Below are 242,979 nucleotides of genomic sequence, written 5' to 3' on the forward strand. Positions count from 1 at the left end.
GGTGGATAAGGATTATACAGAAAAAATTGCTTGAATTGCTTGCTGTACATGTTCAGTTCATGCAGTGAACATTACAGCAACTTTTCATACTTGGAGTTGAGCAGTTTATTGCAAGATCCACTTGAGGCGTCAGTACTTCTGAGAGTGTCATGTCTTCACTGACTTCATATTTTCGCATTTTGACAAAACGTCTCCCTTCCTGGATATTAAAGACAAAAACCTGACATGCCACAATTTGGGGAAAATGTAAGCATCTGATTTAAGGATAACATGGAAATGAATGCGGGTGTCATGATAGTTTGATATAATATTTTCGCTGCTGCATGTTGAGAATTAAGGTTCTAGCTGTGTCTATACGATAAAGGTACTGTACATCCAGGAGACAGTTAGCTTAGCCTAGCATAAAGGTTAGAAGCAGGGGCTACTGGAGCTCCGGGCGAAATAAATAAATAAATAAAAAATTCACCTACCAGCATTTATTAAGCTTAACAGAAATGTATTTGTATAAAGACAAACATTTGCTTAAACGGGAAAGATGTCTCAGACACAGATTTTTTTTTTTTTATATTTACATTTTTTACTCTTTGGGTTTTTTAAAGTCACCCTTTTATATATTAACAAACTATCTGATGACGGTTTGGAAACTAAATGAAATGGGTTGCCCGGAGATGTACATACAGAGAATCATTACCTGAACCTGCTGCTCCCCTTGGCATTACAGCACTTTACAGTGAGCTTCAGCCAGACACTTTACACGCTGACTGTCACTCATTCACAGTGTGGTCCAACTGAATAGTAATGTTCCTGGATTGGAATATGTACATCTGTTTGCCATAAGTTCACCATATATACGGTATTTCAAAGGCCTGTCAGTGTTGTGTTCAAACCCATTTGGCCTGCCTGCAAGCGGACAAAGTTCAGCTATCTAATTACAATATCTATCTTATTTTTTAGCCCAGGACAGTGACTCACAATCATTCACAGTTAAGATTGCTTCAATTATTTTGTACCATAACAAACATTGATTGAGATTGAGTCTGTTAAATGTCATTTCTCTAACAGAAAGAAAAGTCGCATTTCAGTTTCCATGTACTGGAGAGCCATTCATCAACATGCTGGATGGCTGACAGAATATGATACATCAAACATCATGTTAGAAGCCATAGTGACAAAAACTAATATACTGACAGAATCTGTCACCATCAATGGTTTGATGGCGTATATCTGAGGAATTTTTAGATGTGTATTTACTGTATATATTTATTGTAATCATTCCCCAAGTTATTTATTCTAAATTGCTCACTATATTCTGCTTTATTTGTGTAAATAACAGCATGCTTATGTTCAACAATTTTCTTTTTTACAGTAAATACTTTCACAGACCAGTGCCAAACTAATTTACTGTATAAAAGTGTCTGTAAGTATTTTCCACGAAGAGCTTTCTTCTGAGTTCAAGTATCTGACAAGGAAAAGCTTCTACAGAGAAAAATGCACAGTATTGGTCACAAGAGGGCATGTCACCCTATAAAACAACCAAGTTGCTAATGACTTTTTCAGGAACTAATTTCCTGCTTTGTAGCCCAGCCCATAAAACAAGGTTATTCTCCTCCATCAAGGGATGAATAGAGATTTAACTGTCTTTTCTGTTTATCGTCTAACAGCATCATTTACACGTTGCTTGAAGAGGGTCTCTGTTGACTTTGTCAGATGTTTACTATGTTTTACTTCTTTTTTTTTTTTTTTACCCTTTAAATGCAAGGAAAGGAACGGATGCATTCTGCATGTCGACCACAATCCCAAGTATTTTAACCCCAGGGGTCAGATACGTGATGACGCAGGTCTACCAGATGACAACATGATTTTAATATATAACTGGACAAATGAGTTTTGTTAAACACACAAACCAGGATTTCACAATTTGTGGTTGTGTGTGTGTGTGTATGTGTGTGTGTGTGTGTGTGCTGACCACTCAAATATTACAATGAGGCCTCATAAAAAAGATGCACCGGTGATTTTGAAGTTCTGCATTGCACTGTTTAGAAAAGCTGGCCAAAAGGGCGTTTGCAATTTTCAGTCAAACTATAACCTAACTGATGAATGACTGCAGCACTATGACTTAATTATGACTGCACAGGAAATACTGTCCATCCCTAGTAATGACCCCAATGGCCGTCGATAAAAAGGCCTGATAAACGCAGACCTCCTGAGCATGGAAGGATAAATGCGGCATGAGTAATGAGACACAGGCTGGCGAGGATGACAGCTCTGCTCTATATCATATGCTGCTCTGTGGTTCTGGGGTGGCAGTTTGAGGAGGACGGGGGGGGGGGCTTTGAAACCTCGGTGTGAGCTTACTCATTCGCGGCTGCCTTTTCAGACACAGTAGTTGTGAAGAAATAGAAAAGAGAAAATAACCTGAGATATCATAGAGACAGTAATGACAAATTCCATTTTCAGTCATCTTGTTCCGTCTTTGCAACTCTCACATCCATCTTTCACATACAGTCTTCGGGGATGAATCTTTGGAGAGTAGTTCACAATGCCCCTCATCAAAATATGTCATCAGTGTTCCAAATTCAGTTTATCTTCCACTCGCTTAGCTAATTACAGCTGTAATTGATCAATTCATTAGTTGATTTTTGTTCTTAGGCCTTACATTGTGAAAGAAAAATTCAATTATCGTTGAGAAATAATCTGTTTCAGGGTTCTGACGCTTTACTGTCCTTTAGAGAAAAGGCAGATCTTGTGGAGGTTAGCTAAGCTGTCATTAGCAAACTAAGGATCTAAGTGGACACAATAGAGCCACGCTGACGCCCTTTGTCTGGCAATGGAGTGTCATGAAACGTGTTCTTAATGGCTCTTCTACTTCATGGGAATGGCACGCACAGGAAAGAGAGTGGAGATGATATTGAGTACATAGGGAGAGTCAGATTCGAGACTGTGATCATTCTGTGGGAGGTGAATTTTGAGCCTGCTGACCAACCAGAGCATCAGTAAGTATCAGTTGTTGTTAAATCCAGCATGTGGTAAGATTTCCCCAGTTAATAGGACGTATTCTCGATCATCCCTCTTTTTCCACTCATTTGTACGTCAAATAGGAATATCTACCATACTCTCTCTCTCTCTAATTACAACTAGTCCCACATATAAATTGATTTTTTTTTTCTTTTAATGGAGTAGATCTTCTGAAATCCCTCTCACTATAATTAAGGCTTAAATCCAGATAATGGGAAAATGGTGGATCAAAGGTTGAATTAATTGCAGATTTTAGAATGTAATTCAGGTCCTGAGAGTGAGGACTTGCTTCAAGGATAGAAACCCTGAGATACACACAAGCTATCTGACAAGGAGAAACATATTTTTAGATATATTTTCCAAATCTAAGATTTTGTTAATGTGACAACTCACATGGTGTCCCTCCCCACACGGCAGTACGCACACATACACATATGTAGAGCATATGGTTTAGCCACGCCAATACTCTTTGACTCTATAGATAATAATACGGACATAAATACCACTTTGGTCAAAACTAAAATAACTCAAACTACTGGATATATTGCCATGAAATTTGTTGATGAAAAGGTATGTATCCTACTTACTTGTTGATGTACTTCCTCTAGTACCACGCTGGGGTTAACATTTGTGCTTTTGAATGAAAAACATCAGCAACTAGCGAATTTAATTTCAAATCCAATTTGGAAGTTTTATATGAGTAAGGTGTTGATTCACCTGTATGCTAAGCTAATCAGTTTCTTGCTGTACTGTAGCTTCAAATTTACTGCACAGATGTGTGTAGTAAGCAAGTAAATGGTGGAAATACCTATTCCTTTCCAAAAAAATAACAGTTTTTTTGGGAAGCTTCACCACAATATTATTGACTGCAGAAATGTTGGTGGTATTCCAACGGAGGCCAGAGTTAGAGAGACAGTTTGTCACTTTTCCTTTTGGGTACCTGTGGATGAGGCTGCAGTGGCCAGTCGCCTCATGAATGTTTTTTTTCAAACCATCTGATGTAAAAACATTATCACCGTCCTCTTTGAAAGGCTGAACATTTATAATGATGTGCTGGTGCTATGTCGCTCCTTAAAACCCCGGGAGTCGTAAATATGTTTATTTCAGGCAAATGAGGGGGGTGAAATCATTATGAATACAGTTTCCTTGGGGAATAAATTATGGCACTGAGACCAGCATGGAACAACCAAATGTTTTTGTTTTTTCTTATTTTGTGCATGTGATCTGTGCTCATATTTTGGGACCAGTTTTGGACTCTAACCAGTTGAAAGTTGTACATAGAATCTAATTGGACATATAAAAGGTGTTGACATCTATTTTTACTGCAATTGCATTAAGCTTTAGCTAAAACTTTTGTAAAGTCTTTATAGAATGAATTTGCAAATGTATGAAGCGTTCCCTCTGATGTGAACAAACAGTGTATGTGTGTGCAGATAAGAAATTAAGATATCATGTGGGGACAACCGTGACCAAGAGGCTGGACTAGCAGGCTTGGTAAAGGAAAGTTGCCAATCGAATCCCTGGACCCTTTCCCAATGTCCCCAGCTGAAGTGCCCCGTGTGTGTGTGTGTGTGTGTGTGTGTGTGTGTAGGTGCGTGTGTGTGTGTGTTTGTGTGTGTGTGTGTGTGTGTGTGTGTTTGTGTGTGTAGGTGCGTGTGTGTGTTTGTGTGTGTGTGTGTGTGTGTGTGTGTGATGGATGGGATGGGTTAGATGCAGAAGTCAATGTGTAATGTGTAAACATACTTGGAATATAAAGAGAACTTCTTAAAAATAGTTTTATGCCACATCTGAAGTTCAAAACATGCTTGTCTCCTGTGGAAGCTCTGATTCAACATGAAAAACACATTCCAAATATTTCAATGGTGTAGCCAAAATGCTAAATGATTTTTCAGACCTTCAGTGTGAACTGTTGAGGCAAGAAGGATGCACTGTATGAATGACCTGTCAAAGCTGCTGAGCATTATCCCTCAAAGCTTTTGAGACACTTTAGGCCGAACTACACTGAGACACCCCTTTGCCGACGTTTAGTTATCGTGCTGTTACACTGCACTTTTAGCTCTGACGGCCTGTGTGATTATGTTAATATCTGTGGCTCAGCTTTCACACACACACACACACACAGAGTCAATGTATCGAGGACTGAAATCAGTGAATACTGGCAGATTCACAGGTGTTAGTAGAAATTCCGACCGAACGATTTGGGGAAAATATCGTATTGCGATTTCTCTAACAGATATTGCGATTGGGATTTGATTTGCGATTAGCCCACGCGCGTGCACACACACACACACTGACAGAGAGCGAGATGTGTTGAAGAGGAGAAGGGGAGAGAGCTCTCTCTCTGTTAGCAATCTGTCTCTTTAACAAGGGAATAGTCGTGGTGTTCGTCACCTCATGGTGCCGCGCAAGACATTTTCATACGGAGTAACAGTCTCAAACAACTCTTGTGTGGTTCTGTGTTTGTCACTACTTTCACTGATTGTTGGCCGTACACTCGTCATGTAGCTGCTGTGGTGCTGTGTCAAGCGCTGATACAGGTTGGTGGTATTGCCCCGGCCATTGCGCAGCAGGTTATAGTGCAGCATGACTGACGCTTGTTCTTGGAACCGAGTGCTCCACTCGCTCGCGTATCACATCACCCTTGTAATCGCGTCCCTTGCAGTTAGAAAATCGCGTTTTATCATATCGCGATATTATCACAAATGCAATTAATCGTTCAGCCCGAGCAGTAGAAATCCGTTTATTGATTTAGGTGGAGATGTGGGGAGGTTATGGACCTGTTTGACCTTCTGCCCCCGCATGCCCTGTCGATATCAGTGGAAAATATAGATTCTTCCAGGCCAATCTGGCTTAATTGAAGGGAGCCTCCTTTTTTCCAAGTGAAAAGTTGGAGAAAAATGAATAATTGATGATTGTGAGGACGACTTTATCCACATGAGGAGAGAAACAGGCTGACAACACCCAGTATTCACAGCACGGTACATGAAGACCATGCAGCCAGTAGTTTTCTCCCAAACACCAACAGCTAATCAACTATCTGGAATAAAAAAAAAAAGCCTTATTATCTGTGCAAGCAGCCCATTACAACCCAGTTGCATTTCATTGTTACCTGACCTGTGACCTTACTGCCTGTATCATTGTTATACCATGATGACGAGGGTTCCGACCTTAAGGAAGTACTTATTTTAACCAAGACCGTGATCATTTCCTTAACATAACCAAGTCGCTTGTGTTTCTAAACCTGACCAGGAGTTCTGGACCCGAAGGGAGGTCACTGTACTCAGAATGAGATCTACAAGTGTTTGATATAATTCCAAGGGAAAAGGATAATTGAGGGGTAGAGACGCTGAACAGATGGGTAGAGGAGCAGGGGCGAGGCAGGTGATGATCGGCGAGGAAAGGTGTAAAGGAGGACTGATAGGACATGGGAAAAGCTGACAGCACTGCTCAGAGAATCCGACTCGACTTTCACTATGCTACGTCATTATGGGAAGGCAAATGCTATTGAAGTGCGTCTGCCATGGTGAAACTACAATTTTCCAAAGATGGAATACAAAGAATGCAGCGGCTTCATCCAGCATTTTTCAGTGTGTTTTACCACAGTGTGACATCAGATGTAAATGATTCATATGCAACAGTAACTTACATGACGTGCGTCTCTTCTAACCCACATGTCACAATGTTTACTTTTCTACTTATTCTTCTTCTACTTTGATTGGATTTGATCGTTTACATTCATGCATGGTACATCAAATTAAATATCGCTGCCACAATGAATTGTGGGGTGTCTATATCTCCTTTTCTTTTGCATAGGAAGCTCCAGTGTACCCTATGCTAAAGCATTGAAGCTCCTTTCCTATGCATTTAGAAATCAGAACAGCTCCATCCTGGGTGCCGTTCAAATACTTCAAGATTCTTCTCTCTTCAAGATTTAGGAGACGTCCTAAGCCACTTTGACAATTCGACTGTACCCCAGGTGTGAATGAAGCCCGTCAGGTGCCCAGAGAGAAGCCACGCCCACTGCCACACACACACACTCACACACACCAACAGGAGGAAGGAACTCAAAGAAAAAAGGTAAGTCCGGAGTCTCTGCTGTTTTCACTGAAGGGACTTCTTGTAAAAGTGAGGTCATTGTCATTTGACTGTACTTCATTATGTCACTTTTACCCAAATTATTATTAGATTCTGTTCTGTTTCATGAAATCAATAGTCTACAGAGTCCCCATATTTTCTGGCTATTCTTCAAGTATATGTGCACCCTTATATTTCTGATTTATTAAAGGAATGCTGAAGTGTCTTCAATGAAACTTAAACTTGGCCTATGCAAAATGTTCTCTTGGTTGTGTGGGTGATCTCCAAGTTAAAAAAACCCAAGTATGAGCAATTTACTTGAATGACTGCAGGTGGAAAAAGTTCACTCCCGAGTCTGAATTGATGTGAGCGCAGGAGAAATTGTTCTCTAGTCACTAAAGTCTGCAAATGAAAAAACACAGTTCCATTTTTCTTCCTTCTAGGACGTTCTAACAGATACACATCGGGCTACAGATCCGCCTCATTTTGTCCCACATACTTCATATCTGTGAAGGTGTTGTTAGATATGACCTAGAAAAAGAGCTACAGTGGAGAGAGTAAAACTTTGGGTGGAGAGAGATAAAACTGGATCCTAGTACACCTGTTTGGAGCAAACTTTTAAAGCATATGTAAATTTCTAGACAGAAAAAACATAATTGTCTGTGTTCATCCAGGTCAGAGTTATCCACAAGGGTGTTGAATCAGGAGTACCATGATCTTTCTGACTCCCTAACCAAAAGTGCTTTCCTGGCCTAAACCTTACCACAGACAAGGCTGTGGATGTGAACCATGAACTTAGTCTGTGTATAAATATGAACTTATACTCCGGGTCCTGAGAGTGGAGCCAATGTGGAGGTGCCTCAAACCTGTATTTGAATGACCAGCAGAGGACGACTCCACTGGTTGCAAAAAGAAGTCAGTTTCTACAGAAGTCTATAAGAAAATGACTCCACTTTTCTCTTGATTTATAACTTCAGTAAACATTTTCCTGCGGTGTTTATGGTCTAAATCTCTCTAAAGTCTTCTTAAATACAACAGGATGTTAATTTAGTAAATGATGGTCCCATTTAGATGAAAATAGACAATACGGCACGATATGCATTGGGAGTGTGGATACCGTGTGATTGACAGCAAGTTCCGTTCAATCTGTGAAGGTCGCAGGTGTAGGTGGGCATGCAGTTTTCTAGAGCTCTCAGTTAGACCCACCTCCCGTTATTCCATATATGGTTACTTCTGGTAAAAAACAAACAAACAACAAGAGGGCGCTGGCTAAAATGATGAAATCAAAGCTTCAAAATGGCCCTTCACAAACCAATGGGTGACATCACATTGGGTTGTCACTTGAATCCCGCTCTCCGGTGTAACAACCTTGCACACCCACCATCCACCACAACCACCGCCTATCAACTTAATCGAGTTTGTTATAAATTGCTACCCCAATAAAAAGAAGTTCCGTTGTAAATAAAGAAACTTTCTTTGAGACATAAATGGGTGCAACCCACCTTTCAGCTTGACAATCAGCAGTATTGTTTGACATTCTGCCATGGTCTGTTGTGCTAATTAGTGGCTTTAAAAAAAAAGAAGAAGATTGATGAGTGACATTACTTGAGGCAAATCATCAGAAAATTTGTAAATTTGTTGGAGTACGTTTTTAAAGCTTTTGAAGAGGTCTCCAGTTGCCCAAATAATACATCAGTGTTAACAAGAAAACCAAATGGTTTCATCAAGATCATTTGGAAGATCTCATTATGAATAATAATAATAATAATTAATGTGTGCTTTCTCTTTGGTAACACCAGTTGTTTTCTTCAAGTCAGCTCGAAAAGTCTTTGTTCCATCATCACCCCAGACCCTTGGACATCCCGGCAGCAGCCGAAGCTGTAGGGACGGATAGGATGTGAGGAAGGAGTAGTTGAAGGAGCAGGAGGGCGTCTGTTCCGCTTGGATGGCCGGAGCAGTGAAGATGAGGGGGACGAGGGGGGTGGGGGTGATTCTCTCTCTCTCTCTCTGTCGGTCTTCCTCCACGTTTGCTTGCGTCCCGCTACGGTTCGAGGAGGGAGTGAAGGAGAGAGAGAGAGAGAGAGAGAGAGAGAGAGAGAGAGAGGGGGGAAGGAGGGGGGGCTTGGCGCATCCGAGCGAGAGAGAGCACACGGAGGCTTCGCTTTCCAGTATGCAACCTGCGAGACGTCACGCCGCCATCTACTTGCGCTAGTAACACACTCACACACACACACACACACACACACACAGAGAGAGAGAGAGAGGGAGAGAGAGAGAGAGAGAGAGAGAGGGAGGGTCAGTGATGGAGAGGCAGTAGTGGCGGTGCCGTTCCGCGCAGCACAGCCCAGCCCGCGCACGCACGCATGTGGTGCCACACAAAAGAAGGAGCAGCGTCTTTGCGCACAAGTGGGACGGATATCGTCGTCTCGCCCGGGAGCGTCGCCGTGTCTCCACAGTGATGTCCGTGTGCAGAATCGCTTTTTAAGTGACAAACACGGATTATCCTGAGGCTGTGAATTCCGCGGAGATATCACCGCCCTCAGCACAGGTAAGACTGTGATTATTGTTATTGTAATAATAACACTATTGGTAATAATACTAATAATAAATCTACATTTAATTCTTTTGGATTAAGTAACTCCACCGCCTGTCGCGCCAAACCCTCCAGTCCTGCAGTAGTGGAAGCTCCTCAGACACAGATCCAAAAAAAACAACGCACCTTACATCCGAACTTTTCACGGGTGACATTAAAACCTTGACGACGGGCTTTGGAGGGAAGTTTGCATCGTGGGGTTGGCTTCTCAGAATCCCCCCCTCTGCCGATCTCATTTGCTTTGAGTCTACTTTGTTGTGGGACTATCGCGGTGGAGGCAAAGTAATGCGCGCGCGCGCGTTTCTCGGATCGGCGCAGATGTTCGGTGACCCTCCCTGGAATAATCCCTGCGGGCTCTTTGTGGATTATGTCGCCGAGGCTGCTGCCTCCACCCGTCTCGCCCTGGATGCATGCAGGGGGGGGGGGGCAAACTTGAGCTGCAACGCAAATACAGAATGTGCACATGTCTTAGATTGACTCCTGGTTAGTGGAGAGTGAACCCACCTTGATTTAGGATTCAAAACCCCCAGCAGGGTGTAACAAGTCATGTTGATAGCCGGTTGCCATATGATGCCACTCAGTGGAGTTTAGGATGAATCAGCCTGCTTGTCACTGTATCACCGGCTTTCACTGTGGTAATCGGTGCATCCGTCAGTCACTGGGTAAACTGTCAGTGGTAGCCTCCATGTTTGGCCTGGAGTATGACGGCCAGGAAATGCCACACAAGCCATACATTATATTTTGTACATGTGTATGATAGACAGAAGCACACTTAAAGTGGCAGTTTGTGCTAAAACTGCTCCCTCAAACCAAAGTGAAAAGTAGGATCTTTCTGCTCAGTAGACGTGAAAATGAAATAAAAAAAAGCTTGGCCAGGAAAAAGAAAAAGTGTCAGCTGGACGATGAGTCCAGTCAGAACAGACCATGCGTGGACCGAGTCTCTGTCTGATGATAAATTGTTCATTCAGCATTAAGTCTGTGGCTGACAGAGGAGCAGCCCCTGTGACTCTGTGTGTGTGTGATCCGTTTCAGAGACTTCTCATCTGACACTGACAAGAGCTGGACTTATTCTGCGGGTTAGCTGGGGGGGGGGAACAAGACGGGGGGCTTCACCTTAGATGGGTTCGGGTAGGTTATTCTACAGCAAAGATGCAAAGAAGTATAATGAAGATGCTGCAGACACACTTGAAGCTTAATTATGTGCAAGATGGCTTCAGCGCATGTCACATAAATGTCAGTGATAATTGCAAAAGGCATCTGGGTTGTGTTGTTGTTGTTGCTTTTTGTCGTTAATGTTATCTGGTGGCTGTGCTATTGGAGCCTCACGGGAAAAACGCCCTTTTTTTAATGGCTGGCGACATCCTGGTAGCCAGAAAAAACTCTTATCAGAAGTGACTGAGCACAGAAGTGACGTTAGAAATACCCTGGGACAGGTGCATTTAGAGGCGCGCCATGAAAATGTCATTGCAAGTATCGAAGAAATGTCATCAAGGTCCTTTTTATTTCATGCCTCTCCAGGAAAACTAGCTCAAGGAGCGGAAGAAATGTAGAACGTGCGGTCTCTGTGCAAAGTGTTGGTGAACGTGTAAAAGAGATGTGACCGAGAGCATTCAGTGCGTGGCTATCTCCTTCGTTCGCCTCCATCTCCTCATAGCATTCGGAGCTGCACTTTCACTCCTCACATCGACTTGTTTTGTCACAGGATATCCTGCCATTACAGCCACATGGGCTCGATACATTAATCCTGATCGTTTCATCGTCCAACTGTCAGCTGCTTAAGCAGCACCGAGGCAGGCTGGGAATTGGAGGGAGGGTGTAGTAAGACTTGTTGCTTTGTCCCTTTTGCCTCGCCATCACCTGTTGTACACCCCCTTGTCTCCATATTGGACTGTTACTAATGAAAATAACTTTAAATTGAAGCAAAATATGGGTTTCAAATTTCTATAGCGCAGTTGTTAAGAAACTTTTTGCAGCTTGTGACCTTTTATATCAAAGCAGTATCTTGTTCCCCCCTTGGCACGAAGTGAATGTATTTGGGCCCTGTCTTCTTGGCACAGGTGGCGTCAAGTGCAATGCAAGTGTCTAGTTTCCGATGGACAAAGTTGACATTTTTCCATCCAGTTCCCACTGTGTTTGAATAGTAAATGCCCCTTTGCTCATCTGGACACCTATGGGTCTTACAATGATGTGTGGTCAGGAGTGTTGTTGGCACATTGCTCTCATGAGGCAGCTGAAAGGGATTCGTAACAACCTGGTCGGGAAGTGAGTGGTTCAGTGTTTCATTGTTATTTTATGGGCACATTAGCAAGATAGTCATATTCACACACAGATGGACAAAATGCTGGAAAATATATGAATAGAATTAATTATATGATTATCTCATCTATAACACGTCACAGAACTGGGGGAAAAAACAACAACTTTTCATCACAGTTTTTATTGACGTAACTTATTATAAACATTAAATGTATTAAAGTAGGCAAACAAAGTGACGTACTGTCACATTTGAGATGCTGGAACCATCCAATGTTTCAGAGATTATATAAATAATTAATATAATTAATACAATATAAAAAACAGCTCCTGCTTAATTTCCTTCAATGAAACAGTTTGTTTAATCAACAAATCCTTTCAGCCCTAATTTGAATCTTTCTATCTGGGATAATTGTGGTGGGCTGTATTTTTTTCTAAAGTGTATTAACAACAATTAATCAATCAAATACTCAATGGATCAGTGGATGATGACAATAATCATAGAAAAGACAAAAGTAGAAAAAGAAGAAAACATGATATTGTGTGGCAGAACATGAGTTTTCTTCTTGACAACCCTCAGATTCATCTCACGAGGTGCGAGGCCCCTGATATCTGTTGTCTATCCTTTGTCTCTGACCTCATGTCTCTGTCGTCCTTACACTCTACAAGTCAACGTGATATCTGACAGGTGTATGTTAATATTATGACCCCTTGCTGATTGGGTTTCTTTCCCACTGCTCAGTAAAAAAAACACCAAATAAATTACACTCACCATAGAATAGAAACATACATACACAACATTGTATGAGCTCATACAAAAAACACTATGATAATATAACAATAGTAATAATACAAGAGTAAAAATAAGAATACATGCATAAACAGGGGGGTCAGAGAGACCTACTGCTGCTTTGATGCAAATTCATGTTCGAAGTACAGGAGAAATGGCTGCCAGATTTAAAAATATTTGTTAATGGAGCTTCTTGTAGCGTACTTAATTTTCTCCAGCTCTCGCTACCCATTTGGGATGCGTTGGGGGTTTGTTCGATTTCCACTGTAACAAGATTAGTTTCCGCGCTAATAATGAAAAAAAGACAAGTGCATCAACCTGAGCATTTGACAGTGAAGCTTCCCTAGGTGCTACCCCAAATATTGCAGTTGCTAGATTTGGTTGTATGTCTTTTTTACACTTATATATGAATAGCTCTTAAAAACGGCTGTCCAGAATGGAGCCAGCATCGAGCAAGTCCAAAACATGTGATAAAGTGATGACAACGGGAGCAAGTCGGGTCTGTTACTGTGAACATTTTAGCAAGTCTGCTTTTAGTGAGTTGAAGTCTCTGTATTATTTTGAATTTGTATTAAACTGTGCCTCACACAGATTGATGTTAAACGGATCTGTTCAATTGCAGACTGCCAAACATCGTCTGAAATTTCAGCTCCAAAATCTTATCCCATTGCTCCCTGAGATGGCTCAAGGTATAGAGGATGCCACCCTTTGAATTGTGCTGCACAGTTTAGATATCAAACCCAGTTCAAGAGGGTCCCAATCTAAGAGTTCTCAAATCCAACCCTCTAATGGTAGAGATGGGAAGAACCAAAAGTGATTTTTGACTAAACAGCGTACTTGTAAGTACCTGAAAAAATGTGATTTGGGAACAGGTGTGATAGTTGTGATTGGGTCGTGTTCAGGGCCACTGAGCAGATATAGAAAGGATGGATTTTGTTTTTCACTGTTTGTGAGTCAGAATCGAATGAAAGTGACAGTAATGTAAAATACTCGCTGTATCTACCTCTTATTTAGTTCTGTGTGCTTTTTAAAAAAAAATCAACTTTTCTTAAAGAATACAATTCAAAACACTTTAGAAATCGAAACAAGTTGCTTTTACTTTTACTGCACAGCACACACTGGATTTCATCGCGTGGTTCTGCATAGAAAGTCTCCCACCGACTGCAACGTAAAAGCAAGGCCGCCAATGAGAGTCGTTCACACACAAAAGTCCCATCGTCACAATCGAAAAGTGATTGTGTGCTCACCGCTGTGAATTGAGGCCCACAACTATCAGGAACAAGTACACTTCAGTGTCGTATACTGTAGCAGAGCTCCTCACTGCCGTCCATCTCGTCCCATCTCTGTTCACTTTTTGGTATTTGGAATGGAGAGGAAAAGATCAGAAACACGGTTCCATTTTCTGCTCTATTTATCTGCTCTCCCTGGTTCCGTAAATCTCCAATTTGTAATCCAATTATATTGGAATAATGGAGTAATATCCGCACTTTAGAGATGCTTTATGATGCTAAGTGATGCTCTGTCACTTCGTGCCCTTTGGTTTTTCGAGGCATCCCAATCCGTTGGGGTAAGACCTCACAGACTGTCTCCGCCCGCAACATTTCCCTGATTCAAACCGTGTTGCACACTGCCTCTCCTTGGGAATGGCTTTAATTGAATGCTTAGTAAGGGCAACACCAGGCAGCAGCCAACTTCAGAGGTGTGTGTGTGTGTGTGTGTGTTTGAGTGGGGGCTCTGAGTACTCGGACTGTTGCATTATTAAATGTACTTATATAAGGCCTGCAAACATGTTTTTATACAAGTGGTCTCAGGATGAAGCCAGTGTCTTGATGAAACACTTCACTTGAGTGGATTTATATTTGCTGAAGATACACCAGAGCACATTTCCAGAGGTGTATTGTGCTCCTCTGGGTGTGGCTGTTGTGTCAGAGCCATCTTTCCTCCCTCATCCAGCATAATATGAGCACTCGACAGAGCTGCGTTCCCCACAGGGCATTGTTGTTTTCTTTGTCTGAGTCAAGATTAAAGGACTGAACGGAGCAACTGGGTTGACTCAAAAGAATGTGTTAAATACAAACTGAATGCTGCGTTTCCTGTTAACTGTCGATAAAACACAGGGAGCCTCCCTCTTTGTACCCGATCCTGTCACACGCTCTTGAGGGTGGAATCATGCATTGCTGACAAAAAAATGAAATAAATGGGCTATGTTAAACCGCAGGTGTGGCATCTAGCAATTCTTGAACTCAGTGGTATATTCTCCTGAAACAGATTTTTCTTCCTTTGAAATCCACGCTTGGAAAACAGGTAGAAGTGTTCTCAGCTCATACAATGCCCCGTGAAGACTTGTGGGCTATTGTGAAATCATACCTTGATTTGCTCTCCGTAAGAGCATCAAAATGCCTAATGACAAATACACACACACACACACACACACACACACACACACACACACACACACACACACACACATAAAAGGGACTGTTCATCCTTGAATTTCTTCTGAAGCTACAAAGTCTTTGTGCATCTTCCTTGTCAGGAGCTGCATTAAAAAAAAAGGGTTTACGATTTGAAACCTGGAGCATCGGACTAAACAGTGTGTCTTGATTGTATCCAGAGAAGAGGATTCATTTGAGTGAAACGAGTTAATCAAGACAAGACATGGAATTTTAAGGCAAGGAAGCAAGGACATATTATCCACGGCATTAAAGCAAGCCTTTCGTTTTTCATGTTTGATTATTACTTATTATTCAAAACAGATTTTTTTTTTAAGAAGATAATCAACCTAACTATGACAAGTTCCTTGAGATAATGTTTGTTGTGATTGGCGCTATACAAATAAAATTGAACTGAATAGAATTGAATACACCTGATATCCACCCCTGCAACTTCTGTCCATGAACATAATCCAGACAGGATTTCCATTGCAACATAATTGGGAAAATGTAACTAGTTGGTTAGTTTGGTTTGTTATCATTTGTCAGAAATACTCACGTGAACATGAACTGCTGAGTACAACTACAGTCTGAAGGGTCTTGAGCAGGCACATTTTTTTTTGTATGTTTTGACATTTATGGAATGACTTTTACATAAATGTTGGGGTTACATGATGAGGCTTTTTCATATACATTGAAAAACAATTTTGTGTTTTTTTAAATTCCTTCCTGCAAAAAAGGTTGTTAATTTGCATTTTGTGATATTCCCATTAGTAAATGGACACATGTTGCAGCTGCAGGGTGAAATTGTTTAAAGCAAGAGCAAAATATGATGTGACGTCCTCTGGTATTATCATTGCTTGGATTTTATTGCGGAGTGAAGTCCCTCAGAGGCTTTCTTTTAGTTTAGTTTTGTATCCGGAGGATAAAAAATTCACTAATGAACATTTTCACATCGAGGAAGGACATCATGTTCATGTGAAATATTTCAGGACAAACTGCAGACTATGCAAAGCGCAGGTATTCAAAATCTCATCTATTTCTCAAATGAAATAATTAGGCATTCCAAAAACGGCTCTGTTTGTTTAGCAGAGCATTTCGTGGGTCTGTGATTCAGATAAATGAGATTTTGTAGTCATTGTATCCGAGCGCAATTAGCTGGTTCATCCATTTAAACCAAGGACAAGCAGAGAAAAAGCAAAATGATGCCTATTTGGCTCTGCTGGAATGGAACTATCTGTTTTGAGTCGGGGGGGGGGTTGCAGGTCCTTTCAGCCTCACATGGTTGTTAATTTGTGTCAAACAAGGTGGGTCTACGTGTTGAGAGAAGGTCTATCAAGTTCACTCTTCATGGCCCATATTTGAAAATCACGTAATTTCTTTTCTATAGTTTGCGCTGGAAACAATAACAGCTATTGGATACACCTCACTTCTTATTTTGCCTCAAATTTACCTTTTTATAATATTGATTACTCTACTTTAGGCAAGACCTGATCAGATTATATGACAATGACGTACCTACCCACTAACTCCCACCAGAGGAGCGAGGACTAATTCTGTCTAAGGTCTTTGTAACTGATTTATCATGGGCCAAGATCATCAAACTCCTGTTTGTTGAGATATCCATCCATCCATCTATCATTTATACCCCTTCTCCCTTAAGGGTCAAGGTGGCCGGCTGGAGCTAATCCAGGTTGACAGGGCAGGGTACACGCTGGACGGGTTGCCAGTCCATCCCAGGGCCAGCATACAGAGGCAAGCAAACATTCACGTTCATACCGATGGTCAATTTAGAGTCTCCAGTTAACCTAAGCTGAATGTCTTTGGACTGTGGGAGGAAGCTGGAGTTCCCAGAGAAAACCCACGCATTCAAACTCTGTACAGGAAGGCCCTGGTCAACTTCTTTATTTACTGTTTTAAATGTATTTGGCAGAAATAATGTAGTGATTTAAAAAATCTCTCTTAAAATCAGCTCAGGCTTCACTTCAGTTTTTCTGGGCCGTCACTTGAGATGTGTCAGGGCGATAGATTTTGGGTAATTTTCCAGTTCGGAACCACCCACATCAGTAGTGATGTGAATGCACAGCAGTGAGCTGTTTCACAGGGCTGTCACAGCCTGGCTTTACCAGCAACACAACTGTACACAGAGTGTAAAATTAAGCCTCAGGCCGGTGGCATATGTAAATTATTTCACAACAAAGGTGCTGATGCCCATGTATGCTAACCCGACTGCAGCGAGACCTGTTACAGAGTGAATCTACAGCTGGTGACATGGACAGCGACCGTATCGAAATGACAGCAGAAGGCAATCAAATTCAGTTATTTTCGCTTGATGAGATGGCTGCAAAGAGTCAGCCACCGATGCTCTGAAAAAGTTTACATCTGACTGGAAATACAGCTATTCATAACAAACACAATAAACAGAAACTAGACACATTCTTATGTTGAGACCACATTAGCAGCGACATGTCAACATGTTTGCAGTGTGACCCATAGGTACTCAGTAGTCATTACTAAGTTATTACTTGAGTACTCTGTAGTCATTACTACATTATTATACGAGTAACATTACTACATTATCATATCAGTACTCAGTTGTGATTACTACATTATTATATGAGTACTCAGTGGGCATTGCTACATTATTATATGATACACAGTAGTCATCACTACATTGTTACATGAGTACACAGTGGGTTGCTACATTATTATATAATACTCAGTAGTCATTACTACATTATTAAATGCGTACTCTGTAGTCATTACTAAATTGTTACTTGAGTACTTAGTAGTCATTATTAAATGATAACATGATCATAGATTGCACCTTAGTTCTTGAATAATTAAAAAAAGAAAATCTTAAATGGCGCACTTGAAGCTGTTTTTGCCTGTTTGATAAATGTTTATGTACTCTCTTGATTCTTGCTCTTTTGGGTAATATACGTTATGGTTGAATGCACTTACTGCAAGAAGCTTTGGACAAAAGCATGAGCTAAATTAATGTAATGTAATGTAACCTACCGTGACATCACCGATGGTTTGTTAACTGCCGATCAGAAGCCTCGAGTTTAGCATTTTGGCCATCGCCATCTTGATTTTTTGTAACTGTACCCAGACTTAAACATATTTGCACGAGCACGGGGTCGATCTGACTAGGAGCTCGTCCACTGCACGTCCATCTACAACTGCGACCTGCAACCATTGGACGGTACTATCTATCAATCAAAAGCTTTCCATGCTACAATACTTTACCGTCAATTTTACTCTGAATGGGACATTGATATACTAAATGAACATCATGCTGTATCAAATAAGACTTGGAACTACAGACCCAGTGAGTCACCCTCTGCTGGTCATCGAGAGAACACAGGTTTGAGGCACTTCCTCATTGATTTCACTTTCCAGACAGTGAATCGACTACATCCATTTTTACATACAGTCTATGGAGAAAATCCATTCAGTGACAAACAATCAAACCAAATAAAAACCTAACCCACCATCAGAAAAAACCCACAAACAAACAGACAAATGGACAGGAGTATAAACATTATCTCTTTGGTGGAGGTAAGGTAAATGTCCTCAGTTTTGGTGAATTGAAGCAAAAAAAATAGGAGCTGACGTGTTAAAAAAAATAATTAAATTCCGTAGCTGAAATGATCAATGGAAAAATATATTAACAGATTTATTCATCAACATGAAAATAATCAATGACTTTGTTGATTATCGATCATGTCTGTGAAGTTGAGCTGTCCATATTCCAGGAACAGTTTCATGAACATGAATCTCCTTTCTTTCATTTTTGTACCGTTATTAAATCAATTTATCAATTAAATTATCAATTTTAATTTTGGGTTTATGATCTTGACCAGCAGGGACAGAAAGGCTGTAGGAGTTTACATGCGCCTGGTCAGTTTTCTCAGGTCAGGGTATTTGCACAGCATGTGTGCATACACAGATTTCATAAGAAATCCCACACATTTTTATTGAATGTTGGCCAGTTTGACTTGAAATAACTGAGACTCCTTAAATAACATGAGTCACAATGACTGCATCCTCCACAGATGTTAAAAACTGAGTGTAGGATACACCTTTCTTAAATTTGAACTGTCCCTTCCATCACTGCAGCCTCTGTCTGACTCTCTGCCCCGATAACACAGAACACCGGACGATGGATCTCTTAGCCCCAGCGCAGTACATTAACCAAACCTGTTATCGCTTCCCAAGCTGATTTAATTCAAGTTGTGATTCTGCACAAAGACATCAGTCTCTTCTTGGAACAAGGTTTAGTATTGGATCGATTCTGGGCTGTGCCCTGCATCACCATATTTTCGGGGGAGGCAAACAGTGCACTGACTGATGGGAATTAAACAGGTTGTGCCACCGCAGTGTCGTGGTTGGAACTTTTTTTAGACACACGAAAAAGTCCTTTCAAAACACATTCATACTTCTGTTGCTCAAAACGTAATAGCATATCATAGAAGACTTGTTCACGCATGCAATTGTTCAGGGCCATAGGAACATTTCTCAGACTGCAACAGGCAGCCTTACCTTTCAACTACTGTACTTTGTATTTCCCAAAAGGTCCAATGTGTATTCTTGTGGGTATTGTCCTTTATATACATGGACATTTTAAGTAAGCCCGTCATACAGTTGTATGACACGGAAATCTATCAACCTGTCACAGTCTGTTCACCTCCATACTGGCTCCAGTAAATTTCCATTCACCCCACCTCTGCTCTTATCTGCCAGCCAGCCACACCCACCTCGTTAGTTCATTCCCCTCACCTGGTCTCTCAGCTGCATCTCATCCACAATCAGACCCAGTATATAAGCCTCTCCAGTTCACAGACTCATCGCCAGATTGTTCTTTGAATCGATGACAGACTTTCCACTGCTTGGACTGATTTCCCCGCTTCGACCCCGCTTCACCCCGACCTCCCTGCCTCCTCTCTGCCACGGTGAACACCTCTGCCTTCTGCCCCCGACTACGAGCTTTGTCAGTGTGTTTCTGGAGCACTGTCTGCCTGTGTCCTCGGCGGCCTGGCCTCGTCGTGAGTTTCCAGCCATCAATGCGGTGGGTTGCCTCATCTTACAGACTCTAAGCTGTGTTACGCCCCGGTCGTCTGGACTGCTCCTGGGTGCCTGCTCTTCCGCCTGGTATATGCTACAAGCTGCCTTTAGCCTGTTTTCTCTGCCAACCTGCTGGTCTGCTGCAATAAAGGACATTGCTTACTCTCCCCGTGGTGTACTGCTCTTGGGTTCAATCCCCCCCCCCTCCCTCTTTTGCACAACCTTTCAATTTTCTGGTAATTTATTATTGACTGAATACATTGAAGATCTCCCCTTGTGCCCCGTAGCCTCATCAGTCATTTCCTTTTAACAAATGCATCTGCAGTATATTGCATCTATATGCTTGAGTGGTACTGAGCTGGGCTCCAAATGAGAGAATTATGGCAGGAAATCAGGGAATCATATCAGTATTAGGACTGTTCTAATTTCAATACTGCAGTGGCAATGGTATAGGTTGGAAATGCATTTAAGATCACCACTCATACTTTCATGTGCACTTCAATTATGCATTCAGTTATTCGTGGGTCAAAGTATCAGAGGGTGAACCGTGTTTACATATTCCTTTTTGGGACCTTTGCATTTGCTTGCGGTGTTTCTACAATGTGTCATATTGTGTGACATAGTCATAACATTACATGCACTTGTAAACCCTAAAACCCTGGCCAGAGCCTTTGTAAAGAAGGCACAACTGGATATGCTCTGCACAGCCAGATCATTTGTCAACTTCCATTTTCCTGGCATCATGTAAACTAAATGGATCACAGCAGCAAGAGCAAGTCTGTGAGTTGCTCAGTAGTGTGTTATCTTTAGCTGCCGGGGTACTTTATCAAGTCGTGATGAAAGGAGTGGAGGGAACAAAGCCTCTGATTCTGTACAAAACAGACGTTTGCAAAGTGGATGAAAAATATTAACCAACAGTAACTACAGTTTTATGAGTAAGAGCTGATGAGGCACCATCATAACACATAAATACAGATTATTACTGACAAAATCAACTGCCAAATCAGACTGGGAACTAGTTATAGCTCCCCTTGAACTTGCCAGCTGGTGTTGAGGGGCGGATGCAACGGGGACACTGGGGTCCAAAGAGCCTTCACACCTTAAGGACAAAAAGCATGACTCATATACTCGTTATAAAAGGATGAATGAGACGTGTAAGGTTTTGTCAAGTAGCAACTAAAATGACTTGGTCAACATTAAAGAAGGGTTATTAGAAAACATGTTTACTGACTGTTATTAAAATTTAGGATTTAGTTTTTACCACCTTGAGGCAATCTGATTAATTTAAGTGCAATATTTATTTTCAATATAAATCTGTGTTGGTCTATGAACAGTTCCATTTACCAGTTCCTTAAAGAAAGGAAATGGCTGTTTAGCAAGATGTTCACCAGTTAGTCACTAACTTTTTCTGATAGGTTGAAAAGACACTATAATGGTCTACCGAGCTGAGAGCAACTCTGTAGTCAAGTGATGGTTCTCTGTTGGTTTATCACTATTAGCAACACTTTTCATATTACATTGTTATTTTTTCTATTATTGGTCTAAAGACATTGATTAATGCAGCTTTAACTTGTCATGTAATTAAAATGGGAAATGGTAGCTGTTGTTCTTTGGAACCAAAGTGATGTCAATGCAATCAAAGCAAGTTGCATTGTTCATGTTCTAATTCATGCATTAAGATCACTATGTTGATTATTGCCCCAGTGTTAAAAGAGGCATCATTAGAGAGAATATCTTGTAAAATAGGTGAAAAGGTTTGTCTCCCAAACAAATTCTACTATCAGATCTCGTTCCTGTGCATCATAAATGTTTTGTACAATTTCCTCTATCATATTAAGAAAAGTCTACAATCAAAAAGGAAACAAAAGTGGCACAGAGCTTGTTGCTCTCTCAAGACATATTTTAATATACATAAAAGAGCTCTCTAAGGCTCTCTAGGCCCAGCTGTGCACCATTGATGAATCTTATACAGACTCTGACAACCTTCCATATGACGTGTGAAGATGAAAGGCCTCTTTTCTTTAGGAAGGAGACAGGAGACGGAGCTGGATGGTTGAGAATTGGAGATTAATGAGAACGTGGCCTGTTCAAACAGTTTCATGTGCCTTTTTATGTTTTTCAGTAGTTTTGTCTCACTCCTGCTTTCTGTGTTTTTAAACTTTGTGCTGTTTGTACTGAATCACAGCAGGGTGGAATCACAGAGTTTTTCTCTGTTGCTTTGTAATGGCAATGTTACACAAATAGTTGTAATTTTGCATAGGTTTGGATTAACCGTGCCTCAGCTCTAAATATTTTTTATTTTACCCAGGAGACGTTTGATTGACAGTTCTTGTTTCCTTAAGGAGTTCTGTAAAAGGAAAATTTCACTTCTTCACCGATTGTATTGTGGAGTGCAGATATGGCCTTTCTTTGCCTGAGCAAAGGTGTGCAGTAAAGTTGTACAGCATTAGTTATACTCTAGATCACTTGCCATTGCCTGCAATGGCTCGATATGAGCCTAAGAAAAGGTGAGGTTAGTAATCCTACTATCATGAACGCTAGCCCCAGCGGGGTTACTCTCTGGATCAGGAATGAGGAAGCTAACCCACTTAGCATGGCCGCTTGCTCTAACATTCTGCTCGCTGGTTGTTCCAACACCTGAATCATTACTGCTTTTGCTGGTGTCATTAACAAGTGGTCTGCTTCATGCGTATCTTGTAAAATTTATATTTAAAAAGCTCAATATTACAGTCTTATCTTTTGCTGTAATCTAGCACAGTGGGAACAATGTAATTTATAATATTTTTTAAGTCTTGGACCTCAAACCTTTTCAGATGCCTCCCAAAAAGATCTATTTAAATAATTAAGTTAATATCGCTTAATTAATGGCCCTACATGATACAAACATGACTTCTTTTAATGGTGTTTTGAAAACCTTTGATCTAGCCTCACAATCTGATCTGAAACATTCCAATTAAGTTAATTGAGAAGAAAAATTATTACTTTACATGGCAGAAAATCACCAAAAAAGTTCAGTTTCAACTGGGTAGACCTCACCTCACACACAGATTCCATGGCTACATTACAGCGTATTGGACACAAGTAAAAGTGAAGTGCATTGAATGATGCAGTGTTGAAACTCATATTCTTATTCATTACAAAAGAGTTAAAAAAAGGCATAAAATTCTATAAAATGTGTCCATTAAACATACAGTATATTTATCAGCGGTAATATCACATCAATATTCTTCTGTTAGAGATTAAACAATATTATATATTTCTGAGCAACCTAACTCATCCTTAACAAAAAAAAGCATGTCTATAAGGTATGTAGTCACTGCACCAAACATTCATAAATAAAGCAAGGGGAAACTGAACAAAACCAGCACACAGTTCAAATTATAAATACTAACTGTTGTAGTACTCCGCAAAACCCAATTTGTTAGTTTTGTTTAACTCAATCCGTTTTTAAAGCTGACGAGGGAGAAGACTCGCTGTAAATCCTCTTTTGTACTCAGTATAGCATGCATTGCATCAAGATAATGAATGTGTCAAAAACTGTCATGTATCAGTGAATAGTACGTCCCCAACAATTTCAGAATGTTTGGCTCTGCTTTCTTGCCAAAAAAACAACATTATAAAGTATCTAGCCTACTGATACTTTTACTCAGCCTCGTTCATACCTTCAGCATCTTGCTTTCCTGTCGCAGAGGTTTAAGACGCTGAGAAGTCCTGCCTCCCTGACACTCAAACACACTTCCAAGTTTTAATTCTCACTCCGGGGAGGTAATGCCTGCAGTGAGGGAGAAGCACATTGTCAAATTCTTCTAGATGTTAAAGGTTTTTTCATCTTTTTGCACCAGCTATGCGGCTTCACGTAGGAACAATGCTATATGAAACCTCATAGGAATGACTTTTTCTTTCATATTCAGTGTCCCTTGAGTTGCTGGAGATATGGAAAGGAATGTTTTTGATATATTTTGAGTTCATGGATTCTTGGAATTGTTGTGAATGTATTTTGTGAATTCTGTAATTGGTGGTGAAGTCACGGCTTTGTGTTAAGGTATAGCTACTATTATCAATATAATTATTAGACTGAGCTAGTAGAAGAAACATGTTACTAATTGAAAACTAACCACCGCATTGTGTCCCTTTTCCACAGATTGGGAAACCAGACAGTTCGGATTCCATAGACAGTTCCAATTCGGATTCCATACATTCATGAATGAATGTGAGACTACTTTGACCCTCCAAAATTGAAGATGATGTTGCTATGGAAACTGCTGGTGCTGCAGTCACTTATGGGGTGCCTTGCAGGTAAAGTATCTTATTAAGAACTTTTGATGCATGCCAAAGCTGCCTTTGTGATGTCTGAGTCCTTATTCATATGTATTTGGGGCAGAATGAAAACCCAAGTTTGAAAAGGAGCAATCTCAAGTAGATTATTCGCGAGCAAACATGGTTTTGTCACCCATTGATATGAAATAATAAGAATGTAAAATCCATTCATCAAAGAAATTATTGTTAATATAAAGCATTGTATGCTATAAACTTACTATCGCAGGCAATATTGCATTTCGGCTTTGCCGTAATGCCCTGTGGGGCGCTCAGAAAAGGATATCAATATCAACTTGAATGTGAATGAGGGGAATTCACCAAGTCAAGAAAATATTCAGTTCAGCATTAAGATCTTATCATGAGTTTAAAACTACAAATAATTGTATGTATCTAAAACTAATAAATATAAACACATTAAAGGTACACTGTGGAGTCTGTGACCTTTAGGGGCGCTGTAGAGCAACATTTCATGTCACATCATGTTGTTGTTTGTAACTTTGCATTAGCCGTTTGTCATTTTGATAACTTTGAATGAATGGACCCACCTCAATTGGCACTCAGCAGTGATGTGGTTGGTGGAAGTGTCTTTGGCTCACAGGTGTTAGACGAGTGGCTGGTGGTTGTAAACAGGAGTGAGAGCTGCAGTAAACATCTGCTGCTGCTGGAAGCTGCTCAGAGATGTAACAAAATATTTGGTTCACTGGCTCTGATAGATGCCGGCCTGTTTAACTAAAGAAAATCTGATCTCTGTAAAAATTGAATTATTGTATGGAGTGAAGTTTTATTTTCAGTGCTGCACATGAAAAAATATTTGTTCATATTCTACGGTAGAAAGGTTACCTGGATTCATTAAGTCTGTTAGAATTTGTTGAGCATTCTAGTTCATATTAGTAAGTGAATGAATTAATAAATAATTGAATATGAAATTACAATGATAACAAATGAATGGGTGTATGGATGAATGAATGAGTGACTTAAATGGACTGTATTTATATAGCGCTCTTCTAGTCATATAAACCACTCAAAGCGCTTAACAGGAAAGTCACAATCACCCATTCACACACATTAATACAGCGCTGCTATCTACCGCGCATTTTTCTGTCAAATTCATATACTGTCGGAAGAGCCGTCAGAGGCAAGTTAGGGTTAAGTGTCTTGCCCAAGGACACAATGGTATGTGGACTGGCGGAAGCTGGGATCAAACAACCAACCCATTCGGGTTGGTGGACGAATGCCTCTACGTCCTGAGTCACAGCCACCCGTTAATAAATCAATGATTGAGCGAATCAACAAATTAATTATATATTCATTCATTCGTTGGTTCCCTGAATCACTGATTGATACAGAGTTGAGGAGATTGTGGAAAATGAGGTAAACGAGGTGAAAATTTGGTAAAATTCTCAAATTGATGTATAACACAGGCAACAAGTAAACAGGAAATCCACTCTGGGTTCTTTCAAATGTCCATCATTCATTTACCGTGCAGTAAACTTGAATTATAGCTTCATTATGCTGTGGTGCCCATTTCAGCCAGAGGCGCTGTGGCATTGATCACATTTTGATGGAGGGCTTTAATTTGTCTCCTTTACAAATAGGAGGGGTCACCAGAGAGCATCGGGCCGAATCACTCAGTGTTTAATCAACAGGTATTATACGCATCAAGATGAAGAAAAGGCTTTATCGAGGTCTGCGTCCTGGTGAGGCACTGTGTCTCATTACTCAACGCATTAGGCCTGTTGTGAACCCCATGCCCTCCTCCGCACATTGAATGATCAGATTCGTTTGAGGCGTCTCTGAACTACTGGATATTGCACTGATACTGGCCTGCCTTCACTTTTTTTCTTTTCATCATCTTATGGATGGTCTGACAGTCCTACATAATCTCACAGCCGACAGCTGGTGATGATTGACCAGCACAGTTTGTGGTGTAGCTGAACCCTCATGGAGTTGATACATTATTGAGGCCATTCCCATTATATGGAGAAGTGCATTAAGGGTGAAAATTAAGGAAGAAAACCTTTTTCTGTATTACATTCACAGAGAGCAAGTGTACTTCCATTGGCAACTGACAATTCCCCATAAATGCTTTGTCCTAACAGTGATGACATCATTTCATATATGTATATAAAAATATGTTGTGTAATATATAATAGCACTAAACAATAAGCTATGTTTGAGGCTAACAGAATTAGTTTGATGGCTGAATTTCCTTTTGAATATGATTCTTCTGATTGAGACATATACTGCACCAGCATCTCCCACTGGTTCCACCATATTCAGTATGAAAAGACCCTGATCATGTTTTGTGTCTATAAACATAATTAATGTTGCACAAAATTGTGTCCTGCTGCTGATTTGAGCTTTCACCTGAAAGCATGTCAATGCCTGAAGATTACAAAACCCTGGATTCTTTTTTTTTTCTAATGAGCATCCTATTGTTATTCAAATTATTACTATTTTTTTTTTAATATTTGCTCATGCCAAGTTTAAAAGCCTGCTGTAACTCCATGCAGAGACTGCACTGAGCATCACTTATATTGATCTTGTGTTCCTTGGTTTAAATTCCATGACAAATAGGCATCAACTACAGCACCTTCTTGGACAAGGGATTCAATGGGCACGTCAGCTCCCGTACCCTTTCTACTGCCTCTGTCTCTATGTTTCATCCTGTGTGTGCCACAGGCATCAGCTGACGCAACACGAGGCCTCAGATTCAGTTTCTATCCTGAGCACGAACCAAAGCCCATCTGGAGACATTTAAGATATAGATCCCTATAATTGTTTGATGATGAATATTTGTCTCCTTTTATGTCCAGACAACTTTGATGTAAGAGTGAGAGCAGTGTATGCAGATTTACATCATGGAAATAAAAAAACAGGGTTAATGAGGACAGCGTTCCTACATTTTTGAAGTGCAGAGTGAGAGCAGTGTGCGCAGACAGTCCCGCTGAGAACACCCATGAACTGAAGCTGTGAAAAGGCTCGGCCTTAGTCTGAAATTGGTTATATCCTCCTTGTGAAATTTACTAAAAATGAACGTCTGCTTTTAGCAATCTATTTGAGGAAAGCATATTCCGTTCTCAGACCTTTACACATCTAATGCATTTCAGCTGAGCTGGAAATTAACATTTTAGAGTTGTTGTTTTTTTTTTACATCGTTAAGCTTGAGCACAGGTTTTATAACAGTAACCCTCCAACATGTTAGTTTAGAACAAAAGTCACTTTACAATAGATGGTATGACCTTGATATTGATTGGAGAGGTGGCTTAAAAAAGTGACTAGTGGAAACAAGAATGATGAACAATACGCAGCCTGGCATGGCTTCCATTTGCTGCAGAGTTCAAGAATGGATTTGCAAGTAGAGCAGACCTCATGTAGGGGGTTGGAAGGAAAGGTGGTGGAAAGAAATCCTACAGATGTTTATTGCAGTTTTAGTCACACTCCTTGGCCTGGGGTGTTGTACGTTGATTTGTTTTTCATGCAGAAGTGAATAAAAAAAGGCCTGTTAATAACACACGTGCCAGTTGAAACTATAAATCAAATTATATTTTTAAATTAGACACCGGCCTGTTCACTTGCTGGACTATACTGCAACAACAGGCAGCAAAATGATGGCAAGGGGAGTTGCCTCTTTTCTGTAGAATGGCTCATGGATTATCTTAAAGAAATTAAAGGAAGACTCCAGTATTCATCAAGCTTCTAATGTTATTTTCACATTTACACACTGTCAATTTTGGTCACGATACCTTTCTGCTCATCACCTCTGTTGCAGAGATATGCGAAATGCAGATTTGGGGTAGAAAGATGAAGACCAGGAAAGAAACATAAACCTCTTACAGCTTTCCAAAAAAGAAAGAAGAAAAGCTGCAGTTTTGTGGAAGATGTGCGTAGCCAATATTTAAAAAGTGACTGACTTCAAGCTTACATCTTTAGTCAAAAACACCAAAAGACTAGAGCTGAAATATGCGGTTGTGCAGTGCCTGTAGTCTGGAGATGGGTTGTAGGAACTATGCTAAGCAGTTCACTCCAGTGACTGCAGGCAATGTATCGTTTTATGTACTTACTGGGACTGGGTACTAGGTCTTAGATATGATTTTTGTGGAATTTTATATTTCTTTCTTCATGTTTTTTCTTTTTCTTTCCTTTTTTTCCAAAGCCGCAACAAGTTTCAAAAGGTTCCGCCACAGAGTTGGTGAGCATCAGGATCAAAACTAACCATGTTGACAACACTTGTTCCATTTACGATTAAGCATGTGATGATTAAGTCCTAGTAACAGGTATTCTGTCTGTCCCTAACAAATACAGTAAAAGTACAATGTCCAACTTTTTAAGAAACGATTTACCTTTCCCATCTGCACCTTGAGTGACTTTATGCCTGAAGCATACTCATGGGCATCGGACCCATTGTACGTGGGTGGTACAAGAGCCACCCACTTTTTAAGACCAATAATATTTGACCCACCCACTTTTACTGTCTCTTATTCAGCGGATTTGTCCATTCACTCAGAGCGGTGTCAGTCAAATCCATTCCGCTTATGAAATGCCCTAATATATTTGACTCTGTTAAATGTTTTCGCAACTCCCTTGCCTTCCAAGCTCCTGCATTCTGACACCCCCCAAATCCATTCCACTTGAGTTGCCCATTGAGTCCATATAAATAAAACTCCATTTCCCCCATACAGGCGGAGGACCCACATACATTTTTTTTGCTTTCAACGCCATGACATTATTGTTATTTCTTGTTTTATTTTGAAATCCCTATTTCCCTTACCTCACTTTTAAAATGTGTGTTCCTCCTCGCTCATAGTCGGTTCACCTGTTTTGTTCCTGGGTACGTTTCCTGGTATTCCTTGGGTGTTCCTGATTTAAAAAAAAAAAAAAAAAGCATCTTCACTGCACCCACCTTCACTGCACCCACCTGTTCCTGAGTTGTCTAGACCCAAGCCTGCCTTAGAGTGTGTCTGCGTTTGGGTATTCCTAGCCTTTGCTGAAACAGAAACTAAATATCCGGACGATGTTTCCATAAATTGATATTTTCTTTTGAAATCAAACAGGGACTTACTAATAATGACCGACAGACTATCGTGTTGAGTTCTGTCTTTTCATTGGATTCGTTAACAATTACCAAGAACATACGATCTCATCAGCCTTATGCGTTAATGGTTGACTGCCCTGGTTCCAGGTGACATATCAGAATATTTAAAACCTGAAATATTGCATGTTAAAACTCAAAAAAGCCATTACTGACCGCACGTTGCCTTTCTTTTGTTACCCCACCATTACTTATTAAGGATATTTATGTGTTGTTTGTGTGCCAAAAGTCTCCCAAAGAAGTAAATGAGGTGGGTGGGGGGTTGTGCTGATAGCGAGTTGACTTAGTGCCTGTACATGTTTAAGGTTATTCTTCTTACTTTTTGCCGCCATGAGCTCGGTGAATCTCTTCTCCTTGCTCCCTACCACACTCCTTGTTCCCCATGCATCAGGAATCTTAATTCCCTGCTCTTTGCAGCATGATAATAGCGACAAGTGCCCTTTCCGTTCACGCCCTCTTGCACATTTTTCACCAAGCAGTTTTTTTTTTTTCTGTATGGGATTTTGGGACCAGTTACAAAACCGGTTGATTTCTTCACCCTGAGAGTTCCAGTGGAGCAGATTAAAGGGGCTGTCTTTCCAGACAGGCTCAGCATTTTATATGCGAACACACACACACACACACACACACACACACACACACACACACACACACACACACACACACACACTTGACACAGGCATATGTTTGCTTCGTGAGCAAAAGAGCATGGTTTCCAGACACTTTGTCTCAAATGGGCAGTGTGTTGTAAAATGCAAATGGAGTTGGGCCTAGTGCATGAAAAGTGAGAAACATGTTTCCCCACAACAAAAGGATTCTGACAAGGAAACAACAACCAGGAAACAGGAAGTCATTTTAGCACAGAAATAGCAGCAGCAAGTAAGACTTGTGTTCAGGTTGAATGCACCGTCTTCATTAAAAAAAGATACCGGGATGATGAGTAAAAAAATATATTACTGAAATTTTCTCTACTTCAACTGCCAGAGCCATAGTTTTAAAGGAGTAGTTAGACATTTTGGGAAACACAGCTCATTTAGATATTAGCTGTCAGCTGCCATTTTGCCAGTGCAGTGGATTGTGGCCATTTCTGCAGGTCTTGACTCCATGTGCGAGATATTGTGGTAATTGCCCATGACTCATAATTAATGTTGAACTGCCTAAGGAATGTCAATGTCATTTTTTAAAGGTTTTTGTCTGTGTGCAAATTAAACAAAAGGCAAATACAAAATATAAAAAGATGTTTTAGCACAGCGGTTTGACAGATTTTCTAAACTTTGGACAGAGGGGCTTCATTAATCTACCTTCCAAACCATAGAGACGAGAGTAAATGTAGAAAATAAAAAAAAGAGGCTGTGTTTCATAGTGAGATGAGTTCAGTTAGAGGCTGAGCTTCACACACACACACACACACACACACACACACACACACACACACACACACACACACACACACACACACACACACACACACACACACGGTTAGTGAATGTGTGTTGCTATCCAACTCACAGCCGTCATCTCTGCAGTCAGTATACTGGCTGTTTCACTGACTTGTATTCTCCAAATATAATCTGCATTTAACACTTGGTGCTGATTATTCTGAATTACAATAACGAAAATGGTGGTGAAAAGAATAGTGCTCTAGAACATGTGCTCTGAGTGAGGTGACCTCAGCTGCTTATGAGACATTGCTGTAGCCGTTCACAGCTTTCCTAACATTTGAGGTTTGTGCAGAGAACGACCTGTTGTGAATTCTTTTGGATTCTTGTGGCACTAATGTACCACCAAGGCTGCCTTTTCAATATGTCCAATCAGAAATACCGGACTCCTGTGTTAACCTTGATTCAGCTTCCCCGCTGTGTCCTCGCACTTTATCTGAAACCTTTTTAGCAGCTACACATAAGAAATGAAAAGTAGTGCATGAGCCGCAATTTCTTTTACGCAGAAGTGTACTCTTAAACAATTACTTAAAAAAAGAAGAAGACCCAAACACACTGTTTACAACCTGTGCAATAAGAGCTACCCTCAAATTACATTATTATTTTTGCATTGTTTACTATAGTCATTGTTCACCACCACACTGCTTGTGCATTAATGAACACTGGAAAGAATGCAATGCTCAACTTTTCCTGATCCCAGGTTTAAAATTAAAAAAAACCCACACAGATGACAGTTTTTAATCCCATAGCGATCTGAAAACATAAAAAAAATAATTGTCACCCTAAGCCTTTCTGTTCCTCTTTGTTACTTGTAAAAGTCAATCCCATGGCTGCAGTTTGCTTTAAAGACAAGATCTTAACCACCCAACCCCCAATTTTTAATTTTTGACATCAGGGTGTCAAGATTTTGCCATTTGATGAGATTGGGGTGGGTGATTCTTTATCATCTTTTAAACAAATACAATTTTAAACCACGTTCATATAATGTGCTCTGTTTGCTCTGTTAAATGTTTTGGTCATTTGTTAGTTTCTCACTTCTCTGTCTTAAGTTTCTTTTGGTGTGTGTGTGTGTGTGTGTGTGTGTGTGTGTGTGTGTGTGTGTGTGTGTGTGTGTGTGTGTGTGTGTGTGTGTGTGTGTGTGTGTGTGTGTGTGTGTGTGTGTGTGTGTGTGTGTGTGTGTGTGTGTGTGTGTGTGTGTGTGTGTGTGTGTGTGTGTTTAAATAACTCAACATTTTTGAATTTTTTAAAACTTCTTTTGCTGCACGCATTAAAGAAGACGCAGAAATTCATTCAGTGGAAAGCAATCCACAATCTTTGGTGGAAAAAGCAGCTGCTTCTGAATATCGCAACATCAAGGAAACAGCTCACAATAAGGAAGATGATGCAAAATCTCAGGATCAACTTTGGATCCTGTCGAAAGGCATACAAGGTCAAACGTCATTCAAACCACTCCACCTCCTCAAAGCAATAATGAAACATCAGGAGATCTTTACAGTTTGATGCAAAGACAGAATGAGCTATCAACACTCCTTGTTCAAATGCAAACTTCTCAGTTCACTACTTGAGCAGTTTACTAGGGGGCAGCCAAGGGATCTTGTTTGCAGCTGCCTTCATATGACTCCAGAGAGAGGTTACGTTTTGGCCAAGCAACAGTTAAAGGAGAATTTTGGAAGTGGATTAAAGGTAACAGCAGCTTTCATGGAAAGGATCATTGGATGGCCAAGTGTAAAGTCTGAGGACATTAAAGGACTCCAAGCATATGCATTTTACCTAAGTGAATGTTCCAATGCTATGGAGGAACTACTAATTACTTAGAAGAGCTAAACATGCCAGCTACATGAAAAGTGTTCCATATAAACTAAAGGAAAAAGAAGGCAAAAGGCTAAAAAAAAAAAAACAGAACAAGAAGAAGTTACAAGGAAGAAAAGAAGCGTCATGCCTGGAGATATTGTTGTATTTGCCTGATTCTACAGCACCACTTGGATCATGGTTGTTTGAAAGAATATTGGAAACCTTTCCTGAGGTATTGTACAGTCTGTAATGCATTATTCTTAAATTTGTGTGTTGACAATAGATTATGCAATGGAACAAGTAGGAAAATTGCACAAGTTATTAATACTTATGTTTAAGAAGCATATCTGTTGTTTTGATCAGTTTTTTTTATTTTATAGTTGTTATTTTGGATTTTATGGCTCCCTTTTGTGTTATTGTTTTTGAATTGCTGTCTTCTGCCAGAAGCAATTAGGGGATGCTGTGTAGGAGCCATATTCTTAATTTGTATTTTCTTATGTACACTCCTCCTGAGCAGCAGGGGGTGTATGATAAAGGCTGAGGTTGGCCATATGCTATTTAAGTTCATGGAAGCAATCGCAGATGCTGTTGATGACAAGAGGCAAACAGTCTTTGACAGTATATATGTCTAAACAATGTATGCACAGCTAATTAAATAATTTCCCTGAAACATAATGCAAAAGATATATGAATGAACAAAACAGTTACAAGCACTGCACATGTTTCCATAGGAGGAGCTTTTGTTTTATGTATTAACGTACGCATTTAATGAATTAATCATGTAACACATCATTTACCCAAATGTGTGTTACAAGACTAACAAATATGGCAATTAAACCGATTATATCTACATTAGTTCTAATTAAGGATTCAACGTGTCAGACTCTTCACCGCTGGTATGAATAAGTATGCTAATATAATAAACCCTCTACTGTGCTATACATTATTAAATATTCATTACAATTTTCATTCATCTATTTGCTGAGATTCTTTTTTTTTTTAACTGTTATATGATTTATGGTCATACTCACAATCTCCCCTGGGAACGGCCCAGTATGATCAAATCTGTGTGTGTGTGTGTGTGTGTGTGTGTGTGTGTGTGTGTGTGTGTGTGTGTGTGTGTGTGTGTGTGTGTGTGTGTGTGTGTGTGTGTGTGTGTGTGTGTGTGTGTGTGTGTGTGTGTGTGTGTGTGTGTGTGTGTGTGTAATCAGTTCATAACCATCTTCCGCTGAAGTAAGAGTATCCGCTGATACACATCTCCCATCTGTGATATTCACTAGATCACAGACATTGTTTTTATGGAGTCCAAGAAAGAAATTATGGCTGAGGTAACAACAAAATAAACACCCAACAGTCCAGTCACCCACATAAGTAGAAAAGACAAATACATAAGATAAAAATAAGATTTTATTGATTCCCATTGGGAAACTCACATTATACACAAGCATATGAGAACTACTATATTTGAACAAAACAAATGAAAAGGGAAATTAGAGATTTCATTCAGAGACTGTGCTCAAGAAATCCACTAGCATCATGTATATTAATCATGATAAGTATGGCTATATATAGGTCTAAATATGAATAATTAAAACATTATCCATATCATATGTATACATGCATAATGATATGACACTATATACATTATATTAAAGGGTCAGTTCACCCAAGTACAAAAATATTGCTTTTAAATAAAATAATTTGCTCTCAAATATGCAGTGTTATTATCCTGCAGATGGTTTTCATTTTTAATGTGGCGTGGTTCTGGGAAATTTACCGATGTAAACATTTCATCTATCTGGACCCCAGATCTGTGAGCCCACATGAAGAGAGTTGGGTCCCGAGGCCGGAGGTGCATCTCTTCTTTTTCTACCACAAAAGTATAAAAAGCAAATGAGCTTTGTGTTGCAGTTGATTTAACTACTTCTCATAAGAGAGAACCAGTACTGTTGATTTATGGGTAGAAATATGTTACAAGCACTCTATCTTCAGTCTTTTGTAAAAAAATATTTGTTGCAGTCCCAATAAAACAGTATCCAAATTCAGACTTTTACATGTTAACAAAACTGAAAATATTAGGTTGTTGTCGTGTATATGGTGACCCACATATAAGAATAGTGTTATAAATGTTTTAGAAGTCATTATTAGGTCAGGTGCAGATCAGTCACTATACCATTGTCGTCCACAGCACAAGGTTTATGTTTTCTGTCGTTTGTTTTACAATCTTCATATGGTTTCATAGGGCTAACATAAATGCTTGTCCAGGGGGATAATATTACCTTCACTTTCTTTATGAATTAAAACAAAATTCAGTGTACTATATATTTTACAACTAACACACTAAGAATTTTGCTATTTTTTGTATCTGACACAAACATTATGTTAATGCTTTTTGAAAGTATTTTGCAGAGAAAAGTCTTAGCCGCCCTCCTAAACATTAAGGAGGAGAAGGGAATTCATTTATATTGCACAAAACACTGCAAAATTACATTTGGAATAAACAACATTTGCTAAAGCTCAATAAGTCTTTCCAAACAGCGTCCTGTTTAATCCAAAGACCTCACTATAAAGTGCTGTTTTGTTTCTGTGGTATAAAGCTGTGCCAATTAAAACAACTGACAGTGAGGTCTGAGGATTATTCCATGTAACCAGGACATTGTTTCTGGAAAGACAATGTTGATGTCTTTTCAAGTGTGATTTTTCAGTTTGTTCATCACCCGATGCAAAATTGGGTTGGAAGAAATCTTATTGATGGATATTTCAAAACCTCTGAAGTCAGTGGGAGCAGCAGAAGGCTGCTAGAAGTTCTATTCTTTGCTGTATTGTATATGTTAGAGAGCACCACATTGACTGAATTCATCAGAGGGCCTCCGCAATATCTTTTTTCTACCAAGACCTTCAGTCAACCCACACACGGATGTGCTATTGTTATTGTTCATTGTCATAAATGCGTTGTCCTTGCAGTTAGACAGAGCTCCACGTAACTGAGGATGTTTGAGCTGCGTTTGCTATCACACACAGTCAGCCACTGTCTGTGACCGCAAACAAGAGAACTGATGACTCCAACCATTAGGAATTGTAATGACTACATTATTGTGCATCTTGGTAGCATGCAATATTAATGTCACGTAGGCTATAGGTTTGCAGAATAACACACTTCCTACTTTAGGAAAAAGCAAAATATAACTACTCTAGAAGAGTGCAAACCTCCGCATACAGCCTGATTGCCCACCCTATCACCAATTTTCGTTGAATGTCTAAATGCTTAAACAACATGCATTTAGACAATGAACAAAAATTCATTGATCCGCAAATTTATCCAGATAACACAATTTTTTATGGAGAAATCCGACAGACAGACATCACCACAGGTTAAATAAATAAAATAAAATGTATTGAATTAATCAAAAAGATGACCATTTCAATGTTGCTGCTGAACTCTGATCAAAAGTGAAAAACTTAAGAGCAGTGTCAAACAAGAGTAAAAAAGTGTAATAACACAAATATGAATCCTAGTTGTTAATTGTTGTTCTAAGGCAAAGTAGGTCATGGAGATGGGGAGCTTGAGTTAGTAATCTGTGCATATTTATAAAAAATACAAATAAGCATAATGGAATCAACTTTTAATTAAGAATACATATATGCATATTACATGTTTGTTGCTCATTAATTAAAATACTCGGAGACAATGTCCACATGTTGTCTGGAGCTACAATCCATGTGTTCTGAAACCAACTGATTTAGGTCAAATCATGTTCTTTTTAAACCAAAACCACAGAAAAATAAGTGCAGTATCTTTTGTTTAAACTGCATCATTATCCCATTAGGTTTGGTTTTCATTCTCTCTGCTTTAACAAGACCAGTGGGTGTGAGCTGGACCGTTGCTGTTAAAACACATCCCATATATCAGTGTCCTGACTAAACAAAATGAATATTTCCAGCCCAGTGAACTACTTATGTGCTGTGACAGGACTATCTATTCTGATAGTTACAAGGAAGCATGAAAGATTATTGCAGATACTCTCCGTTCTCGTCACCCTGAGAATGAATCCATGCAGGTTTGTTCAGATAACCCCCCCCCCCCCCCCCCCCCCCCCCCCCCCCCACACACACACACACACACACACACACACACACACACACACACACACACACACACACACACACACACACACACACACACACACACACACACACACACACAGACACACACAGACAGACAGACAGACAGACAGACACACAAACACACACACACACACACACAATCTTCAAGGTTCTGTGTTGCCGCTGTGTCTGTTCAGGAGCTGAGCAGAGCCTCATGTGTTATCTTCAATAATCACAGAGGACACAATCTCTAATTAATTCCACAAAGAGGCTCAGAAAAAGCATCAGCACAACATTTTTGATCTGCCTCCACAAAAGATATGCTGTCTTTTGAGCACAGGTTGAAATGTGTGAGGCAACTGATGAAGATAAAGCAGTCTCACTTAGGTAATTCTCAAACCAGTTTTATTTATTTTTTTATGCCAAGCCATGATATAGAAATTCATATGCTGAATTTGGACCAGAGATGTATTTTGTTGTTGTCCTTTTTAAATTTCACTTGTCAGCACAAAAACTGCTCTTTGACAGACCAAAGCAGCTCTGCTGTGAACACCAGCTGGAGAGTGGGAGCAGGGAGATGAATAGAGGAAGCTGATATCCTCTTATTTCTAACCCTGGCCTGCCAGTTTAGGCACATTTTGGATTACTGCATATGATATTTTTAGATGATTTTCTGACAAAGACCACAGTAAAATAGATCAGAGTCGCACATGCAGATTAACTGATTTGACCTGATTTAACGCTGTAGGTAAGTGGTAAATGGGTTTGGGTTAGCTGGAGCTCTACGCTGGGGGCTCCTTATTGGGATTTCAGGGGTCTGTAGCAAAATGACAAATAAACAAATTTAGTTTAGGACGATGTTAATTACTAATGGGTCATGGGATGGAGTGTACTGGTGTGGCTGCAACTCTCCTGCTGTCAGTAAACCTGCCTTGGACGTAGTCAGAATCGGTTAAATAACAATCATTTATATCATCATCACAATATGATTGTGGCTGAAAAGTTGTCGTGCACACAAACAATAAGCTTCTTTGAACTTTAGTGAGTATTTTGATATGGAGGTGGGTGTGGTCACCCATAAGTACGCTTTTTTGTTGACAGTTTCTTTTGTTGTTTTTTATGTGACCAAGATACATACAGATTGGGACATTTCCTAAATTACCCCACTCCTAGTTTTGGCATTTCTGCAATTTTTTTGTGACATGTACATAGACTGGGAAATATTTGCCATAATTTACCAGCCGGGCTGATCTATCCATCTATCACTACTTTTACGCCAAAGCCAATTTGAATCAAGGTTATTGAACAAAGTGAAATTTAACAATGATCCAGATTTAAGATATGTCAAAATTTCATGCCCTGTTATAATCAGATTCCTGGCATCATTTGTGTCCGCAACCTGTAAACCTTGTTCTAGTATTTGGCAACTATTTCTAGGGCTGTGTCAGAAGTGCAGCCAACGCAAGTATTCATTTGAAAAAATGCTCAGTGAGCAGCTTAGCAGCAGCTCCAGTCAGTGACAGACACATAGCTGGGGGGACTGCAGTCATTTAGCCATATGTCACCCCGAGACTGGATTCACTAAGTGAATCATAGCTTGCCCTGAGCACAACACAGTATGCTTTTGACCACTGCGAGCCGACTGCCATCGCAAATAGGAAAATTGGACAAACTGTTGAACCTATGACAAAGGGCTGCAGATGCTGACATTTAAAATACAATGTTACAACATTTTTTTTACTATCACTGGTATGCTATAGGAACAAGATTCCCACTCGTGATCAAATTTCTAAACTGCAGTATTACTGTACTCAACCCTTTTGTTGTGAAAATGTCTGCAAACTGTGGTACATCCATGTCCTGTGGTCACATTCATTCATGCGTCCATATTCCTCAAATACAGTACGTAGCACCCCTCAACCTTGCCTAGAGTGATCCATGTTGAGATCGCAGGCATCCTAGCAAAGGACAAACTGTAACATGATAAAAGAGAAAACAGTTTTCCCATGCATTGGTCCGCTCAGATCTTAAAGCAACTTTATTTTCTGAATGAAATGACTACTTGGAAGACATTTTTTTTTTTACTGTAATGATATTGTAAAAAGGTTATAGACTCTCAGGTCAGGTTAACTCTTATGCTAATGGCTAGAATTTACATAGTGGGTTATTGGCACAGACAGATAGATGACTAAGCTCTAATTATAACATTTCATTAAAGCGATCTCTGTGGAGGCGTTATGGCAGATTTGCTGAGGCGTGCAGTGAGAATGCTTCTCCATTTGGCCTGAAAGTAAATTATGAGGCTGCGTCACATTTGACAAGATCAGCTCCAGGATTGCATCGATGCATAGCACCATGATTCACACTTCTGCCGCGCTCCCACAAAGATGGTAACTATCTGATGTGATATCATCAAACATGTGAATGTACAGGTTCAGTAACAGACAGTCGTTTTTATCCTGTTTGTGTTGGTGAAGGAGGAGGAATCGGTACCTGTTCTTCAAAATGTACTTTGAAGGTAATGAAGTCAGATGATACCATCTACGCAATACATTAAGTTATTGATGGCAACAGATGGAACTCTTTAGCATATCAAAGAGTCCCTCCTCTGTCAGTGTGCTCAGTTATTATTTGTTTGTGTTGGAGATGAACAGTTTATTCTGCAGTAATGTAATGTGTGTAGAATTTATATTTCCTCTGTGATTTCCTCTGTGATTTCATTATTTCATGTCCCAAAGTGTCCCAAAGTAAAGAAAGAGAAGAGAAGGATCTTCGATGGCAGACTTTTACAGTTTGAAGTTGATCAGAGGAGCGACTGTCTCAAAGGACAGACAGACATAAGGACATAGAGATTCAGGATTATATTTGAAGGATTAATAATGGCATTTGTGCATGTTGCATGCTTGATCATTTACATGTCTTAATGTGTCATTTAAATGGAACATGAGGCATTGCACATGTGAAATGGTCTAACAAGACGAGGGAGTACATAAGTGACAGAAAGTGGAGTTTGCTTGTTAAACAATTGAAAAAGACCAAAAATGTGTAGAATGATGAATGTGGAAAGCATTATTTATCACTAAATGCAATTTCTTGGCATTGAATATTGGCCTTTGTCATGGTCACAGTGTCAGAAATTGTCTTTTCTCTTGTTTCAACTGGGGTCCTGATTACTTTTCTATATACACATAATTACCACTATTGCTAGGATTCAATTCTTGTTTAGCTTCATTGTTTACCGCTGTTTTGGAGAAGACAAAGGACAGGCCAATGAGATTTTATTCTTGTATGCTGACTTACGCCGAAGGTGATGATTCAGTAGGCGTCGTCATCATGTAGTCTACATACATCATACCAAGTCTATCAGATGCATGTCGCATAGTTTGTGAGATTTCAACAATCTTGTAGATTTACTGTAAGCCATGTCTGTTGGTGCCATAAGTTGTCCAATAGTTAATCAGCTCCACTTTCACTTCACAATTAGCCATGTGGCGCTGTGCCTTGTTTCCTGAGCCAGTGATCTATCATTATAATCCCCTCTTGATGAAAGAGTTAGTAATTGTGCTCTCGCTGCTAGCCCAGGCCCACACAGAGGGATAAACACAGCAGTATGTTGTGCGGCTACATAAAGTGTTGGCTGAAGTAAGTGTGCTGAAACTTGGCAGCAATAACCAGTGGTAATAGAATTGAATGTACATCTGCACAATGTAATGCAATCCAATATAATATCTCTGCATTAAAAAGTGCCTCACACAAAGCCTGTAATGGTCAGGTTTGTTTCGGAAGTGCTTCTAATGTACATGAGGGAGGCATTACAAAGCAGTGAAATCTCTTCATATGATGCAGACCAGTACAAAACCACCACAAACTTCAATAATAAACTTATTGTGGAATTTACATTACTCTCATGGTGTCAACAAAAAGTCATAAAAGTGGAATTAATGGCAGAGCAGATGCATTGTGTTGCATTAAATTGTGTAGGTGTGGTAAAGTGGCCTCTCTTTTTTTTCTTGATTATTACCTCACAAATAAAACATGTTTCTCAATCATCATCTTGAAAAAATTAAACCATTTTTTGCAAGGAAATATCTAAACTGTGCAAAAGCCACTAACCAGTGTCGATAGTAGCTATAAGCTATGAGCCGCCAACCAGTCTTGATAGTATCTATAAGCTACAAGCCGCCTGGTAGTTGGCTTTTGGGCAATAGGTCATTTTATATTTACATTTAAAATCTGACTCTGATATGATGCACATTGGCATCAAACAAATACAAGTTAATATTTTGAACTCTTTCTGCCATTAGGGAACATGGCTCCAAAGGAAACGTGGCACAGCTCCACATGTTTAACCGTTAAGTGACTAAGTGACCCTGACTCGCTTTTTTAGTTTGCTGTTGGCAGGCTCAGAGAAGGTGTCTGCCTCGCAGAAGCCCCATGAAGGACAATGTGATATAAAGGACATTCACTCCAAATTCCATATAATTTGGTGTCCTGCCAAACATTTAACATATCTGAGTGTCTTTTTAAACAGGTCTTTTGCGCTGCCACTAGTTTCCTCTTGTTTGTCATGCCATGATATAAAAATGTGGAAACTCGCTTGAGATGCTGTAGGTGATCCATTGCATATGAATGTGATGTCAGCTTTTTATTTACAGTATATGAAATTATTGTTATGTGTTGATGCGGTGAAGACTTTACAAATCACTCTGCATTTATAACTGTATCACTGTGGAATCATAAATCAACCGAGGCACCAGCAAAAACTGGCTGGATGTTTGCTATGATGGATGACATGTCTCATGCAAGTTTAAGATTCCCTCAAATTAAGTTTGAAAAGATATTGATATGAAAGAAAACCAATTACTGTATGGTAAGGTGGCAAGAAAACTCTCAAAAATGTTAAATACTACAGCATCCTTCGAACAAACTGAATTTATACTTATGGTTAATTCAATACATGCATCAGTCATAATCTGAGTTTTAAATCAATATGAGAAGTAACTGCATTTCAAATAAAATCAACTGGTCCTAACCTCTCTTCTAGTGTTAACCTTTCAGCCTGACTGAAGATGTGCCCTCAGTTATGTGGTTTAAGTTTGTTGACTAACTGAAGCCTGTGTGTAGCATCTGTCATCGCAGCAGTGCCCCTGCAATAGCTGCCATCCAGCGTGATGCACTCCTAATGTGTCGCCATAATCGTGCCCAATGGCCATGAAGGGCATTCCTTAGGTTGACGTGCATGTCAGATGGCCTTATAGTTTTTGTCAAGGTCTTTCCTGGTAGCGCTGGCCCGATCACTCCAGGCCATTTCACAGTGATGGGATGAACATTGACCTTTGTCATTCCACTGAGCGAGCAACCTGAGGTCAGCCCGCCGGTGCCAGCCGAGCCATGCTGCTGGGCAGACTCCGTGGCCCTTTGCCCCCCCGAGTCTGCAGCCGTGCACACCTCCAGACCGGCCCAGCTGTCCCCACTTCATTATGTGCTGATTAGCAGTAGATTGCTCTGTGAGGAGGGTTTGACCATCTAATCTGCAGTGGTGCCTAAGGAGGCAACGTTGCCTCACAACAAAAAACTGCAAATTTGTACCTTGTAGCATGACCTCAGAACTCCACAATTTAACTCACTAAGGACTTTCGTCATTTTTAACTCTGCTCTCTGGTCTATTAAGCTTTCATTTGGGATGAGATCTGCTTGATGACAGTATTAGTGAGAGCTCAGCCGCAGCTCACAAAATTGAAGAGCGCGTCTAGCTAACCTGGAGCAGGCGTCTCTAGGTGCACTCACCTGCTCTTCCCCAGGAGGAGCAATTATGTCAAGATGAAGGAGGGGGAGTTGGGGCATCCCCAGATGGCCTCCCAGCCAAGCCCCTGCTAATTGGCCATGTTAGGGATTCAGAGCAGGTTCAAGGGAAAGCTCTCTCCTATCTCTTTGCTGCCCCTACATCTTTGTTTGGCTTTGTTTTGCTTTGTCAACTTGCGCCTTTTGATATGCATATCAATACATGTTTTATTAATGGCTTTTTGCAGAAAAATCAGTCGAGATCACCGTGCGGTTACAGGCACAAGAAGTGTTTGCCACAAGGATGGGTTTGCCATTTCAAAGCCAATTTTGAGACGCCGCCTTTCCCTCATTCAACCCAAAGAAATGAATGATTTATGTGACTGTCACTTTGAGGGTGCCGAACGACTGAGACTGTATATCCCACTCCATTCTTTTAATTTTTGGAACAGCTTGTAGGTTGTTTTTTTTAACAAGACAAAGATGCTAATTGAGTGGCTGGAAAACTATTGGGCCAGGAGAAGAGAGGGTAAGCTGGAGGGGTTTGCTACCCACATCCCGACTGACACATGCATACATTACTTGTCTCACCACAGCTGAGACCTCATGTTAATCCTAATACCAAATATGTGAAGTTTAATTAAAATCTTTCTTTCATTACAATCATGTCAGCATTTATTAAATCTCAGGATCCCACCGCGGTAGAGGCCATATCTGTGAAATCAGTGCATGTGTGTGACTGCTCCAGCGCATTATGCAAACCAATTCAAATTCTGCCTGATTATCTGATTATCAGATTGTCCAAAAGCTGCTATCTGATTGAGCACATACTGGTTCATGTAGGCTTTTGCCACTAATGGGACTCTATAGGCAGGGTAACACATGCAACAATAAAACTGGGGTTATGATTATTTTGTATCAATAATTATCCCACTATAGAAAAGAAGACAGTGTATATCGTAGGAACATCATCAATGACTGTAGTAAGAGTTGGCTTTTGAGATGGCAACCAGGGGTACAGTCCAGTACTCCATAGCACTAAAAGATCAACATGCTCCTTATGATCACATTTCCAACAAGAAAACACACACACACACACACACACACACACAATCACAGAAAGCTAACGTTAGGTAAACATAAACAACAGTTAAGCTCCCTTATAGAGTCTTTCTGAATTGTTCCAGTGTAGAGTATTTCTTCAAAGAATATCTGTGCTGGATGGAACTGTTAGTATAGATACCTGTTGCTGGCTAACATCAGCTTCTGCTGCAGCTGATATCGAGAGCAAATAAAAAAAGTAAAGACAACAGACAAAATAAGTTGTGATGTTTCGTGATGCTTAGTTTCATTCCAACAGGACAGACAGACAACAAACTACCTAAACAAACACATATTTTGTGTTTGATTCATTGTTTCACCACCAAACCACACACTTTATTGATGTCATTTGCACTTGGCAAGGACCAGCGATTAATGATTCAAACAAGATACCTTTTTGTTGTTGGCTGACACATTACCAACACATTTGTGAGTGGTTTTCTTACCGCGTTTCAGGCAAAAAGAAGAGGAAGATTTCAAAGGGACTGCTTACGATGAATTGTAAGCAGTAGTTTTATTGTTATGTAGTTTTCTTCAAAACAAAATTCAATGTCCAGAGTTATTGGGGGCAGTGTGGAGGGGAGGGAGAGAGGGCAGTGTGTTGAGCTTCTTGACAGCCTGGTGCATAGAGCTGTTTGCCAGTCAGGTAGTGCAGGCTCCGGAACCTTCTCCCAGATGGTAGGAGGCTGAACAGGCTGTGTGAGGGGTGGCTGGGGTTACCCACAATGCTTGTTGCTTTGTAGATGTCCAGGAGTGAGGGGAGTGGGACACCAATGATCCGTCCAGCAGTCTTCACTATCCACTGCAGGGTCTTACGGTTGGAGGCGGTGCAGCTTCCATACCACACAGTGATGCAGCTGGTCAGGATGCTCTTGATGGCGCCCCGGTAAAAGGAGCACATGATGGGTGGGGGGGCTCTTGCCCTCTTCAGCTTGTGGAGGAAGAGGCACCGCTGGGACTTCTTGGACAGTGTTGCACTGTTTGTAGTCCAGGAGAGGTCCTCACTGATGTGCACCCCCAGAAATTTGGTGCTGCTCACTCTCTCCACAGCAGCACCGTTGATGGTCAGTGGGGGTTTATGAGTGTGGCCTCTCCGGAAATCAATGTGAAATCAATTCATGTGAGCCATGACTAGCCTTTCAAAGCACTTCATGAAGATGGGGATCAGTGCAACGGGGCGATAGTCAATGAAATTGGATGGAGAGGGCTTCTTTGGAACAGATATGATGGTGGTGGCTTTGAAGCATTACGGAACAACAGCCTGACTCAGAGAAGCATTGAAGATGGCCGTGAAGACATCTTTGAGCTCCTCTGCACAGTCCTTCAGCGCACGACCTGGAATGTTTTCTGGACCTGCAGCCTTGCGGGTTGTTGATCTTTGAGAGGGTTCTCTTCACACTGGCTGAAGTCAGGCACAGAGCCTGGTCGTGGGGAGGGCGTTGGTCTTCTGTGGGGGCATGCTTTTGTGTGCTTCAAACCTGGCAAAGAAGCTGTTGAGGTCATTCAGCAGAGAGGTGTTGCTGTCACCGGTCTGTGGCAAGGGTTTGTAGTCCGTGATGGTCTGGATACCATGCCACAGGCTCTGTGCATCTCTGCTGTCTTCTGATTTTTTTGGTGTAGTTGAGTTTGGCTTTCCTGATGCCACGGGACAGGTTGGCCCTCGCAGTTCTCAGACCAGCTGCGTCCCCATCTCTGAAGACAGCGTTCCTGGCCCTCAGTAGTCTGTGGACCTCTCCTGTCAGCCATGGCTTTTGGTTAGCCCGAGTTGTGATGGTTCTGGTGGTGATTACATTAGCAATGCATTTGCTAATGTAGACAGTGTCTGATTACTCCTCAATGTCTATGTGGTTGTTGTAGGTGGCTGCCTGCTTAAACATCTCCCAGTCTGGCCACACACGTACCTGCAGAGAGGTTAACACCGGAGTGACAACAAGCTCAAGGGTTTGTGACATGGTTTGTCCATAGCAAAGGAGAAAGTAGTGTCACTGCAGTGAGGCAAGGTCTGGGTGGAAAGATGGATCATCAAAACTGTTTCGATTCCCGTTTCCTACTGGCAGTCAGTGTTGCCATTTTCTAACTTTATCAAAGTGTTTTTTTTTATTTTAACTAGGATGACACAGGTCCCCTAACCTGAAGCGGATAGTCTGACATTTTGGAAAGTTCCTTCATGAGATGTTTTTGCAAAGAGTTGGATCAGACGATTGATGTGACTATTACACCTGTTTTATTTTTTTTAGCTCAGGGTCAGGGTTAAGACTCTAGGGTTAGTTTTAGACGCCAGCAGTCATTGCTCAATAGGACTTGTTGTGGAGGTAAGGTTGTTTCCTCCCTGGCCTTGCTGCTGTGCAAGTGTTACATCATACATGCTAAGGCTTGTATACTCATTTGTCACTTGCCTGGGGAATTCAGTCACCTTAGAGAGGACTGTGACGGCGTTTCTGTCTAAGCGGAAAAAACTAAACATCAGAGCAATTATCCTGTTCCGATGTATTGTAATTAGAGGAAAATGAATTTCTCAAGACTGTCAAGTGTTTACCTTTATCTTTGACGGGGTCAGTGTTTGCACTGCAGACTGTGCAGTAAAGCTTTAAAATGGCTGCATCAGAGTGCCAATGCTGTTCACTAACCGCGCACAATAAATTTATAGCATGCTTAATAGTGTTGGCATGGTGGCGGACAAAACAAACAAAAAGTCTGTCATTTTGCATTATGTTCCAAAGCACAAACAGTACTTAGGGATTAGACCAAAAAACCACGAGTCAGGAGTTTCTTTTCCATTCCATTTCATTCTGCTGCAGGAATAATTCATAATTCATTCATCGTGTCTCTGTAAATGCCAAATACATATTTCTGATGATTAAAAAAAAATCAAACGGTACAAATAAAATGTATTTCCTTTCGCTCGGTCACAACGCGCAGCACATGGCTACAAAATATGACAATGCTTCAATTGACAATAGACCACTGACCATTTTCTAGGGACAAGTATTCACTCCCATTCTTGCCAGCCTAACCATTTTGAATGATAAAAGCACATCCAACTAGCTTTTTCACATTTCACACATGATGAACTTTTTTCTTTTTTACTTCCTGAAATTTCCTGTCCTTTACCAGAATACTTTGCGCCTCATCTCTCTCCGGATGTTCTGTTACCTGAAACGTCCCCCCTCGCTATCAAGGCTCCTCTGTTTGATTTGATTTCAGTACAAAGATGTGTTGTTGCATATATTTTTTTTTCTGATAATGTAATTTACATATTCTTTTTCTTTAAGTGCTTGTGCTTTTGGTTCATTATTTATTCACAGCTGATAAGCACGCTCATCAAACTCTAATTATACAATTTAATTTTGCAGGGAGCATACCATTTCTTTCTGTTCACATTAGAAGAGGCAATCAGTTTCTGGTGCACATGAAGTTAGGCTGCTGTCAAGACCAAGTCTAAGTTTAAGTCTATGCAGATCAGAGTCTGAGTCAAGGTTGAAAACAGTTGATTAGAACAATAAAAAAAAAAATACAGCTTCCTAAGCAGGTTGATAAGACTTGGTTCCAATCCCAATAAACAATATAGCTACATTTTAATAAGACAATACTCAAAACTGATTCTGCATTTGATTCAGCTTCATCTGGGTAGAGTTTGGGGCCATTTTCTTTACCATCACCGCCCACATTTTCCTGGTAAATGAGCAGAGGTCTTTGGGAAGGTCACCTGTATATTTGTTATAATATTAGTGATTGTTTTGAGGAGTAAATGTGCAGCATGCTTCAGACCATGGTGTACAAAGCAACAGTTTTTACAGTGGAGCGGCCGGGCGGGAGGGGCACACTGACGCAGAGGTTCAGGCACATTCAGGGAGCGGGACTCAAAACCGAAGACTTGGTAGTCAAGTCCGAATTAAAGCAGACCCAAGATAGAGACAGGTAACTTAATTAGTCAAAACACCAGAGACCGCTTAGTTTGTCCCGGCCATTCATTTTCCTAGAAGCAGGAGTAATAATGGTAACCAGCACAAAAAGGTTTTAGATTTAGTCTTATTTTGTGTGTGTGTGATCACATTTTAATTAACCTTGGTCCGGGTAGAGATATTATGAGACCTGAAATGTTTAGGGAATGTAGAGAACTTAGAATATGCTCATAGGAAGAAATGCACCGTTTACATTTTTAGTCAAACATGTACATGTTACATGTTTAGAATTCTCATACTAAAACAGGAAAAAGTGAGGAGTGAAAAGATCAAAGACTTCTCTTACATCTGTTCATAGTTTTCATCCCATTTGAATTTTAAAAAAATCTCTGAATGTCACCATAATGTAGGCAACAGCAAATTTCCAGAGCACTGGGGCAATTCCCCATGGCAGTAACCTGGTGCTGTGGGATGACATGTTTCTCCCATAGAGTCGCATGCAGATGGATCAGGCTGCAACAGTGAGAAGAGGAGGGGCCTGTCGCAGGTGTGGGAGGACTACTGGGAGGCCTTGTGACGCTACCTGAACGTTTCAGAAACATAGGTTTATTTGACCTATTTCTGTTCGGCGCTGCAGTTCATCTGAACTGGATAAGAGGAAAGTTTCCAGTAACTTCTGTTCACAAAGAATTTTAAACGAGGCTGGAGTTAGCCTCATACACATTGTTCATGCTTGTATGTGCTCTTTGTATTATGGATGTAAAATGACATCATGACTGTGGTGTGAACAGGCAAGGAACTCTGAAAAGAGTCATGCCATTGCAACTATCCCCTCAACTTGCTCTCTCTACAGTGGCGGCACAGTCTTCAACGGCCATTTAAAATAAATGACCATAAACTAATTTATAAATAGCATAACAAATGTGTCTCCTAAAACTTGACTTCCCTTCTGGCTAATACTTAGTAGACTTGTACGTTTCTATAGAATTGGGTGTATCAATTTTAAGAATTATGCTATTCTTTGTATTAGTTATCATTTGAGAACGCTACGGTAAAGGTTTGGTTAGGCTAAGGCACGAGTAACACTTGGTTAGTCTTTGGTAAAAAAAAACATAACAATATTAATCAGGTCTATGAATATGTTTACTGCCAATCCAGAATATTTGCCTCTTTTTAATTACATGTTTAAATTTGTTTGCGACACATCTTGTTCCCTCAACAGTTTACAAGGTTGAGGTAGAGATATAATCAAAAACATTTCTGGTCTTAAGGATAACATAATGTTAAACATTATGAAGGACTTGGACATCAACTGCTTTTACGTCGTAGGGGCGTTAACATGCATGGCCTCAGGTAAACACCCATTTCTAATTTAATTCCACACAGATTTTTGTGAAACAAACAGGTGGTAGGTTTACATTATACCTCCACATGCAGCCAACATATCATCTGCTGTGACTCTGTGGAGAATGGCATGGCAACAACAGGAGGAAAAATGAGCATAATGCCTTTAGGAAGGCTGGATTAAGATAGATGTGTCTCCCAGTCGAAAACTGCATGTGTAAAATGATATATACTGCGTTTATTTATTTAGAAGTTTTCAATTTGGCACATAACCACAACAAACAGTGCTGCCATATCTGTGCAGATTATTTCACAGATAGTTTCACAGCGGCCCCACTGAAAGTGGCGGTGATGATTTATGAGTAATAAATATATTAATCTTCATGGAATATAAAATTGAGTGATGTGGAATTTCTGTCACTTTATCAACTGACACAAAGCATTGTTTTTTACTGTGACAGGTGTGGATTAATGGAGACATCGTAGCCTTCCGGGGAAAATTATCTTCTTTTTCACAGCTGCTTTTTTTATTTTTATTTATTTAGTTATTCATTTTGGACCCCAGTTATGCCTCATTTATGTTTTAGTGAGTGGTGTTGTGTGATACAGGCAAACATTATAAACATGCAACATCCTCTGCCATTTCCTTCCTATAAATTATCCTTTAAATTATTCTTGTAATTCCAGCTGACGGCAGATACACATTAAGGTTGGTTAAGTCCACCGCAGTTGGAAAGCCCTTGACTCACGCTACAATTGCAGTCAAAAAAATGGCTATTCAATTCGACCATGCCGGCTGTTGTGGGACAGTCTGTATTATCTTTTTTGCTACAAATGGTGCAGTGTTGCCTGTTGGCAATGAACACACAGTCAATCTATTTTGCCCAAGAATGTACGAGGTTACAGCAGATATACTCGGCTGTTTGTAGCTTAAATATTGAAAAGTTGTTTGCCAGATAGGGCTTGTTGTGTCCTTGAACGACCTAAGTAATTACTACTGGATGATCAGGAAACGACTAACTCATGCCAGAAATAATTAATAGGGAAAAAGACGAGGGAGCGTGTTGCTGTATTGTTTCAAATCCTCTTTTGAGAGGGATGTTGGTGAATGCCTGACAGGCTTTTCTGAGTAGAACTAAGCAGCATTCTGCTCCCTCTACACAGAGCACTTGTAGACATAATCACGATTTAGGAAATACATCTGAGAAATCTCCTTGGAATTAAACTTTTATTGTCATAATATCATACGTCATACTCTTAAAGATTGTGTGCATGTCAGAGGTGAGACATTGAAATTTTGTGTTCAGCTTTGCATAAAAAGAGAATAGCTTACCCCCCCAAACTAAAATTAGCATGAGGTTTGAATGCTACTTGGGCATTGGACGGATACCCTATTGCTTTCAAAATGTGAGGTGTGCAGGGAGACATTTCCTTGAATTAGATTGCCTATTGAGCAGCTCTTTGAATTATGCATTACCCAGTACATGCCGTTCTGTACAGCTACGCATAGCTCTTCCTCTACTAGTTTGAAAACAAAATAAATGGTTGCAATCGCATTGCAGAGGCAGAATCAGTAAAGCTTGTGTGAGAGGATTTTGCAGGGGTCGTCCAATCGGGTGTTTAGTTTAACGAGTGTGTGCAGGTCGAAGCGTTAGCCTGATGGAGGTGATAAAGAAAAAGGTCAGAGGATCTAAATGTGAGGTTTCCTCCCCAGGGGGATTTAAATAGCAACTGCAAATTTCATAGGAAACCTATCATTAGCTGTAGAGAGATCTTGTCAAGCACCAAAGCCTTTGTCAAAATGAAATTCCGATCTGACAGCGGCGTTACGTGTATATGAAGGGTCACGGGGTGAACCGAATCATTAGAAGCTATGATCCTGAAGCTACAAATATCGAGGTTCCAATGTGTGTAACGCTGTTCTGTAGTCCTAGGTTATTACCATGGTGTGTGAATTGTACTAATAAACATTGGTTGCCACCCCTCGTAAATATGTCCTGCTAAAAGAAGTGTTCCGATACTTTCTACAGTGAATCATTTTTTATATACTTGACTGCAAAAGTGCAGTAAAGTAATTTTGCTTATATTTCTGCATAGAATTAAGAATGTGTATGTAGTGGTATTACCAAAAGGAAAATGAAAATAGTAGTAATAATAAGTTCATTATTGAAAAGTTATTTTTCCTGGTTGTACCCTGCCTTTCGCCCCATGCCAGCTTGGATTGGATCAGGATAAGTGGTATAGATAATGAATGGGTGGATGGGTTGGAATTTATTATTGAATAAAAAATTCAGAATGTAAAGAAACACTAGAAACACACGAGAGAAGCTTCATGAAGAGAGTTCTGCACCACTTGGATTAGCATGCATACTTAGGGGAAGGGCAAAAAAAAAAGTGCTTCCTGGTAATAATATATTAATGTCAGCATCCGGCTTCAAATCATCAGCCACAACATTAAAACCAGTAACAGGTTTTAATGTTGTGGCTAATCGATGTATATGGAGTTTCATGTTACATAATTTATGTAAAAAAAATCCTTGTGCACATTTCTGAAGCAAATGTAGTGGGGTCAACATAGGATCCTGACTCATGAATAATATCAAGCTTCATATATAATATACAAGCATTTACATGCATATCTTAATCTCTGGTAATCTCACTGTAGATTTAACAAAAAATGGGAAATAACATTTGAAGTTACTTATGTCTTCTATGTTCTCAATATGTTAGATATTTTTTCTGTTGTTAATTTTCCAAAGGCAGGCAAATTGTTTTGCACACGAGCAGGAGCTGTTTGAGAGTGATCACAGGGGTTTGATGGAAAGCTTTGCAAAACCTGAACGTGAAATGAAGAAATAATCCTTTCATAATGGAAGACCACGTTCTTGAATAAAGATAGCAGAGGAACTCCAGACACACACTGTACTTTGAGACCATGATTCAGCTGTACACCACAGAGCTCATTATCTACAGTACAGTCAGTAGGTTGAGACTCATGTCACAAAACAATGTCTGATCCCCCATTTCACTGTAACTGCTGAAACACCATGACACACCACCATTTTATGTCAAAGAATGGATGTTCTGAATATTGGTTAGTTGAATAATCCAGGCTGCTAAATGAATGTGCAGGACCAAATCATATTTCACATTTATTGTCACATTGAACTAAGATTTTACTCTGGAACACGGAAATTAATTTTGCACTTTCTTTAAGACATTGAAGAATGGCTCTTTTTTTTCCCTTCAAATTTTGATGGTCTAAGATTAAAGGACACATTATTGGCAATATCTTAATTTCAAACAAATATCTAATAGGATAAATGGAGTCATCATACCATTTAGCAAAAAAACACTTTTCCAGCTATAATTAAGATGAAAAATAAGGTGTGATTGTGGCCTACAACTTTACTCATTGGAAGAAGCAAATAGTAAAACTGCAAGCGCGGTCATACAGGTTTTGTGTAAGATTAGCAGCTGCTATAGCTTAGTGGGTTACACCAATGACTTTGGTACAGAGATGGGGATTCAATTCCTGGTCAGAACTAAAAATCCAGTGTGGTTCCTTAATGCTACCTGCTGTGTAATAGATTATTGTAAGTCGCTTTGCACAAAAGCTTTAGCAAATTAATCTATTGCAATTTAATTTCCGATTTAAAAAGGAAAATCTAGGAGCCATGTTAAATATCAATGAGTTATAACTTTTAATACAAAAACAAGGCTCAGACACACAAAACAAGCATCTGAATGAGGTGAAAGGTACTTCTGGTTTCTTTGACAAAGAAATGAGAGTGATTAACTGTTGCTTTTCCTTGCCTCCTAAGCTCCCTTCATACCGCGCACAAGAAGCACCCGAGGAATGGGCTGCTTTAATGGAGTAACTGAAACTATGTTGAGGCATTTAAAACAAAGAGCTCTCACCACATGAAACCAACTGATTACACCTCTGCTTGGACACATGATCCCACCCTAGCTGGAGAAATAAATAAATAAATATGGGAACAAATAAAAGCAGCTTGACAGAAGTAAATTAAGGCATTTGTTCGCACAGTTGCTGAACATAACTCAGGCTCTATATCCTATTACCGCCTAAATAGCCGGCGAAGACACGTCTCATTTGAAATCAGTCTCCTCGGTGCTGCGGTGTCATGACAGGCCGTTCGAATTGATATGTTTTGTCTGCTTGTGGTTTTGCTCCTTGGAAACACTTAACGCAGCATCACCCAATCTCTGCTGCTGACTAATTTCGCCGTTTTACAAACACGCCTTTCGTCAGGGTTTGTGCTCAGCTGCGTTTCGTCTTTGCTCTGTCATCCTACAGGGAGCAGTGTCCCACAGAATCCTGTCTTCACCAAGCAGCCCGGCAGCATCGTGTACCCTGTGGAAACGCTGGAGAGGAACAGGGAGGTGGTGTTCAGCTGCGAAGCCCAGGGAAGCCCAGTGCCCATGTACCGGTGAGTGTCACCCCCACCAATCTCTGCGCATTGCTCCTCTCCTCTCACTTTGCTTGCTTTTTATACAGCCGCCAATGTCCACATCCTTCAACTTCAAACAACCCGTCACTGGCAAATGCCTCCGTCTTGTCTTCGACAGTGTCACTTTGTGGCAGCACTGCATGGCCATAAGAGAGAACTCTTCACTACCCATAAATCCTGATATGTACTTTCTACCATCTCAGACAATAAGTAATGTTTTATACCAGGCCAGTGCGGCCACACACTCATCTGCACCCATCACCCAATGGCATGTGAGTGACATTGTGAATTTTCATCACTCTGTCGAAGTGGAACACAGAGATGCCGTACATATACTGCTGAAATCAGCACAACTAAGAGGGTATATATTCCAAATGTGCTATATCGTTAAAGGAAATATTCTATACTTTCCTTATTGTTTCCTTGTTGAGCTCCAGTGTTGTCCCAAATCTACTGAACACACATCAGTGAACCACACTGTTGCACCGGGGTAATTCTCTTGATTATGATGAGCATTCCTTAATTATGATAAACATGGGCACTGTAGTTAATTCAGAGGAAATCCCAAACACACTTTCCTGCTGCTGAAAATGTGCAGGAGTAAACTGAATGTATATTAATCCACCACTGAAAATTGTCCCCAACAAATTCAACAAATTTGCCTCTATTTGATTAACGAGATGTTCTAACTACCACAGTGCCCAGCTGTTTCAGGATCTTCTCAGACTTGCCTTAAAATTGCATACATTGTTTATTTTTTTTTATTTATTTTTTTTATAAAGTATAGAATATTGTATAATTATATAAATATGAATGTATCATGATCTGCTTCTGAAGCTTTACATCTCTGGAAGGAATATATGGGCTTGGGATTTAGAGCCAGACAACAGACAGACTAACACAATCTTTTCGGGGGATTTGTTTAGAATATTAAAACTCATCCTTTAACTAATAAACATTTATATGATGGCTGACCTATTACATAAAGATACAGTATACTTATATACTGGGTCACTATCATTCAACTGAATAGAAATGAAAACAGAAACTGCCATCAGCTAACACAGATTGACCAAACTGTCAATAAATGTAAGCCTACAAAAGCAGGGATCATATATAGCCCTCACATCAATCAATGACTTAATGCAATATTACACTCCGTGTTCACATCACCCAAAACATGAGGCACAAAGCTCAGGAAATAATGATCACCAACAGAAATAACACAGGGGTGACAAGATCCACTTAAAATTACCTTTTTGTTTGTTTGTTTGTTTGACAATAGTAATATTTCTGACAATATTGGGTGTCACCATTGATTTTAAATTTCTGAAATTCTGACACTTTCTGTTATCTGTATATTTTAAGATAGCTGTGGTTTGTGTTGGATACACATGAACATACTGTAGATAGATTTAAAAAAAATTAATTGTGAAAAAAAAGAGCAAAATAAAACTATTCAGTTAAATTGTTGCCTCTTAGAGATCAAGTTCACGTCACAAGTATGTGATTTTTTTGCCTTTTTTGAGAGATCTATAATAAGAATGAGTAAAAACGTTTGTCTTAAAAGCTTCACAATCTTTAGGAATATTTAATCAGTGTGATTCATGATAACATGCTAAAAACTACAAAGTAATTACAGGGTTGTGGATTTGCAGCTTTCTCGTTGTTCGAACTCAGTCACGAGCCAAATCGATGAACAGTACAACAGCGATCACATGTAACTCTTTTGATCCCAGACATTTTAATCCAAACACTCTACATGACACTTCTGTTCTAAAACCAGCAAGTTTCTAATCTGACAAAGCCCGAAGCTGCCTCGCTGACAGCGAGTTCGACTGTTTTTGTCTCAGATGTATTTAGGGCTCTTACTTCCAAAATATGATTCACTTCATTGTAGTGCTAACGGTTACAAAGCAGAGACAGTGTCCATATTTTATAATATAACCCTGGGTATTATAATTGTGTCCTCAGATTCAGACTTCCATTCAACCAGGATGTAGCTGCTCCAGGATTTGTCTCCTTATGCATTAACAAGAACGCCTTGGCTCCGTTGTTTCTTCCTTTAGAAGAAGACTTGTTCATCCTTACAAATCAAGCCTGAGCTGATCAGGATCACAAGAATGTATTACATGATTTCCATTTTGTGGCGGATTTTCTCTTCAACTCCCTGCTGGAAACCCGTCTTGTCTATGTGCAGCCTGGGAACGCATGCTAAGCTCTTATTTTATTTCTGCAGAGTTCAAAGAGCAGTTGTTGTTTTTTATCCCCCTTTTTTTTTAACTCCTCCTTGCATGGACCATTAGTCTATTGAAAGGGTGTGGTTTGTGTAGCGGCATTTCTGGCAAGTAAAAGTTCAAATCAATCATGTTTGCTTGCTGAAATTGCTGGGGTAAGATTTGGAAGGATTGGTACATTTAATACTTGGGATTGAGCCAGCTTAGAGGATGACCTAATTTGCTATTTCCTGTCAAGGTCGCTGTGCGGCCCTGTCAGAGCAGCTGCCGCCTTCTAGAGATCCGTGGCAACAGCTAAGTCATGTCCAAAGATTAGTAATGGCATATCACACAGCAGTAAACTGTGAGCGCTCGAGCTGCAGTGTTTACATTAAATGCCACGAGCCAAAGTATTGTTAAGTATTGTCTGCACCAAATGTAGGAAAACAATAGGTATTTTGTGTATTCTAAAAGAGGAGAACATGGGGAGGTTGTAACATTCAGAAATCAGTTCTGGGCACTGAAGTCGCTAGAAAATACCATATAATAAATATGGACTGATACAGTTTATACTGTATATGAATACACCAATGTGCATCAGCAGACTCGCTCCCCACAATGTCCCCAAAAACCAATAGACATGTCTTATTCTGCACAACTGTGTCAGAGGAATAGTTTAACTTTTTCGCAACAGTCAGATGAGAGGATAAGACTCTTAAATATGCCTGTTAAAAATGTGGTGACAAAATTGAAAAGTAAAACTCAGCAACACTTGCCTCATCAGTGTGATTTACAGAATGTGTGGAAAAATACAGCCCATATCCCGTTAAGGCTGGATCACTTATCCAATTAGAGCCAGACAGATTGTCAAAGGATGCTCTGCCTCGAAACGCAGACTTCAAAAGTACACAACAAAACGAACCATAAACAGATACACCTCGGTGAAAATTTAAAACTGCTCGCACAGTTCAAAACTCTGCGACTGTTGTGTTTTTATGTGAACTCTTATTTTGACGCTTGTGTTGAAAGGTGCAGGATCTTTTAAAGCAGGGGAGCCGCATACAGCCCACAGGACAATTTGATCGATCCCATGAGAAAAATAATATATTCAACAAAGGAAACTAAAAAAGAAGAAAAAATAATGAATCATAAATATGGGTGTCCAAAATTAAGGTTAACCAAGTCTTCATTCTAAAAGAGACAGTACAGTAAAGTGTTCAAGTTTTATGGTGGGTCAACTAACAGCTAAGAAGCTGAAACCTCATATAGAAATGAGAATTTGAGAAGTCAGTGTCTTGTTGCTGCCGTGAAGCTACTAAATCCGGTGAAAAAGTGCATTGTGTACAAACGCTTTGCACTGTCCTCCTCTGCGATAGGATAAAAGCCTGACTGCTGCTGGTGAGTCTGCAAAAATCCTTCAGGCATTTTACGAGAGGTTTCAGGACATTAAATGTTAACAAAAGGAAGTGAAAATTTTTGTTTAGCCATTTAATGTGGAACCAGCTGATGTGCCTGACAACTGACAACACAAAGTCATCGCAAACCAACGACAAGTCAAAAGTTAAGTACAGTAATCTCGCTCAGCTCAAGCTCTAAAACCTGTGTGTACAGTAGGTCCTGAGGATTTTCCCATTCTGAGGAGACATGCACTGTAGTTTACATCTCTGTTTGGGACAAATACTAAGTGCGAGAAGTTCTTATCAAAACTCATTCTTGCAAAAGGTTCAGTTCCTCTCAAGACTGTCTAACCCAAACTATGAGTTGCATCATCATCACCACCAATCCAATCTGATATCAAAGATGCCAAAGAGAAGCAGCTCCAGCCAAAATCCTTTTCAAGAGTTTAGTGTGAGATATGTGTTCAATAATTGAGTAAGGCCCTCAAGCGATGTTATTAAAACTGGCATAACCCTTGATAGGAAAGAGCTTCCCCATCCCTGCTTTAAAGGCTAACATCTATAAGTCTAGCTGGCTAGATAACTGATAAAGATTCAGCATATAGGCTGTGGTTTTTACAGATTCCATGAATCCACACTGCATTGAAACATGTTAGTGTATTAGCGTCTAGTCGGTAGGTGGCAAAAAGTGACATCACTTTCCGAAGAGGATAACAAATCCTCCTATCAGCACCTCACCACAATTCTTTCATAAATTAGTGACCATATTCTGGAAGTGCATTAAGCACACCTGGTTTAGACCCACACTTCCTATATCCACTGGGAATGGTTGATCAGTCATAAAAGTGTGGGCCAGCTGGCCAATCAGAGCAGACTGGGCTTGATCAGAAGGGGGGGGGGGGGGTCTTAAAGAGACAGGAGCTAAAACCAAGTGTTTCAGACAGAAGCTGCAGGAATGGACAGTCTGAGGAAACTGATGCATTTTCTGAACATAATAGGATGTAAACCTTTTCAAGTATAACCGCAATAAAACTATGAACCTGAATACGAGCATAATATATCTCCTTTCATATGGTGTAAATGCATCACTTTTTCTATAGTCACATCTGGTGTCCACTGTACTTCAGAGTTTTTGAGCCCCTAAAATGGAGACCTTGAAAATGCTGCTGTCCATGTTTTAGTTTTAAAACTCAGGGGTAACATTTAAGTCAGGACGGGCAGAAGCTGGGAGTAGTAGAAACAAGGACACAGACACTCACCTGCTGTGGCCTTCAAGTAATATAGAAAATGTCCTCTGTGGAGCCAGTGTTTGGTTTGTCCATTCAGGGATACTGTAGAAGCATGGTGGTGCAACATGGCAGACTCTGTGAAAGACGATCTGCTCCTGCTATAGATACGAAGTGCTAATTAGTTTCTATTTCAGTTAGTTTTTGGTGGGTAATAAAAACATGATAATGAATTTTATATTCCGTTTCTGCCTATATATCCCTTCTAAATCCTACACCCTACATTAAATACCTTAGCATTACCACAGCTCACAATGTGTCTCAACCTTAAAGGCACTTTAAAAATGGACAAAGGGTTTTTAAAAACACGCATGTAACAATACTGAATGACACCTATTATGAGGGGGAGAGGTCAACTACTTTATTCAGATCTGGATTACTTGAAGCTTTGATACTTTAGATGCAGTATGCCTCTTTGTTGTTGAGGCGTTTGACCATCTGATATTAAACCTTAAAGGGGCAATATTATGCTCCAGGCACCTTTTCAGCCTGCCTCCACGTATATTTTGTTATCTGGGGTGTCTGCCAGCCCACGGAGAATGAAAAGAAAACTATGAGTGGTTGATTCGTGGTTTGGGTTGATCGTGCAGACGGTCTGTAAATGAGCCATTCACAGCCCGGGCATCAAGTGACGTAAGTTGACTCCTGCTACTGGGGCAACCACGCCCCCAACCTGAGCAGCACCTCCCCCCTTGAAGTGCGGAAAAACAGATTGCGTCTACGCCATAATTTTCTCCCCGCAAGCGAACGACGACCGCGGGCATGGCCAAGCCAGACTTGCAACCCGGTAGCCGGCGGAGCACAGAGCACAAGGGGCTGGGCGATAGAACGTTAAGGACATCCCGGCCGCGAGTCCAGCTACGCCGGCCGGTAGCCGCGAGCTCCACCGGCCGGTAGCCTTGAGCTACGCCGGCCGGTAGCAGCTGCTCGCGGCTACCGGCCGACGGAGCCCGCGGCCACCGGCGGAGCTCGCGGCTACCGGCGGAGCTCGCGGCTACTGGCCGGCGGAGCTCGCGGCTAACGGCCGGCGTAGCTACCGGCTACCAGCGTAGCTACCGGCCGGCGTAGCTAGACTCGCGGCCGGGATGTCCTTAACGTTCTATCGCCCAGCCCCTTGTGCTCTGTGTTTAATTATGGAGAACGTGTTGGCTGTGCCTCCCGGGTCTCTACGTCGTGTATGTGTCTTGTTACGTGCGACTGTTGTCATGGCAGCGCAACACCGTAGTTGCGCAGCGAACCCGGGGAGGAGCGAGGCGGAGTGAGGCGGAGCTTTGCGGAACACGAAGGGAGGGGGGCGAGGAGTGAGCAGGAAAGCGCTGGAATCGACCATAGTCTCACAGGGCTGTTTATACAGAAAGAGGAGGGTGCTGTGTGGCTTGATCCTTGAGGTGTTTTGACATGGAATGGCAAAGACATGTAATTCACACACCTGAAAACCAATGTAACTTGCGTAAAAGGGGGCATAATATGGGCCCTTTAAGAACCTGTTTGCCGACATACTAATGAGGTCATCCCTCAGCTGCTGCTAAATGCCTGGCCATTGGATGAACACTTTGACCAAAGTAAGAACACGCACAGGGTAATCCAGATTGTAGACAACATGGGTGCTGTTACACTTTAAAACAAAAGAATTGTAACCGTAACTATCTGAGTTGGGGGCAAGCATCCCCCCACAAACCTAGTATTTATTTTAACACATTAAAGTGCCAGGCTTAAGAAAAGGAACAGACCGCCTAACATCCGCAGCCTCATGAGCCAGATGGTGTGGTATTATGCCACTGTGTATGCGGCCTGTTGTTACATGATTGCATAAAGCATGTGCCTAACAAATGCAACTGCTGTTGTGGCATGCTTGCCAGCATAAATCACTGCAAATAGAATTATTAAATAATCTTGTTTACATGTGTTTTATATAATCTGTTGCTCCATGCGTGGATACGCACAATGTAGGAGACCAAAGTTCCCCTCGTGCTGCTCTCTTGTCATTGCTCCCGCACTGTTGTTTCGTTTGAATTTGAATATCTGTCACTTAGCTGCTTTAAAGTTGTTATCTAATTGGCTTAAAGCACCAAGAGTTGTCACTGGGAATTCAATTTGTCACAAAAGAGCAATGGCAGCAGTGGGTGGGTAGTTAGCTTTAAGTACCACTATGTTTTAACAACCCCCACACACATGCACAACGCGGTACATTTAGGGCTCCTTAATATCTTCCTCTAACTGGGGTAATTCTTTCTCCTTTTCAGCATGGGACGTGATTACTGACTCCAATGCACCAAAACATTTTCCAGGCTCAATTAGCTGTTCGGTGTAATGTTTCAGAAAGGTGCAGATAAAGCAACAGATCAACAACTGTCAGTGAAAACCTTTTTGCAACAATGTATTCAAGCTGTCACCTGATTAAACCGCTTCAATTTGGATTTCCACAGTTTCTCGGGGCAATTACGACGGTGAAAAGCCTGCATTCATTATTGATGGGGTTCCTTTTCAGAAAGGAAAAAGACAGTCTCTGAGCCTGATACTGAGGTTTGGAGCACCATTCCCCCTCTCCGGTCCACTCTGCCTTTGTCATTCAAGTCAAAGATGCTCTTTGGCTGTAAAATATTTATGTTGATTTTTGTTTTTTTATGATTCAGCTGCAAATGAATCGCTGCTGTAGCCCTGTGAGACTGCAAGACCCCCCCCCCCCCCCCCCCCCCCCCCCAAGGCTCTTCTCTATTGTGTGCAGTAATAAGGCTCAAGAGTGTGCACTTACTTATGACTGAACTGGAGAAAGGCCATGAAAGACCATTGTGCTACACATTTTGTCTATTAAAAGGAAAAGAGAAACTCTGAAGGTTGTGAGTGCTGCACTGTCCAACCCACAAATATCCTGCTGTTTGTGAGACACTTTAGTCTCTGGGTAGGCGGGTAAGGAACACAGGCTGACATTCTTTTTCATGTAATCAGCTCCTACTTGTGTATTATGTGACAGTTTTCTGCAACAAAATTGGGCAAATGAGTCTGTCAAATGCAGCATTATACTAAAAAGATATAATATAGCAAGGAAATGCCAATATGATAACACAAAAAGTCAGTTTGTTTCTCAAAAAGGGTCTTGCACAGTAAGAAGAGTTAAGATAGGACTACACGAAACAGCTTTGCACAACTTGTGTCTACTGTACAAAAGAGTTTAAGCAAAGCCCCTTTCTTCACATCAAAGCTTCTTTCTTTTCCAAATGAAACAATGCACTGTTTTACTCCCGCTGAGGTTGAAATCAGTGAAAATTAGAAAATCAAAGCAGAAGGAAATTTAGAACGTCTACTCAAAGAAATAACCATCCGCAGAGTCAGCTTGGGCTCTAATCAAATCGGCATTGTCCATTTTCCAATGAGGTATAAAACTCTCCTTCTGTGCTTGTTTATCTGTGCAGAGCCTTTTATTGCTTTTGTTGTTATACATCATTGATAGCAAGTAACAGTCTGGACTTGAAAGTAAGTTATGGCTTGAAAGCATTTTTCTGATTTCCCTCCCACCTGTGCCTCCTTCTAATAAGTTGCATCTGTGTGGAGAAATTTGGAGAGTCTGTTACCATTTTAAGTGAATTATACCCTTCGTCGATCACCCCTAACACCAACGATAATCATGTGACTGGAATGTTCAAGTGTGAAGGCATGGTTGCAGGCCTTTGTTTTAATTGTTTCACCATCATGATTAAGCAGCATGTTTATGTGGTTTGACTGGGGCCTGGCAAGATGGATGGCCTGCAATGCTATCTATTCTCAGAGAGTCAAGTCCTTGGCACCACAGAGGTTCAATGTTGCTTAGATTAACACTAAGCCGTAGGGCACGATTTCTGGGCCCTCTCGACATTTTATTTCTTTCCTGTTGAAAAACAAACCTAGTTCACAGTCTGCAAGAAGAAGAAGAGTTCTTGCAGTCTAGAATGCTTCCATCACCCCAGTCTACACTGAACAATGTATAATTTGTTAAGATTTTATGTATTTATTTCATTATTATTTTTCTTCAGGTGGAAACTGAATGGCACAGAAATCAGTCCCAAATCTGGATCTCACTACAGCCTCTCTGGAGGCAACCTTAGAATCAACCGTCTAAACAAAGACCAAGATGCTGGAACGTATCAGTGCCTCGCCTACAACTCTTTTGGGACCATCGTCAGCAGAGAGGCCAGTCTTACCTTTGCATGTGAGTCTCATTGTTTTTTTTGTTTTTTCTCTTTGGCGAACATTCAATGCTCCTGAGCTTCCACTGAAGAACAGATGCAGTTGGTAAAAAACACACCAGTTGTTTTCCAGGGTGACATTGTGGCTTCTGCTTTTCTGGGGTTGTTATTTACTCCCTGTGTGTGGCGACTAGAGTTTGATCTGAGTCCTCACTGCAGACCAAACATGAACCTATTAAAAAAGTGCAACTGAAGTGAAACTCAAATCAAGGCTTATTTACGCTAAATAACTGTCTGCTATTAAGCCTGTGGTAGAAGATGTATCTTTTACTAACCAAACTGTATTTTTCTTGACAACATATCAGAGGACCATGTGAAAGCAATGTATAAGGGGTCACTTGCTGTGATGAAGCTACAGAGAATATTCACCTGAATCTGCCGCTTCCCCCAGCTTTACTGAGCTGCATATTGTATTTCAGAATCTTGTCCAACAGTCTGGCAACAACTCATTGTTTCACGCTGTCCTTTTTTTTTCATCCACAGTGAGCATAAAAGACACTGAATTAGCAACTGGATAGTAAACACAGTGGAGCATTTCATTAGGAACTGGTGGAGACCAAAAGCAGAGCTGAAAGTGAGTGATTGTTAGACTTGCTGGTGGCCCCAAAAAATGACATACTTGAAGTGTAAGTAAAGAGAAAATTGCCACATTGTAAAATTCCTAATTTCACAAAAAACCCAACTGAATTCAAATTTTTGCTCATAGCTGCACTAGTCATTATTTCGCGACATCAACAACTGTTCAAATAACTAAGTGTTTTGTAAAAAGGTGTTGCTCATAGTCACAAACCAACAGAGAATTATTGCCTCAATCTGCACTAACGTTAAGCTCCATGGAGCATTTTAGCACCTTTCAGTTCATTGTGTAGGATTTATGGCCCAGACAGCAGACATCACACAGACAGGGTCAGCGGCTAGCTGATAAAACAGAGGAGCTTTTAGCCAGTGGAGTAAGTGGAGGACACACTTTGTCCTAAATACAAAGTGAATATTAGGTTTGCATTTGGCAGTTCAGCACACAAATATGACTATAAGCTATATGGGTATACGTAACGTTTGCTAACATGTTAGCCAAAGATGATAATAGTTAAGCTTGCCATGCTGCCCCCAAGAGACCAAAACACTGCTAGTGCAGCTTTAAGCAGAGGTAGAGAGGTCTTAACAGCAAAGTGTACTTTAGTATTTCAAAGTGAAAAATATTCATTATAGCCCTTTAAGCCTTTTTTTTCAAATGGAGCTCATTTTAACTTCTTTTTACACTGCTGGGTAGTTCAGTCCGTGTAACTTCTGACAATAGCTGCCAACTTAGTGTAATGCACCAGAGGTATAAAATATAAAACTGAACTACTTAAAGTAAAAGTGCCTGAAAATTGTGCCTTCCACCTCTGCACTAAAAGTATGAATCAGCAAATGCTTTTCGTGAGTTTCTTTGTTATATTTAGCATTAATTTTGGATATTCAGTTTGAGTCTGCAAGCTAGACAACAGTTTCATAAACATTCAGTTTTACAGATTAATGACTTTTTAAAGTGATTTCTGACCATCATAATCATTGATTATTTGAAATATGAGTCTGACAGTCTACGACAGATTTCGTATTCCTAAAGCAGGAAGAAGTCAATAAGAGCCCACTGGATGAGCCAGTTATCGGACAGGCATAAATGATGACATTAACAGCAAGTGAGTGATCGGTTGCACAGATTAGATTCTGCGATTTAGCGTTCGAAGACAAGGCCACCAATATGTCTCAGGCCATTTGTTCGGATCCTCTGGACCAGTCGGAAGTCAATCCACAAATCAGATTCTCCTGGTGGATTTCCACAATGATAAGATGACAGTTCAATCAATTGTTAGGCTCTGACCTTACCAAACTTCAGTTGTCACAGAGTCAGGACGTGCATGTATGACCGGGTGTCATCTATCTTCTTTATTACTCTTGGTGTAGCTTAATTAACTCCACAGCATGATTGAATGGTGGAGGTTCAGGCGAATAATTTAAAGGTCAGCTGGTATTACTGGAAAGTGTCATGTAATTCTTCATAGAAATTTAAGGGAAATAAAGTACAGCAGTATTTTTCCTCTTGCTGGGAGGCAGACTGAGATATTCTGCTCCTGTAACGCAGACTGGTCAAATACACACAATACACACTTTAGGTGTAAGTGTACATCTTTCTCTTTCTCTTTGGTAAAGGTTGTGACCTTTTGGTGGCAATTAGTTTTACACATAATTTGGCTGTGATTTTAACACAAGGCAGAATTTGAGCCTATTCATACCTCTAATAAGCCCAGTGGTAATCACAGCTGTCAGAGCCAGAATAGAAGTAATCACCTGAAGCTGTAAAAACGCACATCTGCTACACCTGACAGTTCAAAAGTTAAGACTTCTAAAGATTCTTAAATCTTAGATCTAATTTTATACTGTCGTAAGAGTAACTGATGCACTTCCTGTCAGATCTGGAGGGACATTATGCAGGGAAAGAGCATCTTAGAGTGTATTTCTTTGAAGCATGAAAGGATGGGATTGTTAAAATATCTGATGGTTCCGCTTTACTGGGGGACTTTTTTGTGATTTACATCTTATCCTGAGAATCATATGTTTTTGATGTAAAAACAGAACAAGAAAAACAAAATTTGGGCTTATTATAGTAGGATCTGTGATTTTTCTTCAAATCCCACGAAAAGACAGAAAGCAACAGTGAATTTGATCTGCTAGCAAATATTGTCTGTGTAGCCAAAGCCTGCTAAAGATTAGCTCTATAGAGCTCTATTAGCACACAGTGTGTATTAATGCACAGATGAAAACAAAAGAAATACACCATCTACTCTTGTTTGACAAAGGCTTGATAAAACTGCAGGGTCTAGCTGCTTTAGGAAATGCTGCTGTTTGTTGTTTTGTTTTTTAAATTAAGGTATAAATATTTAGTTAAGATAAGATAACACTTTATTGATACAACGTTGTGTAAACTTACTTGTGACACCTGCAAAAAGTCCAAAAGAGGTAGACAATATAATAGGCTATGAATAGAAAAAAATACAGCCCATTTACATAGTTTAGGGAAGTTGTAAAGTCATTTTTTGCCCTTTTCATGGGGTTTGGTGACAATGAAATGAAGACTGCTAGCTAGTACAAGTTTAGATACAACAGCAGTCATTCTGAATGATTATATTTTTTTAAAAATACAGATTTACAAGGTCAACTTGAACATATTTGTTGTCTAAATTTGTTGGTGTAAACTATGCAATATCCCTACTTTGCTTCTGTACAAATGAGCTCTCTTTGTCTTTTGGTCAATCCTGCACAGCCCACACCTACAAGAACTCTGCATTGGGACAAAGATAATAAAACACATATACTGGACATATAAAGAGGGCATAGGTGTTATAAATGGTAAATTGTAATTGTAGGAGAAACACCATAAGGTAGATACTGTGCAGATTCGATATAGTGAGCTACAGTTTATAGATCACAGAAAACAATACAGCTGACATGAGTGCTACTGTCAAAGCAAACTTTGAGGTACCCAGAACAAGCAACCTTCATTTAAGGCTGCTACACATACATTTTTAAACTATTTCATGTGTTCTGAAGAGAGGGTCAAAAATTGTGATGTTGCACGCACAAGTTGAAACTCGAAAACGTTTTTTAAAAGGTTTTTTGTGTCACAGCACAGTGACAGAGGATAAAATGCTTCTCATATCAGCGGTGGCGCTTACAGTTATTATTTTCCTCCATGCTCCAGCATGAGTCAGTCTCAGCTATCTTGAAAGATGGACTCCATGAACCTGCTGTTCCTAACTACACGACTGGCTGGCAGTATCAGAAATCAAATAAAAATGAGCGGAGTTCCTATTTTGGGGCTGGCATCAGCCCAAGTCTGTTTAAAGGGGTCAGGACCACACATGGGTGACACAGCATGTGGGGTGCGTGCACAGGATTGTGGAAGATTTGTCCAAACTATTTGTGTATTATAATAATTGCAATTTTTTTTCATTTGAAATATCTCCCCTATTTTGTTGAATTAAATACCAAAGTATACTTCATGTGAAATTTCTACTACACAACCATTATGTTAGCCCTGTGAGCTGTAATATGTGAACACACAAACTATTTGTGTATTATAATAATTGCTGTTTTTTTTCATTTGAAATATCTCCCTTATTTTGTTGAATTAAATACCAAAGTATACTTCATGTGAAATTTCTACTACACAGCCCTGTGAGCTGTAATATGTGAACACATGTTTGACATATATAATCAAAATTTAGTGGAATGATCATCTTGTGTGGAATTCTGCTCCCAAGTGGCCCAAAACCAAACATCCACCACAAAAAAGAAGGAAATGTAACTACACACAGTTTAAACACTACATTTTATTAAAAAATGAAAAAAATATACAGTACTCAGAAAATATTGTACAAGTAGCATGTATTCTCAGCAATATACTCGATGACAGTATTGAAAAGTGTATTTGGGGATGTATAGTAGCAATTAAACACCCAAATCCAAAACCAGTGGCATTCAACAACACAGCCTCCCTTGTTGTGTCAGAATCATAAATCACTTGTGCATTAAATGGAATCGTTGAAGAGTTGTTGTGTTACTTCAATAATATATTACATGTACATGCAAAGGATGAGTGTTGAACTTAGCATTTTTTCTTTTTAATGTTGTGGCATATTTATAATGCAAAATCCAAAGTCCAAGTTTTTCGAACTTTCATCCTCTTTGGGTGCTAGTGTCTCAGAAACCGTACAAATCAGTGATGTAGTTAATTCTTTTGTGACTCATCTTGAAGAAACTGCTAGTGAGTCACTGGGAGCAGGAGCTTCCAGGTTGTTGCTCAGTAAACATGCTCTGCCTTCTAATTTAGTCATTTAGTGATTGTTGTGAGGGATTTCTCCCTATTCTTTAATTAAATGGGCTTCAGTGGTGTCTTAATGGTGTTCCTGGCGAGTAATCTTTCTAAAACACATTATTGTTGTTGCTGAAGTCACAATACATTTTTACAACACAATAAGGGCGTATCTCCACATGTGCTCTGCTTCCTGAACTTTTACATATTAAACTATGTATTCTGTGGTCAACACACTGTAAAATGAAATGCAGTTCATTCTGAAAAATTCTATCTTTCGCTTAACATTCATTAGACTACTTGCTCCACAATGCCCTCAAGGTTATTCTTTTAAATTGGCCGGACTCCGAATACTTCAGCATTCCTCTCCCTGTGTCACAAACTTTTGATGGATGATGCTACTCTTCACAGGGGTTGTGGCTGTCTAGCTCCTGAGGCAAGGATAACTGATGGGCAGTGGGCGCCCCAACTCAATACTCGCTGCCCTTGATTAGAACGTCTATTGATTCTGTATCAGTGATTATGTAAAAGATGTACACCCATAATTCATACTGATGAAAAGGCTGTACATTCAATATCGGAATTATTGCGTGGGCCCCTTATATGGGTGGAACTAAGGGGGGCTGTGCTTTGAATGCAATGTGCAGCTTATTCAGTGTTGAAGTTTCGACAATGCCACTGCATGACCAGAGATGTCAAGAAGGTCCAAGACAAGGAGAGAAAAAAGATTTTGAAAACAGCGCTTGCCTCAAAACATATCCTGTATCGTGTGGGAGTTTATATTCAGCTGCTGATGCAGTCTCAAATCATTGTTAGATAAAGCAATATTTTGCTAATCGATAAGGGGAAAAAAATTCCTGATGTCACCAGACTAGGCCCTGAAGCCTTGAGGGGAAACATGAATACCTCATTTAAATGCAAATAAATCCTCTAGACTCCTATCATCTGTTGTGATAATGTGGAGTGAGTCTATTGACTTAGTTAATGAGGTGTAAATAGCTAATGGGTGTACTCTGGCTTTTACTTTTTATCTGCGGTACACTATCAAGCTATCAGTCTTCAGAACCTCCTATAAGGTGCCATAACATTCTCAGGATTTACTGTTTACCGCTTTCTGAGAACCATCCAGGCCTATAGATGAATGGGACGTATCTCTTGGAAAAAAGGTGGAAGGGTGAAAATACAGATGATGGTTAAAAAAGGAAAAAGAAGTATCAGCATTATCTGTAATGTAAGCTAAACACCTTAGGAGAAGATGGTACAGTATTATCATTTTGTTTCACCCCTTTTATTAAAAGTATTTTAACTTTTTCCTTTTTTCACTGGTTTACTATACATCCCTAAAAACTATGAAGTTCAGTTCACTTATCATGATTCAGCCCTGTTTCCTAGACATTACATAGTTCCATTGGTAAATTAGACTGTAATCTATGTCAAGTCACAAAATTGTTCGCTGACTGTATTCTGTCCCCACTCAATATCCACTAATAACAACTAAGGCATGATGTACATTTTTTATGGTTACATCTAGATATATTATTATATTATATAATATTGCCATCTTTCCTCGATACTGGAAAGAGTCAACAATGACTTGAGGCACAACCCACAATGAGTTCACATTATTAACACTGAACCAAAGCCACGATCTTTCACTTACTTTAACCAAAGTGCATTTGTTGGGATTTTGGGTATGCCGCATGTTGTCTTGTGTGGCTCCGGTGGTGCATTGATATGTATGATGAAACAACCCTCATGACATCACAAGGGTGATCTGGCCATGTGTGCATTTGCCAGGCAGGGAGGAGCCAGTATGGTGGCATTGAGTCAATTGATTGAATGGCTTTTATAGCTTGAGTCATGCTTTTTTTGCCCTCCCTTTGCTTCCTTTTTTTTTTAATACAGCCTCCCAACTTTATCGAGGTGCATTACTTAATACTTTGTAGAGCACCGCTTTAATAACAGTTAATTTCAGATCGCTTGTACTTACATTAAATAGGTGTTTGGTTTTATTCCAGGGGCTAGGAGCTGTAACAATGCCAAGGTAAAAGAAATGATCAGGTTATTCTGTGTGTAGATTGTGAAATGGATTTTGTTTTTGACCCTGAATTGAACTATCATGTCCTTTTAAACTTTTATTTTTCAAATTGTTGCTTATATTCCATTTCTTCATCCTTACGTGAACATATTTAATATTTTTTCATTATTTTTACGTTCTTAACTGAACCCCTAGTTGTCTACACCAGCATATCTCAAACGGGCCCTTGAGGAACACATAAAGTATTTTATTAGTATATTCAACTAAATACTGAAAACTGCTATATACACCTCATTAACTGCTGTTGTTTGGTGCATATAGAGAGGGAGAAGTAAGAATTACACGCTTACCATTTGATAATCCGACTCAAACTAATGCAGTCCAATACAATAGTCCTGCAATAAATCCTCCCTTCATCAAGGTTCTCGTGTTGAGTTTTCGTTGAAATTTATTGGAGTCTGTGATTTGTGATGCTTCATACTTAGAGGTTTTATAACATTTTGTGTATGTCGCTGAGTGTAGATAAAATATACTCAACAGCTACATTTTCAATAAAAAGCAAACATTACCTTTAAATACTTACATAAGATGATATACTCTAACAAACCGTACAAAAGGAGCTGTGACACACACATTACCCACCATCCACTTGAAGACAAAGAGCATCCTTAAGGAGTCGCAGGTTGTGATGGTGATGTTGGGACAGGCGCTTCGAAGTATGATAAAGTTATGCTGGCATTATGGAAGCTCATATGCCTGGGATGTGACCACCAGCCTAATCTAGATAATTTTTTCGTAATGCCAGCCCAGGTTTGTAATAAGTGATGCTAATGCTTCTAGATGGGACGTCACGTTTACTTGTTCTGAGGCTATTAATCATTGTTAGCCGCTTCCCTTTGAAAACGACACTGAGGCTCATGTGCTTTTCAGTGTCGAAAACATTAGCACCATTTATTTTTTCAAATTTTATAATGGAAATTTGAAAGCAGTTACATTCACAGTTACTGTCCCTTTGTGTGACTGGTTTAATAGATGTTTTATTTGAAATATCCCTCACAGGCACACTGTGTGCTTTCTTGCTTTCATATGAACTCAAAGTGAATATCTGCACAGCTGTGTGCGCTCAGAAAAGCATGCCTTTGGTAAAGCACCCCCTCCCCAGCCCTAGATGTCCCCACCGCAGCTGAAGGCATCGGCTGTATCATATTGTAAATTATGCTTTTCGTTGCTGTCCTTGTGCCCCTTTCACAACAATCCTTCCTTTGCTCTTTTTGGGGGGCTGTTCAGTGTAGATAAATGTGGAGGGATATGGTGAGGGCGGGAGGGTCTGATTTTACCACTATTGCAGTATGCTTTCAGCATGGGCAGGCCCATGTCTGTGGACGTGGACAGGGACAATCAGTGGTTTTAGTGTTGTAGATATATCCACTTCACAAATCACAACAGCTTTGATCTCAGTCAAAAGTAGTGTCAAAAAGATTTTTGGGGGAATAAATTCAGTACCTCAGATGTCTCTTGCTCCTGTCCACTTTGTTCTGGGCTCGTATTTTGGGGAGGCTTGGGAGCTTTTATCTAACCTTCTATCGTGCATTCAGATGAAAGTAAGTGGTGGGGCTACTTTGAAAAAAAAAAAAAGCTTCTATCGCCATTTTGGAATAGCCATATTATTTTAGTCAAAAAATCCTGTATATTTTTCCATCAATTCAAGATGTGTGATTCAGAAAAGGCATTCTTCCTCTTTGTTGTTGCTTGGTGTATATCCAAATGGAAAAGGGACTAACATGCAGACAAAATAATTCCTTTAACTAAAAGAAAATTTGAAGAAAAAGAAGAGCTGATATTTGAGCTACAAGCAGTCATCAGGGATCTCTGCTGCCTCACCAGTCAGAGATAAAGCTCATCGACAACAGGGAAGTCAATTAGCCGCGCTGTGACATTAATCACCTTTGACGGACAGTTAAGAGATAACCAGACGGCCAGCCACACTGGAAAAGCCTCCAAAAAGTAGCAATTTATAAAATATGACAAGCTATAAAAAATAATTCACCTACAGTAATTTGAGCACAGAGAACAGATTGAATTCCGCACACATCATCAAGCTCAAAGAAAGCATCTTAAATTCAGACTTCTTTGCTCTGTCTGTCCGTTTTAAGCACTTCGATAGCGCGGTCACCAGCCCGCCAGTGTGGAGCGACTTTTTCACAGCCCAGAGAACATCATTTGGAGGGACAGTGATTTGCAGAGTAAAAATGACTTTAGACAGCAAATTTTTCATCACATCTATGGACTGCACTCAGATGCTCAATTATCCTGGCGTGGAGACGACATATTTGGTGTTTTTTTTTTACAAATGAGGAGCAGAGAAAAACAAGAACATAAATGAATGAGTGGGTTTTAAATTTTATGAGTGGTTGTGGAAATAGTTTACACTTGAGATGCTGGACATAAGAACCAGATGCACCGGTGCACCGGCATAAAGTTAAGAGACCCGATACAAAAAGTGTGCACCCGATACAAATTGGGATGAGCCCGGGCTGCATTGTTTCTAACATGTTTGCACTAGTAAAAGCCGATTTATTCATGTAAAACTATTTGTGGAGGCCTTGTGCTGAATCAAGAATGTGACTAATTTTATATTTATATTGATTCCTCATTTCTAAACTTTCTCAATCGTGCGCTCTCACCTTTCATCATCATCGTAATTTTAAACACATAAAAAGTACTGACTATAACCGTGCTCTCGACATTAATGTTGTCTTTAATGTCCCAAAACCTACATCACGATCATGTTTTTTGTTTGTTTTTTAGAAAAATAAAGTTTAAAGGAGACATTATGCTTTGTCAATTTTTCCCTTTCATCTAGTATAATGTATTTTTGTGTGTGTGTGTGTGTGTGTGTGTGTGTTAAAGGTCTGCAAAGATAAAAAAGCCCAAAGTCCGCAGTAAAGGGAGCTCCTTCCTGCGACAGAAAACACTGCTCCCGAAGCTCCCGCACCTCGTCAGTAGTCTGGCTGATGCTTCCATGATATCAAAATGTTACGGAAGTGCATGAGGAATGCCTAGCGGTTAAGGCTGCAGTATACTAGTCCGGCTACGTAATCCGTAAGCCGACTCCGTAACCACGGAGACCCCTCAAGCATTCGCAGTTCTCTGTCGGCCTGTTGAATACACAGTGCAATTCGCTGGCCTAATCCCATGACGCCCAAGGTCGGTTACGTCGTTGATTGTTGTGCTTCCGGCTCACAGTGAACAATGGCGTCCGAGAGAGAAAGACTGCTTTGCGAGTTGGAGCTGATAAGCATTGAAACGCAGATACTTTTGATCCATCTCTCTTCTCAAAAACACAACCGGTTTAAAGAACCAACTCTTTTGAAAATGGCGGTGTTGTTGTCGTGAGAGGAGTCAAACCGGAAAAGTGATTCCGGAAATGATGTTGTTAAGAGGACCAATGACAGCCCTTGCCATCTCCGGCAACGGAGAAGGCTCTCCATGTCTCCGTACAGCACTTTACGTAGTAGTACAAACCGGACTTTAGTCTCAACTTACTGAACATTATAGAATGTAAACATTTTCAAGTTAAAACCCAAATTCAAAATAGGAACCTGAAAATGAGCAACCAAGGCTCAAACAATTGTTAAAGGTTGACTGAAGCTATAAGCTAGTTTTTAGAGGTCAAGAGTTGCATGATAGATAAACTTTCAAAACTTCAGAAATCACAGAAAGTGTTTCTCTCTCATGCCATCTCTCAGTTTATCTCATAGAGGTTGGAGCCCTTCACCGTCACACACCTGTGCTCGTTCCACACAAACACAACAACAATCCCGGATGAAACCCGCTGCAGCACAGCGACTCTGTTTCTGCTGCAGCAGGTGGGCAGCAACTGGAGCACAAACACTGCCATGTACGATCAGCTCCTGGGGCTCACACTCCACTGACACAGCCAGTTGTGCTACCGTCCAGTCAGAGCAGAGGCAACGTGAGGCGGGGGGGATGATGGTCTTTCTTGAAATGCCCTAATAAAATGATTTAATATAAATGAAACAGTGTACACATCCATATAGCTTAAACAAGAGTTTTAGCCAACTCATCCAAATCTGGCAGTAATCTTTAAAAAAAAAATCAGGAATGGCCTCCTTAATAGCTCTTAAGGGTCTTAAATATCTATTAGTCTAACTGTGCTGGTGGGTTAAAAGATTTATTTTTAACGAAATAATTAAAGGCTGCTTCTTAATTGACTCATGCAGCAGCCAATATGACATATATTAACTGACCTTATAGTCCTCTTCATAAATCAGTGAGCCCAGTAATTTTACATTTAGATCACTTGGAGCTGAACTAATCAGTAATCACATTTGAAAGTGGATTGGTTGCAGTTTTGTAGTGTGCAGGTTTGCAGAGAGAGCACTCGTGTCCTCACCGCCAACTCGAGTACGCTGCATGTTATAGTTCGCGGTTAAATGGTTAAAATGTTGGATGATTAAAATGGTTAAAAGGTTAATTAATCCAATTTGGGACCAAATCTCCCCTCTACATATATTAATCCACTATATAACATTTTATTTAGTTTGAAAGATATTGATATTTTCAAAAATTACAAAAGAACAATAATACACTCAAAAAAATAACGGTGAGAATTTAAAACATTTGATATTTGTTTGTTTTTTTGCTGTGTCTATCTGTTCTGCATTTTTTTTAAACTGTCTATCAAGCCGTTTTCAGGTATAAGTAGTTCCAATTGTAACACATTTATCCCTTCCCACCCAGTGACTCAGTTATTAGTGCAGACTCAAAGCCCCCCATGTGATGTATGAATTACATTTACAGAGCTCCACCAGGATATACACCATTAGTGTAGCCAATCATTGGAAGTGGTTATGACCTGCTATTGTTTCCATCAACTGTCAAACGAAAATTAGCTCACTTTAATAGTACTGTGTTGTCAAAACAATACCAGCAATGATTTTCTAATGTTCAGTGGTAGTGGGCATGATGAATGAAAGGTAACCTAAATACCACTGGAGACACTAAAATCCCTCATGTGTGACTGCCACGGCAACCTTCTGTGCTTAGCAGCGGGGCTGCACATTGCTCTTCTACACATATTAGTGGATGTTTGACCCCATTGATTTGAAATCTTTTTCTCCCCCTCTTGTTTCCCCCTCTTAGAGGTCAGTATTGTAATATTGACCTCACTTTGTAAAGTGCCTTGAGACAATGTGTGTTGTGAAATGGCCCTATACAAATAAAATTGAGTTGAATTGAATTAATGCATTCAGCTCATGCAGGACTTCCGCTAATAATTCACTACATACATGTACGACTGTACAGGGTACAGTAATAGTCTTAACTCAGGCACGCAATCATTTCGCATATTTATATTACATTTACTAGCATGCTACATGTTACATGCCTTTCAATATTAACACACACAGGACGCACCTGGATCTGACAGCTATGTGGCACAAAGCAGGAGCTCATGATGCACTCCGAGTCAGTGCCATGAATGTCAAATTTGAGCCATGTTTTCCAAATTAGTTTTCACTGACAGACACGTGTAATGATGTTAATCTCATTGTGATTTCTTTTCTTCTTCAGTGGTTTAATAGTCATTGATTTTGAGAGTTAGCTACACCAACTATCTCAATGAACCTCCTCTAATAGTCACAGATCAATAGTAAATGGAAATGGAAATCAATTTGCATTTCCTCCCACAGATTTTCTGGAAATTTGGTTAAAATTTGCATGACATTTGTACAGAAACTTGACTTGATATGTCCAAAATTAAAGATTTGGATTTCATTCAGTCTCTCGTACACATTAAAAACACAAAATGCTGTCAATAAGTTGCCTCTGTTCTCTTATGGAGTCCCATTTTAAAATGCAGAGGCTTGCTTGCTGCCTCAGCTCATTGAAACGCTCACAAGGCACATCATCTATATAGTCTTTCTCCAATAAAATGTTTCAAAAGCAGATCTGTTTGAATTGGTTTTCTCCCAGATTTGATGTCCCTGTGCATCTGAAATGCATTTAATTTCCTAAAGAAGACACAATCCCCTGCAGTTTACAGCAAATAAGGCTATGCTGATACTCCAAGAAATTATTTTAACAATAGGAAGGGAAAGGTGGCAAGCAATGCAAATGCTCATCCCCCAAAGGGATTTCTTAAAGTGATTAAACAACAATAACTTGTCATGCTTTTAACTCCAAGAATTTAAAAAAGCCGACATCATCTTAACCTTATCTGAATATGTGAAAAAGTTCTGTGATCAAAAAGCATGTACAGATAAATTCGTTTTTATTTGCATTCATGTTCATAATGAAGCCTCTAGCCTATAGTACCACATTAGCATCATGAATTCAAAGTTTTACAGGATGATTTTCTTTGGACATTAGCTGATAGTAATACATTAAATGTATTTGTTTTGCTTTAATAGCACATTTCTTTAGCTTCTTTGAGCTCAACACTTGAGGGGGTTTTGCATCTTTTTTCATATTTACTCAATGTCCCAGTTCTCCTCCACATGAAATCCTGAGAAACCTGTGAACCAGTTAATACAGTCCAGCAATCACACGACGAGCCTTGGATCTCCACAATATATACAGACACAGGTGATTTAGCCTGAGGCAAAGCTAAAGGCTGTTTACCACCCACGAATGTTCCGTTTTTTGCTGCAGAAGGGTCAGACACGCACTAAGATTTTTTCACTCTTGGAAATGTTCCTCACGCTAGACACGAAGAGGATAATTATGTATTTGTATGTAATTGATGAGGGAGGTGCAGTGGATTGGTGGCGATTGCTACCTCACACAAAATGTGGGTTTGAAGTGGTTTGGAGTTTAAAGTACAAAGAACTATACAGGCCAGCAACTTCCTAGGAAAGTGTGAGTGTGAGCTCTATAATAAACTGGCAACCTGATGTGAGTATTTGCCTGCCTGCTGCGCGCTGCTTTAGGCACCATAGGCTGGGACCTTGAATAGAATATGAAGCAAGAAAAAACAATGAAGAGAATAGTCATTTGTTCGGGGCAGCATTTATGTATCAGGCTCAGACATGTGGGGATGTTTTGCTTACAGCTCCTTCTTTTTTTTCAGACTTGGAAAACTTCAAGACTCACAGAAGAAGCTCGGTATCAGTTCGTGAAGGTCAAGGAGTGGTCCTGCTGTGCGGCCCTCCGCCACATTCTGGGGGTAAACCACTGCATTCTCATTTTGTCTATTTTTCTCTTAATCTCTGTTGGCAAGCGAGCAAACAGATGTCTGTTTTAAACTGGTGATTAGGAGCTGGCTGACTGAGACACAAAATGTGAATGAGATCGTAATGTCTGACATGTTTTCAGATGGGTATTTGTAGTTTGAAGCTCTTAGTGTTTGGTTGGGCCTGTGCTGTTTAGGAACCAGCTGTCCCAGTCGCACCCTTGACTTGGTAATCAACAACTTACATCTGTTGCTGTGGGGCACTGAAAGATTTCCAAGTGATTGGTTCAAGCCTTCATTTGCTGCTTAATTTTGATGTCAGCTGAGTTCAACTGTTGTGCAGCAAAATGTATTAATCATTTCAGAAGTTGGAGGCAAAAACATAGACCTTGATGAATTGTATACGTTGTAAGACAGGATAGTCCTTTTCCTCTGTGATGTGACATATTTCAGAGTGAAATGTGGGCATATAGTTACGAGGAGCATTTGAATCAAATCTGGAGAAGCAGAGCCGAATGATAACCTTCACCTCCCACACCAGCACTGTAAGATCAGGAGGCAGAGGATGATGGAGAAATGATCAGACTCAAGCACCTTTTTAAGTAGCGTTTTTGCCGACTGATATCCATACCTAAAACACCCTGCACTTATGATATCGCTCAGCTAGCTACTTGGACCCAGAAGCTAGAGGTCAAGTGTTGTTTTATTTCTGCGATTAGTTATTTGCACAAAATCCCACGTCATACGGCTGACTTCAAGAGGAGTCCTCAAAAGTATTTACATTTTTTTTATAAAAAACACAGGAAAAACACAAAAAGTAAAGTTTAGAAATGAACTTAAACAATGAAACCCCTAGCCATGTAAGCCAGGCTAGGGGTTTCCTCTTGCTTCCAGTCTTTGTGCCAAGGCTAGCCGAACGTCTCCTAGCTTTGCTTTATGTTTAGCATAAAGGGGCGATTATGGTGTCAGTGTTCTCATCCAACTATCAGCAAGAAACTGAATGAACATATTTCCCAAAGTGCCAAACTATTCTTACAGAGCGCGAAGTTGGTGCTGTGCAGAGAGGGACAATTTTTTTCCTCAGCTGATACACACTCCACTGATATCTGAGGAACATGTGGCATGAATTGGATGTGCCAAATGGCATGTACGAATTCCTGCATTAAAACTCCAAGCAAGGTTCTTCATATTTTCTGTCTAATTGCAGCAGATGTGTCCTTTCATAGCTTTTTCTCTTCTCTTACCGGGAATGCGACAGCTGCTCCGATTACATTCCCCCAGCTGACATCCACCTAATAGATATCACTGATTCATGCACTGGTCTGCCGCTGTTGAAAACGATGCTTGTCTGGAATGGATTGTAATTGTTTGGAGCTTGTATCCTTTTGGGGGGGGGGGATCTGGCAAAAGCTTGGCAAGCTCTGTGGCAATCTGGAGTTTTAGATTTATCGCAAATAGTTCAGCTGGCATGTCTGCATTTGATTGCCCTCGATACAGTCGCTCCTCGGACTCTTTTTATATCTGCCAATTTGTGCTGAAGTAATCCAATTAAGGTTTGGTTTTTAAGACCAACGGGGAAATAATTCCAACATGTCAGGCTTCTTCAGGCACATGAAAGCCCCCTCAAGACACTTGTCTCCTCACTAATATACAGAGCCAATACAAGCTGTCAATTAGAAGTCCATTTTACAGAGTTATATTTCTCAGGTGAAACAGAGGCTACCATCACTTGTCACTTGGTGGTTGTCGTGTGCTCCTTTTTGCATTAAGCAGATTCAGTAAACTGAGTGTTATTGTGACTTCAATTTATATGCCTTACAACCCAAATGTATAATGGTGAAAATGTAGCTTTGAAATATGTTAAACATACATGTTTGCGTCCATGTTTTAGCCCGTTAATGGGTATTGTGCATGAAGAACAACTAACCAAATAAAGATAAATCATTTACATCTCTCTTGCAGTATTCCCTGTAATACATATAATATTTAAAAATGGAAATTAAAAGAACAGAATAAAAAAAGGTAATCAGTGAATAAACAAAAAAGTTACAAAAAACAACATATATAAAATATATTGATAAATAGCTTTCTGATTTAAAAAAAAATGTTTTAACAAGATATTTGGAAAACACAAAGGATGTTGCCTGACTGATCCCAATAGGTAAACTGTTCTACAGTTTGGGGGCTGCACAGCAAAGCCCCAGTGACCCTTAGTCACAAGCTGTGATCTAGAAATAACCAGCAGAGCTCTATTCACACATCTAAGAGAACACCTTGGCACATAGGGGGATAACATGTTTTTTATGCAGTTTGGAGCAAGGCCATTTATTGCTTTAAAAGTGATAGTAAAATAGTAGAAATAATTTTGAAATCAATGCAGAATGTAATAGACAACCAGTGTAAGTTGGCAGGTAAATAGTAAAAGCACACAGCAATGTATTCAGCTACAGTTACGTACCATCAACATATTATCATTGCAACATTCACTCATTCAGAATGAAATATTAAACAACAAACACCATGTTCAACACGCTTCCCAACAAATCCTGTTGGCACTAAATACACACACACACACACACTCACACACACACACACGCACGCGTTCAGCCAAGCTGCCGGGGCATCAGAGTATTCAAACTGGCAACAATGAAAAGCAATCAGTTAGTAGGCACAGAGCTAAGTGTTTTTTTGCCAGTACCAGTTTCCTTTGTTGACCTGATATGTTGCTTTTGTTACATCTTAAATGGCCCGTGCCTTTGCTAGACGCAGGAAATACTGCCAGTAATCTGGCAACATAGATTTGTTTCTTCCATGTCAGGCTGAAACCGGGCATTTTGAAGGAGAATGTCAGTTTAAAAGAAAAATCTTGGTCATTTATCAGCCGAATACGGTTTCATTTTGTATTCTCATGTTTGTTTCATGTGTAAATTCAATTGGCCTGGAAAGGAAACTAGTGGCATCAAACACATTTAATTAAAATGTGTAATTATTGAACTAAATTACACTTGGTGATCATTCACTCTGAGAAAATAGTCAATGCTGTTTTTACTGATTGTGGTTATTAGGCTATGACTTGTCATTAGATATTAGTGTGTTATCAGGGTACATTTGGTACCGTATATTATTTTGAGTGGGTCATTTCAAGAGGATGTTCCAGGACTTTTGATGAGTCTTTTGAAAATGCTTGATTTTTGTATTTGACAGTTTTAGCTCAGTCAAGTCGAATCAAAATGTAAAAAAAATTACAATAAATGCATACTACTCAAAATTCGTAATCAGAACCTGGTATATCTTATTGTGTGACAGAGCTCAATGTTTGTCCTGATATATTAAAGATGCATCAATGACCCATTCTGTTGAAATGGATGGCATGCTCTTTAATTCCTATGAGCACACGCTGTAGTTTTTGTTCTGAACCAGTCCCACATTCACTGTCCTACTGCCGTAAATACTCTATTAGGCACCAAATGTGGATAAATCTGCTGCTGAAAATAGTCTCTTATAAATTCACCATTTACTCATGTTTGAGTGAAGTTCACTTAAAGTTACGGTGCCCCACTGCTTTAGATAATTACTTAGCCTTTTTTGAAAAATGAAACCAAAAATGTGTGACCTGTTTTTAAAAGATTTATGTCTTCTGTTGGTATGAATTAGCCTTGTTGCTCTTTTCTTGGGATGTGTTAAAATACCTGCTCTATCCCTTAACTACAAACTAATTATGTATAATAGTATTGTAGCTGAAAAGTTTATTCATATATGCTATATGCTAAGCTATTTTTAGTATTTTGGATGTTTTTTCGTTCTCTTTTTTTCCACAGGTTTGTCTTAATTGCTGTATAGGAAAACCAATAATCAGTGTGCTAGATTTACTAATTGCCGCTGTACAGAAGTACATGGAAGTCTAGAGATGTTTGAAGTTAAAAGAAGTTTGTTGCATTTCACAGCAAGGTGGTTTACAGAGATGGTCAGCAACAATGTATGAATGATTTGAACTCATAAACATGCACTGAGCGCTGCCACAACATATGATAGATATAGTCTATTGGGAAAAGTGCTCTCTCTACCAGCAAGACACTAACACACTCTCATGCTTCCATATTCCCTTGAAATGTCTCTCCCTCCATCACCATCCCCACCCATTTGCTCATGCACTTTCTTCTGTCCAGTGCGTCTTTCGGCATGGATGAGCTCATGCTGCATACAGCGGGCAGCGACAGCTGTCTGCCATGCATAATGTGTCCTCTGAGAGCCCCCTCTGGCAGGTGGAAAACCACCAGCACCTTGTGCATGCACCAAGGGGTCCCACCACTACAGGAAGGTCTACAAACATATGGCACTGAATAGGGATGTGCCGAGCTTTCCCTTGAATGTGCCACCCACATGCAGGATTTGATTAAAATGCAATGAGGTCCTTGTGAGAGAGGGAAGGTGGGTAAGGTGGCCCGACAGTCATTATTGTCTTGTTATTGACTGTCAGGCTGCTGATGTCACACTGAGATACATCCCCCTCTACGCCAAAGGAATGTCATGAAATATGACTGCGCAGGACCGAACCTATGAAAGATTTTCTCCAAGTCTGAGCAGGCAATTGAGCACTGTATGTATCATCATCTTTTTTCATGTTTTATTTTCTCATATGTAGTTAGAGGCAGGGTCTTTGTAATGTATCATACTTGGTCAAAGCAACCTGATGCAACATGTAACTGTCAAATATTCTCTCTATTCAGAAGCAGGGAGATTCGGTGTGGAACATGACCTTGTAATGACCCATTTTAGGACAGAGGCACCGACGCAAATAAACTTAAAAACAAAAACTTTCAGATTTGTTTTGATCAATTATAAATTGTCAGGGCAGAGGAGTATTCTCTCCAGGTCAAATAGCCCTCAGAATCACAAATATATATATATATATATATATACATGTGTGTGTATTCATGCATTTCATGAATATAAATTTTGTTCAGTTTTCATTATCACTGCTCACCCCCCATTTGGAACTCCTGGAGATTTTTATATTTCCTCACATCCTGGGCGCATCCTCATGTATCATGGTGCGGAAGCTGGCTGTTCCTCATTAGTTATCCTGTTTCCATCAATTTATGTGACACACATACACAATGGGCATACCAGATTTGCAATAAAATAATAACATAGCTGAGGTTGATAACTGAGAGCTTAAAAAGGTGCGTAAAAATATTTTCACTGAGGTACCACATCCTTTTTTACTACGGTCCCCAGTGAAATTCATCAAACTAATGTATAACTAATGTTTAATGTATAGCTAATACATAAAGAGTATGAGTGTTCACTGGTAAAGCACTGTTTCGGTTTCAAACAATTACAAACCATGCGTACATATAGCTGACCATTTAGCCATGCTGACCATGCCGCTGGGTTTGCAGAAATGCAATTTATTCTTGTACAAACATCTCTTAACTTCTATTAAATTCTGTGCATTATGAAAATCAGCTGAAAGATCAAGCACCCTCTACTCGTATTGCTTCGAAATGCAGTTTAATTACATATTGTTTTAAAACGTCTGCATTGCTTTATCTGATAAAAAGTTATGTTACCTAATGATTAATGCAGACCCTTATATTCACTTTAATGGATTACACAGTTCAAGAAAGTTTTAAGAGCCCGATTATTGATTTTCATATACGATAATGAAGTAAAACCAGTTGCCTTATAGAAATAAAAAGGGACCAAAAAAAAAATGTAAGGTATGCAACATACAGATGGGTAACACATTGGAGGAAAAAAGACAACACAGTGCTCCTTTAATTTCAGAGTAGTGAACAGGTGGTAGTGCCATGTCATGCATATAGCTCCTAGTCTCCATTGCCTGGGGATCATTGATATTATTAATATTATAGAAAAAAAAATGTATTCACAGTTTGATTTGATCTTTATTTATCTAGAACCAATCACAATAGATCAATAACAAAATAGAAAAACAAAATATTTTCCATGACATAAATCTCCAGTCAACATATATCTTGTACATACATTATTTGTGTTCGAAAAGGGACTGAAAGAAGCAGAAGCATAACTGGTCCAGCCCCTACTTTGCAGCTTCGAATTACATATTATTAAAAAAAAAAATTCTCTCTCAATACTTGTTTAATGTTTAATGTTGTTAGTTGTCTAGCTTCAACAATGCAAAGTTACTTAGTTGTTCAAATTAAAACAGACAAATTTGGAAATACAATATACAGGTATATCACAGCAAGATATTGTTTTTAGGATTTTTATCAATCTAAGCATGTTAGGTTACTTTAAAAGAGTTAACCCTATCTGATATGTTTTAAATCACAATAGAGATATTATAGGAACATTATACAGTGTCTAAAAATATAAAGCAAGTCAACTAGCACGCCTCTGTCTTTCTTGTTCAGTACTTGTCATTAGTGTTTCCTCAACGGCATCCCATCTTTATTTTTTATTCAGTCCTTCTGAATAATAGCATAGCACGCCATCTCACATTCAGGAAATATATTAGGTATTAGATAATCAATAACACATGCCAAGTTTGGGCTTGTTATTTGGAATTTGAGTAATTAAGCCATCAGCATGGTTGACACATTTCTGGATTTCAAGATAAATATAGAAATATTTGTTTGATAGATCTGTTTGAATTGCAGATGTAGTTTGTGTGTAAGTGTGATGAGATACATGAATTACACAATGTTTTTGTCAGAACATAGCACTGTGAAACTCCAGGAGTAATGTGCTTTTTTTCAGCTTGAGTCAACGGACAATTCAACATTCTTTAGAGTGATTATGGATGGGTGGTCTACAGTGACTCGATGCTCCAAAATTTTAAATATGTAATAAACTGGGTTGAGACTGTGGGACGGACTACCTCCATACTCATCAAACCATTTCGTGTTTACATCCTCATGCATCTAAAATGATTCCCCATTCATTTAATGGAGTTATGCAAATGTCCATATGGACATTGTTGTTGTAGTGAAGGTGGCTGAAATTCATACCGACATTTTTTACAGCAAATGGATGTGGTATTTACTACTCTAAAGTAAATTTTGTTACTCACCATCGTTTAGAATATCTAGACAATGTAGAAATCAAAGAAAGCTCAATTGTTTGTTCTTACAAAAGATAGGGAACAGTCCTTTTTGTTGTCTATCACCTGTTTGCAATCAAGTGGCAACCCACTGTGATGTCACACATTGGTTTGTGAACTTCTGTTTCGAAGCCTCAAGTCTAGCATTTTGTACAGCGGTTTTATTAAAAAAGAAGTCCTCATATTTGGATTGCATAGCAGGGGGCGGACCTGACCCAGGGCTTGTCCACTGCTCGTCACCCTACACCTGCCACTTACACCCATTTGACAGTTCTAGCTGTCAGTCACACGGTATCCACACCCCAATGCATACTAAATAAGAGTTGTGGAGTTTCCCTCTGCTGGTCATGCCAGAGAATAAACGTTTCTGGCACTTCCACATTAGCTTCCCAATGTGGAGTCCACGTCCAATTGAATATACCGTCTATGTTTACAATATGACCACTTGCTTATTCTGTAAAATGTCTTTCAATGACTTTCAATGTCAAATAAAAGCTTAGAGTTCCTTTTGAATAAGCATCACATTTAGTTTTCAAGGTCTAATCTCTCCATGGTATGATTAAGAACATGATTTTTCCAGCAGTATTTGCTGATGATACTGTACATGACTCATATTTAGTAGTTCTTTCATCAGATTATTCTGCTCTTAATCTGATTAGCAGATGACACATTTTACAATCTCCATGAGTAATCTCCTTTCATAATCCCGTATTCAGCCCCCCCTTCATCGGTCTGAGGACTTCAGCTCTCTGAAATAATATCACATGTCACTGTCACAAAAATCCACAGCAAGCTCACAGAGCCTTTTCTCCAGACCCTGCCTTCCAGATTTGACAATGTAGCAGTTACCTTACAGTGAAGACAAACTTCAGTGAGAAGCAGCCACCAACATGACAGCAGCATGAAATGAGATATGCTGCATTTGCCGAGAGTGACACTCTGAGTTGATTGGACTTTCTAATCACGTATGAAAAGGTCACTGAGTAGTCTGAGTGTAGCGCGCACATTTCCCAGAAGACATTTTTGAATGACATGCTTCCTAAATCTCCTTTTAAGCTCCTTAAACCTTGCAGTACACACAGCTGTTGCTATAGTGGCAATTGAAGTGTGTATGACTGTTTGTGGGGTATGAAGGACAAAAAAAGGAGGCAGTTATCAAAGGAGGTGAAGTATACTAAGTTCACATGAACAGTGTACAGTCGATGCTTTCCTGCAGCCTTGTATTTGTGGTTGGTGGTGTGTTAGCTCCTGCATCCTCTCTGCTGGGCTACAGTCACACGTCATGTCCTTAGGCTTCCCGGTGCTGCGACATAAACACAAAAAGGTGCATAAAACCTTTTGTGGCTCCAGAGGGAGCTGTGTGTAGTTGAGATTTCCGATGCTGACTCAAGTGTTATCACTTGAGTCAGCATCGGTTTGGTGCTGCAGACTAGAAGTTGGAAAATAAAATAAAAATCTGGGTGGGGGGTAAGGGAGTCAGGAAGAAGGAGGCTCACCAGACCTCTGTAGCCCACTCCTCATTGCTGCTTGAGGCTTTTGCGGCTCGAGGCTACATTAGCAGCTGGAGGCATAACATCCCCAAATCTTTGACTAAACTATCAGTGTTGCATTGCAGATACTGTAGGCACCGGGTATCTTGGAAGTTGTGAGTTGTGAATTAAAAGGAATTTTCCCTGGTTCTTCTTAACAATTGACGCTGTTAATTGTGGCTCATCATATTTATTTTGTTTAGATAATTTTTACTCCCGTTAAGATGATTTCATTGACTTGACCTTCCGTGTTTGTGTGGCTGTATCACAGCAACCAGCTGTCTCATGTTTGCAGGACCTATGAGGATTTGTGTTGTCCCACACATCCCAGGGCGCTGAGTTTTAGCTGTTGAAAGAATGATGCAAGCCAGAGGCTGTGCCAAAGCTGCATCAGATCGTATGTTGCAATCTTGTTGCTCTCCTCCAGGGAACAGAAGTAACAGTCATAACATTTTGGAATTGTCATTGCCGTGTGTGTCTATTGTGTTTTTTGTTATCGAGACATACTCTGAACTTTAGTAGTCGTGCTAACACTGCCGTAGTTCTTCTTGGCTTGGATTCCATGAGACATTGGAGACTTTCCTCTGAGATGTTGACATGATTGTACATAATTTTTGCAATTTTGTCAGCTGCACATTTATGCTGCCAATCTCCTGTTCTACCACATCCCAAAGGTGTTCTACTGTATTCCCATCTGGTGACTCGAGAGTTCACGAAACTGTCATGAAGCCAGTTTGATGCTTTTGCTTTGTGACATGGAGCATTTTCCTGCTGGAAGTAGCCATTAGAAGATGGAAAACTTTGGCAATGATTAGATGTACATGCTCATCAACTTTACCCAGATATACTGTGGGATTTAAACCATGATTGATTGGACATTCCCCATACCATCACACCATCACCAACAGCAGCCTGAGCTGTTTACATGAGGCACATTGGTTCCATGGATTCATGCTGTTCAGCCAGGCTGGCCATTCGCCTCTGACCTCTACCATTGTGAAGGCATTTCATTCCTGCTCCCCTTCCAAACTCCTGCTCACTGGATGCATTTTGTTTTTCACACTATTCCGAGTAAATTGTAGCGACTATAGTGTGTGAAGATCCCAGGAGATCAGTTCTTTCAGAAATACTCAAACTAGCCCATCCACCATGCCATTAAAGTCACTAAGATCCCTTCCCCCCCCCCTATTATGATGTTTAATGTGAGCATGTTGCTGGTTGGATAATAACATGAATAAGCAGGTAAACAGTTGTCCCTTTTTTAGATGCTTATTTTTCAGTCAAGTTACAGTTGGTGCCAGACAAGAGGTTAGAAGGTTAGAAGCCAGAAGGTTAATGTCCCAGTGATAGGCAGATTATAATTCACTTACAGTAATTGTGTTTCTTTTGAGCTCATTCGCTGATCACTTATCCATTTTTACGCAAGTGCAAAGATGGTTAATTTAATGCATTAAAAAAGACTCCCCGCATGATTTAGATTAAATAATATATGCTATAATTTTTTTCTCTCCTTTTTGCCAAAATACTGTTGCAGAATCTTTTAATTCTCTCATATCAACCCTAATTTTTTTATGTTTGCTCAGGATTAAAAACTGGAATCTTTATTCACACAAAAACGAAATATACACATGAACACACATACTGTATCACCTAGCACTGACTATGACACATATCACAGATTAGAGTGAAATATCAGTGCCGGGATGACAAAGCCCAAGAAAAATAAGGCAGAGATATGTCAAAACAAGCAGTTCAGACCAGACACACCTCTGTACTGTGTGGATCACAAAAAATAGGGAATGGATGTATCATACCTTTTCTGTCAGTCAATGACACACTGTTTACGACATGTAAAGCACTAACCTGTTTTGATCGTATGGCTACATATGCACAGTCCCCTCTACAGCTGCGAGTATCATCCATTATTGATACAGTACACCAGTGAGCAAGAGAAGCAAAAAAGTGGCTCGTGCAAAAAGAAATATTGAGACGACCTAAACACAAGTTTGTAAAGAGTGCAAATACGACCTACCTTAACGTATTAAAGAGCACCACAACATACCATTCCTCGTATAAACTATTTTAATACAGTCTACATCCCCTTTGTGTTGAATTCAATGTGATTTTAGCATTCATGCAAAACGTTCATTAAATTTAAATTTTGTGATTCCATTTATAATCATTTATTTATTTATTGGTTCCCAAAGACAAAAAGCTAATTTCTTACTTGGATTATGGTTTATATTGTAGCCTCTCAAAGGAGGTGCATCTTGATTCAATTCCAACAATGCACTACATTAGAAAAACATGTGAAACAACTGCTAATGAGCTACTATACAATATACCCCTATTGTGATGCTACTGCACCTTGACACAAATTGATTTAACATGAAACTATTCAATGCAAAATAGTATGGTGCAATGAAATTCACGGTGGTATAGATTGATTTTCCTTTTTTTGTACTTCAAATCAAAAATTCAGTTAACATCAGATATTTGTTTCTCTAATACAGCATCTCATTTATATTGTGTCTTTTTGACCACTGGAAAAAAAAAACTTTGTTGTGCCAAAAAAATGGTCTTCAAGATGTTTCCTTGAACCACTCCTTTCCTGTTCTCTGTCTCCAGTTACACATTATAACTGCACAAATTAACCAGTTTAACAGACTTAGGGTGCTCAGGATTAACAACAGTATAGTGCAATGTGCAGTAAAAGTTGCCTGCCCCTTTGAGCATTCAGGTTAACTCAGCAGTGCTGCTGTCTCTATACTTTATGGCAGCATCTTGACTCTTTCTATTGTCTTCAGTCAGGGCATTGACCCTCCAAATTGTTCTTGGTGAATTGACCTCAGCATTTAAAACATGGTAATGTGAAAATACAATATTGTTTCTTGACATGTGGTCAGACTCTTTTAAAAAGAGTTAACATAATATAGTTACATAACACTGGTCAAATGATTTGTTTTGACTTAGAAAGTTCAGGTTCAATTAAATGAAAGAAAGTTTATTGATTAACCTTAGAAAATTTACTTGGAATTATTTCCTCAGCTTTTTTATTTCTTTGCACAAATTGTCAGACCATAGCAATCAACTGTAAAGACAATGAATATTTGCTCAAAGTGACACATCTGCCAGTGAACCTGCTGGCCTACACTGCTAATGTCTCCAAATGTGCCTCTGTGTCGTCAGAGAGTTGTATACCTGCTCTTACAGTCGGGCACATAAGGGACAGGGGGAAGAGGCTGAGTGCAGATCCGGAATGACGCACCCTGCCAGGACAGATCCCACCACAAAGGTTGAGGGGGGTGCTGCCTCCCTGCTGCATCCACACACTCACTATCCAGCTGACAGGCCAATGTCAGGGCATGCCAGAAATATATGGTTATTACTATCTGCTGAGTCCGAGGAAGAGGAATGGATTAATGCAACCTGGTTACAACATGAGAAGTATTTTTTGAATCCAAGCTGCCTCAGAAATGTTTGTGCAGTTCCCCTCCCGTATCTTTGCGGATCGGAGGCAGTGAGAGGAGCCGAGTGGCTGTCAGTTTCTGTCTTTTTCAAAACCAACGGCATTAATGGGCTGCCAATGTGACCCAGCCACACTCTTTGCACTACACGATTACTGTGTTGAGTTGTGGACCTAATGCTGCTGACCTCTATTTTGTAATGGGGAGAGACCTTTAAGGGGCACTCAAGACTGAAATCGCTTGTGTGCGTCTCCACTGTGTTGACCTTGTTTGTGCCCCCACCCGAGGCTCCGAGAGAACGGAGCATGTGCATCCTGTCCTCCTCTGTGAAGGAAACAGTAGAGCAGAGGCTCCCTGCAGCCGCGAGCACATATGGGAGTGAAGTATAGTTGGTAACACAATGTGTAACAATGTTAAACTGAGGAGGGCTTTTCAGAGATTCTTTCTCTGTTTGTTTGCTTTTGTGCAAAGAGGCACCCTTTTGAAGATGCTCCCCTAAATCAGTGAATGTGTAGATTCTAATAGGACCAAATTTTGAGTCTGCGCCCATGTTGCTTGTCTGTGAAACGTTCCCGTAGCTCGCATTGCGCCACATCAATGCGCTTTGCCCTGTTTGACACGACCAACAGCTGTGATCAGAGAATTATTGAGGCCACAAAAGGGCGATTTTGTTGTAAATGTGTGCAATTTGCAGCATTCCAACATCCTACTGTTTTATAATTGGGTGATTAAAAATGCATATTGTTGTCACAGTGCGCTCTTAAATGTATTATTAATACCAAGTGTGATGAGGCAGCTGATGCTGATAGTATATTATGATGCCAGACCATCCCAGCGAAAACTGCAGACGTTCTCTTGTATTGACAGGTGGCTTCTTTGTTTATCGGCAAAAAAATATATATTTTTGCTGTTGTTGTTAATCCTTGTCATAAATGTTGTCTGTGTCTAAATGAATATGTATTGCTTCAAGCAGTAGGGGCCTGCGCCCCCGAGGGACAGTGTCAGTGTCTGGCTCTGCTGTGAGGCTTCAGCAGGAGGATGAAAAGCAGGCCAGGGCCTGTGTTGTTACAGAAATGAATCACATTATACAGGAAAAAAAAAATCATGTCCGGTTTTCCAACTGCTGGCTGGTGTCAGTGACTATAACAGATACATGAGGGCTGCCCGTCTACACATTTGCAGTCATTTTTGCTCCTCTCTACAATTTGCTGCGCTTTTGTTTATACACAGCACTTCAAATCAGCTCTTCAGCTGAATATGCAGTGCTCATCTTTCCATTGTTGACTTGGATGATGCAGTGTTTGCAGAGCCCGAGTGGCAGCGTTCACCTTGCATACATCCTCTAATGGATGTCCTGTGTGGATGAAGCCGTCAGGTTTGTTTATATCACTGTGCATACGGCAACAGGATGTCTGTCTTACAAAGTGTAGTTACGAAGTTTTTGAAAAATGCGGAGTATTTACCAGACAGGGAGGGTGTAACAAATTATGCCAGCAAGTAGCATTTTGGAGAAAGCTTGATCCAGCACTTGGCTGGCCCATATTTTAGAAAACGAAAGTTATTTTGGCCTCTCCTACACCTATTTTGACCATTCTGGGTTTTTTTTTTCTCCCCACACAAGTCTCCCAAGAGTACCAAGCTGCTGTTGTATTCCTTTGAGAAAAAGTACAAGCACCCTCCACCTCTGCTCTTTAGGTGTGTATTGATTTGATTTACACACCAGCAAACACAGGTGTTAGTTTAGTAGAGGTTTTGTGCTATTGAGTCTGAATGTTGGTTTTTTGCTAAAAGAGCATGCTGGATACTCACTACTTTGTGATGTAAACTAAATTATACTTACAGTAGGTATTTTGGAAAAACTATATTAATTCTGGAGAAGGCCTTTTTTTCTTTTTTTAAAAATTCTGATGAAACATTGTCATTGTAATAGAGTACACATACACATGAAAAGATTCAACCCCAGAACACAAAACCTTTTTGGTAATCATAAAAAATCGTACTATATAAGAGTTAAAAGTTGAATTAAAACATTCTTTCACTATGGACACAAATGCAAATAGAAAAAATGGAAGAAATGAAACAAATACCTTCTGATTAAGTGTGTGTGTGTGTGTGTGTGTGTGTGTGTGTGTGTGTGTGTGTGTGTGTGTGTGTGTGTGTGTGTGTGTGTGTGTGTGTGTGTGTGTGCGTGTGTGTGTGTGTGTGTGTGTAAGTGTAAGTGTGTAAGTGTGTGTCTTAATGTGAGCATGTATAGTCAATTGCGCACAATTTTGTTCTTAAACCGTGCATACGAGTGATTTTGGTATATATATAGATTTGATATATATAGATTTGAGATAAATATATATATATTTTTTTTACCTCATTATGTTAACATTATTCTGTCATCTATAGAACGTTTTAACATTGTTGCGCAATTGCCAGGGAAGCGCACATCTTTGGCAGTTGGCATGTCGTAGTCATAGTTGCTTATTGTCACCGTGCAAACCATTTTTACATCGCCTACCTAAAATTAATTCAAATTAGCCTGTAACATCTCTAGTCAACCTGCAGACGAGACAGGAGCATCATAAGCGTCTTATGCGCACTCGTGCCGGTGCACGAAAGACAGACTGCTTGAATATAATGAAATTGAAAATTACAGCAAAAGTTGGTGTTGAGCCTAAATCAAATAGTCCATAGTAAAAAGCTTTATTTTAATAATTAATGTAATGTACTATAGTTTTTTGTTTGTCTTCATGAAACTACTGCTCCCTCTGTGGAGCAATATTTCTATTTGGAGTATTCATACATATTTGTATGAGTGTCCTTCCACAGGTTTCCCAAGTTGCTAAAGACCTTCCTCTTTAGGTTGTCATAAAGAATGAGACCCTTTTTTTGGGATTACAGCTCACTTTCTTCATCTCCGTTCTCTATCTTTACTTTAATACAATTGAGTCTGGCCGTGGTCTTAGCTGTGTGAGGGGACGGTCATGTTTGACTTGCACGTCTTGTTCAGCCTTTGAATATTCAGTGAGGCCCGTCCTTTGATGCTGCCCCTCTGTCTCCTTCTGTGAGTGAAGCAGCTTCATTCATTGTGACTTCTGCAAAGTGATCTTTAACGTAGATGGAAGCCACAAAAAGCTCTTCTGGGACTTCTCAAAAGCTCTCTTCAATAGATCACCTTTTGGAAATAATGGTTTTTTTTAACAGGCCGTAACGAGCCAAAGAATTTTTAAATGTAGAGATTACTGTAAGTTTTCACCTTTGCCACTGCAGCTTCTTTGATTTTTTTCAGATTTCTGTCTCATACAATTGCAGTTGCATCTAGAGGTTGTGTGGAAAGGCTGTTGTCCTGATACAAATAAGGGTGATGCCATGGCAGTGACTGTAATGCTGCCTCGCAGGGCAGCTGGATTTCTTCTTCAATTTGTCATAGAGATGTCCTGGTTTTATACATGAGAGGATTGTGTAACCCATAAAATCAATGCCCTGGATGATTTTGCAAAGACCGTTTGGCCAGCTGTGTGAGACATCTCATTATGTTTTTGCTCTCTGTGGTATTCTGCAGCTCTAGTCGTGCCGTGTAGGCATATGGATTTTAAACATAGAACGAGAGCAGGTGCAGCCATAGTCCAAAAGCACTGGAGAGGAAACAAACACAAACAACATGCCTTATCCTGCCTTGAAGTGTCCCTATTCCCCACGGACCTCTGCTGTGCCATTACTCTGTGTTTAGCTCCACACATACAGCAGCCAAACTCTGAGCCCCAAATGGTGCTGATCGGTACAGTACCTGCTCCTCTAAGCCAGCGGGAGGATGGAATCATGCTGTGATAAATGGCCAAGCAGCTAGGAGAGGGGAATGGCGGACGGACTGTTTTGTGTAATTGCTAGTCTGCTAACAAGTGCTAGGGTTTGATTACGCTCCGCAGGAACATAACACATGCCTGTCAGTTAGAGAGGCTGCAAAACTCCAGAGAAGCATAATGCATCACAACATTCAGATTTGATGAGTTGACTGCAATAATGTGAGGAACTCACCCAGGGGTTTGTACTACGAAGCAAGTTCAACATAGATTTGTTTTCATTATTTGGCTCAACTAAACCTAAAATTGGACAACCAGATAACTTACTGAATACTATGAAGCTGGATATCAACTCTCTTAACACTGGGTTTTCCTGTTCCTCGTTCATGTGGAAGATACAGAATCGTTAATTATAAGCAACATTGCCAGACCCATGAAGACATTTTTTAATATGATACGAAAATAAACACTGAGAACTGCAGGTGAATTCATTTGAAGCAACATGTAAAGGGGATATTCTACGAAGTGAAATGTAAATAATATGATCAAACAACTCAAACAGAAAAGAACCACTAGAAATAGTTTTTCAAATTTAATGTCAGCTCTAAAATATGTTTACTCTTGAGTGATTATTTTTGCCTTTTTGTCTGATGAGAACAAGCTATGATGACCAGAAGCTGAAGTGACCAGACTGATTATGTTGCTGAAGCAGAGGAGGACAGCAACACGATTCCACTTATCTATAAATATCTGTTGCACTCCATTATGTGTCACGTTACTCTAAACTCTTTTGTCCCAGTCTGGATCCTGTAGAATGATGTCTCTGGTATTCCAGTGATCTGATTGGTCAGTAGTTGGGCTGTTGACAGGTTTAAATCTCTTATCTCAAACTTAACCTACTCCGGAGCAGTTTATCCATTCAATGTAAGTTACAATGGTGATTTACCCCGGTGAGTAGAGAAGCAGCAGAAGTTACCCCGATAACCCCAAATTCTGCCTTCTAATACAGGCCTCTGGAGTAGACCTCATTTGAACGGGCCTGACATACTGTACTGTACAGTAGAGGACTATTACTGAGACACTTTATACAATTAATTCAACACAGCAACTGCAAGATATATGGAGGCATGAAAAATATTATAAATGTTAAACATTTTTTTATATGCTGTAGTAATGCTGCATTTATTACTGCATGTCATATCCGATTTCTCTGTGAAACGTATGGTAGAGCTGACATCTGTGGTTGAATTATGACACTGGTACTGCTGTCTGTGATGATGTAGTGATTTAAAGGGGGATTTGTATTAATCACATGGTGTTGTTAAAGACCCTCATTGTTCACAATTTTAAGCATTGGTTCACTTGCAAATTGGATTATTGGCCAGGTTAATGAAGTCTCATGATCACTTAATTCCATCTCTCATTAATTATTATTATTATACATGATTGTAACCACTTTATCAAATCATCAATAATTCATAATTTATATGTCATTTATTTTTATGATTACTTATCTGTGTTAAAAGCATCTCATGGTGTCAAACTGGAAGTCTAATGATCCTGATAACTGAACGAACAAAGTATTTTGAGTTTCTTACCAAAACTGTAAGAAGTGGTTGATAAATAAAATGAGCTTAGGTTCATAAGATTGTTCATAAGAATCTTTTGATACCTGGATCTGAAGTCTTCGAAACGTGTGTTCTTCTCATTTTGAAATACTCCAACACAATGAAGTGACACTGGGGAAAGTGACATTTAGACTCCCACAATGTTCATTCATTGTAGCAGTCTGACAGGTACTTGGCAACACGATGCCCCACTTCCTGTTCTGGATAAGTCGCACCTTTGGTTGGTTTCATAACAGCACGTCTGCCTAACTCCTGTCAAATGTTGAATGTTTGAAACAGAAAATCAAACCTGTTTCGATTATGAGAAGTACTTCTTCTACTTAGAATTCACTAGAATGTGTATCAGCCACAGTGATAGAGAATCATGGATGAATGATACATGTGTACCTTTCTTTTTATACATCATACACCATGTGCTCACCGTGCACATTACTATTGCCATGCACATTAATATCTATTACATGTATTATAATACATGTAATAGATAATAAATGTTTTGCAATTAACATAATGCTAAGATTCAAGCAACGAATTGCTTCCTTAATCATTCTGAAAAGGGGATTAGATAACAGGTAAGGTGAAGTTAGTTGGAAAAAAGCTTATTTCAATGTGCAGTAGGCTTATCTGATTATAGGTATCTGTGATATATCTGAAATTATTCCTGATTAAGTCCTAATCAGCTGTGTGCTACATCAGCAATAGGCTAACTGATGATTACTTTGTAAGTTTGTGTGTGTGTATATATGTTGCAAATGTTACTAGGGGCAAACCTACCATTACCTCTTTATTACCTTTAAATTATAAACAAAGACAAAACAGACAGTGATTGTCTAATCAAACATTTCTGAGAAAACAGATTACTGGAAGATTATTCTGTACAGCTGCAACAAAAAAAATCCCAAAAATAGTCCATATATAACAGCCATATTTTTTTTCCCACAGCGTAAGCTTTGAATGTGAGTAGCATTAGCTTAGTGCTAAGTTAAGGTAGTTTTACATTACTAGGATCACACCAGAGGGGAACCCTTAGGGACTACTAGGACTACAGAGAAGAACCAACATATCAGCATTTTAAATGTCATATTTAACATATTTCAATTAATAATAATCATCTCTTTTAATTCAAATTTTTGGCTGATTTTAAATCAAGTTTGCTTCAGAAATGACAGTATAAGCAACCTGAAACCTTGAAAATATAGTCATCCAATCAGATTTGGTTGTTGTTTAAATTGTCTCTAGGCAGAAAAGAGGTTACAGCTTGCTCACTCATTGGTTATCATGGACTTCATGATCGGGACAGAAGTCTCGAGCTTGTGTGTTCCTTTAGTGAGTGACGCGTAAATCAGCCAATCAGATTTTGCTATCGCAGTGGGCGGGGAAAAAACCCAATTGCCCTACACCTTCCAGAAGGCCACTGACATCTAGACAGGTCAGTGAGCGCGAAGTGTGAGGGCCACCGTAGTAATGACTTTCAGAAGCTAAAGCATCTGGTGAATCATTTAGAAGTTCTATCAAATGCATGTGTACTCACACCATAATGCCGTGTCATGTTTTACAATTTTTTTATATCAGTGGAGTTTGAGGCAATGGCTTGCTGGCGATGATTGTGTGTGCGTATATGTGCCTGTGTGTGTGTGTTGGTGCGCTGTGTCGGTGCTGTTGTGTGCTGTGTCGCAACTTTTTACCTTGTGGTGTGATGATGAAAGTGCGTGCGCGTGTGTGTTGGAGCTGTGTGTCAGAGCTTGTTGTGCAGCGTGTTAGAGCTGTTTACATCGTTAAAAAATACCCCAAAAAACATTCCGACTTTGCCACCAGTGCCAGACCCCACGGTTCGCTACTGGACCACACACTTACTCAATGTTAAAAAAGGTGAAAGCCTTTGACAAATGTTAGTTATTCATGATGTTTGGAGCATCATGTCATCTCTGTGTGATGGAGCTTAACTTGCTTTAGCTTAGCATTTGCCACAGTAAAATTCTGAGTGAACCATTTAGTTGGCTAGCATGTAGTATGGCATTTAGGTAAATATATGATACCAATAATTAGTCGCGTAAATGTGCTATTAATTTATTTGATTGTTGTGTGTTTCAGTCTTTGAGAACGCTCACTATTTTTGTATGTATGTTGCCATAATGTTGTCTGAGGGAACACAAAAACAAAGTCCTTTAATATCTTTGAGCCAGAACCAAATGCACCATACGACCAAAGTATCTGGCTTCCCTCCACCATGTTGTGATCCATCCAAAAAGCAAAACAAACGGGGGGAAATAACTGTTTTGGGTTCATTTAAATTAAGGATTATCTTTCTCCTCTTCATCCACAGATCTGATCTTTTCCTGGATCTTTAACGAATACCCGACATATGTGAAGCAGGATACCCGTCGCTTCATCTCACAGGAGACGGGTAATCTGTACATTGCCAAAGTGGAGCCATCCGATGTTGGCAACTACACCTGTGTGGTGACCAATTCCGTCACAAAGACCCAAGTCCAGGGTCCACCCACTCCGCTGGTGCTCCGCAGTGACGGTGAGACCTGCTTTTGAAAATACTAATGCACTACCAGCATGTAAACAAATTATCAACCACAGTGTAGAAGACGGCCGGCTAGTCCGTGTCTGTTCAGGGAACTTGGCTGCATATCATACTCGTAATCATCATAAATTAATCTGCAAGATGCTGTCATTGCACTGCTTCTTTGAATGCAAACGTTGCTTCTTAATTGTACTGAATAGGCCTGATTAAATTAATGCTTTTCCAGATGGTTTGCTTTTTCCAAATGGGAATGTTACAGTACACAAATCTGTATTTGCAAACTGCCAGTTCCTCTGTGATAAGATCTGTTGGAATGATTATTGCAGCTGTGCTGAAAATATAAGTACCACTCCTGGTCATGACAAACAAAAAGCCCAACTTGTTTCAATGGTACCTGAAAGTAGGACAAGTGGTTTTAAGGGGATTCAAATGAAATGTAAAGGTTAATTATCCCATTCTCTGCTAATTTCAGCATGTCCTTTAACATGGGGATCTGATGCTTTAGGCTGGCCTTATCAAGGCGCTATAGAGGAAAGGTCATTGTCAGCGAGTAATCCAATTGTAAGTTTTTCTCCCAGAAGCGTGTTCCTTACAGTTTCTAATTTGATGCAGTAGAAGAAATATGAATCTAAATGAAATGTCCTTTATGACATTTATGTGGGTTATTACCATTCATTTTAGCTGCACTTGTGGAACCAGATACTATACCTCTTATCAACGTTTTTTATTTAAAACTATGAAATATTAGTGTTAGTGGCAATACCTTATTTGAACCCCTATTTAATAATTAAAAGCAGTTATACACACTTACTAAATGCTTATGAGTAACCAACAATGATAGCCCCTGTTATTAAACATAATTTCCAAATGAATACCAGTCCTCACATTGTGTTATAATGATTAATTAATTCTTTACACATTTGTTCAAATCTCTCAGAGTTGGTTTATTTAATTTTTAAGGAACTCACGACAATATAATTTACTATCATATCTATAATCTGGGTGATTTTGGATTTCTGAACAAGGAAAGCTGAACGGTTTGTTAGTCTCATGATTACTTAATTTCATCTACTTTAACAGTAAATCATTAAGGATTATTATATAGTAATGACATTATTGTTATCACCTTATCAAATCATCAATAATCCTCAAGGTCATTTATTTTTATGATTACTTCTCTCTGTATCAAAGCATCTAAAGATGTTAAACAAACTGGAAGCCTAACGATCCTGGTAACTGAATGAACAAAGTCTTTTGTGTTTTCTTACCAAAACTGAAGTGGTTAACAATTAAAATGAGCTAGGGTTAGGTTACCTTATGAGGTTGCGTGGAACCAAAACTACAGTTTTAAAACATTTCAAATTTAGAAATGAAGAAGAAAAGACTGAATTAAAGAAAGAATCCCTTGGTACCTGGATCTGAAGTCCTCAAAATGTGTGTTTTTCTCGTTTTGAAATACTCCAACAGAATGAAGTGACACTGGGGAAAGTGACAATTAGACTCCCACAATGTTCATTCATTGTAGCAGTCTGACAGGTACTTGGCAACACGATGCCCCACTCCCTGTTCAGGATAAGTCGCACCTTTGGTTGGTTTCATAACAGCATGTCTGCCTAACTCCTGTCAAATGTTGAATGTTTGAAACAGAAAAACAAACCTGTTTAGATTATGACAAATACTTAGAATTCAGTAGAATGTATAAGTTACTGTATCTAATCTTAAAAAATCTGATAACAGTGAATTAGGAAATATATATTTTTTACATTAACACATAAATGGAGAAACTTTTTTTCCCCATCATTCTTTATTCTGCCAGAATATACAACAGTACCACTATATCTGTGACGAGCTAATTGGCCAAAAATCCTTTTCATTCTTAGCTCATTTATTGTTTGGACTATAATTACAAATATACTATAATATGTTACTCAGCCTTCATTTAGTCTTTGTAATTGAATAATCTACTAGGAAGGAGTTATATTTTTTGACAAATTGATAAATGCCAAACAAAATCTGCAACCTCATTATATTGTTGTAATAATTCCTATACTGGTTATAGATTACTTTAATGTTAAAGGTTAACAAATTAGTACTAGTGTTTGCATTCATACTAGTGGTGGTAGTGGTATAAAGAATGTTTCATGTATACATGAGGAGTCAAAATGTTAGAACCTTTACAAAATATTGCTAAACACTTTGCTAGAATCACAGCTTTTCCTCATTTAAGTTTGACATGTAATTGTGTAGCTCAGCTGTAGTGATATGAGGGGCTCAGCTTCAGGTGTGGGGACCATTGTTATACAAAGACAGCAAAAGGCCGTTTTCAGAGGAACTAGCTGGCATACAGTACTTTAAATTAAAGCATATGTATTCATCATTAGGACAGCAGCCACTTGACTGAATGTTCAAGGGATAACTATAAATAAATAAAATAGATAAACTATTAATAAATAAAGTAATAATAAAATATCCTTTAGATTTGTGAGTTCTCTGAAAATAAATTCTCAAGGAGACAGGATTGTGAAAACCTGTTGTGTTTTGATTTTAGAACGCTTGTCCTCCCTGCTTCCTTTCTCTGTATTTTCAGTATACCTTTATTTCACCGACGCAACGGTGAAGCCCACAAAATATCAGCCCTACCTCACGGTCATAGACAGGGGGATGTGGGTTGGGAGGGGGGCAGATGGGCACATTACAAAAGGTTGTGGTATGAGACAATTACCTGTCCACTTCCACCTGTCTGCTAACATGGGTGATAGTGCCGTGGTTACATTCCAATATGAGACAGTTGTGATAAGGATCTGAATTAGCTTTCACAGTCACTCAGGGAGCCATCCTGATAACACATGCCTCACCAAATCAACGAGATGAAATTGGCCTGTTTCCTCCATCTCCAGAGCTATTTGTGCAACACAGCCCTGAATTATAGCAATGGGGGGGGGGGGGGGGGGGGGCTATTGTTACACCCGTGAATGAGAGTAGCTTAAAATACCATATTGTGCACCCAGACTCAGAACTGGCACAGCTAGGACAAAATGAAAGTACACCAAATTACAAAATTCACTGATTTGACTGACCTTACTGTAATTGGAGGAGAAGAACACAGTACAAATCTTGATTTATGAATTAGGTTCTCCCAAGGCTAGAATACCAGGGAGCCCACATTCTCATCTTCTCGTTTATCCAGAGGATTTCAACATGCACAGCAGCAATATTATAATCCACCAGAGCTGCTTCACCGACAGTGAATGGGACGCTTTGTAGACACAGTGGCAGCACCTGGGGGGATTTTATAGGCCCATTTTCTGGTTCACAGCTGTTAGCACTACAACAAGATGAAACTCATTTCGATCGAAAAGTTAAAACCTTCTATGAATTCTTGAAGTTGTTTTTGTCATTTATTTTTTCCATTCGACATGTGCGTTGCATTTCCACTGGAGACCATACTCTGTGGGTTTTTTGGGCTTCTTTTGCACATTGTTTTCAATGGCAGAGCGTTCTGTGACGGCATTGAGAGTGGAGCCAGTTTCTGCTGCTCAGATTGCACAGCGTTGGAAGTTTAAAACCATGTCAGCTTATGGTAAAAAGACGGCTGTACTTGAAAAAGGTTTTTGTAGTTGTGTCGCAACAGCAATATCCACAACTATTTCTTTATTTTGTAATGTGAGTTTGAGTTGTTTAACTTGAATCAGAATTAGAATTTCTTTTGCACTAATACCGAGGCTCATTTGCATTTCATTTTCAGGTGTGATGGGTGAATATGAGCCAAAGATTGAAGTTCAGTTTCCAGAGGTTGTTCCCGTCGCCAAAGGATCCACTGTGAAGCTGGAATGCTTTGCTCTGGGAAAGTAAGCCCACTATTAATCAGGCTCAACATGCTGAATAGCATTTAAAAGAATAAATATTCCTCGAAAAGCGCTGGGGTATTTTTTTACTTTCATGTATTTCCCCGCTCTGCGGCAATCCTCATGTGTTTCAAGCTATGCTGCACATCCGAGAAATCATAGGGCACATTTTGTGGTGCAAGAATCTTCAGTTTAGATATCTGGTTTTGTGACACAGTGTTCCGAAGCCCACAATGCAGATCAGATAACATGCGGAAAGTTAGACTACTGAGCAGTTGTACTGAGGGGCAGTTTTAAAATTCACCAGAGAATTAAACCATTTAATTTCCCATGTTATCAGCTTCTTAACACTCCTACTTCAATCAGAGCAAATGGTGACATACTGTACTGTATGATCCGACTTCCTGAAAACAGGGATACAAATAGTATAAGGGAGTCTGTGAAAGCAGAGTGCTGAAATATATATTGTAATGTAATGTAATGATTTACTTTAGATATGCCAAATGTGCATTACATAGAGGGGCCGCATGTGTAAATGTCTATGTACAGTTTATGCAGCTGTTTTTTTTTCATATTTGCTATTCTTTTTATTTTATATACTTTATATACTCCATCACTATACTTATATACTATTTTATATACCTACGAATCTCAGTCACATAATTAAAGTTATATGAGCACCTACGTATACGCCACTATACGTGTGTGTGTGTATGTGTTCATATGTATATTCATAGTGGGGTAAGTAAGGGATTTTATGTCATTTGAAGGACAATATACTGGATTTGGCATGTTTCATCATCCAAAAACTTTTGCTGGGCATATTCAGCATTAATTTGAATACATGTCTGGTATATGTATGGAAAGTTAAATTTTGGCATTTTGTCTTGTGTATTTGAGTTTGTATTAACTTAACAGTCTCTGGACCTAATTTTGAAAAGATGACTGCAATTTTTTTAGCTTGGCACAGTTTATTTGCATTCACAAAAGGGGGTTAATTTTTTGTGCTTTCACAGCCCAGTGCCCTCCATAAACTGGAGGAGAGTGGACGGCATACCCTTCCCCAGGAAAGTGGACATGAGGAAAGCCAGCGGCGTCCTGGAAATCCCATATTTCCAGCAGGAGGACGCCGGCACATACGAGTGTGTGGCCGAGAACTCCCGGGGAATGAACACGGTGAAAGGAAAGCTCTCCTTCTACGGTAGGTGTTTCTGTCGTGCATGAATATTTGACCAGCGTGCACCACATCTGTCAGAGCTGCTCAGACTGAGAGGCGGAAAAAGCAGACACAACTGGTCCCATAAAGCCGTCAGCGGAGATCAGCGCCGGCTCACGTGGCGTACATGAGGAGGGAGGCTCGTTTTAACGGCACATCAAAATGATTAAAGGCTGTCAGCCATGATTCCTCTAATATTTTGATCCAGATTAAAGGAGTGATGCGGATGAGGCTGAGCCCTTGGATTCGACCTTGTTAGTGAGCCTTGTGTTGGGTTCCACCAGATGGCATCATGATTGACATCCAACTTGAGTGGAGATCAAAGCTGTTAAATGCACTATACATAGACCCATAGGCACATATGTCAGGGACATAATCTGCACGGCAGCATCTGGATGGGCAGGATGGCGGCAAGTAGACTGATTCATTGTTGATGTTCGTGCAGTGGTTTGAGTCCCACCTACTACGTTCAGGTACTACAAGTCCCAATAACCACTGACTGGAATGAGCAGTCCACTTCATACAGGAGTAAGTTTGCATCCTACAAAATGACAGGTAATACATATTAAAATACATTACACACAAGGGGATTTTATAAACTATCTGTCTATTCCAGCATGAAAAAGATTTTTTACAGCCAACTATTTGAAATTTTGGACGGAAACAACCAACACTGGTGAACACGTGTGTATTTGACATTTAAATTACACTTGCTGTAAGAAAGCAGATAATCAGAATTTCAATGAGCAGCTTTCTTCTGTAGAGGTCTGATATTTTTGCAATTCAATATTTTTTTCAAATTTAGAAATAATTTGTTGCAAATTTATGCGAGGGACTTGTTCATAGAGACTCCCCTTCAAGAAGACCTTGTAGGGCCCTCAGATCTCAGAGATTTGTGTCTGTCCCATGACTGATTTTCTTTATTTTTATCTTCTAAATTCCCATCTTTTGTCACTCGCTGAGCAGAAGTCTATTGTAGATAAAGAGACCAGCCTAAGTTTTATGAGTAGACGAATCAACCTAATTCCAGATCTTCAATACTTAATTTATGCTGGTATAATTTATGCTCCATATATGCTTTATATATGTATATAATATATATCAACAGGATTTGGCCACAGCAGCATTAAGCTTGAATAGGTTCTGGTTCTTTTGCAAAAGCAAAGCTAGACATAAGACATTAAAAGACAAGATATGAAAGAAACACAGGGCAATATATAAACATACATATAAATAGAATTTATAGTACATGTGTCGTTTGGTTAGACCATGTCTCTCAGTTCATGCCACATATCAATTCTAAGCAGCTTTTGCAAATGTGGTGTATGCGTGTTCAGGCCTGACACGATAAGTACGGTATCGACTTATCGTACGATACATGAAAATGAACTCAATAATTTTATTGACCTCAAAAACAGCCATTGTGTCTACATGCGTGATCGTTGACATATGAATGAATGGCAGCAACAGTTTGATAAGTCTTGCTGCTTCTATCCTCTCATCTGTTCTCGTTGTATGATCAATCAATTACTGGTTTGGTCTATTAAATGTCATAAAACTGGGATTTCTTAGTATTTTTCCAAAGGTAGCATATCCCGGTTATCCAAGTCTAAACTTTGGATAACATTTCTCTCAGTAACACATTTCTTGTTGGACTTGCAAACTCAACAACCAATAGGCCTATACTTCAAGCTCAGATGATTCAGTATCAATAAATGGTCTAAAAATGACGATAATATCGTTTATCGCAAACATTTCTGGGACAATATATTGTGCAACAAAAAGTGCTGTGTGTGTGACAGGCCTATGCGTGCGTCCATGTGTGTGTGTGTGTGTGTGTGTGTGTGTAGAAAAGAGACAAAACATTGTATACTCAAAACAGTCATCAAGGCCAAAGGTGTGCTGTCACTGTGTACTCTTCTCTCACAGTGTGATGCTCAAAAGTGGAACAGCTCCAGGAACTTCTTGGAAAACTAAACTAACTTTCATGTTTTGGAGGAGTCGCTTTGCTGTAGCTAGTCTGTGTGAAGTCGTTGATTGATTGATATCAGACAGCACAGGCATTATACCATTTGTAAACTAACTGGATGTATTGCAAATGAGTGAATTTGTAGTACGGAACTGTCACAGACCAGTTGAAATTAACTGTTCAACACTACATTGAGGCTTATATTATGAATCTACCCAATAAATAATCAAAGTTTTAAACGCTTACAGTATACATTATACTAAAAAGTGCATTCATTATATGGGAATGCATTATTGGATACATATTCCATTTTAATGATAATTGTGACAAGGATTTTTTTTTTTCTGTTCAGATTTGTCAAGCTGTTAACTTGTGTTTGAACAATCTGGATGGATTTTCCTCCCACCTCTGCCGCTCTCCCTGATTTCCCTCCTGAGCCGCGCTGTGTCAGCTCTCACAAATAACTCATTTGTGGCATTAAACAATTTGCCATTATATACAACAGCCCTCTTAGCTTAATTCACTGTAACAGCAGAGGAGCACGCGGTGATCTGCCGAGGCTTGATTTGTCCTTTTGAGGCCCTGGTCCTCTCTCATTTTTGATGTGTTTTGTCACTCGCTCTCCTTCTCTGTCTCTCTCCTGCTGTCTGCAGCCAAGTGATAATAATCAGTAATCTTATTTTGAGCTCCCTTTTGAATTAAGCCTTTGAGACATTCGAAGGCAGTGTAAGCCAATGGAGGGATCGATAAGGGTATCTCTTGTACATCCAAGCAAGCGACAGTGGAGAGAGGCTTTGTGTCAGACAGGAAGAGATGAAGCTGTGATTCCAATATGCCAGTCTGATGTCCCTGTTATATAGATTTATTTTGATTGCTCTGGATACGAAGGAGCCGTATTATCATTTAAATAGTGTTTTCAAAATTCAGATTTTTTCATCCTGTCTACATGTACCTAAAATAATATTCATAAAACGACAAGCAACAACCCGAAATGGTAATTAATTAACTGCACTGAGGCCTTAGAATCATATTTTTGGTTTTGAGTTCAGGTTGAAATTAGTTATCATTATATCGTAATGCAAAACAACTTCTTGGGTTATTTAGCCACCATCTTTCTCCCTACCTGTCATTAATCTCTGTGTTGGAGGCTTTCTCTACTACCAACAAAACCACTTTTAACTCGAATAAATTCAAGCCAAAGACAAGTTGTTAAATTTCCATCCCTGAGAGAGACGCTTTGAAAAGAAACGGCCGTGTGCCTGCTCGTTGATGTTGATATCACTCAGAGGGAGAGTAAATGCACAGCTGTGACAGGTTAGTTTCCCTGTTTTATTTCACATTTGTGCTCCTGCAGACTTACTGCGGCATTATCTCGCCCGTGATTTCACTGATAAGGCAAATTCCCATCTTTCCTCTCCTTGAGCCACTTGACGCTTGGCCTGATTGTACACATGCTCGGCCCAGTGCAAGCAGAGATGGGCTGCCTGCTTTAATTTGGTACGCGTTGACTGAGAGTCGATACGTCCGCAGTGGGTGAGGGATGGAGTGAGGGACCCTGATAGTGAGAAGGGAAAGAAAAAAAAACACAGCGACAACAAATGCGTTTTTTGGAAGGTGCTGTGGGTGGGCCAGCTCTGATGGAGGACTGCAGTAGCATGAGTAGATGTGATGGGTCTTCTTGAGTTACTCTCTGCCATCTTTCTCCAAACACACACATAAAGGCACATACCACAGAAGTGTAGCCACTGATTGCAAAGCTTACATTGATTAACAGTGGCCTTGTTGTAGAGAATACAGCAAAAAAAGGTCTGCTGTAGATTGAGTCTCGCACGTCCAGACCTTTCTCCACAGCGCTGGAGAATCTCACTGCACCTATTGTCACTTTGCCGTATGGAAATAAAACACTCTGGCTTGTTTGCATTTCCATGAACGAAGCCGAGGATGCAGCCACGACAACCCCAGCAAAATAATTCAACTTGTTTTCAGTGCAACATTTACACAAAGCACATCGATGTGTGTGATTACACAATCTGAATATTCGCCCAAAGATGCCATTTTCACCATGTATACTGGCAGGATCAGATGGTGTCGCCTGGAAATGAGAACCCAGCGGCAGGCTTATACCTACAGACTATACTGTGAGTCAGACTAGTGTAAATGTTTCACAACACAGATAAGAGAATAAATGTTTCTTCTCCTCAGCAGGATAAATGGCAGACCTTTCTGGAACATTCAAAAGGAAATGGACATTTTAACCCTCTTTATACAGACGACAACAGCACAGGCCACGGTCCAGGGCTCTGACATAAATGCACAAAACCACACAAATACCCACCTTCCCGGCCTTGTCCTTCCTCTCGATTTATCACTCTTTCCTCTGTGTTTCTGAACACCCACACTCGCACTTGATCACACATCGGCTACACGCCGAAGTCATAATGCACAGAGATAGCGTGGGGATACATTTGCAGGTATTGAATTTCTCGTTGCGTTATCCTTCTTTACTCAAAGGCAAAATAGTGTAGAGCAGAGGCCAATTAAAAGCCGGATTTGTACTGGTACTGAAAGGCCCCTCACAAAGGTCATTCCTTGAGAGTGGCATTAGGTGAGCTCTGTGGAATGGAAAAGTGTGGTCAGCCATTACTCTTGTCCTGCCACTGGCCTTGTGTGATATAGGATGATAGTAGCTTGACCTACACACCATCCAGAGTCATTACATAGACAGAGAGAGCTTTACACAGTTTTATGTTCCAGTTTTTTTTCTTTTTTTGGCTTCATCAATAACTAGCGTTGAGTTACTTGCATGACACAGCGAGAATCAACCCCCCCCCCCCCCCCCCCGTATAATTATACCATCATTTACTCAGATCGTATTGAAGGGAGGGGTTTTTATGGCACCAGTAGCCACCCTAAAGCATATGAATCTGGTTTTCATTGTTTTTTGTACTACTAAGTGTGCACTGGGAAACTTAAAGAAACCATGAAAGCATTTTTTACATTCATCCCAAAAAATATATAGAGTATATACCAAATAACACACATTGATTACTTAGTCAATTGTGTTTTCCACAAAAACAGTGTGAGAAGTAATCTCTCTTGCTGATTTATTAAATGAATCCTATTTTATACTGTTTGCTTCTCTTTGTAGACAACTCATACTTAAATAATTAGAAGTATATAAGTAATTAATAAATCATACCTCACTTCATCACGATCACTGTCCTTTACTGCTTCATCTTTGATCGATATTCAATTCTAGCATCTTTTGGGGAGGGCGGGCCACAAGAAACAACAAGATAGTGCTGCCTGTAAGTAACCTGTAAAAACTGAACGTAACCTAAATAAGCATTTAGATATTTTCACCAATTTGTCTCTATAATCTGGGAACTGACGGCGATCAAGGTTTAGTGACTTAATCAGATTTTTGTATTCCAGTCAAAATGATGCCCTTTGCTAATTTGTCATTTCCTTACAGCCCTTTCACTCTTGCTTTTTCAATGTTTCCAGCGCCTCCTCATCTGATAGAGAAACCCCAGGATGTGCAGAAGCTCATCGACGACTCCTTGGCGTGGGAGTGCAAAGCCACCGGGAAGCCAAAGCCTTCCTTCAGGTGGATGAAAAATGGGGAGAACCTGGATTTTGCTGAGGTGAGACCTGCCAAGCACTTGCATGTCTTTTGAACTGAAGATAAAGTTCTGCCTCCAAGGTTAGACTGGTGACAGCAGCTTTGGCAGAGATGAATGCGAGCAAACCATGTACTGTATTTCGAAAAGCTTTATTGTGCTGCCTGTTCAAGCTTTACTGACTAATTACAGCGCATTATCGTTTTTTTCATTACAGCACAGTGCCTCCCGCGGAGCAATACATTATGCTGTTCAATTCTGCACGACAGCATTTATTTCAAAGGAATCGGACTGTGTCTGCTGTGCTTTGCTGTGCTAACAGACCTAACTGTAAACGTGCCAAGTATTTCATGCTAGTCTGGAAAGCACAGTGATGTAAGAGCTGCTCTAATCTTCTGTTGAATCTCTCCTCGCCAAGTGCTAGTATTCATCCTGTGCCAGCAAGAGCGAAAAAGTAAGATTCTCTATATACACACTGTGTATCCGACTTTTGTTTAGTTTCCTGTCCCCTCTGAATCAACGATTTGAGCACTGTCCTGAGTATATCACAGCTCCAAACATCCTACGTGCACGTGTAACATTTACTGGACCCCGGTTCTGTCTCATTCCCTCATTTTAATGGATTATTATTTTAGATGCTTTAGCCAGGTTGTTTGGAAAAGATTGATGGGACACTCGGGCACAGCTTGCACCTGATAAATAAACAGGCTTTATGTTAATTTGCTTCATTATGCAAAAAAGGTGACAAACACACCGGGGGTTATCAATCAGTACTTTAAAATACATGTCGTTGGAATGAGCCCAGTCTGTCGTTATATTAGTGGAGGCCAGACTCTGCACAGCAAAGCCTCTGTCTCGTAAAATAAAAAACACAAAAATATAGATTTGGCTTGGTATCAGGGAAGAACAATCTGTTTGGCCAATGATGAACTTTTTTAAGGTAACACTCAAGTTTGTTGGCTACCAAACAAGTCAACACAGCTGTTTTCATGTGTATTTAATGAAGCATATTAGATATCAGAGGCATTATATTTATTTGTCTTGATAATCGTACCTTACACCTACTCCTTCCTCATTCCAATGTCAACTGAATAAATTCAAATCAAAGTGTTGCTTCTTCTGAAACTGACTAACACACCTCATCACCACTCAGCCATCTGGATTCATAAAGATTTATGATTTATTGGAACAATGAGTCCTGTTGATTTCTGTGCAGCAGATTTCCCCTTAAGATAGACATAATAAATGGATATATTCAGCATGCCTGGGTGAATGGATTAATCAGCAAAGGTGCTGCATTGTCTGAAATGTCACCATTAACCACAGTGGCTTAATGAGTGGAGGAGGGAAAGGTCAGTGATGTAAAGGAGCGGTGGGGTAGAGGATGGGCCATTTGTTGTTATTTATTACACTGAATCAATTGAAACCTTTCTCAAACCGCAGTTCAGTTGAACTTATTCCTGCTGACGGTTTTCCAACTTTGAGTAACAGAAATAAGGCGATCAATCTGTGAAAACAACAAAACATAAGTTATAGGACGTATCTGTTGTAGGTAAAAATAATATAACGATATACTTAGCTGAGTGTGGTTGCATTAATTAGCGCCCAACTTTAAAACTGATTTTACAGTCACTGGCATCTTTGTTGGACAGTGTGACTGTTTAGCGAGGCAGACCTCACAGATTATGAGGCTTATGTTTTTGCTTCTTTACTACCACTCTAAAAGCGATGGTTCATTGGAATGCTTTGTTTCTGGCTGTTTTCATCTTCTCTCTGCTACTTTATTGACATTGGCTTCGGGATTAAGTGGCTGTGCAATTAGAGGGAAACTCTAGCGTGAAACAGGATTTAGTCCATTTAAAGGCATATGGGACCACCATACTGAGGGCTTTCTCTAGTGTACTTGAATTGAGGTTACCCCCCAGTGGGACTCTAATGTCACAGCCATTCATGAACTTCGAGAATGAATGATGTCATTTCTGTGATGAGAGGAGGGGAGGTGGCATGAATTTATTTGCCTTCCCTACCTATTCAAGCTCAAGTAGAGCAAAGAGGCTGCGGCTTTCATTCTCGCTGTTGCAAAGCGGAGTCCATATTTACTTGTCGTTTTTCTTGCCCAGGAATGTACATTAATCAATCAAATTTCTATCAATAGAATTCACATATTTCTTTCACAGTTCTACCCCGGTGAGCAGCAATAATTACTCGTTGTTTTACCCTGTAGTGAGATTAAGCTTCCATTGTTTATGATATCAAACTTTTGAGATTCAAAAAAAATCCAGCCAATGTTAATTTCAGTTTGAAAGAGTTGAAACAACACGATTATTTTCCACCACTGTTTTTTGTATTGGAATTGTTATGTGGCCAAGTTAAAATATGAAGCGAGTTTTACATTTTCCAGCGGTTTCACATCATCCTCACAAAGGCTTCCAGTAATTAGTATTTCTGAGGATCAAATTTCACAGCAATCAAATTCAAGAGGCTCACTTTTCTAGACCATTAAAGTCATCTCCTTTATGCCACCCTGTGCTTTACATGCTTTTCACAGTTTTATATCAAACGAATCGGACCAGTGTGGCTGGGAAATGACATTGCCAATCATTCTCTTTCAGCATAAGGCGTGCAGATGGTCCCCCCAGGTCCCTGCGTGAAAAACTGCTGATTTGAGAGGAACGTCACGTTTAATTAATGGCAGCCGTAAACAGGAGAGCTCTCCATGCACAGCAGACTGATATATGCCACCACTTGCCTCCCTTGCCAGCAGGGATATTTGTCCCTGCACATCCACAAGCTTCCAAGCATTATGGAAATTCTGGCACAACCTGCTCAAACACAGGATTAGTGTGTGATCTTTCACTGAGGACAGTCTCTCTTTTTTCACGTGACTCTACCTTAATCCCCCTGTGAGTGGAGTTCAGGCCGCTGAGACACCCCTATGGAAATGGGCTCTAATGACATTATGGGTGAGCCTGAGGAGAACACAGGAGATGAAGGGCGCGAGGTGGCAGAGCCCGACACAGCTGCATGGAGATGTATAAAACCGCTCAAGGATTTTAATGCTGTAGTGACGGTAGTTGAGCGAAAACCCGAGTTCAGAGAGATAAACGTATATTGAGGATTAAAAGTCCAACACATGCACTGATCCAACTGAGTTTTTTTGTTCTGTACATTCTGCCCAGCTGTCCTTAAATAGATCTTAATTTGATGGCACAGGGACAAGCAACACGTCCCGCGCAGGCAGAAAAAAAACAAAAAAACGATAGTCCGAACAGATGAAGAGGCGGCACAGCATGACCGTGTACACACCACTTAGTATGTGTAGGGCATACCTATCAGAAAAGTAATTTTCACAATGCAGTATACCTCAGATGTTATGATATTCCTTCCCCCCTCCTTATCCCCTCCTCCTGCTGAAGGGGAAACAGGCCCCGTGGTGCAGTTAGAGATATAAATAGGCCATGGTTTTATTTCACTCTCATAAACATGCAGATTGATTAGGGTCATTTTCTGCTAGCCTGCCTCCATCCACCCAAGCCTTTCCCTCCATTAGTGATGAAAACCGAGATTTATTGCCACATCTGTCACTTCCAGACCATAATTCACTTGCCCACTGGCTGTGCTGTTTTTCATGCAGATGAGCGCCGGGAATAAGGCATATTAAGGGCATGCGTCTCTATGTCCACAGGAGCGCATACAGGTCGCCAACGGGGTGCTGTCAATCAGTCGCCTGACCCTGTCCGACACGGGAATGTACCAGTGTGTGGCGGGGAACAAGCATGGAGAGGTTTACTCCAACACTGAGCTCCGAGTCATAGGTAAGACACTGGCACGTTGGCATGGAGATCTGTCCATATTTGTCTTCCATCTTCTTCCTCCGCTCGATTGCAACTGATGACCTCCGGCCTCTCTGTTATTGGCCACTAATTGAAAGGCATTAATTATGAGAGGAATGTGTCCGGATGACATTGATGTATGCCAGAGCTGCTTTGCTCACCAGCCTCGCCCATCTGCCCTGTCGAGCCTGTCACTCTCCCCTCTGGGCCGGCAGCAGCTCTCGCCGCTCAGCTTCCATGTCTCGTCCTGATCACGTTGCTGATTGGAGTCAGGCTCAGTGCAGCTGAGGGTACCGACAACTCAAACTCAAGGGGGGGGGGGATTCAAAAAGAACGTCTGGTTACAGAATCAGACAGTCACCTACCTTTTTGAAAAGAGCGAGTGGCCTCAAGTCAGGGAAAGTTATTATGCTGGAATAATCACTTGGTGAAGCACCAAAGAGCAAAATATCACAGTCGTGAAAATGTGACAAAGAATCACATGCAGCCTTACCGGGAACAACTAGAAGTTACATTGATCTGTTCAGCTACTCATCAACTGCGGTCATTACTATTTAGCTTACTCATCACTAATTATTCAGAGTGAGGAATGTAATCTCGCCTCTTTTAATGATCCATGGCAATATTGGAGTGTGCAGTATTTATGATCCCATTTTGCATTTTTTTATGTTTGCAAAAGGAGATACATTTTATATCAGATAAAGGATCAGAGGTAATTTGGATAGTTTGGAGAAAAGGGAAGGAGATGTGAGTCTTTTACAGACACAGCCTTTAATATGCTGCTCTTGTCTCAGCTGTTGCCCCAGATTTCTCTCACAATCAACTGAGGAGCCAGACGCTGGTGAAGGTAGGAGGAGATGTGCTCGTCGAGTGCAAGCCAAAGATGTCTCCTTGGGGTGTGATCTCGTGGCAGAAGGGCAGCGAACCACTTCGAGAGAGTAACAGGTAACGCTACTTCAATACATTTTGTTCAGATTTTTGCCACACTGTGAGCCCAGCCAGACTTTTCCCTGCATGTTCTCTGATTGCTTTTGGCCAGATACAGATCCCCAGAGGTCGTGTTCATGTTTAAATATGCAATACAGACACGTCTTTATGCTGAGTAACGCCTCCTCCTTCCGAATGTAGCATCTTGTCCACATTTGAATATGTAGCATTTTGTACAAGTCATCGCTGATGTGATGTTGCCCTCAGCTGGTTGCAATATTGGACAATAGGCACATGTGATTAATGCATTTGAAAAATGGCAGCAATGATCACTTAGCTTAGCTTAAGCTTGAGGCTCAAACTGTATTGATTCAATAATAACAAAGTGTGTTTTGAAAAACGAGGGCAGGGAGAATTTAATGTAAGTCACAATCAGACTGCATTATGGGGAATGTAGTATGTAGAGTTTTGGGGGCTTGACCCATATAAGAAACTGAAAGTCCAGATAACTCGGCCTCTATTCCGATTCAACCATTTCCTTTTTTAATCTCTCCTGAGGGTCCAAAACTTGATGGAAGTGTAAATTGACACTATAGAGTGCCACTATAAAACACACATTTGACACTTGTTTTTAAGTTAGTATTTCATATAAGTTTACTTAAAATCAGTAAGTCAAATGTTATGCTAACTGCAGCAAGATATAACAGTTAGAGCTTGGACTGACAACAGTCCTGAAGCAGCCGCATAGTGAGATTTGTGTGTGTGTGTGTGTGTGTGTGTGTGTGTGTGTGTGGGAGTGGGTGTGGGTGTGTGCGCGCTCCGCTGCAAAATTAATTGTGCACAGGGGGCAATTGTTTTGATCTACCATCAGAGTTGTCACAAATAAAAAGTAAGTTACTTCTCTACTTCCAGAATTTGTCTCGGTATATTGTGTTTGTAATGAGATGCAAGGTGTTCTATAGTCAAAGTAATGTGAGTTCAAAAACACTGTATCAAGGTACACCAGAGGGCCCCTGCCGCTGTGGCACAGTTTATTTCTGTATGTCTTAAGAGAGATTTTCGTGACGCAATCCTCAGATGTGGTGAGAACACTGACTGAACAGCTAAGAGGAAAAGCAGCATGACGTCTAACTGAGTAATGGTTAATGGGCTCTGCCACATTTCATCTCCTGCAGTTTAGTGGTGGCCAAAGAGACTCGGCAAATCCAAAGTGCTAATGAAGTAGTTTTCACCTCAGCATGGATGATGAAGACCTCAGAAATGGAATTATTCAACTTCGGAAACAAGTTTCTAAAGAAACAGAGGGCGATCGCAAGACCCTGCATCGTTTGACCCCTGAGATGGGAGCGCGTGCCACATGTGGGCCACTTATGCCAGCGTTTGCGTGTGTCTGTTTGCTTGCGTGTGACGTCTGGCCAAGTGGCCTCATTGCAGACAGGGGTCACCCAGTGGGTGTCACCACTCTAGCATCACTCCGCTCTGACAGCAGGCCTGTGTGCACGGTGTCTTGCCAGCCTTTGCATATATACAAAGCAGTGTTGTTGCTTGTCAAACAGAGTGGCGGGGAAATTTGCATAGTGGTTTCGCTGCTGGTGCCCTTCACTCGCCCTGTGCCACTCCCATCACACTCTTCAACCTCGCAGCGGCCGGATCATTTTGACCCGGTTGTTTTGAATTTGTAACTCAGATTGATGTTTTACATTTGTCTTGGGTGTGACAATGATTTGATTGTGTCTTTACCAATGTTAAGTAGCTGCTTTGTGACGCTTTGTTTCCCCTGAAATCCTATCATCGCATGTACTTTTACTGCAGTGTTCTCACTTATTCCTAATTATGAATCACAAAATGACCAGCTGCTGTGATAAATAATGAATAATTCACTTTTTCAACTGCCTTTATTTTGGTAGTAGTTGTGAAAGTCAGAAATATGTTTAAATGTTTTTACTTGAACTGAATAAGTAATATTTGGCTCTGGCCATCTGTGCTACTTCTCCAGAATTAAGAGGATTGCCAGCTACTTAGTGGTTTGACTGTTTACAGAGCTTGAAAACACATGCCAAAGCCTTCAGATGTGCTGATTACAGCTCCCCCCCTTTTACTCTATTTTCTATTATCTCCATTTTTCTCATCTGTGACACTGGCACATAGTGTGTAGGCCACACAATAAAAATAGTCAGCATCTGTTGTGGTAATCATTAGAGCAGTTGTCTTTAAACGCCCACCCTCTAATAGCTGCCCTGCCCGTAGTTCGACGGCAGCCTTTAGTCTTGTCCTGCTGGACACTTCGGTGACAGCACTGATGCAAACGAGTGAGTGCAGACGTTGGGAAAAAAATAACATCTAAAAAGCACACAAGGTACAATTTTTGCTTGGCTTATTAATATATGTGCGTGTGCACACTGCGTATGCATGCATGTCGGAGCACGTCTGTTTTGTTAAGCACCTGTACGGGACGGTGCAAACTCATAAGAGGTAGCTGTGAACCCCTTTTGTCGAAGATTAATTGCCTTAATTGCGTTAGTACTCCACAGTGGCTTCAGCAGAAAGGGAACCAGTGTCACCAGCTGTATAATCCATCTTCATAGCAGCAGCCCCCCTTTTTTTTCCTGCAGGAGACCAGTGGAGGGGAGGGGATGTCTTATCTACCCCAGACAACCCTGCAGGGACGAGGTTTAGATGACATCAGCTGGAACAAAGCAGCTGAGAGCGCAGAGCAGAGCAGGTCTTGCTGATGGGAGTGTAAGTGTGCTGTGCCAGCCACGGAGAGCAGCCTAAAAAAATAAATAATAATAAAACATGCCATTTCAATATGTCACTGGCAGGAAGAAATCAAGTTTGTTAGGCCGCTCACGCCAGACGCACTCAATCAGCTGTCCCCTCACGAGCCGCGGCAGGATGTGCTGACGTCCTGATGTTGTTCCCTCCTCAGTCAAATGCTCAGGACCCTCAGTATTTATCTCTATCGGCTCTGGCAGTCATGCAAATATTTGTGCTGGATCTTGCCAATCCCTTGAAGAAGGTGTTTGGGTGTGGCTGCGACAAATCCCCCCACTTCGGTATTCAGACGCTCTGATCTGTTTTTCCTTGACTGCACAGTGGATACATGTTGCATTGTCATTTGTTTTGGTACATACTGTACTAAAAACAAAAAGAGTGTGTTGTGCGTTGTTTTTTTGTTTTTTGTGGATGACAGTTACAAGTTCAGCATGCCCCAGGTATCCATGGCAATTCCTTTTAGTAAGCGCAATCTACAAGGTCACACAGCTGGAATAAAGGAATGCTAAAAATGCAAATGTTTATTTTATTTTATTGTAATGAGTGACAGGGTTTTTTTCCTCCCTGGGTTATGCATCATATTTTTCCAATAAGGTATTAAGAAAAGGGGAAAATATGTGCCCTGCTGTTGGCTGGATTCATGGGAAAGCACAATTGAGTCCTTCATGTGCTTTATAATTGCTGAGAAGAGACTGTAGTCCAAGAACAAAATGAAACTGGCAAACCGCTGCCCAGTCAAAATGTAATTTGGGCTCCAGCTGTGCCAAAAAGTGCAGAACAGGAACATACAATCTATTTAATGTTTTTTTAAGTATTGATTTATTTCTTCAGAATCGAAAAAATACCTCCCCTAATCAAAAATAGTTGCTAATTTTAATAGTTTAACAACATTTATTAAAGGATATTTATCATGAATGGTCACCCATAGCCTCTCTCATTTACCATCTTATATATTAGGCAAGTCTGGTTCTGCAACCTGTGAGTCCACATCACACAGAAAAAGTACTGAACGGTATACTCTGCGTCCTCAGAGCTTTTTCCTGTCTGTCCCAAATGACTGCACTGAAAATGAAAAGGGGCTTTCATGAGTTGCTGCTTAATGCTTGATTTTTCCTTGTTTTTAATTTGGTCTAAAGTTGCCCTTTAGGTTAAAGGTTAAATAAAATGAACATAATCTGAACTCTGAACAGAACCAACTCATGATAATAGCGTTTGTGGCGAGTGGAGAATTCTACTAACTATAATGTCGTTTTAGGTTTAAAATGGAAAAGTTATTTGTCTAAAAAACGGCATATTAGTAAATCACTGCTGACAGCCTGCTCCTGGTGATCATTGTCACTTGTTACGGCTGTAAAGGTTCTGAAACGGAGCTGAGGATTATTTAACATATACTGTAATGGTTTATGTGGCAACACAAACAGGATCTATTGATCTTCAGTGTTTATTTTTATGTATCTTAGCAGGTGATTTAAAATAGATGTGAATGCTTTAATGTTTCAAACATTCTGTATTTCCCCCACGGATTTAAAGCCAGAAACTCCTACTCGATATTGCTGTTGCACACCCCCTGAAACTGACCTGTGTGAAAAGTTTCACACCCGGTGTTAGCCGTAGCAGTCATTGTGCACTTGGGAGGGAAACCGTTTGAGTGACATCTTTGAACAAGTACAAGAGGCTCGTTGCCAAGGTAACATCATGTTCAAAGTTTTTTCACCTCCCTTTTACCCCAGATTAGTGGTTTCAAACAGCCACAGCAGTGCAGTCCTATGGCACACTGAGGAAAGACATAGAGGAAGGATAGTAATTGAAAAGTAGTGTAAAATGGTTGAAATTCACACATTTTAATTTATGACGGTTTGTTCCCTTTTGTTTTTAAGTCAGAACTTTATGTGGCGCTGTTGTGTGGTTTTTAATGAATTACAGTTAAATATATTATCACCTTTTTTATTAAGCAGGCAAGGTTATGTCTTGGTGGATTTACATCTACTAAAAAAATCTTGCAGAAAAAAAAAAAGCCCATTGCTGCCAAAACATCTCACTGCAAATAGCGGCTCAGTGTCCTGCTCGGCCCCTGATCAGAAATAGCCTTTATCGGTTGTGAAATGATAAGACAGAAATGCTAATCTTGTTGGAAAACGCTTCCCTCTTCAGTGGTTTAAAGAATCTAATTCAACTATCATGGCTAACGTTTTTTGGGGGTTTTTTTTACAGTTAAATGCAGATAAGACTGAGGTTCTTACCATAGCTCCAGATAGTAACACTATCTGCACGCTTCTTACTATACTGGGTCTCTTTCTCCGGCTAAGGGATCTATTCTTAGAAGTCTCTGTGTCATTTTCGAGCAAAACACTAAATGCTTAACCCGTCCTTGTTTGTTCCATTTAAAAAAAAAAAAATGAAAAAAACGTTAGTCCGTTTTATCACAAGCTGAGCTGGAGATGATCGTTCACACATTTGTAATTTCCTTTTCACCTGCCTCAGCAAGTCGTCTCCGGACGGTCCAGAAGGCTGCTGCAAGGCTGCTGACCGCATGCAGTGAGATGACCCACATCACACCCATCCTATAATCTTTACATTGGCATCCCATTAAATTCAGGATAAATCATTCTAACATATAGAGCACTCGAGGGTCAGGCATCTCTGATCGCGCTTACCTTCTATCACCAGCAGGTCACTTACAGTAGGTCTGCTGACCAGGGCTTCCTGGTCGTCCACGTACTCGACTAAAAACGAAAGGCGATCATGCATTTGAAGGAACGCCCTTCCCACATATATAAGATCTGCAGTCTTTTTGGAAGTCTTTAAAACCAGCTGAAAACGATTTTTTTCAGCTTTTTTTTTGCATTCCAGGCCAGAATGGTGGCTGCAGGTTGGACAGCATACCTCCATGAAAAAAAAATCCTGGCGAGTGTGTATATGGTTAAATTATAAAGGTTAATATAAATGAAGATAAGTATATCTATGATGCCATCTACATTGAATGTGGCCACAGTCGACATAAGTGTAACATTTCTTTCGACACTTAACAGTGAAGTTATTTGACCACATCTTATGAGGTTATCCCAACTATAGCTATTCTATCCATACTTTTCATTTGTCAGACAATGTGGAATGTGTCCTTTCTACACATATACACTCATAAATAAGGCCCTGATAAAATATGACCCTGACTCTAAAGACGACCTCATATTTCCCACTTTTTTTTTGTAGAAAGACTTCTTGAACAATTACATACCTCTGTTGAAATACCATTAGTCCGAAGAGCAGACCGCCCTTATCCTTGAAGCCTTTTCTCCCATAAAAAAGTGTAACATGAAAAATTTTAGCAGAGTATAAATCATGTAGCTTTTTTTTTATCAGTCTGATACTTACAAGCTCTTGGACGTGGTCCGAGTCCATTTTTCTGGAAGTTGTCTTTTTTTTCTTTTCTTTTTTTTCTGGGGCTCTCATCATTTGTGACTCTAGAGATTCTTGGCTGACAGATGAGTTTGTCCCTGGCCTGTTCCTGTAGTAAAGATGTCAGCCGATGATTTCCAATCATCAGTAATTCATTTCCTCCAAAATACGTCAAAGGGACTATCAGAAACTGCTGCAGGTCACACCTAACTGAACACTTTTAGGGTTGACCCATTCCATAAGCTACCATATACACAAATTATATTTTCTGTATATATATATATATATATGTATATATTAATAACAATGCTCCAAAAAAGCCAAAATGCAATCCGCTGTAAAAGCCTGGCATAAACCCAGTGTTACAATAGGGTACTCTCCAGGGGGGAAAAACCCTGAGAATAGGATTTATTGAGAATACGTCCTAAGGAAATGATTCAGGAATGATGTTGGATGTGCACTTTGTCATAGAAAAACATTATGTCTTAATCTTCTTAGTCTTTGTAAATCTGGCTGAAACAAAAAAAGGTGTCCATTCCTCCTGAAGCAGATGAAATGATAACAGCCTTTGTTATTTGAGCTTTATTCCATATTGCGCAATTATTCCATGTTTTAATATGTCAAAACTGCACTTACCCCTGTCATGAAGTAAATAGTATCACATCTCAAAATGGCCACATCCGTGCAACTTGACACACTAATGGGCCTGTGGTTTCAAAGTCAGCAGCATTTACTTTGAGAAATCAGAAGCTGGGGGGGGGAAGTGGCCCAAATGTCAGCCCCTGCCTCCTCCAATATTTCTCATTTCATCACTCATCACAAATTGAGCTTAGACGCACACTTTGAGGCCACTTTAATTCTGCTAATTTTACTTTTGCCAACGCATTGACACGGACATTGAAGTAGCGAGTGTGTCGCGTGAATCAGTCAGCGTAAGAAATCTATATCGCGGGATGTGACTGACTCATTTGCCTGGGGCACTTTTGAAATCATCTGCTAGGTATGTTTACATCCGTAAGTGGTGTCTGTTAAAATTGGAGCTGTAGGTGCGAGCTTAACACGACAGGCTTTTGAGTGGCTCACAAGAAGACGCAGGAGGCTTGCTGTATGTAGCCTGGATGTTGATTAGTCTATTAGTCTGTAGAGAGAGAGCAACAAGTTATGTAGCATGGATTGGCCAGATTCTGTCCGTCGTCATGACCCACTGGTACAACTGTCCCTCTTGCCCGTTACACATCCCGCCCACGCTGGCAGAGCAAATAAGCATGGCTGTCACGTAAATGAAGAGATGTTTCGCAGAGTGATCTCCATTTATAGCCCCATCTGCTCTGCCAGACGCACCCCAGAAAGAATCAGTGTCAGGAGAACACCAAAACTGCAGAGGAGGCATAGCAGCGAACTTTGCATTAATTTACTTATCGCGTATCTTCCTATCTGTCTATGATGCCTTTGTTCTGTTTCAAGGGGATTTTAATAAGAGTCTCATCAAATGTCTCTGGGCTTAATTTTATGAGGACTTGGAATTAATAAGCTCTCTATGGAAACAGGTGTATTAATAAAGGTGGTGATTAAATGATCTGCGCGAACGGATGGCCCAGCATTGCTATTTCCCTCACCCCGTTCTTGGGCTGCATGCTATGTTAAACTTATTAAAAACGTTGTTTATCATGTGTAAATGTCACATCACATTTTTTTCTCATCAGATCTCTACTTACCTCATTTGCCTCTAGTTGAACACCTGCTTTTGAAGTGGAGTTCTGACTCTTTGTGGAGGTTAGCGGTGTGAACGTGCAGTGCCAAGCCTGAATACTGAAAGCTTATGTGCCCAGAAGGGCTTATTTCATTACTCTGCTCCGAGGAAAGGTTTACGACCTGACAAGGCTACCGTGAACAGCTGACTGGTAGTTTTCCTTTTGTCTTTGCCTGCAACTCTACACCCAGGCCGTTGCTTAAAAAAATTAAGGAGTCCCCCGTCCCCAGGAGTGAAAGCAAACTGAGGATTAGTGCTCTGCTGATCCTGGCAGATGCAGACAGGATCACCCGGCAAACACTGTTCAGAGGTGCCTACAAGCTCACACATCTGCATATATCAGATTAAATGTTGTATTTACATTTATTCATTTATTAGAAATCAAAGTAATTGAGCATTTGAATGGAGGAAAAGCGTATTCATTCTTGACTGTGCATGACATTAATGATATTACCAAGGTCAGCAGGACTGAGTGTAGGCTTTATTGCCAAGTACGACTCATTTCAATATAACAGGGCAGCTCCTTCAACTAAATGGCTCACTTAAGATGACTAAAGATGGTTTGACTATATTCCAAGGATTCATAATACTAGCCTTCCTCCTTCCCTGTTTTTTCAGTGACTGTCCAAGCCTTGGCCATTTGTGCCCGGAATGTCACTTCACTTCAGATGAATTTGAATCACTCATTTGATATTTGCAGCTCTAAGCACAGAAGGGGGCTGCGCCATGTGTTTGACATGATGTGATCATCAGATAAATTTAGATCAGAAAAATAAGTAGCCCATGACTCGATTTGCTCACTGTGAACTTTAGAGACATTTCATGTCATGTACAAATGGAGACATGACAATTTCTCCCAGATGTTAGAATGAATCCCAGTCACCAAAATGGAATTTTATGTATACTATACGGAAGATTTGATCGAGAGGATTGAGAGACTTAAGGGTTTGTTGAGTCACAATTTCATTCATGTCCATGTTCAGACTAGGCATTATCATCCATCTCAGGTTATCTGATCACGAGTGGACAGGTGTGAACACAAAGGCAGTAAAATGTTAGGACAAAATCCAATGTGACAGTTTACCTCATCATTCTTATGATACTGGGATTAAAGAGGCAGTGAGCGATTCTAAAGCAAAACTAAAATCAGCGAATATTTCCTCACGGTTATGAGGAAAAGCTGTCGGTTATGTGTGCGCGCCGAAAAAATATCCGGGTTTTCGGGTCAGCCCAGGTTCTGAAAAGGCCAAATAAAACAAATGGCACACTGCACCACACTGTGCAGTTTGTAGACATCACTCGTCGACAGCGAGACTTGCTAGCGGTTGTCACGGCAACGCTGTAGTTGCTCTCTCTTTAATCGCTCACAGCCTTTTTAACTAGCTCTATACTGTGCAAGAACCATGCAAATGTATTTCTGTCTTCTACAATTCTTAGCCGGTGTTGATGCGAGACCAGCTAAAGCCTCCGTTTTTTGAACAGAATATCACGGTCATAGGGTGCTTTTTTGTATTAGTTCCTATGAATTGTTAAAAGTCAACCAGGGGCATGGTGCTAACATAGCTTAATTGGCTAGCTGGCTACTGGTGATACATTGTGCTGGCAACAGAATTTCAAACGGTAAACCGTGCAAGAACTGAAAGATGGATTGACAGATACGAGGGGCAGAGGAGTTGATTATTAATGGTAAGCATGTGGCAGACAGAATGTAGTTACTTATTTTCAAATGGTATAGCCTAAAGGGGTGTATGTACATGTGTCCTCTTCCTTTTTCAAGAGGTCAAAAGTGTTAACAGTGTAACGTGTCAGATTTCTCTCCGCTTTCTGGTCAGAGTGCTCCATGTTGAAGGACACATTGCTGATGGACAGACTTTACAGTACATTGACCTTTGCTTGTTAGGTCACAATCACAGGCATGCATTGATTTTGTTGTTGCATTTAGAGACCATCAAACTGATCAGCAGATCAATTCACTCCTGCTCTTTTCGCCGTATCCTCTCACATCCCAGTGCATCACTCAGACACAGTATATCCTTCAATCCATTAAGACTTCAGATCACGTGCCGCAATAAATGTTCAATCAGTCAGACTCTACATTTGCTTAATTATATGTTTTTTTTTTCCTTTTCTGGAGCAGGAGGAAGGGGGATTGTAAAACTTCAAGAATCTAGTGCTGACTGACTCAACTCAAATAAATCTCAGACCAGAGATAAAGTGAAGTCTGTGATGTTTGCTGAGATTAGGTCAGAACCCTCTTTACCCATCCACATACTGCTGGCCAGGATTATTTTTATCTGAAAGACTGTGGCTGATATCGTTTTTCAAAGTGAGAATCCGCCAGCGCAGCATGAGTAATCCATCTTGGTTCCTCTGACAATTTCCTGTGGAACATGTGTGTGCTCTTTATTCCTGAAGGGATACCTCAGCACATGGGAAGAGATAAATATCTCTAGAAGGGGAATAGACCAGGAGAGCAATTTGTGATTAAAGGAATCCTCTGGAAGTACATACCCAAGCCGCTGTGCAGTCCTGGCCAATAGATTCCCTCCACTCGCAATGCAATTACCGACACAATCACATCATGTTCCACAGATGAGGGAGTTAAGATGTGCTCAATCAGCCAGCTTCATTAAGACACCTTCCAATAAAAAAAATTCCACATTTACATAACATTAATTTCTGTGGGTTCATTTGCACCAACGTCCTTGGACAGCAGTGTGTGTGTGTGTGTGTGTGTGTGTGTGTGTGTGTGTGTGTGTGTGTGTGTGTGTGTGTGTGTGTGTGTGTGTGTGTGTGTGTGTGTGTGTGTGTGTGTGTGTGTGTGTGTGTGTGTGTGTGTGTGTGTGTGTGTGTGTGTGTGTGTGTGTGTGTGTGCGCGTGTGAGTGCTTGAGTGCGTTTGTGAGAGAGAGCGAGGGAGAAAAACAGATTTTTATGCTTATTTTCCCATTATAGGCATAACAATATTTTCATGCCTGAGGACATTATGTCATCCAGAGCACTTTTTCACTTTATTGTTGAAGTGAGACCAGATACCAAACTGTGTTGCACATTTAATTTCATTTATCTAAGCATTATGAATATTGAGGCTCAACCTTTTTTGTTATTTAGAAAATAAATGCACCGCCCAATTCCTGGACTGGAAAATCCAATATTCATATGGTCTAACAAACTGCTCTCAGGACTGTTAGTATTATAATGCAGTACACAAGTGTATAATTCCTGCTGTATCCATCCAAAAAGTAATACAAAAAAAGCAATACATTCTAGCTGTTAGGGCTACGATGAAGAAAACTTGCCATTTCACTGCCTACATTATGGTAATACACACTGGAGCAGTAGTGGTAGTGTGCATTTCATAGAGAAAGAGATTAATACTTGCATCGCAGCCCAGCACCCCTGTCCCCTGGCCGTGATTTCATAAAACAACCATATTGCCAAAGAGGCTTTAATGCTTGCTGGTGCCCTGGAGACAAGTGTCAATACACAATGAACCAAAAGGAAAGTCATTTCATCTATTGCCTGCGACTGACTCCACTGGTACTGTGGCCAAACAGACAGAAACCTGCTTCGAGCTGCATAAGGTTGCCTTTGTTGAGACCTGGAGAAGAGAGCATATTTTGTGTCAATCATTTCTAATCGTTTATGTGGTCTTAAAGCAAGAGCTCTCTGCAACAGCCTTCGCGAGGGCACTTGTTATGTTGTTGTTGAGCTTTGATTGAGGCCTCCCGAAGATCCCTGTCAGACTGGCATTTTCTACACGATTGATGGTAATTATCTACTAGGTACACTGCTTTCTCACGACTCAAAGACAGGTCGGGTAAACTGTTATTGAGCTGCTCAATAACTTCTAACACTGAGGCATTGATATGTGCTCCTTATTGTGGTTGCCAGGATTTTTCAATTTGATCACACATAGCACTCACTCACTGGCATATTTAAAGCAAAACTCATGATGCTTTTTTTTATATATCCTGTTTCTGCAAAAACCTTAAACCTCAGTTGCATCATCGCATTTGTTGCTCACACTGCAATAAGACATCAGGAGTCAGATGTAAACCATCTTGTCATAAAGTGTCTTATACATTTTTTCGGTGTTGTATTTGAGCTTAATACTACAGTAAGGTCAGTTTACTAATATTCTGACATGAGCACAATGACAGAACAATATCAACATGGTGTTTAGGCATGTGTACCATGTTCATTGTGAACATACTAGTTAAAATTTGTTAAATAGCATTAACCAAAAAGCACAGCTAAGGCTAGGGTCATTAGGTTTTCTACGGACATTTTGACCATTAGCAGTAGATGTAGATGTTAGGGAATCGTCAATGTTTTTAAGTGGTGGATTAACTTAAGTTAACATTAAAGGGAAAATAAGGAATAGGCTGAATATACCCATGAGCTAAGTTGTCATTCAAGCAACATCTGCATTTAGCAAACTTACTATAGCTGGATAGTGTGATATACTGAGAGTTTTATGAGGGGTTTGAGTCGATTAACTCTGTAAAAGCATGCAAATTTAGTTTAACCCGACTTTAGATTTTTGAATCATTTAATCATCTCCTATCATAAGACCATGCGGTATAACTCTGATCATTTGCTGCAGCTAATGAACCGTGTGACATGGTGAGAGTGAATGGTACAGGTCTGAGCAGAGCAAAAATCAATATCAATTACACCTCTATTGGAGAATTGTCAAAAAGTAAATGCCCAGGTGTCCATATTTCACCGGTGTCAGCCAATCACATTATTGTCTGAAGAAACAACAACAAAAGACTGTGCCTGCTTTGTAGTCTCTAATCGCCTGTTACCCTTGGCGTTCACAACTTCACAAGGAAATAGAAGGCACATTCGTTCGGTCTTGATGCTGCATAAAGGCAGAGAAGTTGTACTGCGGCTGCATCGCGCCTGGCAGGTCTTAGCGTCATGGGTCTACGCTGCCCAGCTGCACTTGATTTATGCCGCTGACAAGGCCGTTTCTCTCCAGCACAGCACAGGGTGGGGAACCTCAGGAGGGACAGCCTTTCAATTTATCTCAGCCAGCCCCTCCCCCTCAGCACTTCAGGGTTTTTTAAAGCAGTCAAGAGCATAGATCAACACCTGAAGTTGGGTCCCACCCCTTGTCCCGACTCAGAGGATGTGGTGACCTCGCCTCTTTTCTCCACACACTCGCCACGTTACGGCCTCTTGCCTCCGGCACTGTGAGCAACACTGACATTTTTGATACAATTATGATTAGAAACATCCCCTGCAGGTAGGTCGATGATGGTCAGTGTGGATCGGAAATAGTAACACACACACACACACTACCTTATCTGTGAGCTTACCGCGGCGGGCAAACACAATATCAAACACATCCCCTGCAGGACTTTTTTCATACTTGCCTTCCCCATTTAGTTAACTGGTATCTGAAGCGAGTGTCTGCTGCAGTGGTGGGTTGAAAGCAAGCTGTCTGCGCACTGAGGCGATAATCTTTGTGTATAGAAGGCCTTAGCTGAGTCTAATTATTTGGTGAAATCACCATAAGCTTGTCACGATCTCTATTCCTGTGGTCTCATGGCTGAGTACTTCCACTGATAGAATCTTAACCCCTGTTTTCACAAGCTGTTTTATTTACCCTATTAATTAAGTAGAGACGCGTACAGGCCTCCACCTTACAGTCACGCTGCCAATCGGCCAACTCACAGTCACTGAGTATTCATGAACCCCTTTGGAACTCAAATCAGAATCCGATCTGTGATTACACACATTGATTGCATGTTACATTTTTATGAGGACCCTCCCATTCTTCGACGGCAACAGCCAGTTAGTGTGTTTGTGTAAAAAAGAGAGCTAACAGGATTCCACTATTTGAGCGTGAGGCTCCCGCTGCTGCCATTAGAAAGTCGCTCCACATCCTGGGCCCACACATTCAGCTCAAAGCCACTGCTCTCCACACACAATTCTCTTGCCTTTCTCCCCGTGTCTCATTATTTGGATTGTGACAGTTTCCTTTCACAATGTAGAATTTATCAAACAGATCAAAGACAAAATATGTCTGAATGAAACATCAAAACAAGGCTTTCATGTGCCTTTTTGATTGTGAGGAAGTTTACAAAAAGCAACGTCTGCATCTGTTAACAGTGTCTCAAAGAGAATGTAAGGAAGTAACAAAAAACAGGCTTTTACTTTGGACTAGGCTCTTTCCCTGCGATTTCCACTTCACAGTGCCCGTGATAGCTGCTCTGTGACTGATGTTATTTGTCCCTTTCATCTTGTCACAGAGCGGGGAGGATCAACACTGCACAGCACCCCGTCCTCAGAGGCTTGAGCTCAACCAAAATACACACCTGTGTCTTTTAGGATTACACGAGTGCATTTGGCCATATCGCTGTGTTCCAAATAATTGCTCCCTTTTACAAGAATTATTGCCATGTCCATTAAAGCCGGGTGAGGCACGGATGAAAGGAGTGGCACTTGTGTTCATCTCACCTGTGAATTATTGATACCTGCCCCTCCGCTGGCTTCTCTCGAGATGGAGGTGGAAGATGTCTCCTCACATAATGGGCACCGCGTGCAGACACGTTGTCTGGGCTGTGGCAGGGAAGAGGGAAGACGGGAGCAAAACTGAAATGTGTTAATAGTAAGCCTCCATCACTTATTCACTACTGCCAGGCCTGAGTTTACTTCTGCTGTGTCCGACCTCGTCTGCTCTTCCATTAGGGTTCGGATGAAAATGATGAACACTTACGCAGACACCCAGTCTGCTCCTCTTACTGTACGGTCGGTGAAAGGGAAGTACCTCCGCAGCCTTCGTATGGACGTACAAAGGAGGTAGACGGTGCAGTGAATGGACAAGAGCAGTGTTGGCTCCGCAGCAGGGCTACGGACGATTTAACTCTCTCTTACAGCTCTTGTGCTCACGTGCAGCACCCCTTGTTTGCTCTCCGCAGAGCCTCCTCGTACAAGATGCATGTTGTACAAGTCGCATGATATCTATTTTCTCCCTGAGGATAAGGGGATTGGGGATGCACAGAACGCAGCGCACAAACGCAGGTCTTTAGTTATGTTGAGGTATTGCTGTGAGGCTTGTGCTGTCTGACTTGAACTGGGTCAGAGCTTGTTCTAGTTGAAATAACAGGTTTTCCCATTTGTTTTTTCTCTTTCTCACTGATTATACTACTTGATTACATCCGCCAAGTAGGTTCTTTTGCCGCCTTTGTCTCTTTGCCTGTTTGTTTTATTTGTCAGCTGGGTCACGCAAAAAGGGCATGGGCCCTGTCATTGTGCAATTTGCTGCAGACCCAAATAATATACCAGAGTTTCCAGGATTGCTTGACCTTGGCAGAGGTGTGCCCTCTACTGAGTGCCATTCTTGTAGATAAAAAATGCATATGATAAAACATGATCAAACAAAAATATTAATATTAAACAAAATACACAGACCACTAGCATTGTAATGTAATTATTGTATAACAGTTATTTTAATTGTGCTTACTCTGCTCAGGGTTATGGTCTGTCGTATGACTGTTGTGCCATTAAATGGGCCATTTTCCTAAAAGTCCTTGTGTAACTGATGGTCGTTGTTGGCTACTTCGCATTCAGCACTTTTTTTTCTTTACTTCTTTTAAAAATCTCAGGCTCATATAAACCAAGAATTCTCCACTCCGCGGCACCATGCGGTTTTGGAAGTAGATTCCCATTTACTAACTGTCTCTGCGCTTCCTTATCACAGCCGCCACTTGAAAAAGACTCAATGAAGACAGTGAAGCAATGGGCAACTACAACACTGTGTCAGTCTGTATCAGCCGCATTTTGCAAGAAGACCCGGTTAAATGCAATACTGGTGCAAACAGGAAAACGCCCTGCTCACCTAACAATGTTTTTTTTTCTGTTTTATGTGCCACAAGTCATTTAGACCAATCCAAAGCTGGAGAGGACGCCCCAGGTGATGTGAGGGAGTTACATCTGTCTGGAACAAACAAATGCACACTGTTTACCCTTTACAGTGAGAACAGAAAGAAGAAGCTGATTGTCTTCCAGCTGTATAGCTGTAAATCTTACACTCACTTTTACTTTTGAGTGTTAATTATTAAGTGCGATAGGAAGAACAAGTTAGCAAGCAGTTACCTCCAATATTAATGCATGCTGCCGACGTGGACAATGGCGCTTATTTGCAGTGGCATGTCTGTTCACATTTAGTGTAGTATCCATTTTAGCTCTGTTTTGGTCTCTACCAACTTCTAAGGAAAAGATTTGCTCTTTAGCTTTTAAATGCCCCAAATGTTCATGAGCTTGTCACTGCCTCTGCCTGACGAGAGCAGTGAAAATGTTTCAACACAGTTCAGGGCCTTAAAACCAAGATAATCATCTGAATGATCCTAAAACTCCCCGTGGAGCTGAGGGGGGGACTGTAGAGTTGGGTTATTATTATCTGTTGGTTCTATCCTTCCACATTCCACGTAGCCATTAAGTGTTTGTGCATGCTCTCACTTATGTCTGCAATAACGCTTGTGTTAATGTGTGCAAATAAAGAACTGAAATTAAAGAAAAATAATCTCTCACAAGACAAACTGTGCCATCTAACAGTGGATGAAACTGCTCACTGCGACTCCTTTGACTCAGTGGTGAAGTCATCCATATAGAAGAACAGAGCAATTTACCCCCCCTTCCTCACAATCAGGCTGACGCTGTTTCATATTTACAGTCTGCGGATTCAGCAGAGCATTCCAGATAATTAAAATTCAGCATACTTCGATGCGTGGTCCACTCTTGATTTCCCCCAGTACCTTGGTTTCAAGGGCAAAATTTCCATTTTTGCTTGTTATTAGAAAATGTCAAGGTTTGTTTAGGCCTTTTGACCTTTTTTTGAAGCACTTGTGGCCATTGTATAAAGGGCACGAATCCACTGTTGTTCTAGATATCTTGTAAGTCATGTGCTGAATTAATCATTCCTGAAAATACAATCCTCTTTCTCATTGTTTCTATCTGCAAAGACGCATAACTTAATTGGACACACTGAGAAATGTTCTCTGCTCTGTATTATCTTTGCTGCTAGATCAGTCCCATGACAACTAGTCAAACTTTTAGTAAAGTTTGCACACAAGCATTTGTTACAAACAATAAGTGATTTGCTTTTTTAACCACAGGGTCTCCATTCTGGACAACGGGAACCTTCGGATATGGAACGCAACCAAATCCGATGCAGGCCTCTATACCTGCTTGGCAACAAACCAGTTTGGTGTGGCAAACAGCAAAGGAAGCGTCACAGTTAAAGGTATTTCATGTTCCCTCTTTACATTTCATCACAGCCTCCTTCGCAACTCGGTTTTGCTCTGGACAGAAGTTCTGGACACTTTTTTCAAATGCAGGTTTTCTGAGGTGTTGAAAACACTCCGCTCACTGCCTCAGTGCTTCCAATACTGTCAGAGAATATGCTCAGTGAAAAAGGCCTCGTGTTGTTAGATCATCTGGGCTGGGGATTGCATTTCAGCTCTGGTGCTGTGACTTATTATACTTCATTAAAAATGAATGTGAGCTGGGTATAAATTGCTGTGCATTGAGTGGCTTTATTCTGTGCACACTGCTGTTTTTTCTGTCCTGTTTCCATAGGGGGATAGTGTTCTCACCACCTTCCTGCTGTATTTGCTGACATATTCAGCGAACTATACCCTCACTGTGACCCCCCATCCCCCCTCCCTTTTTTTTTCACAGAGGTTGCATGGCTCATTTGTGCCATTGTTATTTATTCTGCCTTGATCATTCCTGTTGGCTGGCTTGCAAAGATTTATGGAATTATTGATCTCCAGTATTAGCCTTAAGGAGAAAAAGTTCATGCCTCATATCTCACACGGTTTGGTATAGATTTACATGTGCAGTATATTTCAACAGATTGTTGGAGCCATCACATCGAATTTTTAGACTAATAAAATCACCTGCCATTGAATTTCTCCAGATTCACTTCAGGCGGCATATACTGAGATTTTTAAGGCAAACCCTGTGTGCAGAGTCGTGCTGTTCAAATTCACCCAGATCTTGTATTCACCTGCCTCAGAGTAGATCCTGTTCAGTGTAGCCACATGTGACCATGCAGAGCACGGCAATCATTTGCCTGCGCTGGTGTGAATCGTTCACCTGGTAGGGAAGGAACTAGGTCAAAAGGGGAAAAAAAATAATGAAGTAGCGCCAAAATCTTTCCAATTCCCCTTGTGATGGGAAATGCTGTATGTTCCCCCCGACTCTCTGAAGTTAAATCATTTTTTCATAAAGTCTGGAAGACAGAGCTTCTCCTTCTTCTTCTCCAGTTTATGTATTTTTCTCAAAAGTTCAATCCATTCAATTGTCTTTCTTCTACAAAGTAGCGATCTATAAAATCCCTTGAAATGTCTCAGAACAGTGGTTGCTATAGAAACATGGATTAATTGACTTTTGTTTAGCCACTGCAGGCGGGCTTCTGATTGAATACTTTGAAAAACATTGATTAATGTCAATGTGAATAGTAGCAAGAAAAAGAGAAGAAATGTCCTATGCTGTACCTACACAGTAATTCCCTCTCTGCAAGTAAACATATCACATAATGGTATTTAAAAAAAAAAAAAGAAGCTCTGGACGAGCTCTGTCTGCTGTAAATCACTATCAAGGCATGTTTCCTTTTCCTGTTGAATTTTAAAAGACAGATTTCATCTATTATGAATCCTTGAATGTCAGCAGCAGTCAAGAATGTGCGGAGGGCTCAAAGTGCACCTCGGTGCTGATTTAGGCTGAATCCTCACTCTGCCTCCCATTGACATCTCTGGCTTTCTACCAAGATAATCAGTAGCCTTTGCATTTTCTATTTTTGCACTTGTGTTGAATTTAAGCTTGACTCTAAGACATAACGAATAGCACAGAATCTCCACTCTCTGCCAGTCTAGCCCCTCCTTTCACCCATTTATCACACACTGTGAAAGGAAAATGGTACCCCGACTTCCCCCAGCCAATCAGCATTTGAGAGAGGGGGGTGGGGGGCTGGTGGAACCTGCAGCTCTCACTGTAGTTTCGTGTCGATGGCCTGTATGTGATTTTCCAATCAAGCTGCAAGGAAACACACCCTCATATCTTCCCTCAGCATAAATAGAAGGCTCCGGTATCCACTTATTATTCTTGTGAAAGGGAATACAGGTTTTATTTGACACCCACTCTCACTTGCGTCCTTTCCATCATCATAAGTTAAAGCTGTTTTCTGGAGCTGATGTACAAATGTTCACGTGTATGATCTTGTGCCTTTTTGTCACAGTCAATACTGTTTGGAAAATGGGATGGGGTAATTTACATGTACTATCTCATTGAGGATTGGAAGCCTGTTTAGCGGGGAGAAATTTGTGTTGCGTGAGCAGCCCTTATGGGAGATGACAGTAGTTTATTCAAATTGACTTTGGTGATATGAATGCTGAAAAATACCTGTCAAAACGCATTGAGCATCTCCTGCTGTGTGGAAAGCCACCTAGCAAACAGCGGAGGAGCAGTCACAACAGATGAGCCCTGTTAATGTCTCCATTATTCCAACATTGGGGGGATATTACGAGATTAATTACACTTGATTATGGACGTGCTCCCTGAATTTTGATTACACTGGAGATGAGCCGTTGCAATTAAGGTTGCCTCCGATCATTACAGATGGTCAGCAAACTCGAAACTTCTGACATCATGCTGCGTACACTTCTGGTTGCCTCTGCAAACCCTGAGGGCAATTCATCTTCCAGCACTGCGACACATCACTGCAGCCCTCTGCTTTGGAGGTGTTTGGAACACAAGAAAGAAGCATTTAGTCTAAGACCCCTTTGAATCATCGTGCTTCCTCTGGCATTTAAGGTTTTGACACTTTTTATCCGTGCTACAATAGCAGCATGACTCTAGAGATGAAAAAAGCCTTTGTCCTCCACTTTGGGCCAGCCTGAAATATCTGAGCAACGATTGGACAGACTGCCATGACATTTTGTTCAGGCATTAATGATCAGCCAGAGGATGAATTGTAATAACGTGGATGATCCCTTAACTTTTTTAGCGCCATTATCAGGTCAAAATTTAAATTTGGTTTATGATCACACACCGGCAAATGTAATGACATTCCCACAAGCCTCAGACGTACTTTCGGTTTAGTGCTAATTAGCAAATGATAGGCCCCTGTACACTGGGATTTTGGCGTGCCTGGCGAAAAAATTTGACAACTGTGTGAGCTATGCGGCAAAATTGTTCTTCTTCAGACCAAAACAATGATCCTAGATACAACAGTCACTATAAAGCAGGAAAATTCTGAATCCTGGGAACAAATTTGCAACAGTGTCACTGCTGCTTCGCCACATGTACACATCTACAACACACAAAGTAAAAGTGCTTTGGCCAGGACACAAATAAATAAGGCACACACTATTTACCTCACTGAGCTGCAATTTGTCAGGTATTAACCACGAAATCAGACATTTCAAACACATATTGATATTGTACAAACTACCACATATGAGCAGTGTGCAATTTGCCGTGGGGAACGCGTGGGTTTTCCCCCTTTCTGGTCTACATATCCCAAACTCCGCTTAATTATTTTTATATTCCCGTTGGGGACAAAATGTGTCCCCCCCTCAAAGTGATCAATGCTACTTCACCAATAGACCAGCCGAGTGCTGTGCTGTGCAATGTGTAAAATTCACTCGCCAATACCATAAGTGACGTACTTGCAAGGGTTGCTAGCGCCCATGGGTTTAGCGTCCTTGCTAGCGTGTCCGTCTCACATGCCAGAGGTCGTTTCAATTAAATTCAAGGCCACTCCCATAAAACACTCCCCCCCCCCTCCTTTTCATAAATCACAGCCTGCATATGAGGACTCAATAAACAATAAATTAACACACACTAGCTGTTGTTGTCTGTGTCTTAAGATGTTGAACAAAGTAAACACACTTGATGAGGAATCTGCATGTTAGCATTGGCATGGCGATCGTGTCTAGCATGCTAATTTTAGCATGTTAGCTTGGAGCAACACAGTCTATGTAATGCCTCACAGAGTCACTGGCTTGGCTGTAGACTCAGCTTTGTTAAATGAAAAGGATTCTGAACGATCATATGAGATTTGGAGTAAGTCAGCAAAGATCAATGCTTTTTGACAGTTTTTGGCTTTTGGAGGTGTTCACTCACTGCTGTTTTACACACTGAGGGCGAGAAATAGACATGAGAATCTTTCCAGTACTATGCTGAGCTGCGGGAAGTCATTTTCCAACAAAACCCCTCTGTCCATGTCAAATGCCAGCGACAATGTGAAGTCATATAGAAAAAATAATGAGAAGGCCATCTGTCAGCGATCACTAGCAGGTTGCTACAGATGCGCTACTGCACAGCGTATGAATGCAGTATTGAAAGCTTGTTGTATATATCTGTTGAGCGATGTAAACAAGGTTTTCCTGCTATTGAAGTTTGTCCTTGTGAGACCTATGATTGGTCTTTCAGAAAATAAGTGACTTAAAAAAAGATGATGAAATCATTCTTCTTGGTTTGTTGATTTGAAAGCAGGGGATGGTGAAATTGGGAGTGGAATGATTTCTTTTCATAACAGTCACCACATTTTTGTTACAAAATGACCTGAAAGATTGCACAGAGAATTGAAGGGCTCTTGTCTGCAACGTGGAATGAGATGGTTGATGTTACAGTGGGTTACCTTCAGATAAATGGCGTGAACTTTAGCCCAGTGTGTACCGTCAGATTGTGTGGATCCTTTTTAGAAAAGGCTTTTGACCTGCTGGAGAAAAAGCCTTTCCTTTAGAAGTTTGTGTTTGGCTTGAACCTGCATGCCTCCGGATCCAGGAGGCTCAGTTTGGAGGACTTCGATCGTGACATTTCTCTGTTAAATTTGTTTTTTCAAAATTCCTGGATCACGTGGCCTGTAGCTGTTCCTTGCCCTGCTTTATGCATTATTCAAGCTCCCATCACTCACCTTGTGTGAAAATCTATAGTGTATATACACTCAAGGAGAATACACGCTTACACATTACAGCTTTAGACCATTAAAAATGGGAGGGATTGTCCGCTGGGAATTGGGGGGATGACGGGGGGAATCATTATTCATGAGGCCTGATGTTTGTTGTATGGTGGAACTGGCCATGTGAGGCATGACAGTATGCCTCGGAAAGGACGAGGGAGCCATTGGGTAAATGTTATCCCGCTCTCCTTTCTGATCACCCATATGTTACTGGTACACAGCTTCTCTGAGCGTTCCTACTATAAAACCTGTGTCAGTAAGTCCTCCGTTTGGCTTCATTAGGGCTCTGTGGTCCAACACCTCCTTCAGTTCCTTTGCTCTAACAGGGTATGTAGTGCTGTGATTGTTGCTGCTGTTTACAGCAGTGGTTCCACTACATGCTGCTTAAATTAAATCTTCATCCTGGTTCTCCAGCTTAAAAAACCTCCATAGAAATTCAAGGTTTTTTTCAGTGCAGAGCAGCAGCTTGGAAATGGCTTGAATTTGACTACTGGTTATCAAGTCTTAATGGGCAGTGTTTCAGTCACCATTTCATACTTGGTCTTGTGTCTCACAGCTCTCTCCACCACCATCATTAAAAAAACAAATAGAAAAAAAACTCAGCATCTTGTAGTTCCATGCCACGATGAGCTTTACTTACTTAAAATTGCTTAAATAATGGAAATATTAAAGGGAGGTAGTTGGTACATTGATGCCACATGGCAACACCATTCAATAGACACAAGAGGTTTGTCATGTCGTTTAACTTTCACCATGATCTTTAACATTTTAGTTGCCTAAACTAGAACTTGAAAGGGGGCTTGTTCTCATGTGGTTGTTTAAGTCTCACATGAAGTAAAGTAATGACTGTACAAACAGGTTCATGATGGGTTCACACAGACAGACCATATTATTTTCTCCTTGTGAAAATGTGTACAAAAAGGAAATACAATGAAGGGCAATCACTTACACAAAAAATTGGTTCTCCATTTTTGTCCCTCAGTTGTAAAAACTGCTTTTTTTAATCACTTCATCTTTGGGTAAAAGGACTTTAGAGAGTAAAAACATGTACAGCCTCGATTAGTGAGTTATTCATTATCGTGTCACACACACATCACATTTATTTAGTTCACAACAGATTTGTTTGACATGTTTGATTTATTGATGTTAAACACTGACATGTATGGTGTCTGTGGAGAGAACGCTTTCTCCTAAGTACTGACTGAAAAATGCCAATGCGGGTTTGACCCACCTCAGCAGCGCTCACTCAGATGCCACCCAGTACGTCTGAGCACGTTTGCACGCGCTCCATCTTGTCTCTGATTGACCCCGCTAAGTGAGTGGGTTACTATCTTCTTATTTACAGTGGCAGTAGGTAACAAGGCTTTCGACAAGATGGAAAGCAATCAAATTATGGTCAAGAGCCCAGTTTGTGGTGGTGTAACCAACCTTGCTTGTCCATATAATCTGTCACAAATGATGACAGAGGAGGGTAATAAGGGAGCGTGTTCCCGCAGTCATTGTTCCAGTGAATCCCTGGAGGCAGCAGGAGACCGCAAGGAGGGGAGCTCACGTTAGAGAAGAGGCAAATACACCAATCCTGCTCGAGAAATAAGAACGGAAATAAATGTTTATAGTCTGTTTCCATCTTGCAGGGATACGGGAGTAAATATTTTTGACTGTGGGTCCATGTAAGTATTCCCCTGTAGAGCCTTTCTCGTCCATTTGTTTTCTCCTTCTTCCTTCTCCTCACATCATTTAGAGTGACTGTCTCGCCATGAAAACCTCTGCAAAACAGCTTTGACAAATTCTATAGTGAAGAGGGGGTGTTTTTTTATCCTTTAAAATTTTTCAGGTTTCCTTTTTTGGCTCCTGCACTCACTCTACAAGGTGTAGCCAGCCTTACGAAAGTGCGCAGGTAGAGTTGACGCAGACCGTCGAACACCTCCTGTGTGGTGTGACGACGTTGTTACTGCGAGGTGATTGCAAACCATTTAACCTCAGCAACAGAGGAATGGACCTTTCAAACACGCTTTCATTGTGTACGTGACAAAAACAAGCAGCTGATAGCATTCTGGCCTGATATCAGAAAAAACGACTAGATAAATCACACTGTCAGCGTTTTTGATGGTAGTAGTAGAAGCATTGTGTTTGTGTGTGTGTGAGTCGGAGTGAAGGGGCCAATACAGTGACGGTATCGAATTCACTGTGGATGAAGACTGCACTGCCGGCACTTTCCACATGAATCTATGCCCGTCCAGGAATCATTTGCCATGGTTAATTTAGTCTGTGTGCTCGGAGAGAGGCAATTCCAACCAAGTAATCACAGCACCCCCAAGAGGGAGATAGGTGTTGCACACTCTGAGAACAAAGCCTCTGCCTCTTATTTTCGCCTCTCTCATGTCCCCGCGCCCTTATTTCCTCTGCCGCTCACGCCCAAGTGGAGATAAGGGACGCTCGCCTTATTTCTGTGTGATGCAATTGCGATGAGCTTCAGGCTTGAGTAGTAACTGGAAGAAGTGCTCACTGCTGTTTACTGTTTTCCTAGCGGTGTGCGTTTTGGGAATTTTAGGCCAATCGGTGCGAGTTCCGGGCTGATGGCAGAGCTGACAATGACACATGGAGGCTTCACAGGATGCAGGAGAGACACGTCTCAGAGTCCCCACAGAGACGAGCTCAGGCCGAAACTAATACCAGTTATTGTAGCCGTGTGCCCTAGTTTGCTGTGTGCTCTGTCCCGCATATCCTTCTATTAACTGAGTCTGACATATCCATAAGGATGATGGAAGGGCTTGGCTTTTTTCGCAAAAGTCTTTTCCTGTACTGAATCATAATGCCCATGAACAATGCCTGCGAACAGTGTGTTTGATCAAATGTGGATGGGTTTGGGAATGTGTGTCTCAGAGCCGACCATCATCACCACCCAGCCGTCCACGCTGGACGTCACCGTGGGGGAGAGCGTGGTCCTGCCCTGCCAAGTGAACCACGACCCGTCTCTGGAGCTCAAGTTCACCTGGTTCTTCAACGAGCAGCTCATCCACTTCGGGAGCCACGGGGGATTTTTTGAAAAAGTGGGAGGCGTAAGTACATAATAATTATAATCCCCCAGGTTTCCCTAATCAGGCCCCTGATTTTTAAAACCAGCTGTCATGTTGTGAGAGCTGTACAGGTTTCCCACTGACAAACAATTAGAGATGTTCTCACGACTGGAGTGTCAGAAAACACATCTCAATGTATTGATTTTATATATATACAGACATTTTCTCTATTTAGAAACTAAGCAACTTGCTGTGAAAAATAAAACTACTGTTGTTTAGCAGTTGATTTGTATGTGACATTAAAAAGTAAATTTCTACATCTTGAATCTAATATGATAATAAATTTGATTCCTGACATGAAACGTACATTTGCAATGACAAATACCAGAAAATTACAGTGAGACCTCTGACTGAGACAGCACAAAGTGAGATCTACAGGGAGTGAGAAATGAACCACCTGAAACCAACAATATGTTGTGCTGGTTAACGTAAAAGGGTAACATTAACATTATGATGAAATTATTATTATAACATCATAATGAATGATGTTCCCTGATATAGTAACCTTGTATGAACTTCCTGCTCTTTACCATCACAATATAATGCACTAGATTAATGCCAGAGAAGTTACATTAATGTAAAACCTCATTAGACACTTCCCGAATTTCCCCATTGTGGGACAAATAAAGGTATATCTTATCTTAGTATATAGAGACAAAGCTTCACTCATAGGAAACTATTCATGTAATTGTAGTAATTATTACTCATCAGCCACACAGGATCATTGATAGATGCCTGTTTGTGGGGTTTTTTCTCAATGAAATATTACAGTTGTAATAACTTGAAGAACTTCCCATCCAGAGTTAGTCAGTCTGCATCTCTCATCATATACCACCACCGCGCCAACTCCCACACTGATCTACATGATCACCTTATCATTGATCATACAGCTGGACTAACTTTTGCAGTATTCCTGCTGAACACATAACAGTGTGAGCAGCATTAAAAACTGTTGTTTCTTCCTCTTCTCAGTTCCTATATAAACATTGTTCACCACCGTATTAAAATCTAAGTGCTAGATTAAAGACTAACTCTGCACTCTGAGCCAATGAAATCTCCTTCTGGGAATGTTGAGCAGTTTCATGCATTACTTTTGCAATGCCCACCTCATATTGATTTCCCCCTACATTTTTCACTCGGTGCAGATTGTCTCCAGCACGTGTGCTCATTTCACTGTGTTGTTATTCAGGAAACCGGTGAGCGGCTTTCACATCGCCATATTTTTCAGATGACCTGTATTACATAATAAGTAATTAAGAAACAAGCTCCATTACAGTATGTAGTAGAAGGCTCATTTTATGGGCGCCACAGTGCTCTTTAGACATTGATTTATTTTGCAGCCCCCTTCAGAGGTTTTATTGAATAAAGGTCAAGAGGTGACTCTGAAGATTCATTGATACGTCAGTGTTATACTTCTTCTTTTAGCAGGGTCATAATAAATTCAGCCGCAGTGCAGAGGGGATATTTGTAACAAGTGTATTATTTATGGCCAGAAAATTGCTGCCTGTGGTTTATTTTAAAATGGAATTTACATACCCTGGAACCAGTCTCAGTCAGCCACCGTATACTTTAAAGGGTTTCACAGCTTACTCCTCAGCATGTGATATGCAGGCATAGTTTTCAAGAGAAATCTTCAAGAACTGCCGACATAAAGACAAAGAAAAAGAAAAACAATTTAGGTGCTTCTTGTGCCATAATTTACTGTCTCATCTTCCAAATGAATTGCTGTACATCTACAATCACATTGATTGAGCTACCAGCCACTCCACAGAATTCCTCCTGCCATTGTGCCACAGCTTTCCGCCAAGTCCAATTTATTAAAGAGCCTGCTGTGCTCTACTCTGATGGAATGATAATGTTGGAGTGGGAATTGAAAAAAAGAGACTGCTTTGGAAAAAGAATACCTTACATTAGGCTGTGCTTACATCTGATACAGCTCCATACCACAATCAGAAGCAAGCTGCTTCAGTAAGCACATTTCTCTACTTACAGGGACAACATAAAAGCATGGAGTGGGCCCAATACGGAGAGACATTTCTGTATTCTTTTTAGATTATAGAAAAAAAAGGCTGCATGGGGAAATATGGATTTATTTTTTCAACACACACACACACACACACATACAAGAAAATGGGCTTTCTGTTCTGCTGGTTTTGTTCCCATGTGGCTGGAAAGTCAGTATTGTTCTTGAATTACAATAGCTGGAGGCTTACCATGTTGCTTATGGAACTCTGTGCGCGTGTGTGCGCGTGCGTGTGTGTGTGCCTGTGTGTGTATGACCATGCATGTGTTGAATGACAGCAGCATTCAGCGGGAGACATTATGATTCGAAACATCCAGCTGAGGCATGCTGGGAAGTACACGTGTGCCGTGCAAACGAAGGTGGACAGCATTTCCATTGCCGTTGACTTGGTTGTCAGAGGTAAGCGGACGTATACTTCAGTTCAAAATACAATCAAAATCTCTGAGCGCATATATTTGAGCCTACCAATGTTTCATCTTTCTGTACAGTTAGATACTCTATTAATAATTGACTGCTGAAGACGGTGGGAGTCTGTTAGTGCTTCATGTTTACTGTGACATGGTTAGGCCACGCTAATGAAGAACTAAAGGAGTAGAACGAAAAGGGAGGCGAATAGAAAATGAGTCTCTCCAAAGTTTAAGGGAAATTTAGTGTCTAATTAGACCAAAAAGCTCCCAAAGGTTTCATACTGAACTGACTAGATTAGCCGTAGGTGCTAAAACCAGCGCCACACTCCCCATTATATTTCCTTCTCTTCCAGATTAACATACACAACACAACTCTCCCTCCCTCCCTCCTTTTCTTTCCTCCTCCGTCTGTCTCTCTATCTGTCTCTCGTCTTTCCTGCCTATGTCTATGCCATCTATCAGGTCCCCCGGGGCCTCCCACCAGCATCCATGTAGAAGAAATCAGCGATACCACAGCCTCCCTGTCCTGGAGGCCTGGTCCCGATAATCACAGTCCAATTACGGCATATACCATCCAGGCCAGGACACCCTTTTCCCTCGGGTGGCAGGCTGTCACCACAGGTAAGCTCTCTCCAACCAGCCGTGGCGTCCTCCAATCACACGGAGGGGGGCCACTCTTCATTCTGCCTCGCCTGTGAGAATATTGGAGATGTCATTTTTTACCCCAGCACCACATGGTACGCAATTGCAGCGTGACCATTGACCGCCATTTTATCGGACTCCGGGGAATCCTGAAACATGGATCCCGTCCTGATGATGAGGCCTGTTGTCAGGGCTGTAATTTGATAGTGCAGTTAAGTGGTAGCACCGGTGTAATTTGTCCCCACATCCTCTTTAATGGGGCCCTTAGCATTCATGCGTGATTGGTATAATGTGCTTTTATCCCGTACTGTATACCCTGTTCTATTGATATTTTTGTGAATTAAGGACAGGTTGATGTGAGATAGTTTTACTGGTCTCATTGATTTACCATGCCGGGATCATATATTTGAAACAGAAATACATGGCGACCTCGTAGGTAAACTCCTGCCTCAAAGGAGGAAATTGTCTCTCTTTCTCCCTCATATTTTGATTTGGTAAAACAGTCAACATGCACAATGTGCAATGGAATGCATGATTTATTATATTTTAAAAAGATATTGCCAAATTGGTAAATGGAAAGTCATGGTATTCCTTTAGGTGTACTTCCTCTGTATTGTGTGGATTATGTGTCCTTGTGAGGGATTACACCTGTGCCATGTACCTGTGGTGTAGTCCTGCCAGGCCTGTCAGCCTGAAGGACAGTCTGCTGCTGATGCTAAGCTTACACACACACACACACACACACACACACACACCCTTCAATATTTTCTTCATACTGAAGGGGGCACTGTGTGTTTTATGCCAGTTTCTGAGGTGGTGGGGGGCAACCGGCTGACAGCTACAGTAATAGACCTGAGCCCCTGGGTGGAGTATGAGTTTCGAGTTCTGGCAAGCAACACCATCGGGACCGGCGAGCCCAGCAAGCCATCCAAACAAGCAAGGACGAAGGGGACCTGTACGTACTGCATGAGCAGGAAAATTCTACCTAATATGCCTCTTGCAAAACATGCAACACATTGTTTGTTTGGTCTTTCCTTTCAAGAAAAAACATAATTCACGTATTTTCTTCGTCTTCTTTTTTTTTTTAAAGGAATTGTTTTTGAAATTTTCAAGAAATAGGTTTGTTAGGTTGCTTTCAGAGATTTGGAGGACAGATTTGGATTCACTCTCTTGTGACGCTACAGCCTGAAGAGGATAGCTTGGCACCCCCTTTAAGGCTGTTATTTAATAAAGTATTTATAACACCCACCTGTAAACCCACAACTTGTTGTTTTAACACTTTGCATTTGTATATACTGGAAAATGGGACAAGACAGCTTGCCTGGCTAATAGTCTTGGTTAAGTATAGCTTCAAATTTAAGTGTAGACTGTAGAGACATGAGAGTGGTATCAATCGTCTCATATAATTATTGTCACAAGGGTTAACCCTAACCCTAAGGGAAGTATTCACAAAATGTTGATACACATTTGGTGTTGGGTTCTCGGTAAAGTTATTTTCAATTTGAACCAACGGAGAAACATACAAACTCTCTCGAAAAAGCTGCAACCCGGCGTCTAACCGGAGGCGGCAGGATCCCCCAACGTTAGATCATTCGTGTGTCTCGTACCTTCAGCATCTTTTGGTCACACCTGACTCAGCTGTGAGCGCTTTGCTGATATCGCACAGGATTTCTGGATGCTGAAGTGTTCAAACGTGTCAAAAGAAAGTTTTTGCCTCTGCCATTTGGGGGGAGCTACGTGGAAAGTGATCACATGTGCCTCCTCGGCGCTGTGTGAAGTGAACAAGGCTAAGCCGATCTGTCTTCTTCCTCCAGCTCCGAAGATCACACCAGCTAATGTGAGTGGAGGCGGTGGCAGTCGCTCCGAATTAGTCATCACATGGGAGGTAAGCAAGCTCGCTCAGGACCCCCCTCCCCCACGGAGGAGGGAGCCAGACGTCATTATCCTCTGTGGATCTGGGCCCCTGTTTCATTAATAACAGCTGAACGGCTTAATGTATGGCATTTCATTTTTAAGAACAGAGAGGCAATAACTGCTGCTGTCACCCTGGGGGAGAGAAAAATTCTTTGAGGTTTCAATAATATAATTAAACTCAATGGCTCCTTCGAAGTCCCAACTTTTTTTTCCGATCTTTCTTTCTTTCTTTCTTTCTTTCTTTCTTTCCTCCCATTCCACTCCACAAAGCCACTGCGTATTAGTCCAGCTGGAAACGTTTACATTAATTCGGGGCTGCTCAAAATCATCAGACCCTGCTGTGAATAGTTTCAGAGAATCAATGTTGAAAATTCACGAGGCATTGTCCTTTGGACGTAGAAGTAAGGATGGATTTTTAATTTGGCTTAAACAAGAAGGTTAATTATATGCAGACCATTTCTGGAGCTCAAAAACCAAGGTGACAACAAGACACAAAGTCTTAACCTGATTAGTGTGTGTGATCTGTAGCGGGGCTGGAAATGTAACTTTTGCTCTGAGAGCGACAGTAGAGTGTGTTTCTTTAAACCGGTCTTGTGTTGTCCCGCAGCCTGTGCCAGAGGAGCTGCAGAACGGACCTGGTTTCGGCTACGTAGTGGCTTTTCGACCCCGCGGTGCCACGGGGTGGATGCAGGCGGCGGTACCTTCTGCGGAGGCGTCCAGATACGTCTTCAAAAATGAGAGCATACAGCCCTTCTCGCCTTTCCATGTGAAGGTCGGGGTTTACAACAATGAGGGGGAGGGGCCCTTTGGACCTGTTACCACCATCTACTCTGCAGAGGAAGGTGAGTGGGGTTTCATATCATGACAAAGCACGTTATGGAGTAGCTCTCCACGTACACTAGGATAAGCTACACAAGACTAGATCCTGAACATTAGTAGTCATCTTGAAGGCCGTCATCCATCATAACTTGCAGATGTCTTCCCCTCCCTCTGTTGTTGAGATGAAAGAAACGGCTTTGAAACTGTTTTGCTGTTCCTACTTTGAGGGGGTCGTCAAAGCTCCGTGTTACTTCTAAAATCTTTATACATTAACTCCAGAGCCTGGCCGGGGGCCCACCAGGGTTCGTGCCAAGAGCCTCTCTGCATCCGAGATTGAAGTTTTGTGGAAAGCTCTGCCCTGGAATGCCAGCAAGAGAAGAGTGCTGGGCTATGAGGTGAGCGACAGTGAAATAGCTTGTCTGTTGCGCCTCCATTGGATGCAAATCAGCGTGTGCGTGCGCGCAAGCACATGGCAACTAATGCTGTTGAATCTTGTTCTCCTCTATTATTGATGGGTTTTTCAGGCTTACGCACCTTGGGCATAGGAGATAATAGCTTACTGCATGCATAATGGCCCGGCATAGTCCCTTGCCTGTGGGTTTAGTTGTGTTTCTCTTGTTGCTTACCTAAGTACTGTAACCACCCTGATTACTGATGCAATACTCCAAGGGATGGGGCATTTAGCTTCTAATCCACACGGTAAAGCAGTTTGAGACAGTGGCTTTGCACTCAGTTAATTCCACTCATTATCGAAATCCAAGATGTTAACAAAGGCCAGTTTTCATCCTTGGACGGCGCAAAAGTGCCAGAATTATAAATAGACAAATTATATTTGTGCTGTCAAGCATGCCAGCCATTTCAGCGCTGACAAGCAAGGTGACAAAAGAAATAAATCTGTTATCAGTGGAAGTTGATGGCAGGGGATTTTTTTGAGGATTCTGTTCTTCCCGTTCTTTGTTGTCCGTTTTTGTTTTTTATTTATTTCCTCTCATGCATATTTTACCTTCCTCTTAACCACCACACTTAAACCATGACACAGATAAGGTAGCTCCCAGTGAGCGAAAGATACATGAGGTGACATTTCGCTGGAGCTTGTTTTCAGACCAGTTCACATCTTCCATCCAGTTGAGTTCACATCTCCCGCTTTCCAGTTGGCACTTCATCGACAGGGGTGTAAAGCTTTTAAGGTGTTTGTCGTGTTTTCTGCTCTCACGTCTGCGATTCTGCCCTGTTGCCTTCCAGCTGAGGTACTGGAGTAGAAGTGAAAGGGAAGACACGGCCAGCGTGCAAAGGACGGTAGGAAATCAAACGTCTACTATTATCCATGGGGTGAAAGGCAGCACCACATATTACATCTCAGTGAGGGCGTATAACACCGCTGGAACAGGGCCTCCCAGCGCCACTGTCAATGTTACCACCAAAAAGCCACGTAAGTGTCAGATCTGATTTTCTAGCAGTTGCTCTCTGACAATGTTCAGCCTTTGTTTGAGGTGAATAATGTCTTTTCTCCTCTCTTAGCGCCCAGTCAGCCACCAGTTAAAGTGATGTGGAACACATCGAACTCCAAGATTATATTGAACTGGGAGAAGGTCAGAGCCCTGGAGAACGAGTCAGAGGTCACCGGTTACAAAGTAAACACCGAATCGCCAGGCTTTATCCGGAAAAATTGCCCTTGTTGCCGCTGCCTTCTGTGCCTGACTCTTGACTTTAACTTGCAACATTTGGTCCTCAGGTGCTCTACAAGAAGAACCCACACAGCCGCCCCAATGTCATGGAAACCAACACCACTTCTGTGGAGCTAGCTCTGCCCACCGATGAGGATTACATCATCCAGATAAAACCATTCGGGGAGGGAGGGGAAGGCAGCAGTAGCAGGCAGATCACCATCCCAAGGATACCAGGTCAGTGGAGGTCTAGTTAGCGCCTCCCTCAAGGCTGAGCTGAATAATCCACTCCCATGCTGCTGTCTTGCCAGAACAGATTAGCTATCATCATCTCCAAGGGAACAGGGAGAGCGGGAATATGTGCTATATATATATACATATACATACAGTATATAGGCAATACATGAAAAGTTGAACAGTTTATTTAAGATACTTTTCATACTCTTTCATACCACTGCTTGAGTAATATCGCTCAAATATTTTTTGAAATGCACGTCTTCAGCTTGTGATTACTAAAGCAGGCTGGAGAGGTCGATCAAAGAAATGAAATGCCAAAGTCGCGGTTTTATTTTTATTATTTCTATCTTTTCACAGCAATCAGATTAACTGCCTTGTCCCCTTCAATAACTTTTCAGGCCCCAACGCAGTCGGCTCAGCGTCCAAGGTCTCCACTCTGTCGGCGCTCAGCACAATAGCACTGTCTTTCACAGCTCGGACTTCTTTATGACAAACGGCTCCCAGCAGACGTTGCCTCTGATTTTGGGACAGCTTGACAGCGGAACGCAAACACAGCCCACTTTGGTGTAACTGGATCTTTTCATTTAGATTTTAGAGGCAGAAGGAAGACGCTGATGGAAATAAAAAAAAAATTCAAAAAAAATGAAAATTTGCCACTGAGATGTCAGGGAAGGAGTCCCCTTCAGCACCCAGGCTAAGTAAAGGAAGTCGGCCGTTGTTGTGACTACGTTGTTACCAAAGCAGCTTTCATAAAAAAAAGGGGAAAGAGAAAAATGTCTTATATGCATCTTTTTGTATGACATGTTGAGCTTTTATAGATTTTTGTTTTCTTAAGTCAGTCGGGGCCTATCGGGACAACTAGGTGCATGGCAAACAAAATCATCAACTTTTCCAGTCGGGAGCATAAGAATGTGATTTGACAGTGTACCTGTTGTCTACTAAAGTAAGTTAAGACTTGTGACTTTGTTCGTAAAAGACCAGATAGGTTTTTTTTCTTTTTCTTCTCCAAGTAAATTAACTATTAACTGTTCCCTGTTACATCTCTGCATTTCTGTTCCTGCAATATTTCACTCAAAGAGTTTTTCTCGGCCGTCTTATGCGGAGAGAGGATTATGATGAGACAGCACATGCTAATGTTGGTTAGCCAAGTGGATTTTTCATTAATTAATATTAAGAGGTGGACGAATTTTGTTACTTTAATGTCATGGAGCTACACAAAACACAATAATAACCATATGCGTTTTAACTAACATAACGCGTTATCATGCCTTTTTTTGCCGCCAGTCCTCTTGGGTAACGATGGCGGAGAAAAGTTGTCCTTAAAGCCACAAGTGTGATCGTTGCTGACCTGTAAACCAGAAATGGCTCCATGCTGCTGTTGGAGAGTATCTCCCCATGCGTTCCTTCTACCTTGGCCATGGAACTGCGCTGGTGGCCGCCTCGTGCCCCTCATTGTTTTCGGTTAGCCCTGTGTCTAGAGCTATTCTTTGCCTTCTGTGTGCCTCATCATATGTTCAAAATCCTCAGGTCCTTCAAGAGCCTTAACTTATCACATGTATATCAAAAAAACATTAGAAGCATAGGATTATGAAGCAGCCGCGGTGAAGTTTACATGCTGCTGAGTTGATAGAAGCTGTGTGTGGTCAGGATCGGATGGGGGTGGGGTGGGGGGGGGGGGGGGGGGGGGTTGGGGCAGCATCCTTTGTGCAATGCCGAAGTTACTGAGGTTTGTCCAAATGGCATTCTGCTGTTCGCATGGGATACTGGCAATATATAAGGCCTGGAGCATTTTTCTAGGTGTGTGTGTGTTCTTAATAAAAAGACGATGCTGCTGATCTTTTGCTTTCTCCATCGTGTCCTGATGCCATGTGGGACTGCTGTAGTAGTTTGTAGTACTTTGAAGGGAAGTGTACTGTAGGCTACTGGGTCTTGCTCGGAACCATGCATCAAGAAACGTGTAATATACTGTTTTGTACACTTCAAATCATTTATATAAAAAGAAACCTTTCTTAAGAGATGATTTACTTGGTTTTTATGTAAAAACTCAGTTTCATACAGTAGCCGTAACTGTTACTCAGCATGACTATACTTTGTCTTCTCTCCTCTTGTTCATCTGCAAACCAACTGAATGGCTTCCGGGAAACGTGCCAGGTTCATACTGTACATCTGATAGGTCCCTGTATACTGTGTGTGTACCATGAAAACTGAACCATGATCAGCCCCGTGTCTTGCTTCTGTCACTGTCAGCCTATGCACTAGGCCTACTGTCCGTATACGCTCTTACATGAGGGTTTCCTCTGTTGCTGTTTGTTGTTTATACTGTGTTAATAAAGTTTATTGATTTATACAGCGACGTCAAGCTCTGTCGTTCTTTCCCAACAATGGCAGAGGTTCCATAAATAAAGGATTCAAAATACAACCATTGGCTACTTAATTAAGTACAACAGATCTGCCATCGATTCTATATTTTGAAGGGAATAGGCCAGTTCAGTGTCCAGCTCCACACCACTGCAAACCTCAATAATACATATGGATTCAAATGAATTCCACATCACATTTTTATCTTTGTAGGAGGAATCTAGGCCTGAACTCTTGTACTGGATTGATTAAGATTTAGCATGTGGGCCAATTAAAGTGTCAATTTTATATTTTCAATAATATAATCAAATCATGATAGTACTGAACTTGTGGGGCGAAAAAAGAATGGTTCAAACAGAAGCAGCAGAGGCTGAGCTCTCCTGACGTTTAGCCCATATTTTCAACACTGATCCTATACTTCCCATAATTCAACTTGATACCATTAGATCATCTGTGCTTGGAAAACACCCAATTGTCATTTGGAGTTAAATAAGAATTTCAGAGTGAAGTATTATGATATGTCGAGTTGAACTGTTGCCTCAGTTTGTTGGAAATGTACCAGGTGGCACTAAGAGCTCACAAATACCTTGAGTCTGCACCTCAGTGGTGTATTGAATTTCGCCACAAGATGGCAACACAACACTGTCTTCCATGACTGATATTACTGAAGTCCTTTATTTCATATGGGGAATTATTAATGCATGAAAATGTTGAAGCCACATTGATGTAAAAAAAAAAAAAGAACAAAAAACCAGTAACAACATTTACCCAAGTTTCACTCCTTCATTACCACCCAACGTAAAAATCCCACTCCCCTTTTTTCAGAATCAGAGACAGTGTTTGAATCATACTGAGACATTTATTTATGTATGTTTTTTCATTTAGGCTGAATGCAAATACAGCAAATACACACCACCAAGCACGAGGGGAATGTAGAGCAAAAGGCAGTGGAGGATTGAAGGTGGAGGCTAAAAAAGCGGAGCAGGTTGATGCTCTTCACAGAAAAAAATTGTAATAAAACAAAAATATAAAAAAAAAACTCTACAAAATAAATAAATTAAACTCATATCCATAATCTGCACTGTGCTGGTTTTCTACGTCAATGGGGCCCATATATATATTTATAATTTTTCATTGTGGATTAACAGTCCAGATTCAGAGACTCTAGTTCTTCACTGCACACACAGTGTCACTTTCTTTTACTAGACACTAATTCACTTTCAGCACGGCTCCTCCTCACCTTGGTCTGACAGCAGAGGTCGTTTCTACATCGGCCTCATGGTGATCAACAGCACTTTCAGCTGAGCACTGAGAACTGCCACTCCCACAACCAGCACTCCGAACATAAGGCACCCGTCCGTCCATGTGACATTTCTATTTTATCTGCTGTCCTTTTGGGTTTTACTTAACCGCCTCGTCCCTTGAGCCTACCAACACGTCCCTGCACCGGTCCATTTCTACAGGGGTTTACGGGACAATACACACGAGTATGGATATTCATATATTAATATTTATATAAGGCCCTCCCTCCATCTTTCAACTCACTCACTCACTCACTCACAACTCCTCTCCTGACGCCTACAGGTGTTTCTCTTCCAACAGCAGTGTCCACTACTGCAGAGAGGACAGTCAGTCTAATTGTTTCCCCGACAGTTTACAGTATATGTGCTGCTATCATGGCAAGCTAGTGCATTCACAACAGTCCAGTGTCACATGACCAGATCAAATAAAATAGAGCAAAATTAGAATATACATCAGTGTGGGAATCTGTAGTTTCCACGGACACATCAACAGCAGGTAGTCAGTTTCAAGTCGAGGAAATGGGGGGGATTAGACAAGGGGGGGACAAAGCCATGGAAAGCCAAGTGTTGGAAAAGCTCCTTTAAATATCACTAAGTCTGTTTTAGGTTTTGGTTACACCTTCGGTGCACATGAGAGCTCACAGTGTTCTCCCTTTAGAGGACAGAGGATAAGAACGAACGGCTGCTTATTGCGATGCTCACTAAGCAGTGTGCCTCACAGCACAAAGTCCAACAATGACGGCAACGTGGCTAACACAGGTCGGGGTCCATCAGGGGGGATTCTCGTGGATGATAAGTGATGCATAGTATAGTATTAAAGGTCACCCGGGATATATAAGTCACGGTCCTGTGGATAATCATGTGTGTCGCACTACGGGTCTCGGCTTTGTCCGCGAGGGAAACGAGGGGGGGGGGAAAGCACAGGCCTCACACTCGCCACTCCTATAAATACAAACACAAACTCATACACCATAACTTAAGGTTTAAGGTTAATCCGTCAGAAAACAACAACAATAACAACAACAAAAATAACCCGGGTTAGTCTTGTGGTTTTGAACGTTTCAGGAAGTGTTTGTGAACATGCACGTTGAATCAAAAATTGGAAAATCTGCTGTTTAACAAATGATACGTCAATGTTGCGTTCACATCTCGCTGCGCTGCCTCTAAGTGACCCCAACAAATCTACTATAGCAGGTTGAAAGAATAAAATATGACAGTTGATTATTGACAAGGATGTCAGTTCTGATTTTGAATATGGAATGAAAAGGTAGGTACAAGATTCAAGATAATTCAGGCACAGCAAAACGTCAGCTCCCTGATTCACTGTATTTCTCTTAAATGCATAACAGTATCCCAACTAAGCAGACTTGCTGTTTGGAGTTGGGCGCCATGTCTCTAAATGACTTTGCTTACGTTTCACTTCAGTATTTTTCAAAGTAGAAGGATAAAAAAAAAAATGATTTGAAGAGCGATGTCAGCAGGTTCACAACTGAAGACCGAAACGTCCAAGACAAACCACAAGGATAACTATAACTCTGTTTCATGGTGGAAGTCAGTGAAATCAAGTAGGAAAAAACGGTAGAAACATGTCATCACAGTTCTGAAACTTGACAATGAAACGTTTTTCATATTAAAATGTCTCTACAAATCTTTATGACTGTGCCCAAAACGTGTGCCCGGCGTTTCTTTATGTTGATGGTGAGCAGACACCAGATGGAAAATATTACAGTGAGGAGGCGGGAAAATGGGACAGTGATGTTGGCGTGTTGGAGACTGGTACCAAAGCAGAGTTTCAGCTGCCACTGAACTTTCCTCCTGTTCCTCCGTAGAGTTCGTCTACATTAGTTGTCCACCAGCATGTTTTCTGTATTTTCATTTTTTTCTCTTTACAGTTTCTCCATGTGTGCTCAGTCTCATCATGTCGGAGCTTCTTGTGGATTTCAACTGTGTCCGTGTTGTTGTTGTTTTTTCTCATTCCCTCAGCTATTCATCATTTTCCTTTATTGAAACATGCAGATTATAATCATCTGATATCATACATATTTCTTAAACAAGCAAACACTGGACATAAATTAGATTCTCTATGGATAAAAATGTAAAAAGCTAATAAGACAGCAGTTGATTATACTGTGGGCGTCACAGCCAAGAGGTGGCAGCAATGAGCTGAAAGGCTGCCTTTTGCCACTTGGCACCAACCTCAGCAGCCCCCCAATCACCAGCACCGCGCCCATACTTTCACCCAACCATTCTCTGCTCTTAAGTACATTTCATATATGACAGTAGCACGGAGGAGATATTTGACTTTAAAATAGATTTTTGAGGGAAAGGTGAGGCCATGGGCAGTTTGGGATCTAAAAAGGATCCTGTGTAAGATTAAAATAATACGCAAGTAAAGTTTCAAACAAATCATTCTTAATAGGGGCGAATTCAAATAGTAACAGCAGTGACTGGGTTGATTCTTTCAGTCTTGCGTCACTCCGGGTGGTGAAGTCGTTTCACGTCCTGTAAGATGGAGGGGCTGGGACAGGTCGGGACGGGACGAGGGCGAGGAGGTCGGGTCACAGCTGGATTGTCTAAAGGGACAGGAGAGAAGGGTCTGCTGACCACTTCATGGAACGCAGTCTGTTCTTGTGTCGGTGTGTCCACAGTGGGGGTAGATAGTCCTCTTGGTGGCGCACTGCAGGGTGGATCCCTCTCGTGTCTCCCTGTCTCAGGGGGCAAGCATGACCGATCAGGACTGCAACGAGACAACATAGGGATCTGTCATCACATTCGAACGTGGACGGATTATGAGATAATGATTTAATCCCGGTAGTTTTGCTTCTTGCTTCTTTTGTGTCTTCGTTGGTAGTTTCAAATCTCTGTAGTTGTGTTTGTGCCTCTTTGCCACAAGATTTACTTTCCCACAAAGACTGTGAAGCTTCACAGAAACTCTGTGCCCGGTCAAATGATGCACAGGCTTAGTACTCCTGTAACCACCACCTCATCACGTGAGCACAGTATTAACGCTCTCACAGCCACATACCTCTGCCCGCTGCTGCACGTCTTCAGTGGGAGACTCCGTTTCCCTGATAACCACTGCTTTCGTCACCAGCATGTCGGGGTGCTGCTGCTTGGCCTCTTGGATCGCCATGGCGAGGGCCTGGGGACACGGGGCACCAGCACACGGCTCATGAACCTCACACATTAGCTTCCAGTGCCTCGTGACTCACTGAACTTTCTGCACTGCTCCTCTCACCTGGTGTTGGTCCACATCATCGTCCCCTGTGATGATAATCCTCTTCTCGATTCTGGTCTCCGAGTAGCCACCTTTGACAGTCTGCAGAGCAGACACAGAACGAGATGAACTGAATGAATCAGAACCTCATTAACTACGATTAACCAGCCTGCTTTAGGGACGACAAAAGTCATTTTCACAATTGATTTTATTGTATTTTTTATTTCTAACAAAAAAACTTGTAGCTATGGTGTTTGTCTACTTCAGAAACATCAAGTTCATCTGTGGTGCGCCAGATCATTTGTCTAATACCAAAAATTAAAAAAGCTTTCAATCTTTATTGTTTCACAGTGTATAATTCTGAACTCAGAGATAGAGATACTGTACATAACCAGGTGCACTATATTAACAAGATGGTATTGGTATCACTGCGTACTGGGATTTCTACCACTGTTGCATTACACTGCGTGGCAAATAAAAAGTTACTTTTATTTTTGCCTTATCATTTATATCTGCCCCTTTTATTTGACCGAGAAATATTGAAGAGTGTACCATGAGACACAGGTGTGGTGGGCGGACTCAAAGCCCCAGTTATTAAACTGTAAGCAGGGGAACGGTTAAGGTGTTACCTTGGTAACTTGTGTTGTGGTTGCCGAGGTGACGCTCTCAGCGGTGATGGTCAGCGGGGACACGACAGACTCCCTCCCCTGGATGCTGGCTTTAACCTGCAGCCCAATTATTAGAGGGGAGTCACACAGACATGAATTGACACAACATGTACTTTGGTCTCAGCCAGGAGTCTCAAGCTCACAGCTCTGGCTGTTATTTCGGGTCCGTCTTCACCCAAGGGCCTGGACAATAGAATTAATTGTACACATGGCTCTGTGTAAAGGATTTCACACACAGCCATAGTGGGGCAGCTCTAGAATGACGGGGGCCTGGCCCATTAATGTAATGTGAACCTTTCCTTTAAACAAATGAATTCCATCTAAATATAAACAACAAAGAATTAATCCACTCATACCTCCTACAAATCATTAATACGACACAAAAAAACTAGTGTTGTGGTGATTGAATTCTTTGGCTCGTGCACATGGATCAGACTGCAGACACGTTTCCTCTCAAACGAGATTCGTTTTCACGCTTTTCCAGAGGGATGTCAGGTAAAGGTCGAGGCTTGAAAAGTTGACAAGGGACAGCACAATGGCAGAAGCTTTGTATTCTACCACCACACACACACACACACACACACACACACTCTGATGTATTCCCTCTATAAAGACACTTACAGGGGAGCCATTTTCTTTAAGGGCAGCAGGAGCCTCAGTCGGGCTGACGACTCCAAAGTTCTGAAGGAGAGGGCGAGAAACATTATTGAGGTTTGTGTGCAGTGTCGTTGATAGTTTCATAATATGAAGTATGTGTATGTTAAAAGGATCAACCAGGTAATAATACAGAAAGATTTCTTTGGGAGACACAAGAGAAAAATTGAAGAAAAGATTAAAGAAAAAAAATCGATTGTTTGAAATTTCAGCCCCCAATAGACGTCAAGCTCCAGGTTCTCTGCCTCCACCAACCAGTCAAGTTGCAGTTTACTTCCATGTCTACCCAGACTCATGTTATATACTGTATGTAGTGGAGACTTTGAAGGAATCAAAGAAAAAGGATTTGGTGTATTTTGTCAAACTTAGCGTATTAATGCTGCGTGCCAAAGATGACCAACCTCCGTCAATCCTTCCTGATATGTCACGTTCACAAGAATAGGATGGATGGATGGATAACCCCAAAGCATTATGCCTCTGGCCACAGTTGTCACCATCGTGATTTCCCCATAATGCAACCAATATGATTTTCTTCCTGCAAAGGAAATGCCTACATCTAAAAAAAACTTCACATCCCAAGTTTGTACATCTCTTGTTAATGTCCGGGCCTGAGCTCAGCCAACCCTGATGAAATCAGCCATCAACCTTATTCCAAGTACAGTAAGTAGCAGGTGAGGATTTTTAAAGGGAAAAGACTAGCTGGGGAAAATAGTGAGGCAATTATCAACTAAAGAGTCAGATCCCTCAAAAGTTAGGATGATCGGACGATGACTTTTGCTCATCATTTACAATTCAGTGACAATTTACCTCACTGAGTTTTAAATAGTTTTGTATTGACAACACGTTTAATAGCCATGAGTGACTATGAAGCTCATAACAAGTGTTGTATACGTGATGATTTAGTTGGCATGATAAATTCCGGTGGCAATGCTACCAAAGTTCACAGCCTGTCAGTGACATGCACACAGAGAGAAGCAGCTCAGCCTTTGTGCTGCTGCTAAGGAACTCAACGGACGTGACATGTCTCCCTCTGCTGGACGAACAAGGTGGCTGCTGTAGAGCTTTGTCTGCCTATAGATGATGTCATCCTCAATTTCCCATGCACATGCACACACACACACACACACACACACACACACGCACGCACACACGCACACATACACACACACACGCACACACACACACACACACACACACACACACGCACACAAATTGTGACTCCATGACTTTAGAGGACATTACATTGACTTGCATTCATTTTCCGGAGACTTACTCTGACCTTGGCCCTAACCCTTAACCCGGGGGTGTCAAACTCTGGACCGCGGGCCAAATCTGGCCCGTAGTGTAATTATATTTGGCCCGAGAGATAATATCAAACTTCTATTTGAGCTGGCCCGCTGGTAACGCATGCACCGCTAATAATACAAATCCCAGAATGCTCTGCTAGTGCCTCGGCGCGTCAAGACCCGCAAGCATCCCCTCCTCTGTTTTCATTCATTCGCAACCTCATGCTACCAGTCACCTCGGGCAGATGTCAGACACCCCTCCCAAAAAATGGCCAAACGGAAGGTGGAAAACAGGAGCTTTCTAGACGGGTGGGAGACAGAATATCTGTTCACGACCGTAAAGGACAGACCTGTTTGTTTTGTGTTCGGAGCCGACGTGGCTGTAACGAAAGAAATATAACATAAGAAGACACTATGAAACGAAACACCACGACAAGTACAAGGACCTGGACATTAAGCAGAAGCGCCAGAAGGTAGAGGAGATGAGAAGAAGTAGAGATCGCTAAATCAGCCCGACCCTTTACTGAGGGAGAGTTTGTCAAAAACTGCACGATCAAAGTTCGCGACGTTGTGTGCCCAGATAAAAGGCAAGCATTTTTAAACGTGAGCTTGAGCAGAAACGCCGTTGCTTGATCGTACATGTGAGCTTGCCACCAATCTACACGAACGGCTGATGGAAAAGGGAGAAGAATTTGTTGCATTCTCGCTTGCTGTGGATGAGAGCGGCGACACATCTGACACAGCCCAGCTGTCAATCTTCATCCGTGGAGGGGACTCAAATCTGTGCGTTGCAGAGGAACTCTTGGGATAAAATCAATGCATGGCACAACCACGGGAAAATAAATCTTTGAAGAGGTCTCCAAATGTGTGACTGAAATGAGGCTGCCTTGGGATAAACTTGTGGGACCGACTACAGATGGTGCACCAGCGATGTGCGGTCAAAAGGGTGGAAAAGACGATGCTGGAAAACCGTGCAGGTGAGCTAACAGTTTGTCACTGCATCATACGCCGGCAATCGCTGTGTGGCATAGCCCTGAAAATGGAACATGTTATGTGCACCATAACACGAGTAGTTGACTTAACAAGAGCCAGGCCAAGTCTTTTCTAGAGGAGATCGGTTCGGAATACAGAGATGTACCCTATCACACTGAGGTGAGACGGCTTAGGCGAGGAAAAGTACCGAACAGATGTTTCCAGCTGCGTGAGGAAATGTGTCAGTTTCTAGACAGAAGAGGGAAAGACATAGCAGAGCTCCGTGACACAAAGTTTTTTTCCGTGAGCTTGCATTTATGTGAGACGTCCCGAGCCATCTCGATGCGCTGAACCTGCAGCTTCGGGGGCGGGGCCACGTCATCCCAGACATGAGCGCTGCCGTGAGGGCTTTTACAACCAAGTTGTGCCCGTGGGAGACTCAGATGCTGCAAGGAAACCTGGGCCATTTTGCGTGCTGCCAAACCATAAAAACGCAGATTTCTGCCGCCGCGTTCCCAAGTGCACAGTTTGCTGAAAAACCCGAGCGTACTCAGAGCCGGGTTTGCCCGGCGATTTGCCGACGTTGAAGCGCAGAAATGTAGACTTGAACTGCTCAGTAATCCGTTTGCAGTCGACGTAGAAAGCGCACCAGCCAACCTCCAAATGGAGCTGATTGAACTCCAGTGCAGTGACACGCTCAAGTCAAAATATGACACCGTGGGCACTGCACATTATTCCATGTTTCATCCCTGACACAATGCCCCACCTCCGTACCCAAGCTGCTCAAATGCTCTCTATGTCCGGCAGCACACATCTATGTGAACAACTGTTCTCTTTGATGAAGATGAACAAAACGTCACACAGGAGTCACGTCACTGACGAACACCTCCACTCAATCCTGAGGATCTCCTCAGCTCAGAGCCTGAAGAGATGCCAGGTATGTGGCTTGGACCAATGTGCATCAGGGTGAATCAGAGTGTAGCAAACAAACCTTTAATGAATGTTTTTTCTTTATGCACTTTTCCTTGCTACTCCAGGGCATGGACTTGAAAGGTTGGATTTTCATTGAAGGAAATTATCATCGTTGTTATTATTATTTTTGTTGTTGTTGGCCTTTGACAAAAATGATTCCATTGAAAATTGACTGAAAAGGCTACAGGTGGAGAAAGAGATATTTAAGAAATGAATGCCACTGATGTGTCCTTTATTTGAAATTGATTCTCAGGTGTTTATAGTATTAAGCTTTGCTTGTTCCAGATTCAGTGTTTAAGTAAAACTTAAGTTTGTTCCCATATGAAAAGGTGCATTATTATATCTAGAAAGAAGGGAAAACATGCTTTTTTTTCAATAAATATGAAATCTGGCCCGCGACTTTGTCCAAGTTTTTAATTTTCACGCCCTCTGCAGCCACACAGGGTGATCAATTCTGTTGGGCTGGGCGATTAAATGGTTGGAGGAAAAACAGACCCTATCAATCTCTTGACCGGAGCTCTGACTGCATAGTCCCACTCACTGAACTGAAACACAACTTAACATTGTGGATACTCGTCATTATCCCCGGCTTCCTGAACAAGACGCTGCCACTGTAACAAACTCTGTTTACAATTCTTGACATTTTAAAGGTTTCCTCGATATGTGTATTGGAGAAAACGCAGTTTTTTTTATTAACTTCTTAGTATTTTTAACTGACCTCTAGTTTGACATGATTCTTGGATTTGCTTGGCCTGATTCCGGCGATTTAAAAAATAATTAAATTACACACTTCTAGCAGGAAATTTTACCCTCTCTCCAAAGTTACATAATGCAAGAACAGGATTTTGAGGACGGAAGACAAGTCTTAATAACAGTAACACTAGTAATACCACATGTCTTACTAGACCACACAGACAGACGGACGGTCACACACACACACACACACACACACACACACACACACACACACACACACACACACTAAACACTGATCTGGCACTTCAAAGTCCCGCCTCTACATCATTGATTGAGTTAGTCCACCATTAGCTGAATGGCTCCAGAACCCGGCGATGATTACATTTTAATAAGGCACCTGTGGGACAGCCAGCCAGCACTCAACTCGTTGCCTCCGAAAATGAATGGGATTCGCACGTGTTTTCAACCTCCTCATTAATACACTGTCAATACCTAAACCACTCCATAATGATGCAATTATGTCATTCGTGTCTGGGGAATATGGCCTTCGTGTCCCTGAAGCTAAAAGGAAACGCTTTTCACCACTAATCAAGACTAAATCCAGAGCTCTGGCAAAATATTAAATTATTTTACAAGTCCATTTGTTGGGCGACTGATGGAAGCTGATCCTATGATGAGTATTGTCCTCATTTGCCTTTTCTACCAACACTTCCAGGTAAAAATGTAACCTGACGGATTCATACTGTATATAAACTAAAAGACATGAAGAAATAGCAAACAAGCAACTATATTGAATATAATATATGAATAAAATATACTACAGAAGTTGGACTTTTTGTGAAAGTTATACAAATAGAATAATACTTCCCTTATATGAGTGGGATAAATGTGGAGCTATAGCCAGCAGCTAGCTAACTTAGCTTGACATAAAGAGTGAGAACAGGGGGAAACAGCTAGCCAGTCTCTGTCCAAGGGGTAGCACAATTCACTCACCACCACCTCTAAATCTCAATAATTATCCTGTCGTATCTTGTCTGTTAAATCTGCTTAAAAACTTAAACTTAAAAAAAATTCAGCATAAAAATGACAACAATACTTGTAAAGACCAAACAAAAAAACATATCTTGATAAGTGAGTTTCAGAGTTGCGGGAGTGGGGAAATTTGTTCCCTTCGAACAGAAACCGGCCAACTATTTTCTTGTTATCTTTCTTTATGCTAAGCTAACCAGTTGTTGGCTGTAGTGTTTTCCTGAACAGACACAAGAGTGGTATTGATATGGAGCTGACAATTACAAAATTAAATAATTCCACTATTAAAAATAGCAATGGTTATGGTAATCGTTCTTCGTGTTTGTATGTTTTAGACTGAAATAGTAAAGATATTGTTAAGAATATGATGATACTTGCAGTAAGTGACCACAGAACTATGGACTTTAGCCTAAATGACAGTAAAACATTTTCACAATATATTATATTGTTCTTGTCTACCTGCGGTGTCTCATCGATGATGATGTGGTGGACCTCTGATCCATTGGTATGCGTCTCAGTCTTGCTGTCGGCCCTCTTCATCATGTGGGCCACATTCACAGCACTGGCGTCTTTCTTTGCCACAGGAGGCTGTGTGAAACACAAGCAGCACAATAAAGTCAAACAGTACCACGCTATTTTTTTTAACAGCAGGCCCTCTGAAGACCTAGAAGTGTCGTTTATGAGCAGCATATTTTTCAAAACAAAAGCATTGCAACACTGGTAACTTAAAAGAAACAAATACTGAAATACATTTTTTATTGGATTTTTTCAAGTTAATGACAAAATGCAAATAGTCTGGCAGCGGCAGGCGAATTCAAAGAAACACTGATGCAACTGACAAATATAAAGCTGGTGAAAAACTATAATTTATGCATCAACAAAAAGAATAATACATGTGAACGAAATTAAACATGAACAAAATGCAACTGAATTCAAACAATGGGAAATGGTCCAACAAAAATAAATAAATAAATAAATAAATAAAGAGCGGGTAGTTATGGCAATGGTAGTCCAACCAAGCGGGGTGAATCCAGTGGGTGATGATGATGAAGGACGAAGGCATTCATCTGTCTACCTCGTGTTGTGTTCCCTCCTCAAGGAACTTCTCTTCTATGGGTGACTTGTCCCGAGAGCCCATCAGGCGGGCAGAGTAGAACCTGGAGGTCTCCTCAAAGTCATCCCGGCCCACCTCTGGCTGCCGCTCCCTCTCCCCCAGCTCCGACATGCCTCTAGAGAAGTCCTCCATGCCAGAGTGGAGATCTGTTATGATTGTGAAGTCAACCTCAGCTTCCAGGCTGGACGTGGAGCTGACGGTCATGCTGGAGCACTTCCGCTCGATGCCCAGGTGGGATTCCCTCATGCAAGCCACGGTGTCCCGCTCCTGCTCTTCCTCTGGAGCTACGTTCGGCTGGGGCCTCCTGTCCCCAAATTCCTTCTGGGTACAGACACAGGGTCACACGTCTAACGTAACCGTAGATGGACGGATGATGAGGATGACATGGAATGGGATGGAATCATCATCCGTTTGTTTAAAGGTGGTGTGCTCGCTGGGGTTCATTGCGATCCAAAATGAAAGCCAGTGTATCATACATGCAATTTGTCAAAAATAAAAAATGGGCATGCAGTCACGTGAGAGATGAAAAGTTGAATGACTGTGGGTATAAATAGGGGAACAATCAACCTTTAAAAACATAGAATGACGGCATCACAATCTTTCTATCTGTAACGCTGTCACCGGCCAGCCTGAAAACTTGAAATCATTCAACTCAACTTCCTTGCTCTTGTGATCACTTCTGCGTCTGAAGGAACACCGTTTGATAGATGTAGCTCTGGTGTAAAGGGCCATGAGCCAAAAAAGTCGCTCAAGGAACCATTGAATTGCAATGAAGCCCCAGAGACCTCCAATCCCCCAGTAAAAACCACTTACATTAATTACAAGTACACTTGCTAATTAGATCACAGCAAAAACTGGATCATGCCAGCAACAGCCACGCACAAGGGATTCTGTTTTCAACCCACACATTCAATTCAAATTCATCATGGTGATGGATGAGGGCAGCTCAGCAGCCAGTAAAAAGCACCACACTCCATCCTTTCTGGCTTTTGGCTACTTCTTCATATACTTTATCAGAGAAACGGGTGCAGTCACTTAGGAGGCATGCTGCTCACCCATGAGGGGTGCCGAGAGGAAAAGAGATGATGGTGTGGAGAGAATGAAGGTGGGTTAACATACAAATGAATAACCTTGAAAACGACAAATGACTCTAACCCAAACCCCTGAACCCCCAAACCCCTCGACCATACCTGTGAGGGTTGCAGAAAGGAAAAAAAGAGAGTATGGTATGGAGATTAGGAAGGTGCGTTTAAATGCAAACGAATAACCTTGAAATCAGCAAACGGCTCTTCATAAATGGCAGGAGTGGAGACAGGCTCCTGCAGAGGGAAGCAGAGGAGAGAGCAGAAAGAGCATTTGAAGGTTAGCAAGAGCTGAAGTTGCTGTTGGACTAACAGGCAAATCGCACAGGCAGAAATCCTAGCAGCAGAGCTTGAAACAGGCCTAGAAATATGAGATCAATTGCTCAGTTTGCTCACAATTTGATGAAATTAGCCCCATGAATCTGTGTTTCCAATGGCAGGTACAATTTAAGGCCACTGGGTTTGTTGAGATCCAATCAGGTCCCAATGGAATCAGGCCCAAATTTCATGCACTACTCTTCAGTATAACAGAATACAACAATTGAGTTTAGAGGACAAAAGAGGCGAGCATACTTCAACAAAAACAACATACAAAGCCAGGTTCATTTGTTAGAATTAGCAGAGGCAGGGCAAGAGGATCATGCAGTTTGTATGATGCTGGTTTTCAGCATATAGCAGCAGCCACTCTTTGACCAACTGAGGATGGGTTGCAACGCTACGCACCTTGAATTTCAACAAGAAAGCGTCCAAATGTTGTCAAATAACATTGTCGAACGTCCAATAAAAGGCCTGCCCTCAAATGAGCTAGTGTGTCCACATGTTTGGAGGACATAACATTTTCCCACACTCCCCAAGTTCAATCAGATCATGGTGTTACACGCACATTCGCACACAGAGAGCTCTTTTACTCCCGTTCTCATGTCTGTTTGATCCAATATATGCATGAGACTTGACTTCATTCCAGTGCCAAGCTCCAAATGATGCCAAGAGTGAAATGAAAGCAGCAAATCTTACTGTCAGGCACTGAGCTGTGGTGTCGGGCTACCCATTGCCTGATGGGGGCTTCAAAGTTAAAGAAACCTTTCTATCCAGGTGGGATTGGGGAGAACAATGCATCTGGTTTATGATTCATTATCACCAATCTGAAGAATCGAGTGACATTTTGTAAATTCTGTCGATGAAAATGTTGATCAGTTTACTGTAGTTTCTTAATCATTTGCGTGCCAACCAATTCTATACTCCATTTATCTCTAATTTTGGAAGATAATGGCCGTCTGTCAAACACAGTAATGGATGTCAGTTCACCCTTTCTTCCTCAGATGAGTGATTTTATTTGTACCATTAGCATGCAATAAATCGCTTGATTCGTGTTTCCAGTTTGAGAATGGCATGGAGACTTTGCAAAAAAAATCATCAGAGCGATGATGATATGTGAGCCTTTCTTTCCTTGCCACACTATGACGGAGAGCAACGTGAGCTGGAAGGAAATTTGGGGCTCACAGGTTAGACAAGGTGAAGACAAACTAACAGCCAAAAAAGGAGATATAGAATTCTGTCTTTTTTCTCTTTTTTTTACTTTCACAGCCAGTGTTGAGCTGTAAAGATTTGCAGGACAAGTGTGATGCACGTTAAGGACAATAGGAAGAGATTGGGTTGCCATTATGGGGAAATGTCCAAACTTTTTTGGATAGATTTTTTTGCCACAAGACGGAGCAAAAGTGCCGCTCCGTCTGCTCTTCACACAGGCACGAACAGGCAAGATGAATGGAGTGTTTCAAGTCACTGAAAACGTAGAAAAAAAGATAATGGCGTGCGAGTCTGTCTGAAGCTCATGCGATGCTTTACTTCCAATGACTGTATAGCGGATGCCAAGCAGAGTTACCGAGTGTCTCTTCTTCGCTGTATCCAGGCTCGGCTCCCTTCCGACATTTCGACTGTTCCGCAGTATCAGTCCGGACTCCCTGGCCTTCTGTGTTTTCACTGGCGGGGCTGGGGGAGTTATTTTGTGTAGCGCTGAAATCTTTGAGCCAAATGACTGACTTTCTGCAGGTCCTCTACCAGACTGATAGCTGTCGTCAGGTTGCTCTTTTGTAGCAGTGCCCTCCAGATCTGCTGCAAATGCTGCGTGGAAGGCGGAAACATCGGTCCAGTTGAGGTCTGAGGATCCCTCCGGAGAGCCGACTGACCATCGGTATTCTCTTCTAGTGACACGAGTGGGCTCGTCCAGTCCTGTCCTGTCACTTTCATCCTTACCCGCGACGCTCTTAGACCGCTCTGGCTTCAGAGGAACAATCCTGGTGATTTCCGACTGGCAGCTGCTGCCCGACAGACGGTTGAGAGAGGTCCGCTGACCTCTCTCTCCCAAGAAACCTTCAATATCCTCTGGCCCAGAACTACTGATCTTCCTCTCGTGTGTCCTGACCTGTCGTAGTTTTACCTCTGCTAGCTCCTTATTGTCAATGAGGCCTTTGCCGCGCACCTTCATCACACATTCTCCTTTAACACCTGCTAATGAACCATCATGTTCTATCTTTCTGGGTCCATTCACTGACCCTAAATCAATTTCCGTTGCTCCAACCTGACTCACTCTTTTTGTCTTCACCTGCTCTGTGCTTTGAGTGGAGACCTCTCTGGTTTCTCCTACTGAAATTTCGTCCTTTTTGGTGTCTGTATAGACCCTGACAGACTGATTGTTTTCTGATCCCTTATCATCTTTCTTCACTACCAACGGGGATGACTCACACTTATGTCCCGTTTGAAACAAATTTTCTGGACTAATGTCCGAGTCTGAGTCTTCATTTTCCTCTCCAGTAGAATCACTGCCTCCTTTCCTGTACACAAGCTCTGCAGGCATCCCCAGGTTAAGGCTCTGGGGTCTCCTCTTTTTCCTTTGTTTAGAAGGTGTGCAGTCCTTCGTTTGGTAGGAGCCTGGGGCCACATCGCTGTTTGCCTCAGGGTCCGAGGCATGAGAAGGTTTACTTGGAGATTTGTCTTGAAACAAGTCCGCGTTCTCAGATAATTGGATCACAAAACGACCTTTGTTGGTCGACCAAGATTCAGAGCATACATCTGCCTCACTGGACAATTTTGTGTCATCGATATGGCTTTTCATTCCTTTTCTGTCATACCCTGTTACCTCTTTGTGTATCATCTTGGTAAGATCTATCTCTTTTTCCAGCTCTTTTTTCTCCCACGAGGAATCCAATGTGACACATTTGTTCCTTTCTTCTGCCTTCCAGTCATGGTCTGGTTGATCATTTTCTTGTTTTTCAATCAATACCCACTCCTCAGAACCCTACAGGTTGGTATAGATTAGACACAGTTAGACATGCCAAGCACAGCTGCTGCAGATAATGAAATCTACACAATCATTTGACTCACAGAAAAAGGGAATAAAATGTACAACTGGTACACAGTGGCCTTTTGACACACAAGGTAATTGCACGATATGTGTTTTTTTCTTTTTACTTAAAAAAAAAAAAAAAGAGTAGGCAGTGCATTTCACCAAACCACAAATGCTACAAATACCAAAAATGTATCACAAAAGAGGAAGAGTGAGAGATGTGCAACCTCAGGTGAAGTCACCACAGTCTTCTGGACGAGACCCTCAACAGACAGGCTGTTAATAGGGTCCTTTCCAACTGCTCGGCCCACAGACTGGCCGACATGAGGCAGAGGAGAGAGTTTTAAAAGAGAAGGAAGAACAGCTGTTAGAGCTCAGAGTCCAACTAAAGGAGTGGAAATTAGTAAGACGAACAACTTCATGCAAAGATGAGAAAATGGGAAAGGCAGAAGGATCCAGTGCTGACAGGACTTAACTGAATCATCCTATAAAAACTATTTAATGAACTTCACGCAGGCCCAAGTACCTGACAGCCACCAAATCCACGGAACCAAATCAGCACACATTTGCAATGCAAATACTTTGTTCTGTGACTGCATCAAAGAGCTGGGTTTGTATGAATTCCTTTGAAATAGCCACAAGCTTTTGACTGACAGTCAAAGGCCTCTCTGGATTGAGACACACAGCATGTTGTATGTACTCACGCAGACAAATGTTTAATGCTCTGCGGACATAATCTGATCATCCCAGACAGGAGGTGAGAGATTGTCTGAAGACAACTTGGGCACTGGCAAATACTTGACTCACTCTATCTGAAGACTACAATCTCTTGAATGTGCTGTATTTTCAATATCCTAATAAGCATAATGTGAGCATAGGTCGAGAGCATTCATTAAAAAAACACTATTAAGTAATCAAGGAAATGAAGAAGAAAAAAAGATGACTCCTAATTATTCCACAAGAACCCTAGTCTGAGTGAATTTGAAAACCATCCTGAAAGTAATCTCATCAAGATGTTTCCTTCTGTGCTACTTGTCAGTCATCAAGTACCTCTGGGATAATTTCAGAATTATTCTGGTGCACCAGGGACGCGCAGATTGTATTTCATTATACACAAAACCTAAAATAAACTCTACGTTTTTTCATGTTTGTTCCTGTGAGCCGTATTATGTTTGCACAAGAGATATCTTTTTCAACTCCTTAGAAACACTACTAACTTCACTAATGCTCATCTGCCATTTTTCACAGTCACACCAGTACAGTATAACTTCAGGCTTGAAATATTTCAAGGCGATGGTTAGAGAATACAAAAAACAAAAACCTTGCAAAATAAGAGTCTCTGTGTAACAAATAAAATGCCCTGCTTCGCCTCAAGTCAAGAAGCAAAAAGAGGAACTCCCTGAGACAGTGGCCAGACGGGAACATTCATGTCCTCTGATGGAATGTCAAGTATTACAGGTTTCTAGATTTGAGATATTGACCCTAGTGGACATAAGACCCCCCCCCTTCACACTCAGCCCCGACTCACAGCCTTCTTCTCTGGTGTGCCGGTCGGGGAGGTTCCGGACAGACGCTTCTCACGGTTCACCAGCTTGCTGTTCGGTTCCCTCAGGGCTCTCTTCAACTCGTTGATGCTGGCCTGGTGCTTCAGCAAGACGTCCTTAGATTTGTCCAAAAACTGGGGAGGAGAGGCGGAAGAGGAAAACCACTCGCTTAAGCAGGACATCAACATCTTCTTCATCAGCATTTCACACATTTTCCTCTCATACGCACAACTGAACAAAGATGTAAGATACAGTACAGTAATACTGCACATACACTGGACATGATGCCAAGGGAGACCTGTCGTTACTTTAGTTTTTTACACATATGAACACAAAGTGTGCACAAAATTTGTTTTTGTAATGATCAGGGGTGGAAAGTAGATTGGCTCAAGTACAGTACTTCTGTACTAGTTTGTGGTGATTGTATTTTTCCGCTACTTTATACTCCACACAAATCAAAGATAAATATTGTACTTTTTGTTCAATAATCTGACAGCTATAGCTTACAAAAAGAGTTAAGATTTAAAAGATTTAATAAGGTTATATGATGCAACTCATTGCTAAAAAATTAACCAATGGCTCCTATCCTAAAACAAATTGAAGTGTATATTTGTTGTCACATTTTTTATGTCTATGACTTTTAACATATTCCTCTCTAAGCTTCTCAGCTGGGTTTCTGTTCAAGACCCAAATAAATCAAATAATTCAATATATCACAGGACAAGTACAAAAAAGTTTTGTTCATATCGTGAACCTTTTGAAGCGTAGGAACCACTGACCTAATTAAGAGTATATAGTATAAAGTACAACTAGCTCCGCTTCAACCAGCTACAACAGTTAAATGTGGCTCAAGGTTTGATTCATCAGCAGTAACATCTAATAGTGTTATAACGTTTATAATAAGGTAAAGCCTCAAAAAACATGGTTAAAAATCAAATTAAATCAAATGAAGTATAATAATATCAAATAATTATTACAAATTTAAGGAGAAAAGCCTTATAGGCCTTATTAACTATGGATTTTAAATCTACATTTTGCATTTTCATTATCGTGTGGCAATTGAAAGTTGCCTGAAAGTTAAGTGGATAGAAGGAGACAACTCCAGGGAGACAGATTCAGAATATTGTCTTCTAGCACAGTGTCCACTTTTTCTGTAGCGTTTCCCCTGGGATGGACTTGTAGCAGCGGAGGTGAAGCGCGCGCGCAGGGGAAAAAAAATTGAGCCGGTACTCTTATACTCTTATTTCCTTTCCACGCAATGGATCTCGGACAAATGTTTTGTTTTTTAGCACTGTACTCAGTAAATTGTTGAACACACAGCACTATTTTGAAAAAATAACTAATATAAAGTACATGATGTGTGTTGAGTGATGGGACTAACATAAAGCCCGTCAGAGGAAAAAAGTAACACAACTCAATATGTACAGACAGACAGTTACCTAAAAGCCCTCGGACTCTACTGTTGTATAGGGTTTTAGGTATTTTACTCATTCACCCTCTCCTCAGTCCTCATCCCACTAGCTGCAGCTGTCGTCACTTTTACAAAATATTTCACCGATCGCTCGTGTTACTGCCTTTACTTGCAAAACATTTTGGTGAGTACAACTAGACGTTCACTCCCCTCGATCGTCACACGCAGACACAGCATGTGTCTCTGTCTGTGCTGCATACTTGTCGTGCAGTGAGAGCTGATCACGCCCCCTGCACAGCGCAGGCTCCGACACAGAGACTCAGAATTAGGAAAAGCGAAGGTTCGTCATACACGAATGCATGAATTTCTTCAATACCGTTAGCAGCACCAATAACGTTGAAGCTTATTGATACTATGGTCTTTTAATAATTTATCCCCGGAGCCCGTTTAATACCGGGTTTCTGTAGATAAGATGGAGCCCAATCTCCTCTCGTTAAAATAGTTAATAAATAATAATATTTCAGGAGCGGCAGTCAAAATCCAGCAGCTGCGCACCACAGCTAGTGAATGCATATAGGGGAAACACTGGTACATGTATTTTGAATTTTGATACTTCAAGTAAATTTGAATTGAGTAAAATACTTGAAGTAAGGACGTTAACTTATAATGTATTATTTTCATATTGATTTGACCTATACTTTTATTTGTAGTAACTAAATGATCTGAGTGTTTCTGGCCAGTGGTGGCCAGAGCAGAATGTGAAGAACATGCGCTGATGCTTTACAGGCACTTCAAAGAGGAACAGGGCTCTAATCTACGACAGGGAGGAATTTCACTGGAGACTTTCAAAACTTCATGGCTGACGGATGATAAGGAAATCTGACAAATTTTCATGACATTTCACAGAAAAAAAATGCCTGTAGAAAAACCACTATGCAGTCACATCTCAATCTGTAAAAAAAAACCAAAAAACTGTAGAAGTACAGAGGAGCAGCAACACACACAAAGAAAAGCACAAGAGCTGAAGACAGGAACCGGTACCTCCTGTTTGTGCCGAGGAGAGGCCTCCTGGTCCAACTGAGAGAGCTGAGTTGGGACAGGAGTACGGCGAGCACAAGAGGGGTCAGGTGTGATAAATGCAGGGTCAGCCGAACAAGGTAAGACGCAGAGACAGGATGGTAGAAGGCAAGTCAGTAAGGCAGGCAGGCAGGCAGGCAGACAGACAGAATGCAAGGCTATATTTGGTGATTTTATACCATGCTGAGGCAACTTTGGAAATTATCTGAAAACACATCCCAGTGGACATTTTGGACTTGATAAGGAATGCAAATAAACTGTCAAAATAAAAGTTGGAATGTCTGCATTTGTCATTTCAAAACCCATTTCTATGTCTTTGTACAGATTTGTTTCCCTTTTATCAGCGCTTCAACCCTGTCCCCACTGTAATAATCACTGCCTGTCAAATGTTTGCTGGGATGCTTAACTGTGACAAATGAGTCCAGACACAACCTTCGCAGTATCACTTGTTTATGTGGTGCAATGCAGCACAGCTGTTTTGACGATAACGGAGTTGACAGCGAGAGTAAATGAAACAAAACCCAGTGCAGGACAGGCAGAGAGAGAGAAAAACAATTAGACAGAGAGAATGACAGACAGACAGACAGACAGACAGACAGAGACCAATCACCAGACAGCAAATACCTCCTGTTTACTGTCAACTGGTGACCCAGCCTCCTCCTTATTGCCAGCAAGAGTTAAAACAAAACAAAAGAAAGCATGTTAGCAACCGAGGGCTAGGCTTGAGTTTGCATCCCTCAGCATAATGAGAAAGGGTTAAAAAACTGTAAATCTGTTAGCAGGATTTATGAGCAGTGCAGTATAAGCAAATAAGCCTGAGTGAACAGGAGTGAAAGGAGAAGAGTTAGTAAAGGCTAAATCCACCAAAGCCATCACAGCGTTATGCCCCTGATGGATAAGCTTCAATTGGCCTAAGAAGCTTGCACAGCACCTGTTTACATCAGCACCACTGCAGTCCCTGATTTCCCTGTACCAAGGTCGAGTTGTCCTCAAGTAGACTGAAGCTTTATATATATATATAAAAACCTTCTGTAATTTTCACAAACTTTAGCAAAATGGTAATTTGTAAAAAGGCCTTTTGTTTGTCATGAAAGCGTTACTACCATGATCTCTTTCTTTCGGCTTGGAGTGACGTTGCCGTCATCGTCTTTGTCCTGCTCTGACTCCTGGTCCTGTTCCAGGTCATGGTCCTCCTCATCCTGCTCCAAGCTGGGCTCCAGCTCTGTCTCCTGCTCGTCCACAGAGGGGCTGTGGAGGTGGCGCTGTTCACTGATGCTGCGGCGGGACAGGCCATCGTGGTTCTCGCACATGGCCGAGACTGGCCGTGAGAACTCTGCAGGTAGCAAGAGTTGAATTATTCCAAGGGCTGACTTGACCTGATTTGGGATTTTGAAAGTCATAATTTGACATTTTGGGAAATAAGCTCATGGTCTTTCATATGACAATATTGACAACATTCTCATATCTGGCTCTTCAATATGAAGCTTCAGATGGTAAGCTTAGCTAAGCTTAGATGATGGAAGAAGTGGAAATAGTCGAAAGGTGGAAAAGCATGTCCAATAGTAAATGTAAAAATGTACCTGCAGGACCATTTATCGGCCGTGAGCTGTGACTTCTTGTACCATTAAATCATCTGTAACCTAAGCCCCCCCATAAAACCACGACTGTCATCTTTTCCTCTTTGGTTTTTGCATGGATTAAACAAAGGGCACATGACCTAAATTATTGATCTTTAGAGATGCTGATTGTCCAGACCCAAACTAGCTCCCCCCCCCCCCCCGCCCCCCCGGGTTGCAGTCTTTATGCTAAGCTAAGCTAACCGTCTCCTGGCTGCAACCAACTGTCTGCAAGAAAGCATTTTTCCGAAAAGTATCAACTATTTCTTTAAATGTCCTTAAAGTAGCAGCTCTGGAACTGAATACACGTTTGACCATCCGATCTTTAGACCCTCCATATGCAGATCTGCAGCTCCACTGTGGCTCTCACCTCCGTCCAAGCTCCTGGACAGCAGGTACCTCTTGCTGGCGGAGCGCTCAAAGTGGGGAGCAGGCCGATCTATGAGCGCGCTGGCCTGTCGGGTTTGAGCCTGTGTCCTTCCACTGTATCGAAACTTTGAACCCATCACCAAGAAGCCCTTAGGTGGAGGCTCCGGAGAAACCAACCTGTGGAAACAAAACCGGAAATGATGAACAAAAAAGACTGCGGTGAGCACTGGAATTGGGAATATTTTCAAATGTATTATTGAATGTGGATTTCAAATTAACTTCTATGGGTACGTTTTCCATGTTTCTTTCTTTGACAAACTGTTTCTTGGCCACATGATATGTAATCATTGAATTTGTGGAATAAAGAAGATTTGTTCAAAATCTTGTCACCTTCAAGCTGAGTGCCTTTTGTATGCTAGCAACAAAAATCTTTGTGTGTCTGTGTGACATGTCATCTTTTAGCTCCTGTGCACCCCTGTAGAGCTGAATGAGAATCACTGTAGAGAAGCTACTGCCTGTTTAACAGAGCATCGTACAATGAACACGAGTGCGGCTGCGCCTGATGAAGCTGTGCACGCGGAAATGTTTTGTTTGCCTGGATACACATTGAACTGGAAACCTCCCGACCATGAGGGAAGATCGATTCTCACCGGAAGAAGGTGTGATGCTCAATGCAGACCTTCCACAGCCTCTTGGCAGCTCTGTGGTGGGGAAGCTTAAAACCAATTGTACTTTCAAACTGCTCGTACTAGAGGGGAGAGAGAACAGGCAGACAGAGAAAAATGTGAAGAAAAAGTTGGGGAGGGGGTGGGGGGATGGGGGGTGACTACAACACCAGGTGTGTTTACTCTGTTTTACTGAAGGGCACCTATAGGACTTATCAGTGGACTAAAGTTTAGGTTAACACAATATATTCATAAAACTTGTGAGATATTTACTACAACCCATACGTCCATAAACACTCATTTGTATTTTGTAATTTGGAGTCAGTAAAGTCAGTAGAGTGTTAGCATGCAATATTCAGACACTGGGAGCAATTGGGAGGAAAAATGTTTCATGGCTCCATATTCTACATTCCTTATCCCTCTACTCTGGACTGTTGCTGCAGCAGCTCTGGTAAAGGGACTCTTTATTTGGCTCCGTCACAGGCGGCTCCCTGTGCGGGCTCTGCCACTCGACTCGGTCTGGCCCAGACAGCCTGTCGCACTGAGGCTCGGCATGGAGGATAAGCTGGAGTGCTGCACAGCAGAATGAGGGAGGGGGCGAGACTATAGATGTGACAATGCAGAGGAGCAAGCCTGGAGGAATCCGACGGAGGATTTGCATGTCTTCTGCTCCACATAACTGACCACACATTAATTTCCGTTGTGGCTTTTGAGAGTAACTGCTGTGACAGGACAATAGCTATTGTTGTATTTTAAATGTGAGGTAATGGCCAAAAAGGAATAGTTTGAAATCTTTGGGAAACATGCTTAGTCCCTCTCATTTTCAGAGCTAGATGAGAAGATTGATACAGTACCAATCTTAAATTTGTAGCTGGATCAAGGAGATGGTTAGCTTAGCATATAGACTAGAAACAGGGGGAAACAGCTAGCCAGTCCAAAGGTAACAAAATATAGGTACTAGCAGTTCTAAAGCTCACATTTGGTTCCGTAAGGTGTTATAAATTTGCAGTCTTCAAACGTAAGTCCAGATAACCAAGAAGACATCGCTACGATCAACCCGGTTATTATCCCAAATTTGACAAATCTCATTCAAAGCTACAGATAGCATTGAACAACTTGTTTTTTATGTTATTGAGCAGCACTTATAAATAGTAAATTAATTTGAATGTGTCAAATCGATAGAGTGCCCCTTTAATCATCTTTCACCACACTGCATACCTCTCCTGGTCGTATCTTGATGTAAAAGTTGCTCCTCTTGTAAGAGATCTTTAGGATCTTTGGCCAGGCAAAGCGGTTGATTCTCAGCCTATCCCGGTAAATCAGCAGACCGTTGGCACAGACGCCCAGCATTATGTCAATCCCTTCAGAATCCTGCAGCAAACAAGGGGCACAACACAGGCAGAAATTGTTAATAAGAAACACTGCTGGGCATTCTTGAAACCTACTGAATTTTATGCAAATAAAAATGTCATGAAATAACTCGAGGAAGAGTCAACCTTCGCGTGGTGGAGGTCCACGCCGTACATGGACAGTTTCTTCGCATTCTCCAAGAAGTTAATTTCAGCCTCTGCTGGAGTCATCCCCCTGCAGACAGAGTAACAATAATATCTGTAACCAACATCAACAGGCCTTCTCAAATAATAAGCCCATAATCTCACACAGTGGGAGCAGAATTATCTTGGTAATATGCTTGATATATTCACATCTTAATTCGTTGCATCCGTCCCCCCAAAGCATTATATTTGGCCGCATGCCAAAAAGCGATGCTAAACAAGAGCGTGGTGAAGGCCCTCCAACTGAGGAAGTGTTCTCACACTGTCAAACCTCGCCGTCTCAATGACAGATTGTGCAGTAATGTGGCGGCGTCTATCAACTACGTGCACGAGGGAGTATTTTGACACAGTGGAAAACTCATCAGCTCATAAACCCAGGAGATTTGTACACAGAGATGAAAGTCTGATTGAAACAGTATGTCCGGTACTTGTAGTTTCGATGGAGCTCCATCACCCTCTCCTCCAGCTCGCGGGTCTGATTGGGGGCGAAGCGGAAATCACTGACGTAGTCAGGGCCGTGGTCGTCCTGGTCATAGTCGCCCAGCTCGGCTTGAACGCTGTAGGAGCCCAGGAGGGCATGAGTGACAAACGAGCAGGGCAGTCGACCTGACAGCATGTCATCCCTCAGCTGCAGACACAGGTAGTATCTGTCAGACGAGACAAAAGGAGAGAAGGGGTGTTACCCTCATACGAGCCTGAGCCAAGGCAAGCTCCAACAAGTATTCAGCATAGTTAATCCATGGCAGTTAGTAGCATTCCAGGTCTAATCCTGAAAAAGGAGAGAGGGATTTGGGCTGCTTTGACAGCAGGGGAAATATGCCATGTATATTGTTACAATGCTTTCATGTAAACACTTACATTTAGGAAAATAAAAAAGGGCAAATCATCTGTGAAACTGACATATGTAGGCAATTTCTGCTTTCATTGACTCTGAAGAGCATCTGGCAGCACAGCCAGGGGAGGTAAAACTGTTGATACTGTAGGAGGAGTAGTGTGTACGTGCGTGCGTGCGTGCATGTGCCTGTGTGCATGTGCGTGTGAATTCTACCTGGTGATATCCTCGGTGAGCTGGGAGGGGTCTGGAGGGTAGAACTTGACTGCAAAGGCAAAGTGCCACGGAGAGTCTGAAGAGAGAGTACGAGAGCTACAAAACTTGTTTGTCTAAGGAAGAATTATACAAAATTATAATTAAAAGTCAATAATGAAATTGTATCTTAAAGGTTGACACGAATCTGCACCGCTTCATATGCCAACAAGTAATTTACCACTTAAACGATTGAATTTTAGAATATTTATCAACTCAGTAAGTTGGAAAATGCACTTACTTCGCATCTGCTTCTTGATCTCCTTGGAGGGGTCCAACCAGTTCTGAACGACAGAAAGCAGAATTCACACAGTGCAGGCTGTGAACATGGCTAATGCACAACCCGTTGTCACATTTTGCTCTAATTGCTGTCAGTGTTCCTAATGAAAGCCTCTCCATATGGTTTTAATAAAGAAAGTGAGCCCTCTGCAGCAGAGCCCGTTCAAACGTGCAGCGAGCAGATTTAATTCAAGCATCTGTCATCTTCATTGTGTCGCAAAATCGCAGGCCGCCAGTTTACCTATCTGATCTCATCCCATCCAATCAGGCGGTGAACCACTTCACCTACAGGGACCCAATTTCTGATTTGGCTATGAGAGCGTCTCATCAGTGGTTCAGTGGACATTGATTCTCTCGTAACAGCAGCTGTCACTCGTGCTTTTTTGGAGGCTCAGCAACTCACAGACAGCAACGGAGGCCGTACATTTTTTTTCCCTCAAGTGTAAAAATATTGGATGAAAAATATATTTTGGTGTACAAGACGCCATTAATCATCCATCTTAAACTTTACCAGGTTCATCATACCTCTTTTACATCTTTGAACATTTATGGGTTTCCATTGAATCTTACTTTTTCATCATCCTATTACACTATCCATTCCCTCTGATACTTCAAATGCACTTTTATCTGTAATACACCCCAGTCACAATAATTGTAAATTAATCCAAAGATTTGATATAATTCCTTATTAACGTTCCCAAATTAATACATGGCTCGTCAGTAAGTGTCATTGGATCATATTTGAAGGTTAACACAACTCCAGCAACACGTGTTTTATATAGAACACCAGTGACTTAAATTCATTCATTGCCAGCAGTCCAATAAATGTGGTAACAAATGTCAACTTCATGGTTGTGGCGGAGAAGATGCCAGGGTGTCACCAAAGTCACAGGGATACATTTCTAGGGAAACATGGATGTCGCCAGATTATGTAAAATGATGTGCCAATTCATCTGGAAGATGTGGAAATATGTCACTGGTATGTGAAAACACACTGGATTTAAAATCAGTGGACCACAAAAGGCAGCAGTCACTGTTGTCTGGTCTCCATGAGTGAGCAGGAGTCGCTTAAGCCAGGCATACACTGTGCGGGTAAACTTGTTTTTGCCCGGATTTCTGAGTTCCGATTTTCAGCATTATCGTGCGTTTTACTGTGACATGTCGGGGTTGGCCGACTACCACCTCTTGCACAGTTGGAGCAGAGCCACGAGTTGAATACTCAAACTCTGTGCCTTTTTGTCTGACTGCGCCTTCGTGAAGTGGAATAAGAAATAAATAGTATATTAAATATGATAAAAAGTCACTGTGTAGGAGTGTATCCTTACAGGTTGGGAGTCCCTTTGTTGCTGAAGGATTATTGTTGTAATATCCTAAATTATAATGTTGATTGGACATATAGTGCGTGCGTGAGCTGGCGCCTCTTTTTTTTAAGGTTTCGGCACACAGATTCCACACGTTTCTAGCTTGTCAGCGTTCTTCTTCTATGGTAAACACAAACTACTCCGCAGGAGCCTACGGGCATTTCACACGCACAGTGTGAGCAGTCAAGTCGTGGCTGACAGTCGGACCGCACAGTGTGAACACATAGATCCTGAGCTTTGGCTTCACATTGTGGACGATTTACTCGGACAGTGTGAGGTTAGAGTTAAAATAACAGCATTTCTAAAAATTGCACAGTGTATGCCGAGCTTTGGATATTTCATTCAGGACCAAAGTGGTGGACCGGGCCAACAGACACGGACAGGACATCTTCAGACATGAATCTAATTAAAAACATAAATGTATAGGCAGACAAAGAAGGTTACACACAGTGATGGGAGATTTGCCACTTTGATCCTTGCCCACACACATAAACAGGTGTTTTGCAGCATGCAACATAGCAGTGTGCTGCCAGTGGCGCAGAGAGCTGACAGTGATCCTCACCAGCCTGAATACCACATGGCAGCTGCTTATTAATGCTGACAGTAGTTTTGCCAGCTGGGATCGCATCAGTCAGAGTGGAATCAGGAGCATGAAAGGTTGATACAGCGCAGTGCACTCCTGCGGCCTTGCTGGGCAAACTTCAAGCATCTCTGGCAATATTGGATTGTGCCTTCATGTACACTCACTCACACACACACACACACACAAACACACACACACACACACACTCACTCACGTACACAAGCACAAACACACACACCTTCAGTGTTTAATCATGCTGCTAAAGACTGTAATGAGCCGCAGGCATTTACCCCCCCCCAAGCCTTATATCAGCCAAGGCCAAAAGAGCACTCAATTAGTGAGGCCCTCTCTCTGCTGCTTCAGAAAGCAGCTTTAAATCACTGACTGATCAAGGCTTCACTCCTGCTTTTGCAGCATCGGTTCATACAGCAATCACACAGAATGAATGTTCTCCTGAAGAGAAAAAATCTGAAATCCTCGTTTCCCCCAGCTGACACAGAGAAAGGGCATCTGAAATTACATTTCAATTCTCTGGCTTTCTTGGTCTACCAATCAGCGATGACCCAAGACAGCGGGCTGAGTCCGTCGCATTGATCGAGCTGTAACCTTACTCAGAGAGGAAAATATTTGAAGAGCATTCGCCTCGCAAAAAACACCAGCCAACCTGTCCATATGGGCCGAGATTACGCACGATCCAAAGCCGCAGCCGTCAGACACTCACCAAGTCACAACATGTGAGCTGACAAAGCCTGCGCTGAGCTGACTATGATGACAGAGTTTATGCACCAAATGTTAAAGGAGACTTAGTCTTGTCATCTTTCCTGTCTTCAAACGGCAGGAGGTTCCTCTGTAGCCTGCAACCCTACCTGCCCTTAGGGAGGCTCACATCAATCAAAAGCCTAAACCGACGGCGACGGCCACTACAGAGTGCTTGTGTGCACCGACAGCCTGGACCCATCGGTTCAGTGTCAGATACATGATTATATGATCATAAACATGGTCTGTGCACCTTATGACAAATCAGGGGGGGGACATGCTCAGACCTACTTTTTGAAGTAAGCTGATAGGTAGTAGAATAAACATGCACACATTCAGGGTGCGATTTGTGAAAAAAGCAGGGGGGGGGGAGACTATCATGTCGCACGGGGTGGCTTCGAACATCCGACCTCCACATGGGAGATGGGCGCTCTACTAAGGGAGCTCAATTTCATGAGCTTTAGCATAAGCCGCTAGCACGTCTCTTAACGTGTCCGCGAGTGAGGTCTACATACACTGCACTGCCCGCACTCGACTGGCAGGACCACCGCTACACGTGCACAACAAAAAAACACCTGCAAGAATTAAATCCACCTTCCAAATATCCATGCTTGATCAAGGCTAATGGAACCAGGATCGAGCGCTGACAGATTTTTTCGTTCTATCACACTGTAGACTGATATTGTCACGTTACAGCGCTTTACTGAGTTTAATTTCTATTTTAGGTCATTTGTATGATCTATTGGTGAAGTAGCATTGATCACTTTGAGTGAGGGGGGGGGGGGGTAAATTTGTCCCCCACGGGAATAAAAACAATTCAGCAGAGGTAGTGATATGAAGACCATGAAAGGGGAAATCCCACGCATCCCTAGCAAGAATCCATGCAAGATACCAGCAACATTAAATGTGCCATTTCTTGAGAAAACAAACAATTCCACAACAAATTAAAAAGGCCATACTGAAGCATATTTAGCTCTGGCTGATCTTAAAGCCTTGTCTATAGAGGCTATATCTCAACTAGTTAGCTGGCCTACAGTACCACTAGTCCAAATTGCCATATGAGAAAGACAAAAAGAAGTCAGTAAAGTCATTTTGACCAAACTTTTGTTCTTATCTATTCAAATTCTCCTGATAAACTCTGGCACTTGGCTTCTGTCCGTGGACGTTTGATTCAACCTCTTGAGGCAGATTAATTTCTCTTTCCAGAACAGCTCTTCCTCTGAGAAATATTTCTATAACTAAATTTCATATATGCATCTTGCAGAGAGTAGATGAGAATTTTTTTTCATCTCCTCTCCTACTGCACAAGTATTTTCAATTGCCTTTGTCCAGACCAAGACTTAGCATAAATATTTCCATCTTTCATTCATCTTTGAACGATGGATAGTGCGCCCATCAGAGAGCCGACCCGGCCCACAAGTGAGAGGAATACAGATCGTTCTGTGAGCGGTGGGTTTATGTACAGAAAAGTCCCACAAGGTTATTGAGGAACACAGTTCACTGACCTTCTGTGTGTCTGTGTCGGCAAAGGTCAGGCCATAGTAGTCCTTCTCCAACAAGTTGAGGTGCTCACACACCATGTCCATCAGGGTCTGTGCTCTGGAGTGTTTCTGTGAAGACAAATGTAAATGACACAGTCTAGTGGTGAAAATGTCAAAGGAAAGCAAAATAAAGATTTTTTACTTTGTTTCTGAAGTATTCTTCGACTCTGTTGAGCTCAATTTTTTTAGGGCAAATCTCCCATTAGACAACTGTTGTTCTCAATAATCGTTTCCTGTTCTCTGGTCCTAAACACAAAGACAGCTCTGCTGTTTGGTGTTTAGTCACAGCCGGTGTGCATCAAACACTTGACAGTGAAAATGGATTGTGAATTGCTGGGGAGGACTGGCCTTTATACTAAAGGCAGGGACTTCCTCTCCAACTGACAGAGTTAAAGAGCATCACAGCAACATTTTCTCTGACATTCAAGAGACAAGTTTGTGCTTTCAAATTCAAGTAGAGTTTCAGTGTGTATTTCTTTTTTTGACTAGTCAGGGTGTACAAATGAACATCTTTGCTCACCAGTCTGAAGACTCATTACAGCTCTTGGGTGAAAAATATGAACCCAAGTACAGAGGTGGAGAAGGAAAGAATTCTACCTGGGAAATTGTAAAATCTGAGGAAAATACAATTCACTGCAAGTACTACATTTCTAACAAGTGTGATTATCTTATATTCAACCAGAATAGCACAAATTGTACATCTACAGCAATGATTACTGGGACCAGACAAAAAAAATGTATTGACATTTTACCAATATTACTGCCATGCTGTTCTCACAATGACAGTGCTGATGTTTAGCTGTTAATATTTAGAATGTTCACCATCTTAGTTGGCATGCCAGCATTTGCTTAATAGTACTAAACCAAAGCTGCAACACACACTGATGGTGATTTCTGTGTCTACTGGGCAAATAGAAAATTAAAACTGATGATGGCACTAAATATACTCAGGGGAGTGTTAAAATCTTTAACCTTCATCCTCTCCGCACCATTTAAACCAAATGTTGTCCCAGTTAATCTTGTGGATCTGGCTATTTTATCAGATAAATTCAACTCCTTCTGTAGACGGTACAGAAAAAGTTTCTGGTGAACAACAAAGTCAATAAGATTCATTAAGTGGGAAACATGAATATTGGTATAAAATTTCAGAGTAATACATCCAATAGTTAGCAAAACATTTCATGTCAACTTTTATGATGGCATTTGAAGGAAAGAGATGGGACCTGAATCTGTCTGAACCAAATTTCAAAGTAATCTCTCAAATAGTTGATGACATATTTCAGCCTTGACCTAGTGGCAGACCCACAGACCAAGATGGTGTTTCACAAGCAACCAAACTTGAAGGTTATAGGTTGGCCAGAATCTATAAATACATTTGTCTCTGTGGAGTTTGAATATCTTGAAACAAGAATAGCATTAATTCATTTGAAGTAATTTAATCCTCTAATACTGATTATTGAATGTCTTGCAAATTAATTAGCAATACCTTGAAATGACTTGTGGTGGCTGGAGAAACCGACAATACAAAGAAATGTTGAAAATAATGGAAAAACTCTTCTAGCACTAGCAGCCAAATTTGCTAATTTCAAGCCAAAAATAATCAGATCTAAAATGTCTTCACTTAAATTTCATGGGGCATTTTTGCACTTTATTAAATATTGAAGCAATGACACCAATTCAGGCATGAGCTCATCTACCACTGTTAAATATTGAATAAAAATGTATGTTTGGACCTAACATTGAAACAAGCATTGACAGTATTATAAACTCTCACGAACAACACACACACACACGGTGCCTCCGCCCCCTGGAGTCTAGGTGAGGCGAAAGGGAGATGGAGCAAGCAGTTGCCAGGGAAACAGATACAGTATTATCCCTCTGCTGTCTTGTTTCTAATATCTCAAGGCTACAGGACTTGAAACAGTGTTTCACCTTTGCCTTTTTATGGGAGAAAGGATGGTGGTGCAACACTTGGAAAGTGTTTAAAAGCCCTTTTGCTGTCAGTTTGCCCACGGCGGCAAACAATTGTCGACATAAAGACAATCAGCAGCAGCCAGTAATATTAAATTAACAAATCGGTATGCAGAATCTTAATGGTCTGTGACTGAGGTAGTCCAGCCTGTTTGCTCTCTGCTCTGGAACAATTAAATATTTAACCACACAATAATTATTTAATCCTTATTGCCACCTGATTATCTTGGCAGTGTAAAATGATGACTAACTATCATGAAACAGTCCACCAAAAGTGATGGCTTTGGGTGAGGGCGTGGTGCCTCTTCTCCCGCCCGAGGACCGCGGGGATGCATAGTCGGGCATCCATGACAAGGGATTTAATTAACCCCACGAATGCAGCCATCCACAAATTGTGGCCTCCCATCTTGCGATGTTGTTATTACCAGCTCCTGGAGGCACAGGGGAGGTTCGGGTATGGCAAGGTCCACCCCTGCAATTACAGACACGACGCAGAAGCAAGCCCAACCATGACCTGGAGGTCTGAGGCTCCCACCATAATAGAAAATAGAAAAAAATATATTCTATTTTTTAAAATCCTTCTCTGGAAATGACTGGCAGAGCTTGGAGGGCAGGCAAAACGTTCAGGAAGAGCACTTAAGACACAGAAGCTTATATAACCATGATGCAAACTGTTATTTCAGGTATTTCAGAAGATTTTCACAGTGCTGCGAGAAAGGTCGACAAGCATAGCAATGCTGATAACACACTCGCACATAAAAGGCACCCCCCTATCACACCACATCACACACACAAAGTTTCATGAAATTGTGCATAAGTATCCTACGGGTTGACTCATAATAACATTGTTCTTCTATTTTCTCCTTGGCTGCACCTGGCTTGCAACCATTTAATAACTTTAGATTTCCATACACCCAGTTAGCAGCCTGTGCTGGGGGCTCTAATTGGACAAAATGGACAATGGAAGATATGAATGCCAAAACAAAATCCAAGTTTCAGTATTGTTACAAAAACAATACTTTTTGATACTTTAGTTCAGGGAGTGTAAACATTTTCATTAAACACATACAGTACACCAGACCCTTTAATTATTCACATTTTACAAATGAAGATGAATAAACTTCTCACAGGGTCACTACATCACCTAAGAAATCCTTTGAAAATTGTATTTAGTGGCTTTGGGGAGGTTTCCAAAAATCCGAGGAAATGACTGTGTATATGAAAGAGTCTTCAGGAGATGACACATCCGCCGGACATCCACAAAATGTGAGAGAGCAGGTCAGCTGGCGTAATCAAAGTTTCCCGAGGTTGTAATATTTCGCTCTTCGATAAACAATAAGTAAGTCCCTTCATAGTTTCTCTTGCTTTATTGGTGAAAAGTTTTGTGTAAGAGAGCCTACTCTCAATTTGGCCAAGTCAAATTTAATTACATGAAACGACGAATCTCGAAAGGTACCACTTCACTACCTGATTAACATAATTGTGAAGTTTTTGTTTACCCGTTGCTGACATGTGACCTCAGGTCAGACTGGATGAGCCTCAATCTGACAGCAGAGAGCTGCGTGTTTCTTTTCTTCACATAATCAAGTCGGTTTTGTTCCCTAAACGTCACGAGAATCATTTTTTGTAAAGGTCACTTGTAACCTGTGTTAGAAGGCACAAAAAAACAATTTTGTCTTTCGAAAACTGGACACTTTTTGATACTTTGAATACATTTCCCTTGGTACTGAAGCTTAATTTATATGCCCAGTCATATTGATGAGCAATATGCGGACTGTGGTCTCTGTTGGGCCCAGGCAGATCATCTCAGGTGCATATTGAGGATTTGTGCAGTGAAATTCTTAGTGAGGGGAATTATAAATATCAGCCTAAACAATAATCAGCTCGAAATAGGTAATTGGTAATGAAATATTATTATATTACATTTTCTTTGACTTCGCCGCCCTGCTGAGCTTATGGCAACGCAGCCTCTCTTTTATTCTTTCTGCCTGTTTTATCCGCTCTGTGCAGTACTACACAAAACACACAACTGGCCACACAGGAAAACAATGCAAAAGTGTGTGTGTGTTTCAGGGGTTGCTTTTCAGCAGTTTGTTCAAAGCATGTTAAGGCTAATTCTAAAAAATGTTTTTAACCATGAATTGTTTATGCATTCTGCATACCTCAATTTCTCCTTCAAACTCCGAGGAGTCCAGCAGCGTCACTTTGAAGGGGGCTGTTTTAAGTCGCTTGGAGCCTTTCTGGGGGGATTTGAGGTTCTTGTTTGACGACGTCTTCTCAGACATTTCGTCTGTTTCCCTGTGTTCGTCCAGATTCTTGGAGTTCTGTTCCTTTAAAAAATACAAAAAAAGACAAATTACTCAGTTATTGATGTCATCTGTCATCCCTGACACATGAGTCAATATTAGAAATACTTTTTCTAATATTCATAACTATTTTACATGCCACTATCAGGGCAGGGCCTAAGATTGATTTCTTAAGACAATATTTATTTTTAGTCAGTGGTGTAGAGTTAGCATTGTGGCTTTAATAAATATTGGAAATTATGTGCAATCTCTGCAAGACTTCTACTTTAGATGTACAGTATACTGTACATCCACTTCAAGCTGCCATGAAACAAAAAGACAAAACATACAGTGCATCAGTAATCCAATCACAGCAGCCATTACTGACGTCATCCATGCATATCTCAGGCTCTCCAGACTTGACTATGAGGTTACTCTGTAATGTTAGTTAATGATTTCAGGTAAAGCGTCTTCATAATAGAGAGCCATAGGGAAACTAAGATTATCCAGGTGATGTCCTTGTTCTACATGTCCTTTATCCAATCTGATCTTACTTTATCTAGGATATCCTTGTTTGGTAACATGAGCATCAGGGTAAGAAATCAGCTGGGCAACATTGTGAAGGGGACTGAAAGGCGTCCCACAGACCACCCTGATGGCCATCTTTGAACAGCAGGACCTGCGCCAGGTGAGGTCTACTAGACAAAACACCCACCCCCTTCACTGTGAATGTAAAACTCTCCCCTCAGGTTGGTTCAAGTGTAATAGGAGAAAAAGCTAATTTGTTACTTGTTTGAATCAAAGTAATTTTAGCATATTCTTTTAACTTTGGCATTCTAGTTTATTCGACTTGTTGTGTTTTATCCTGTGTACCTACTGTGAGCCAGTTTCCCATCTAGCATAATAAAATGAATTGAGAGTCCGAGAGCTGTGATTTGTATTTACACACATGGCACAAAAGCAGTGACATTGAGACAGTATTCTCACAATCTAAAAGATCTAAAAAAAAATCGTATTCTGTGCTTTTGTACACTTCAGCCAGAGATACTGTCACACTTATTCGCTGAAGTTCAGCTACAGTCAAATCATCAGTAACAAGGCCGGTTGTCCTCAGGTCCATCGCGGCTGTTGCAACATTTTTTCTTGTCTGATCTGTTTACAGAAATATTTTATTTTCTGTCCTGTCAAGATTATTTTTATGGGAATTGCATATGGATGCGTCCCAGGATATGACCTCTCCAGTACTTATAATGAAATATAACCACAGGAGAAAACAAAACACATTTTATTAACCATGAATTAATGTAGTTAGATAAACCTATCATTACACATAGACAGAATTCTCTTTGTTTGGAAAGTAATGAATTCAATTCATATAAAGATGATGTCACAACACAGACAAAGTATAATTGCAGTGCTGCATACTAATTATATAGGGTAATATTGTAGGGACTACTTGCTACGCAGTGTTAAGGCTGTTTTATGCTCAAAAAACACATAAGCCTCTCACGTCACCCTTTGACGATTTATAAAATGGCCACTTGGATATTTTGGGCTAATTTGTCAAGGCTTTGTAGGTTTGGGGATAGATGGAATTCCATTTGTGAAACTCAAAGCATTATTTAATCGTTTGAAATGTAACTCCCCTTTTCAGAATCAGTGTCCAATCATGCTGAATATGAGGTGTGTTGAAAAGTGTAGCTCCCATGGAGAGATCTTCCACCCAAGATTTAATGGTTATCCTGCTCAAGGAAAGCATTCGTTTTAAACCAACTAGGAGTTACAATGAACTAAATAAAGGCTTCATGGTGCAACCCAATCCAGGAGTGGAACTTTAGAAACCCAATAACTCAACCACTGGGAGGTCTGTGGCTGTAGCAGTAATCCATTAGCTCATTTGGGGCGATGCTGACCTGTTTTGCCATCTTGCTGTCTGAGGCAGATTCCTGCATGCCGCCTGCTGCTGCTGCCCCCTGCTGTCCGGGAGGACTCGTGTCTTGTTCTCTTCACCTCTGATTCGGGGCCTGCCTCTGTCGCTTCAACTCCAACCTGCGAAGAGACAAAAACACAGCAACTGAGTTGAGCCGTTGCTTCAAAATACCACGTCAAAAACATCAAAGGTTCAGTGTCATGGATTTGGTGTCAGGAAGTTGTGAAGCAGTGAGTAGCCCTCGCCTCACCCTCATCCTCCAAGCATGGAGGAGAAACTTCAGTGGCAAAAGGCCCTCTCTACAGCCAGTGTTCAGTTTGTCCCATCTGGGCTACTGTAGCATCCCGTAGTGCAACATGGTGAAGGACTCACGCACAGTGTAGATATAAAGGGCTCCATCTCAGGTAAGGAAAACACAATGTTTCTCGTTTCAAGTGATTTTATACAAATTAAAACTTTGTAATAATATATTATTAGAAGTAGTAGAAGTAGTATGAGTAGTGGTAGAAGTATATAACCATATTCCCCATGCTTTCTTTAAGAATCAGCCAAGATCACACCAGGAGACAGGAGAAAACTTCAGACCTCAATTGCATTTGCACTAAACCTTCATTACAAATTCCTAATGCTGTAGCTTCTTCATATAACAATTTCCACAAACACAACTCACCTTCACAGTCAAGGACTTTTATTTTAATTATAAAATCCCTCGCTGAGCCAGATGAGGATTATCAATTTCAGCAAGACACGCTCTGGCAATAACATGACAATTACCCCCCAAAAAATTAATTAGTGAATTAGGCCATGGGCTCTAACATTGGTACTCATAGCGTCAATAGTGCATTTCTATAATCACAAAGGTGTTCAACCAAAAAAATGATAAGAGTCTTATCACTCTTCCATGATCAGGTACATATGCATGTAACGTCTGTATCGCTCCATGGTTTAATGGACTATGTAAATGCCTAGATATCAGGTACCGTAACACATCTTAGCGTATAGTCCTGGTTTGACAAATCAAAAGTGGGCTAAGTGCTACTAAAATGAATCAATGACACAGAGATATAGAAAGTGTAGAGCAGGTGCTTCAAGTGTTGTCACTCTCTGTACCACTTCCCCCACCGCCCACTTCATCTGCTACTACTTCACTCCACATCAAGTTCTACTTTTACTTGACGCCTTCAGTTGCAGGTTATACTGCAGGTTTGGACAGGACAACAGAATAACAGCATGTCGAACAGAGGTTCGCTAAAGAGATTGAGGAAATTTACACAACATTTAAGTGATAGTATGTTAGAGTAATAATAACATTGTACTAAATGTTTGTATTACTGTCATATTTCAGCTGTGTGATATGAGGATGTAGATCATGTGAAGATAGAGAAACGTTGTTAACAATGTTGATAATCACTCTTAACAGTAATACGTTTCGTCGTTAGGACGGCGCTTTGCATTATTCCACACAGCACAGATGCAGGTAGGATATTTGCATGAAGGCTACCGTATGGAGGGAAGTGAATATGACACAGAACGCTGTAATTACAAACAGGAGAAGGACTCCCAAGATGAAAGAGAGCAAAGATGAAACGAGAGAGCAACATGCCTTAAAAAAGGTTGTCACATAGACCTGGCCACAAGCCAGAAAACTACATAACACAAAAATGCCACAGACAGATCCCCATGACAGACTCAAACCCAACTAACCTCTGTCACCTCCAACGCAAGAATCTTATTAAACAGAGAGGAGAGTCTTTCGATGACAGCCACAAAGGTACAGTCCAATGCACAGGAAAAGTATTTTCTTCACATTTTTGTGTAATAATTTATGTTTCTTTTCTGACAAGCCCTGTGGCACCAATGTCTTATGAGCCCACGAGGGCTCCTTACTTATAAGTGCATGATTCACAAATTAATATCACACTGAGTGCACTAAACATCATCTCCCTGCCAGCTCCGCCTCCCCTCAACAATAGATTTATCCCTCTATGATAATTGAATGTCAGAGCAAAGTGTTGAATTAAAAACACAAGCCTTTGCTCTGTGAGTCTGACACAAACATCTGACATCCACTGTTTAGATAATGACATTGTCCATTTTTAAGCCAACAAGTCCGAAATAGAAGGAAAACGAAGCCTCCTTCTCTATCCGCACAGACCCTGTGGATAAAAGAAATGTTGTGATCCATGGTGGATTTTTATTATTTTTATTTTACCTTTTATAAAAGGAAGGCATGGCACATTATGGGTAAATTCTCTGTGGGATCGGCTCAGCACAGCATATAAGAATAATAACTGTGAACTTCTTCAGGACCTTGTATATAACCCAGTCCCTATATGACCCCTGGAGGGCTCTCTGCAGCAAATCACAGCAGCATAATGCACATGTGGTTGATCATGGCTGACACCCAGGGCAAGAACACAACCGGTTCACACCGGTTCAGAGGAGAGACAACCCTCCTCCAACTCCCAGCCCGGGAGGGTCTCGACACATTGCACGTGGTTAAAGGAGTGTGAAACTCCTCCCTCGTCGCTCCCTCTCTTCCTCTGCGGTGCTATCACACATTGTCCCGTTACTTACAATCGCAGCATTTTGACAGAAAAGAATTCCCCTCTTTTTGGGACAAAAGTGAAGCGCGGAGTGGTACGCCTGCTCAAGGCCTCATTTCCCCCTCGCTGTCTGATCCAGCTGGGCACTGAGCTATACGGTAAGTTGCTAAATCAATTTTCCCCTCACTGGTGGAATCGCGGATATGCCTAACAAAGTTAACTGCCTGATTGGTGAGGAAAAAACTGACATGCATGTCCTTCTGTCATCGCATTAGCCTCCAGGTCCAAATCAGTCAAGCTGAAAATAAGGAGTGACTCCTCTGTGTGTTGCAGGTGTGTTCTCTTTCCCTCACTTCACACATCGTTCTGGACTACATAACATACATACACAATGCATTCATTCACTGTCTTGGCCGCGGTGTTCACATCAACAAATTACCTTATAACAGCTCCAGTCCGACCATTTCCGTTCCCCCAATGTCTTAGTTAATTTTTTTTTTGAACACATTAACGAGCACACAGCCAACCATGACACATTTTCCAACCATGCCCGGATCAATAGTTACTGTTCCTCTGAAATGGCACTAAAAGATTGCGCGATACACGACAGCCAATTATGAAAAACCCCTCAGAGGATACATGCGCACCAACGAGAGCACGGCACAAAATTTAGGAACACAAATTACATAATCCTGAGTTAGTTTGTGGAAAATGTGGTCCATTATTGAGACATCTTCTCACGAAATTAGATTGATTACCAAATTAACACAAATTGATGTCATAGAGTGAAGCAGTGGAGCCCTGCAAACGCATTAATTTCCTGTAACAGACCATTACCCACAATCTCCTCTGTCAGCCCAGCGCCTCAGACCTCTGCAGAGGAGAAGAAAGCACCTTAAAGTGCAGCATGGATTGTGTGGTTCCTTTGTTATGCACAATGTGCAGTTCACTGACAGTGGTCTGTCTTTGATATCTGCCATCAGTAATAATAATTCATCACAGAGAAAAGCACGTTGTTTCCTTGGAAGGTTTTTGAAACGCTTCTCTTCCCGAACAAGCACAACCTTGTCCCTTGTTCCTCCAGCCTCTTTCTCTTTCTCTTCATTCTCATCAGAGGTACACTTTAATCTAAGTCAGGCAAGCAGGGGCGGAGTGAGAGAGGGAGGACGCATGTCTGTGGAGGAGCACTGGCTCAGCTCGGAGATGCAGTTGCCATGGTAACAGCATGGAGTATTCTTTTCTTTTTTTTTTACACCCGATCGTCTCTCTCCTGAGAGGAGTGACAGAGAAAACTGAAAGACTAGCCGGAGCAGGATGCAAGATGTGAGGCCAAAATATGAGGCAGCCAGAGAGACAGAGGGATCAAGGATAAACGGAAAAGATAAGAACGACAAGAGGGAGGAAATAAACGGCTGTGGCACCGCTACTCAAAGGAAATGTCAAGCAGCCTCCCCTCTGGTTCGTGTTGGAGGGGCTGCACACGTGGGACCGACAGCGGAGATGCAGGCGACCGCTCCTAACCTTTACTGTTTTTTCCACAGAGCACAACCTGCTCCGCATCTGAGGCCTCAAAGCGCACAGTCATCGCTGTTTGGCCAATACACAACTCTAATCCCATTGTACTCTCTCCACATTAGCATGCACTGAGCGCACAATGCAGTTGAGTAATCACAAAGAGCAATGCACTGGCAAAAGAGGAAAACAGAATACAATAGCAACAATGCGTCCCCTTTTGCTTGAGAATTATTTACATCCATTACAACATATCTATCATAAAAATAGCTATTATGTAGTGAGTAATATAGATGAATGGGAATCGACTGTTGTGATATAAGCTGTCGTCCATGATTCAAATCAGTCCCTACAGGATGTTGGGATTAAGCACATTCATACCGTACATCCCTGGGAATTCTGCACAACCTTGCAATTTCATCCAAATCCCACTTCCTGGTTTCTGCAGATGTGTGATCTCACATTTACCAACATAAATTACTTTTAAAGACGTGCAAGGCCATTCCATGATGTTATGCGTGAAAGTGAGGGTGAACAGTTTTCTGCCACACGCAAAGTTTTGGTGGAACACAAAGAAAAGTCAGAACATTGCAGGTTTTTCTAAGTAGTATCATTATTAGCCCAGACCACATAATCCGTCTTTGAGGCTGATGTTGTTCACATACACATTTCTCTTCAGTGATCTGTCTGTTCTCTGATGGTGAGATGTCATTCATTCAGGGATCTCAGATGAAGTTTAAATGGTTACTGTAAACTTTCCCTGTGTGGTTTCTACGGTCGCCAACATAAACTCAGATTGCAGCAGCAGCAAAAAGCCGTGCACGTCCACCAGCCACTGCCGACAACCCTGTCCACACCCCCGCAAACCACTCCGTGCGAAAGCCCCTTTAGAGTTTACAGCCACAATGGTGAATCAGTGAGACCACATGTCTGCACAACAGTACATGTACACGATGAGAAAGGAAAAGTGTCAGACATTTGAAATTTGGTGAATAAATGAATGAAAAACAACAGTGGTAGATTAAAAGTGAGGTGGATCACCAAAGTGATCATTGCATCCTATTATTCATTCTGTGAGTTACATGCATATCTCTGCAAATGCTCTTGGTAATTCAACAAATAGCTGTCAAAATATTGCACTCAAAACCACAAATCTCCGTCTACGTCTGGAGATTTTCAGTGGGAAAAGTACTTAACCAACTTCTCCTCCCTCACTTTGCACCTCCACCCATCGCATTGGCCCCTGGTGTTCGTTCGAATCTGAAATGTGATACCGGTTCTTTCATTCGCATTCTAAGGTCACCGGGCATCTGCTACAGTACTGGGCAGTAAAATTCGAAACACCTCATCATGTGTTGTCAACAACTCTGGCAGGTTAAGAGATGCAGTGCATTTATTTACTATTCTTTTCCTGAGATAAGGATGCAGGCCGAACACCTCTTGTAGCCGGAGTTTCCCCTTCATAATTTGAGCTACTATGAGGACTTCACGATCCTGTATTATAATTATTAGTATATGTATTTGTCCCTGAGAATAAAAGACTATAGAGGACTGCCTTTCCTCTATGCAGCTGCGGTAACAACACGTGGTCACCTTCCTCGCGGCAGAAAATATATCCCTAAGCAAAGCAGCACAGAGCTCAGACGAATATCAACACACATAGTTGCAGATACTGTAGAGAGCAAATTACCAAGAGGCAGCAGCAGGCATTGGTATAAATTGCTGCAGAGTCATGATTCTGTCACACTGCATCTAATGGAAGTTGACCTTTCTCATGCAGCACCGGGGAGACCAATGGTGCGTGGACTAGGAGGGACGCCTCACCGCTGACAGATCCGTCCCCGGCGCTGCCAGACACTGCACACTGCAGGGGCAAACGCAAAAGTATCGCCCATACCCCTTTCTCTATCGTCCCCGTCTCTCGGGGCTGACACTGTGATTAATGAGCACGAGCAGTGGAGCTAAAGGGAAACACGGCAGTCCGGGCGCACGCTTACAGCAGCTGGGAAACAAGGACATGGGCGTGGGAGCACATGGCCGGTTCAAGCAGGCACCAACATGAACCTCGGAGGCAGGGAGACACACGGCGACAAGACAGAGCTTGTTTGCTTATGAGCTCACTGTCAAAACTGTGCTAAATTCTAAGAGGCATGAATATGACACAGATCTCTGCTGCCTCGCGGCATTCCCCTTCAAATGCTCCTTTTTGAGATATTCCCTTTTGTCTCTTGTGAGAGTTCAGGCTACAGTTGTTAAAAGTCATTTTCCAAAACACGTTTTCCAGACATTTTTGTTTCTTCTCACCGCCTCTATTGCTGCATGATTATTCTTTCACTCAAATCCTCTTCAACAAAGGAGAATTACTGAAGACATTTCGTACTCGCATTGAAAAAACCACCACGCTCGTTCTGCTTGTAACCGATACGTTGCACATAAACTAATTTAACATGTTCTGATGCAAGTGTCTGGGCCTCCTGTTTCATCAGTTGGTGTAAAAAAAAAAAAAAGGGCTGTGACAAAGGCCAGCGTGTAATCGTCTCGGTGCGAGCCTTCGCTGTGCTACAGATAATGAGAGACTGTCACAAATGGTTGCACCTCCCCAAACCAGATTCTCCACCACTATAATCTCGGAGCAGGAAAACATTGTTTCTTTGGCCTCTGTTGAAATGAATGAGTGCTGGTGACAAAAAAACTACCAAAAAAACAGGTTTGGATAATGTTGTCTTCGGTCATTTTAGCACCTGGACGAAACTGTGCTCGCAAGCTTTTTTACTGCTCAGTTTGAATTGATCATAAGGAAAGATAAGCATTGTTAGGATGCTGACAGTATAACATGTGAGCCTAGCAGCAGCCAGCAGGCACACCCATAAAGTGTGTTGTTTATGAACACAAACATCAATTCAAAATTCCCTTTTTCACCGTACGGTATAACTTGTCTCCAGTTCACGTGTTCCAACCTGTAACACAATAGAGAGAGTCCCAGACAAGCTGCTGTTTGTTCTTCATTTGATGAAGACGGGCTCGCCTGTGCCGCAGCTTAAGCAACGCTGTCAATGAATCCACATCTTTCCACCATTTCTAACACGATGATGACCCAAACTGCTTTGGAGTTTTGCCTCAGCACAGCGAACACAGTCAGTCCCCCCCTCATTTTGTCTTTCCCTTTGAAGAAGTACACACACACACACACACACACACACACCAACACAAACACAAACACGTCGCACTCTCACTTTCCCTTTGATTTACAGTAACTTTCTGTTTTGGGACTATCTTGAGTATTTTTTTTCCCTTTTTTAAAAGTGTGTGCGCGTGTGTGTGTGTGTGTGTGTGTGTGTGTGTGTGTGTGTGTGTGTGTGTGTGAACTTAAGCTTGTGCTCCAGTAGCCTTTAAATTTAATGATCCGTGTGGTCAACACAACAAATTGTTACCTCAACGCCGCACTGACATATTATCTTGGATTATTGCAGCGCAACATTCACCGTTTTCTAACTTTGTCTGTTGATGGTTTGGAGATGGGCAGCTAGCAAACGGTACAGTGGGTTTATTGGAGCACTGATTTTCTTTTAACTGAAAACAGCTACGAGTGTGTGAGAGTGACCAAAAAAGAGAAATTTAAGGCCATAAAACCTAAACGATAATTTGAGAGACACTTAAAAAAGCTTCTTGCTGAGGGAAAACGCTGAGATAGGAAATAATATGTGCGTTCATCACTTTCAGTTACCCCTTTCGCATTACACATTTACACATACACTTTTGACCTTTTCAGGTGAAACTTGCGGACGTAAAGTGCAGCTTTAATGTTTAATGTGCTGTGAGATGAATGAGGACTCTGGACTTCCTTGATATTTCCCAGTACAACTTTTGTTTCTGTAGCAGTGGTGCCAAATATCACGCAAGCGTGGCGGTTTCATTTTCTTGCAGTTTAGGTCATGTCTGAACAAAGCCATAACAGACATTCAAGTCAGTTACACACACACACTGTGTGCCAGCACTTCATGACAGATATTTAAGAAATGTTGCCTGTCTGAAAAGGACTTCTGAAAAGGAGTTGGTTTAATCCAAATATCGAAATTATACATTTTAATCTCAGCATCATTAATGGCATCGGCTCCTGGATGTATTTGTTTAAAGCATGTCCCAAATTGGAAATTGTGTCTCTCCAGTCCATAGTAATGGCTGCCTGAGTCCCTTTCCCACTGGGAAGTTGCAAGTCTTGCCTCGTGACCCTGTTGTAAGCACTGACACAAGACCTGTTTGTTTCTCACACTGTTAGCCTGGCTGGTGCGTTGCTCAGACTAGTTTTTCCTTTTTAGTGGAAGACTGATCTGCAAACCGGTTCTGTCAAGTTGACATGCATTTCGGTGAATTTCCCAAAACAAAAAGAACATTTTTTGCGGTTTGATGTGGTCAAGGTCAATCTACTGTATGTTCACACTTTTCCTACTCAAGTCAAAAATGTTGCTTTTATTCCAGCACAAGAAAGTGACAGTGAAACCTTGTGTCAACCTTCATATACATAATATTATGCTAATGGTCATGCTCAACTGCCTTTTTGCAAGCGCATGCCCTTGTAACAGAGTTCATTAGAGAGAGCTGTCGTCTGTGGGAATAAAACCAGTGAGAACAACACAGCCACAAGCCTCGGCTATCTTTCCTCGGAAGGACACAACCAACGGCCTCCACACACGGAGTCGCCCTTTATACACACGGCAGTCACCTCGAAGGTAATCTTTCCAATTTCCTCTCACCCTTAGAAGTCGTGGAGAACGCCATAAATCAACTGGGAAATGGTGGATGTCAGGCGAACCTCACAGCTGGACTCGTCTATTCACGGGTCGCCTTATGAGCAGAGATCCCCCCAGATTGCTGTTAAGAAGGACCCTTGTTATGGTGCCTCTATTTGTTTACAGCCGTCGTAATGCCACCCCCGCGCGTGCCCTTAGATAACATGCCGCCGTTCTAGAATCAGAAGCATGACGTGTAACACATCAGCACCTGCGTCACTCCGTTTAACTCAGATGTCCATTCAACTCTGTGACTCCACTGCCAGCGTTCCACGTTCATACCTCTTATATAGAAGCATGAGGCAGAATTAAGGTACATTTCCGCCTTAAACCGGGCTCCTTAAAAAATGGCTATAGTCGTTGGTGTGTGTTTATCTCAGCGGATCGAGATGGTTTAGCTGGCAGGACACAGGTACACAGAAGGTATTGACAGGACTCCCATGAGCAGCATTTATTTTTTTTAAATCATTCTGAATTTGAGGTCAGTGTAGAATTCATGGAATTCACGCTACAGAGAATTTCACAAACAAGCCATCATTTGTTGACCTGTCAGAGATGAATGAATTACTGGGAGTGACTCATAATACAGGGAGCAAATTATCTCTGTTTTGTTCTATCCATTATGAGCAGATGCAGCATGCACCTGTATTTCCCTTTAAGACCGGGTGCAACCTATGTGTGCTTTTCACATTAGAGCCGGATGAGACATATACACACAAGGCATGTTGGAGGAGTAGGTGGGGGAGGAGGAAGAGGAAGAACCATTATCGCTGCAAGCCAGAGGTTAAGATTGGCCTGATGCAACATCCCTTCGGGGTCAATAAAACCTTTATTTCTAAGCCTCTGGAGCAGATCGGAAACATGGAATGAAATCCAATTGAGAGCTTATACCTTTGGCTTTCATTGAAAATCATTGTCTTACACAAACGTTCATAAGTGAAAACTAACAAAACAATAAAATAAATTAGACAGGAGTGAAAAGTGTACTTTATGTTTTTCAACCAAATTTTGAATAAAGGCAAACAAAAGTTGCAAGTTCTCAAATGTTTTTATTTTAAAATTTTTATGTTTCTATCTGTTTCAGAGGCTGAGAAATAATACCTTTTCGCCTTGGTAGTTCAAACAATTATCAGGTGATGAGGAACCCTTTGCTCTTAATGAGTTAAAATGGCCTGCCAATTCATCTTTGGAACATACAGCATTTATATCAATGTTAATGGGTGCATGTACTTTCATTAAGAAAAAAAACAAACATTACCAGAGCAACTGCAGCGTGCTAAAAACAATTCCGGAAACTTAAGCAGGTTGCTGGGTTCATGCTATTTCGGCAACAAAAGAGGCCTCCTGCTAGCTCCCGGTGGCAGCGCTGTCTGCCAGCTGAACACATCCTGCTGCTGCCCAGCTAGAAAGAGCAGCAGTCAGCCACTGTTGGCCAATGGGCTGGTTAAAGACAGAGGGGGCGGAGTGAGTGTGTGGGCCTGTGCATCGGTGTGGCCGGCCCGCTGCAGGTGCAGACTGCCGACACACAGGGAGGCAGCGGCTGGAGCACATGAGTCAGCGTGTGAGTGATTGTTTGCTTGCCTGCACTCTCCCCCACCGTTTCCACACACACCCTCCGTGGGCATCTCCATATTCCAAAATATTTTGGCTACGGCTTGACTCCCATTCTCCATGCCAGGAGAACGAAGCCGTGGCGCGGCTATCTAAGGCTCTTCCACATGCATGCGAAATGCCGCAGTGCAACGGCGGTGCGAAGGGGAGGACTCAGCGACCAGAGGGGAGGAGGCGACGTGTGTGTGTGGTGCCTCCGTGACAAATGACTGGACTGGTCCACAACCAAGAGACTGTTTCGCACAAAACACGATGGCAACAGAGCCTGCAACCCCACCCACCGTCACTGTCATGGCCCATTTGAAGCTCGCTCCCCAGTGCCCATGGGAGAAGGTGGCACAAGGCCACACCATATGGCATTCTATGTGGCGGGCCGCAACGCACTACAGGAGGGTTGAGCTATGAGAGGAAGGATACTGTATGTCGGACTAATTAATGCCTCTGTGATCTGGGAGGTTTTCTCCTTAGCTGGGCCAGAGACCCTTCACCACACTGCACCTTTACCAGGCCTTTTCAGGTATGCAAGACGGCATCCCGCTTAACAGATGGTGCCTGGTCTGGACTGCAGATTAGGACACAAGGTTTAGAAAGAGGCGTGTTTCTATCTCTCTTTTTCTTTCCCTCGTTCTCTCTGTTTCTCCACCAATGCCCTTTGTGATCTGGTGGGCCTGGAATAATAAGCAGTTACCGTGTTAACAGCTCCCTTACAGCATGCAGATAAAGCTGCGGAGAGCGCAGAAGGTGCAAGCAGGCAGCAGTGCTCTGTAATGACAGTGGGAGCCACCACAGTGACAAGCGATGATTGTGTGCTGTGACTGAGGCGAAAGCTTCTTTTTTTTTTAAATCACCACAACTTCAAGTCCTAAAATTAGCTTCAGCGTGTTTTGCATTTATATCAAGGTTACACTGATAAGGTGTTCATTAGGTGGTGGGCAGCACTGTTATCAATTGTTGTTTTCCCCTCACTCACACACACACACACACACACACACACACACACACACACACACACACAAACACTAAAATAGTTGTTGTTTTAAATGATTTTTAAATGCATGAAAATTGGATTTGGAAAAAAAACACCATTTGGTCTGCAAACACTACAGATGGGGCATGAAGCGCAAAGGCTTTTTTCTGAACAGAACTCCCCAGTTAACTCCAGCAGACGACAAAGTGAGCGCACCACAGATGTGACAAGCGAGCTGCGCTGCTTCTGTTAACCAAAAATGCACGACTGGAACACAATGACTAAAAAGAGAATAAGCAGTGACAGTGAATGACAACACAACAGCTTAATATTACATAAAAGCAAATGAGCAGGGGGGCAGGGGGAGTTGCGGTTGGTCTTCATTAAAATTAAACTTGAACGTGATGTTCAGTCAACAGTGAAATCACTGCAGGCTGCGGTCGCACTCCAAACATAAGACATTTACGTTTTGCATTGGGATACATTTATCTTTGCAGAGGCATCAAACCATATCAACAGCATCTCCACCTTCCACCTGCTCCACCTTCCACCTTCCACTTGGTCTGTCTTTCAGCTGCGGTTGCTGCTCTACCAATCCTATCAATTTTCCAGTCAGGTAATCAACACTCCTTTCTTGATACTAATTATTGCTGGGACTTGCAATATACATTCAATGTATATACTGTATGTGCAGAAATGATTTCTCCATACAGTAGTTTTCATTGGTAGTGATGGAGTCTTGCATTCCCGTGTGTGAGTCAGGTTGTCTGCCTAAGCACAAGGGATTCACAGGAAATGTTATTAAGTTAAATCTGTATTAAGTTACTGTTAATGCTAATGAGACATCCTTCTGTCACAGCTCTAAAAAATAAATAAAAAGGAGTTCAGCTGACCAACCATTGGGCGCTCTTACTGTGAAGCAATGAATGTGTTTCATCAGATCCTGGTTGCACATTATTTTTGACTCACTTCTCCATTAAGATATAATGAGTTTTGGTTGCTATGTGAGTAGACACATCAGCTCTCTTCCGTTTTCTCTCTGACACAGTAGCTGCTCAACGAGCGTTCGCTGCAAAATTAAAACGCCCTTTCTTTTTACCATGGTAACTGCAGGTGTTGCCAAATCAACAAGGACTCATAATAATATAATGATGTTATGATATATAATATAATATAATAATGTATAATATAATGAAGTAGGCCTACAGGTAGGGATACAGTATATTATATATGGGTTTGTTCCACCTCTTCCTTTTGCATTGCCAGTAGTTTTTCTGAGCCATGCTTGTAAAAGATGCTGTTTTTCTGTAAGTATGATAGTCACTGACTTATCACCACAGGAAACTCAAAACATTTTAGATACACAGGGACATTGTAAAAGGCCGATGAAAATTAGCTTTCCTTTTTCTTTTTATATACATATTTTTTGGTTAATGTTACCCACTAGAAATTTTGTGAGATTCACAATTTAGCTGTCCAATATGAAAATTCGATGATTAATTTGCACATTTTCCATCGGCCAATGCTTTATTGAGCTGCCAGCTGATGCAAAATATCGAACAAGTAAAGTGGTCCCTCTACTGTAACGCATGCTAAGTAAGCCAACAACGGATCGAAAACATGCAACATTTTTGCCGACACTAGTCATCAAACAAAAGCCAGAGACTAAATCGTATTGAATTGCTGTGAGCGGTAAATTCACCACGTCTAAGCAGAAGGTAAAGCTACTCGGACTCACCCTGGGTCTCCAGGTCTGCAACAGGCTGTACAGGCTCAACACCTCAACCATGCGGACAGGACGATTTGACAGCAGTGGACGATTTTACCCTGGACTGTTAAAGTGAAGAGCGCTCAATCTGCAGCTACTGAAAAAACAGTAATGCTCAACCTGAGTCGTCTGAGTGGTTCTCTGGCTTTCAGGGGGGCCGCCCTAGATGTTTTACCCTCTTGATGCATGTAGTTCTCAAATCTTTCTGGCACTAACCCCCTGGAGTAATCAGGCTGGTGGGCACAAAAATGTTAATAACTGACAAATAATATTTTGTGATGACAGTTTAGCATTGTGTTTTCTTTTCTTTATTTTTGAGTGAGTAAGATCTATTCTAAGGCAAATTACTAGAGCTGGTGCAGGTGATGAAATGGAACAGCCATTCCCCAGTCTAATACATGTAGTCTTTATATTCTGCCTACTTTTTTTGTAATATAACTATTACAAAACAACCATTTGGTGACCCCTGGAAACTATTTTGAGACGTTGGACCCCAATGTTGAAAACCACTGAGCCGCAGCTATTAGTTGTCTTGGTCACAGAGGATAAGTCAAAACGAGAACCTGAATCCAGTAGACTGTCCTCCAACAAAGAAACGACCAGATAGGTCATTTGTTCAAGCAGCTAATGACGACGTATGTGGTCGTTTTAAAGGCCGCAGACGTCTAGCAGTAGTTATGTACACAGTCGCTAGAGGTAAGCGGTGGACCTGGCAAGCTGTCAAGTTTGTGTATTTAAATTGATTTGCTTATATTCTAAGTAATTGTTCAGATTCTCTGCCATGTCACCGTAACCCAAATATCACCCTTAACCTTTACAAGCTCATCAACCATGCGTAGGTAAAGCAAATGCTGACAAACGATGCTCTGAGGCTAAAAGTATTTGTGGCGTACCTCTTGTCGTGTGAGACTCTTTTACTGAGCATTTGTTTTGCTCTCTGTGGTATGAGATTTTACACTCTTTGCTGCCATCGATCTGCCCCCCTCAACGCGTCCTCTGCTGCTTGTCCTTAAGAAGCGACACAGAGGGTGCTGAGCAGCCCACAGCCCTGTACAACATCTGTGGCACAATCTGCCAGCCGGGCTGAGCATCTATTCCACAAGGTTACCCACTGAAGTCATAGGACAGGGGCCACATAAACTGCTCTGGACCAAGAGCAGTTTCATGTGCCAGACTAACTCAGTCGGGAGGATTTCCATCATTTTGACATAAAGTCTTGAAGGATCAGTTCGAGTGCATTTTATATGAAGATGTCTTTTGACATTTATGAATCATGATTAATGTAAATGTAGAGGACACTGCATAAACAAACTGACATCAGTCACTTTGAGCAGACATGGAATTTAAATATATTATTTCAAAGGAAGCACTGGTGTTTGGGTAATTAGGTGACTTTAGCTCCTATTCCTACTTTAAGGCTGCAAGTGTTATGTCCAAGGTCAATTCATAATCTTCTAATTTGTGACTAACTGACTGAAATGTCAAAAACAGTAGCAAAAGACAAGAAAAGCTGAAAATGTAAGCTCACATCTCATACTGCTTCACCAGTGAAAAGGCAAATTGAAGATGAGGCTGATGCTAAAAAAAACATTTATTTTCCTCTGTAAATATGCAGCCGCAGTTCTAACAGAGAGAAAGGCAGAGGCTCAAATCCAAAGTAAACCCAGTGTTGCTGCACTACTTACTTTATGTATTTGAGGAAGAACGCTGAAGTTTCACTAATAGTCTCCAGAGACAGAAACAAAGTCTGAAATGCTCTTAGTCTCCAGGAAATCGTATTATAACTACTGTCACTTATTTGCATGAAGACAACCAGACTGGAAGTATCCAGCACAGAGTACTGATCATTTCCAGTCTGTCTAGAAAGCGTGCTTGTGCACAGAATCTAAAGGAAATCGACCCGCACAGATTTCAGCTTGCACATTGAAGCGATATTCATCAGCACTGTGTGAACTGTGAGCAGTACAAGAGGCGTGTGGCACAACATCGCCATTGTTTTGACAGTGAAGAGGTGCTTTTACTCCCTGGTGAAACACACGCTCCTGCAGTTTCTGGATTTATGATTTTTATATCGCTGCTTCAGATTTACAACCATGTAGAACTCAGAGCAAGTTCATCCTAATGCTCTGCAGCAATCTCACACACTGGAAACACTGGGACACAAATCCTGGAGAAAGGGTGTCCATCTTTTTTTTAAGTAACTCCAGACCAAACTCAAAATTTTTAAGAAAAAGAAAGGCCAATGGCTCAATTCAGTCTGATATATCAAACGTGAAATCAGTCCAGCTATCAAAGTCAGTATCTTACATTTAATTTGATCATGGATGAAAGCCAATAATAATAAGTTAGTCTCTTCAGTATGATAAAAGAAAATGAAAGCAGTGAGAAACATGGAACACTCAAGGGAGTCATGTTTGGAAAAACAACATATGGAAAGGTTGGTGAGAGATAAAAGTGTTTCTCTGCATTCGGTCCCTTTTCGATCTAACCCCTTCCCGAAACATCAGAAGATGTTACATTTTAATTTTATATTGTGAATATGATGAATATGCTTTGTAGTTCAAAACAATAACATCAAATGAAAGGTTCATGTAGCAATTTAACTCCTGCTAATTAACCACATCATAATGCCCATATTCAATTGTAGAAACAGGGGGAAGGGGCATTCTGGAGTCCATTAAATACCGTTCAATAAATAAAACTGTTTACTGCAACAAGCCTGAGTGGGAGAGATGTGATGCTGCATTTACTGGCTTATAACATCTGCAGTGCTAGATTTGCACACAGCAAATGCTACAAGCTGACAAGTTAAGACGGAGCAGGGGAGAATTCCCCCACACTCACACATCCCAATCCCTTTATGAAGGATTTCGGCGACGCCTCAAGTCTCGCTCCTGCATTCACCACTGAGATACAGATATGTCTGCCAAATAATCGCATCCTATTCTGACCACATCTCCCTTTCCCCCCTTTGTCACTGCTCTACTGTGCCGCACTTCACAGTCTCAGGAGGGGGAAAAACAACATTCCGAGTGTAAACCCGGAAGGAGAAATAATCCGCGGGCTGACACAGTTATGCAACGTTTGCAGTTACTCCAGAATTTGACTGGAGTTCACACTGGGACACCCAGCAGACTCCTCACTGCCCCTGTGAACACGCATTTCAGAGTCCAATATGTACACGCGGCACAGCCCGGTCCTGAAGCCGAGACAACGGAACATTCTGACTTTGTCCAAACACAAAGACAAAACACACGCGCGCAGATCAGCCGCAGCCTGCATCGTGTTTGTACGAAGGCAACACAAACGCTCCAACAATCTGTGCTGTCCTCCCACGAAGGGCATGCCAAGAGCCACTGCGGCACGGGAGGCCTACTGCATCGGTCTGTGCACACGTGTATGTGTGTGTGACTGTGTGTTGGGGGGGGGGATGGGCGAAGGCGTGTACTTTTTTTGACTATCATGTGTTGATAGCTTGGCTTCGAACCCCCGATCTCCGCGTGGGAGACGGGCGCTCTACTGAGGACGATAAAAGTCGCAAGGCGCTAGCATTAGCCGCTGGCACGTCTCTTAACGTTAGGGTGGCCAACTGTCCCGTATTAGCCGGGACGTCCCTTATACTATCCCGTAATTGATTTGTGCCATTGGCGACCTCCCTTGCCCCACATGTCGACTGCCACGCGGATCTAACCGCTGACTGATCCAACAGCAACGGCAGCCGCGCCGATCACCACACTGGAGAATGACCACCAACACCTGTCGTCGTCCAGTCGCAGGAAATGCGCCGAATTCCCCCACAAATGGAAAGAAAATGACGGCAACGTGTGGCGCCGTTCAGTCAACTCGGCGGTGTGGAAGTACGGATATACCCAGAGCGCGGCCCTAGCGTAGGCTGTTTCGGCTAATGCTAAGGGCGCCATGGGGCATGGGGCATAGAGTTTATGTCCCGGCTCCGACTCTATTCTGTCTATTAGTTCTGCGTTGGTGCGCTTGTCCGTGGGCGTGGTCTTCCTGAGTTCCTCGCTGGGCTGCACACCTGTTCCCGACCAAGCTCGTTGTCTTCTGTCGTCGCCAGATTGTTGGGTCTCCACTGTGGTCAGACACTCGGCCACTTTCTTCTACGACTTTGTTGAGATCTCCTGTCGGTGATTTTACCGAAGCTGATTTTGCTCCTCCGATCGTTTTGCTCGGTTTCTGAGGCAGGCAGTGCCCGGTGTGAGCAGGCAGTCCTGGAGCTCTACCTAACTGCTCAACGTCGGCACTCTCAATCCTCACCCTCCTTCGCTTGAAAGACTATTAAATTGGTTCAGACTTTCAGGGAGTCTGGTTGTCTTTCATTTCGGGTCCAAATTCTAGCTCAGCCCTGAACTCTTTTAACTGCAAAAACAGACCAACTGGCCCTGAACTGTCAGTTAAGAGTTGACAATATGATGATCACTGTCTGCTATCCTGATGTGATGCAAGTAACCAATGCATGCTCTGTAAACTCCTTGGGGGTGGGGGGACGCCGCTCAAAAATTTTGCCTAGGGCACCACCATTGCCAGGGCTGGCTCTAGATATACCTGCTGTTAACTAACAAACTATAATTAAACCCTAAACCTAAACCATGCCAAGGCATGAGAGTTATGTAATAATATTTAATCAAGAGATTAGCTATAATTATGACAAATGGCTTAAAACAATACACTGTATATTCACACAAAACCATAGCCCGGCAGGCCAACTGTCCGCGAGTGAGGTTTATACACACTGCAGTGGACTGGCTGGTTCCACCGTTACATGTGCAAAACAAAACAAAACATGCAAGAATTAAATCCCCCTTCCAAATGCTCTTGCTTGGTGAGATTCTGAAAACCTGCGCAGTGATCAAGGCGAATGGGACCAGGATCGTTAGGTAAATCATCTATTGTCTCATGAACCCGAGTGTTGACAGTGGGTGATCCATTTAGGATTTGATCATTCTATCGCACTATAGACTGTCACCTTACAGCGCCTAACTTAGTTTAAAAATGTCTATTTTAGGTATTTTTATATGGTCTATTGGTGAAGTAGCATTATTCACTTTAAGGGGGGGATACACAAGCAAGTTGTCTTTAGCCATATCCAGTTGCAGGCCAAAGAAAATTATTATTAAATTGTGGCTCTTATTATTTTAACATCAATTGAAAGTTTAGTCTTAGTGTAAATTTTCAGTGCAAGATGATATTCATATAATAACAATGAATCAGATGAAGATGTGAAAACAATATGACAGTGTGAAAGGACTAACTTGTAAAAATGAACCAGCAGAGAACTATCACCTGAACTGGCAGCTCTTCTCGGCTTGACAGAGATTTTACAGTGTGTTTCAGCTCATCGATCCAATTACATTACTGCTTGTGATTTCTCTAAAAGACCCACTGTCCACTGCCCGCTCAGCACCAACCAGCAGACAGACTCACTGAGAGACGAGCTGGTGAACACAGTGGAGCCTTTAGCGGCTGAAGAGGGAGCCGGTAAAGAAACAAAGTTGCCACATCAAATTATAATGGTGTATGTACAGTACATAACAGTCTTGTATATATCCAAGTTTTATATTCATTCTAAAGCTAAATCTGTGAATGTATTTTCTTATTATTGCAAAGCACTTTGTGCTGCGCTTCTTTGATCAAAGGTGGTGTGCATAAACTGTGCCCTCGGCTAAAATCTGAGCCTGACATCTGTGTGTGTGTGTGTGTGTGTGTCTCGCACTGCACTGTTTGTCGCCTCAGAGACCCTCACGGATCGATGGCACAAAGCTTTATGCATAATCGCCTGTTTAATATGCTTGTCCTGCACCGGAGATATAATTGGAACCTTTAGTTAAAACCTGCCAGTTATAAATTCTATCAGTGTGGGCTAAACAAGGGCTGACGTGGAACCTACCTGGGTGGATGAATAACTGGGGAGGAAAGGAGGGTCTGAATGCTGCAAGCACACTATATCCATAATTCCTCTAAATCACCAAATTCCATTAATTATCCACAAGAAGGCTCAGTGGCAGAAGAAGCTACTCATCACGTGGCCAGACTTGTTGATGTTCAAGTCCCTTATGTGTTCGGTGATGTTCTACACTTATGCTGATGTCTGTCTGTGTTTATTAGGAGCTATCAGAGGATGCGTGGATCGGCAGCTTCTTAGCTGGTTATGATTCCCCTCCTATATCCCGAGTGCATCCTGTTGAATAATGCATTCCTCTATTAAAGGACTAATTTTGTGTCTTCCCTAAGACACAGAGAGTCTCCCTGTGACACATCTAAATAACACCACAGGAACAAATGCACTTAACGGCAGTCGAAGGGAAACGTTTTGCCCACTTTTCTACCAAAACTTTGCGTGAGTCTTAAAATGAAAGCCATATCCAAAGGTCAGAGTTCAATGATTTGAATGTCTTAGGATCCATTAGAGGATTTGGCAGCCACATTTCTAATGCATGTTTGTAATGATGCATCTCACATAATGTTTCTTGGTCTTTCAGCCATCATAGACAGAATATAGGCCATTCACCTATCACTTTTTAAAGGGGATTGTAAAATGTTTTATTAATCATTTACTTTACTTAATCACTATTGCTTTTGATTATTTAAAACCCATTAAAAAGAGTGTCACCATGTTGTGAATAATCTCTTGCTGTTGGGTCATTACAAATGCATTAATTTCTTTCTAAGCCATCAATCTGCAGCTCTACATGTTAATAAGTTGTTCACCATGCGTAATAAGCTCTAAAATCTGCAGGTTTACATGATGATAATGCATTCCACACTTCAGTAAGACACTGGCAAATAACAAGTAAGTCACCCTGCAAACAAGAATTTTAGAAATGTCATTAATTAAGGGTCTTACTACAATTGACCAACTGCAGTTGTGAAATATTAAAAACATTTTCATGAGAGGTCAAGTGGTCAAATGATGCACTAAAGAGCCTAACAGCCAAAGTGTCCTGCTGGAACCTAAAACTTGTACTCATTAACGGCTTAGAACTGATATATGAAGCATTGGTAATTGATTCACTAGCCATTAATAAAGTCATTTATGAACTTATAAACCTTGTATGATTGGTGTCGTATTCGAAACAAGCCTTTGGATGCTGCTAAAATGACTTCATCAACCATACGCACCAGTGACAGAGTCAATACTCTTTGACTCAAACACTTGCTGCCACTTCTCTCACGAGAGATATACAACCGTGGAACAAAAAAAATTCACCAGCATGGGTGCCAAAACTGACAGCTGTCCATGTTCAGATAACATTTGGATATCAGTGCGCTACAAGTTCCAAGGATAGAAAAAACAAAAACATGCAGATTTTTTGGTTTGAGAGGAATAATCTCCATGTATAGTCTATCTGGTGAATGTAGCCTTTCAAAGCCACATAACAACCATCACTTCACTCGTGGGAAAAAAAAACAGTTCTGGGCAATTTAAGGTGTAGATGGCGGACATGGACAAGATTAATTTGCAACAAATGGATCAGCATTTAACCAGTCAGAGGTGTGAATCATATATTTGACATATTTTGTACCACTCCTCTCCGGGATCCATATTTCCCACATAATTTAAGAACACTACAACCAGAAGAATCCAAATTTTAACTAGTAGCCCATGAACAGTTTTCAATAATATTTCACTACTAGGTCAATACTCATCTCAGGGCACAAAGCAAACAAGAAGCCGACTGTAAGTCAGCTGGACATGGTAGGTCTCGCACAGCGAGAGGAGGCAGCAGCACACCAAAACAAAAACACCTTTCAATTCCGTCCTTCCTCCTTTCATGGGATAGCTGGCAGTCGGCCGACTTGAAATAAGAGCGGCTGAATGTGCTGACCCAGCACTCTGCATGTAAACGGTTATCTGTCCTGTCAGCCCTGCCCGTTGAGAGGATTGAATGCTGGTATACACACCCTCACTCTCTCGTACACACACAAGCAAAGACACTTATGCAGACGAAACAATGCTCAATAGTGGGTCCTTGAGTATTAGCCATGGATCATTGAGACTGGCTGAGAGAAATGCAAATATAATCACTTAAGTGGACATTTTTCCCCAAACCATATTTTCCAGACCTTTCTCCAGGCGCCGTCTGCCCCAGTGGTGAAGAAGAGTCGAAGCTGCACGACTGTTATATAAATTGGGGTCAGACCAATACAACCATGTGCCAAATTGACTGGCTTTCTATTTAAAATTATAACATAATCAATCTTCAACCTAATCCTCACACTGGCAAACTATTAACTGAGAACTATATTCGGAAATGTTGATATTCTAATTGCTTATATTGCAGATGGCCAACCAGAGGAATAATTACAATGTGGTGTAAAGGGATTTCAACCAGCTGAGAGGTCTGCAGCCTGTAAAAACTGCCTCAATCCAACTTAAAGAACAGCCAGCCCATTGATAAACCATGTCGGTTCTATTAGATTTAGTGTCACATGATGGTCTGAAATTTGTGAATCTGCGGTAAACACAGAATCCTTGTTGTGCAGCAACCAGTATTCCGATACTTCTTAGAGAGCAAAGTGGAAATACTCAACGCAATATTGACTTTCATTTAATATGATACGAAGAGTGCTCCGTGAAGTTTCATTTCGAAGTCGCATCCAGAGGCATCGGGTGAATGTGTGCAGACTGGAACAGTTCAAGAAGAAGTCAGTCAGAATCAGGACAGAGCACGACAACAATGTCGAGTCCAAACAGAGACAAGAAGCTGAAAACATAGAATCAATAGCTGTCCAGCAAATTTTGATCTTAATACCAGTTCAAAACTGGTTGACAACCAAGAGCCACAGAGATATCTAAGGAAGGAAAGGTTGAACTGAAGCTGTCACCTAGTCAGATCTTAATCTATTCGCTCATTCATCAGCACAAATGTGCTAGACTGTAACTGCGTCTTTAGTTTCTAGTATCTCCACTATATTCAAAAGCTACTTGCTAACTTCGTCTGAAATTTGATGCAGGGCAGGAAGCCTACTATGAGGTTGTCTTAGCTGGAACAGTCTTCTGCCGCGTCTATAAAGGAAACATCTAATTTTAAGAGTTAATTTATCTACTAAAGGATGATGAACATTCCATAGAGCTGAGGGTAAAGACAGAGTTATGGTAATAATTATCCGTCTCTTTTGCCCCATTTCTGGCTTTTGGCCTCCAATATGTCCCATCAGGAGATGTGACATAGACCACACCACCGTGCAAAAGTTTAAAGCACTAAGGCTTAAGTAAGGGTGCGTTCAAAACTAATGCCTTTATATTCATCATTTTAATTCAAAGTGCAGTTCACAGAATTAAAACAAAAATAAATCAATATTTGGAGTGACCATCCTTTCCCTTTAAATAAGCGCCAGTTCTCCTCGGAACACAGTTCTTCAAAAGTACTGGGCAGGCAGGTTGTTCCGAGCATCTTCGGGAACTTGCCACATTCGATCTATGGATTTGTCTCAATGTCGTCCGTCTCTCGTGTGATCCCTGACTGATCCTGGGGCCACAGGTGTAGCACTGGGGGGACAAAGGAGACAGACTACCCAGGGCCCAAGGGTGTGTGGGGGGGCCTGGAAAGCCTGGAAAATAATTGTTGTTTGAAATTTGTTTTTTCTCAGTAATTAGTGTCACAACAAATTAAAAATTGGCCGAATACATTGGTTGAGAGACTGAACTATGTATTTCAAAAAATAGTGGAGGTTCTCTGACGGCTGTATGTTTGTGGTCATTGGCATGCTGTAAAATGAAATTGGGATTCATCAGGTGCTTCATAAATTGGCATTGCGTGATCAATAAGAATGTAAGCTCTTCAGTGTCTTAAACTTTACTGTATGTAGTGTATTCATTGTATAGCATTGTATTAACTTGGGAGCATGTGTGTGTTTTGCTGTTAGGAAGCCCTGGGTCAAAATCTCAGCCGTGCTTCAGTTGGCATGATCTTGATGAGTCTGTGTGGGTTTCCTCCCACGCCAAGTCTTACATGTTTAAAAATAATGTTACCATTGCTGTTGGCTAACAGTAGGCGCTGAATTGGACTTTTTTCCCTGGACGTGCAGAATGGTTGACCTCTGCCCCTTAGAAGTTCGGATGGATCAAATGCAGAGGACGAATTTCAGCCACGGGGGGCCAAAAAGTTAACTTTTTCTAACTTTCAAAATAACATCAACTATCAGCCTTCAGCTCATTCTGACCTAAATAAACAGCTCTGACACATAAAAGATGACACTGCTGACAATTTGAGGCAGTTTTACATTTTTACTACATGCCGCTGGCTGTTTGAAGAGGTATTATAATAACCTTGAGAAGACGGTGAAATTGAGCTTCTATCAAATGAGTGTAAAGGATGAGTCAGTGGCAGACACCTGTGATTGATGCAGTGTGATAAAAAGCCTCCCTCCATATCTAACATTGATCTTCGCTCTGCTTCCTGCTCTCGACTCATGTGGAAGTCTGCTCAGAAGGGGAAACAGACAAGATGGCTAATAACCTGTTGCTCTGTTTAATCAATGAGTCTGGCCGAGATGCCAACATCACGTCAATATGAGAAATCATGGAAGGTGTGTGTGTGCGTGTGTGTGTGTTTGTGTGTTGGGGGGATGGCGGAAGTGCAATTCTGCCCGAAGGGGGCACAGAGTGGAAAGCCTGAAAGGCAGGGACGGACACTAAGACACAAGAGAGACAAGACGTGTTAGGATGCAGTATTCTCAAGACAAGTGCAACCCCTTCAAATAGACTGAGTGTACCTTGTATTGAAGCTGTTATTCAAGGGCTTAATCTTTTAATGTTGAGTCATTACTTATATGGCGGGATTGGACTTCCTGTTTTAATTAGTCTCAGTTCGATATGCTTCAATTCTTGATGGTTCAGCTACAAAAAACAATATTGGACAAAACCTTGAGTCAGCATTCATCCATGGACCTTGAATTTCTGTTTATTCCATTATTGAGCCAAATTGTTGTTGTATGCTTTTCAATATAAAAGTGCGTAAAGTGCAAATTAAAGGTTAAATTGGAAATCCATTACACATTAAAGGTCCCCTATAATGAAAATTACTACTTTTCACGTTTTTTTACCCTAAATATGTGTTAACGGAGCCCCCAAACGTCATAAAAGTCCATCCTCTCTCTCTTTTTCTGGCTCCAACTTTCACAAAACGTGTGCTCAAGAGATGTGTTCAGCTTGCAGCGTATCGTTACGTCACGATGCTCCTCATCCTGGCCTCAGCTCCTCCTCCAGGTAGTCTCCCACACCCAGAGCTCGGTGTGGTTCACGCCCACTGAAACCTGCTAAACGTATCTTGCCGCGGCCATGTTTCATTTCCTCGCTAACATCAAATCCCGGTAAACAACAATGGCCAAGATACGAGGTCACTCTGTTGCTGGTTGCAAAAACGGACACAGAAGTGTCCATATTTTGCCTTAGCGCCGCAGCTGATGTGGCTATGTTGTAGAGCACATCCTATTGATGGACAGGCTGAGTGAATAAAGCATGACTGAACGCCACTTCATTATTTAGAGTTATAGCGGTAATCTGGCCCTGCACTCGTGTTTTCATTTAGCTTTTTGTGAAACTTCATACCGGCGTTCACCGGCGTGCTGACGCCGGGGTGACGCCGGTGAACGCCAGGGTGAACCCCGCGAACGCTGGGGTGAACGCCGGGGTGACGCCGGAAGACCCGGGGTGAACACTGCGAACGCCGGTGAACGCCGGGGATGAATACCGCGAACGCCGGGGTGTATATTATTACATCCCGCAAGATTAAAAGTATCAAATTATTTAGAAATGTGTTTGTTTTATGAAGGATAAAAAACAGGCCAATCTTTTGCTTTGTGCAAAGAGTAGTCTGACGGTCTCTGTATTGCTGCGATGTTCAATGTTTTACCCTTGAATAACAAATAATTGAAAAGCTTGTTTGCTGCATTACTTACACATAAATTACCGGAAATGAATTTAAAATCACTTATGCATTGATTATCAATCTTTATTGGCGGTAGATTTCCAAAAATTGAAAGAAAAACTAATTTGGGGAACAATAATCTTTCACACACACACACACACACACAGTGACTTTCATTGATGTCATTATATGAATTTGATGAATAGCTTCATTTCTGCACTGAAACAGAACAACGCACACTAACAGAATGGTGTTGTCTCCCCTCTTATCACTAATCATATGAATTACAACATTTTGTGTGCTGAAGTCAATGTACTCTTCATCTCCACATATAAAATTTTCACACTGAGACAACAAACCCACACTGGACAGGAGTTGTTGAAAAATTAATATCACCACAAACTATGAAATATGCACAACCAGAAAGTATAACAAGCATGAATTATGAATGTGGGCACTGGGCACGATGAGCAGTGATGAAGGAATAAACGATGTACATAATCCAACACAGAGATGTGGATTCCAAGCAGAGCTCATTCATCTTCTATGCTCCGACTGAACATAGTCCACTGCCCTGAAGTCATAGCAAAATGTCCCGAACAGACTTTTTAATATTCCATTTCTTCACCGGTTAAACAATTCAAATGGCAGGATGATGCCCTCTATGCTGAGACCAGGCCTATAATTGAGTTAGGATCACCAGCCGAAGGCCACAAGAGGCCACCAGCACAAGGCTTGTTGCGTTCTTCAGACACACAGAGCTGGAATTATATTCAACAGGAGAATATTTTAATTCCACTGAATATCTGAAGCTCAGTCTGCATGCACAGGCAGCACTTGGGCGGGGCGGGATAGGGCCGTTAATTCTACTGCTGTTGATTCAATGTAGTAACGCCCCCTCTTATGCACCAGATTCACTTCAGGCGAGTTCACATTGCTTGTGTTTACTTGAAGTCCCTACAATCATTAGTGGATCAAACTATTTGTAATGTGAAAAGGGGTAGTAGCCTGCAGAACCAACAGAGACTCATCACCAGACTGTTCCCCTTCAGCTCTACAGAGCTTTGCAGATTTTCCCCAACCCACCGCTTTGGCTGTACAGCCCACAACTTTACCGTTGTGATTCGGTCTCACTGCAGGTATCAGCATCATTTCAAGCCGGCATGTGTTTCAGTGATAAGATTCTGATAAACCCACCGTGTGTTGCCTGCCAACAACCAGTAATTAGAGTGAGGTTAACAACTTAAAAGGAGAATGATGGATGCAAACGTCATCACTACCAACTCGCCAAGATCATCCTTTCGAAACTAGTGGCAATGAGACAGTATAGGCAGGCAACAAAACGGAGAAAGCTCTGGCACCGCCCGCCTACTGTGTGACTGCATGTCATCAGTGAGTCAAACGTCTCTTTCCTGTTTATATATGCATTTGAGGAATGATGCTGCAAAAAGAAATAAAACAATGGATTTCGGCTCACACAACTTACTGAGGCAAGGATAGTTCTTTGCTTCTCAAGAGCAGGAGGTGCAAACTAAAAACCAAACCGCATCCAAAACAAATTGAAATGTTAAAAAAAGGGTCCTAGCCCAAGACAAACAAGGGACAGGGAGATGCAAATTGTTTTGTTGTTGTTTAATTTTAACTCGAGCATGACGCTCAATGAACTGTGAAGTCACTGTGGGCATTTGCAGTTTGCATCTGGCTTGATCTCCCTCAGGATTCTAGCGAGACGTCAGCCCTATCAACACCATCTCCACCCTCCACCTGCTCTGCTCTCAGCCTCTGCTGTCTCATTCTTGAATCTTGCCACTTCATTAATATCTTTACCTTTCATTATAATTTCTTTTCTCCAAGCTTGGTAATCTGGGACAAATCCCATTACCAAACTACTTGTTTCTCCCTCGCACGGAGATCGGCCCCGGAGCGCAGTCCCAGGCGTGGACTGCGTAATGAGCTGCTGCCTTAGTAAATTAAAAGCTAAATGGACACAGGTTGCAGTGTCGGAAATTGAATGAAATGGGCAGAGCAAATTTGCATGTCCTTTTATGTTAGTCATTCTGGTCTAAAGTGGAACTGTTGAATGAGACGTTTCAAATATTTGACAAAACGGACACCTCTACTACAGGTCCAGGAAAGGGGATAATGTGTAGAGGCTAGGTGCAGTAGCGACAGCTAGTTTCCTGGAGGGAAGGGAGCTCGTAGCTTTTAGGACAGAACAATGGACTAGAGTTACAAAGGTGCAGCTCCATCAATCCTAAACACCATCGCCAGGGTTGTCAATCTAAAATGAGCAGCCACTTGCAGCCAGCAGCACCGGAGTCGGACATGGGAGAGTTTGTGGGAGTCCAAGATGAGCATGCAATGCAGGATGATTTGGGCTGGGCTGAATGTTCGATTGGTAGTCAGCTTGGTGCTCATTCTCTGGAGTAGTGTGTCTATTTCCAGTCTACAGTCCAGTCTGGCGACTGGATGTGAATATGAATTAGGGTTATATAAACATTGATCCCTGAAAAGTGGGGCTTCCGGATGAAATCCATCTGCGTTGCATCACTGAAAGTGCAGTTTGTCTTGATGCAGAGAAGATAAATATGAACACTTCGAACTATGAAGGATTGCAACAGTAAGTGAGAAATGGTCCCCTAAACATGAGATATTAAAAAATGTGGCTGTAATAAATATGAATTATGAATATGGTTGGTTGAGTGTTGAGGGATTAAGTGATGACACAAAGCAGCACAGAGAAGTGAATGATTTTTGTCCCGCCCCGCTCCACCCATCCGTGTGGGCTACATTTGTTACTGTGCTCATGGGGCTATAGCCACAAACAGGGCGTATCAATCGCAGCGAAATGTGAAATGTGTCATAGAGACATTGCTCAAGTTATTTCATTAGTTTTATTTGTCTATCTGTTTGGAAATTCCTATGGCAGCATGCTGCCCATCTTGGCCGAGGAAATGTGGAGGCAGATGGAACAGCAACTGCAAAATGTCTGCTGACTACTGACATTTTACATGAATAGACATTTATAGCTACACAGAACATTCAATAAACACGTCTGTCACTCCTGTGCCTCAGGCGGTAGACAGGGTTTTCCACCAATCGGACGGTTGGTGGTTTGAGCCCCTGTTTCTGCATGTGGAAGTGTCATTGGGGAAAATACTGAAGCCCAAACTAATGGCTGAAGGACTGAGGGATTTGCTGTCACTGTGTTACTGCAGTGCAGTTCAGTCGATCAATATGTTCATAGAACATTATCAGCCTCATGTCCTTCGACACTGTCAATGCTGACAGCCAGTTAGTTTAGCATAGCACAAAGACTGGAAACAAGGGGAAATACCCTGGCTCTTTGTGAAGGTAATAAACTTGCCTATTCACATGTTAATCGACCAACCTCTTATCCATATGAACACAGCACTGTAAAAAAATGCCCAGTATTGAAGTATTGATGCTAAGCTAAGTTAACTGGCTTCTGGTTGCAGCTTCATGTTTCTCCTACAAAAATACGAGCAGTATGCATATTCTCATCACACTATAGTTACGTTTGCTTCCAAATGTAGCAACATTTTCCTGAAAATGTGCGAAATAATATTTAAATAAATGTGCATTTCCATCTACTATGCAGATATAAGTTGAGCACATCGATATAAATGTTTGGTGGCCCAATTCCTACAGTTGAGTACTATTAAACCATTGCAGAAAAAAGAAGGCGCCAGCGGTATCAATTATAAAAGCAACAAACAAACCTTGGAAAGTGAGGAAAATATGGCATTTACATTAAGTCAACGTATCAACATTACAGTCTCCTCATCTGTGCACATTTATCTGATATTTCGTCTGCAGTCAGTTTTCGTCTCTGCAATTGAGCGGAAAAAAAACACAGAATCATGGCTGTCTTTTTGTGAAAACACAGTATAGCTACAGGCCAGTCGGGACCGTGAAAACAATCCATGAAACTAGACAGCCAGAGGCTAAAATGAGGCTTTGTGTTATGACAACGTTTATAATCAAATACTGGAGTAATGGTGGGCGGTGATGACTCAGGTGTGGAGGCAAAATCTAGTTTGCTCTCAGAGTAAACAGTGACTGGAAGGCCCTTCTCCACAGTAAACACAGTAAACTCCTTCTCAACACAGCCCAACCTGGACTGCCTCTATAGAGTGAGAAAGCAGCACATATAATAAGAAAATGACAAAGGTTTGTCATCGTTTTTGGGGGGTTTTTACAGTTTCACAGCCACAGGAAGTCATTCTGTGGGATGGAGTTATTCTATTTCTTTGGTAAATTTCACACTTGATTTATAGTCTTTGTGTACGAATAAAAGACAGAGTGTGCAGCTACGCTGGTAAAAAAAGGAACAACAAAAATACACATAATTGTGTAAATGTTATGAAGGTGCACCGTTTCACTCCCACATTCCCTTATCTGTTACACAACATGTGCAAATGCAAAGCACTTTAAAAGGGAAATGTTTATGGTGCGAGCCTCCCACTCTCTGCCGAGAGATAAACAAGAGCAGGGACAGTAGCTCGAAGAATTGTGAGGCTTTTATCTCTCGTGAATTTCATTAAATTATTTATTACAATGCTGCCTTCTTGTCTTGTTGTGTATTTGTACAATAAAAAAAAACACCTGCGAAATGGCTGATGCTCTTTTGCTGCACAGTTTATCTTCACAGTACTTTATTAGCATCCAGTGCTGTGATTTGTATTTTGTTTTTCCCTGTGTATTGAAAGCAGCAGAGAGCTGAGAGGTTGGCATAATTTCTACACAAACAATAAATCTGTATCATTCGAAAATGACATAAACGCTCTCAGACATTTTGGAGAATTTAATGGAGCTTCTACTTTTCATTTCACCGTCCGCGCTGTCTTTCAAATCAAATCTCTGAGCAATTGGATCAAACCCCTCTTAGAATTATACTCTATTGCATTTTCCACATGTAAATACATCTCATTTCCTAAGGTGAAGACTATCATTTCTCATCTAATCTGTAATTTCAGGACACCTGGCTTTCATGCAAGTAGCACAAAGAACATTTCTGATATTATTCATCTTCACATTAGCATTTACTCATTTTCTTTAAACTGTACACACACACACACACACACACACACTAGTCAGTGAGCAGGTCCTCAGGTACGTGTGTGATTAGGACTCACCTCCTCCGCTCTAGCTGTAGTTGTAGTTTAAACAGTCTGCTGTGTGTCCGTTTGTTCAAGATGCTGCAGTTTCCTCTGCAGCTGCTTTATCACCCTTCAGTCAGAAATGCAAAGGAGAGAGTTTTTCCATTTGCATTAAACCTTTCATCATTAAAATGTGACACTGAGCACAAACTATTTGTCGACGTGTAGAAAAAAAAACCACATGTATAACGACAAGCAAACACAGACTTTGATCGGTTGACACTAATTCCTCTGTGACTATTGGAGAAAACCGAGTGGCAGACGGTGCAGTCGGCCTTGTTCTCATCCCCACACTCTCTTTGGTAATCATCTTCCCGTTCCCTTCCTTAATCTCTTCTTTCTTCTTTTGCCGGCGGACTACGCTCAAAAATATGTTCCCATTCTTTAAAATCTCACACAGCCGCCAGGCGTACACTCTGAGAGCGCTTTATAGGAGTGCTGCGATGTCATGAGTCGTAGCCAATGAGAAGTGCCTTCCCTGTTTGCATAGTGGAACACAACGTGACACACGGGCTGAAAGACATATCACCCTGACTTAACAGTCTAACCTGTGAGGTTGTCCCATAAATTTGCACTGAATTGATTCTCAAAAATAAGGAACAGAGCACTTCAGCAGTGCAGCTACACATGTCCTAGAAACGTGCATGTAGGAGTGAGCGTAGAATAACAGAGATTTGAATCAAATCTATCAGTCCCAGAGATTGTCCCTCTGGTCAATAATGAACCAGTATCCAACATTGGTCGATCCCCAATTTCCCCTCCATTCTTAAACATACTAGGGGTCGACCGATATGGCTTTTTCAGGGCCGATACCGATTATGACTTATCGAAGAGGCCGATAACCGATATTTGAAACTGATATTTGGCTGCAGTAAAAAGGTGTCAAAATGTGTCAAAATTTAGAATTGATTCACAGAACCTTTCGCCATGACCTTAACCAAAAAAGTGCAGTGAGCTATCAGAAGCATTAATATGAAGTCAAACAAACATGGACGGGACATTGCTAAAGTCCAGAGAGGAGTGACTGCGGCTGCATCAGAGCCAAATTAGCACATTTTAAAATGAAATTATCTTATCAGCATATCGGCTCAAGAAATGGCCAATACCAATAATCAGAAAAAGTGTTAATATCTGCGCTGATAATCGACCAGGCCGACTTCCAGTCACCTGAATTGACCACTGACCTGTTCACCAGAGGGACATAAGCCGACGAGAGGAGGCCGAAACAGTCAGCATTTCAACCCAGAGCACACAGAGAAAGAGAGGGAGGCCGTGGGCATACATCCAGTCCCCGGCTCAACTCTGCTGTTTGTATAGAGCCATTCATCTCCTTATTAGGATCAGCGTTGGGGCTGAAAGGAAGCTACAGGAGCTCCCTGTGTTATTGGTGTCAGTGTCAGAGGATTTGTAAAGATGCTGAACAAGGAGCTCAGTATTTGTTTAGGTATAGACAGCGGACCGGCGCAGAGAGAGACTGAGGCTGAAAAGGCCTGTCGCTACCGCCCAGCAACATTTTACACTTGTCTGTGAAACTTTTCTGAACAGAACCAGTCCCTCGCCAAGCACTACTACTATGTGGAGAACAGAGTGCGGTTTGCTGAAAGCCAACACTAGGCGTCTTCATCTGTGGACTGTGAGTGTTTGGCAGCGCTCTGAGTGCGGCTGAAGTACAAGTGTCTGGTGAGATTGCAGCATTGAAAAGTGCTACCAGAGGCACATCAATCACGGCATGAATTATAAAGGCGCTTCGCATTATCGCTGCCAACCTTAAAAACAAAGGAAGGAAAAATAATCAATGCTTGACAAAGAAGCCATGAATGATCAGTAATAGATGCAGAGTGAAAACATGTTATGCCGGTCAGCCAAGAAAAAAAGAGGAACAATTTGAGAAAAGCGTGCAGCTAAAAACAAAAAAACATCTAACGATCACAGAGGGAGCGGCGGTGCCAACGGAACGGGTGGTGTCCGTTACACCAGGAGTGGCCCCACAACTTTTCTTTGGCGTGCAAGTGGGGAGGGAAAGAAGTGAGAGTGTTTGTGTGGGGACGTGATACAAGCACTAGCGCATGAGTGATCACCAGCAAAAACACAGGAGTGTCAGTCAGGAGAGGATCGACATTTCTGTTACAAACCACTGCTGCTTTGTTGCAACGGCAGGACTGGGATTTGTAGACGATTTTATTCAGGTTTTTACTATTGACAGACACACACACACAATCCCAACAAGGCTGCACACACTGTGACACCGCTACAGCCTTGCTAATGTGGTGAGAGGACGTTACTGGCACACAGCTACGATCAACCTTAACGATAACTACCCCATGCTGAACGTTAAGTTAAGTAAAAGCATCAAAAACCAGAGCCTGTGTCATTTTTCAGTCATTTAAAACCAAATGTGCCTTTAACATTCCTAATGCTACTTTCCTACTTTTTTTGTAATTTGAATGAATTATAATTTTTTTTCTCTTCTGTTACGGTTAGGGTTGCATGAAAATCCGTTTGAAAAAACGTATTCAGTGTTTCCCCCAGGTTTACTGATTTGGGGGGGGGGGGTTAGGGTTAGGGCTCATTAGGGTTAGGTTTCACAAATCATGTTTCATCCACAATCTTTTACACAGGAATGACGAAAAAGGTATGTATGGAAAGTGTCCATGAATGACTCCTGCTTGGCATTATATGTAAAATACAAAAAAATGAGAAATGAAAAAATGAAAAAAAAACTTTTATTAAAATTAATTTTACTTTTCGGGGGGGGGGGGAGATACCCCCCAATTCAATGGTAGGGGAAACACTGGTATTTATGGTGACAAGCCTTGTTTTCTGCACTGAGGTTAAACTCTGAACTATGCTGAACTGGGAAGCAATAATGAAAGAAAATGAAATACAAGAGAAGAAAATATGGGAGTCATGAAACCTGTAAAAATGTGAATTTGACATGGTAAATACACATAGCGCTTTTTTCATGTGTAATCGACCACTCAAGTCTTGACTACATGCCACTCAACCATTCATACACACGCACACACACACACACACACACACACACACACACACTCACACACACACGCACGCACGCACACACTGATGGTACAACTACATAAGGGTGAATTTTGAGTTTCAGAATGTTGCCCAAGGACGCAGACTGGAGGAGTCTGGGATTGTACCATGATCTTTCCTACCTGCTGAGCCACAGCAAGGAAGCTCCTTGCACCAACAACTTCTCTATTGAGCAGCTGAAACTCAAGTTTCTAATGTTCCAAACAGCACATGAATGCACCATAGAACATTCATTATTTTTCCAAAGGCCAAGTCTTCTATATAGCAGCACGTTGAGTCGGCAAGTCTGACTCAACTGTTCAAGTAGCTGCCTTTTTTTCATTCACCCCCCAGCACAACTTACTCACACCTTAGAACTTCAACTCGAACATAATCCCTTAGTCCCAGTGCATACCATGATGCAACCTTACTAAAACTAAGCACAGTAAGAGTCAACATATTCTCCCTGATGCATTATCTGTATAAGGCACATTTTATTAAGTTTTTATAACCTGATTTATTTTATTCTCTATGTTAATTGAAGGTAGGAAAAGAAAAGATCAATTATGCTAAAACACAGTCAGTGTGACTGTAGACTTATAAATGTATTAATTCCAACACCACATATAGGAGATCTGATGATCTAATAGCGTGATGTTGTCATGGGGATGTGATGGAAAAATGAGTGCGTACGCAATGTTATAATTTGCCATTTAATCCAGATTGTGAGTGTGTGGAATTGCCTTCCTCGTGGGGACAATTATCATTCAAATTCAAGGTGAAAACATGTTTTACAGTGAGGGTTAAGGTTACGAAAATAGTAGTAATGATTTAGGTTAAAGTAAGTCACCAGGAAATTAATGTAAAGATGCGTTTTAACCAAAAGTACCCAGACATTTTAGTCCCAGGAACTTTTTCAAGGAACTAAGTCAAAGTCTTTGGACTGTGTCTAAATATCAGGGTAACAGATCAGATTAGGCTGATGAGTCTGATGACATATTAACCACCAACAGCTACAACAAGCTGTTCCACTCCAGTCCACCGGGAGGCAGTAATGCAAAAGGCTACAACAATGAAGCTATGCAAATCGAGCAACACTGCAACAACAGCATTAGTCACAAAGCATATTCAAAACACCAGAAAAACTGGAATATAAATTCCTCTTCCGTGTTTATGTCCTCTAAAATCTGACATTGACTATGGTGACAAGTGTCTGAGCAAATTTTGTCACTATAGAGGTGTTTTCACATTCCTCTCTTGGAGAAGGAATGTTCTGGACGTCTCGGTGTTCGCCCCTCTCCTCTCCTCCAGTCCAAGCGTCGCACCTCGCCGGCCTGGTCCGAGGTCTTGACGGACCTGATGTCGGTGTGCCAGTGAAGGCATTACAACGTAATTACAACGTGACTGGAGGGGGTCTCTAAGTAAGGAAACAGAATTGACATTTACATTAGTTCAAATTATGTTGTGGATATGGACAACAACAAAAAAAAGAGGCAGGTTTTTAAAAATGGTAGCTGAAATAAAAAGTTGAAGTACTCGACCAATCGGGCATCTTAAGGGCTGCAGGTCCCAGCCCAGAGGTTCCTGTACTTGCAGGATGTGTCCTGCATGTGTGTGTGCATGTTTACTGTATTCAAGGCTGCAAAACAAAGCAACAAGTAAGTTGGTGCGACAAACCAAAAAGCCTGAACCACACAGTTGACACACAAAACTTGTGTCACGTGCCTCCTCAGATAATAACTGAGAACAGCAAACACACACACACACACCTTGTATGTGTGTGTGTGTGTGTGTGTGTGTGTGTGTGTGTGTGTGTGTGTACAAAGTGTGGACCAATGACTGCAGCTGTGCCTGGATCTCCCTTCCAACCTGCCTGACCAGTTTAGAAGCCACACGACAGGCCCAAAGGCACTGGGAGTATTTAGTGCATTTACTCCTCCACAGACCATGGCCACAAACACACACTGAAAACAACACTGAAATTCACCGCGAGCTATCCAGCCGGCAGACAAGCAGCCGCTGCCTGCAGCCTGCATGCCGAGGACATCCGCCTGCTTCGCTGGCCACGTGGTGCACAATCATCTTTCAGTCTAATTACCAATGAGATATAATGCAGAGGTCAAGAGTGTATCCACCTTCCTCGTATATGTCGTTAACTACACAGCAGCAGCAACGTTTATCACACAACAGTTACCAAAGGAGCATCATCCTGAAAAGCCAAGTTCAGGTTCATTTTACCTGCAATGTGTGGTAAAAATACTTTTGTGCAAATCAACTCAGGACGCGTGGTTTTGTTAGCGTTTTTCTTCTTTAAAAAAAAAATCAATCTCTCCTAATCCTCTTTTTGGATCTTGGTTTATGTAATTATAAATAATTTGCGCTGAGCCCGACCTTAGTATGAATTTCTCCTCAATTCACCAGGTGACTACAGTGTGAGTGACTCAGCCAATCACACACTGTAATCGACGGGGAAATGGACACAGATCAACAATGGAATTAGCCTTCCTCCTCAGCTTATTGAGGCAAAAGCTCTAATTAACGGTGGCTAAGAGCGAAGTGGCCAAAAGAAAACAACAGCTGCGGGCTTGTTTTTTGGGGGGGACGCCAAAATAGCTGGAGAAAAGTAATTTCATGCGCGATGAAGACAGAATAAACAGAACTCATCCCTTTACCCACATGAACCAACTTTGCCTGAAATTTAGATTCTGCTTTAGTGGAAAAAATAGGGAAAAACAGAGCAGCAGCATTATGGGTATCGCTGCACCAGATCAAAGCCAGACAACAACATGATGAGTCTCGTCCGTGAGAGGCAAGGGATTTGTTCAAAGGAGGCAGAAACCGGGAGGGAGCGAGGGAGGCGAGTGAAGGTATGCAAAGGAAGGAGGAAGAACAGAGAGATCCTGCTGACTCACTGTTATCATCGGGCCGAGGCGAGCTGAGCTGCCGCTCGCGCAGGAGCTCTCTGTCTCCCCTTCGGAAAGGACAAAGTGATGCTTCCCATCTCCTGCAACGGGGGCTAATATGACTGAAGGTTGTAAACAGAGCAGTGAAATAAACACTGCCTTGTTTCATAGAACAGCTTCTATTTCTCTCCTCTCACACCCGAGTGCAGACGGAATGATGCAATCTGAAGAAGGCAACAAATCACCCAAAGCTGTGTGAGTAAAAACCAAAGCTAAAAATAAAGCCAGACAAGCAGCAACGCGATTGCAACCGGTTTGGAAAAGAGACGAGCAAAAGAAGAAGGGAGGAGGACCCCGGGAAGTGTGTGGACATACTATTAAAGCTAAGGCAGTGAAGCAATATGATGTTCGAGGCTCCACTGTGACAAGATTTGGACGGGACTGCAGTGGCTGCAGCATCCTGATGAGACATAATACAATTCCCTTAAAACAAAAGCACACAGCCACAGTGAGAGCTGCCGTTGGACTGAGCCGCTGTAATGTTGCGTTATCCTCTTTTGGTTATTCCAAACGAAGCTCGTAGAAGAGCATGTAAAACAGAATAAGATTAGGTCTCTGTGCATTGGGTAAACAAACACAAAGCTGCAGTGCAGTGTGCCAGTGGAGTACTGCAATTACAGCTGTGTGAGTCAACAATCAATGACACGATGGTGCTCGTCAGCTATCAGGTATCAGTTATTGGTTTGGTGGTGTGTAAACAATCTTTGATTTGCGTAAGGAAAGTTGGAAATATCAATTTTAACACCGACCTTGGCATTTTACTGTCCAAGGTAACGGGTAGGATTCTATTTTTTTGCCCCATGCTGTCCCTGACAAACCCTCTGCATGTGCTTCTCTACTTGTATCGTTCAGAGGGGTAGTTACATTTTAGACTCTAAGTATTGGTTTAAAGGCCAATTTTGGAGAAAGCTTGTTTCTCTCTTAGTTGTTGGTGATGATTTCACTGCAGTAAGTGGGCCGCGAACCCACCGCCTCTGGCATGGGAGAACGACGCGCTAACCCCGAGGCCAAATCCCGAGTCGTAGCATCGTTTGCTCGCACTTGTCTTAAGGTGGCCGCGAGTGATGTTTATAAACTGCACACAGAACCTACAGCTAGCGGACCGTGAGGAAATATTCGCAGATTTTTACATAAAGTGTATTGGATTAAAATCGCTTAAAATCAGTTCACCCCTTTCACACGTGGTGGATTGACTTCTCCTAGAGAGTACCGTTGCCTGCATAATGTCCTCTGTGGCTCTCAATGAGCTTCCTTATTTTTCAAATCTCTTTTTTGAGTTTTCCAGAACAAGCACAATATACATTACAGCAGCAACCCATGGACTACGAGGTGGCAATACTAGAAATGTCCAGATTAGCAAGCAAACCATTACAGAACCAGTAATGAAACAGGCAGCAACCGAAACCAAAAAGGAGTAGTTAAATTGTAACGGGAAGACCCCCTCCCCTTTAGATGTACCCATATATGCATGCATAGCCACATACTCACATACATACACACGCTCACACTCATAATATATAGACGTATACATACATACATCCACATACATGTATACTCGTAGACTTACATACCGACATACACACACAGTGTAGATAGACATCCACATACATACACCCAAAACTAATGGATGTTATACTGGGCTTGAGAGAGAAGGGCAGAAAAGAGTTGAAAAAAAATTAAAAATAAAAATAAAAAAGATAAAACTGAACTAACATGGCTACAACAGTGATTCAGGAAAAAGAAAAAGTGCCGATACGCTGCGGGCAACAACTTGATATGACTAGTCAGGCACATGAGGTGTGTAAATCAACTCACGACTGCTGGGTTATTGACCATTTGTCAAGAAGTGGTTTCCATACTTTTAGAAAAACCTTCTCTTGATTGGCAAGCTTATATCGAAGGCCTTTCATGTGGATTACATTGCCCAGGTTTCTCAACCATTGGTGGAATGTGGGGATAGATTCAGATTTCCATTGTTGTAAAATGAAGGATTTCGCTAGCAATGTACAAAGTGAGATGGCTTGGACAATGTGCCTATCCAGTGTGGAAGTCACCGATAGCTCAATGAGCTTTCTAAGGTGTAAGGAAAGGATGTCTTTCCTCACCAAAGGATGTCATCGGGACAGGAGCATTGCAACAGGGATGGAAAAGCAGCCAACTCCCGAAAAATGCAACCGAGTTACATAATTGGAAGCTCCAGCATTTCTGAAGCTTTATTTCAAACAAAGTGGCAACCCCATGATGTCACCCATTGCTTTGCGAAATTCATTTCTGATGCCTTGAGTTCAGCATTTTCACCAGCAACATCTTCATGAAACCCTGGATCAGCCCAGGATCTTTTAGCAAGACCTGTGTCGCATTATGTGACAATATACACTGAACAAAATTATAAACGCAACACTTTTGTTTTTGCCCCCATTTTTCATGAGCTGAACTCAAAGATCTAAGACTTTTTCTATGTACACAAAAGGCTTATTTCTCTCAAATATTGTTCACAAATCTGTCTAAATCTGTGTTAGTGAGGACTTTTCCTTTGCCGAGATAATCCATCCACCTCACAGACGTGGCATATCAAGATGCTGATTAGACAGCATGATTATTGCACAGGTGTGCCTTAGGCTGGCCACAATAAAAGGCCACTGTAAAATGTGCAGTTTTATCACACAGCACAACGCCACAGATGTCGCAAGTTTTGAGGGAGCGTGCAATTGGCACGCTGACTGGAGGAATGTCCACCAGAGCTGTTGCCCGTGAATTGAATGTTCATTTCTCTACCATAAGCCGTCTCCAAAGGCGTTTCAGAGAATTTAGCAGTACGTCCAACCGGCTTCACAACCGCAGACCACGTGTAACCACACCAGCCCAGGACCTCCATATCCAGCATCTTCACCTCCAACATCGTCTGAGACCAGCCCCGGACAGCTGCTGCAACAATCGGTTTGCATAACCAAAGAATTTCTGCACAAACTGTCAGAAACCGTCTCAGGGAAGCTCATCTGCATGCTCGTAGTCCTCATCGGGGTCTCGACCTGACTGCAGTTCGTCGTCGTGACCGACTTGAGTGGGCAAATGCTCACATTCGATGGCGTCTGGCACGAGTGGCCCATGGTGGCGGTGGGGTTATGGTATGGGCAGGGGTACACAGGTGCATTTTATTGATGGCATTTTGAATGCACAGAGATACTGGACGCGATCCTGAGGCCCATTGTTGTGCCATTCATCCAGGACCATCACCTCATGTTGCAGCATGATAATGCACGGCCCCCTGTTGCAAGGATCTGTACACAATTCCTGGAAGCTGAAAACATCCCAGTTCTTGCACGGCCAGCATACTCACCGGACATGTCACCCACTGAGCATGTTTGGGATGCTCTGGATCGGCGTATACGACAGCGTGTTCCAGGTCCTGCCAATATCCAGCAACTTTGCACAGCCATTGAGGAGGAGTGGACCAACATTCCACAGGCCACAATCAACAACCTGATCAACTCTATGCGAAGGAGATGTGTTGCACTGCTCGAGGCAAATGGTGGTCACACCAGATACTGACTGGTTTTCGGACCCCCCCCGACACCACCAATACAGTAAAACTGCACATTTTATAGTGGCCTTTTATTATGGCCAGCCTAAGGCACACCTGTGAGGTGGATGGATTATCTCGGCAAAGGAGAAGTGCTCACTAACACCGATTTAGACAGATTTGTGAACAATATTTTAGAGAAATAAGCCTTTTGTGTACATACAAAAAGTCTTAGATCTTTGAGTTCAGCTCGTGAAAAATGGGGGCAAAAAGTGTTGCGTTTATAATTTTGTTCAGTGTAGAAGACGAATGAAGACTTTCAACATGTCATCCATTGAGGTGAATCTGAATCTTGTCCAAAGCAAAATATGTCAAATACGCACATGCACCAGCTTTGCTACAGCACCACATCTAGAGTATGCATGCATTTGTATCCCTGTGTGAGCAGGCAATTTGAATTTTGAATTTGAATTTGCTGCACGGGAAAGACAGTGAAAACAACGACTAATGACTGTCAAATGAAAGCAAAAAATAAAATAATTGGGTTAAAACAAGGGTAAGGCCTGAGGTTAGGAGACGGGGAATGTATGTATTTATCAGTGAAGGTCCTCATTAGTATCCTAGTACAAATGCAGGTGTGTTTCTATGTACTGCATGCCTCTGTCGTTGGTCACTGGAGGGGTGTTCAGCAGGCAGGAAGAGACGTGACAATGTTCACCAAGCTACAATAACATAGTGGGTCAAAGAACATTCAGCTGAGATAGCGGCACAGGCGCGCGCACACACACACACTCACACACACACACACAGACACAGACACACACACACACACACACACACACACACACACACCTGGTACCTGTTGCATGCCTTGGCAGCATCAGGGTCATCCAACACAAGTATGCAGCATTCCAAGATCTACTGTAACAGTACAAACAAAATAAACTATGACTAACATGGCACCTGAAAACATTATTTTCCTCTGGTCCCATTTCTCGCAGAGAAACAAACAACTGCTCTGTTTTTTCAGACGGAGCAGTCAATAAGAAATGGTTGAGTTAACTTGCAAGTGCAGGGAGTGATTGCCTCCAATGAGACAGAGGAGAGGACGGCTGCTCAGCTTCAATAGATGCCTCATACATGCTCATTTGAATTGCAAATGGTGGCATGCGGGGCTGTGAAATCCCAGCAGCACCCTGGGGCATCGGAACTCACGCACAAACACTAACATGTACACACTATGGCAGCAAGCTGCGTATTGTACAGTATAGACTCCACTACAATGAAAAGAAAAGACATCCGTAAAACATCTTTGACTTTGATTGACTTCAGCGTGTCTGAAGGATCACTAACCCATGTTGAAACACTGACAAGCAAACAGTGGAGGAAAAACTGATGCCCGTGCTGAGATGAGGTAATGGCTGCCTGGCAGTTAGGAGGCAGAAGCATCAGGTGATACTGGGAGGGGAGGCTGGCTGGCTGGCTGGCTGGCTGGCTGGCACAGCACGCACGGGAGTGTGTCCTACGTTGACGACAGGGATGCGGCGTGGCAGCAGGTCTGCCAGCTGAGGCTGGCAGTGTGTGCGGCCCGGAGGAGGAGTGTGACGAAGTGTCAAGAGCCGATCTGTACGCCGGCAGGCCGAAGGCCGGAACACTGCAGAGGAACTTGGCCAATGCTAGCACTTTAAACATACACATACAAGGAGAAAATGCAATATAATAAGCTGTCAGAGGACCTTACAAGGATAACACTTCACAGGACTTTGCTGGAAATTGTTTTGAATTGTCAGACTCCGATACATAGGGACATTTAAGGTACAAAATATAACTGGGGAAGCTAGATAGGGGAGAACCGTCTAAGTAAAGGCATCCGGAAGTCGACCAGCGCATTGCTGACGCATACCTCCTCAGTACTGTATGTAATTCCACAAAACTAGTGGAAAGCCAGGAGGGGAGCAAAGGTGAAGCCATCTCCATACATGGACCTGTCTGAGCACGCAGGCGAAAACCACAGACGAAGTGCTGCTCCCCCTCTGCAGCCCAACGTCTCCACAGTCCTCAGCCGAGGTCTGTGTTTTCACACCACCTCGCACGGCGCTGACAGGCTGAGTCACCGTGAGCTTAAGCGAAGGAAAAAAGGCCACGACACAACACAACAAGTTTTGTTTTTTCCAGAGCAAAACACAAGCGCTCTGTGCTGGCGAACCAGAGGTGCTGATGAGAGGGTGTGACGGCGAGCAACATTGTGCAAGTCCTCGGTGTGTGTGTCTGTCAGTGTGGCCGTTGCATAAATACAGTGATGGGTGTGTTGGAGAACACGGTGACTAAGCCAATGGCAGATCCTGTTTTCCCCTGGCAGCCTGACACAAACACACACACACACACACACTGAATGAAAACAGACAACAGCTGACTTCTAAAGTCAGGCACAACTTTGGCGGACGTGGTGAATCCAAATAGAAAGTGTAGGCATTGCTGTAGGTGGGAATATCACGTACAGTAAGGAAGGAAGTGGAGGGGCAGCAGTGAGAGGGAACAGGGGGGTGGTCTGCTGTCAACACTGACCGGGGCCAGTGGGCCACAAAACGACGCCACGACTTGTTTTCAGCTTCAGTCCCACAGTGTTGCTCATCCCCCCGGTAGAGGTCGGCAAGCAAGTGGGCAAAGTCCGTGCGCGTCAGATGAAATGATGGGGGACAGAGACAGCTGCAGCTGGAATTACTCTCTCTCTCTCTCTCTCTCTCTGTCTCTCTCTGTCTGTCTCTCTCTCTGTCTTTCTGTCCTCGCAGCATCTTAACGCAAAGAGAACACGGCAACGCGCCGTGTAGTCAGGGACGGATGACGCGTAAAAAGGGACAAGGATCGTTCGAATAAACGCTCAAGCGCGACATTCAACAAATCGTTTCACGCCGCCGAGGCTGCGCGCACGCCGACACGGGCCAACTGGCATTGGGGGAAAAAAATGAACATTTCAACATACCCTCCGGTCAGACAGGCATCCAGGGGAGGACCATGGATGGTGCGCACCGAGGAGGAGGGGGAGGGGGGGGGGGTTAGTCCTGCTGCCGCCGCCGCCGCCGCCGCACCGTGTTTATTCCCCGGGATTGAGAGAGAGAGGGAGTGCGTCGGTTGTTCAGCCGGCGAACAGCCTAATGACAGAAGAGGAGGAGGAGGAGGAGGGAGAGAGGGAGGGAGAGAGGGAGGGAGGGAGAAAGAGGGAGGGACGCTGTCAGACGCGGGGAGGCAGGAGGAGGGAGACACATGCGCGCACGCAGCGCGTGTGTTCCGCGGGGAGGGAGTGCGTAAAGCCCGGAAAAACAAAACTCCACAAAATGTCCCTCTCCGTCAACAGGTTGTCCAACCTGAATCAACATGCGGGGGAAATGCCAGCAAGGTGACACACTCCCTCACTGTTTCCACCGCAGCTGCATTCGTCCAGGACTGTGTGTGTGTGTGTGTGTGTGGGGGGGGGGGGGGTCAGTGATTTGTGTCTATGAGCCAACAAATATGTCTAGGAAATATGGCAACGGCATGAGAGATAACACCAGGGGAAAAAAAAAATGAATTAAAATCTATTCGGCTTGTTGGAGAGCAAGAGGAATGGCAGTTCTCCCTCTCCTGCTTTTTATTTTAATGAAATATTTAAAGAACCCTGCAACCACGTCAGAGGAGCTGCTGTTGTTTCCTGCTGCGTCGTCAGAATGGCACGATCCCTTTGATTTCATCACTTCGGCCACTGTTTTAACAACCCCCCCTCCTCCTCCTCACCTTAAGCATACAGAGATGATGGGATTTATGGGCACAAGGGGCAGCGCGCCCTGGGCCGAGCAAGGCTGTAAACAAAAGGGTTGGGAGCTCCTGTACACCACAGTAATGTGGAGCTATCAGCTGGCCATTGTGCCTGCTAAATTGACAAGGTGTAGCCTATTATTTTAAAAAGCCAAGCTGAGTTTGATATAATTAATGCACTGATCAGGGCTTTCTGTTGCTGATTGTATTAAACACTGTCAGGGCCTCACAAAAGGGATAATATGCAGAAATTACCCTAAGCCTTTGTACAAAACACACAAGGTCACCTGACACTGTGAGCACTACACTATGAAACTATCTCACCTTATTTGTCGTGTATTATATATCCAGCGGCTGGATAACCAGAACTCCAGGGGCCTTAAAAGCTCCAAGTTTAATGTGGGTTCACTGCTTTGTGTTAATTTGCCAAAAAATGTCCTCAAAAAAGTTGATTGACACCACTGATTTCGCACTGCACTCCTTTGACATTATCGCACCCACGATTACAATAAGATTTTGATCACTTTTGACCCCATAGGCCTTGAGATGACACACACCGAATTTGAAGTCGCTGGTGTGAAATCTGTCGGAGGCGTTTGTTAAAGCAGGATATGTGCGAAAAAATGTCCAAATTTGCACATAAACAATCAAAAAGGCCGACTTCCTGTTGGTCGGGTGCTATGGCGGCCGCTGACTTTTTCGTAGGTCTTGACATAACACACGTGCCCGCCCAATTTCGTTCATGCGCATCAAATTTGAAGCACGGAGAAATATAGGAAGGGGCTCTATCAGGGTCGGGGTGGGTAATCGGGAGGATTCCCGGTGGGCCGCTTCACTTTCACTGTCACAAAAAAAACGTTGACAATTGTCCCGTTAGTTTTTCTTCTTTTAAAGTTTACTGACAGCGCGGCCTCTGACAGCCAGAGCAGCCTCTGCATGGCAACATGGCAGATGGGTTTTACCATCTGAGGGAGTTCTCCCCTCCAAGATACAGTTGGTTGGGTTCATATAGCCTGTTTTTTTCCAAATAGTTTTCTCAGGTACAGACAGCTACCGTGGCGATCAGCGTCAGCCGGGACGGACGGTAGATAGAGGGAAGTGTTAACTAAGTGTATGCACATACATTTGTTGAAACATGTTATGAATAAAGACTTCACGATAGTAAGAGACATGCTGCTTCGTTTATTCAATTTCCAACACCATGGAAAAAGTGGGCCGGATATGGGCCTGAAACGCCCGGGCTGAAAAGTGGCCCCACTCCGGCCCTGGGCTCTATCGAGCAACTTCTCAAGCATGCATAGGCCCTCAAAAAGCCGATACATTAAGACTAAACATATAATTCCTGCAATTACAATAGGGCCTCACGAGGCTTGTCGGCGGCTCGGGCCCTAATGCTGCAGCAGGACCAGAGACCAGGCGACTCCTCGTCTCTATCAAAACATTTCACCCACCGACAAACCAAAGCGGACGTGAGTGTCTAATGCTGTAGTGGCACTCTCTCATGACCTTTTCAGTTTGTTTCAGTATAAAAGGCTTTATAAAACAATTCCTCTTTCTTATTCTGATTCTGTAGCCTAATCTCGTTCCGGCTCTTTTGTCTAAATCTAGTTTGAAGACTATATCATTGCATATTATTTCAGTTTTGTGCTATGCATGTTCATAAATTCAAGTGCTTGCAGCTGCAGAACTATAGCTTGGGGCCCAGGGGGCCTACCGGTGGATGATCGGTATATACGCGTAATCAGCAGCTTGCTAAAATATGAGATTGATCATGTTTTCTGATTCCACCTTTATTTAATATTGACTTTGTGGACTGTGGAACTGCTGACGTTGTTTAAACGCACCTTTGTGGCAGCTCGGTTAATGAGTAATGTGTAAGTTGTTTCAAGTATCTTTCCCAATGCGGATCACCACGCAGCAAAACCAGAACCATTGTATTCAAGTACAAAAATCTTTTCACTCTACAGGAGCTGGAAGAAATTTTTTGTTTTTGTGGCTCTATATAGATTGCAGTCTAAAACGAACAGCCGAGTCACCCCACGTGAGCGTCCATTCAGTGAAATCTGGTTCACTTTTCTGAAGCATCTGCATTTTTTTCAAGGTTTAATTTGCAACCCATCTGTGCATGTGTAATTCTGTTCCCCCCGGGCACGTTGCACAGATACAATTTTAAATGTATTTTTGTCATTTCACCCTGTTATTTTTAGCGCACGACTTATAAATGCCATGTCGCAGTTTTATAAAGCATACAGTGTTTGGTGACACTTCTGTTTGACTTGGAGTTAGACACCTGCTTTATTGATAATGTAGCACTTCTGCCTCAAGGACGCACTAGCAAGAATTCAAAACCCACGTGTGTTGAAGTGCATACATTCCTTTTTTTTTGCTCTGGATACTAGTTTAAGCCAACAGCATCAGATCTGCAAAATGAACCATATAACATACACCAACAAAAATTGAAAAGAATCAATCAATGATAACTACTTAAAGGCGTTGTGTCTGCTTCTCATCTCCTGCAGGAAACAACAGTGCAGGGGACTCATCATGATGTTCAAGGTGAAATATTTTGCTCATATTCAGGTTCATACTTTTAATTTGGGTGACCACTTGAAAAGGTTCACATGCTCAAATGTTCAGAAAAGGCATCAGTGTTCTATTACTGTCCATTCCTGCAGCTCCTCTTTCCACCCTCTGTCTACAACGGCTGGATTTTTTTTTTTATGTGTGTTAATTGTTAAAGGGCACTTGTGATTGCAAACGGCCTCAAATTTCTCCCTGGGGACAAAAAAAGTAATTGAACTGAACTGAGTCATTTCGACGGCATAATCGTTTTGTTTGTAGAGAGAAAAAAAAGTCAATTTCAGGGAACTCTCATGTGCCTTCTATTTGTGGCTGTGAGCCCATTTACCTACAGGTCAGGTCAATGCTGCCTGCCACAGTCCCCTTTTTTGGACTCTACCACAAGGTGGCACCAAGGTGGAATATTCTTTCTGAAATGGAATAATTGATGGATGCTTATTCAGGATGACGGAAACCGTGGATGTCTGAAAGAAAAAGCATTTATCAAAAGAGCTCAATATTGAGGAGACCTCCAGTTCTCTACACAGATCAACGGGTTCACAGTGTATCTCGTCCGAGGATAGTCTGCCTATCTCCGGTCTCTGTAGGTGAATTTAGCTTTGTCAGAGTAATGTTGTCATCTCAGAAACAGAATAGCTATCTCCATAGTAACACTGTATTTACCACTATGTGTCTTGCAAAAATTCCGCGACTATGACACGCCCGAGACAGCCTTCAGTTGCCAACCACCTGCCTTGGCTTGCCATGAATTACATGACCTTGCATAGTGCGTGAGAATGCTCATCTTGCAGTGTCTCAGGAGAGGACAGAAATTCCTCAACACTTTCTACTCTTAGAATGGCTAAGTAGTATTAAGTGTACGAGTGCTTCATTATTCAAAAAAGCAACTCTTCACCCCCTGAGAATCTGCGTTTTGCTCAGTTTACTCTCGCCAACTCACCTGTTTTAACTTCTCACTGTTGGATCTGATTAAATGTGCGACACAGCACCACTCGGACCACACCCAACCACACCCAGCGATGGATCGTGCTTGAAAAGAGTCAACCAGAGAGAGCAGTGAAACACTCACAAAGTGTGTTTTGTCATAATTTAATTATTAACATTGTCGGAAGGTCTTTAAAGGTGACATATCATACAAAAATCACGTTTTCAGTGTTTGTGCACAGAGAAATGTGTGTATCTGTGGAGCCTGCCAGCCCACAAACTGTGAAAAGATACCAGCTTTTTTGTGAGCTTGCTAAACCCTACAGCCTGGCTCTGAACAACTGGTTCAGATTTCTCTCCCTGTGATGTTGGGACACAGTTGGGCTCTTTTGGGGTAACCCATAGATTTACTAATAGGGGTAACCTCGCCTGCAATCTAAGAATATCCACTTTTCTGGTGAAGGGGCGTGACATTTCCTGAACATTCTGAAATTGGTTGACCAATAACAACAGACTGGACCAGCTGGCCAATCAGAGAAGACTGGGGTTTTGTCGGTAGGGGGGGCTAAAATAAATCCAGGCATTTTATACAGAGGGTGAAAAGAGGAGCTGAAGGAATGGGCAATATGAGGACACTGACGCCTTTCCTTAACATTTGAGCATGTGAACCTTTTCAAGTGGTCACCCAAATTATAAGTATGAACCTGAAAATGAGCAAAATGTTTCACGTTTAACATCATGATGAGTCCCCTGCATTGTTGTTTAAGGAGAAGACAAAGCAGACATAGCTTTTAAGTAGTTATCAATGATTTCTGCCAAATTAAAAGTATAACCTGAATATGAGCATAATATGTGATCTTTAAAGCCACACGTAGGCCATAGTGAAATACTAAAACCCTCCTGGAACCCACAGAAATGCTGATCGGTTGAAGAGAGAAAGACACGCATACCTATAGCATCCATTTCATTGATACTGTAGTGCAAACCAGTTGTCTGTTTATGACTCCATGGGAGCAGAAATTCTTTGGCTCCAGGCAAACACTCACTTGGCAGGACAGTGGACGCACTGCGGACAACAGAAACAGCTGAAACCACACAAATCCTGGTCACGCATCATTTACTGTGTTATCACACATTTAATCCACCTTTCTCTGCCCAGCTTCAGGGCCGCTTGTTTCAACGTTTCCTAAAACCAGAACGGATAGATAATCTATGAGAGATCCCGCAGACTTTTTTCCCCCATTCTACTGGTGCTTGCCATTAGCTGCAGGTTGCTAATCAAAGACATCATGACGACTCCAAGGGAAGCAATGATGCTGCATATTTTCTGGGATGTGCTGCTCACCGGGATGCTGTTAAATGGGACAGAAGATCATCATTATTTCACTCACTTCTTTCCTCTCCTCACCTACAGTTTTCTATCCCCCGCAGGCACTGGGTAGAATGCACCAAAACACGAGCATAGTGCACCAGATGAAAAACACAAAGAGACAAATGCACATATTCATACTGAAGGACACTGTAGTTGTCAGTCTGACTTGAGATAGCCTAAAAACAGTCTTAACTTATATTGATATATACTGTGAGAGTATGCAGTATGCTTTCAGTTTTGACTGGCTAAGTGGATACTTTTGATAAAAAAAAAATACGTTTGGTTTTTAATATAGAATCAGCTACTTGGGTGGGGCAGAGAATTTTGTTATTGATGTTATAAAAGTTTCTGGTTCAACCTTGAAGAGTATACTTTAACTGCCAAAGTCCAAGATGCGCCATAACATCTTTCAGCCAGCACTTATGAAATGATGATACATTCTTTTTTCACTTCAGGAGAAATAGTGGTTGAGTGAATGCTACATCTATAGTTTGGAGAGAGGGGATTTGAAGTCATTGGGAAACATCCAGAATGTGGCAGGGGTTGGGACTGATAATCGCATCAAATTTAAAACTCAGGTACAGAAATCCAACCGCCATGGACAGAAAAAGATTTGCTCATATGCTGCTGTGCGGATGGAGCCAGCGAAATAGCCCATGCATGATGCATATTGATGAGCCAGACTACCTGCAAAAATATGTATTTTTTCAATCCCACTTTCTCATCCAATGGCGACTTAAGGTCATGTCATTCTTCATTTCCCTGACAACAAACTCCATGACATCAAAATCAGTCTGCGAGCAGCCAGTTACTGTTGAAAATCATATTTAGGCTACAGCAAGGCACAATGAAATTGATAAGCATTTCGCTTCTCCCTGAAGGCAAATTTGATTTGCTTTTTATCAAGTGTCCACACAGGCAAGGAATTAAATCTGGTGCACTCTCCACTGAGCCACCATGCCTCCCTCGAATATTTTCACCTCCACAGCGTATTAAATCCTCTTCAACAGTAACTATTTAGTTGTGCAGAATGCCCATAAAAGAGCAGTGTTTTACGCAGAACCTGGGAAAATATCCAATTTTTTTCTATTATTCTCACTGCTACCATTTTGCACTTAGCCCATCTGTTTATGTAAAACAATCAGATCCCAAACAATTTTCCTCCCTATGTGACAAAGTCTGGCGTGAGATGATAAAGTAGGCCCGTCCAAGTGATTTACACTGCTTTTGAAAAGACTCATAGGAGAGCTGCAGCATCCTGTTTCTTCACTGTCTGATCCTTTCCTCCCCTGCTATCTGTTGGCCAGGACAGGGCTATTTCCTTCTCATCATTTGTTCCACCATCACATGACCTTTTTGTCTGCGGCAGTGGAAGGTGGCTCAAACGCAAACTTAGAAGTTTACATTTCAAGTGCAATCTCTTTGGGATGAAAATGGAGGAAAACCAAACAAGCTGTTAATGGGTCGACAAATTTTTTTTAGTGCTTGAGCAGGTTTAAAGGCTTTAAACAATCAATAAATGAAGGTGACGTCCATTCTTTGACAAACTGATTGATGGTATAATATTAAAACAAATGAGATTTTTTTTTTCTTTAGCCCTTCAAAGGAAGCCCTTGACTTCGTGTTTCAATAAAAAATGACCTTCTTGGTATTTTCCAACAGACCCAGAATGTATTAAAATTCAAGGTAATTTTAAAGATATGAACATTAACCTTGTCAAGCCTTGGAACGACTGGAGCGTCTTTTATTTTTGGCTCAATCAGTGTTGATATTTTTATTTATTTGCAGGGCAAAATTGTCTGCATTTTTATTCCTATGCCACCTGGAGCCTGACCTACACATTGGGAGTCAGAAGGGAACCCTGACTGTCAAGCTCCGCCATGCATGCGTTGCCTGGACAGCTTAAATGATTGCAGACGGCAGCACAGCTCCCATGCATCTGCACAGGAAACCAGCCGTGGCACCCGCACCTCCGACCCTGTTTATGTACAGTATATGCCCCGACACCTGCCCACATCAGGTCATCACAACAATAACAGCAACAGCCCATTGATGCTGACTCCAACAACAGCTTCACTCTCAAGGAACAAAATGAGGAACCAAAAAAATAATGTATATATATATAGGTATATATATACATGTCAAATTTATCACAGATAGAAAAAGCAGAGCGAGCAACAACCTATCAACGACATGTTGAATTATATGCATAAAACTGATTCATGCACACTTTGTAAAAACAAAAAACGTTAAAAGTGTTTTTGTTTCCCTCATGGTACCAACCTTAACAAATCATTATAATAATCATTACCTTGCGATGGGATCATACCAGCTGCAACACTCGTCAGCATGTTGACATTCCAACCTATGAGTACTCAGGTCTTGCGGCTTCTGTGATTCTATCGCAAGATGGTCTGTGGTTTTGCCTGATGTCTTACAGTGGGTGGGAATAACCACCATCTCGGATAGAGTGATCTATGACTTTTATTATATTTTTATGACTTGATACAAATTTGGACCAGAGGCGTAAAATGGGAAGCCAGTGGCCCGACCCCAGCATCCTATGTGGTCTCCAGAACTGCATTTTGCCATGATGACACACACACACACACACACACACACACACAAGGTGTAAACAATACCAGCTCTGCTGGTTTGGCTGGTAAATATACAAACGGTACTTTTTACAAGAATACTTGAAGCCCTCTTTTCTCTTTTCCATTTAGTTGAATAACATTTTTATTATAGTTTTTTTCTATATGACTATAATGGATGGATGGATGGATGGATGGATGGATGGATGGATGGATAGATAGATAGATAGATAGATAGATAGATAGATAGATAGATAGATAGATAGATAGATAGATAGATAGATAGATAGATAGATAGATAGATAATTGATTAATAGATTCCAAGGTGGGAAATTCTGTGAAAAGTCTGTGAAAGAAAAACACACAAAAAGGGCAAATAAATATTGACTACAGCTAGTATTGCTGCATTTTTAGATATGAAATTATCCTTATGGACAATTTTTTTAACCAGAGTTACCACCTAAGTCAGTTACTGAAGTACTGGCCCATTTTTGAGCCTGTGCTCCAGGAGATTACTGAACATCCTCCTCTCTTCTCTCACAGAAGATCACCGTCCCTCAGAGACCATGTGGTTCGGTATTTTCCAGAGGCTTGGCCATTCATATTGGCTTATTTCGTTTAAATGTAACTTCATAAGTGGACATTTTGAGCAGTGTCGTCAAAGCTACAACTGCAAGAGCTTCAAACATCCATTAACTGGTCAAATAAAAATAAAAAAATCATTCCACAAATACAGTCTGCATGTGGTTTGCCCCTTGCACGAAGGCCTACAGAGAAAAGACTGAAAGAACAGAAAAGGCTGTCTCTGAACACAGAACAGTGACAGAAAAGTACGTTTGGACCACGAGGTGCCCAAGCATTATATAGAGGCCAAACAAGGCCCCCAACATCTGCCCTTGGGAAAAAATCAACCTCATGAAGAGGTGATATTCTAGAATATCTTACCAAATGTCTTGGACTTGCAATCGTCATACTTGGATTCCCATAGTTATACTTTTAACCACTTCTCATAACAATGTTTGGATCTTTATGCACCATGCAGTGATTGTATTCTTGAATTACTTGACCTTTGTGGATATTTGAATGTACACCCCTATTGGGAGTGGTCTGCTGCACATCTGTGTTGGATCAAGTCATTGCCTTGATTGTCTTATATGTAAGTGCCTTTATGTTAACACTTGTCATGCTCTGATAAAGACTGAAATGTTTAATCTAATAATATATGAAGTTCTACAGGTACTTCTTGCTTGGAGGGTTTGTTACCTTTTTCTGCTTTTGAACTGATTGGATTTTTTGGGGGGGTTGAGCAACCAAATGGAATGTGAACTTGTTTCCCATTTTTTGGGTCGCTGAAGTGTGGTCTAACTCACTAACTTTGAAGGTGAGAGGAAGAAATCTGCTCTGATAAAGTTTATTATAAGAGGCAAATAAAAAAGATTCAGTCTTAACCAGATGTAGTTAGACTGATCCCTGTGGAAGGCCACATACTGTATGACCAGAGCTGGATCTGATGAGTTATCATTAATATCTACTCAATGAATGGTTATCACACATAAGAGCATGCAATTTATTGGCGAATAAAATTGATTGACTGTACCGAGTTTAAATACAAACCTAACAGCAATCGTGTTGGTATGAAGAACATGAACATATTTAACATCTGAAATCATCTTGCCTATTGTGTAAAAGGTAATAACAATGCACACTGTATTTATCCACCAAAGAAGAGGTGCATTCAAGCCACAACATTTTGTCTTCACAGCGATTGATAACAGAAATGCCAAGGGTTGACGTAGAGACGTTGAATTTGATCACAGACTCAGAAGAAAGGAATAGCTTTTGTTTACATCTACAGTATTCCAGTATCTTTTAAATTGTTTCCACTCCATTTCACTGCCACGGGAGAAAAATAGGGTACAGCAGGGTATATAATATCCAAGATCAAAAGCCATACATGTCTTACGGTGGACTACAACGGCTTAAATGTGTGTGCTACTGAGCATGAAGCCCTCTGGTCGAATGAAAGCCCCCGCTCTGCTTCCCATTCTGAAAAAACTCAAATAGATTTCAGAGATCACTGAAATTTCAAACACATGATAAATGGATGAAACACCCTGGATACAAAAAATACATCTCCCAGCCTGAAACTGAGATCCATAAGTCAAACATAGTTTAGAAAGTTACTGACTCGTGAGCTGACCGGGCATGTTTGCTGTCTTTGCTCTCCAGACTCTGCGCCCTACTCTCAAAAAATCATCGACATTGGCACTTTTATCTAACAATGACTCAGATGTTAAAATGCACTTGACACACATTTTAAAATGATATGTGACATTGCATTACAGGAGCAGACATATTTCCAGTTCAGTCGGCTATGGAAATCATTTTACAGCTTGCTGTGTTTTGGCCACAGAGGGGAGACTAACAGTGTGCGGAGCAGAGGGCATGGATGGGTGCCCAGGTCCCACAGCTGCATGGCGCTGGGGCACAGACAGCCCTTCTCTCTGGGGCACATTGCTCCTTTTATGCCCAACACACTGAACCATTGATCTGAGGCTACCCTCATCTCCGCTGCACCAACACAGCTCAGGTCAGCGCAGACTCCAGCAGCGCTCAGCCTATCAGACAACAGCTCATTTGCCTAAAAGCCCTGTGAAAGCACGAGTTATTTGTAAAGTGAAAGTTAAAAAGGTAACTTCAAAGATTTTGTGATATGCAAACTTCGAAAGTTTATTTTAAATTTTTTGTAACCATTCACAAATTAGAGAACAGAGTTATATATATATATATATATATATATGTTAGTGTGTGTGTGTGTGTGTGTGTGTATACATATATATATACACACATTCATACTTAACACACATTCATACTTAACACAAAGCCATTGTACCTCTTGCATTATTCACAATAATTTGACCAATTTAGCGTTTTTTTGCGGCGCAAGTAGAGACAGAATTTCCCCCCAAGAGTTCCTGAAAATTGGCCAGAAGAAGTAAAAAAAAATTGCCACGTGGCACAAACACGACTCCAGATGAATGCTAATGTTGGTCCATATCTGCTGGATATGTAAACAAGCAACTGTTAGCTAACAAGTTGGCCATGGACATTCAATTTTAATATGATAATGTCAATGTGTGCTCGTTAGCTTGCTCCACTGTCTCCATCCAAGCGGTCCAAAAAGTCAAGTAATGCAGCTTCAAAGATGTCCGACATTTTCTGAGTCGAGTTACATCAGAGCGATGGTAAACAGGCATTTTAGCTTAAGGGTAGTTTTTCTGATGTTTTCCTCACGTTTTGCTCCTTTCTCTCTTTGCCTTTGCAAACATTTTGAATTGATGCAGTGATAGAACTCGGTCACACCAGACAAAGTGAGGCCCTAGCGGCAGCCATGATTGTACTGGTGTGCAAACTATTTTCCACGAACAAGAAACTATTACTTTTACTTTAAAAAGTTTAGCCCGTCCCAAACAGTGACTGTGCTTATGAAGATTGACAAATTTTTCACACTTCCTCCCACTGTACAAAAATATTGCCAAAATATCCCTAATAAGGTGCCATCTTGCACTGGTGACATCATTTATAATAATAATAATTATAATACATTTTATGAGCTGGAGATTGCACTGTAGTGATTAAGGAGATCCAGCTAATTACAAGTCAATCTCAACTGTCAATCGTGACATCTCTCCCTGTTTGTGTAGCATGAATTAACCAACTAAAAAAAATAAAATGTCCAAAATACAACTTATCAGAAAATGAACAATTGCACACACATCATTGTGATGAGAACTACCTCAAATGAAATAAACCATATTTGGGAAAAATATATTTACCATGTACTTCGATGTTTTTAGTCTGGCCCATGTCTCATCTGCTAACATGGAGGGGGCAAGGTTTATGACCTATGACCTCAGCCACAAGGCAGCAAAAAAGATGTTTCAGCTTCACTTTTGAGAGCTGTCATGTCATTAATCTTTATATACATGTCATTACGGAAAGAAACAGGCACTTAATAAACTGGGAACCAATATGTTGCATAAACAAACAATATCCATTGTCAGACTCAGAGTAATAATTTTTTGCTGAAGGCCTCTGTCCCAAACATCCAACACACTGGGTTAAATGATGATAAACTCAGGCGCCATAATTTGAAGCCTCGTAACCACATCATGGACTTAATAATAAGAATGTTATTAGCTAACAGCTATGCAGAAAATCCATGTCAACCGATGTCTGCATAACTGTTAATGGGAATCTCAGCATTCACTGTAAAAGTTTTTATGGCAAACTGTCAAATTTTAAAGTTAATCAATTCTCCACGGGGCAGAGTTAGTCCAAAATGTTAGTCCAAAATGGGGAAGATTGAAAGCCAATATTTCCCCCATCAGTTTCTCTTTCTTTATGTCTCTCATGTGGTCAGCTATGCACTCTGCTGGCCCAGAGTCGGCTGATTGATATTCACTGGTGCACTTCTCCGGTGGCTGATGCGCTGACCAGTTTACAATGTCAGTGGGAGGAAGTCTGTGAATACAAGGCTGGGGCTCTTTTATGATTCTGGAAAGTCATTTTTCTAATTGCACTATTTGTTGTCCTGCAATACCCTTTCCTACTGTCTGAGTCTTTGGAATTAGTAAGCTTTATGACTTAGCTCAATAATTTCCCTGTTTGGTTCATACAGCGTGTCATGAGATCTTAATATTTGGATTTAGTTAATTATGAATTTACACAGCCAAGAGAAAAACAAGAACAGAAATTTTGCCTCATAGTTTCGCTAATGTGACATGCTAGCAAGTAGCCTTCAGCAAGTGATAAAATATTAACTGACCTACATGTTGCAAGAGCATATTCAGTTGGAGCAACATGCATTTTGAATATATAATTCATATATGTGCATTATAGAAGATACACTACATTCAGCACTGGTGTTCTTTAAACAGACTCATTGGCCTCATATGTAACCAATAAAATCACTATAAAATAAAAGGTAACCAATGCAGAATCACAGGACCATGCGCAGCATCCAGATTGGTGGTTCTCAAACTGAATGTCTTTAGGAAAGGTAAAGCGTGCCCCAAAATCTTCTCTTTTTTTCATCTAACATTTTCAATATCATCTAATCACATAAAAAACATTACATTCACATTAATTTTACACTTTCAACAAACGTTTAGAATAAACATCTGCAGCTGGTAATGACAGCCCTTGGTTGTAAAAGTAACGCAACACACCTTCTATCAATAAAACAGAATCAAGATAAGATGCCATATGTGTGTATTTTCTATCCTTGAATGTACAAGTAAATGAGTGCAGTGGTTTTAGAAAAGGTTTGGGAACCAACCAGCTCCCATGTGACTGATATCAAGAATGTCCAAGAATTTCATGGTCCCCAGATGATAAATCCCACTCACTCTGCTGACCAGCTGACCTTTCCCCTCACGCCAACATCAGTGGTTTTAATGAAATGTCTCAACAGCTATTGGAAGGATTGCAATGTAATTTAGCACAGTTAATCATGTCACCCACCCTTTAGCCCTTTCATGCAAGAATTATGACAACCTCAGTCAGGTACTTTTTTTTCCTTAGTTATTTTACTCTTCTTTGGGCATATTTTTAAACATACATTTTTCATGAAGTTCTTCATATCCCAAATCAGGGGGACAGCATGCTCTTGAGTCTTCGATTAAAGAAATATTAATTTAACAAATGAATGCATAAAATTGTATTTTTGTGCGTTATTAATGTAATTTTAAGGTTGTTAAACTGATGTGTTCTAACAAATTCTTATGCTGTTCAATCCAATGCAAAATTGTTGAACCATGCTTCTGACTCCTCAGCCTCTCCCATCTCAATGCTCCTATCTCCTTTCTCCCTCGTGCATCTCCTTCGCCTTGACTCCTTCGCCCCTCCCTGTGACGACTGGAAGAGCCCCACGAAAAAAAAATCATCCACCCCAAAACATAGTTCCTCCATAGGGGTTAAAGATAAGAACTGCAATAAGTTCAGATGGAGGCTCATTGGGGCAGGGATGAGTCTGCCCTACTCTCTGCAGCCCTCTAATGTTTTCTTGAGTTAGTCCTGGGCGCGCATGTTTAGTCTTACTGCAGAAATGGCGACCAGCAGCAATGCAGCGTCTTCTGTGTCTAATATTGTAGAATTAAAAAAGATTTTTTTTAAATTTGATCGAATAAAATTGGAAGAGAAGTTGGTAAATAAGCAGCTTCCCCCTAAAAGACCAGACATCCATTCTGGTATGTTTAGGTACCGTGATTAATATGATAAGTAATTTACTTAATTATTGAAATAACGATCTGAGAAGTGGGCGTGGCTAGTGATTGAGTGCCCGCAGCCCCACTCAAATTTATGAACACGGCAGCGACTGTTGGAGACATTCAGACCCCAAACTGAACAGATGATTCGACAAAGACAAGAGGAAGCACAGAGACTATACACAAGATGAGTGGAGATAGTTGAACTCTATGTTTGTTCAATATAATTCTCATGAAGAAATCTATTGGTTCTGTTACGTCAAAATTCTCTACATAAATACACAATGGAGCTAATCTGCACAAAATATTGTCTTTTTTAGAACGACTGCAAGTTACAATCAAATGAGATAAATTGATTGATTAAGGGTCTAGTCAACTGCTGCTTGTTCTGATTTTCAAGAACAATTAAGTCACAGCAATAGTACGAAGATGTTACTGAGGAGTAATAAAAATCCTGAGCTGCTCAGCATTTCTGGCCATGCGTTAGCCATCTTGGTTTTGACGAATTTGTGTTGCACTTATAGTGGCCGCAATTGAGTGTGCAATTATACCATCAGCACCCGTGCATACACAAGAACAACGGTTTAGAAAAGCTGTCCACTGTAGTGACCATTATGCGTGAAAGGCTTAGAAATCTCCCGACTTTTCCTCTAGCAGCATCCAATCAAACTTTTAATTTGTCCAATATTTTAGCTTTTTGTCTAGATACCTGCAAAACGAATGCCTTATCAGCGATAGCTGTAGTTTTTGTTTTGTTGTCTCAAGCACTAGCTTGGCAACACAGAAAACAAAGATTGTGAACATGGCAGACACTGTGGTCTTCCTTAAGAAAACACTGCATCACCAGGCTTCTTCAGAAACTGAAGCTTGAAATTTGAAACATTAAAAAATCAAGCAGACGTGACAGGCATTTGTTCCTGTTAAAACAGTCCCTGTAGTATCTCTTGGTGTTAGGTCGTCAAAGATGATAAGAGGGAGACCTCGTGCAACCAGAAATTGCACATTTAACCCTTTACCGGCGTTGACCTCCACCCTCGACTGATGGAATCAGGGTTCATAAAACAGTTCCCCTATGATTTGTAAGCTCAACACATCTAGATAGATCATGTTGATACATTTTGTTTTCATTTCAAAATGTACTTTTGTTCCAAAGTCTGTTTGTTCCACAACCATTTTACTTTATAATATGTATATATATAATTCATATTTTCATCACAAAATCTTTATTTCAGTTACTACAAACTGGTCTTTGGACCTCCAAAACAAATTAATGAGAACGTCTCACACACCCACACAAATTCTATTTCTATGACCAAATTACTGTAGCTGTTCATTTGCAAAAGTCTTATCAACAGGATTTATCATCAATTCTGAGAAATGGGATTTTGTTTATGGGTGAACACCGAGGCAAATTGAGAGGTAATAAAAGTATTTGAAAATATGCGTAGCAAGGCTTATCCAATGAAAAGGATCTTTGTCTGAAGAACAGTGTGGAGGCTCTGAAGATAATGAAGATGAATATTAGGGGGGTTTACACATCCAGAGAAAAGCTGTGGTTGGATTTGTTCATGATGGACTGTGTTAGATATGAAAGGAACCTACTGTCTGCTAAGTCCAGCAGTATGTCTAATCTGGTGTGATGATTTGTACCTTGACACAATTTGTTGCCAAACAGCCTCAAAGGGGGCCGGAGTGCACCACTCCTGTACTTTTATAAATGAGCAAATTCCAGAGGTATATCAGCTTCAAATGTGCCATTAACATACGAGTGACCAGTTTTAAGAAAGAAAAGAAACGCAGCACAGTAAGTGTACAGAAGAGAGATCTAGAGCCATATGGTAAATTTACATTAATGGGGCATTGTTGAATCCAAGAGATCGTACAAATTCAGGCCCCACAATTAAAACCTCTGAGTCATTTCACTTTTCTTCATAGAATCAGTGCGCAGGCAGACGAGTTCAGTTAAACTCACTTTGCTAACGACGAAAAGGAAAATGGGCTCTCTGTTTTTGGTCTGAGTGTGCACAGCCTGGAGGCAGAGGCAC

The 242,979-nt window shown here is 41.5% G+C and overlaps 2 protein-coding genes across 10 annotated transcripts; one reads left to right on the plus strand and one right to left on the minus strand.

Annotated features, from left to right (window-relative positions):
- The first annotated feature begins 9,171 nt into the window (after nt 1–9,171).
- On the plus strand, nt 9,172–146,559 carry cntn4 (contactin 4). 2 transcript variants are annotated; one of them, XM_035632563.2, is made up of 23 exons: nt 9,172–9,637; nt 24,369–24,523; nt 53,420–53,552; nt 62,480–62,655; nt 76,676–76,771; nt 96,600–96,803; nt 100,555–100,657; nt 101,671–101,855; nt 107,347–107,486; nt 111,148–111,277; nt 112,090–112,240; nt 129,273–129,400; nt 137,009–137,184; nt 139,507–139,624; nt 140,095–140,253; nt 141,080–141,229; nt 142,089–142,159; nt 142,796–143,030; nt 143,287–143,402; nt 144,250–144,436; nt 144,526–144,638; nt 144,740–144,908; nt 145,307–146,559. In XM_035632563.2, the coding sequence occupies exons 2-23, from the start codon at nt 24,469–24,471 to the stop codon at nt 145,396–145,398; spliced, it is 3,087 nt and encodes a 1,028-aa protein (XP_035488456.1). In that variant the 5' UTR covers nt 9,172–9,637; nt 24,369–24,468; the 3' UTR covers nt 145,399–146,559. The 2 variants fall into 2 exon arrangements, with proteins under 2 accessions (XP_035488456.1, XP_035488455.1); XM_035632562.2 differs by having other exon boundaries at nt 9,174–9,637; nt 139,504–139,624.
- A 1,363-nt stretch (nt 146,560–147,922) lies between these two features.
- Nucleotides 147,923–226,553, minus strand: LOC118310104 (band 4.1-like protein 1). Of its 8 annotated transcripts, XM_035632915.2 has the most exons (25): nt 226,387–226,553; nt 213,864–213,957; nt 183,609–183,744; nt 181,573–181,740; nt 177,404–177,508; nt 173,161–173,203; nt 172,884–172,959; nt 172,264–172,482; nt 171,779–171,866; nt 171,501–171,653; nt 170,268–170,365; nt 169,619–169,794; nt 168,736–168,965; nt 168,257–168,292; nt 165,129–165,278; nt 163,828–163,914; nt 162,140–163,552; nt 160,444–160,494; nt 159,137–159,496; nt 158,521–158,649; nt 153,074–153,133; nt 152,414–152,509; nt 151,806–151,886; nt 151,593–151,709; nt 147,923–151,304 (listed from the first exon to the last, which is right to left on the minus strand). In XM_035632915.2, exons 3-25 carry the CDS (start codon nt 183,645–183,647, stop codon nt 151,299–151,301), a joined length of 3,981 nt encoding a protein of 1,326 aa, XP_035488808.2. In that variant the 5' UTR covers nt 183,648–183,744; nt 213,864–213,957; nt 226,387–226,553; the 3' UTR covers nt 147,923–151,298. The 8 variants fall into 8 exon arrangements, with proteins under 8 accessions (XP_035488808.2, XP_035488809.2, XP_035488811.2 ...); XM_035632916.2 differs by lacking the exon at nt 213,864–213,957; XM_035632918.2 differs by lacking the exon at nt 168,257–168,292 and having other exon boundaries at nt 226,387–226,551.
- Nucleotides 226,554–242,979: the final 16,426 nt, after the last annotated feature.

Source organism: Scophthalmus maximus, chromosome 6 (assembly GCF_022379125.1).
Source record: "Scophthalmus maximus strain ysfricsl-2021 chromosome 6, ASM2237912v1, whole genome shotgun sequence".
Lineage (NCBI taxonomy): Eukaryota > Metazoa > Chordata > Actinopteri > Pleuronectiformes > Scophthalmidae > Scophthalmus > Scophthalmus maximus.

What these genes read in the sequence shown, in the direction of transcription:
- cntn4 (XM_035632562.2), top strand. Translation starts at nt 24,469, where the DNA reads ATGATGTTGCTATGGAAACTGCTGGTGCTGCAGTCACTTATGGGGTGC. An exon ending in AGCCCAGTGCCCATGTACCG is followed by an intron (nt 53,553 to 62,479) that starts GTGAGTGTCACC and finishes ATTTTTCTTCAG; the next exon opens with GTGGAAACTGAATGGCACAG. An exon ending in CGTTGACTTGGTTGTCAGAG is followed by an intron (nt 139,625 to 140,094) that starts GTAAGCGGACGT and finishes GCCATCTATCAG; the next exon opens with GTCCCCCGGGGCCTCCCACC.
- LOC118310104 (XM_035632916.2), bottom strand. Translation starts at nt 183,647, where the DNA reads ATGCAGGAATCTGCCTCAGACAGCAAGATGGCAAAACAG. An exon ending in AGTTTGAAGGAGAAATTGAG is followed by an intron (nt 177,509 to 181,572) that starts GTATGCAGAATG and finishes TTGTCTTCACAG; the next exon opens with AAACACTCCAGAGCACAGAC. An exon ending in TCATCGATGAGACACCGCAG is followed by an intron (nt 153,134 to 158,520) that starts GTAGACAAGAAC and finishes CCTCTCCTTCAG; the next exon opens with AACTTTGGAGTCGTCAGCCC.